General features: G+C 36.7%; 19 protein-coding genes and 1 long non-coding RNA gene across 27 annotated transcripts; 16 read left to right on the forward strand and 4 right to left on the reverse strand.

The window, feature by feature from the left end:
• The first annotated feature begins 2,285 nt into the window (after positions 1-2,285).
• On the forward strand, positions 2,286-12,145 carry LOC147762574 (uncharacterized). The gene is made up of 8 exons (XM_087010373.1): positions 2,286-2,419; positions 6,751-6,893; positions 7,751-8,107; positions 8,403-8,503; positions 8,914-9,043; positions 9,388-9,441; positions 9,591-9,705; positions 10,117-12,145. Exons 2-8 carry the CDS (start codon positions 6,755-6,757, stop codon positions 10,124-10,126), a joined length of 906 nt encoding a protein of 301 aa, XP_086866499.1. The 5' UTR covers positions 2,286-2,419; positions 6,751-6,754; the 3' UTR covers positions 10,127-12,145.
• Positions 11,958-15,811, forward strand: LOC106160547 (triple QxxK/R motif-containing protein-like). Of its 2 annotated transcripts, none has more exons than XM_087010374.1 (5): positions 11,958-12,145; positions 12,397-12,471; positions 12,754-12,839; positions 13,167-13,299; positions 13,533-15,811. In XM_087010374.1, the coding sequence occupies exons 2-4, from the start codon at positions 12,411-12,413 to the stop codon at positions 13,260-13,262; spliced, it is 243 nt and encodes an 80-aa protein (XP_086866500.1). In that variant the 5' UTR covers positions 11,958-12,145; positions 12,397-12,410; the 3' UTR covers positions 13,263-13,299; positions 13,533-15,811. The 2 variants fall into 2 exon arrangements, with proteins under 2 accessions (XP_086866500.1, XP_086866501.1); XM_087010375.1 differs by having other exon boundaries at positions 11,961-12,201.
• On the reverse strand, positions 15,757-25,997 carry LOC106160543 (uncharacterized). 3 transcript variants are annotated; one of them, XM_013537178.2, is made up of 4 exons: positions 25,885-25,997; positions 25,064-25,298; positions 17,225-17,424; positions 15,757-16,988 (listed from the first exon to the last, which is right to left on the reverse strand). In XM_013537178.2, the coding sequence occupies exons 2-4, from the start codon at positions 25,286-25,288 to the stop codon at positions 16,454-16,456; spliced, it is 960 nt and encodes a 319-aa protein (XP_013392632.2). In that variant the 5' UTR covers positions 25,289-25,298; positions 25,885-25,997; the 3' UTR covers positions 15,757-16,453. The 3 variants fall into 3 exon arrangements, with proteins under 3 accessions (XP_013392632.2, XP_013392631.2, XP_086866498.1); XM_013537177.2 differs by having other exon boundaries at positions 25,805-25,988; XM_087010372.1 differs by having other exon boundaries at positions 25,731-25,900.
• Positions 25,998-26,163: 166 nt separating this feature from the next.
• On the forward strand, positions 26,164-45,793 carry LOC106160544 (fatty acid 2-hydroxylase). Its single transcript, XM_013537179.2, has 7 exons — positions 26,164-26,525; positions 31,292-31,405; positions 34,263-34,500; positions 35,043-35,206; positions 35,808-35,928; positions 36,548-36,676; positions 41,676-45,793. Exons 1-7 carry the CDS (start codon positions 26,271-26,273, stop codon positions 41,735-41,737), a joined length of 1,083 nt encoding a protein of 360 aa, XP_013392633.2. The 5' UTR covers positions 26,164-26,270; the 3' UTR covers positions 41,738-45,793.
• LOC106160529 (NF-kappa-B inhibitor-interacting Ras-like protein 1) lies at positions 45,790-49,964 on the reverse strand. Its single transcript, XM_013537152.2, has 7 exons — positions 49,663-49,964; positions 48,791-48,886; positions 48,303-48,350; positions 47,783-47,878; positions 47,304-47,400; positions 46,625-46,711; positions 45,790-46,303 (listed from the first exon to the last, which is right to left on the reverse strand). Exons 1-7 carry the CDS (start codon positions 49,759-49,761, stop codon positions 46,242-46,244), a joined length of 585 nt encoding a protein of 194 aa, XP_013392606.2. The 5' UTR covers positions 49,762-49,964; the 3' UTR covers positions 45,790-46,241.
• Positions 49,965-50,318: 354 nt separating this feature from the next.
• On the forward strand, positions 50,319-77,764 carry LOC106164230 (uncharacterized). Of its 2 annotated transcripts, none has more exons than XM_087010370.1 (24): positions 50,319-50,597; positions 51,282-51,370; positions 56,865-57,000; positions 60,788-60,959; positions 61,829-61,957; positions 62,469-62,599; positions 63,310-63,462; positions 64,662-64,793; positions 66,463-66,605; positions 67,029-67,137; positions 67,338-67,524; positions 68,087-68,330; positions 68,700-68,877; positions 69,173-69,313; positions 69,606-69,777; positions 70,138-70,812; positions 71,305-71,504; positions 71,744-71,947; positions 72,220-72,600; positions 72,949-73,140; positions 73,300-74,017; positions 74,390-74,580; positions 75,187-75,351; positions 75,754-77,764. In XM_087010370.1, the coding sequence occupies exons 1-24, from the start codon at positions 50,504-50,506 to the stop codon at positions 76,290-76,292; spliced, it is 5,475 nt and encodes a 1,824-aa protein (XP_086866496.1). In that variant the 5' UTR covers positions 50,319-50,503; the 3' UTR covers positions 76,293-77,764. The 2 variants fall into 2 exon arrangements, with proteins under 2 accessions (XP_086866496.1, XP_086866495.1); XM_087010369.1 differs by having other exon boundaries at positions 50,320-50,597; positions 64,659-64,793.
• A 388-nt stretch (positions 77,765-78,152) lies between these two features.
• On the forward strand, positions 78,153-82,159 carry LOC106160518 (uncharacterized). The gene is made up of 7 exons (XM_087011477.1): positions 78,153-78,305; positions 79,014-79,092; positions 79,546-79,738; positions 80,046-80,137; positions 80,630-80,720; positions 81,132-81,413; positions 81,895-82,159. Exons 1-7 carry the CDS (start codon positions 78,272-78,274, stop codon positions 82,090-82,092), a joined length of 969 nt encoding a protein of 322 aa, XP_086867603.1. The 5' UTR covers positions 78,153-78,271; the 3' UTR covers positions 82,093-82,159.
• A 3,134-nt stretch (positions 82,160-85,293) lies between these two features.
• On the forward strand, positions 85,294-96,283 carry LOC106160519 (uncharacterized). Its single transcript, XM_087011784.1, has 7 exons — positions 85,294-85,333; positions 86,071-86,149; positions 93,434-93,626; positions 93,892-93,983; positions 94,952-95,042; positions 95,274-95,555; positions 96,058-96,283. The coding sequence occupies exons 1-7, from the start codon at positions 85,300-85,302 to the stop codon at positions 96,175-96,177; spliced, it is 891 nt and encodes a 296-aa protein (XP_086867910.1). The 5' UTR covers positions 85,294-85,299; the 3' UTR covers positions 96,178-96,283.
• A 2,048-nt stretch (positions 96,284-98,331) lies between these two features.
• On the forward strand, positions 98,332-103,576 carry LOC106163705 (uncharacterized). Its single transcript, XM_013541368.2, has 7 exons — positions 98,332-98,436; positions 99,179-99,257; positions 99,699-99,891; positions 100,201-100,292; positions 101,210-101,300; positions 101,643-101,924; positions 102,395-103,576. Exons 1-7 carry the CDS (start codon positions 98,403-98,405, stop codon positions 102,485-102,487), a joined length of 864 nt encoding a protein of 287 aa, XP_013396822.2. The 5' UTR covers positions 98,332-98,402; the 3' UTR covers positions 102,488-103,576.
• A 723-nt stretch (positions 103,577-104,299) lies between these two features.
• Positions 104,300-109,135, forward strand: LOC106163707 (uncharacterized). Its single transcript, XM_087011478.1, has 7 exons — positions 104,300-104,333; positions 105,127-105,205; positions 105,712-105,904; positions 106,196-106,287; positions 107,192-107,282; positions 107,543-107,824; positions 108,330-109,135. The coding sequence occupies exons 1-7, from the start codon at positions 104,300-104,302 to the stop codon at positions 108,447-108,449; spliced, it is 891 nt and encodes a 296-aa protein (XP_086867604.1). The 3' UTR covers positions 108,450-109,135.
• Positions 109,136-115,225: 6,090 nt separating this feature from the next.
• On the forward strand, positions 115,226-119,701 carry LOC106163708 (uncharacterized). The gene is made up of 7 exons (XM_087012173.1): positions 115,226-115,289; positions 116,124-116,202; positions 116,663-116,855; positions 117,161-117,252; positions 117,680-117,770; positions 118,187-118,468; positions 118,840-119,701. Exons 1-7 carry the CDS (start codon positions 115,256-115,258, stop codon positions 118,957-118,959), a joined length of 891 nt encoding a protein of 296 aa, XP_086868299.1. The 5' UTR covers positions 115,226-115,255; the 3' UTR covers positions 118,960-119,701.
• A 2,999-nt stretch (positions 119,702-122,700) lies between these two features.
• Positions 122,701-127,141, forward strand: LOC106163710 (uncharacterized). 2 transcript variants are annotated; one of them, XM_087012174.1, is made up of 7 exons: positions 122,701-122,799; positions 123,602-123,680; positions 124,042-124,234; positions 124,480-124,571; positions 125,719-125,809; positions 126,081-126,362; positions 126,565-127,141. In XM_087012174.1, exons 1-7 carry the CDS (start codon positions 122,766-122,768, stop codon positions 126,682-126,684), a joined length of 891 nt encoding a protein of 296 aa, XP_086868300.1. In that variant the 5' UTR covers positions 122,701-122,765; the 3' UTR covers positions 126,685-127,141. The 2 variants fall into 2 exon arrangements, with proteins under 2 accessions (XP_086868300.1, XP_013396826.2); XM_013541372.2 differs by lacking the exons at positions 122,701-122,799; positions 123,602-123,680 and adding an exon at positions 123,407-123,581.
• A 2,357-nt stretch (positions 127,142-129,498) lies between these two features.
• Positions 129,499-133,405, forward strand: LOC106160530 (uncharacterized). The gene is made up of 7 exons (XM_013537153.2): positions 129,499-129,620; positions 129,997-130,075; positions 130,530-130,722; positions 131,025-131,116; positions 131,402-131,492; positions 131,893-132,174; positions 132,756-133,405. Exons 1-7 carry the CDS (start codon positions 129,587-129,589, stop codon positions 132,873-132,875), a joined length of 891 nt encoding a protein of 296 aa, XP_013392607.2. The 5' UTR covers positions 129,499-129,586; the 3' UTR covers positions 132,876-133,405.
• A 115-nt stretch (positions 133,406-133,520) lies between these two features.
• On the forward strand, positions 133,521-137,392 carry LOC106160522 (uncharacterized). Its single transcript, XM_087011785.1, has 7 exons — positions 133,521-134,238; positions 134,660-134,738; positions 135,280-135,472; positions 135,794-135,885; positions 136,365-136,455; positions 136,706-136,987; positions 137,162-137,392. Exons 1-7 carry the CDS (start codon positions 134,208-134,210, stop codon positions 137,273-137,275), a joined length of 882 nt encoding a protein of 293 aa, XP_086867911.1. The 5' UTR covers positions 133,521-134,207; the 3' UTR covers positions 137,276-137,392.
• Positions 137,393-137,727: 335 nt separating this feature from the next.
• Positions 137,728-147,919, reverse strand: LOC147762575 (uncharacterized). Of its 2 annotated transcripts, none has more exons than XM_087011610.1 (8): positions 147,673-147,919; positions 142,966-143,056; positions 142,720-142,814; positions 142,072-142,211; positions 141,568-141,705; positions 140,472-141,142; positions 138,495-138,670; positions 137,728-138,223 (listed from the first exon to the last, which is right to left on the reverse strand). In XM_087011610.1, exons 1-8 carry the CDS (start codon positions 147,846-147,848, stop codon positions 137,947-137,949), a joined length of 1,764 nt encoding a protein of 587 aa, XP_086867736.1. In that variant the 5' UTR covers positions 147,849-147,919; the 3' UTR covers positions 137,728-137,946. The 2 variants fall into 2 exon arrangements, with proteins under 2 accessions (XP_086867736.1, XP_086867735.1); XM_087011609.1 differs by having other exon boundaries at positions 137,728-138,271; positions 147,673-147,918.
• Positions 147,904-154,458, forward strand: LOC106160524 (solute carrier family 15 member 4). Its single transcript, XM_087011611.1, has 10 exons — positions 147,904-149,018; positions 149,149-149,247; positions 149,662-149,699; positions 150,520-150,659; positions 151,010-151,191; positions 151,375-151,574; positions 151,948-152,131; positions 152,487-152,654; positions 152,914-153,045; positions 153,550-154,458. Exons 1-10 carry the CDS (start codon positions 148,736-148,738, stop codon positions 153,798-153,800), a joined length of 1,677 nt encoding a protein of 558 aa, XP_086867737.1. The 5' UTR covers positions 147,904-148,735; the 3' UTR covers positions 153,801-154,458.
• Positions 154,459-159,082: 4,624 nt separating this feature from the next.
• Positions 159,083-165,818, forward strand: LOC106166179 (solute carrier family 15 member 4). Of its 2 annotated transcripts, none has more exons than XM_087012033.1 (10): positions 159,083-161,353; positions 161,748-161,816; positions 162,070-162,110; positions 162,460-162,617; positions 162,977-163,170; positions 163,488-163,720; positions 163,998-164,178; positions 164,532-164,684; positions 164,878-165,009; positions 165,365-165,818. In XM_087012033.1, the coding sequence occupies exons 1-10, from the start codon at positions 160,792-160,794 to the stop codon at positions 165,547-165,549; spliced, it is 1,908 nt and encodes a 635-aa protein (XP_086868159.1). In that variant the 5' UTR covers positions 159,083-160,791; the 3' UTR covers positions 165,550-165,818. The 2 variants fall into 2 exon arrangements, with proteins under 2 accessions (XP_086868159.1, XP_013400104.2); XM_013544650.3 differs by having other exon boundaries at positions 159,084-161,353; positions 161,718-161,816.
• A 941-nt stretch (positions 165,819-166,759) lies between these two features.
• LOC106166178 (uncharacterized) lies at positions 166,760-171,776 on the forward strand. The gene is made up of 4 exons (XM_013544649.2): positions 166,760-167,349; positions 170,051-170,225; positions 170,502-170,680; positions 171,508-171,776. The coding sequence occupies exons 1-4, from the start codon at positions 166,926-166,928 to the stop codon at positions 171,756-171,758; spliced, it is 1,029 nt and encodes a 342-aa protein (XP_013400103.2). The 5' UTR covers positions 166,760-166,925; the 3' UTR covers positions 171,759-171,776.
• Positions 171,777-186,942: 15,166 nt separating this feature from the next.
• LOC106160527 (heat shock 70 kDa protein 12A-like) lies at positions 186,943-222,644 on the reverse strand. Its single transcript, XM_087011156.1, has 5 exons — positions 222,537-222,644; positions 221,423-221,747; positions 220,998-221,194; positions 220,603-220,775; positions 186,943-189,338 (listed from the first exon to the last, which is right to left on the reverse strand). The coding sequence occupies exons 2-5, from the start codon at positions 221,738-221,740 to the stop codon at positions 188,371-188,373; spliced, it is 1,656 nt and encodes a 551-aa protein (XP_086867282.1). The 5' UTR covers positions 221,741-221,747; positions 222,537-222,644; the 3' UTR covers positions 186,943-188,370.
• LOC147762576 (uncharacterized) lies at positions 201,543-203,412 on the forward strand. Its single transcript, XR_015333912.1, has 2 exons — positions 201,543-201,753; positions 201,999-203,412. It is a non-coding gene; the product is annotated as an uncharacterized LOC147762576 (long non-coding RNA).
• Positions 222,645-223,750: the final 1,106 nt, after the last annotated feature.

Consider the following 223,750-nt stretch of genomic DNA (forward strand, 5'->3'; position numbering starts at 1 on the left):
TAATCACCGACAATTATTCAAAATCGGGGGAGGGGGGGGGAATGGCTGGCTGGCTTACACATTGCAGTGCAGTGTGTTCATTCGTTCAAAATCAATTAATTGAGTTTCTTTTAATATGTTGACATTGGCCTTTTAATTATACAGTTAAATTGGACTTAGGGAAAAGAGCGTGTTTAGTTAAGTTAGCAGGGGAATCTACCTGATAATGTATAACTAAAAACAGGGATATCAGTTGTAGAATATATTTTTAATGTAATTCATTAGAAAACGTGGATGAAAAAGGAATAAAAGGAAATAAACAACAAATGTGGCATGAAAGTGTAAAGTGTCATGGATAGTGAATTATAGATTAAAATTTGAACATTACTTCCAGATCAGATAGTAAGTTTATTTTGATATGTTTAAAGAAGCCTGGTATTAAAATGAATTAAATAAGACAACGCAAATGGGGAAATAATGTTCCCAGTAACGTTATTAGGGTATCCGTTAAGTGAATAGCAACAGGGATATCCTTTATAGGATATATTAATGATTGAGATAATGCCGAAGAATAAATACGCGTAAATGTGCCATACAAATTACATGTATATTTGTGCAATGACAATGATAATGCTTAATAAATGCATCATTAAAATGAATTTGTGCACTGGCATTCTTGTTTTATTTTTCTGAACACCCCAGAAAGAAGAGAATTAATTTTGGACGGGTGGGTAAATGGGGAGTTTCATTACGTACCTGAAACAAATGCACTATTTAAACAAACGTTCCGGCAAAGCAGACACCTGGGCTTCGTATCTCGAAAGGTTCGCTATGTTGCGCACGTGCGCAAGTGTCTCTATTCCATAACCGATTCTATTTCGAGATACGGGGCCATGGAATCGAGACACTTGCGAACGTGCGCAACATAGCGAACCTTGACTACGAAAAAAAAAAGAATAGAAAAAAAGAAACGGCGAACTTTTTCTTCAAATACCATCGCCTGAAACTGATCGAGTTTAGGCCCAGAAACTTGCACATGAATGATCTAAGTAAATATGAAAAAGGTGCACAGGCGAATGCTATATGGTGTATCTCTGAGCATATTTGCTGTGCCGATACTCCCCTAGCAAAAAAGTGTCAACCCAACGTCATGAACCAATGTTCTTTATTCAACTTCAAAAGGAATTCTTTCACAAAATTTACTGATTGTACAACCAATGAATAAGCTAACCAAAATTAAAAATCCAAAGCCAGATTTTGGTATTTTGTTCAGTTTCTCCTGTATTGCAGGACGCACCTGACGCCTCTGTGCGTGGAGACAAGATTCTGTAACGTTTGCGCAAGAGTTACAACTTCTTGGTTTGCGCAAGGTGCAATGATAGCAAACCTCGGAGTCACATTTTAAATGGATTCGGATTTCGGGATTGAACTGGCCATTGGGGGGTGGGGGGATCTCTGGGGTCCTAATTGTCAAGTCATATCAGTTCAACGTTAATGAAAACGTGAAAAAAAACTATATTCAAACTCGTGCACTCATAAACAAATAAATAAATAAATAAATAAATAAATAAATAAATAAATAAGCGGGCTCCTGTTTGGAGGTAGGGGTAATATTCATAAAAAGTTCTCACCTCACGGTACAAGTCACAAAGAACGTTTCATGAATATTCGGTGTACGCAATGCTGTTAAACCACCCGACCATTTCACTTTCTACAGTTCAAGTCGATGGCCAAAAAGGTGTGTCATGCTTACCACTGAGTGCTCTCAATATATCACTGAGGAGCGGACTTTCTCAACAGTCAAAATGTAAAAAGAAAATTTTGGCCTTCAGTTATGGTGTTAATATTGTAAATAAATCTAACAAACAATTAATGTATTTTGAGTGCAGGAAAACTCTAAATAAATAACTATTTCATAGGCTATATATTTCACTTGAACCTTGTCCCATGCATTAGATTTTAACTTTCAACAGAATACACTAATCAGCCAATTCCAGTAAAAACTATTAAAATGACTTGAAAGTAGCAATTGAAAAGTTTTAAATTGTATAAGCCCACTTAAAGTTAGATTAATTTTTATTAAATTACCAATTATAAACACCCTAAATACATTCGTCATACTGAAGGTAAATCATAATCTAATTATATCCGCTAGACAAGCTCTTTTATCTTAAATCATCACATTGTGCAAACACTTCTTAGAATAACAAGGGCTTTGAGATAAAGTCATACGATATGTTATCATAACAGGACCTAATACACTCAACAATAGTAAACCGCCAAGACTGTATAACTAATTCTGGACATGAACGTTCCCATTAATATTTAATTGGTCACAGTGTCATAATATAAATATATAAGTCATTCTTGATTATATCAGAAGCTTTATTTTATCAGAGACTTAATTGTGGAAGCTCGACAGGTCAACGCACATAAAACCGTAAGTATTGGTATTTGAAACGTGCTTTTTGATTTTAATGATATAAGAATATAGAATTGTGTTGGAAATCACAATAAATTAAATAATAATAATTTGCTATATATCACATGGTGTTTTTTATCAAAAAATGAATGTGACTTGTTTGATCTGTAAGAAGTCAAGTAGATAAATTTATGGTAACGTTATAAACGTTCTCTGTTTGCTGGGGAGTGCGTTAGAATATTGTAAGGTAAAGGTTTTTCAAGCCGCAAATGCATTAAGCAGATTTGCGATTCTGGTATTTCCTTTTGTTTCACACACTGCACATAAAATAAAAAAGCATAGGTGTTGAGCTTAATCACGCCCGGTTTGGTGTCAGCCTTTCCATGCACACCACAATACAGTCCCATTAACCTCATAATCCTAAAGAAGATCTTCAGGGTTAATCTTTATCCTGACGACAGACAAGCACGTGTAATTTAAGTAGTAATTTATCACAAAACACGGTATGTATAACGTTAAGCTTTATATCACACGATGGTCTTCATCGAAAATGTTTGTTTAATCTGTGGAAAGTAGATAAATGTCAAATGTCAAATTTAATCGTAGGCCTATACCCATTGTTTTCAAGTGATTAAAGACATTCTTTATAATACGTTTAATGTATAAAGAAAGATTTCTCAAGCCGCAAACACACACATACACACGTTGAGGGTTTTTATAATTCTAGCTTTTTAACTGTTTTACACACAGTATACTTAAAAGAAAAAGTGCCCTTTAGATTTGGTTCAGGTGCTGAGGTAACTTATACCCCGACTTGATGTAGGCCTTTCCATGCACACTAAAGTCGGGGCGACAGAAAGAGCACTGAAGTTAGTGTCTAGTTTCTAGTTTCCAGTTTCGTTTATCAAAAACGATTCTGGCAACCAGAAACTAGTGTCGTTTTTCAAAAACGATTCTGGCATCCAGAAACTAGTGTCGTTTTTCAAAAACGATTCTAAGAAGCCAGAATAGTTTTTACGGGGAGAAACAGTATTGGACGGGGGAGAGACAACGCGCGACTATCGTCTACCGTGACCAGGTTACCTTCACTGCGGCAGTCGGAAAGGTTGTTAAACGCTCTCTTCTCGCCGTGCACTGAGACCGAGACGGTAGCGGTCACTGAAATAGGTGTCTTTTTAAAAACGATTCTGGCAACGAGAAACTAGTGTCGTTTTTTAAAAACGATTCTGAGAAGCCGGAATCTTTTTTTTAAATAAAATTAGAAAATTATACCTCAAACTACAAAGGAAGACCCTGGGGGCCCTTTCCCCCCTCACTCTCTTCCGCCCACCCCTAAACCCCACCTAAACACCCTTCACGGCTTTCGCTGTAAAGGTGGCCTGTGCCTCGTAGAGGCGGTCATCTAGTCTTCAGCGCACGGCGAGAAAAAACCGAAACTCCCTGAATACCCTGATCGGCATCACCGGTGAAAGCTGCTTGTGCGCCGATGATGCGGATCAGCGGTCGTCTAGGCTTACCCACGCGGCCGAGAGAGACCGTTAATGTGTGAGATAATACACTGTCACCCGAGCGATATATGCCATAACACCTCGAGCGTCAGCGAGAGGTGTTCATGGCATATATCGCGAGAGGGTGACAGTGCATTATTTGACATACATACCGAGAATAAATACAGTCATTTCATCTTGAACCACCCCTAAAACCTAATAAAGTGACACTATATCACGCTCTAGAGATGTTATACGGAATAAACTCCTGAGCCACACCTAGCTGGGACTGCTGCGGAAAAAAGGTTCCCCGAGGCAAAACCTCTACTTTTTAGTGACATTTCTGATAAAAAAAAGGAGAGTCAGACCGGAATATAGTCAAACTAATTCTTCACAAGTGCAAAGGAGAAAGAAATTTACTTTTTGGTGATATTTCTGACAACGAGGCAATTCGGAATATAGTCTAAATCGACTGATGTTTATTACAAGTTCACGGGAGTAATAATTCTAGTTGTTTATTGTTACTTCTGACGACGAGGCGGTTACGGAATATAGTCAAAACCAAACGGATGTTTATTTCAAGTCCACAGGGGTAATAATTCTACTTTTTGGTGACATTTTTACTACGAGGCGGTTTCGGAATATACATTTGCTGGTTTTCAGAGTATTCATGTGCTACATGTTATTACAAGTTCAAAGGGGGGATACACTTGATTTTTACCGATATATCTGATAAAGAGGAAGAATGAACATCTTAAAAACAAAAGGTAAATAACACAATCCTCGTTAAAAAGATATAAATTTAAAAATAATTTGAATACACGTGTCGCTCAAATGTAAACTAATTCCCGTTTTCAAACCATACCCATATGATATGACTTAGTGTAATAAAATGATAAATAATAATTGTTAAACGTGAAAAGGTTATGCTAATTTTTTAAGAGTGTGAGAGATTTTAAATTTGTCTACTGGTAGGTATATAACGTAAGCAACGTGCCTATTCTCTTGATGCCAAGAAGGTCACATGATCACTCTGTCTTTGGCTTTCAGCATTTAAGAGACCTCGACTGATTTAACCAAGATGTAGTCGTGAAATTCTAGACTAAATCGAGGTTAAATCGGAGTTTTCCGAGAGACGCTACGCAGAAATGTCGAGTGAAGCGAGACATTTTTGTGTAGCCGCTCGAGGTTGCCCTTGATCATCATATCGCCACGGTCATATAACATCCCTAGGTATGTATATTCAACACAGTTTCCGCGGTGAAGTCTACCTGTACGCCGTAGGCAGTGATCGGCGACCGTTTCGGTCTCAGCGCACGGCGAGGAGAGACCGTAACACCCTGCCCGGCTTTCACAGTGAGAGTTACCTAGTCGCGGTACAAGCACACCGCTGGTTGCCTCTCCCTCTGCCCACCCCTGTTTCTCTCCGCAAAAACGATTCTGGATTCTCAGAATCGTTTTTAAAAACGACACTAGTTTCTCGTTGCCAGAATGGTTTTTTTTTTTTAAAGACACTGGTTTCTGGACATCAGAATCGTTTTTCAAAAATTCAATAAAATCAAAAATTATACTTCAAACTACAAAGGGAGGTCCCGGGGGCCCCTTCCCCCTCTTCACCCTCACCCCTTTTCCCCCACCCCTACCCCCACTTAAGCCCCATTCCCTGCTTCCGCTGCGCAGGCTGCCTGCGACTGGTAGAGACGGTCAAATCGACCTCCCAGCACAGCGAGGAAAGACCGTAACATCGTAAACAATCTGGCAAGCTTCCGCGATGAGGGTTGCCTGTACGCCGTTGGCAATAATCGGCGACCGTCTCGGTCTCAGCGCACGTCGACGAGAGACCGTAATGCAAGGCTGACACTTGCACAACTTTTGGCCCCGATTTTGTCGTGGCAAGTCGTGACATTTTGGGGCACGAAGTGGGAGGCTCCCGCACTGTTCCCGACTAGTTCATGCATAGTTCACGACGAGTTCACGACGAGCTAACGAATAGCTTACGAATGCGTGTCCACATTGACACGAACTGGCACTACAAGTTCACGCATAGTTTGCGCATAGTTTACGCACTTCCCCTATTGGCACGACGAGTTTGCGCGGTGTCGTACCGACTTGGGCACGCAATATACGTGAGCTGTTCGTGGACTATTCGTGGCAGTTTGTAACAGTCGTGGCATGGCGCGCATCCTCCCGCATCGTCCCGACGAGTTCACGAACAGTTTGGGCACAGTTCACTACCCGGTCGCGAAATTTTGTCGTGACCAAAATTTTGAACATTTCAAAATGCTCGTCCCGACATGGCACGCAGTCACGACGGGTTAACGCACACTTCATGCCAGTTTACGACTAGTTTGCGCACTGGTACGACTCGAATCGTGCCAATGCGTGCCACAGAATCGTGCAAGTGTCAGCCTTGCTTTACACCCTGCCCGGATTTCACGGTGAGGGTTACCTAGTCGCGGTATGCGCTTACCGCTGCTTGCTTCTCCTTCCGTCCACCGGCTAATTCTGTCCGTAAATACGATTCTAGCTTCTCAGAATCGTTTTTTAAAAACGGCACTAGTTTCTGGTTGCCAGAATCGTTTTTGAAAAACGAAACTAGTTTCTGGTTGCCAGGTTCGTTTTTGAAAAACGACACTAGTTTCTGGTTGCCAGGTTCGTTTTTGAAAAACGAAACTGGAAACTAGAAACTAGACACTAACTTCAGGGCTCTGCGACAGAGAGCATGTTATGTAACGTTGGCACTGGGTAAATTTGCTGAAAATGTACATGTCAGAGAAATAATACAATGATGTATTAATCAAATCATCAATTGTTTTTTAAACTTATGTCAATAGCTACACTATTATTCATTTACTTCCAAAGGCTCATGGGCTGCACGAAGTCGAAACCCCAAGCTTCTACGAGGGATAACAATAGTAACAGTTCAAATGAACAAGGACAGGACGTCAACGCTGAGCCAGCAGTCCATTTTGGATGTGAGGAGACTGCAGAACCTGAACCTGAGGGTAGTTAATTGATTATTGTACTGTATTTGTTTGAATTTTAGGAAGTAGTTGATGCACGGAAAATATCCGAAATCAGCAAATAAAGAAATAGAGCAAATAAGGCGGATCAGGGTTCCCTCTATTAGAGTCACAGATTGATTTTCCACTAGATGCTCACAGATATGTCTTTTGCTAACTGTGGCGTCATCAATCAGCTGGCCTCTGGTAGAGAGAAGAGAAATGGAATGAAGTATAAGAACCTAATTTACGTTATTATTATTATTATAATTATTATTGTTGTTGTTGTTGTTGTTGTTTTTTTGGCAATCAACACATCATAATTATTATTCATTATTGAGCTTATATTTCCCCGTCTTTATAAGTAAAAACATTTTGCTGTTAGGGTTTTACTTTAGAAAAGTCACATATTTCCGAGCACGACGGTTGTAAGCGGAGATGGAACGGATGGGAGAGAAATTGGTGGGTCTAGAGTTGGGGTAAAAGGGGGATGGGGCAAGGATCAGCGCGTGGAAACTGATCGCTGTCAAGCAACACAGAGTCTTACCATCCTGGAGTTCGTTGGACCGTGTTTGCAAATCCAGCGTATTTTCTGTCTCGAAATAACGGGTCCTGGACCCCTCATCATCAGAAAGGGGGGTGGGGGTGGAGTGGAAGACTGTGGTACATCACACCGGTCCCATAGTTTAGTATTATTACCATGATCAATGCGTTTAGGCAAGTAAATTTATTTTTAATGTCATCCATTTTAAGTCAGGACACAGGCGTAGGCCTACACATGTACTCTAAACAAAAACGCCATACGTTCCTTTCGTGAAATTGATATCAGTTTGATCATGCTTTTAGTTGTATTCTTTTAGAACGTTTGAAACTGTCCATTGAAGTATCAGACGGAGAGGTAGAAACAGAGTTGAATAACACACCCGATCAAAACATACAAGCAATCCAAGGAACCATGGCTGATATGGGTGTGCAGAGTTTCCAACACCAACTGGACCCGGGAAGCATCATTCTTAGCATGAACGTCGATGGGTTGGAATCCATGGAAAATTTATTGCAGGCAAAAAGAAGTGGAGAGCTGGAGAAGCGCCTGGGGAAGTTGTTCCTAACCCCAGAAGTCACCAAAGGAAAGAACGTTTCTTTGACAGTCAAAATACAAAATGAGGAGAGGTTGCAGATGTTCGTCGACTTGAAGCAATCGCTTTATGCTAAGGAGGGTGAGTACACACTGTGTTGTGCTAATTGCTGGCGGAAGATACGCCACACACACTATTTCATCACAGCCTCATGTTGGCTAAACCTAAAGCGGTACACGTTTCCTTCTTTTCTTCTTATCATAATTCTATTATTTTTCTTCTTCTAATTATTACTTTTTGTTATGTTTAAGCATTAAAATCACTATCGATGTTGAACACTTCTTTTCTTATGCTTCATTGATGGAAATCCTTAAACAGAACAAAAGAAGAGATGTCTTAACGTATTATAGTTTTTTGTTTTTGTTTTTGTCCAAAGTTTCCAAGGCAACAAGTAGCCAGAGTGTGCGATTTGCCTACTGCGCAGAGAAACGAAAGTGGTTGTGGACCCCGTGCGACAAAAATCACATTTGGATGGAGGTAGGAATAGTGGACAGGAGAGGGCATATATGAGCTGTTGTTCATACCTAAACATCATTTTAGGACTGTGGTATAGGTATACAAGATTGTCACCTCTGCTGCAGTGTTTGAAGGAAATGGATAGCAACTTATTCTGAAAACATTGTATAATATGTAATACCAATAGCACCATTTAAAGAAGTAAACGTTGAAAGGATTAAGATGCAATTACTTCGAATTCGACCATGGAAGTTATGTTCTTGGTCCCGTTTATCTGTTTGCTTTCTGAGCTACTTTCTGAGTTGCTTTCTGTGTCTTGTAAAATTGCTTCGGCAAACCAAACCAATGTGTGTAAAAAACGCAGTCCACTGATATTTAATTTAATCTATTGAAACTGTTTTTTTAACCGCAAATACTAATGTTTATCCCAGGTAAGCTACGAGAGCGTCCAAAGTGGCCCTCGTAAAGGAGAGACACCGGAGGAAAAATACCTGAAGATCATACGATTTCTACGAAAGGAGAGACCCAAAATAGAACTTCACAATACTGACTGCATCATATGTACGTAATTGAATATAACTGTGAACAGCATAGCTGTCGAATGTCGGTGTTACATTATTACTAGTCTATTCATTTTTCTTTTCTTTTTCTAATCTTTGTTCTGCACTTTGTTTTATTTTTATCTGTTCTTATCTTTTTTTAAAGTCATTTTATTCACAACTCAAAACTTATAGTGATATTGCTTGAGGTGAATAACAGACGTTATCTATAATTGACATTAAATGTATTTTAACGCTGATATGACAGTCTAGAAATATAGTTATAGAATATAATGTTACTAAGTCAAAGACGCTGTAAAATATTGATATAAATTGAAAAATAAATTTTTTGATGATTTTCATCAGGTGACCTGGTAAATGCTGGAAAGAAGCACGAACCAGATTTAACCAATGGTGCATGTAAGTAAAGTATCATCAGTTTTACGAACAAGACATTAACAGCATTGCATACAGTTGAAGCCACCAATTTATTTAAGACTGCCAAAGCTCTGCGAGTTATAGCGGTTTATTTGTTTTTATTTTAACAAGCAATTTTTATTCCCATAAAGCAGGTGCTCAACTGCCCACAATCCAAGAACCGGAGGCAGGAACCTGTGTTGAGCCTGCAGGCACTGCAGTCGGTGAACACAGTGAAGGACAAAGACCTGGATGTGAAAACAATCGGTCAGTGATTTTTTTTACATTTTAGCAGATACTGCACATTGAAATACAGAGTTAGGACCTGGCTGATATTGAAAGTACGTCTTTTCCTAGAGCCAGTGAGAGGATTTTCAATGGTTATAAATCCTATTCAAAATGAATGAATTCGTTAATCATTAGCGTAGACGCGCATAAGCGCACCAGTGCCTGTTAACACACATCAATGCATTAGATTGTAGAGTATAAACTTATCATTGTTTTCGACAATTTGAAAAGTTCTTAGGTGCAAATACCATTAGTTCTTCTTATAAATTTTAATTTTGCGACTGTTTAAGTAATTGATATATTTAAACGCTTCCCGGTTGCAGTGTCTTAGAGGAAAGATTAAGTACTGTTTATTGACTAATATATTTTTACTTTTTTTGCATAATCTAGCCTTAACTAGCCTGTACTATCCCCAGATGAATGTCACAAAATTAATTTACGACTCGGGTAAAATCCCTCAAGCGCCTCAAGCATGAAATGACATTCGTCCAATGTACTACACCCAGTATTCCGACTAACCTTAACCTATACTAATTATATGGGACCCCGGACTTCAATTCCTATGACTACCATTCCTGTCACACTTGTTGACATTCGAGATGCTGAAATAATCAGATGAGTATTTTTCAAAATCTTTTTTGTGATCCACATGGAGATCGGGTGGTCTACAATATAAGATAAACTTAATCTACAAGGTATACTTTAGAAGAAAAAAATATTTTACGCTAAAGATGATGCCTTACGGAAAAGCAAATTGTTTATACTTGATCTGTAATGGAGAGTGCCAATTTTATTACTTTATATATTTATCAACTATGATCCATAAGCACGCACAACAAAACACCAAATCTTATTGCACCTATATACAGGGTACACAATTGAGGTAGGGGTGAGCTTGGTCTAGTAGGGAAGTATATAACAACATGAATAGTAAATCATATATTGCGAAAAAGCGAAGTATCCATGTTTGATCTTTAATGGAGAGTGCCTTTTTATCAGTTTATATATATATTTAGCGACTGTGATCCAAATGCACGCACAACAAATAACCATAATTTATTATAGCAATTTTTTTGCTTGGGGAGTAAATAACCATATGAACGGTGACTTATAGCTTGCAGTGTGCACATCTATTTAACATCAGATATGAAGTTTCTTTTAATATGTTTAAAGAAATCTGTTATTTTGAAAATAAAAACGGACAATGCAAATAGAAAAAGAGCAGGTTTATTCAAGTTAATAAAGTAACATTCCTTAGCCGGATAACAAGAGACAGCAGTTATAGAGGATATATATTACAGAAATTGTAATGGCTTTGAAAACGTGGATGAAAAAATGGTCATAAAAGAAATATTTGTGCATTAAGAATGAATGTCAATAAATAACCTATTCACAAAAATGCGTTGTGTGCTGACATTGTTGTATTACTTAATACGTACCCTAAAAAGAATAGCCTACGGTCAATTTTGGGGATTTTCGTTACATGGCTGAACAAATACGCTATTTTAACACCTTTCGTAGTAAAACAAACAACTGCTATCGTGATTTTGCCTAGAAAGTCATGTTTAATCATTGAAGTAAATATCTGAAAGTCTTTTGTGTATCGTTTTGTGTATCCATTAACGCTGTTGATATTTTGAGGATATTCTTATCAGCATAAAAGTTCGGCGTCAATGAAAGCATGTCATTAGAACAAAACTATATTCAAGCAACCGTACTAAATAAATAAATAAATAAATAAATAAATAAATAAATAAATAAATAAGAGATAATCGAAGTCCTGTTTGGATGCAGCGGTAAGATTTATGAAAAAGTCCTTTCCTTTCGGCATAAGCTTGGGCCAAAGATTTATGGAGACTAGGTATACGCAATAATGATAAACCATCCGAGATCCTAGCACATTCTCGTTAGGCTTCAAATTGCTGCGCTATCTATCCGCAGAGTGGTGGAAACTACAGTAATTGTTAATTTACAGTATATGTAGTAGTTTAAAAATCTATAATGAAAAGCATTGAGCAATGATACTCTTTTTAATGAATTTAGTCAGATTGTAACATAAAATATGAATTGAAAAATTATAACAAATCTACGGATTTACTATTTAGTTATTTCATTTTGTGCGTTGATTCAGACGGACAGGAATATCTCCCTGGCCTGAAATGGCATTTTCTTATACAGCTGAGCATGAGATGGCGTATTCTGTGGTCTGATATGTGGCTCAGTTTCTCACTACGTCACGTCCGGTTTGTTGTGCCGTCGGTCAGCCTGGCACTTCAGTAATATATTTGGAGAAAACTGGCGTGCTTCGGCATATAGAAAGCCTACATTCTCAGGTCCCGTGGAAAATTCTGTTTGGGGTTACACTGAGAAATTGTAGTTTCATTTTACAACTCTGCACGGTCCGATGCACGCTGCTAGTGTAAGTACTTTTTACATGTACTGCAGCAGGTTGACTTCATTTGGATGCTTCTACTAGTATGTGTATTTTAATTTTAAAGACACGGGGAAAAGGTTAAAAAAGATTAAAGACTAAAATAAAGAGAAGCACGAATGCATTCAGTGTTTTTACATGTAGTATGTGGGTCTGCGTTTTTCCTTGTTGTGAAATTCTAAAAATATCCTATTGACCAAACATTAAATGCTTACAAATTTAAAAATTCAAACTTCCAGAAAAACTCAATGACATGGGACGGAATAGAAAAGATTCAGAAGGGCTACCAATAGAGAACTATAGGAAACAGATTGGTAGGTAAATGAAGTAGGCAACCAACTTCTGCACCTCTGGTTTTCACAAATAGATAAACTCTTGAGAGTCCTCACAGAGTTGGATCAGTCTACTTATAACCATGGAGTTCTGTTTGAATTCCTTGCTATAACTAATACTTTCTTTGTGCATGCACCTCTAGGGTATCACAACATTTTTTACAAATAAGATGTAGTGTAGACATGCATGCAACATATTATAATCTACTTTGTGTTATTTTTTAAATGGAATGTTACGGATTTGCATTCACTTTCCCATTTCAGGTAAACAAGATTATAAGAAGTCAAAGAAAGAATTAAAAGCAGTAAAAAAGGCAGCAGAGGCCAGAAAATCTGGATTGAATATAAAGGCAAGACAGTTATGAATTATAGAAAAACAGATACATGTACAATGTACAGTAGGATCATGCATTACATAAGCCTATAGTAGGCTACTAATAACTTACAAAGTGAATCTACAGACAAATTTTAATTTTATGCTGCACACATTTTTAAAAGTGGAAAAAATTTGATCATGATATGCATTTTATCTCTGCATTATTTTTTTCTCACAGAGCTACGTGTATCATAAATCTAATACAATTTGTACCAAATTGTACAAGTTTGTAGTCATAAAACTTTTCAGTCACTAGTAAGTACTTATCCATTATGATGATTTCTGAATTGTATCTCTTTAGGATGTCATCTTGATGTTAGCAGTGTTTGTAGCCATGCTTGGGGCTGTGTATGCACTACTGTACTTCTCCTTGTCAGACCCCAACAGTAGCAGCTAACACTGGGAGACCATCAGAATAAACTTCTTAAGAGAAGGTAATGTAAAAGATGTTTTATTTTTTATCTTTTATTATTTGAATGATGGCATGAAGATTCACACAAGAGTAATATCTGTATAATTTGTGAAAGCCTTTTAAAATGTTTTGATTCACTATATACAAGTCAATATGAATATTTTATTCATACAAAAGATAATCCTGCAAATTATGTTGGTTATGTTATGATTTTTCTCTCTTTGTTTTGATTGCCTCAGTTTTAATTTATTTCAGATCCTTTTGTTGGATGCAGAAGGAGGTCCTCAAAATCTGTTCACAATCCCAGCCTGACTGTTTGAAATCATAGCTCGCCTCATTCTTGTATTGATATGTAAAAATTAGTAAAATAGTTCTACTGAATTTATTGGAATTTAGCAAGTCATTAAAAAACAATTATAAGTAAGTGTGAGCCAAAATTTGTTCACTCTGGGCATTTACATGTACTTTGTACATGCAACATTTATCTTGATGACACTTGAGCAGTTGTGTTTATTGAACTTTTTTTTGTTAGATTTTTGCTTATTTTGAATAATGCTAGTTACAAAACAAAAGCAAGTTGCAATTTAGTACAAGGGGATTGTATTTTATTTTAAAATAAGATAAAATGAAAGAGGTTGTCATGCAGTGCCATCAGGTTAATTTATTAAAAATATCTTACCTAAGAAAAATATTTTCTCATTTATGCACGATTCTATAGCAATATAACGCAAAAATGGTGTTTGACCCTTAAGCATACATTCACAAGCTAATGGGTTAAAGGATGCCCCTTTTCACACCATCACCCATATGTATCCAAATACTACGGGAGATTGACAACTGGATATGTCAGCTATTACCGAAGAGTTACCCAAATGGAGCTCCATGTAGATAACCTTTCAATTTTAATTGGTCCAAACAGTTGGAAGCAAACTTGTGAATGGGAAAAAAACCCCGTAGCCTAATGACATTTTAGGACCAGTCTAAGTGTTTCGATACCGATATGCATTATGTATGATGTGAAAAGGGGCCTTTGTGATACAAACAATTTGTAAAGAAGAAAATTTTGTTATGAATATTTATAAGTATGGTAAATTCTTCAATTACCAAAGATTAGGTAGTTTTCTCATTTTACATGTACCTAGTACATTGTTGTGTAAGGTGCAGTTTCTGTGAGACTTCCTTTTTATTTAGTTTTCAAATTAATTGAATCAATGGCTTAATTGTGCAATGTTCTCAAAGGTCAGATTACACACAGATTGTCAACTGGTATTAGCCTCAATGTATTGTATCACCTCTAGTTGCAGAGGACACTGAAAACTCCTCACCTTCCTCTTATCAGCTCACTGGAAATGGCAGCTAGAGGCATGTGAATAATGAAAACTGAGGGAGAGTTCAAATATCTTCTAAAACTATAGTTGACATTTATTGAATGAGAATACCAAATTGTACTGCCACTGTCAAATTATATTATGCCAGATAGCTTGGAGAATGCCACAAATATCTGTTACAATTTTATAGTATTCATTGTGTTACAAATATTACTGATTTTTGTGCCTCTGCAAGAACAGAGCCCGAGACAAACTAGTTTGTCAAAATGGCACAATATATTAGTCTAGCTTTATCCTGATTCTGACCAATCCACCCCAAGTCAGAGCCCAGTTGAAACATTCCTTTTTAATTATGATCAAGGTAGTCTTTTGTACCACATTTTAAGAACAGATAAAAAAACCCCTGAAACTTGGGAAGACGAGCAGGATTAATGGTTATGAAATGTGTTTACAAACAATAATTATATGCGTGTCTTTCACAAAGACATTTAGGCACACTATTTTCACATGTAGAGCAGCATGACTAAGTGATAACATATCAATAGATTTTTAGGTCAGCAATCTGCTCTTTATTGTTTATTATCAGATGGGTTGGTGTAGGCTAAATGATGTTACTGTGTGATATATCAGTGATAAGACACAATGGTTTGTGACATGTATGAAAGAAAAACAACTGCTATGTACAGTAAGTTGGGTCTCTGACCTGCCAAATGAAAGGAAAAGTGATTCACAGATTTTAAAAGATATTTCATTATGCATTTATAAATCACAGTCACTGTGGTGTTTGTTTGTAAGTTAAACATTGTCATACACAGCCAAGCCAAAATACTACTGTACACTACTAAAATGGTGTTACATTTTGAAAGTGATGAAAATGGGGCTTGATGAAAGACCTGGTGGATTTCAGGGCTTTGATTTTATTGGTTTTGGCTTGGATCTGAATTTTTTTAATGTGTTCAAAATGTTTTAAATGTTGAAAAGAAACTATGCAAGAACATTCCAACCTTTCCATGTAATTTAAGTCTGTACTCGGGATACATCCGAACTAAGATCTAATAAACGGTATATTAGATCTTATATCCGAACTGTACCATTTTTCACCAATTGTCCATGAGCATCTCCAATGTTATGGTAGAATGACAACTATTACATGACATTTTTCCATTTTTAATTCCAAGGAAATAAATAAATAAATATCAAAATACATTCAAGCCTTCTGTTTTCAGTGTTGAAAACTGACAGCTTTTTCTTTAAAATTAATTCAGCAGTTGTATCAAACTTACAACTCATCAACCAGTTTTGCTTTACTTAACAAATGTCCAAAAAACATTTTTTTCTAATTTCTGCAATCTGTATATTTATTTTTCCCCTGGTACTGGGCCTTGTGTCTGTTGTCACAGCATTGACTAATGTGTGATGAATTTCTTCGCAGAATGAGAGTCTGATAAAAAGACGCAAAAAAAAAAAAAAAAGTCTGGCAAAAATTACAAGTCTATCACACATCGCAAGTGTTGGAATAGTTTCCCTCACATTCTATTATCACTAATTATCAGTGCTGGTACAATGTAGGGGTCATTTTATAAAAGAAAGTGAGCATTTGACACACATCAGTGAAGTAAACATTTGTGCAATATTTGCATAACTGTTTCATATCACTTATTATAACTGCTGATTCCTTTCCGTATTGGAGGGTACTAAAGTATGAATTGGCAAAAATAATGGGATAAGCCAGAAGTATGCAAATGTCACACTCAATGTGTGCATCAATGACCTTGACTCAAATGCTCACATTTTTTTTTCTGAAATGGCCAATAAAAAATGGCAAGGTTAAGTACAATTTAGGAGACTTCATATACTTGAGAGGAAATCTGACAAGGAGCTTGATGAAGATTTCTTTCTTTCTTCATTGGCCAACATGCGGTTAAGCTGGGAATGAAATGCTTTTCCCTTGTTCTTCTTTTTACTTGAGTTTTTACCCTTGCTTTGCCCTATCTGTGGAGAGAGCATGGTCACAGCCCTTGGTGAGAGGAAAGATCCAGAATGAGAAGAATCAAGAGACTTCTTTGACGTGTTTTTCTTAATACTGGATTCAGTATTTTGATTCATGCATGGTGAACCAGACCCACCATGACTTTTCCTTGATTTTTCCAAAGATCCCAAAGAAGTGAGAACCGATCTACTTGAGTTGCTCGTGTCATTTGTCGAAACCTCCTGAAAATCGTCTTCTGTCAGTGACTTGGTGAAAGAATCATCTGAAGTATTCATTTGTTTTTCTGAGAACAATTTTAGCACAGGTCCTTTTGGTTGTAGATTGTCCAATAAATGGTTTGCAGCCTTTTGTTTCTTCTTTTTCTTAGAGGCAACATCTAATAATTTAGGAGTGCTGAAAAATACATTTTCAAATAAATGAGATTATGCAGAGATTAACAATCATTAACCATAAAAGTTCCTTCCTCTAAACAGCACTGGAACATAGAATGCTACAAATGAAAGAAGACTTTCCATATGAATTCACAGCCTTTACTGACATATTATGATAACTATTTTTAAAAATTCAATTTTATTTTCATAACACCAAGGATTAAAGCAAGGATGAAAAATACAAATCCCAGTTTATACCTAGTGACAAAATCCTCCGTCATATTGAGTTTTGCTTCAATCTCTTTCTTTCTCTTCATCTTCATTTTCAGCTTCTTTTTAGCAGACTTTGACAATTTCTGTTCTACATTGTCTTCGACAGATACATTGTTAATTGACAGCTTTGACCGCTGAGGACATGATATTTTGGTTTTTCTACCACAAACTAAACAAGAAATTACCTGGAATGACACATGAAAAAGAAAGAAATATAGCAATATGATACATAAACAAGGCAGCAAAGCTGTCAAATGTACAGACAAAAAGAAGGAAAAAAACAAAATAGGGTACAGTCAATTCTGATGCAAAAGTACATTATGTTAAACTGCAAATTCAACATCAAATTTTAATTATGCTCAACAGGTAATTCCAATGTAAGTAAAATGTGTAACAAGCGGAGGGAGATAAGATGGCGTAGAGGTTGACACGAACTCTAGGACACGGGACATAAATTGGTCTTTTTTGACATAGACAAGTGAACCCAACGTCTGATGTGATACATACTGAACAAGTGCACATCCGTGAACGAGCTGATCGGGTGGAGAAAGTACAAATAAGGTGAATAACTGATATTTTTTAACCTTATCACATAGACAGTCTGCGCGAACGTCGCATAGTGGATGATACATACTGACTACATTAAATTTCACGCAGTGCTGTCAACCTTTCAGCATGTCATCCAAACACACAAAAAACACTAAGAAGGGTGAGCCTACACCCAAACGTACGCACAGCGAAGTCTCCAATACAAGTGCTGAAGAAAATAACAGCATTATCTTAGCGGAACTAGAAGAAATAAAATCTTATATGAAAGACATGATAAACAAAGACGAACTGAAAGAACTAGTAACCACCTTAGTTACAGAAATGTTAAAAGAAATGAAGAAAGAAATGGGTTCACAAATCAACAACATGCGAGAGAAATTAGACTTCCTGGAATTTGAAAATAAAAACCTTACAGAAAACATTGCAAGGAAAGACAAAGATTTACTTAAATTGAAAGAGGAGATAAAAGATCTCACAAAACTGAGTCTCGAGGCGGACAAACGATCAAACTACAACGAACAGTATTCTCGTAAGAACAATATTAAAATTTACGGGATAAAGGAAGAGACAAAGGAGAACACTAAGTCCGTCGTACGCGACACATTGAAGGAAGTAGCACAGATAACACTCCGGGATGATGACATTCTAGCAGTACATCGTATACCTGGGGCAAAAACACAACAACCGAGACCTATAATTTTACGAGTGAATAACACGGAGACAAAAGCCAAAATTATGAGGTGCAGAAGGGCAATGAAAACCTCGAGGCAAAACTTGAGACTGGCAGATGACGTCACAAAAAAGAACGCGCAACTTATCCAGCGCCTCGTCAGCCACCCTGAAATTGACCAAGCATGGTACTTTAATGGGTCAGTCTATGGTCGGCCGAAAGACAGCACAAAAAGGGTGAAATTTGACCTGCACGATGATATTAATTTAAAGATAAGAAACGCTTGAGCATGAACTTTATTTCTCCCTTTTCCATTTTCCTCTTGCTTTAATTTCGCACATAAAACCAATTGTCGCACAAAACTGAACGCTCTCCCATGTGCGTTTTCCTATATGTAGTATATTGTGTGAGTGTATGTTTGTGTTTAAATGAGGTGAGTAAGTGGATAATGGCCGTGCGTAAGACTGAGATTGTGTATGAAAGTAAAAGTGTGCACGTGGTACATGTCTGTATGTTAAGCGATGAAAAGAATGGTGTGACTCATTGTCGTACATACATATATATCAACGAAAACGTTATGTCTGTCAATACATTAAAATGCTATTATGAGTTTTGATTTTAGTATATTATCCTTAAATGTCCGGGGGCTAAATAACTTTAAAAAAAGAAAGGGAGTATTTAGGTGGCTACATAAAAGGCCTGAAAATGTTTTCCTCCTACAAGAAACCTACAGCTCGCAGAAAGTCGAAAAATTATGGCGCGCTCAGTGGGGTGGAAAGGTTTGGTATAATCATGGTACTGGGCATAGCAAAGGGGTGATGATTTTATTTAAAAATAACATAGAATATGACATTATAGACACAGTTACAGACCCGGATGGTCGTCTTCTAGGCGTGAAAATTAAAATTGGTACGAGCACTTTTCTTATGTGTAATATATATGCCCCAAATCAAATAAATGAACAAGTTGAATTTTACAGATTTCTCTATAAAGAACTAGCTAAATATGAATCTGATTATGTAATTATAGGGGGTGACTTCAACTGCACATTGTCCAAGCTAGATAAACATGGTGGATTGTCCACACACATTAAAGATAAAGTTATACATGAAATACAAACTATTATGAAAAAATATCATTTAAATGACACATGGAGAAAGTTCCATGGTGCAGAAAGAAGATACACATGGAAAAACTCCGAATCAAAAATTTCCTGCAGACTAGACTACTGGATAACATCTAACGAACTTATAGAAAATTGTTTTATAGAAAAGGCGGAGATACTGTACGCACCTTACACTGATCATGATGCAATATCTTTGTTTTTAAAGACAAAAGATGTGACAGTTAGAGGGCGAGGGTTTTGGAAACACAATAATACTTTACTAGGAGACGAAAGATATATTAACGAAATGAAAATTGTAATTAATGAAGCAAAAAACAGATACAATTACTTAGAGGACCGTGGTTTAGCATTTGATATGATAACCATGGAAATACGGCAGTTTTCAATAAAATTTTCAAAGCAAAAATCTAAACAACATAGAGAAAATGAAAGAGACATTTGGAAAAAAATCAACGCGCTACAAGCCGAGATAGACAATCAATTTAATAAAGAAAAAGCTAAAGAATTAGAAAAACTTAAGACTGAATATGATTTAATCTTAGAAGCTAAAACTGAAGGTGCAATAATGCGCAGTAAAGTGAGATGGTACGAAAAGGGCGAACGCAATACAAATTACTTTATCAACTTGGAAAAACGGAATCGGGTCAGAAATACAATTACAAAACTAGAAATTAATGATACACTAACAGTAACTAACGATAAAGATATTCTACAAGAACAGGAAAAGTTTTATGAAAATTTGTATACCTCACAGAACACTACCTTTAACGAGAGAATCTCAAACAAATTTTTCAATGTACAAAACATACCCCAAATTCCAAACGACCTAAAAATCGCATGTGAAGGAAAGCTAACCATCAACGAGTGCAAAAACGCACTCAAAGAACTTACAAAAAAGAAGAATAAAACCCCGGGTGTCGATGGGCTCTCCGCAGAATTTTACATGAAATTCTGGGAAGAATTAGGAGAGGAAATGGCAGACTGTTTAAATTTTGCTTTTGAAACTGGTCAGTTAAATATTAGCCAACGGCAGGGCATAATAACACTAATTCCCAAAAAAGACAAGGATAGACACCGTTTGGAAAACTGGCGACCTATTTCTTTGCTAAGCGTAAGCTACAAAATAGCCGCAAAAGCACTTGCAAAACGAATGGAAATGACTTTACCAACCATTATCAACAAAAACCAAACCGGGTACGTTAAAAAAAGATATATCGGTGAAAATATAAGACTCATCTGGGATCTTATGTACTCAACAAAAAGGCAAAATAAAGAAGGGATGGCAATTTTCTTAGATTTTAAAAAAGCGTTCGATTGCATTGAATGGGAATTTATAAAAAAATGCCTGAAAATATTCAACTTTGGCCCTGACTTCATTCAGTGGTTTGACATTATGTACGCCAATGCTTCCAGTTGTATTACAAACAACGGATATTCCTCGCGATTCTTTTCAATTACAAGAGGTGTAAGACAAGGATGCCCACTGTCCGGCCCTTTATTCGTGCTGGCCGTAGAAATACTAGCCTGCGCAATACGCGCAGATCCATCCATACGGGGAATTACTATTGATCGTCATGAACACAAATTATGCCAATATGCCGACGATACAACGCTATTTCTAAATGATGTTGGGTCCGCTAAAAACGCATTGAAATTAATATCTGAATTCAAACAAATTTCTGGTTTAGAACTAAACTTGAGCAAGTCCGAAGCCCTGTGGCTTGGAAGCAATAGATTCAACGACGAAAAGCCCCTCGGGTTGCTATGGCCGGATAGACCAATAAAAGCTCTCGGAATTCATTTCTCTTACGATTACGAAAGCTGCAGGTTTCTAGACTTCGATAGTAAAGTTGATCAAATTGAAAAGCTGCTTAACCTTTGGTCCAGCAGAGACCTCACATGGATTGGAAAGATACAAATACTGAAAACATTGGGTCTGGCTAAACTGGTTTATGCTAATACAGTTCTTGAGACCCCAAATGATATTATTTTGAGGATAGATGCTTCATTCAAAAAATTTCTATGGAATGATAAAAAACCAAAATTAAAGCAAAATACATTAATAGCCCCTAAGAGTAAAGGTGGTTTAAATTTGACGCATGTGCCATCGCACGTGCGGTCTCTGAAGGCCTCAATGGTTAAGCGCATAATGTTAGCTGACAACGATGATCCGTGGGTTATAAACATACTGAAATATTTAAGAAGTGTGGGAGGAAAACTTATTTTCAGTTGTAATTATGAACTGAAGAATATTAACATTTCGGACATACCACCTTTTTACGTAGCCATGCTAGATGCATGGAGTGATGTAATACAAACAGACCCTAATAATGCCTCCGATATAAAGAAACAGATAATATGGAATAATAGATTCATACTTGTAAACAAAAAGTCAATATATCTAAGGCATTGGTCAAAAGCCGGAGTAAATTATATGCAAGATATTATAAATATTAATGGTGAATTTATATCATTAGAAGAAATAATAAATCAACACAACTTCGACATTAAGCTGCCGAATTTTCTAGAATACGAAAAAGTAAAAAAATCAATTCCGATATCATGGTTACGTAAACTTCGGGAAAATGCAGAAACAGTTGACAACACAGACTCAGATGAGATAGTATGGACTCTAGCCTCTACAAAAACCATTTACGATAAGCTAATAGAAAGAAATGTAATAAATTTACCCACAGCAAGTTTGCATCTTATCAAATCAGGCGTAAGTGAAAATGATTGGCAGAGAGTTTTCTTGATACCATTTGAGTCTGTCAAAGAAACTCAACTACAAATAATGCAATACAGAATAATTCACTATGTGCTGTACACAAATTCTACACTGTTCAAAATGAAAATAGTTACTAGCCCAGGATGTATTAACTGCCATATGAAAGAAACAATAATACATCGTTTTGTAGAATGTGTACGTGCAAGAAATTTTTGGATTGCATTTGAAAACTGGTGGAACATTCCGAATAACACCATACACTTCAGAAAAAATGAAAAAACTATAATGTACGGGTGTCTGTCAAGCGACCAGCGCGTAAAAGCTTTAAATTTCTGCATTATTGTGGCTAAACAATTCATAAACAAAAATTCAGAAAATCCATCAGTCTATGATTTTGAACTGTTTCTGCATTTTCTTAGTCAGAAGAAGAAAATAGAAAAATACATTGCTATAAAGACAGGAAAAGAAGACAGGTTCAATACAAAATGGAAACGCATTCCTACCATAACGTGTTAAAATTTTCACCTCTAGTACGCTATAGTTGCCGTTATGTAGTTCACAACAAGCATGTATACGTGTAGTATGTATGGACGGATGAGTGAGTGAAAGTAAGTCTATATATTTATGTTCTTATTTATTTATCAGTATTTAATTACCGTAATTATTATCAGTATCATATGCATTTAATCTTTGATTTTCTGTCTAAATATTTCATTATATATGACATAGTTGCCGAGATGTAGCTCACAACAAGCATGCATACGCGTAGTATGTATGGATGGATGAGTGAGTGAGAGTAAATCTATATATTTATGATCTTTTTATTTACCTATTAGTATTTAATTACCGTAATTATCACCAGCATTGTATTACATGCATTCAATCTTTCAATCTTTGATTATCTTTGTATATTTTCTTTTTTCTTTTTTTTTGAGTGAATAAATGCAATAAAAAAAAAAAAAAAAAAAAAAAAAAATGTGTAACAAGCATAAAGCTTCAGCCCCATAGGAGTTCAAGTTCACACTCTGAAAATGTATAACTTCCAGAAAAGGAAGTCAATTAGACTGCTTTTCTCAGGCTGCATTTTAGTCCTGTATTTCTTTTTTGAAAGTTTGGCAATCATAAGTAACATGGTTTTCCCATAATGGTTTTCATGGCAGCAGCACCCAAAATTGTGAGTTCTTCTATTCTGATGCAATATTACATAATGGTTAACAGCATAGTGACAATCAATTTTTAATAATAAAATAAAGGTATCATGGATTTTCAGAAAATGTGACTAGCATGGGTCTTCAAGCCTGTGGAACTTCAAAGTCACACCTTGAAAATGCCAATATGTGAAAAATTAAACTTTCACAAAAAAACTGTTTAACCGGCAGAAAGAATTACCAAACAGATTGCATTGCCTACTAAAGCTGTATTTAAGTCCCATGTTTCTTTCTGTAAGTTTGAGAACAGTAAATGACAAGGTTTTCCTTAAATGGTCATCATGGGAGCAGTGCCCAAAATAGGTTTATTTTCAAATTTTGATGCAATATTACATAATGTTTAACAGCATAATGATCATCAATTTTTAATAATATCATGTATATTCAGAAAATGTGACTAGCAAAGGTCTTCATGCCCATGGAACTTCAAAGTGACACCTTGAATATGCCAAAATGTAAACTAGACAGCACTGTGCTGAAATGGGTTTATTTCCATTTTTAACACTTTTTTAATATAAGATGAAATAAACAGTTTACTGCCATTTTTATATGATCAACTAAGAAAATTGATGAGATGGGACAAATATCAATAGAACTGTGTCAAATGTCCAATTTCCTCCATTCTGACATTCTGAACATAGTAAATGATTGAATCTGACTGATATGAGTTTATTTCCATTTTTGACACTTTATTACACAATACACGATAACAAGTTTACCATCATTTCTACATAATCAACTAACAATGTTGTAAAGATGCAGGAAATGTCAAACAAACACTTTTATGTGTCTTATTAATTAAATAATAAGACTGTTAACATGCCTAAGAATTGAATTTGAGGAAATGTGAAAAAACAGCATGACTTCTAAAACAATGGCCCCATTATACTAATTTTCAAACTCAACCTGCATTTTAGTAAGATTGACCACTCCTGTGAGTTTAATGACAATTGGTCTATCTGTTTTTCTTATATTGTGTTTACAGTGTTGCATATATGCTAAAAAGTGAAAAAACAGCATAACTACCAAAATAGTGGCCCGATCATGCCGATTTTTGAACTTGACCTGCGTTTTAGTAAGATTGATTACTCCTGTGAGTTTCATGACAACAGGCCTATCGTTTTTCCTTAAAATGTGTTAACAGGGTTGCATATATGCTGAAAAGTGAAAAAACAGCATAACTTCTACAATAATGGCCCGATCATGCTGATTTTCGAACTTGACCTGCGTTTTATGAATATTCATCAGCTCTGTAAATATAAAGCCCAAAAGTAAAACTGCCCTCCACTTATCGTGTTAACAAGGAATGTGCACGGTGCCGGCATCGGCATCGGCGACGACAGCGACGACAGACGCAGGTGATGGCAATATGTACAGACACATCTGTGTCTGTACATAAAAATGCCATTCATGACAAATTAACAAATTCCTGTGTATCTAAATGACCTACCAATTCTAGTAAAAGGCCAGTTAAGACTTGATCATTTTTTCTTCCTTCTGCTTATTAAAAATTAATTATTCACCTCCTCAGATTACATCTTACCATAATGCTTTTTCTTTCTTGATAACACTTTAATAAATGCTTTTGGTATTTCCCCAAAGTATTAGTTTGTGCTCTCTGAGACAGTTTATGAATCTTCTTTGTAATTTTCACTTTGGGTGCAATACGGTAGTGGCTATTTTCAGGCAGGAATATTGTCCTGCAGTATTTACACTGGGTAGGAGAAGGCGATGCACTGATATATTGTGAATAATCCTGAAGCTGCATGCTATGCCACCTGTAACGATAATGTGCCTGTATATCTTGCCGGAACAAAACTAAAAATTAAAGTTCACTATAAATGATAAAATGAATAAATAGATAAATGAAAAGCCGATTTATTTATCTGGAAGCCAAAAATTCAGGCCAGAAACTGAAAAACGATGTAAACATTATCAAAGACACTATATACATAGGGATTCAGATTAATGTAACCCTTATCCTCTCACAATGGAAGTGGAAATAAGAGGAAACAGAATAATTTTAAACTGATGTCTAAATGCAATGTCATTTTCATAATTTACATGGCTATGCTCAATGTTCATCATACCACCAATGGTAATATTTTTCTGTCTTTTTAGGGGGATCCTCTCACTATGGAAGTGGAAATAAGAGGAAACAGATTAATTTTAAACTATTGTCTAAATGCGATGTCATTTTCATAATTTACCTGGCCATGCTCAATGTTCATCAAAGTACCACGATTGGTAATATTTTTTCTGTCTTTTTAGGGGGCACGCTTACGAATAAAACCTGGATAACGGTGGGTTTATCTGTGCATAATGAGTTGCCAGTATATCAGCCTTCAATAAATGTTGTTTTACGTGCTCTCTGTCGCCTAGGTTTGCCATATTCTGTAGTGTTCAATCAGCTACGATTTGCGTAGACCTGCACACGGGCATGTGTACCGGAAGTTTTGAACTTGGACTGATATAAAACACAGAATGGAGTAAACAAAATCAGATATTCTAAGTTGATTTTATTATTGAATGCATGAAAAATGCTTATTTCATCATAAAATTCCACTAAAAACATTTTTAAAAATAAAATAATTATAAATTCAATCATGCTTGCGAAAGAATAAGAATATTCGTTCCGGTGATCGGCTGAGTTCGAATCGAGATTGTACATTTCATTCTAACTTACACAACAACGTACAGAAAACAAGGTAAAAACACAGGTGGTTACGGATGCAAACAGGCCTTCAGAAATGCCGACATTCTCTCTCGAGGAAGTAAAGAAACACAACCACGTTAAAGATCTTTGGGTGATCAACCAGAATAAAGTTTACGATGTCACAACATTCGTCGAGAAACACCCAGGAGGCAAGGAGGTGTTGGCGGAATTCGCCGGGTCGAACGTGACAGAGATCATGAGAGAACCATCGTCCCATAACTTTGGACACAAACACACCAAATATGCATACAGTCTACTACAAAGCCACTACATTGGAGATCTAGAGAAGGTAGGTGCATTTTCACTAGTTTGTATCATATTTAAATGAGTAGTCAAATAAAGAAGGCGCTGATGTACAGGTGTACTGGGTACAGTATAGTGTATGCCCCACCCACTTATATTAAATCACAAGTTATGATCATTTGAGTCAAGATATCGGTCCTCAACTCGATAAAATAGCTGTATTAGGAGTGAAAATCATAAAGTGTATGTAGCACTTGTTTCAATGAAAAGATGTGAAATGAATATATGATTGCTTACCTTCATTTCGACAAGTTCTAATCTGCTGGGGTTCCTCTGTACTGTATTACCACAGAAGTGAAATCAGGGATTTGTTGGTACGTGATAGGGTATTTATTAAATCTGCATTTTTGAATACTTACACTTCTAAATTTTCATTTTGGTGTCAAAATTGCTGCTACACATTATAGCTAGTGCCCAGAACAAACATAAAATGTACAGTGTATTATGTATCTATATAAAGTTGAAGCTTTTGCATACTAGTGCATGTACTATATATTATGTATATATAGGGGCAGTCAATCACTGTCAGTGGAAACAGAACCATTGCCCATGAAATATTTATTTAATTTCAATATGAAGCTACTCAAGGAAGGGATGAATAAATAAATGATTTAATAGATAGATGCCGGCAAATGAACAGATGAATTCTAGTGCATAGATAAATTAAATAAATATTTATTAATTATTCTTATTTGGAAACAGATTGAAAAGACTAAAACTTGGATCATTAGTTATCAGTTGGGGAAAAGGTTAATGGGATGTGACAGTATAAATAAATGAAATTGATTTAGTAGGAGAATATGTGCTGTCTATGAAATTTTTACTATGGAAAGTTTTTTCACAAGATTTAAACTGGTGATGATGGGAGGAGTGGGGAACACATTATTGGGCTGTCACTGCAAAACAAGATATTAGTAATAATTTAATGTACACAAGTCTCTGGGTTAAAGAATGAATAAATTTATTTTTTTTTTATTTAAATGATGTGGAGAGCCCTAAATGTGCTGACCAAAAAAAAAAAAAAAAAAAAAAATTGGAGAGATCACTTACTAAGTAACAGACATACCAGTGCTGAGGCTGCTGAACAGGGTGTGCTCTCTTTTAATGGTTGCCCATGCTTCAATAGTTACTGCACCCTGCAATCATTATAGCTTCATCATTACCGTCTGACATAGACTGTGACAAGCCTTACACCATTGTGTGCTGTTGGCCTCTTTGCCACTCTGCTGCACCTTTTTTCTTTTGTACAGTAATTTTTTCAAAGAGAGTGCTCTCTGAAGAAAAAACGGTCAGGTGCTGTTTTTTAAAAGTTGTACTGTGAGAAATAAGAACTTGTTTTTTGGGCTTTTTGCCAGTGATTATGTTACTAGTATCCCACCTAGCCAGTAAACTCTGAAACCTCCGGTCCTTAAATGTGAGTAATTGTTATTGTGAGTTTGTTTTTTTGTGTGCTGAAACAAACTTAAATACCCAAATATCAGTCCTTATTATTTACCCTCCCAGTTTGGTTGTAATGTTACACTTAGTTCAATATTAATCAGAAAATGAATGTGGCTACATTGTACATTAATTGCAGCAAGAAATCATATCTTGAGCTTTTTTTTATCCATTTTACATTATTAGTAGATTATAATGGATTTACACTGCTTCATTGTACAAGAAAGCACAACTTCTACCAGCACTTTTTAAAACTGGTTTTGTGCAATATGAAATGATATCTAAGAATAAAGTGAAATATAACACAGTTGTTGGAAAGGAAAGCAGGTAATAAACCAGGTTTTACGACTAGTTAGTTGAGGACTGACTATTTTATGAAACAGATCTATCTTTTGACCGGTGAAGCATTACTGAAAGTCACAAATCGTACGTGCTTGAACCATACAGAATATAGCACCCCAGGTGACAGAGAGGATGTAAAGCAAGATTTAATGAAAGCTGATACAGTACACTGGCAACCCATTGTGTACAGATAAATCCACTGTTATACAGATTTTATTTGTAAGCATGTCCTCTGAATGGATAGAGAAAATATTACTAATCGTGGAATGAAGTGGAGTGTTATCATTTGGATTTTTTTTCTTTTCACTTTTAAAACAAATTTTGATTAATTGCAGACCATGGAGTACAATACTGTCTCACGTGAGGGATGGGAGAATAGATAAGAAACTATGTTTGCTAAGATCAGATGATAATCAATCCCTTCCTATAACACGATGCCTGGTTATGATGTACATATTAAAGGTGCCTAGTAAATAGTCTGTAGAGATGCCTAGCCCTGGGTGTGTAATAGCCATCCAGGGCATTTGATGGGTGGATAGTATACAAAATTAAGGCAGTAGATGTTTTTATATAGTACTCAGTCAAAAAATACAGTCAGTATGATTATCTAGTAGGTTTTTGATTAGATTACTAGTAGATCGTAATTCTAGATATTGCCTTTGTCAGGCCAAATCAAATATGGTTGTAATTGATTACATGACATTATCAGGGCCATTGATATTTGTGACTTGCCTTCAACAGGGTTAAAAAAAGATGTCAGGCCTGCCTGTGGGAGAAGTTTTATTTTATAACTGCAGACAAGTACGCTACCCTTTACTCTAAATTGGAACTTGTCAGCAAGTGCCAATACTCAAGAAAATACCTGTTGGAGCATGATTTATTTATCAGCAGCTTATAATTTATTGCATTGAAAATGTAAAGTATTTATTAATCTTGTAATGGTAATCCCATGCTATCTGCATTACCATGTGTGCACAGTATCATGAGAAAGTTACTGGCAAAATAAAGGGAAAAAGAAAGAGGAAGACGAAGGTTAATATTCAAAGAGCCTCAGCTAGTGGATTTGAGTACTAGTAAACACCAAAGGGTCGATCTTGATGGCCATGGCCACAGAGATTCATTGCAGCCAATGGTCTAAAAGAACAGGCATCAAGTGAGAGAGAGAGAGAGAGAGGAAGTATAGAAATGCCTGAGTAATGGCACACTATCAAATTGGGATGCTGAATGAATACTTTCTCTTGGTTGTATTCTTTTAAGTTCTGTTAAATTACAGTCTGCGGTATAAAATGAGGGATTCACCATGTTTTGCTGGGGTAGCGCTAACACTTGCCAATTTAGCCAAATGCTAAAACTGACTTAAATTGGCTAAAGAAAAAGGGCTTGATTTGACTTGTTTTAGCCAAATTATAACATTTTGATAACAAATTGACAAAAATGTGGTGATTTGGCTAAGCAAAAAAAATTGCTAGCACTACCCCAGTTTTGGATATCACTCATTTCACTGAGAAATTCCCAGTGCATAGAGGTACACCCTTAAAGTTGAAAAGTTAACCCCAACTAACACAGACTCTCGCATGTTTTCTGGTTTCTTATGCCATCTCAGATGATTCCCATCGGATCAATCAGCCAAGTGAACTAGTACTAGTATCATACTAACAACTTACTGATTAAAAAAAAGAAGTACCTGTTACCAGCCTTCATTATGAAACCATACTTTGACCTTTATATTAAAAGAAAACTGTTTAACGAGCTTGCAAGCCAAAGGTACAGGACTGAGATTAAGTGTGGAATTTAAGCAGACCAACCACCCAGGTATGACTTGATATTATCTAAAGTAATTTGAGTGAAGCAGGAAGACTGTACTGGTAAAGATGTTGTGGTTATGTGCTGTTTGCTGTGACCCCACATACATAATGTGGTATTAATAATAATTCCCTTTGTAGAAGACAGGGGTAATAGACCAAGGAGAGTGTGCAGGCATACTTAATTGCCTTCATTGGAAGGAAAATTTTTTGCATGACCTGCTTCCCCAAACACACAAAATGCTATTTCTCAATGCATTCCCATTTGTCTCTGGTCAAATACTTTGAGTGCATGAAAATACTATCTATAATGCAGAGAATCAAATCAGAGTGAATGTCTTTCATTACATATCAGTTAACTCTTAGTCTGTTTAGAATACATTCAAGTTTAAATGTAGATTAGTACATGTAGTAAAGTGTCCGGATAAATAAATACCCTGAAGTTATGTTGTTTTGCATGAGAAGTTTACTGAATGGGGCATTGCACATTGGACAACCAATTGGTCCAATCAGAAAAAAAAAATTAAAAAGATCAAAAATGGCATTTTATCTGAAAAAATTATGTACAAATTAGTCTTTGAAAATAGAAATACAAGTATACATGTAAGTAAGAAATGAAAAAATAGATGAACATATGAATACATTGCTACTTTTTTTCCTTTTTGTGATCTATTTAACTGGAAATTTAAAGAGACTTTACATCCATCTTGCCTGTCATTTTGGAAAATTAGCCTGGCTTGGGGCCAAAGTCACAAAGAATTTCAAGACAAAATTAGATCTTACGTAAGGACACTGTGAAAAGCAGACAGCTAAATCGCATCATTTCACAGAGATAACCTTGGGGCACCTGCCTCAATTTTTTTCAGTCTTAAAATTAAGCCTCATGACTGACAGCCAAATTCATTGTTTCTGGCAGATATTATTGCATTCTAAGATAACTGTCAAACAAAATGCTGTACATTACACGTATGTCAGATACATTTATTGCAGGCCCATCATTTGTGATGTGCACTTAGACTGATATTGAAAGTTGACTTTGTGTAGTCATCTGTCAGAAATAAGCAGCATTACTCAGCAAAATAAATAAGGTAAGATAAGGCAATTAAATAAAACAAAGAAAAACTTGCCAGCTTTGTTATTGTCGCTTAAATGTTGAAAATTCTGACTTCAGGGTGGACAGCGTAATCACACCGATGGAGTCCACAGAAGGCAAACACACGAAGAGAAAAAGTCAACGGAAGAAAGTGACGTTCCTCAACCCAACTTTGAAGAAAACATTACTGAGGTGAGAAACTTAATAAAATATTTTGCATCAAAAGATTTAAGTTATTGGCATAACATACTAAGGGGTTTCTATTCCTTTTATTTAATAGCCAGTGGCATTTAACCGGGATTTCATTCATTTTAAACACTATGGGCTCACTATGGATAGGGTCTGTGTAGACCGATAGCTCCAATGGGAATGAGCCCTATATCTTGACATGTTATCCAAATAACATTTGGAACATGGTGATGTACTGAATTTCATCACTGCACTCTTGCCTTAAGTTTGTGTGTTTTCATATTGCATTTTTTTTTTATTGTTGATAAGGAGCAAATGTTAAAGATGTGATGCATATTAGCTAGTATATTATGGTTGTCAGTCGCTTGGTTCTATTTTAGATTCTAATTTTTTGTTATTTTTTCAGAAGACTTCCCCTATTATCTGAAATTTAAAAAAAATCATTTTAGTCCACATAAATACTAGATTTTAGATGGATTTGTCTTCCATACATAATTTATTTTATAAATAATAATTTCAAGAGTAAGAATATTTCTTACTTCCTGGGAGTGCATTGCTATGCAAAAGGCATTGAAAACTACAGGCATTGGACGCCTTTTGAAAATGGATTTCTCCTGATCTGTGATAAAATACACTAGTCGACTAAAATTCTGAGGAAGAATATCTTAAGATTGGATGTCTGCTTCATCCTTCTCTTTTACCTTGAATAGCATTGGAGAGTTTACATCTATTGCCAAGAACATTACTAACAGTACTAGAAATTGTACTCAACAATGAGAAGAGCTGTTGTTAAATATACTTGTATAATGTTATCCATAATGGAATAACACCTGAAGAAAAGGAAATCAATACTTAAATTTGTGCAGAATGTATGAGTAGGTGCTTAGAATTGGCAGCCTTAATTTTGATTTGAGCACTAGTAAATGCATTAACTAAAATCAGGACATAAACAGGAATCACACACTGAACTAAATCAAAATTGATGAATTCTGTTTCCCAAAGCAATTTTCTTAACTGAAATACTTGAAAAAGATGCTTGGGAAGACCTGAAAACCAGGTTTGGTCCATGCCAGAAAGTTTGCATTTCTCATACCCTTAAAAGCATGCGGAAAAGAGAAATATTGTATGTCTGAAGATGGGATTTGTTATCATAGGTCTGACGGTACATAGGCGTGCATAGACTGCCAGAACAACTTAAAGCTGCTATGTGACTCTCGTGAGAAGTGTTCAACCTTTGAGAAAATCACCTGCACCTGATAAGTTAAGATATATATTGCCGCCCCAGCCCAAAATTCAGTGATATCATTTTCTTCTCAACACAGCACCTGTATCAGATTGACCTCCATGAACTGAACATTTGCAGTGTAAAGGCTTATTTCCAATAAAACTATCATTTCATGTAGATCAATCCAACTTTGCAGGGACTCTCATTAAATGCAATCAGATTAAAAGGTGTGCCCTCTTGTTTCCTACATACTTGTATAATCATGTCAAGCTTTTCTGTATTCTACTCATGGTTATACATTAATCTGATCGCATTCTGGGAGAGTCCTCGCAGAGTTGGATCAATCCATGTAGAATGACAGTATCACTGTGAATGAGCCCTAAAACATATCTGTGCAGCAGTTGCTTCACATTAGTGCTTCACCTTTTTCAAAATAAGCAGAATTATTGTGCTGTATTGGTTACAGATGTGTGAAGAAAGGGAAAAAAGTTGGGACAGCTATCAGATTTTCTCTTGAACATTGCAAAATATTGCATTTCACTGGATTGAAAGTCTTTCTCTCTCTTTTTCTCATTACAAGGGAGAAATGTTGCTAAAATGGGGACATTTTCATTCTTCAAAGATGACAAGTTTTTTCATCTAACATGACATCTTTCCATGACAAAAATATCCTGCAAATCTATGATACAGGTTGTCTGAAAATTAATCCATCGATGACTGTCAAGGTTAGCTCCTCATGTGTGTACATGTAAAACATGCATGACAGTAATATGATACAGTGCAGGTAAAGTGGTACAGTGTGAAAAGTTGACTGCATGCCATGTTGACCTTTTTTGACCCAGTAATATACCATAAATGACCGTAAGACCGCCCTGAAATACATGCAGAAAGTGTGGACTTGATGCTAACAAGCATGTGATATTTTGATCTTAGACTAATGCCATGTGTCTTGTTCAGATAAGATTGATATGTCAATTACAGGGCCAGTGGTTATCATGAATTTTATATATGAATGTCATTTTCATCAAACTCTTTTAAGGAATAAAGGGACAACAACCATTCATATAATATATTCATAATATATATTTCACAATAAATATGTTGCAAAACAACTACTAGTACACTTGTTGCACAGTCTTGTATCATAAACATTGTAAAGGCCGCTGGCAAGCAATTTCATAGAGGAGGTTTTTTTTTTTCTGAAAAAATGGATCCTTTTTATTTTGATACTACTGTCATAGTATAAAACCTAGATCAAATTTTGATTCAGAGTAGGGCTTACACTGACCAGAAGACTGGTTTCCCACCCCCTTCCAATTACATGCTGTCTATGGGACCATTCCCAGACCCTATCATACTAACTGTGGATTGATCTATCTCCAAGGGGCCCTGTATTCTCGCTACATTGCAATCATCTGAAGCTTCTTGGATGTCTGGCAAGCCTACTGAAGCTGGTAGGGGGTAATTAATTATGTTTAACAGCTACAGTAGGTGTGCCAGACATCTAAGCTGCTTAAGCTGAAAGCAATTTAGCGAGAAACCCCTTGGGGATGGACTGATCACGTTAGATCGATCTAGGTATGGGGACCCAGTCTTCACCTATTCTATAATATTTCCACTGTTTTTTCTTGACAGGACACCTTGATTGACTGGAACAAGCCAATACTATGGCAGGTTGGATCCCTGGGTGATAAGTACATGGATTGGGTACACAAGCCAGTGGATAGAAAGATACGTCTCTTCCGCTCCAATTTCTGCGAGATGTGCGGTAATGCATACTGGTGGACTGTGCCTTCCTTTTGGGTCCCTGTGATATTGCTTTTACTGTACAGCTCATACCAAAATGGCCAGTCAACGGGTCCAGACTGGCTTGGTAAGTAAAATTTGTCTGTATCCTGTATCAACAGTTTTATCTTGGGAGTTTTGTTTATAATGCTGGAGTAACCCTGATGGGAATTGAATTGGCATCATGTGCTGCACACAGCACTGTATCATAAACAGCAGAGTTCATGTAGCCCATCTGCTGACTGTGTGATACATATTTTATCAAGTTTTATTACTTGGCTTAGAATACAGAATGTATTTATTTTTAGCTTTTGCAGTGTAACAGCGTTTTTCAAACAATTTGCCTAATGTAAAAATAATTGTACCGTATACATCAGCATTAAAGCCCTCTTACTGAAAATACTCTGAGTGAAAAGAATTAGAATTTGGATTTGGTGATATGTTTTCAGATGAAAGAAAAGGTGAACAGCCTTGAAGAGTCTCTTAAAAACCAACTTTCGAATTTATCTGATGCAATTATTAATTATTTAGAACAGTAACAGGGTATTTTTTTACTGGTGGTATCTCTAAAGTAATGCAGGTAAATAATCGACACAGCTTTTTCAATGCCTGCTCACATTCTATTTTTAGGAATCAGCCCTGTTGTCATGTTACCAGTATATTTTGCATTGGGCATACTAAGCTGGACATTTATAGAATATGTGGTGCACCGATGGCTGTTCCATTTGACTCCCCCTGCAAACTCCAAATTCCTCATTACGATGCACTTCTTGTATCATGGACAACACCACAAGGTAAATTTTAAAACAAGCTTTTGTGAGTTGAAAAAGAAGGCATCTTAAAAGTCTTAAAAAGTGGATGTGTTTGTGTCAGTGCGATGGAGATAACAGCATAAACAGTGTGATGACTAGAGATTGGTAAATGATAAAATTGTTTGTCATTACCATAATTTGTTGAATACAAGGAAGAAAAGTATTTCTTTTGCAAGATAATGTTTGATTAGTAATAGATTGGGTACAAATAAGTACATCTGACATGGGAGAATCTTTTGAGGTGCTGAAGGTCTGGAGGACCTACACTGCAAGAAATCTGCAGGTCCTCCCAATTCTGTGCTGGTCCTAATGAAGTATTTTATTTTCATCATTCTTTGTTTACATGTAATTTATTATAATGTATTGTATTTTCACTTAAACACCTTGCCAGTCCAGAGGACATGCGATATCAAAAATTTTGCAGGTCCTCTGGATTTTCAAGTAGTCATGACCTGTTGGACAGGCAGTTTTTCCCACGTCTGAAACATCATTACAATTCTTTTGCAGACTAATAAATATTTTATCTCCATATATATGATTATTGAACTTCCCCCCTATATTTATTGGTAAAATTTGATTTCAGAGCCCATTTGACAAGAAGCGCTTGGTGTTTCCTATTGTCCCAGCTTTGCCTTTAGCACTCACAATCTATTTGGGATATTGTGCCATATTTCCAATTCATGTAGCACAGGCCTATATGGCAGGTATGTTTTTATATACACTGCATGTGTGCAGATGCAGACATGATATTCAGAGGTGAATGCATGCACTTGGATGCATGCATGCACACATACACACACACACTGATCTTACTTCTTGTGTTCTTTCTAGTGGAAAGACTTGAGATATATTAGGCTTTTTGTTTTACATACCAAAAGAACTCTAATATACTCTCTGCTAGTAAGTCTTTGTCTCATTTCACACTTACATTTAAAAGTAGATTTTTCATAACCAGTAAAAACCCCTTGCAGATTACTGAAAAGAATCTTAAATGAAGCTTACTTTATATTATCTATAGGTACAGGAATACATGTAGTTCTCTTTGTTCATTCAGATATCACTGATTACATTTTTGTGCTGCAGTTGCTGTAAAAATTACTTAATGGCACAGTACAGTTGATTTTCAGTTACAATTTGTGAATTAATCCTAAAGAACATTTGATGACTTCTTGTATAAAAATACTATCATCAGTTACACTTACTCATCAAAATTCACCTTCTGCCATGAACCCAACACATTTTTACCCGCGAAAAAACTGTTATATGATTTTTTTTCAAAATTCATAAAGCAATTAGATGTTCCTTACTCTGTTGAATTTCTAGGGACCATTTCGGGATACATGGGCTATGATCTAACCCACTACTACCTACACCATGGCACCCCTAGCTTGCAATACTTCAGAAACCTCAAGAGATACCATGTGAGGCACCATTTTGAGGATATTGCAAAAGGTGATTATTTAATATTCGATTCAATGACATGTATTTGCTTGTTTACCCATTTAGCAATTTCAGTTTTATTTATGTATTTTTCAATCAGAAAGCAACAACATTATGAAATTGATTTCAAAATAGGTGCTTGGATTATTTGCTCAAATGGACATCTGTAAACATACTTTAGGCTGTGTTCAGAATAGAAGTTATCATACTGTAGCAGGAGCAATCTATCCCAGCGTGGATTCTCACTAAGGGGCAGTCATTGTCTGACATTCCACCTTGTAGTACTTGGATAAACTTTGTGGTCCATGATGCTGTGCGAGGGTGCATGCAAGACAATTAAGCTAATTACATTGTGCCTTAGTAAGAATCTCCATGGAGGTAGATAGATAGATAGATTCTGCTAGTATGATAAGTTTTGTTCTGAACACAGCCTTGCAGTTCAGACTTGTGCCTTTTCAGGCCCTTTTCCAGTCAGTGTAAAACTGTAAGTCAACATAACTGTAGTTCGATCTTGGACCCAAGATACACAGGATAGAAAACATTGTCTAATGTTCACAGAAATCTGTTTTGCTAGCCTTACTTGATTAATTGTACCACCAGCGTTAGCGCTGGCGGTACACATGGTTTTAGTCCCGTCCGGTCCGTTCCGCCGGCTCCTGCGGCTCCGCCGCCATGTTACCGTTACCGCTTCTCCTCCTAGGCGGTAAGGGCCCCCATACCCATCTCTTGGATTTAGGTCACCTATAATCTCAACTCGTTCCATGTAAAATTTGGGCTTTGTCGGTATTGGGGTCTAGGTGTGGCACTCATTGCAATGCACCCTTGTCCAAAAATGGCAAAATTAAATGCTAATTATCTACCCTACGGAAGGAATTATGGGAAAAATTTCTACAGACGGCTTTCCAAAAGTCATATGTGTAGATTTCAAATATGCCCTTGGATTTGACCTTTGACCTTTATTTCAAGGTCAAACGGGCAAAAATTTTCAAAAAAATGAATTTTTTTACGAAAAAAAATTTATTTGCGCTGTTATTCAGACACCACACAGACTTAACCAATAATATTATTGGAAAATGTTACCCTTCAGGTCATCTTTCATCTGTGTGAATTTGGGGTCAATCGGTGCATTTTCACGGGTGTAGCGGCCATAAGATACCGAAACTGAAAACTGTCTCTAATTCGGGAACCGTTAATGCTAGAGACCCATTCTTTTTTGCATTTTGTAGAGCATGTAAAGCCCAACACTGGAGGTTGTCTCCGTTTTTTTGTATTCCATACGGTTTTCGAGTTACGTTGTATCAAAAAGTACATATTGGTGGTGAAAGCAAAATGTGCAGTACGGTAATGGATAATAAATTTTGAACTCTGGAAAAATAAAACATAAGGCTTGGCAAAGCAGACAACTTGTGGTCAAAAATGACATTATTTCATCAAATTTGAACTTCTGGAACTTCAGAGCACCTCCCAATTCAAGAATTTTGACCAAAATGACCTTTTCTTTATTTTAATTAATTTTTTCTGTAGGAAATTTATGGCACATTAAGGTAACTCCGAAATTATAACATTTAGTCCCTTATATCTCCAAAACTGGCAGAGATAGGTCCATAGTTACTATTGAAGTTGAATCGGAAGTCATATACTGGCAATCTAAATGTGACCTTGAAATTGACCTTTGACCTACTTTTCACCATGAACTGAACTTTGGAAATTTTGCTTCCCTTTTATCTCCAAAACTAGCAGAGATAGGTCCTTAGTTACTATTGAAGTTGAATAGGAAGTCATATACTGGCAATCTAAATGTGACCTTAAAATTGACCTTTGACCTACTTTTCACCCTGAACTGAACTCTGCTAATTTCTTTCTCTTTTAACTCCAAACCTGGCAGAGATAGGTCCATAGTTACTATTGAAGTTGAATAGGAAGTCATGTACTGGCAATCTAAATGTGACCTTGAAATTGACCTTTGACCTACTTTTTATCATGAATTGAACTTTGCAAATTTTGGTTCCCTTTTATCTCCAAAACTGGCAGAGATAGGTCCATAGTTACTATTGAACTTGAATAGGAAGTTATATACTGGCAATCTTTCTGTGACCTTGAAATTGACCTTTGACCTACTTTTCATCATGAACTGAACTTTGCAAATTTTGCTTCCCTTTTATCTCCAAAGTTACGCTGTATCAAAAAGTACATTTTGGTGGTTAAAGCAAAATGTGCAGTAGGGTAATGGATAATAAATTTTGAACTCCGGAAAAATAAAACATAAGGCTTGGCAAAGCAGGCAACTTGTGGTCAAAAATGACATTATTTCATCAAATTTGAACATCTGGAACTTCAGAGCACCTCCCATTTCAAGAATTTTGACCAAAATGACCTTTTCTTTATTTTAATTAATTTTTTCCGTAGGAAATTTATGGGACATTATGGTAACTCCAAAATTATAACATTTAGTCCCTTATATCTCCAAAACTGGCAGAGATAAGTCCATAGTTACTATTGAAGTTGAATAGGAAGTCATGTACTGGCAATCTTACTGTGACCTTGAAATTGACCTTTGACCTACTTTTCACCATGAACTGAACTTTGCAAATTTTGCTTCCATTTTATCTCCAAAGTTACGCTGTATCAAAAAGTACATTTTGGTGGTTAAAGCAAAATGTGCAGTACGGTAATGGATAATAAATTTTGAACTCCCGAAAAATAAAACATAAGGCTTGGCAAAGCAGGCAACTTGTGGTCAAAAATGACATTATTTCATTAAATTTGAACATCTGGAACTTCAGAGCACCTCCCATTTCAAGAATTTTGACCAAAATGACCTTTTCTTTATTTTAATTAATTTTTTCTGTAGGAAATTTATGGCACATTATGGTAACTCCAAAATTATAACATTTAGGCTTCGTTCACATGCAATGTCTATTTTCTAAATTCTATTTTCTATTCGCGGCATGTGTTGTGATCATGGTCTGTGCCCTGAATATCCCGCGGCGTAATTATTGGCAGCGCGAGCCAGTTACTATAAGTTACTTTAAGTAACTGGCTCGCGCTGCCAGTAATTACGTGGTGGGATATTCAGGGCATAGACTGTGATCATAAGATAGCGTGAATAGAAAATAGATTTTTAGAAAATAGACATTCCATGTGAACGAAGCCTTAGTCCCTTATATCTCCAAAACTGGCAGAGATAGGTCCATAGTTACTATTGAAGTTGAATAGGAAGTCATATACTGGCAACCTTACTGTGACCTTGAAATTGACCTTTGACCTACTTTTCACCATGAACTGAACTTTGCAAATTTTGCTTCCCTTTTATCTCCAAAACTGGCAGAGATAGGTCCATAGTTACTATTGAAGTTGAATAGGAAGTCATATACCGGCAATCTAAATGTGACTCTAAAATTGACCTTTGACCTACTTTTCACCATGAACTGAACTTTGGAAATTTTGCTTCCCTTTTATCTCCAAAGTTACGCTGTATCAAAAAGTACATTTTGGTGGTTAATGCAAAATGTGCAGTACAGTAATGGATAATAAATTTTGAACTCCGGAATAAGGCTTGGCAAAGCAGACAACTTGTGGTCAAAAATGACATTATTTCATCAAATTAGAACATCTGGAACTTCAGAGCACCTCCCATTTCAAGAATTTTGACCAAAATGACCTTTTCTTTATTTTAATTAATTTTTTCTGTAGGAAATTTATGGCACATTATGGTAACTCCAAAATTATAACATTTAGTCCCTTATATCTCCAAAACTGGCAGAGATAGGTCCTTAGTTACTAAACTTGAATGGAAAGTCATATACTGGCAATCTAAATGTGACTTTGAAATTGACCTTTGATCTACTTTTCACCATGAGTTGAACTTTGCAAATTTTGGTTCCCTTTTATCTCCAAAACTGGCAGAGATAGGTCCATAGTTACTTTTGAACTTGAATAGGAAGTCATATACTGGCAATCTAAATGTGACCTTGAAATTGACCTTTGACCTACTTTTTATCATGAATTGAACTTTGCAAATTTTGGTTCCCTTTTATTTCCAAAACTAGCGAGATAGGTCCATAGTTACTATTGAACTTGAATAGGAAGTCATATACTGGCAATCTAAGTGTGACCTTGAAATTGACCTTTGACCTACTTATAATCATGAACTGAACTCTGCTAATTTCTTTCTCTTTTAACCCCAAACCTGGCAGAGATAGGTCCATAGTTACTTTTTAAGTTAAATAGGAAGTCATATACTGGCAATTTACTGTGACCTTGAAATTGACCTTTGACCTACCTTACGATGAACTTAACTTTGATTGTACCATTTTAAGTTATATATATTTTTTGCGTATTTTGAAAATTCTTGTTGATTGCATTTTTATAGCTTGTCAAGCATAAGACTGTGTCCCTTATTTTGTGTATGTGGGGGTCTATACGAATGCGCTTGCTCCAGCTGGTGGTACAATATTCGGAGGCGGTATCGCCTCTCTGATCCTCTAGTTGTAATCATGATCATGACCCTTTGGTCATCTGCCTTGTGGCATATACGCAAGCGAAGCAATGCCACCATATTGGATTTATTATATACAATGAACATTCCATGTTGGTCAAATGACAATTTTGGAGCCCAGTTTTTTGTTTTACTAGTATATAAAATTCCAACAAAACTTTATAAGCACCAAAGATAGTATATACAGCATCTCAGAAAGGATCATACTGGTTGGGTCGGTCCAACTCTGCTCTTGTTTAATGGATTTGGTTTAGCTGATCATGAATGACGTCACCTCGAGCAGCTAGGGGGTAATAAACTGTCATGAAGGCTCTGCTTAATTATTACTGATTGCACTTGGTAAGAATCCCATGAAAGTTGGACCGACCCAACTAGAATGATGTATGTATCTGAATGGGGTCTAAGCTAAGTACAGCCGATCTAAGCAGGCAGCTTTATACATTAAGACTGCCTAACTATGGGAATCATAATCTAATGACATGACACTCACCTCAGTCACATCTTATTTTATAGGTTTTGGGATCAGCAGCAAGCTGTGGGACTACCCCTTTGGCACCCTCATTCAAGACAACTGATCAAATGCTCCTGACATCTGTTATGGAGGAGAGGAAATCATCCATAGTGCTGACATCTATTGTGGAAATTTGGATAACATAAAACATACATACATACGGACACCAAATGCTTGCCTCTGCATTGATTTTAGATGATCTAGTCATGGAAAGTTATCCTAAAAACTTACAAAAATTTGAATCAGTATGTTTTGTTGGTTAATTGCAGGATTCCATTTGAAGTTCATATTTTTGAGAAAAAAATGCTGAAGAATTTGAGAAGAATTCACATATTGCATCCCCCATCCCAATTTTTCTAAATTCTCAGAATACTTTGAAATTTTGAAACACAATTGTATCAAAGAACAATTGGTTCAATCAAATTTTAATGGAAATTTCCCTGCCACATGACCCTCATTTCAAGGCACAGATATGATGCACATGCTTTAAAAGAAATTAATATAATAACATTTGCTCATTATTTGAGGTTTTTTAATAGAATACTAATTGTAAAACCAGACATGGGATAACAAAAATTTAAAAAAAAAAAAAAAATACAGTTTTTCTTATACCTCATTACCTCACTTCAAAAGACCTTTTCTACATGAAAGGAATGAATTAGTTTTGAATTGAAGAAGTTTATCTAAATTATAATTCATGAAGACTTATGCTATTTAAAGGTTTGAATTGACTCACATACTTGCTTTCAAGTATTTAAAGCTTGTACAGTTAACATGTTAGTATTGGGTTATATTTTAAGTATTAATGTTATGACAATTAGACAGTTACAGGTATTTGAACCAGTTAGGTATGGCAGCTTTTGATAGAACGAGGAATCATTTACATGCGAGTAATATAATTTAGACAGTACTAAGAAGACACTGTTTAGACTATAATTTTGTTACAAATATTTTATTTTTGTTTAGGTATTTTGATTGTCACTTTTTTATACTTACTAATATGATCGCAGTTTGGTTAACAAGGTGATAGTTTTAAAACTATTTTCACATTAATTTATTAATGGAATGCAGTTCAAACATATTATATGTTAAAAGCCAGAAGGTACCTGCTTTATTTTAGCATACTAGAAAAGATTCAATCACTAAAATGGGGGAGTTAATAAAAAGAAAAATAAAATTAAGAAAAAAAGAGGGGATCACAGCATGTTATGTTAGTTGCTGCTAAGATGTTTTCAGATTACTTTCATGTTGCTTCTTAGATTTATAATGGATGGTGTATTAAAGGATTACGGTTCACAGTATAGAAGGCAGAGGACATATTTTAGAGAATAATGCACTGAATATTGGTGTATATTAAGTAATAATATGACTGTTTTGTTTACTATGACATTCTTACATTCCAAAGGTTGTACATATTGATAAGTTTTTTTTTATGAAATGCATTATCATCTTCGTTATATCTGGCAATGTTTCTTGTAAGGCAAGGAGAATGGCAAACATAGAGGAGAGAGTAGGAATAGAAGATTTCGTGATAATTGTGTAAATATTTTCACCCTTACCCTTTGTTTAATGTGTATGTAGGCACATGCAAGCATAATCGAACAAAAAAAAAAAAAATGACATCACACCCATGTCACAGTGACATCACATGCAGAAATCACTGACTTTCATCTAACTTTTAAATCACTCAAGGAATGTAGAATTACACTATTATTTTAGTGAGGAGAACAGTGTGAATACATGTACATATTATGGGCAGTGATATAGCAGCTGTGAAAATGGTCAAGAGGTTTCTCAGAGGCCCTTACCTGTGAGATCCAAGTCTTAATAGCGAGCTATGGGAGAAGAACTGTAGTTTGCATTTTAGGATTGTATCGCCTGATAACGTTAAAATTGCACTCCCAAGAGCATTATCAAATAATCATCATGGCGCCAGCCTTTGTTTCAATCACATTTATCATGCATTAATTTTTATGTTTTTATTATGGGACAGTGTTAGCCATAATATAGGCATGGGATGGAACGATGGGGAAAAAGTCCATCCTGTTGCATACGTACGTTGCTTCCACATCTAGTTGCTGTGCTTGATGTGATAAATAGTGACTAATCAACCTGTGATGGATCGGTCTTTTTATATAATTAATTTATATAATTAATAGGTTATTATTTTGCGTTTGATGCTCAATCATCACTGTGAAGGACACAGAATGCATTGTCATGGAATTGTTTGTTTTTTTTACCTCTCTTTTCTTGATTTTTGCAGGATAAACAGTATAATACTGGTTAATATCAATTTTAATTGCAAGTTTTGTGCTTATCTGACAGCTTGTGTCTTAATTTATATGTATCTGCCTGCATCTTCCAGCTTTGAACTTTGTTGTGCTTTCACGTATTTATAAGGCAGCAATAGATGATCATAGTTAACATTGTTTTTTTAAAATTATGTTTCATAATGTTATATTGTGTTTACTTCAAATGGTGGCACTTTTCAGGTTCACCATTTACAGCTGAACCTTTCTATTTTGTTCTTCTTTGAGTCACACTATTATTGTGCATGTCTTTTTACTTTGTATGTGATTTTTTTTCCCTTTAGTTGTTAGTCCAAGAATTAATGAAGCACCATTTTATATATACAATACTCCCATTATGAGCTTAAATAACTTTGGTTTTCAGCTATACATCCTTCATATAAACAAGTTACAACAATACACTTGATCCTCAATTGTTTTTTTTTAATAAGTTTAAGACATCCCCTCACACTCATACAGTTGTCCCCTTTTGAAATCTTGCCTTTCCACAACTTGTAAATAAATTTTAAGGGATCACGTATTAGAATCTAGAAAATAATTTTTAATTACTATTCACTACTGAGACTTTCATAAAAGAACTGTCGAGGCCAAAACAGCTTCACATTTCTGATTACCTCAAACTTCAATACTTGACATATATAGCTTGGCATGGATTCTACTTGTCACTGTCTCATAGGGTTTTCCTGAACACTTCAGTATATATATTTTTATAAAGGTTCTTAAAGGAGTTGAGATTCACAGACTGGAACCTCAGATAAAAAATTAAATATTGTATTAGTGTTAGAAACATAGTGAGGACTCGGGGACCAGTGTCATAAAATGCTGCAATAACGTCCCCAAGACTTTCATAGATTACTCAAAGCCAACCTTCTGTTGTTAACACATCTCTGCCTTCTGCCACAGATGTCAACAGCAGAGACAGGCTGGTACAGCTATTTCTAGTAATCTTTGAAAGACTTGGCGCAATAACATGATGCTATTCAAGAACTGAACATGAAATAGTTTAATTTATATGGTACATTTCCATATAAAAGTTAACATTTAGATGGTGTTAAAACTTGGTGCTTTTTGGATTGAGAGGCGTGCCATTAGCACAGATTTGATGTTTTGTGTGTATTACATTAGCAGCAAAAGCTGCACATGCTGGTATAATTGATTTTTTCAAAATTTAATGTGTATCAACGAGTGTATATGAGATATTTCATTACCCCACCATAGAAAGGCACTGGTATATTATTATATGCATGTGAACGACATTTTCTAGTAAACGTCCTCAACAGCAGGGAAGTTTAAATGTCCTGAATTAGTAAGTTGGTGATCACCATTGGAAAAGTGACCAAAAACAATCAGTTTACAGATCTTTATTTTTTCAGTGGTTTTGGATTGAGTATACTTCGGTGTTTAAAGGAAATAGCCGAAATTTCCAAGAAATTTTTGTCTTAAAGTTTCTGAAGCATGTTCTAGAAGAACACAAGCACCATTTTCTACAATGCCTAAGAGGAAGTTTACCTCAATTCTGTGAACCAACTTAATGAGATGTATAAAATTATATAGCTCATTAACCAAGTCACAGACCTAAGCTAGTAATCCAGGACATTTGAATTAGTGCACCCTGAAGCACATCCCTTAGTTTTAACATCACCAAGTCTGTGTTTATATAGTTTCGATCTTTAAGATGTAAGATTAGTTCCATGTATTTAAGGTTAGGGACCAGGTATAGTGTGATCAAACCTAAATTTGAACTTACTGTAACCTACAGGAGCTTAAATGTACACGGTTTTCTAACAATAAATGTGGGAATATGGAATAAAGTTGTGGTTTCATTTATTTTATTACTCATGATTTATTAACATGAAAACTGCTCTTAAATATTCTGTTCCAATAATTTGTGCTGAAATGAGATCTAGATGGAATTTTGTTGTTAATCGCTGATGCAATTATGGAAAATATCAGCAAAATGTGAAATTATTTCACTGTAAAATAATTAAAAGTAATACTATGTACGCATTCATGGCACAAAATTTGTGCAGGTAATTACCAATGATGACATCAATGATGTGCTTGTCAACAATATCTTTCCTTTATCTCAGTCTATATTCTATAATGTTCTAGACATCTTGTAAATAACTTAAATATATATAAATTGCTTTCCTTTAAAAGAAATAATGGTACTTATGCATTAACATGTAAACAATACATCTTTGGGGTAGTTCTTGGAACTTATGGAAAATCTTGAAAATTGAAAAATAATGTGAGGCATCAATTGTCAACAATCACTGAGGATCTTGATTTTCTTCCTACCAATGGGAAACTGGATTTAGCTGAAAGAAAAAAAATGTGAACTATAGTCACTCTACTCTGAGACAAAAACTCAAAAAGAAGGCAATTATTGTTCTCAGATAAAAATGATGGCACTTTCTTGATGTCTACAAATTATATAACAGTCTTAATATTATAATAATACCTGTGTAAAACCACCAGATGACAGTCTTAATATTATAATAATACCTGTGTAAAACCACCAGATGACAGCCAAGTGGAATCTTAGCCTCAAATTTTAGCTGCTTAAAAAAAAAACACTCTTTAACTCCTTAACAAAACCATGGATCTGCCAGGGTGTCAAAACACCTGACAAGCCTTACCTGGAGGCTGGGTCATCCTGGATGTCAACCAAACAAATCCGTCTGTCAAAGACACTCTGTTTGAAGCAGTTACTTCATACAGTTTCACTTAAAAAATATTAAATCATATGGATTAGTTAAACAGAGCTGGCAGTCTGTTGCAAACATGGATGCTAATCAACAAATTATAAAACGAAAGTGTTAACCTAACATAGTAATTTAAAAACTACAAGTTTCAGCAATCCAAAGTTGACTGCCCGTAGCATAATGTAAATTAAGGAAATAAAAAAAAAAAAAAAAAAAAAAAAATTATTATCAATCACAGATCCTAAAACAGAGCATAATTTAATTTTAATTATTTATTTGTATTATCCTTTAGCATTCTCCTTGACAACTGTGTATATTATTATTATTATTAAATAATCTAGCAGGCCATGAATTGGGTAAATATAAAGCAGTTATAAGAACAAACATATTTTATAATTCACACAGTGCTTGTTTGCAGTAAATGCCTGACTATTATCATGATAATGGATCTTTTCTATCCTGATTCCTTCTTATCTCCTTCTTCTAATATCTAATTGGAATTATCATTTCCAATTGCCAGCACTTGAAAAGTTTGGTCTCTTCTTTCTATTTATATCAGTTTAGAACACGTCCCTCTTGGCAAGTCACAATACATCCCTCTACTAAAACCTACCCTTTTCCTTCTGTGCCCACTTTTGGGCAGTTTGTTGGTCCACTTGGCGCAGTCCACTGTCCACATCAATCTTGTTGCCCAGGGCTATTACTGTCACCTACGTAAAATACAGATAATATCTTGTCCAATAGGTTAAAATGTAGAAAATTCATCCAATAATATTTACCATTGATTATATAATCATTTTTATGCCAAAACCACGCTAAAAAGATGATTGAACATCATACTATTGTAAAAAGTAATCTAAAAATCATCAGTTTAAAACATATCACTTTCAAATCACTGTTAATAGTAATTATATCTATTTTAGTAATTTAAACAATATTATTATTTCTATAATTTAAATCACTTCTGAGTCTACTATCACAAAAAAGTTACACAAAGCATGTTATGGAAAAGCTGCAACGGTAAGCAACCTAAAGCCTACACAATTATGCCAATTTCTTATTTAAAAAAATGCCAGCAGAATTTTAACAAACCTCTTTCTTCTCTTTGTGCTTATCAATGTCTTTCTTCAGTTTGTTGATGCAGTTAAAGGAATCAAAGCTGTTGACATCATACACAAGGACAAAACCCTATAAGAAAATAACACGGTTGAATAAAATGGAAGTCAAAAGGGAAAATTTGTTTTCCCTGCTGCATCATCACTAAATGGTCATGTGACGTCACGGCAGTGACAGGTGATGCTTTCAAAAGCTGAACATTTTTAACTTTTACTTATAATAAATGATTTACAAAATTTTACAGATTTTAATTTTAAAAAAGAAAATGCAATTGGAGCATGAACACCCTTTTGCTCAGTCCAGTTTAATGAACCTCACAAAATGATGTATAAATACTTTTTTCTGTATTTTAACATTTATCACAGACACATTTTCACTGTACTTTATATTTATTAGATGCCAACTGCACTTGCTAGTCCACCATGATCATTGAATTTATGCTAAGCCCCAGCAAGTAATTGGGATATCACCGATAATTTCCAAACTTTCAACTTACGTCTGCATTTGTGATATAATGTCTTGGCATATCAACCTGAGAGGAGTCCTGCAACAACATTAAACTAACAGCATATTAAGGGACTATACAGCAGTATCTCCCAACTCTATAACATACTTTTTCTCCTGTAAATCTTACTGCCAGAGTGATTTGATTCTACAAATTCTATTTGAGTTTTAACATGAGGTGCCTGTACAAATAAATGTAAGATGTAACAGCTCCTTCCCTTCAAACATACTAAGATAAGAATTAAAATTGAAACATTTCATGGAGATATGATATTGCTGAAAAAAATTGTGAAATGGTCGTCAATTCAAATTTAGGAACAAAAATTTAGGATATATAATTATCCATAAATTAAATGATAAACTATAATTGTTAACAGAAGTTTTTATTTTACGAATACAAGTCACAGGTGAGGGCTAATTAATATATAATTTTATATGCCAGAAGCATCCCCGAAGTAGAACATCTATAAAAATCCCTACCAGGCCTGGAGTATCATAGAGCCTCACTTTCTCCTTCACTCCTCTATCTGTGTCTACATAGGCAACATATATATCCTCTATGGTCTTAAATGTTGGCTGAAAAAAAAATCCACATCAATTTTATATAAATGCAATAAATGTACGTTGATCATATACAATTTTCATCGATAACACATGTGGATAATAAAAAATCCACTAGCTATTATAAAAATTTGAAGAATGGTACAAAGGCACATTTATTTATCGATACATTTTACAGTCTTATGTTCCATAATTAATACAATAAGTAATGCATACAGCAGGAAGTCAGTTTGGATGCCATTACAATTGGCAATATATAATTCATATAAATCTATGAATGACATATTTCAATACAGAAATTTTAAAAAAAGGAAAACAATAAATTTATATATATATATAGAATAATTCTAACTGACCATCTTTCTGGATCTGATGGTCTAAACCTGTCTCTGGCAGGCAATTATCTAACACCAATCATCTCTTCCCTGTTAACAGTGTTACAGATTAAAAGGCCAGTATTATAATTCTGGCAATAAAACTCAAAGTGCAAAAATCTCTTCGTATTTGGAGCCAGGGAAGTGTCAATCACAAATGGGCTTAAAGTCATACTGTCCAGCACTGAGATTTTAATTAGATCGAGTAACTGAAGGAGGCTGAAGCTCAAATCACTGAAACAAAGGAAGTGAAGGTGGTCACCCCCCCCCCCCTTTCAGGCCCTTGTATATAATTGTGCAGTCAGTGTACAGTTTCAGATTGCATTATCCTAAGATCCATAATGCCTACCGTAATTGCTTGCGAGACATATTGCGTTTGATTTCACACCTTCACACCTATTAACGCGTCATTCTTACCGCTCCAACAATGTGATTGCCATATATTAGCTGCTCTATGATAGCCGTCTTCCCGGTCAGTGTCTGTCCACAGACAACCACTCGCCAGGATTTCCCCATTCGGCAACCAGCTGCCCTCTTCGGATTTCACGCCAATAAGTGAAGTGCCTGGTATAAAAACGTAAGCCAATCTAATATATTCTCTATTCTATTTCTTCCCTCGGCTACATTTTCTATTACATCACAGCAGAGTTACTCATAAACAGAGATGTCCATCCGTGTTCCTTTAGTTCGCCGCTGCCTCGTTTTCGTAAAAATTCACACTATTTATATCCAAATCAATACCGAGGTTTTAGTGAATGCAGAGACTATCGACAGCCAGGGATGATGCGCAAGGTCGCAACTAATGCAATTTGAGAAATTGAGCCGAAGACAAATCCATCATGCTGATAGACAGAAACTGAATATCAAATTGCGGTTGAGAAGATATTACCTAGAAAAGGGGTAGCAGGTTAAATTCCATGTACGAGTAATTTTACTTCTATATTTGTTTAAAATGTAAATGTAAACAAAAATCGGAATTAGTTTTACTTCATGAAAATGAAAATGAAACTGTTATCAATTGACTTGTAGAACAAAGGTAATTTTTCAACGAACACTTTTAGAAAAAAGATGTCTTCACTCACCCGGTTGTAAAATAAACTCAACCAGAGCATTGCTGGGAAACCCCAATAGGAAAGAGCACGCGAGGCTGACTGTGCACTTGCATCTAAGGTGAAACGTGAATAAATATCTTTCAAGCTTCAGTGTGAAAAAAAGTCGACATGACAATGGCGTCGCTATACCATGCCCCAGGCGGATCATGAAGACTATTTTGCTCGAGGTTATTTCCATTCTGTCTCTGCTATGTGAAGGTGTGTCTGGATATGGAGGATCACCTCGGCCAGGAGACGAAGGTAAAGGACGCTCGGTTTGTCTGTAGTCTGTGTGATGTAGTCTTCATGTGCCATCTGTCTGTCGTCTGGTACTATTGTGTAAATTAAGATTGCATTATCTGGTAATTGCTGTACTGGTACGTGCTTTGCTTGATTAATCGATAGCTACGAGAATATTGTGTCGTGTGTTTGTGTGTATTGGGGGGGGGGGGGCTGGTGCGTTTGTCTTCGTTTGCGTTGGCGTGTGTGTGTGTGCTTGCGTGTGCAGGGAGGGGGTGCATGATACCTAACGTTAGTTGTAACTATATATGTCATGTATATAGATATTGTTGCCAAATGCATTCTTGTTCCCATGTCAATCCCTTTTATACCCATACAATGATCAGATATTGCCCACTGGTACAATATTTAAAAGTCATTAAATACTGGTAGTACTGATTAAAAAAAAAAAAAAAAAAAAAAAAAAAAAAAAAAAAAAAAAAAAAAAAAAAACTATTACTTGGGGTTTTGTGTATTAAGAATTAAAAATACATGTATATGCTGCCAAAAGCACCGTTAACAATTTTTTCTTTTTGTTCACATCAATTATCCAGTTTTTATCAGCAGTTACTGTACGTGTTACTAGTAATAAGTTTCAGACTGATAATCAAAAATGTTATTTGCTAATATGTATTTTTATTCACATGATTGTATTTTACTGATCAGGTTCAGTGTACTTTTCAAATGGAAGTCATATCCTGAATTTTACCACAGCCGGAGGCTACACCAGACTTGGCATTTTACCACTAACTAAGGTAAGTGGCAAACATTTATCAGTTTGTTATTGTATGCAAATTTTGTGGTCACTGTAGCACAATGATCTGGATGCATTAAGATGTTGTTCGCAGCTAGTATTTAAATCAATATTACAAGCTGAAACAATATTAATTTTAATTAAAAGTATTTTGACAATTTTCTAGTTCTTATATTTACTTGAATCAATAACTGCATTGTAAACCTATTCAGTCAACTGAACGTGTATCAAAGTATGAACAGGTAAAGATGATCAATATTTGGTGACATTGAATGTGATTTTAGAAAACATTACTAAATAGCTAAGTCAGAAAACACTTTCCCAACATTTGCACTACTATGCACTTATTGAATGAAGTAAGTATAACCCAGGTGTAATAATTATGTTGGGAAAAGCACCTTTGATGACACAACAGAAGAATTAAAAGAAAATAACAATATTTCAAGGTGAATGGATAAATATTTGTAGGTTACCATTCATATTATTTTTTAGGAATCTAAAAGTTGAAATACCAGGAGTTTTTACTTGTCATGTTCAGTGTAGAGTAAATTTGAAATTCCTAGAAACCAAAACATCTTAAAAATTTAATTTAAATTGATTAAGAGTTATCAGATTATATGTTATCCAGTAAAACATTGCAGACTTTAGTGACTCCCATTCAAATATGAAACCAGGTGCAAAATAATGGGTTTAATATCTGAGCCACTATCTGCAGACACAAAAATTTGATTCTTTACCAGGTGTTTTATGTTACAAATATCAGGTACTTCATTAAGTCATTGGAAGTTTGCCATTTAAGAAAGGTGAAAGAATTGTAAACCTATGTTACTAAGATTGGAATTTTGCTGGGATTATTACCTTGACAAATTAACCTTCAGGAAAGATATTATCATGGTACTAGTTTTTTTCTAGTAATTAAAGCAAAGATATATTGAAATCAACTTTTTTGGAAGGATGAGGTTTGGAAGGCCACATTAGATCTATTTTTACCATGCTAGCAGTTTTTTTTTTTATAATAAATTGTACAACTTATTAATTTATTTATCTCTTTTTTTTTAAGGTAGGAGAATGAAAGTCATCTAGGCAAAGTATCTCTCATAATCAAACCAGAAATCATTTCACCCATTTTATATATATACTAAATAATAAAATGCCTTTGTGAGAAAATCCTTACTCTAACCATCCTTCTGCTAATAAAGCCCTGTAGAAGCCACATGCGTAGGACTTATCTACCTAAATTCACCCCATTTGCGAGGCTCTTACTTTAAACAGGAAGAGTGTCCGACACATCCATCGCAAGACGTTAACCTCAACTACATATTAGCTTTATCTGACTTTGGCTCAGTTCAATCTGAATATCTCCTCATGTACCATATCCATCAAGATAATGGCCATTAGTACATTGATTGCAGCAGATCTAGATCTGCCCGAGCAGATGGTCCTGATTCTCAGGTTTGTTTTCACTCTGTGATTGCTGTACACCCTACTGCAATGTATGTTGTTATAAAGAGCATGTGTTCTATTCAGGAAAAAAAAAATTAGGGCTAATTGGTTTTTTGACCAATTTCACATTTTTTTTCATCTTCTAGTTGTATATGTATATAATTTTATGTATAAAATCAAACTTCAAGTTAGACCATGCAATTTGGATTAAAAATAGTGAGCCTGACCCTTCTGTAATAACAATGATGTTATTTGTTTTAATAGCTACACATACTAAGTGTGCTTTATATAATGGCTCACACATCATCCAGATAATCGCATTACTGCAAAGTGCTTCTACATGTAGCTTTATGACCATGTATTTATTTGTGTTTACATTCATTTAGAGTGTATTTTGGGGAAGACACAGGCATAAAGTAATAGCCTAACAGGTAACAGTCATATACAGTATCTGCAGCAAAAAGGATTAAATTGGTTGAATGTGACTTTGTTGCTGAAAATTTGATATTTATTATTTATTTGCGAACAAATGTAAATTCCAGCAGACATCTGAATTCCTCACAGAGATTGATAGCAATAAATTTTACTCAGCTTTTAATCATCAGAAATCCAAACATCAAGAAACACATTTGAAAATTATGTTTTTTAATGAATAAAAAAAGTTGACTTTATCCAAAAAAGGAAAGTATTAGAACGCTGTCAAAATCTGTATTAACATTGTGTTGGATACCAAATGTTTTACCACTTAATCTGCAAAGTAAATACATACAATTGGTATATGTATGTACATGTTAGAATAGAAATGAAGAATTTTAAAAAGCAAATTTGAAGTCTTGCTTGAATATGATAATTATTTGTTTTATTACCTTCCTCAGAATGAAATAAAGAGACATATGTTTATATAATGAATAACTTATTAATCACAATCACCTGGTACCCTTGTTACAGCACTATCTTTGTTCAGTTAAACACCTGGTGCAAAACTTATTCACTTACTACTTTAAAGGCTGTTAAAATACCCAGTTCACTTGAAATAGACTCACCTGAAGTTTTAGTGGCCCTATTAATTTTGAACTGAACCATCTGTTAAAGACATATCCCATGAAGTTAACAGGTAATCTATGACCATTTTGAAATTCTAGGAGCCATTAACCTTGGTAATATTCCATTTAAGGTCACAGTGTTCAGGTTGTAATAATCTTTGTCACAGATCTTCACTTGGGGAATCGGGGGTTAATGGCCATTACCCGTAAGCATCAAATGAAAAAGTGATAGACAGAATGTAGTCAGATTGCATAAAAATTGACTTATTGCATAAAAATGCATAAAGATCGACAGATTGCTTTATAAGGACAATTGAAGCACTAATTAATGCTCCTTGGCCATAAGTACGATTATAGCAAGCACCTGGTATCCCTTACCACATATTGTTTCACATTTTGAATTTCAAAATCAATGACATTAAAAAATGTACATGTAGTATAAAGTGATCTCGAGAGGTAGGATATCAATCACAATCATGTAACTAAGACTTATGATAAAAAATTAGAACTTCAATCATGAATCATAACTGAGAGCATTTAATGTGACATTATCTGTTGACTTTTAAAGAGTGCATCATCTATGTTTGATCATCATCATCATCTAATGTTACAGTAGGAGAACTTACGAAATCATGATCCTAGATATTGTGACTTTTTAACATGTTTGTATTTAATTTTCAACATTAAATTTGAGTTAGTCTATAATCTTTCAGTAGTGAAATTTCAGTGACTAGTTTTATCGAGCAACTTTTCATGGAACAGTTTTGTTGATTCTACTATTGATAAGACTTCATTAGAATCCAGCAGACAGATAGCCAAGTTAATTGCATCCTTGGGGGCTAGAAACCAATCAGAATTGAGTGGAATGCACCTGATTCATTGTTCATGAAACTGATTAACTCAACACAGATCTAATTTAGTATCCAAATACTTCTTACAAGAAATACTGTGCATTCTGTTATTTTTATTGTTTATTGGGTTTTACATGATAATGTAATAACTTTGGTTATGTACATACCATAATGTATATTTATAATGCACTAATTATTTAAATATCATAAATGATATAATAGCTCCCATTCATGGACTATAGGTTTAAACATGCATCTTACAATGTGTCAACATTGCCAATTAAAATATTAAAGCCCTTTAAAATATTTTTAAAATATTTATTAATTAAAATATTACAGAATGATCTTCATTTCGTAATTTTTGATAATAACTTATGATTGCATATTAATAATTAAAACTTTTGTACACAAAATGTGCTTAATTGTGTAAATATCATAGAAAACTTTTGTTCCAGCCCATAAGTAGATAAGAAAAATGGAGTCCCGGCCTGCTATGTGTTTGAATATTTGCATCTTTTCACCACTGCCAAGACCAACATCACTTCAAAGGGCTGTTGGTTTCCTTTGGCCTACATCAACAGGAATACATCATACATTCAAAAATCTGTGTCATTCTAGTAGAACTCTTGTTTTAAAAGATCATCAAAAGCTGTCCAGGAACTTTAAAGTGTTGATTTCAAAATGTTGCCAAGAATATACCTTGAAGTTCTTAAATGCCACTTGACAAAAAAATGAATACATAAATAAAATAAATAAATAATAATAATAATAATAATAATAATAATAAATAAAGTAAAGAAAGAAGATGACAATAATAAGAAATAAGAATTTAAATATGGTAAAAGAAACCCTTATTTTATATAGTATACCGTACTAGTCTAGTGGTAGAAGGCATTAAACCTGAGACTATTTAGGTCTATAAGTTTGTATGCTAAAATGCTTAGTTCCAACAATACAACAATACATGTAAGACAGAGAGGGAGAAAGAGAATGATATTAGTTAATAATTATAAAAATTAAACATTGGTTTAATTGGAATAAATAACTGTTATATAATCGTGAACCGTTTAAAATTTCCAGGAACATGGTTATTGCTCACAAATATCAAATATCTCCCTTATTCTGGTTATGTCTTGGTTTCTAAATTCATCCAATTTTTTTTTTATCGTCTAAAAATACCTTTTAACATGAACCCAGGTGGTACTGTATTTAAAACCTCGCAATATTTTTTTTCAGATTATGGTATAACTAATATTGCAGAACTCTTGAGAAAACATATAACCAATTACATTTCTTCAAACCCACAAATTAACCAACACATCGTACAATTCTTTAGCACTAACAAAGTGATGCCCAGCACTAACACTCATCTGCAGTGGTAGTGCTGGTTATTGTGGGTTTGGTGGTTAATAAGGGTGTTGATGCTAAAAGATCTGTGGGTAGTGTTAGTAAATGCCTTATCCATTTATAAGGCCTGTATGAGTAACCAGCACCATATGCCTGTCAAAATTACCAAACATCACTGCCACAGAGTACAGCAAGTCCAGACAGGAAGACGGTCAAATTACCAAGAATTTGCTAACCCAGCATGCAGGTAGCTGAGTTAGGGCTTGAAAGGTCTCGGATTCTCATTTGTGTGATAAAAAACATAACTCAGTTTTGGGGAAGATAACGTGTTATATAAACTTGGCAAGCTGCTAGTCATAGGTGGATTCCTCTGATATTAGTGTGGGTGTATGAAACTTATTTTTAATCAGCCTGGGGGTGAATATTCCAATTCTAGGAGTTTCTCTTTAGTATTGATTTATTGTTATTATTCATTTTGTTAGTCAAAAAGTTGCCCTATCTATTAGCTCATTCTGCAAAATAAAAGTCATGCATGTCAGGAGTTCTTATAGATCATTAATTTTTAATAAAAGCAGTGCCGCATTTAAATGCATTGTTTGACAAGTTGACAGAATTCAATTAAATGACACAAAAACTGTTCAGAGAGCCTTGCTTAGGCAAGGGGTGACAATTACACTCAAGAATATAAATCAAATTTGCCCCCCAAAATTTTTTGTAAAACTGAAAGAAAGGTCGACAAGGACTGCTTATAATTTGATTAATTTCAATGGAATCTAACAATTAATGGAATCTTACAATTTATTGCCTTCAGAGAAACCATACCCGTATCGTTGGGCTGGCCGTGGATGTGGATGATGGAGTCCTTTTCTGGTCGGATATCAGCGTGGAAAACAGAGGGATCTATACAACTTCTCTCACTGCACTGGATGAAAGGAAAATTATTGCAGGTATGGCAGAAATTCTCTTTGATGTTGTTTTGTATGGAAACTGAGTCATGATGCTTACAGCTGGGGTACAGTGTTATGAAGAATTTGAAGAAAAGGATAAAAAGCTTATAACTGATGTTATAAGTAATATTGGTGTTTCTAGTATGACAATGACCTGTTGGATGTGACCTTGATGTGTTGATGTGGCATTGAATTGTTGGATGTGACAAAAAACTGTCTGATGTGACATTTGAATTGTTGCATGTGACAGTGAATTGTTGCATGTGACAATGAACTGTTGGATATTACAGTTAAATTGTTGAATGTGACATTTATGTCTTGATGTGACATTGAATTGTTGGATGTGACAGTGAGTTATGAGTTATGACATTTGTCTCTCTAGGTGTAACGGTTATATCTTTATAATATGTGATTGTCTCAATGATGTGGCTACTAGTATATATGACAGTGAACTATTGTTTTTCACAGTAAGCTTTAGTGGCGCATGACATAATTATATGTTTATGCCATAGACTGCATTCCCACAAATTTTAGATTGATCTATCCCCGTGGGGAGTCTCACTAGATTACTGTTAGCTAGTTAGCCGGCTTAAATGTCTGTCCCACCTACTGAAAGCTGTAAGGGGGTAATTAACTTCCGTGCGCACTCGGCTGATAGCAATGTACCGAAAACCCCTAGGGAGTTAGGTCGATCCAGATGGATCAATCTAAATCTGTGGGAATGCAGTCATAGTGATGTTAAGGATGTCTCTGGATATAACTATGAAATGACTCAAATATGACAATTGTATATTTACATATCAGAGAGGTACATGCCTGTCCTTGAAGTCTGTGGTTGACATTGTGCTGTGTCTGAATGTAGTGGCAACATTGACAATGCTAGTTTTTGAAAGTAGGTTAATTACATACTGTATAATATAATATAATATAATATAATATAATATAATATAATATAATATAATATGTATATATACTCCCAAGAAAATCCAAATTTTTCTTTGAAAAACACTATATAGACTATATCTTAATCTAAAAGGTTTGAAGAAAATGAAAGAGATTTCAGTTTCTGTCCAATTTACAGGATGTCTTGATAAGAAAATTAAGATTTGACAGACAGGTGCATAAAGACAGTTAAAATGTGTACAGCATATCTCCACAAAATCATTTATTTACACAGACAGGAAAAAGTAAAAACCATCTCTAGTGCCTGAGGAACATCAGGCTAAAAAAAGTAATTTAAGACCAGACGGGCCTCTAGGAATTTGTCTAGAATTTCGAAAAAAAAACTAACATGCTTAGGTCAAGTGTAAATTGGCAGAAAAGCCACCTCACCTTTTTGTACATGAGTGACCCCAGCAACTTGGATTCCACAGCCATTTCACCTTCATTACCTTGTGATATTTAGTGGAGTAGAAGACAGGTTGAGATATGCTGAAGATTTATTGCTTCAGGCAACAGGTTGTGAAGCTTTTTTTTTCAAGAGAATTTGAAAGCATCTTAACGATGGTCAAATAGGAACCTAATGAGGGGTGTGGTTTTTGTTGTCTTTACATGTTTCTGAAAGATTTCTTTCCACCTCTTGAAAGGAAAAAAACATGGAAATTAATTAAGATTTGAGTATTACATTTACAGCCCGGGGTTCAAAGTCTATCAAATTCCCAAAGAACATTTATTGGGATTCCATCTTTCATTGATGACTGCGGTCAGTGTTGTAAAAAAAAAAAGGGTGTGGATGATTTCATCTCTGAGATAATTGACTGCAGCGTTATCTTTCAACTCTGAGGAACTGCTAGTTCAAGCAGGGCGTGTTCATATCCTGCTTGGTATTTCCTTTCCACTTACCTTAACCATTTGTATGCACAGTGTCTTCCAAAGCACTGCAGAATGTTTATACACAACATTTTTTTGACAAGTGTGTTCCCTTTATATTTTTCTTATCAATATCCTAGGAAAAGAGAAATTAGTCCTGAGTACACGCAACGTAAAAGATGTACATTACAGTACGGTATGTACTAGAATGTCAGTTACACAAAAATGATCTTGACATCTTTTGTCTGTTTTGCTGATTACATAAATTAAAGATTAAACCATGATAATACAAAATTTTGTGCACCATTATTTAGAGGAGTGAAAGTGTGATTTGCATAAAAAGTAGGGAATTTTTTCTATTTATGTTTTAGTAAAATAACTGAAAATTGTGAATATTCAGTAACGAAAGTTCATTTGCTGGTCAGATTTTTTAATGGTCAGAGCTATATCAAATTTTCTTTTCTAACGAATATTAGACATTTGGTGAGTGTTAATTTATACTCCAGAAATTTCTCAATTATTTTTAGTTTAAAAAAATTCAAATTTCTCAACTGGATCTTAAAAATTATATAAAAAATGACCACTTTTAACACGTTTACCTAACTTAAATCATAAGATTATTTTAAAAACTCAGTTCTGAAATGTTCAACTTAAGCTTTTAAGTGCCTTATATCAGTAAAGATGTATGCCAAATGTTAACAACTTATAATGCTCTTCTTCAATCATCTATTACAAGGCTAGCATGAATATAATAGAAAATACAGATAAGATAAAAAATTAATGATTTAGTATAAAGTGCAGATCATATTAATATGTTACTTATTTATACAATTTAGGTACATGTGCTTTGTACAGGTGTATACATTTCTCAGGTGTATACAATGTGCACAGGTGTGCAGTGTGTTCATAAAGCATATGGCCCATGTTATGTTTCTGAGCTGGAGAAAAGCCACCATTATTTTAAGGTAGTTCATAAATAGAGAAATGATACAGTGCCATTGGAGCCTAATCATGCCGTGATAGATCAAAGGAAAAAAGAGTAAAGTGCGTAATGACAAGAACTGCAGGATACAAGTATACACGCACACACATAAATGTAAAGAGAGAGAGAGGGAGATCAGGAAATTTCCTTTGTGCTGGGCATGAATCTTTATATTTCTTTTTTGAAACCTCTATGCAGAATGATGCTATGGTTTTTAATATTCTTTTTTTGTGATTGATCTTTTTATGTCAAGCTAGTACTGCTTTGGACATTTTGAATTAGTTCAAGTAGAATAGTATGAAACAGTTTAGCTTATAGTGTTTGGGAAACTTTTGGGCATATTTTTCACCATGAATTTGTGATAAGCAAAGGCCATAATCAGTTGTATACTATAAGATATTAAGATAAATACTCAGACCCAGTTTAAGTTCCTGGAAGTCAGCAAGTCCACAGAGACTCTAGCTGAGGCTTTCCTATCCGCTGCCACTCTTCCACAGGATGCTTCAGGTTTTTTTTTTTTTTTTTGTACTTCTTTGGAGATCAAGCTAAAGCTAGCTGGCCTGAACTGAATTTTTTTATTACATAACATAAGAGGGCGTCAAAAAATTTACCTTGTAAAAATATATTGTACTATCTTACAGTCTGCAATTTATGAACACTGCAATGACACAGACACAGTGACAATTGTTTCTTCTGCACCATCTTGCATCAGCCAGTGTGCAATTTGTATTAATACTTGGTAGTTTGAAATTTTTTTGCAAATATCTTGGTCTGCTTGTTTGTATATTTTTTTGTTCACTTTTCTATTCACAATAGAGGCCACAGTACATTTAAGTATATGTCCAAAGCTTAATATATATTAAGCAATCAATGAAATATATAATTTCAACTTTATTGATCTACTTAATATTCATTTGAATTACCATCTTTGAACAATTGGTTTATCTCAATAAATTAATTAACAATCAACAAAATCATCTTGAACTGTATTTCCAGACTGTGGGGAAGTCCATGGACTGTCAGTGGACTGGCTGAGTAACCAAGTCTACTGGACAGACACCACCAAGAAAGAGGTGCTGGTCTCAGACTATGACGGGAAATACACCAAGACCATTGCTTTCTCTGGTATGCTGTGGCCAAGGGGAATAGTGGTGGACCCTATCCACAGGTTAGTCACACGCGCGCGCGCGTGCACACACATACACACACACACACACACACACACACACACACACAGGTTCTGAGATATCTCTTCTTCCCCTTCTCCCTCCCATAAAGTGATAACAAGCAAAATGACAGTCAATTTTTCCATCTCTGAAAACCCCATCAAACTTTGATAGAATTGTCCCCTTCTACTATTTCTTATTTGCCTAGAGAAGCAAGGCAGTGTTTTTTATCCATTCGTAACAGTACTAGTAAACAGATATGAAATTCTTGTGTTACAGGAAACCTCAACATCCCGTATCTGAGGCATGCATGCACATCTGTTTTCAAGTGATGATTTTTTGTTATGTGGAAGATATCACCTGTGCCCTTGACTTTGCTGTTTACATGGAAAAAGTTCAAAGCTTATGAGATAGATATTTGAAGTGGTTAAGAGAGATAGAATATGTTTTGCTGTAGGGCTTCAGTGTGTTTTTTAATGGTTTAAGAAAAGTAGAATACATGCTGATACCAAAAAAATTATATACAGTTTTTGATTTGATTTATTAATTGTTTTTGTTTTGTGTAACTAAATATTGTTGTCACTCTTTTATCATGGAGTTGCTGCCTCAGAGATGATGCCTGGAATAGAGTCTGCTTCAGCACCTGCTGCTCCTACAAACTGTCACATAAACCAATATGTTACACCTGACACAATGCCAGCTCAACCACAGTGGCACACTTATCACATGATTACATCTAACATGTTGTCACCCAGAACACAGTGTCAGATGGAATATGCCATATCACACCTGGTACAGTTTCACACCTACCACAATTTCACACATATCACATCGTCACATAATTTCACTCCCAGCATGTTGTTAATTTTAGCACTATCTACTGGGGTGATCAGGGTCGTAGGACAATTGAACATGCACAACTGGATGGTTCTGTGAGAGGGACTCTGGTCAGAAAGGGAATATATTGGCCAAATCAGCTGACCATCAATTATGCAGATAGGTAAGAGGTAACAGTTGGATTTGGATATTGCTGCATACTAAACAGTAAACATACTTAGTTGAGGTCATATTTCTACAAGATTGCTGGTGTGAACTGGACCCAGTTTGGAAAACATTTTAATACCTGAATTATATATATGTTGCAGAAAGAGATTTTTGCTGAGCCTAACAAAAATACAATTTTACATAATGCTTTGGTCACTTCACTGTACCCTGAGTTTCATAGGCCATTTCAAAACTCACCTCTCTACTTAGTATCAGCATACCTGAGCTGTTACCAGTATACTGGTATAGAAAGGCGATTTTTCAGTGTCCTCTGAAACTCGGGGTGCTTCACTATCATACTATCACCTTGACTTGTTTTTTGTGTGTGACAGCATATTGTACTTGAAATAGCCTAATTACCACACTAGCACACACGTGTACTCTGCCATGTCCATTATTATATTGAATGATGCTCTTTGTCACCCTTATTATATATTGCTGCGTAATAGAGGCTCTCTTCTTTACAGTAAGTTATACTGGGTAGATGCTTGGAACAAGACAGTGTGGTCATGTGACCTGGATGGAAGCCACGCCCAAGTCCAGTATGATTTCCGCGACACTCTTCAAGCCAACCCATTGTTTGGCATAGCAGCTGATGGTACGTACAGTATTCATTTCAGTGTGATTCATTGAATATGAGAATTTATAATAAAAACTAAATTTCCACAATAGAGGAAATTACTTGTTTTATCTCTCTGCAGCTAGTATCATGATGCCAATCATTGCTGGCTGGCACATCCAGGACTATTACAAACAGGAGGGGTGCAAAATTGGTAGATAATAATACAGCATAGCTGTATGGCTCATAGCAGCTTTTATCCCTGCCATGCAAAAATACCAGCTTTGCCCTAAGCCCAAAGCTACATTCAACTTATTTTGTAGTTATTATAATAATACTTGTAATAGCCACCAAACTCACTTGCCCATTCATATCACTGACATATTTTTCTTATTCTACCATAAATTTAACACAATGTCAAATATAATATTAAGATAATAACTTATAGTAGGGAGCCAAACTCCAAAAGCCTTCAAAAGCCTTCCAGTAAGCAGATTCATAAACCCCAGATATCAGACTCTCCGACGATATATTAAAAAATTTTATATCATAAACATTTTTTTCACCCTTATTTTTAGCCTTGGCTCCCCAACTATTAATTGTAGCAATTGTCACATGCTGTGAAATTGAAAAGACTGCCATTTGACAAATTTTAGTTTTATCACATTGTCACAACTAACACAATGTCACTCATCAGTTATTCTAGCCTTATATGCCTAATCTTAATTTTCTTTCTGTATTTCTAAAAGGAACAACCATGTACTTCAGCACATGGTACAATGGTGCCATCTTTTCTACAGACCTTGATAAAAAGAACAATTCCGTGAAAGTTGTCTTGGAGGGGATGACAGGAGGGGAAATGTTCAGCATCACAGTTGCCAGCTCAGCAGGCCAACCAATGGGTAAGCATCTTTAATGGTTACCTTTTTTTCGCAAGTGAATTTTATTTTATCTTCAGAAATACATACACTCATCAGCTGATGAGCAATATGTACTGATACAACATACAGTGAGTTAACCCAATTCCCCAAGTGCTTCCTATCTTAGGCTTCGTTCACATGCAATGTCTATTTTCTATTTTCTATTTTCTATTTTCGGTATGTCTTATGATCACGGTCTGTGCACTGAATATCCCGCCGCGTAATTACTGGCAGCGCGAGCCAGTTACTTATAGTAACTTATAGTAACTGGCTCGCGCTGCCAGTAATTACGCGGCGGGATATTCAGTGCACAGACCGTGATCATAAGACATACCGAAAATAGAAAATAGACATTGCATGTGAACGAAGCCTTAGACAAGCCTGCCAGTCATTTGTTTATGTTCAGAGTTATTCTAAGTCTGTTCCCAGCGGGTCCTGTTGACTTGGCCCTGGTGTTAGTTTTTATACTCTGGGGTGCATGGTCACAAATATGGGTATGAATACATACAGTGCATCAGGTCATTTAGTGTGCATTTTTCTGCTGTGTTATGGTACAGGTATTGGCATTTTACAGTAGCTATCGGTGTGAGATGGAATTATTTCATAGTTTGGTTATTTATCCAACTAAAAATGAATATGAGGCCCAAGTTCTTGTGTAAAATGTATTTAGATTTTAACCTTTCAGGGTGATTCCCAGTCATGCTGTCCTTTAACACTTAACAACTTCAATCCTACATTAATAATGACCTGTTCTTATGATATCCACTTTGATTTATATATCCTTATGACCGATAGCTAATTGATATCAACATTTACATTGTCACACCAAGCACACTTTCACATCCAACAACATCAAGCTGTCACATCTACATGTAACCCTGTCATACCTAACATTTTGTCATATCTAGAACTCTGGGTTATCTTGTACTTGTTGAAGGAAACCCATCCAAAATATCAGTGGAAGTGTGTGTGTGTGTGTGTGGGGGGGGGGGGGGGGGGGGAAGGGCTCACATTTTTTACCTTGTTCGGAATAACTGCATATAAAAAAACTTGCTTAAAGAAAAAGATTCACTTGATCCTGTGGACCCCAGAATAATAAACACTTACAAATAGAATAACTTAATAGAAATTAGTACTCTCAAACTCATTCTCAGCCATTTTATTTTTTACTTTTCCAGCAGCTGTGAATCTGTGTGACAACAAAGCACACTGTAGCCATTTCTGCTTCACCAGGAAGAGTAAGCAGGATTATGTCTGCAGGTGCCCTACATATGGTGGACTGGCACTGGCTTCAGATAACAAGACATGTACAGGTACAAGTACAAGGAATTCACATATTGTTTATACGTTAAAAGGACATACAACTTTTACCCATGCAGTGAGATCTTGAGTTTTGCTTACATGGGGAGGGGGTTGGGAAACAAGTATGGATTATAAATTGAGCAATTGCTGAGGGAAGAGAGGCAAATATAAAACAGTAGACATGTTCTTTTTTTATTAAATTAATATATGTAAAGGTGGACAGGGTGATAAATTTTCTCGCCTGCTTTGGATTTGTTATTGTTTTTACATACAATATTATCGCAGTGTGTTGTGTCTACTGTCGTTTTTGCTAATATTGCCTTGCACTTTTCATTGTTTATGCTGCAATAAATGGACGACTTTGCAATGTGTATCCTCAGACATACTGGAATAATTCATAGCAATTAAATACTGGTGTAATGTAAGTCAGGTAATTAATCGCATCAAAAAGCCACTGGCGAAGATAAAAAAAGCTATTTAATCATCCTCTATTGCATTTATTTTATGCAGTTTCCTTAAATTTAAATCAATATATGAAAATATGTAATTGCATACAATTAAGAAAAGATCTGAGATGATTCAAGACAAGGCATTTTGAATGGCTTATTTGCCACAATATAGCAACTAAAGGCAAACTGCTGTCTAAAGGCAAACTTTTTACATGTGGTGCACTTAAGGCCAAAGCCAGCTGGCCAATTGAAAAATATCCCCAATAGATATACACAGCACAACACATGTTCAGGTACATGGAGTTTGTTTTAAATGAGAGTAACTATAATACTTTGAAAAAGGCTGTAAAGGTATGGTACATGTACAGGAAGTAGGGGCTAAATATAGATCAAAAGACCAGTATTTATCTGAGTAGGGTGTGTGTTTTGGGCAATGAAAAATGACACTAAAAACATAAATGTACGTAACACTTGGCAGTTACTGAAGAGAAGGAAGTACAAGTAAGAGCTAACTTAAGGTAAAAAGCTGTGCACTTGATGCATGGACTCACTGCCGGGAAACATGTAGGTGTTGTCTGTGATTCTTTTGATAAAGATAACATATTGAGGAATGTACAGAATATACATGCTGTCAAGCCTGATGGATCCACTGTTTTGAAGTCTTGACTGCGTGGGGTCTGTGCTTGGGTGTGTGCACAGCAAGGTGCTTGTTTGCAGTACTGGTCTTTCACCAACCAGTATTGCCAAGCTTCTGTGGTATCTGTTTGATTTTGTTTGTTGCATGTAATTTTTAAGAACTGTTGATATTGGAAATTACCAGAGAGGTAGATTTTTAGTGACAGTTAGCACCTCCCCCTCAAAACATTGCTCTGGGCTTTTTTTTTTTTTGATGCCTTAATATTTCTTTCTTTATTAAAAAAATTGGAACACATAATAGGATAAGATAAGCAAGGAGACTACCAAATCTTATGTTACATAGAGTGCAGTCATCAAATCAGGAGACATTTCAAAATTGAGAAGGTTGACAGGCCTGATTTACTAGTAAGTGTGATGGGGCTAAAAATTTAATATGAAACAGGATTTGTTGAAATCGCACAATAAGCTATATTGCTGTGTTTACATTTCAGGACACATTTCATGTGTAAATTTTTAATGTTCATAGTATAAATTTATTTTTCTTGAGACTGTCCACTAATTATAACTTCTTCATTTCCAAATTTTTCTTCTCCAGAGCCAACTGACTACCTGTTTTGGACCAAGAAAGACACAGGTCAGGTTGGATATCTCAACCCAAGTAAACTGTACAATGGTGACACCTATCTTGTGGCACAGAGTAGCAGACCAGTAGCAGTGGCTTATGATCCTGTCGATAAGGTACGGAATCAACAAGAAATTGTAAGGTTAATAATGTTCTGATTTTAATGGATAATTAATAAAAGTTATTGAAATTATTATATATTGATGAGAAACAAGATGTTTGCCACAAGACAAAGTAGTGCTAGTAAATAAATGTGTATACTGTCATTTGGTAGTAATTAAAGGTATGACACATTAAAATTGTTAAATGGTTTAATGCAATAATTATATTTATTTAATTATAGGATAATAAGGCATTAACTACTCATATATACTGGTATATGGTACACAGGGTCTAGTTGAAAAACATTAAAATGCACTCAAGAAATTATTGAATTATTCAGGAATTATATTATACGTAATTTTGTAATAATTCATGCAGAAACGATATTTTGAGGGTGCTTCATCTATATATAACAGGCTATGCTGCTTTGATTATAGCAAGTCTACTGGAGTGATGTGAGGGAGAAAAGTGTGTACCGTGCTAACCTGAATGGAACATCTAAACAACTATTTTTACCCCATACAGCAGGGATTGGGGTGGTTGATGGTGAGTTGAGAAATGTGACAGTCTCTCTCTCTGTCACTCTCTCTTTCTCTCAGTTACAGGACAGTGATGTTTGTTTTTATTATATGATCACATTATGATATATATTGATGGTAAATACAGTAATACTAATGAAACAATAAAATAATTATTTAACATTATAAACTAAAGCAGTTGATTAGCTAAAACTTTGAATATTTCAGGTTTGGCAGTGGACTGGAGGCACAGGAGGCTTTACTTCACCAACAGGAGGCAGCCCACTCAGGAAGGGAGGGTGGTCGACGCTGTTTGGCACAAAATAGAAATGGTCAGTCTGGACAGGACTGAACGCTGGGCAGTAACAACACTGCCAGAGAAACCAAGGGGGCTGGTTGTTGATGGGGAGAAGGGGTAAGGATATGGTCAGGTATGATAGAAAGATTTGAATGAAAGATGGCGTTCTCTTAGTTATAACATTTTAACTCCTCTGAATTCGGAATCGGTGGATTTAGATATCCAATAAAGTTCAACTGGGATCTGTTTTGTTGCATTCAATGGGAATAAGAAACCAAAAAGAAAAGTGGAAAAAAATTGTGACAACAAATTCAAAAACAATTTTACTGAAAAAGTTAGTTACAAAGCAAGTAAAATCGATCAGGTCTTGTGAGGTTTGTTGCACATTGTGTTAGTTGTGACACTAAGAAATAATATGATGGCTTGAATTGATTTGATTGTTTTAGGTGAACCAGGATGAAAATTCATGGTAGCAAATTAAGTACAATTTTTTTCAAAAGCACCAACATATTTACTTCTCTCGGGATGTGTTAACAGATGTGATTGTACAGTAGACAGTCTAGACCTTAGCCTTTTTGGTGAAATTTGCCATGGATCATTAAAACCAAAAGATGGAGTTATGGGCTTAATGAAGTCTGGTTGGTGAGCTTTGACATCACTTTCACTTTCACTTTACCAGGTACCTGTACTATACGGACTGGGGTAAGCACCCTAAAGTAATCAGAACTGAACTAGATGGTGCAAACCCAGCAGTTTTACGGGACACCAACATCAGCAATCCAAACAGCCTGAGTTTGTACCAGGGAAAACTTTACATGGTGGACTCCAACTATAACCGCAAGGCAAGGAGGCCGTATGTGGCTGTTTATGATACAGAGACAGGGATTTGGAATGATATGGAGGGTCCTTTGGTGAATGTCCAAGTGAGTGTAGTTAAGAATTGACTTCTGACAGAATGAGTTTTTTTTTTTATAAAAGCAATCGATAATATTTCCCAAATTATCAAATTATATTTTATGATTTGTGCATAAAGTTTTGATTAAAAAAATTAACCTTTTGCCATCACCAAACATATACAAAAACTTATAAAATGAACTTATAAAAAAACTGTAATATTTAATGAGCTGTTGTAAACAACAGTAGTAATGAATTGTGAGTGAAAGAAACATACTTTTATCTTAATTACAATTTTCTTTGGTTATTCAATTTATATCTTGAAAATAGACAGTGTCACATATTTTAATTTTTTTCAATTTAAATTTTTAAATAAGTGTATCATTATACTTCCCTAGGTCCCCCTGTCCATAGCATCCTTTGGTCAGCATATTGTCCTGAGTGAGTGGACAGGTCAGCAGAAGGACATGGGCAGACTGACCATCTACAGTATGGACAGTGGGGAGAGCCAGAACCTGTCTGTCTATGGGAACCCTACTGGGCTGTTCTCTAGTACAGCCTCAGTTAGCCATACAGGTACGGAGGTACAAGAAGGGGAATAATTTCTAAAGAGTCAGACTAGTTTGGTTGCTGTTATAACTAACAGTTTATGACAGCTTGTATAAAAAATTTGTGACACCATTCAGAAATGCATAGTTATATAATAGCTTCTTACAGGGATCTCCTCTATTTTTTTATGATATCAGATATTTTTTGTGTGTTGTCTTAAATTTGTTTGTGTATGTAACATGTACACAACTGTACTTGAAGATTTGGGCATTTATAAAACGATTGCATTTTCACCAAAAATATATAATTTTAAAATTTGCAGAAAACATCAGCTTAGTTTGCTCGGCCAGCAACTGTGATGACATCTGTATCCCAACCCCACCAGAGAGTGGTACAGAGTGCCGCTGTCAGTGCAGTGACCTGACTGGCAAAGTGCTGTCAAAAAATGGGAAGAGCTGTGTTGGTAAGTATTCATAAAGAGGCAGCTTTGGGGATGGTTTTATGTTATCTTTGAATACTGACCAAAATTTCTCTCATTTTGAATAAAAGATACAGAAATATAGGTCATTTTCTCAGTAAAATAAGTATTGTGACTGGGCATATTTTGGTTTGCTCACAAGTAATCTTTTACTGTAATAGCTGAATTTATGGAATTGTTGGACCTACATGTACTGGTATTCATAACTGTCAATTTCTTTTAGTAGCCTTATTTGATTGTTTAAACATATTTAGAATTAGAATTTTTTTATTTTTAGCACCTGAAAATTTTGTCCTCTTTGCTGACCTAAACACCATCAAGCTGATCAACCTGGACAATCCAAGTGATAGGCATATCTATACACTGGTTCAGGGCAGTTATAATGCCAACTTTGTGGCCATGGTGTATGAACAGAAAGAAAGGAGGATATTTTGGGCAGACTTGAAAAGGTACAGTGTGCCATCTGCCTGAAAGTGATTTGTTTAATAAGTGTTGTACATGTGCCTGTCTTTTATTCCCACTGTTTTAGTCATATGTTCAAGATTTTTTCCTCAAATGTCATAAAACAAAATCAATGCTTGTATGTGTAATCCTTTTAATATTTGTGCAGTTTTCCTGGGCAATGAATTAATCTACAATGTTAAATTGGACACAGGCATAGAGTACAGTGTCAAGTAAAATTTCATCTATTTACATTGTCAAATAAATTGTCATATATTTGCCTTTTTGTAAACTTAATTAAATAAGTGCCATAATATAGTAGCCTAGTAAATGTATATCAGTGCTGGAAATTATTGTTTTATTTACAGTCCCAGGCTTCTGACTGTACCTCTAGATTCTCCTGGTAATGTCACCACCCTCCTGCACCTAAACTATGCAATAGACAGTATGGTCATTGTTGACCAGTTCAGGACACAAACTGACCAGTCGAGGAATTCTACTGACCATTCCATACCTATGGCCGACTCATCTAGCGTGGTATCTCACACAGATAAATGGTCTGGCATGATTAATGACCAGTTCATTGCAGTAACGGATCAGTCCTCAAAGATGACCAATGGCTCTGTTGAGATAAGCAATCAGGCAAATAATCAGACTGATCAGACTACTGAAAGGTCTATTAAGACCACTGACTGGTCAAGCAAGACCACTGATGGGTCTAGCAAGATCTTTGAGTGGTCAAGCAAGACCTATGATGGGTCTGGTCAGATCACAGATGGGACTGGTCAGCACACAGATGGGTCAAGCCAGACCACTATGCAATATAATACAGACCAGACCAAGGCAGTTACTGTTATGTCCAGAACTTCCACAGTCAAGCCAAGTAAAAGACCTGGACATTCCCTGCTCTACTGGGTGGGCTATAATGCCACAGTGGGTCTAATAGCATGTGCAGAACTAAGTGACAGTGGTCAGTTGGTTCCAAGGATACTGACCACTGGGCTGGTACTGCCCAGAGCTTTGGCTGTAGATTCACAAAATGGGTTAGTTGATCATTATAATGAAGTTGTTACCATGCAAATTATTGTAATATTAATACTTGGTTGGTTACAGTTGATTTATATCTAAATGGGCTAGACCAACTTACATGTACATGTACATGTCAAGTTTTCTGCCTTGTAAAGCACTGGTTTGATATTTATGGTAATTATTTTAAAAGACTTGAACCACAAATTATTATTTCCCTATCCTGTGCTTTGTTAGTATTAGTATTACATTAAAATGTTAATTCAGAAGTTTTGAAAAGTTAGTTGGCTTCATATCAATGAGTCCATTGTTGTGTTTAAAAATAATAAATCTTAAAAAAGTGAAACAAAAGAAAATTAAAGTAACATGTTTGAATATTTAATTTAAGTATTTACAGTATTGTTCATGAAATGTGAATATAAGGAAAAAAAACTTGAACTTTACTAATCTCAAGATAAAACACTTATTAAACAGTATATTCACTTTTGTACTGTCTTATTTTTTCTCAGTTTCATCTACTGGACAGAATATGGCCTTCATCCCAGCATCAAAAGAGTGACCACTGATGGTCATAATATGCAAACAGTGGCCAGTGATAGTTTGAGGTGGCCAAATTCTGTTATTGTCCACCCAGCCCCAGATGTCAGCTCTTCATTTTTGCTTGTTGCTGACGGATATTACAGAAGGATAGAAAAAATGAGATTAGACGGTAAATTTATGTAAAAATGTACTATTTTCACTGCTGTTGGATAGGTACATATTTTTCTATGCAAATTTAAGAAGTTGTGATTATTTTGTGATATTCCACAGTTACTGTGCTGTTAATTGTTTCTTGTCAATGATTTAGGAACTACCTAGCTTGACAGGGTGCACGTTTTCTAATACCACTTTTAACATAATTAAAAATAAAAATAGGCTCCTTGTATCACTAAAATCCTCTGCTTTTAGGGTCCCTACGGCATGAGTTGAAAATTACTGAAGATCTGCCACATATCTATGGTATGGCACTTTACAGTGACAGATTGCTTTTCTTTACTGACTGGACTGGAAGCAGGATAGGCTATGTTGTCATGGATACAGGGCAGGTTATCACCATGGCAACAAATTTATATAGACCAACTGCAATTGCCTTCCAAATATCCAGAGAAGGAGGTAAAATGATGATTTTGTGTTTCTTTAAAGATCATATATTTTCATTTAATATTTGTGAGCTTGTAAGTGGTAAATTAGTTCCTTAGATTGAAAATATTATAACAGGTTCCACTGAATTTTCCCCAATATTGAATATTTCCATGAAAAATTTCAATTTTATTATTATTATTTCCATGCTTTTGCTAAAATACCTGGAAATTATTCAGGATGTCTACAAGCAGTGACTTGCCCTGTCTTAACTATCAACTTTTTTTCTTAATTTTCTGTTGTAGAAAATATTCTGTTTTCATTGATGGATAAAATAAAGTCAGAGGTAGACACTACTTCCTCTGAAGGAAATACAACAAAGGCCCAGGAGAGCACTACCTTTTCTTGGGTGAATTCAACAAGTGCAGCAGAGAACACCACTGTCCATGAAATGAATATAACAGAAACAATTAATATAGCAAATGAAACTTTATCTGTGATAAATGCAACAGACAGCTCTGAGAACACTACTTTATCTTGGATAAATACTTCTATAGCACTGGAAGAAACAACACTTACTGCATGGAATAATAATACAACTGCTGTGACAGAGGAATCCACCTATTCTAGCAGTAATACCACTGAGGTATTAGGGGATACCACTACCTCAGCTGATTTGGAAGATGGTAAGTTGGGCATCAAATTGGGTCTTTATCATGATGGTCTTTACTTACATAGTGGCTGATAATTTAGAGTATCACTTTTATGAAATAATGGATTTTTCATGTAGTTAAATTTGATAAAACCTTATTTAAAGAAATTATTAAAAGATTTAACTGAAGTGAATATGAGAGTTTTCTACATAATTATACACAAAATGTAAATGTGTAATAGTAAATCATTGATAATATACTTTTAATTTGTATTTTACGTAAAAAATCTCATAGCAGACATGACAACAAAAAGTATGATCACTGTCTCAACTTTATATCCCAAATAAAAGTAGCCATAATATGAATTTTTTTTCTTTTTAGGATGTGACCCACCTACAAAACCTGTCACTGGAGGCCGTCTTGACTGTGAAAACAACTACTGCCATCTGGTGTGCAATGAGGAGACACACAGACTCAATCCTCAGTTTACAAAGCTGGCTGTGCCTGGTGCTCTCTGTAGAAATGGAACATGGGACAATTTGCCCATGTTTTACTCTGAACAGTCTTGTTTAGGTAAGTTTTTTTTTAATATTTATTTCTAGATTTGATTTAGTTTTTTGTTTGCTCTTATATTTATTGAAGTGTGCTTGAATTTCATTTCATAATCCATTCATGAAAAGTTTTTATTTATTTATTTATTTATTTATTTATTTATTTATTTATTTATTTCAGAAATAAGGAAGAACTACAGAGTTTTGGCAGAATATAAGATGTCACTAAAAGGAAGATGTATTTCTGACCAAACAGAACTCTTGGCCAAAATGAAAGACATAATACTTCAAAAAATGAAATCAAGAGGAATATGCTCTTCACTGAAATCAGGAGAGATACCGTGTAAACCCCAACTGAAGTTGAATCTTAACTGTCACAGAAAACAAAAGAGTAAAAAGAAATTATTGGAAGTAGTTTCCTCTTCAACTCAAAAGAAGAGACGCTCATATGCAGAAGTCACAAGCACACATTCCAACTTGAATAAATATAATTCATCAGACAAAAGCCGAAGGTCAGTTTTAAGACCAAAATCAACTATGATGTCTAGGAGAAAAAATAGTCACAACCCAGTTGAACAAAACTCTTTATCTCCATTAATTAGTCCATCCAGGTTACAAATCCACAGCAGAATGTTGTGGCGTAGAAGCACTGCCAGAGATGAAGCTGCTGCTACACTAAATCAGAACAGAGTAAAAGAAGCAGGTGATTTGAACACTGAGAGAACAGTGTACTTTGTCTCTTCAAGAAAAAATATTAAAGAGGAGGCAGAGGAGTCTTATGGAGATGTAGCACCATTTAGAAAACTTTCTACCAGAAGTCTCAGGGAGGTGGCATACAATACACAGAGTGAGGATGCAGATACCATGGAGCTGTTTTTGACTTTGCAAATTGATGCTAGGTAGAGATGTTTTCAACATGCACAAGTCACATTCATAGGCATGCATGCACTGTACACTCCTCAAACACATATTTCTGATGCAGCTAACACATCAAGCTGTTGCAATGTTCTTGATTCAACATTGTGTCAACATTCATAAAGAGCTCCCATTTCATACTCTCTCACACATTTTTACATCTTTGCCATGCCTCACAGTAACTGTCAACTGGACAATAGCCAACATAGCTATGTCACAATGACCTTTCACTTGACTCGCCCAGCACACTTGTCACTGCTAACACATTTGTCATAAAAATATGTCACTTCATTATCAAAAGCATAGTAATGGAATCAAATGGAAATAACTATGATTACTTATTCATCATTCAATAGTGGCTCTCCAAATGAAGACAACATCACCGATGCCATCCAAGCAGCAGCAGCCAGTCTACAAGACTTGGTCAACTCTGGCCGTGGCCTGAGAGTGGACAGTGGTCAATACGAGAGCATTCCAGGAAGTCTGAAGATCATTAGTCACAGGTGGACATGTCCTGAGGGACAGATTAAAGTGGAGGAAGTGTGTGGTATGTGTATAACATTTCATCTGGGATCAAATCATGTGAGGAATAGTCAACCAGCATATCTGATTGTTATATTCAGCTGTTACTGGCTTGTTAGGTCTGTATGAGTCATCAACATATGATATTTGCCAGTATGTTTACTGTTGATAAGAGAGTGTTCATGCTGAGGGAATCTTTTTTTGTCTTCCACATAAATATCTATAATCTTGTATTTTGAGGCTAGGTGATCCAAAAATGTTCAGCAAAGTCATCCAAAATGATTATGATTTATTAATATTCTTATATATTAAATAAAAAAGTGCTTTTCAGAATACCTCTTTAGATTGAATGCATGTTGATTTACTGTGTTATATAAGGTCAATTTATATGTCTCTCAACAAGAACCACTACCCAAACAACCTATTATTATTTAAAAAAAGGAAAACGGCCAAATTGGTGTAACAGTACTTATGTGTCAAAAACAATTACCTGTATAGTGGTTGTAGGGGATGTTTATCGAGGCAAAGTACTGATATACCTGAAATATTTGATAAAGCGGAATTTGAAAGAATACATAATACTAGTATATCAAAACCCAGATCATTTGTATATTTTAAATTAAAATTACAGTGGCCTGTCCCAGAGGTAGCTTCCACAACAATTCCTCACCAGATGGCGCCAGTGAGTGTAGCGTGTGTGGACCAGGGACATACCAGGACTTACAGGCCCAGACTACCTGTAAACTTTGTCCAGATGGCACTGTGTCACTGGCTGGCAGTACACATGTACACCAATGTGAGTACAGCACTGTTTGCCCTGTATGTTTGCTGCAAATCTTTCCTGATTTTTGGCAAAGTTTCAGGAATCTGGCATATTTCCTATGTGCAATATGACAGCATATCATGTATTTACTTTAAAATTAAGAATGTAGACATGACAGCATGCAAAATTTGAAAAATGAAAATATTTTAAAGATACTAAGGCTTTCAGGTTATGGGTAAGAGAGTTTATAAAAAAAGTTCCAACATACTCAATATAACCAGATTTTACGAATCTGATTAATTCAGAATCTTGTAATGATAAATTATAGCATATCTATATGTGATAGGGATAATGCATGGTAATAAAGCTTGTTTATCTCGAGAAATTTAATCTCATACCTCCATTATTATTATTATTATTATTATTATTATTCAGGTTCTCAAGTATCAGGGTCAGGAGACACTGCAGGCACACCACCAGTGTGGAACCTGCTCACTGTGGTCATAATAGCCAGTGGTGTAGCTGCTGTAACATTTGCCATGTTGACATGCATCATCTGCATCACACATCGCAGGGATCGTAAAGTCATCATCACCAGTCTCAAAGATGGCGCCTCAGTGTGCACTAAGTCCACCAGTGACTTGAGCGATTATGGAGAGACATATGATCTTCGGGAAATGCGGCTATATAGGAATAGGATGACCAATTCTCAGCCAGATCTACTTCCCATGGAGTTAATATGCGCCTGGAATCCACATGATATTCCTGGAACCAGTACGACTAGTATCCCTCGCAGCAGTACTGCTCCAGAACGGTCGCCAGGTGGCACTGATTACAACCCAAGCCTGTCCCACAGGGAAATGTGGGAACAGCCAGTGGGGGTTCACAGAGGGGGGAGACGCCTCAGGACTTTTAGGCCCAAGAGCGGGGACCTATCTGTGACATTTAATGATGAAAAAAAGAGTTCATTTTGATGACAGAGGAATTAGTAGCTTAACTTTTAATTTATTGACTATGAAAGATATTAAGTAGATGTTAATGATGGTGACTTACATCTTTATAATTTGGAGATGAAATGTGTATTTGTGATTGTTAAATGGAAGATAAATTATCCTTCATGGTCAGTGATCATGTTCTCCCTTTACAATAAGTTTGTAAATTTTGTATCAAAATACTATATAGTCATTATGTATTTAATGCATATATTTAGTATTGATGAAATTTTTATTTACATTTTAATCATAGCAGGTCTTGTTGGCTATATTTTTTAATATTAATCAGGCCAGTTTACCCGTTTTCATTGTCTAATTTTTTTCTTTAATAGTTTGTACTGCAGTAACTGTGCTATTTTTTAAAGAAAAAAAATGATGTCATGGAAGATTGCAGGCAGTAGAGTTATATGTTAAAATAATCCATTTAATTTGCTCAAAGCATTCTGTGTAAAATAACTTTTTAAAATAAAATACATCAGCTATTACTGAAACCCAAAGACTGCAATGTAGTTTGTTGTCAGACCACTATAGAAAACTGACAAAGTTGTAATGTAGAAGTCGCCTTTCAGTGAATCCTTTTCAAATACAAAGGACTCTCAAGTGTAAAAGTGCAATGCCTTATAGATGTTTAGATGGTCATTTATATATTCTGAGAATGCCATTATGTATCAATTTCTCTTGTTATGAATGACACAAAAATAATTTTATTCATTATAATATCCAACTTTAAATGGTGTTTTAGCAATTATAATTGCTACCTCTATCATAAACAGTTATGTCATGACTAGCTTAGTTCACCCTGAAACCTCTAGAGGGCAGACAATCTCATCAAACTGCCATGGGAAATGTGTCATCTTCAGCAAAATAATCGATTTTTTTGTATAGGTACACATTTATATTGAACTCTTTATGCTCAAGATGCATGTAGCTTTCTTCAGCTGGCATAAACAACATTATATACCAAAAAGTTAGACAAGCATGAGTAATAGTCAGAAATCTACATGCAAAACTGCCGGTGCTATACTACAAGTGGTACACTGCATATGTATTAGAGTGTGAGATGTTACATTTTAAATGCATGTACGCGATAGACAATTACATATCTGAAATTGAAAGAAACTCAAAATCAATCTGATTTCGTTTGAAAATGGTATTTTGACAGTGTGCCACATTGTTATTTTTGATTTGTTACAAATGTTTTATGATACACAAGTTATACTGTCCTTGTAATATAATGCATTTTCTCCTTTTTTATTTTTTTTTTTCACTGATTCCTTTTGTTTTAATACTTTTTCATTAAATATTTTGCTTATTATTTATGCTTTATTTCATTTATTTTCTATTGCGTATGCACTCTAGAATTTTACCATGTGCATTTTATAAGTTTCTGTTCATTTTATAAGTATCTGTTATATAGCAATAAATATATAAACTGATTATGTTAAAAGAAAATTTTTGTTCCCTCTGCTGACAGTTTTGCCGAGGATCACATGTACTGATCAGCTGGAATATTCTTCGTTGATTCTGTTTTGGCACGTAACTAACTTCATTAGGTTATATCTTACACGTATGCCTAGACACCGTGGAAGTCTGTTAGTTGATTATGGTTAATCCTCAAGCGTAAACATAACTTCAAATGTCTTATTTGGCTTGTCACACCTTAAAGCTATCGTTTTTACACATTGCTGTAAAGTGCCAGCAGATTCAGTTTCCTGTATTCATGCAACGCACTCTTTTTACATTATGACACCGATGTTAGGAACCTGAGGGTCCGTGTAACATGATAAATAAGTAAATGAAAGCTGAAAACATATGGTAAACAACATAATAAAAACACTACCACAGCAGCTGGATCTCTATCTGTAACCCTGAACTACTTCAGTGTGTAAGCCAATTCATTTAATACAAGGAAACGTGGTTAACTTGCAAACATTTGCTTCCAGTGGTACACGAGTAACAGGATGGGAGAATCCGTAAGGACGACTGACGGGACAGGTAAATTTTGTTTGTTAAAAGTGATAATGATCTGTCACTATAGAGATTAAAGATATTTCATTTTAGTCTCACCCATATAAAAATAAATACAAAATTAGAAGCAGTAAAATATGGCTGTTCTATATAGAACGGTGAGAGACTGAATATCCCTTGAAATGTACGTTATATAGCATTATTTATAGATAAAGCGTCTCCTTAATTCTTAGATCGGCAGCAACTCTTGGCAACTAAATTAACCATGTTATCATTACTAATCATAAATACAAATGTTCTGATCATTTAAAAGGTCAAAATTGTTTAAACTTCTAGCAATTTAAAAAAGTTCAACACGTTTATCAGTAAAAAATGACAGTTACACGTAAGTGGGAGGTGGACATAAAGGGCAGGTTCTTCCCACAATAGCTTTTCATATCAAGCCGTTTTTATTCGAAGTGGGGCAACCCCACACGTCATCTTAGCAAGTAACCTTCGTAATGTATGTGTGTGTGTGTGTGTGTGTGTGCGTGTGTTGGTTTGTGTGTGCGTGTGTGTGTGATCGAGAGAGAGAGGGGGGAGATGGAAATTGTAGGGTCGCCTGTGTCTTTGAACATGCTTGCTTGTATGTTGTGATTTTGCTGTGCAGTTAAGTTTACAAGTTAAGTTTCCATGCATGATAATATGTTTACTAGTAAATGTGTCTTACTAAGAGGCATGCATTCGAAATTTTAGGCTATCAGTATACAGATAACTTTTACGTTACTGACGAAGTGAAAGAACAGTTTGACACGGATGGTTTCATTATATTGCGGTAAGGCAGTAAACTGTTTCGAAACCTTACCCTCTTGTTTGCATGATTAACAAGTTATCGTAAATGAAAGTTGAAATATCTATCCAATATCAGCACCCCCTGTAGACTTTTTGCTAGTAAATATTGGCATCTAACACTTGATATTTAAAATTACATTTAATATAATTTAAACCGAGTTTATTAACACACATATTTGATATTTTTTTATATTTGTTAAAATCAGAATGTAATCTTTCATATATATCCGGTAAAGTGAAGACTGATAAAATTCAATAAGGACAGATGACGCCATCACCAAACATAATATTGTATGTATCGACCGATTATGTAATCACCGAAATTTTTACCAATCACGGAAAAAGAAAAAGACCCATTTGCGTCTGATCTTGGAAGACATTGACATTCAGACAGCACTTGAACCTTTTTCCAACCCTCTAATGTCTTTGCGTTCAGGAATTTTTTGGACACCGAAGAGGTGACTAACTTGAGAACAGCCCTGGAGCAAGACAAGACCCTGGAGGACAATTACTATACCAGGGACGACGGGGAGGGAAATCAGGCCAAAATGGCAAACTGGAATCACCCTGTGGATGACATAACCGGGATGATAGGGAGGAGTGATAAAGCTGCCGGTACCATGGAAAAGGTAGCTACAGTACATGTAGGCCTCATAGTCTTTATCGACTGTCGTTCATTTTTCCTCGAATTTTTCACGATTTCACTGCACAAATTGTTTTACCTAATACTAGGCCTTATTCTCTACATTTTTTGAAGGGAAAATCACAAAATGTGTTATTCTATTAATCTTATTTAGACTGCCAGGCTTCAGTATTCAGTTAAGATGCTGAGATTATCTATCTCTGTGGAAATTTGGCGTCCATTTTAAGCCTATAAATTAAATTTTGTATCTTAAGTAAGCAAACAAATTAAAAAAATCCAAACTTTGATTCCAGCTTTTAGGGGGAGAGGTATATCAATATCACGCCAAAGTCGTCATGAAAGAACCGTTCACAGGGGGTGCATTTGTGTGGCACCAGGATTACGGGTAAAATTTTACTGGACCCTTTTTGTCATTATTTTGATATTATTTTGATATACCATGTGTCATCGCACATTGTACAAACCTGTAAGCTGCCAAGGTTAAAATTTGAATAGCGTGCAGCCAGTATAGAATAAAGCTGTCTGGTAACGACCTTTACGCACTGCATCACTCGCATTCGCATTACCATTACAAAGAGGAGGCTGCGTACATTTTTCAAAGAAAGCAAAGATGAGACTGCAAGCTAGTTCTCTCTGGTTATGCATTTTGACCATTGATTTTAGCATTAGCGCCATGATGTTTATGCACAAGCTGTTGAGTCTACATTTTAAGTTTCAGTTAAAAACAGTTCCATTTAGTCAATATGATGCCATAACAAAATTTAGAAAAGGCATTTGTTGTTAGATGAGTTTCTAATCACGATATCAAGAAAATATTCTCATATTTTCTTGATATTGGTGGTTATTTACTGCCCGCCCTGCTAATTGCTATTTTCAGTGTTTGGTACCATTACGGCAATCTGTTTCCAAACATGGGCACAGTGTGGATTGCTGTGGACAGAGCAGACAGAACAAATGGGTGTCTACAGGTAATGAAACACGACTTGTATGTACATGTAGATATCATTAATATTCACAGAATCCATCAAGGTGAATGCTGATGCCAATGTTCAATTCTATACAAAGAATGATTCAAAAGCATGAAATATTGATGTATCTGCAGTCCGTAAAGGAAGCAAAGGTTACTCCTACTTTTGGTAAAAATTTAGAACAATGGTGTAAAGTAACAACATTTATATTGCATATTCATTTCCCGTTCATATTTTGGTGACACCACCAGCTTTTCCAGTTTTTTTCCTATAAAGAATGTGCAAGTGACATCCGCTAACTTCATACACGCAAAGACAAGTACCTTTCAAACCTATTTCTACATGTCCGCCACTGTATAAATTAGACCAAAGAGACTATATTTTATCACCACATCCTTTATATACGTGCAGATACTAATTGGCTCCCATCAAGCTGGGCGACTGGAGCACGTGAAAGTCGGTGAACAAGCAAGGGCTGACCCGGAACGCGTAGAACTCCTTGCCAAAACCTGCCCCTTGACCTACGTCCAGCTTGACCCTGGAGACGCTGTGATATTTCATTGTAATCTAGTCCATCGAAGTGACCAGAATCACAGCCAGAACCGGCGCTGGGCTTACCTTGTTTGCTATAACCGTGCATCCAATGACCCAGTGTATAAACATCACTATCCCAACTACACGCCCCTGATAAAGGTAGGCATAATACAGTCCATTATTTTCATAATTACATTCATAAATACATAATATTTTTTATCATTTTTATATTTGTTTGTTAAATTTGCATAATACACCACATTTCAAATGGAACTTAGCCGAATAGACCCTTGGCGTCCATTTTACTAGTACTATCACCTCTTTAACATTCATGTGACCTTTATATTGTTTTGTATATTGCATTACCTTTATGGATTAATTTTATTGCCTGCCCTTCTTTTTTAGCTGACAATAACGAAATATTTGGTCGATTTCAAATAAGCCAGTAGTCATCACATTGGCAAAATATGAAAGCCCCTTTCTCCATTTATTTCTGTAGGCATTTTCACTCCACTAAACTACTATTTCTTTCAAAAAAAAAAAAAAATGACGTGACATGCAAGGGGTCTATTTATGAAATATTAGCGATTGACGTGCCGCTTTATTTTATAATAACATATCGTTCCTTTCTTATTTCAAGGTGCCGAATAGCAAAATAAAGGGATGTGACACTAAAACATCCTACGAAGGAAAGAATTTTTTCAAGGACCCTCCAATATCCCGGTGTGAAAGGAATGCATGTCCCACCGGAACGGATGTCCGGAGAACCTCCGTTCCTGGGGAAATATGTCCTATGGACGTGCGTTCCCTCGGACGTGCTGTCCTACCCGGACCTTGATTCCCAGCTGTATTAATACGCAGCTAGGACGTGTTCCTGTCGGACATAATCGGAAATTATATATATATATATATATATATATATATATATGTATATATATATATATATATATATATATATATATATATATATTCCTAAATCTAATATTAATTTGTAGTCATTTTTTCGTTTATTTAAAGTATCTTAAGTTAGCCGAATAAAGGATGTATTGGGGTACATGTATACAAATAATTATAAGAAACGTAATAACATTCTTAAACATCTCGTTTAAGTGTTCTAAAATTAACACTTCATCCAAATGAAAATGTCAGAAGATATCTGTTACTAGTCTAGCTGGGAAAATATGTCCAACTAGGACATCGATACCTGTCTGCAGGACTTGGAATACTAAGTAATGGATGTCCACTGGACTTTAAATCCCAGGAAATTATGTCCTAGGACATGCGTTCCTAGAAATGGAATACCCTGGACATGCATTCCCAGGACCTAGGAATACATGTTCTACGGACATGCATTACGGCGGACATCCATTCCCTTCACACCGGCCTTCTAAATTAAAATGCAAAATTACAGTCCCAGCAATAAAATTATTTTGCAACACACAACTAGCGCACCCTACGGCCACAGAGTAACATGCAATTCTTTACACATATATATAGTATTTTAGCTGAGCACCACATTAATTTTTTGTTACAATTATTTTATGATTGGAGAGGAATACACTATAGCTGTAGCCCTTGTGATATTATGCTCTTTTCCTTTAATTTTTTCAATCAATTTCTTTTAATACTTTAAATTCCATTTAATATTTTGCTTCTAATTTAAGCTTCATTTGGGCGAATGTCTATTGCTTATGCACTATAGCAAGTTACGTTGTACGTACTATATGTTTATTTCTTGCAATATCAGTATAAGAGCAATAAATACACGAATTGATTGTGTGTAAAGAAATGTGTTTTTCCCTCTTCTTTCAAATCCTTTTCTGGTATTACATGTGCATAAATTGGACAACTGGAATATCCTCTGTTGACGTACAAAACTGACTTTTCTTTCATTTGATTAGACAACTTACTCAGAATTACCAAGGGAGTTAAAATTCAATGTTTAGTTTATTGTGGGAACAGCTAGTGGGGGTTCACAGAGGGGGGGGACGCCCCAGGACTTTTAGACCCAAGGGTGGGACATTTAATGACGAAAAATAGAGTTCATTTTGATGGCAGAGGAATTAGTAGCTTTACTTTTAATTCATTAAATATGAAAGATATTAAGTTAGTAGATATTAAGATGGTGACTGACATCTTTAAAATTGAGAGATGAAATGTGTATTTGTTACTGTTATTTTAAAGGAAGATAACCCCTCCTTCATGGTCACTGATCATGTTCTCCCTATACAGTAAGTTTGTAAATTTTGTATCACACTGCTTTATAATTGTTTAAAAGGACTTGATACATATTTAGTATTGATGAAATTTCTATTTACATTTTAATCATAGCAAGTCTTGTTGTATGTGTTTGCTTAATATTAAACAGGCCAGTATATCTGTTTTCATTGTCTTAAATCTTTCCTATTTTTATAGCTTGTATTAGAGTAACTGTACTATTTTTTTTTCAGAAAAAAGAAAATGCTGCCATAGAAGGTTCCAGGCAGTAGAGTGATATGTTAAAATAATCCATTAAATTTGCTCAAAGCACTATATGTAAAACATTTTTTAAATATAATGCACGAGCTATTATTGAAACCCAAAGACTGCAATGTAGTTCGTTGTCAAACCATTATAAAAAGTGAAAAAGTTATAATGTAGTAGGCACCTTTCAGTCAGTCCCTTTTAAACACAAAAGACTTGAAGTGTGAAAGTGCAATGCCTTATAGATGTATAGATGGTCATTTATATATTCTGAGAATGCCATTATGTATAAATTTCTCTTGTTATGAATGACACAAAAATAATTTTATTCATTATAATATTCAACTTTAAATGGTGTTTTAGCAATTACGATTGCTACCTCTAGCATAAACAGTTATGCCATGACTAGCTTAGTTCACCCTGAAACCTCTATAAGGCAGAACATCTCATCAAACTGCCATGGGAAATGTGTCATCTTCAGCAAAATAATCGATTTTTTTTTTGTATATGTACACATTTATATTGAACTCTTTATGCTCAAGATGCATGTAGCTTTCTTCAGCTGGCATTTAACAACGAAATATTCCAAAAATGTAGACAAGCATGAGTAATAGTCATAAATCTACATGCAAAACAGCCAGTGCTACACTACAAGTGGTACACTGCACATGTATTCGGGTGTGAGATGTTACATTTTAAATACATGAACGCGATAGACAATTACATATCTGAAAATGAATGAATGAAAATGATATTTTAGCAGTGTGCCACTTTATTGTTTTTGTTTTATTATAACTTTTTATAATGTACGCAAGTTACACTATCCTTGTGATATAATGCTCTTTCCCATTTTTTAATTTTTTCACTAATTCCTTTTGCTTTAATACCTTCCTCATTAAATATTTTTCTTATTATTTAAGCTTTATTTTATTTTATTTTGATTTTTCTATTGGGTAAGCACTCTATAATGCTACCATGTGCGTATTTTAAGTTTATTCCTTGGAGTACTTCTGTTATATAGCAATAAATACATAAATTGATTATGTTAAAAGAAAATATTTTTGTTCCCATTGCTAAAAAAGTGTTGCCGAGGATCGCGTACTGAGCAGCTGGAATATTCTTCGTTGATTCTGTGTTTTGGCACAGAACTGACCTCATTTGATTGGATCGCACACGTATGTCTAGTCATCATGTCAGTCTGTTATAGTTTATTATGATTAATCGTCAAGTGTAAAAACATAATTTTCAATGTCTTATTTGGCTTGTCACACTGTAAAGGTGCCGTTTTTACACATGGATCTAAAATACCAGCAGATTCAGTTGCCTGTTTTGCAACATTTTATTTTTTATCTTATTGTATTCATTCAACGCACTCTTTTTAGGATGACACCGATGATAGGAAACTGAGGGCCCGTGTAAAATGAAAAACAAGTAAATGTCAATTGAAAATATATTGTAAACAACATGATAAAAACACTACCACAACAGCTAGATCTCCATCCGTAACCTTTAACTATGTCAGTTTGTAGCCAAGTCATTGTATACAAAGAAACGTCGTAAACTTGCACAGACCAGTAACAGGATGGGAGAATCCGTAAGGACGACTGACGGGACAGGTAAATTGTGTTTTTAAGTGATAATGATTTGTCAGTATAAAGATTAACAATATTTTTTTTTAGTCTCACCCATATAAAAGGAAAAACAAAATTAAAAGCAGTAAAATATGGCAGTTCTATATAGAACGATGAGAGACTGAATATCCCTTGAAATATACGTTAGAGCATTATTTATAGATAAAATCTCTCCTTAATTCTTAAATCGGCATCAACTCTTGGCAACTAAATTAACCATGTTATCTTTACTAATCATAAACAAAAAGTTGTTCTGATCATTTAAAAGATCAAAATTGTTAAAACGTCTAGCAATTTCTAAAAAATTCAACACGTTTATCAGTAAAAAATGACAGTTACGTACAAGGTGGTCTTTGTCCTTAATACGCCCAGATTCACATTAAGGGCAGGTTCTTTCCACAATAGCTTTTCATACCAAGCCGTTTTTATTCGACGTGGGGCAACCCCACACATCATCTTAGCAAGTAACCTTCGTAATGTGTGTGTGTGTTGTTTGCGTGCGTGTGTTGGTTTGTGTGCGTGCGTGTGTGTGTGTGTGTGTGTGAGAGAGAGAGAGAGAGGGGAGAGAGAAACTGTAGGGTCTCCTGTGTCTCTGAACATGCTTGCTTGTGTGTTGTGATTTTGCTGTGAAGTTAAGTGTACAATTTGTTGTTATTTCCATGCATGATGTTATGTTTACTAGTAAATGTGTCTTACTAAGAGGCATGCATTCAACATTTTAGGCTATCAGTATACAGATAACTTTGACGTTACTGAAAAAGTGAAAGAGCAGTATGACAGGGATGGTTTCATTATATTGCGGTAAGGCAGTAAACAGTTTAGAAACTTTACCCTGTTGCTTGCATGATTAACAAGTTTCCTAAATGATAGTCGAAATAACTATCCAAAACCAGCAACACCCCCTGCAGACCTTTTATGCTAGTGAATATTCGCATCGAACACTCGATATTTAAAATTACATTTTATCTAATTTAAACCGAGTTTATTAACACACATACGCGTTGAGTGTTATTATTTGATAAATACAGAATGTGATCTTACATATATATCCGGTAATGTAAAGTCTGATAAAATTTAATAAGGACAGATGGCGCTATCACCAAACATGATATTGTATGCATCGACCGATGACATAATCGCCGAGATTTTTTTACCAGTCACGAAAAAAAGACACATTTGCGTCTGATCTTGGAAGACATTAGTAGTTAGGAATGTGGTTTTCGACCTGCAAATTGAGAGGCGTTATATACTTTTTAATGTAATTTTTTTGGATGAACCTTGAACATTTTGAGGCGCAGTCTTAGTAAGCTGCTATTTTTAGCCACTGACTGGGTCCGATGTACAATTCTTGCTAAACGTAGCAAGAGCTGTACACAGGAGCTGTTTTTTAACTATTTACTCTGATTGGAATTTTAATGACGACCATTTTATTATATAAAACTTGTTGATATTATAATTTCATCTCGGACCTTTGTAAGCGAATTTAAATGACGATTATAAAAACTTGAAAACCCAAAGCAATGTTTACGAATTATTTATTAATGCACTAGATACATTTACATAACATATCAATTGTTTTTCGTTGAACTATTAAGAATACTTTATTTTAAGACACTAGATATCTAAGGGTTCAGTGGACACACCGTCTTCTAACACTTTTCTTTTACAATAGAAATAACTAAAGGCATCTCTGCGTTGAACGTAGGAATACATCGTGTTGTTGAATAAACGTATCCCCCTATTTATACCACTGCCGCTTTGTTTATTTAAAAGTACATCTAAATACTTTTGTTCATTTATAACATTGGAATTTCTATTTGCAGCTAAATTTCGATTTGGTGTCTTCCCCAAAACAGTAGTAGGTTTTACTACACAGGCCAACGATACCGTCACCAACCCACTCGGCTTTGAACAACCCGGGCGTCCGTTTGTCGTACGCCTCGTGCTCTGGGGTATCAGTACGCGGAAACCACAGATGTTTCTCGGCTTCGTACTGCGCTCTCATGTAAGGTTTTACTACGTCTTCTAAGCTTTCAGCCGAAAAGGCGATGTAAGCGGAATCCGTGTCCATTTCGCAGTATTGGAAATCGGACGGATCCACGAATTTTTGCATGAAGTCGTAGTAAAACTCCAACATGCGTAGCTTGGCGTACTGATACACCATCACGCCTATGTGTAGAGGAAGGTCTAATTTGATGATTTTTTTGTTTAGCTCGACCTCATACACGTTTTCTGTAATTCGATCTAAACGTCGAAAACGGTGACTGTTGACTTTACGAGAGGCTGTTGCCTCACCGCAATACTCGGTGTCGCGGTGCCTTTCTTTGTTGGTCACCGTTTTCCCGTAGCCCGAGTTGCCAATGAGCTTCATGGTGTCGGCGACGATGGCTTTGGTCTTGTCTCTGTCTCCCTCCCTGCGAGCGTCACTCACGGCGTTTCCGAAATGCTCGAAACAGGCTTTCGGGGTGTACTCGATTACCTGGTGGATGCGCGTCACGCAAAGACCGTGTTCCAAGTACCATTTCAAAAGCGGGGTCGCCAAAACGATTTTTTTCTCCGAATAAACTCCCGATCAACGAACGTCTCGGGACACTCATAATGTTATTTTCCTCGGCAAAGTTTTTCATGTAAGGACCGATGTCGTCGCGAGAAATAGTCGTGTTTTTGAAAACGGGTGGCATTTCGGAGAATTTGTGTCTGAGGTTGGACGGGACCTCTATGTCGCACTCGACGAATCCAAACAGTTTGTCCCCGAGGACGGCGTCTAGGATCTCGTCGAACGTGAGCCGATACCTATGCTCCGTGGGGAGCGTGTACCGCTTTCTGAAAGTTTTCACTTCATCGCTTTTGCTATGAAGTTTTTTTCCAATCGCACTCCCACATTTCGACGAGGTCGTAGCCGCACTCCCGAATGTACTCGCTATTAATTTCAGTTTCGATGCGTAAAGATTCCATAGTGACCTTTTTCGTATCGTTTATTTCCCTGTAGGTGCCATCTTTGTTTCGGTTCAAATGACACCGATGACCGTGGAAATAACACCCATGGTACTGATACACTGTCTGCGTTTCTCGACAAAACCCATCCACCGGTAGCCGACGGCACCCGACGCGCTTTTCTGTACCGTTGAACTGATGCCGGATTTTCTGACCTGTGGAGTGTGCAACCCAGTCCAACCACATCGTTGCCTCGCGTCCTCGCGGGTGAGAATATTCGCGCGTATAGTCGGACTCTTCGCGTCTGCGGATAAACGTGCCCGTTGGCATAGGTTGCATGAGGCACCACAGGTATAGCGCGTTGGCGTCGTACCCAACGATCTTTTTGCACAGCTTGGGCGCTTCAGAATTCGCCTTTCTAAGAAAGGTCACATTCTTCTCGTGATAGCGGTGGAAGATGATGCTGGGACCGCCCACGATGGCGTTTTTCAGAAGATAGTAAAGATCGCTGTGCTTATCGTCGAAAAGGGTAAAAAATGCGTCACCTACATTTTGAAAGAGGTACTTCAACGTTAAACCCGGCACGCTGATACCGTCTTTAAACATATCGATACCTCTTTCTTGGTAGAAGGCGAACATTTTTTCCACCGCTTCCAGCATCGGTTCAACGTCTTTGTTGTTGTACCAGATGAGGAAATCGCGCATCGTCTGCATACCGTTTTCTACCCACACGCGTTGGCACTCCGCGTAATCTTCCTCTGTGATATTACTCTGTTTTAGTTTTGAGTAAAACTCTTCGCGGGGAGGGAGATTAGGGCATTCGAGCTTGTCCAAAGAGTCCATCCACTCGTAAGGGAAGAACCCCTTGGACTCTGTGCATTCGAACGCCTTCAAGAACTGACCATAGCTGCATCCGGGAGCCAAATAGTTACAAATGTCCAAAAGTTTCAGGCGTTCCGATTTCAACACCATGAAATTGTTGTTGCGTTTTACGACAAATTTCAATGTGTCCGCCAACAAAGGCAAAAACAGCGTTTTCATGGCGTTGAGATCGTAATGCCCGCTATTGAAACCTAAGACGGGTAATTCCATTAAATATTGACTAAATCTACGGATAAGTTTTGATAAGTAATGTTTTTTTGTTAAGTCTTCTACATCTTCGTCCTCGCTTTCCTGTAGCATTTGTTCAATGTCTTTTTCTTTTTTTTCGTTAAGCTTTTCAAACACCCATGTAAACTTGTCCCTTTGAAGCTTTTCGACCGCGCGGCTCATGTCTTGTAGGGTGTTGACGAACATTTGTACAGCTAACGAGGGCTCGCCGTCGGAAATAATGCATTTCGGCTTCGTGTGACCCGGCACGTTGCTGCACACGCTGACGCTGAGGAAACGATGTTCGTGTTCTAAACTCAGCTTTTCGCTGTTCTGCGGCTCCTCCGTGCGGGGTAGCAGACACTCGATATCGAACGCCGCCCAGTATCGATAGTACCTGTCTTCCTCGGTGACGAAAATGCCCTCGTCTTCGAGGAGGTCGAATACGGTTTGCTGGGGAGTGTACGAATTGCAGGAAAACGAAGACGGTGACGTGTTTGCAGAACTCGTTCGTCGCTCTACTGACAGGTACGACGACACCATGTCGCTGAACGTGCACGAAAATCATTTTTCGTACATCAGCGACGTGGACAAATACTGCCGCTCGTTTTGCTGTTCGAGGTGCAGCAAAATGTTCAAAAGCAAATGGTCCCTTCAGCGCCACGAACAGACCTGCGACGTCCTCGTCGAACACCGTTTTCCTGGCAAGGCGTACACTCCCCAGCAAACCGTATTCGACCTCCTCGAAGACGAGGGCATTTTCGTCACCGAGGAAGACAGGTACTATCGATACTGGGCGGCGTTCGATATCGAGTGTCTGCTACCCCGCACGGAGGAGCCGCAGCACAGCGAAAAGCTGAGTTTAGAACACGAACATCGTTTCCTCAGCGTCAGCGTGTGCAGCAACGTGCCGGGTCACACGAAGCCGAAATGCATTATTTCCGACGGCGAGCCCTCGTTAGCTGTACAAATGTTCGTCAACACCCTACAAGACATGAGCCGCGCGGTCGAAAAGCTTCAAAGGGACAAGTTTACATGGGTGTTTGAAAAGCTTAACGAAAAAAAAGAAAAAGACATTGAACAAATGCTACAGGAAAGCGAGGACGAAGATGTAGAAGACTTAACAAAAAAACATTACTTATCAAAACTTATCCGTAGATTTAGTCAATATTTAATGGAATTACCCGTCTTAGGTTTCAATAGCGGGCATTACGATCTCAACGCCATGAAAACGCTGTTTTTGCCTTTGTTGGCGGACACATTGAAATTTGTCGTAAAACGCAACAACAATTTCATGGTGTTGAAATCGGAACGCCTGAAACTTTTGGACATTTGTAACTATTTGGCTCCCGGATGCAGCTATGGTCAGTTCTTGAAGGCGTTCGAATGCACAGAGTCCAAGGGGTTCTTCCCTTACGAGTGGATGGACTCTTTGGACAAGCTCGAATGCCCTAATCTCCCTCCCCGCGAAGAGTTTTACTCAAAACTAAAACAGAGTAATATCACAGAGGAAGATTACGCGGAGTGCCAACGCGTGTGGGTAGAAAACGGTATGCAGACGATGCGCGATTTCCTCATCTGGTACAACAACAAAGACGTTGAACCGATGCTGGAAGCGGTGGAAAAAATGTTCGCCTTCTACCAAGAAAGAGGTATCGATATGTTTAAAGACGGTATCAGCGTGCCGGGTTTAACGTTGAAGTACCTCTTTCAAAATGTAGGTGACGCATTTTTTACCCTTTTCGACGATAAGCACAGCGATCTTTACTATCTTCTGAAAAACGCCATCGTGGGCGGTCCCAGCATCATCTTCCACCGCTATCACGAGAAGAATGTGACCTTTCTTAGAAAGGCGAATTCTGAAGCGCCCAAGCTGTGCAAAAAGATCGTTGGGTACGACGCCAACGCGCTATACCTGTGGTGCCTCATGCAACCTATGCCAACGGGCACGTTTATCCGCAGACGCGAAGAGTCCGACTATACGCGCGAATATTCTCACCCGCGAGGACGCGAGGCAACGATGTGGTTGGACTGGGTTGCACACTCCACAGGTCAGAAAATCCGGCATCAGTTCAACGGTACAGAAAAGCGCGTCGGGTGCCGTCGGCTACCGGTGGATGGGTTTTGTCGAGAAACGCAGACAGTGTATCAGTACCATGGGTGTTATTTCCACGGTCATCGGTGTCATTTGAACCGAAACAAAGATGGCACCTACAGGGAAATAAACGATACGAAAAAGGTCACTATGGAATCTTTACGCATCGAAACTGAAATTAATAGCGAGTACATTCGGGAGTGCGGCTACGACCTCGTCGAAATGTGGGAGTGCGATTGGAAAAAAACTTCATAGCAAAAGCGATGAAGTGAAAACTTTCAGAAAGCGGTACACGCTCCCCACGGAGCATAGGTATCGGCTCACGTTCGACGAGATCCTAGACGCCGTCCTCGGGGACAAACTGTTTGGATTCGTCGAGTGCGACATAGAGGTCCCGTCCAACCTCAGACACAAATTCTCCGAAATGCCACCCGTTTTCAAAAACACGACTATTTCTCGCGACGACATCGGTCCTTACATGAAAAACTTTGCCGAGGAAAATAACATTATGAGTGTCCCGAGACGTTCGTTGATCGGGAGTTTATTCGGAGAAAAAAATCGTTTTGGCGACCCCGCTTTTGAAATGGTACTTGGAACACGGTCTTTGCGTGACGCGCATCCACCAGGTAATCGAGTACACCCCGAAAGCCTGTTTCGAGCATTTCGGAAACGCCGTGAGTGACGCTCGCAGGGAGGGAGACAGAGACAAGACCAAAGCCATCGTCGCCGACACCATGAAGCTCATTGGCAACTCGGGCTACGGGAAAACGGTGACCAACAAAGAAAGGCACCGCGACACCGAGTATTGCGGTGAGGCAACAGCCTCTCGTAAAGTCAACAGTCACCGTTTTCGACGTTTAGATCGAATTACAGAAAACGTGTATGAGGTCGAGCTAAACAAAAAAATCATCAAATTAGACCTTCCTCTACACATAGGCGTGATGGTGTATCAGTACGCCAAGCTACGCATGTTGGAGTTTTACTACGACTTCATGCAAAAATTCGTGGATCCGTCCGATTTCCAATACTGCGAAATGGACACGGATTCCGCTTACATCGCCTTTTCGGCTGATAGCTTAGAAGACGTAGTAAAACCTCACATGAGAGCGCAGTACGAAGCCGAGAAACATCTGTGGTTTCCGCGTACTGATACCCCAGAGCACGAGGCGTACGACAAACGGACGCCCGGGTTGTTCAAAGCCGAGTGGGTTGGTGACGGTATCGTTGGCCTGTGTAGTAAAACCTACTACTGTTTTGGGGAAGACACCAAATCGAAATTTAGCTGCAAATAGAAATTCCAATGTTATAAATGAACAAAAGTATTTAGATGTACTTTTAAATAAACAAAGCGGCAGTGGTATAAATAGGGGGATACGTTTATTCAACAACACGATGTATTCCTACGTTCAACGCAGAGATGCCTTTAGTTATTTCTATTGTAAAAGAAAAGTGTTAGAAGACGGTGTGTCCACTGAACCCTTAGATATCTAGTGTCTTAAAATAAAGTATTCTTAATAGTTCAACGAAAAACAATTGATATGTTATGTAAATGTATCTAGTGCATTAATAAATAATTCGTAAACATTGCTTTGGGTTTTCAAGTTTTTATAATCGTCATTTAAATTCGCTTACAAAGGTCCGAGATGAAATTATAATGTCAACAAGTTTTATATAATAAAATGGTCGTCATTAAAATTCCAATCAGAGTAAATAGTTAAAAAAACAGCTCCTGTGTACAGCTCTTGCTACGTTTAGCAAGAATTGTACATCGGACCCAGTCAGTGGCTAAAAATAGCAGCTTACTAAGACTGCGCCTCAAAATGTTCAAGGTTCATCCAAAAAAATTACATTAAAAAGTATATAACGCCTCTCAATTTGCAGGTCGAAAACCACATTCCTAACTACTGACATTGACATTCAGGCATCACTTGAACCTTTTTCCAACCCTCTAATGTCTTTGCGTTCAGGAAGTTTTTGGACACCGAAGAGGTGACTAACTTGAGAACAGCCCTGGAGCAAGACAAGACCCTGGAGGAGAATTACTATACCAGGGACGATGGGGAAGGATATCAGGCCAAATTGGCCAGCTGGGGTCACCCTGCTGATGACATTACCGGGATGATAGGGAAGAGTGAGAAAGCTGCCGGTACCATGGAGAAGGTAGGTTCATTGGTCTTACAGCATTTGTCGACTGTCATTCATTTTTCCTCGACTGTAAAATCATGATTTGACAACACGAATTGTTTACCTTCATAGTAGGGCCTACGGCTAATTCTTGACATTTTTGGTTCAAAATGTGTTATCTAATCAATGTTATTTTAATTGGCTTCAGTCTTCACTTACCACACTAAGTGGAAAAATGTCGCGCATTTTTAGCTTATATATATTTGAATTTTGTAAAACAAATTCCAAACTTTGATTCCAGCTTTTAGATGGAGAGGTATATCAATATCACGCCAAAGTCATTATGAAAGAACCGTTAACAGGAGGCGCGTTTTTATGGCACCAGGATTACGGGTAAATTTCTAAGGACCGTTTTTTTTTTACATTATGCTCACATGTACATTGCATGTGTCATCGTACAATCTACGATCCTGGAAGTTGTCTAGATAAAAATGTGAAGCCAGTATGGAAAAATTCTGTCTGGAAACAACATTTTACGTTCTACAACACGTGCATTCACATTACCAACACAAAGGGGAGGAGAGTCAATTTAACAAGAATGGTAGTCTTATGAGTCGAAGTCCGAATTCACATACAAGAGTAATTAGGGTTAATCGTAGTATTGGGGTTGTTACATGGGACGAATGTCACCTGCACAAAGTAATAGGGAACGGACTACGGTTCCTAGGGAAATACCATTCCCTACAAAGGCGCCATTTTCTACACAATAATGTACAATACCAGCAGAGCAAGTCTTCTGTTCCAACATTTAATTTTTCAATATTCTTGTTTTCACGCAGCGCGCCAATTCTACATTATGATAACACCTACAACGTTGGTCAAAAAGGTTGTCCCACCCCCATTTCCATGTACTTTTATTTACAAATGATCACATCACAGCTGTATATTGTTAGAAATAGTTCTTTTTATTACAGATACCGTGTCTAACATGATTAATGGTTAAAAATACAAAACAGTGGTGAAAATATACATATTTTATACCATTAATAAGAGGTACCCCCTCAAATCCACTGTTTCACTGTGACTTCTACAGATATAAAGAAATAGCTATTAAATTGAAAATACGCCATCAAATGTCAAATGGGTTGTTCTCCTTTGCATTGCACACTCCAATTCATGTCACAGTTAATTAGTAAGTTTAATATCAGGGCTCAAAGATGGTGGTTGACAGTACTATTTAGGTAAATATCATGCCAAACTTAGGAAAGGCATTGGAGTTCGATGTGTTTCTACTTACAATATGAACAGTAAATTCTCATGTTTTATTGAAATCGGAGCAAATGGTAACTGCTATTTTCCAGTTATTGGTACTTTTACGGCAACCTGTTTCCGGACATGGCCACAGTGTGGATTGCTGTGGACAGAGCAGACAAGACAAATGGATGTCTACAGGTAATGAAACACAGCGTTCTAAATAGATATCTTTAACTTTCACAGAATTCATCAAGGCGAGTGTTGATGCGAATGTTCATTTCTCTAGACTAGTCAGTAAATGAACCATTTGTTACTCCCATATTCATAAAAAAAAAAAAAAAAAAAAAAAAAACCTGTGACACACATATTGCATATTCATTTGCCGTACATATTTAGGTGACTTATCTCCGCAATGTTTAAAACATGCAGATACTGCCAGGTTCTCATCGAGCTGGTCGAATAGAGCACGTAAAAGTTGGTGACCAGGCAGGGGCTGAACCGGAACGCGTAGAGTTCCTGGCCAAAGTTTGCCCCTTGACCTACGTCCAGCTTGACCCTGGAGACGCTATGTTTTTCCACTGCAACCTGCTACATCGAAGTGACCAGAATCACAGCCAGAACCGGCGTTGGGCTTACCTTGTCTGCTATAACCGTGCATCCAATGACCCAGTGTGTAAACATCACCATCCTAACTACACGCCCCTGATTAAGGTAGGCATAGTACAATCATTGTGGGCATACATGTAGTACATTTTTTTCAGTTTCATTATTTTTTTTTGTACTATTTTTTATTTTCATATTTGATAGTTAAATTTGCATAATATAAAACATTTAAAGTTGCACATACATGTTTATTTGAATAGATCCTTGACGTCCATTTTATTATTAACCCATTTAACATTCATGCGCATAAGTGACCTTTACATTGGTTTTTATAATGCATCTATATTGTCTTTATTTATTGTCAGCCTTTCTTCCTTTGCTCACAATAACGGGATATTAAGTCTATTTCAAATGTGCCAGTAGTCATCACACAGGCAAAATATGAATGCTCCTTTCTCCATTTATTTCTATGGGCGATTTCACTCTTCTCAACAACTGTTCCTATCTGAAAAAAGCGTCACGCCGCATACAACTGTTCTACTACAAAACATAGCAATTGACGTGGCACTTTATTTCATAATAACTTTTTGATAGTTCTTTTTTATATAAGGTACCGAACAGCAGAATTAAGGAATGTGGCACCAAAACACCCATCGAAGAAAAACTATTCTTCCAAGGACCGGAAAGAGACCGTGACCCTGCTATAGAAGTGCTAGAAAGGAAGGCTTAAACTACAGTGTATTCTGAGACTTTATTCAGACATCGATTAATTATGAGACACAATGTTACCATATGTGTAAAATGGTTTTAATTCTACTAACGGTTTTGTGGCAAAGGCTATTTTGTTTTGAATTTTTTATTACATATCAGGGATTTACACAAACTGAAGAATAGAAGTGTCGCCCCTACTGACCAATACTTTGGGGGAGAAATGTATGTGGAATGTTATGTGGTATCATTTTATTAACATCAAATTTCACAAAAAGACCAAGAATACAATTCCATGGAACAGCGGTTTTATACTCATTAGTCACATAATAAGTAGACCAGGCATTATAACTACTCAAGATCTACCTACTTTGATTACTCTGATTCAGGGGATGAAACTTCTATTGTCCAGTGTGTGTATCTGACGGTTAAGATCAAAAAGCTAACTCGTAGATGACTGTAATTTTTCACCACGGTCTAAGACGGATATTTTACAGACGTCTAATGCAGACATAATGTCACAGGTCCAGGCCTAATCTAGCCCACTTCCTAAGTGGCCCAGACCACATCCTAAATAGGACCTGGCCCAGACCACTTCGTGACCAAGTTAATTGACCAACATCTTTTTTTCCGACAGGAACAGTAGTTAATTGGCCTACAAGTTGAAATAAAAATGAAATAATAAAATAATGATAATAAAATTAATACGCTATCTGGGATTTATGCTGATTCACCTCTTCGGGTATTACTGTTATGAAATTGATTTTTCTTCAAAATTGATTCAATCCCAAAGAGTGCAATAAGCCAAATTCAGATAGTGTACTTATGAAAACATTTATATTCTACTTAATAGTGGATCATAATAAAAGATACCACAATTAATGTTATTATCAATACTTGTAACGAATCTTTTAAAGAATACGATATAATTAAGATTATATCGAACACACACTTGGACGCAGGCAGGCACGCACGCACACACACACATACACGCCTATTTCAAAAACGGTACATACAAAACTAGTATCAGAATAATGTGAATTTTTCTTCAGTCAACAGCTAATATTGAGATAGGTTTTACCTCCAATATTTCGATGTCTATCAGGACATCTTCTTCAGGGAATGAGGCTATCCAGGTGAATAGCCTCTACTCAGGAGGTGTACTTGCCCCCCCCCCCCCCCCCCCCCCCCATTGTCCTATATTCTTTTAACTTAACACAGCTGATGAAATTCTTCTCTGAAAACTAGTATCAATACAGATATAAACCAATTGAAAATTTGAGGGAGGAAGTAACTCAAAGAATCGGCCGGTAAATGGTGATTAACAGCGACAGGCCATTTTGCAGTGGCCTGTCCCAGAGGCAGCTTCTACAACAATTCCTCACCAGATGGCACCAGTGAGTGTAGCTTGTGTGGACCAGGGACGTGCCAGGACATACAGGCCAAGACTACCTGTCAACTCTGTCCAGATGGCACTGTGTCACTGACTGGCAGTACACATCTACACCAATGTGAGTACAGCACTATTTTGCCCTGTGTGTCTGCTGCAAATCGTTGCTGATTTTTGGCTCAGTTTCAGGAATCTGGCATATTTCCTATGTGCAATATAACCTGTATTTACTTTAAAATTAGAAATGTAGACATGTCTGCATGAACATTTGAAAAATGTTTTAAAGAGGCCAAGGTTTTCAGGTCATGGGTAAGAGGATCTATTGATAAGTACATCTGTTATATAGAAATAAATACATAAATTGATTATGTTAAAAGAATATTTTTGTTCCCTCTGCTAACAAAGTGTTGCCGACCATCGTGTACTGAGCAACTGAAATATTCTTCGTTGATTCTGTGTTTTGGCTCAGAACTGACCTTATTCGATTGGATCTCACACGTATGTCTAGACATCCTGTAAGTCTGGTATAGTTGATTATGATTAATGGTTTGCCACACTGTAAAGGTGCCGTTTTTACACATTGATGTAATATACCTGCAGATTCAGTTTTGCAACATTTTATTTTTAATCTTATTGTATTCACGCAACGCACTCTTTACATTGTGATGACACCGATAACAGGAAACTGAGGGCCCGCGTGAAATGAAAAACAAGTAAATGTCAATTGAAAACACTACCACAACAGCTAGTTCTCCATCTGTAATGTTCAACTATATCAGTTTGTAGCCAAGTCATTAAATACAAAGAAACGTCGTAAATTTGCACACATTTGCTTTCAGTAGTACACGAGTAACAGGATGGGAGAATCTGTAAGGACGACTGACGGGACAGGTAAATTTTGTTTTTAAGTGATAATAATCTGTCAGTATAAAGATTAAAGATATTTCATTTTAGTCTCATTCATATAAAAAGAAATAAAAAATTAGAAGCAGTAATATACGGCAGTTCTATATAGAACGGCGAGAGACTGAATATCCCTTGAAATCTACGTTAGAACATTATTAATAGATCAAAATTGTTTAAAAATCTAGCAATTTAAAAAAGTTCAACACGTTTATCAATAAAAATGACAGTTAAGTAGGAGGTGGACCTCTTTCTTAATACACCCAGATTCACATAAAGGGCAGGTTCTTTCCACAATAGCTAATTTTTCATATCAAGCCGTTTTTGTTGGAAGTGAAGCAACCCCACACATCACCTTAGCAAGTACCCTTCGTTGATTATATATCTATGTATATGTAGCACCTTACGTCTTGACAGACGTGCATTCAAACGAGTGACAATTAGCCCAGGTAAAAAGTCTGCAACTGTACGCAGACTGCTTATTTAAATTTATAATAATGTGTGTGTTGTGTGCGTGCGTCTGTGTGTGTGTGTGTGAGTGTGTGAGTGTGCGTGTGTGTATGTGAGAGAGAGAGGGGGAGAGAGAAATTGTAGGGTCGCGTGTGTGTCTTTGAACATGCTTGCTTGTGAGTTGTGATTTTGCTGTGTACAATTTATTGTTATTTTCATGCAAGATGATATGTTCACTAGTAAATGTGTCTTACTAAGAGGCATGCATTCAACATTTTAGGCTATCAGTACACAGATAACTTTGACGTTACTGACGAAGTGAAAGAGCAGTTTGACAGGGATGGTTTTATTATATTGCGGTAAGGCAGTGAACAGTTTCGAAACTTTCCCCTCTTGCTTGCATGATTAACGAGTTTTCCTAAATGGAAGTTGAAATAAGTATCCAACATCAGCACCTCCCCCTGCACACCTTTTATGCTAGTGAATATTCGCATCGAACACTCGATATTTAAAATTACATTTTGTCTGATGAAAACCGAGTTTATTAACACATACGCATTGAGTGTTATTATTTGATAAATACAGAATGTGATCTTACATATATATACGGTAAAGTGTAAAGTCTGAGAAAATTCAATAAGGACAGATGACGCCATAGACAAACATGATATTGTATGCATCGACCGATGACGTTATCGCCGAAATTTTTACCAATCATGGAAAAAAGAAAAAGACACATTTGCGTCTGGTCTTGAAAGACACTTAAACCTTCTTTAACCCTCTTATGTCTTTGCGTTCAGAAATTTTTTAGACACCGAAGAGGTGGCTACTTTAAGAACGGCCCTGGAGCAAGACAAGACCCTGGAGGACAATTACTATACCAGGGACGATGGGGAGGGAAATCAGGCCAAAATGGCCAACTGGAATCACCCTGTGGATGACATAACCGGGATGATAGGGAGGAGTGACAAAGCTGCCGGTACCATGGAAAAGGTAGCTACATAGGCCTCATACTGTATAGTCTTTATCGACTGTCGTTCATTTTTCCTCGGCTGTAAAATCATGATTTCACTGCACAAATTGTTTTACCTAATACTACGCCTTATTCCTTACATTTTTGAAGGGAAAATCACAAAACGTGTTATTCAATTAATCTTACTTAGACTGCCAGGCTTCAGTATTCAGTTAAGATACTGAGATTATTTATCTCTGTGGAAATTTGTCGTCCATTTTAAGCCTATAAATTAAATTTTGTATCTTTAGTAAGCAAACAAATTCAAAAATTCCAATCTTTGATTCCAGCTTTTAGGGGGAGAGGTATATCAATATCACGCCAAAGTCGTCATGAAAGAACCATTTACAGGGGGTGCATTTGTATGGCACCAGGATTACGGGTAAATTTTTACTGGACCCCTTTTGTTATTATTTCGATACTATTTTAATAAAACATGTGTCATAGCACATTGTACAAACGTGTAGGTTGCCAAGGTGAAAATTTAAAGGGCCTACAGCCAGTATAGAATAAAGCTGCCCGGTGTCATGTGTACGGTCCGTTCTGCGTGAACCATCCGTCCTGGCCGATTGTACACGCAGCAGACGCGATATGAGCCGTTCCGTGAATGATCCATTGTAATTCACCTGTACTGTTATATTCGGCTAGTTCATTTCCTACCTCATTATACATTAAGTATGATGGGGATATTTCTAGGTAAAATCCATGTGTTACTTGATAATTTTGATAGAGAATCAGCGTCAAATTACAGTTCGACGCATGGATGAACCTACTGTGGACGGGCCGTCGTTATTCAGCTGTTGGCCTACTATTTCAGTATTGATTTTATTAGGCTAGTGTGTTTATATGGCCACCTGAGGAATATCACAGTAGAGGTGAACATCTATAAGATATGAATACTTTATGTTTGAATTTGCAGTATGTTCTCAACAGCACATGTTTATTAAAGGCTAAGAATGTATTGATGACTCTATTGAGACGGACTGTACACGCCTGAAGTCTTTCAGATTTGCCTGCGCTTTGTGCGCATGAGCAGAATGGATGGTACACGCTCCGAGCGGTACACGCCACACATTTGAGCATTAATTAGCCCCACGGTGTTTACGCACAAGCTGATGAGTCTACATTTTAGGTTTCAGTTAGAAACAGTTCCATTTAGGTCAAAATGAAGCCATAACAAAATTTAGAAAAGGCATTTGTTGTTAGATGAGTTTTGAATCACGATATCAAGAATATATTCCCATATTTTCTTCGTATTGGTGGTTATTTACTGCCCGCCCTGCTAATTGCTATTTCCAGTGATTGGTACCATTACGGCAACTTGTTTCCAAACATGGCTACTGTGTGGATTGCTGTGGACAGAGCAGACAGGACAAACGGGTGTCTACAGGTAATGAAACACGAGTTGTAGTACATGTAGCTATCATTAATATTAAAAAAATCCATCAAGGTGAATGCTGATGCCAATGTTCAATTCTATACAAAGAATGATTCAAAAGCATGAAATATTGATGTCTCTGCAGTCCTTAAAGGAAGCATAGGTTACTCCTACTTAGGCGACACCACCAGCTTCTCTTATTGTTTTTTCCTATAAAGAATGTGCATAGTGACGTCCGCTAACTTCATACACGCAAAGACAAGTACCTTTCAAAGCTATTCCTACATGTCCGCCACTGTATAGATTAGACCAAAGAGACTGTATTTAATCACCTCATCCTTTATATACGTGCAGATACTACTTGGCTCCCATCAAGCTGGGCGACTGGAGCACGTGAAAGTCGGTGAACAAGCAGGGGCTGACCCGGAACGCGTAGAACTCCTTGCCAAAACCTGCCCCTTGACCTACGTCCAGCTTGACCCTGGGGACGCTCTGATATTTCACTGTAATCTGGTCCATCGAAGTGACCAGAATCACAGCCAGAACCGCCGTTGGGCTTACCTTGTCTGCTATAACCGTGCATCCAATGACCCAGTGTATAAACATCACTATCCTAACTACACGCCCCTGATTAAGGTGGGCATAATACATTCCAATATTATCATAGTTACGTTCATTAATCTCCCATTTTTATCATTTTTATATTTGTTTGTTAAATATGCATAATGCACCACATTTTAAATTGAACTTTGCCGAATAGACCTATGGCGTCCATTTCACTATCAACTCTTTAACATTCATGTGCCCTTTATATTGTTTTGTATTATGCATTACCTTTATGGGCTACTTTTATTGTCTGCCCTTCTTTTTTAGCTGACAATAACGGAATATTTGGTCGATTTTAAATAAGCCAGTAGTCATAACATTGGCAAAATATGAAAGCCCCTTTCTCCATTTATTTGTAGGCAATTTCATTCCCCTAAACCTACTATTTATTAAAACAAAACAAAACATTACGTCAAATGCAAGTGGTCCATTATGAAATATTATAGCGATTGACGTGCCGCTTTATTTTTCATAACATATCGTTCCTTTCTTATTTCAAGGTGCCGAATAGCAGAATAAAGGAATGTGACACTAAAACATCCACCGAAGGAAAGGTTTTTTTTCAAGGACCCTCTAACATCCCGGCCTTCTAAAATAAGATGCAAAACTATAGTACCAACAATAAAATTATTTTGCAGCAGACAACAAGCGCACCCTGTGGTCAGAGAAAAACATGCAATTATTTACACAATGGGAAGTGAATGAATCTCCAAATCAAACGGCCATCTGATTTTGTCTGAAAATATATAGTAATTTAGCAGAGCACCAAATTAATTTTTTGTTTCAATTATTTTATGATTGGTGAGGAATATACTATAGCTGTAGCTCTTGTGATATTATGCTCTTTTCCTTTAATTTTTTCAATCAATTTCTTTTAATATTTAAATTTCATTTAATATTTTGCTTCTAATTTAAGCTTCATTTGGGTGAATGTCTATTGCTTATGCACTGAAAATGCTACGTTGTGCGTACTATATATTTATTTCTTGCAATATCAGAATAAGAGCATGCAATAAATACACAAATTGATTATGTGTAAAGAAAATGTGTTTCTCCCTCTTCATTCAAAGCATCTTGAATATCCTTTGCTGACGTCGGATTATGGTACAAAACCGATTTCATTTTATTAGACAACTTACTCAGAATTACCAAGGGAGTTAAGATCTCAAGAGAGAAACGTTGAAGTCATCGTTTAGTTTATTGACAACCCTGGCATTTTAAAAATGATATGTGACCAAAATTTGGCTTTCTTCGTCCCAAATGTACCCATGAAATACAGTAAAGGTGCTTAGCTTACCTATGCACCGATTCGGCCGATTTTAGCATATGCATCGAAAGGTTCACCTATTATTATTAACACCCTTGATTACGGTATTGCATGGCATAGTCGAACGCTCCTCTTTACTCGCAATTAAGACAATTGCGACGTCCTTTATCACGACTAACTGCTTTTGAAATGACATTAAAATACAAATATACCAACCGATCTTTTGGCCTATTGCCTTGGTCAGGTATTGCTAATATGATATGTAATTTTTTATATTTTGCATAATTACACCGTTGACTTAATCCCCGACAAAGGAAATTAGCAGGGCTCAGCTAGTGTATTTGTGCAATCATTTACATGTATAATATTTTAAAAAAACTTGGTCATAATAAAAATGCCACAATTTCACTGACGACGGAAATTAGTTATGCATGTATGCTTAGCTAGCGTCTTTATGCAATCATTTACATGTATAATGTATCAAACACTAATAAAAAATGCCACGATTTATGTTATTATTTTAAAAAATAATTTGAAATATTTAAAAAAATCTTGTATCGAACCTTTTAATGTATACCATTAAGATAAGAACACACACACACACACACAAACACACACACACTCTTCTATAATCCTAGAATCGATACAGGTGTATTTATTTTAGTAAAGTTCCTGATAAGATGTAAATGAAAACGTTTCTCGATAGCCAGGTCCTACAGTACACTGTATGTCTAGACATAAGCCTGGTGGCTGATCGAAATTAGCCTCAACTTTAGACATAACCGCAAATGTGTTGTTAAGTTTGTCAAACTGACAAATGCACTGTTTTTACACAATTATGTACAATGTAGATCAAGTTTTCTGTTCTGACATTTTATTTTTCAATCTTCTTGTATTCACGTAACGCGCTATTTCTACATTATGATGCCACCAATGTTAGAAAACTGAGGGCCCTTGTAACATGATAAACAAGTAAATGAAAGCTGAAAACATATCGTTGACAACATGATAAAAAATCTACCACAACTAGATTTCCATCTGCAACCTTCAACTATGTCTGTGTGTAGCCAAGTCATTTAACACAAGTGAACGTGGTTAGCTTGCATACATTTGCTTGCAGCGGTACACGAGTGAAAGGATGGGAGAGTCTGTAAGAACGACTGACGGGACAGGTAACTTTTGTTTTTTTTTTCAATGATATTGACCTGTCTATATAAAGATTCAAGATACTTTATTTCACTCTCACCCATATAAAAAGAAATGCAAAATTAGAAGCAGTAAAATATTGCAGTTTTATATAAAACTATGAGAAACTGAATAATACTTAAAGTATACGTTAAAGCATTATTATAGTTAGTTCCATAAATCGGCAGAAGGTATGGCAACTAAATAAATCGTGTCATTATTAATAGTCACAAATAAAAACTTGTTCTGATCATTAAAAAGATCAAAATTGTCTTTAAAACGCCTAGCAATATTAGTTTAACGCGTTCATCAATAAAGGACAGTAAACTAAGAAGTGGACCTCGTCCTCAATACACTTAGATTCACATATAATAGACAGGTTCTTTCCGCAATAGCTAAATTTTCATATCGAATTTCTATTCGAAATGGGGTCACCACACGCCTCACCTTAGCAGGTGCGCTTCGTTGTTTATATATATACAAGTATATTAATATATAACGTCATGACTGACGTGTATTTAAAACACTTATTGTTGGCCCAGGAACAATTGTCGGCAACTGTGCGCAGACTGCTTATTTTGATTTATTATCATAGGCATGTGTCTTTGTTAGCGAGAGAGAAAAGGCAGACTGTAGTGTCGAGTGTGTCTTTGGATGAACAGAATGGCCTATTTATTGTGATGGTGTCGTGAGGATAAGTCCACAATCCATTGTGATTTCCATGAATGATGTTGTGTTAGTAAATTTGTCTCACTGAAAGGTATGTATTTTAAATTTTAGGCTACCAATATACAGATAACTTTGCCGTTACTGACGAATTGAAAGAGCAGTTTTACAGGGATGGTTTCATTATATTGCGGTAAGGCAGTAAACAGTTTCAAAACTTTGCTCCCCTTTTTGCAAGATTAACAAGTGTTCCTCCGTAAATATAAAATGGAATAAATATCCAATATTAGCCCCCCACGCAGACCTTTAATACTAGTTAATATTTGCATCGAACGCTTAACATTTTTTAAATTAAAGTTTGTCTAATTAAAACCGATTAATTAAGACCCATACGAAAGGAGTTATTATATGATAAGAACAGAATGTGATCTTATATCCGGCAATGTGAAGTTTAATAAAATTCATGATAGCAGATGACGCCATCACCCAATGTGATATTGATCAACCAATGACCGACATTAAATACCGACATTAATTAACAATCACAGAATAGGACACATTTATAACATAATCAGTCAGACTACATATATGTGGTGTGACAGCGATGTTGCAACAATTGACTCGAATCTCGGAAGACATTGACATTCAGGCATTCATTCACTTGAACCTTTTCTAGCCCTCTTATGTCTTTGCGTTTAGGAAGTTTTTGGACACCGAAGAGGTGACTAACTTGAGAATGACCCTGGAGCAAGACAAGACCCTGGAGGACAATTACTATGTCAGGGGCGATGGGGAGGGATATCAGGCCAAAATGGCAAACTGGAATCACCCTGTGGATGACATAACCGGGATGGTAGCGAGGAGTGACAAAGCTGCCGGGACCATGGAAAAGGTATCTACAGTACATGTAGGCCTCATATCCTTTGCCGACTGCCATTGATTTTTCCTCGACTATAAAGTAATTTGACTTCACAAATTGTTTTAATTGACGCTAGCACTTATTATTCACAATTTTGTGAAAAAAAATATTAAGACTGGCTTTAGCGTTCAGTTAAGATACTGAGATTATAGGCCTACATACATATCTGTGGGAATATGTCGAGTATTTTAAACCTATAAATTAAAATTTTGTCCCTACAGTAAGCAAACGAGTTAAATAAAATTTTCCAATCCTTAATTTTAGCTTTTAGGGGGAGAGGTATATCAATATCACGCCAAAGTCGCTATGAAAGAACCATTCACAGGTGGTGCGTTTGTATGGCACCAGGATTACGGGTAAATTTCACAGGACAATGTTTTTTTACATTATTTTCACATGTTCACTGCATGCGCCATCGTTCAATGTATGATCCAGGAAGTTGTCAAAGTAAAAGTGAAGATTGTGCATCCCGTTTAGAATAACAAGGGCTGCATAAGACATTTTATGTACTGCAACACTTGCATTCACATTACCATTACAATGAGGAGGAGAGCCTGTGTGACAGGAATGGAAGTCCTACATACTGTATAGGAACCGAACTCTGTGGTCACATTAAGGTTAATGCACGTTGGGGTTAGTAGGAGTATTGCGGTTGGTATATGGGACGAATTTCACGTGTACAAAGTAATGGGGAACGGACTACGGTTCCTAGCGGACTATCATTCCTTTCAATTGCGCTGTTTCTACAAAATTACGTACAATATCAGCACGCAAAGTTTTCTGTCCCAACATTTTATTTTTCAATAGCCTCAGATTCAGGCAACGCACCACTTCTACATTATGATGGCACCGATAGGCCCGTTACATGATAAACAAGTAGCTAGCAGCTGAAAACATATTGTAAACAGCATGTCTCAACGCTTGTTATCACATTACTATTAAAAGTGTGTGAGAGCTGACTGTTTTCACTTTATAAAGAAAGAAGAAAAGATGAAACCGCGAGTTAGTTATCTCTAGTCATGTTTTTTGGCCATTGGTATTAGCCTAGTATTTGAACAAGCTGTTGAGTTGGCGCATTTGAACAAGCTGTTGAGTTGGTACACAGTGTCATTTAGGTAAATATCATGTAATAACAAAATTTAGAAAAGGCATTTTGTTTCTGATGAGATTTTACTCAAAATATAAAGAGTAAATTCTCATAATTCCTTAATACATGTATGATAGTTATTTACTGCACTTGTGATTACTGCTATTTTCCAGTTCTTGGTACCTTTACGGCAACCTGTTTCCGGACATGGCCACAGTGTGGATTGCTGTGGACAGAGCACACAAGACAAATGGATGTCTGCAGGTAATGAAGCTTGTCTTGTAAATAGACACCTTTAACTTTCACAGAATCCATTGAGGTGAATGTTGATGTCAATGTTCACATCTGTCCAAAGTGTACAAAAATGATTTAAAAGCATGAATTCAGTCTTCAGTCTGTAAAGAAACCATTGGTAACTCTTACTTAAGTAAAATATGTAGAACACATATGTGACACAGGTATTGCATATTCATTTGCCTTACATATTTAGGCGACTTATCACCGCAATTTTTCCATGCATGCAGATTCTGCCAGGTTCTCATCGAGCTGGTCGAATAGAGCACGTGAAAGTTGGTGAACAAACAGGGGCTGACCCGGAACGCGTAGAACTCCTTGCCAAAGTCTGCCCCTTGACCTACGTCCAGCTTGACCCTGGAGACGCTATGATATTTCACTGTAATCTGCTCCATCGAAGTGACCAGAATCACAGCCAAAACCGGCGTTGGGCTTACCTTGTTTGCTATAACCGTGCATCCAATGACCCAGTGTATAAACATCACTATGCTAACTACACGCCCCTGATTAAGGTGCGTATAGTACAATCAAACAATTTTTTTTCAGTTTCATTCATTAATCCACTTATCTCATTAATTTCACTATTTTATTCACTTTTAATTTTTGTTGTTTACATTTACATAATACATAACATTTAAAGTTGCACATAACTGAATAGACCCTTGGCGTCCAATTTACTATTAGCCCCTTTAACATTAATGCACGTAAGTGCGCAGGACTTTACATTGCTTTGTATAATGCATTATTTGTATGCTCTTCATTTATTGTCAGCCTTTCATCTTTAGCTGACAAAAACTGAATATTTGGTCGATTTTAAATGCGCCAGTAATCATAACATTGACAAAATATGAAAGTTCCTTTCTCCAATTATTTATGCAAGCAATTTCACTCCCGTAAACTACTGTTCCTGTCAGAAAAGGGTTTGACGTCACATGCAACAAATCCATTTCGAAGCATTAGCGATTGATGTGCCAATTTATTTCATAATAACACAATATTGTTATTCCTCATATCAAGGTGCAGAATAGCAGAATTAAGGAATGTGGCACCAAAACACCCACCGAAGGAAAACTATTTTCTCATGGACCGAAAAGAGAGCGTGACTCTGCTATAGAAGTGCTAGAGAGGAAGGCCTAAACTACAGTATAATTTAAGATTTTATTCAGACACCGATCAATTATGAGACACAATGTTACCGTATGTGCTAAATGGTTTTCATTCTGTTAACGTTCTGATGACAAAGGCATTTTTTGTTTTGAATCTTTCTTATTACATATCAGTAACATATCAGACGGTTAGGATCAAAGAGACAGTGCACTGGTGCCAGCATTCTACATACACGCGTGAATACTTTTGTAGAATCTAAATTTACTTTGAAAGAAGTAAACCTGATCTTCCCGTGATAAAAAACCCTTCCTCGTCCCAAACTGGAACTCTGAACTTCTAGTCAGACCCCATTTCCAGAGATTAGATCGACCTACTTTAGATCGACCTAACTCCCTGGGGGTTCACGCTAAATAGCTGTCAGCCGAGAGGACACGAAAGATAATTACCCCCTTACAGCTTGTAGTAGGCGGGACGGACATCTAAGCCGGATTATCTGACAGTAATCTAGTGAGACTCCCCGCGGGGATAGATCGATCTAAAAGCTCTGGGAATACAGCCTAAGTCACATTTTTGAAACACACGCTGTACAATAGACTCCGTTCAGACATAAAGTGTGAAAGTGCAATGCCCTATAGATGCATAGATGGTCATTTATATATTCTGAGAATGTCATTATGTATCAATTTCTCTTATTTTGAATGACAAAATAATGATTTTATTCATTATAATATCCAACTTTAAATGGTGTTTTAGCAATTAGAATTGCTACTTCTACATGTATCATAGACAGTTATGTCATGACTAGATAAGTTCACCCTGAAACCTCTATAAGGTAGACAATCGCATCAAACTGCCATGGGAAATGTGTCATCTTCAGCAAAATGATCGATTTTTTTGTATAGGTACACATTTATATTGAAATCTTTTGTTCAAGATGGATGTAGCTTTCTTCAGCTGGCATTTAACAACGAAATATTCCAAAAATGTAGACAAGCATGAGTAATAGTCATAAATCTACATGCAAAACTGCCAGTGCTACACTACAAGTGGTACACTGCACATGCATTAGGGTGTGAGATGTTGCATTTTAAATACATGTACGCGATAGACAATTACATATCTGAAAATGAATGAATGAAAATGATATTTTAGCAGTGTGCCACTTTATTGTTTTTGTTTTATTATAACTTTTGTGACGAAGTTATTGGCTTGTCTTCGTCATGTTACGCGGGGTAGTAAATACAACTCAGATATTATCTTTCTTATTATTTATTGAACTACTGTCCAGTTATTACCCGCGCCGCTTCCTTCATCTCTATTCCTACCTCATGCAATCTCTAGCGGCCTTCTCCCTGTTTACACTATATAAGCGCAGTTGTATAAATACCATAAGAGCATGTCAATCAACTTAAGTTACTATACTAAACACTCCCCGCTCTTATTCGCTGCATGCTGTCACTAACTGACATTACATTATCTCCCGGGGACGATATGCCTGTCCCTAGGCATATTTAAAATTAAAATATACATTAATTAAAATAAACTTTCTTAAACACTGCATTTGTCTTTTACCATAAATTCATGCAAAACAAAACTAAGTACATAGATTTTGTATTATAAACCTACGATAAGATAGAAATGCATTTGACATGAAACCCAAAATATAACTCAAAGGAAGATAGATTGACAACTCTTCAGAAAATATGGTTGTTCGTGGATGTGCATTTACATGTTGTCATGTGTGGCCCAAGAGTACAGATATTTTTATTTGTTTTCTCCGCGCAGATGTTTAAATCTGTTACTCTCTTATTATGGCTCTGACACATTTTATTATATAGTTTCTCTCTTTTGTTTGCCATATGGGATGTTCTTGGGATGCACTACGTGAGACAATTGGGTTAGCTACTCCCTGCCGAAGAAACAGCATTCACCACACAACGTTGCGACCAGCGCATCGTTGATGACGAAGTACCTGTTCAACTTCATATTTATCCACACAGTAGCGCTCTCTTTTGATGACTATAAGAGAAACAACCGTTTTATATCAAACCCAATCCACGATTAAACAAAAAACATACCGAAAAATAATTAAGTAAGAATCTTCCTTAATGCATATCAACAGTTTCACGTCATCATCTTTATAAAAGTTAAGTACACTGTTCCTATACCAATAACTGTATAGTTAAATATCAATAACTAATAACTATAAGACCGAAAAACTGAATATAGATATACTTTTCCTAAGTCGCGTGTTTAATATTCAATACACAATATTTAACATTTTCTTATAACCACATGCAATAACATATAACTCAAAGTTAACCAATAAAATCTCAAGTTCATTTCCCACAAATGAAAAGTTCCATTTGGTATGGTCCGTTACATCCTCCATTTTTGAATTTTAGCACGAAAGTTCAGTTAGCATATAATGTCAAATCCGTCCTTCTAGACAGTGCATAGCGATTGTCATCTGCCACTCATTGTATATGGATAAACGTCTTATTCGCGCACGTGTAGATAAATGTTCACAGTTTCCTGTATATCCACGAATGTCCATGTCCAGCGTTTACGAATATATCCAAAATGAATGAAGCAGAAATGCATGTCAAGAAAAACTTAACTACATATATTATAACAATCATCATCAAACTTGAATACATTCACATTTAACAGGCAAGATTTTAACATGCCATAGTATTATTCATCCAAAAGATTATGATACCAATAAAACATATATGGAACCATGCTAATAATACAATAATATGTCTAATAATAATAATACTTATGCTAATAATAAAAATAATAATAACGCAATCTGGCGTCCCAGATGCTAGTATTTATATGACGTCATGCGCACACTTTTATACCTCAACTCCAAATATTCAGTTATCCATAACCACATTGATATCCGTCACATCTTAATAATTTTATTCATCACAATATATCAAATAATATCCAAATATGGCCATTTATCCTTGCATCATTTATTCTCATTAACTTATTCGTTTCACTCGATCTTTTGATTGCCAATATAACCACATTATCAACTGACAAGATCATTTAAAGAAGATCATTGAAATGCCAGTGATTAGGACTTTAATTAAGGCAATTTGTCGAGAAACTATTCTCCAATTTTATTCTTCGCAACCCGAAAACATAATTTTATTGAAGGGACTTCCAATAAGGTAGATTAATCATAATCTTAATATTTGCTTGTCACCTTCAAAGGTGCATGTGCACTTTCGACGATGTTTGACATTGCAAGGGGGTAGTGGGCGAAACAGAAGGGGTATTCTTATGAAAAGAATTATGATTCATCATCTGAAATTACGCAGACTGTAAGTCCAGGAGCCCTAAACCGAAACAAAGTGCAATAATAATTAGTATTGCCTGAAATTAAGGTGAATGCCATTTAGGTGTCATATCCTGTAAAAGAAAATTAAAAACTCGTTATGATGGATATTAAAATTACAAGGGTAGACGAAAAACGAAAAATTCATTTGCTGCCTCGATAACCTGGAAAAAAAACTATTTTATCAATATTGATTAGTGCAACATTATGGTTCAAGTCAACAACAAATTATTTCCAAATGCAGTTTTCCGTCTTGTCACGAATTTTTAACAGTGAAGTGAGATACCTCAGCTGTTGGAATCTCTTCAAACATTCCGCAACCTGTATAAATTCTTAAGGTCAATAGATGCATAAAATGTAAACGGAAATTAATTTACTCAATAAACATAAGACGTATCAAAAGATGGATAATGTTTACATTTATCTAAATTAGCAGGTATCGGAAAATATAAGACATACAAAATATATTCACCAAACAAATTTTACGTGTTGTTTTATAACAAGTCTACAACCAATTCGAATTATTTCTTTAATCAATACTCACACTTACTTACGTGAATCTTTTTCGGAATCTGAGGGAAAATGAGGGACAACCATATCGCCGTTGAACTCCTAATAGTATTGTCCTAGAAAACACTTAGCGTACATGTTTAAAAACAAACGTCAAAGGCATTGAAATTTAAGAGCATCTTTTAATAATTTCCATAAAAAATATTAATGACATTACTTTAAGATAGTCTCTTTACAAATATCTTAATTCTATCCAATTAGAATTCAACTTCTTCACGTTTGCTACTCCCATCTTACTGTCTGTTTTAAACAGGCGTGTTCTATTTCATTGACACACGACTTAGTATATTTTCTTCCTTTCCTTTACTCTTATGTTATTCACTTTAATGTCGCCTCGTTTAATTTTTAATTGGATCCCTAATATTCTAACCAAAAGGGAATCCATTTCCACTAAATAAGATACTGTGCTTCAACTTTTTATCTGACGCGACCTCGTAAGGCTTCTACTTTAAATAATTCATCAGTGGTCTGGGACAAATTTGCTTGTCCTGCAGTCTCATTTCCTCGTTTTTCTTCATTTTTTTATTTTTTCTTACTCTCTTTGTTTATGGGCAAAGTTAGCAACGAACCCTGGAGTTATTTTGGAGGAACTTTCCTTGTCAAACATTCAACACAAGAACGAACATAATGACATCTGTAAATGACCTTTTCCAAAAAATACTTCGTGTGCGTAATGGTAACTACGTGTTCTAAATAACCTTATGACCGATTGCATTGTCGTGTAAACTAGACAAAACTTTGTACTCTAACTTGTCTGAAAAACAAGTTGCAAAGAACCTCCTGGGTGGGGTGATTTTCTGCCATCAATTATCACGTTATCTCCTATCTCTAACAACAAGAAGCCGAGCGACTTTGCAACTAAGTAGAAGTTCGTCTAATGTCAAGTATGTGATAATTGACGCAAAATTCTTATCTTTACGCTGGAGTTTTTAAAACAATTGCTCTTTAAAACAAATGCCTCGCAATCTTGACATTTTGACAACGTCATATTTTTGTCACCTTTCTCTAACTGTTAAAAGCATTCCAGACCTTGAAATTCATAGCCACTCTGTTTTAATTTAAAGTAAAGTACTTGTGTCTAACATATGTATTCTGTTCAAACATGCATCATTAAAAAAACTGTGCAGGGTCATTATGCTTTTCTAAGTCTTATTCTTCAACGTTTCCCTCATGGTAAGGGCGGCGGCTAATCGCGTCTACATTCGCGAGGTGTTTACCTTTACTCTGCTTAATTGAAATCTGTTAGGGGATAAATTCAATAACCAATAATTCACTACTTCTAGAAATTCGATTACATTCAAATGGGCATGGAATTTTGGCACTGCCTTACACTTTGTCAACGCGAATATCAGTTACTGAAACTATATACCCTTAATACCTGACCTCTTCTCGCGCAATGAAACTATTCAGATAATGCTAAGTTTGCATTACTCAGCCTTCGTAAAACTATGTTTACCTCACTAAGGCAATATTTGAAATTGTGGCTGGCTACCATAAATTCATCTATATATCGCAAAAAGCATTTTCTAAAATAATCGTTTAAAGCAATTGTCTTGTGTTCGCCTGCTTATTTTTGTCCGGTGATCGTTCTCTCTCTTTCCGACAAGACTCATGATGTCAAACATCTATGTTTATATTTTGCATCCTCCACCATTTGTGACGAAGTTATTGGCTTGTCTTCGTCATGTTACGCGAGGTAGCAAATACAACTCAGATATTATCTTTCTTATTATTTATTGAACTACTGTCCAGTTATTACCCGCGCCACTTCCTTCATCTCTATTCCTACCTCATGCAATCTCTAGCGGCCTTCTCCCTGTTTACACTAAGCGCAGTTGTATAAATACCATAAGAGCATGTCAATCAACTTAAGTTACTCTACTAAACACTCCCCGCTCTTATTCGCTGCATGCTGTCACTAACTGACATTACACTTTTTATAATACGCAAATTACACTATCCTTGTAATATAATGCACTTTCCTCATTGAATATTTTGCTTATTATTTAAGCTTTATTTTATTTTAATTTTTCTATTGTCTAAGCACTCTAGAATGCTACCATGTGCGTATTTTAAGTTTATTCCTTGGAGTACAAAAAATACATAAATTGATTATGTTAAAAGAAAATATTTTTGTTCCCACAAATATATTTTTATTATTAACTATAACAAATATTTTTGTTATAGTTGATTATGAGTGTAAAAACATAATTTGAAATGTCTTATTTGGCTTGTCACACTGTAAATTTGTGTTTTTACACATTGATCTAAAATACCAGCAGATTCAGTTGCCTGTTTTCCAACTTTTTATTTATTAAATCTTATTGTATTCACACAACGTACTCTTTTTACATTGTGATGACACCGATGATAGGAAACTGAGGGCCCGTGTAAAATGAATAAAAAGTAAATTTCAATTGAAAATAAATTGTAAACAACATGATAAAAACACTACTGCAACAGCTAGATCTCCAACTGTAACCTTCAACTATGTTAGGGACCATTCAGATTAAGAAGAGCCAAGTGCTAGTAAGTTCGCGACCTAAATATGGCGGACCTACATGAAATGAAGACCGCTTAATCCTGCAATGGTCTATCCGCCACTCCCACGCCTCCCCACGCGTCGTCCCTGTAGTGCACAGTTATTAAATCTCAGCTCAATTTAACCGGTCGAGGGACAACGCGTGGGGAGGCGTGTAAGAGGCGGAGAGACTCTTCTCGATGTGAATGCTCTCCATCACAGGATTAAGTGGTCTTTCTTTCATGTAGGTCCGCCATATTTAGGTCCCAGCCTTACTAGCACTTGGCTCTTCTCAATATTAATGGTCCCTTACTTTGTAGCCAAACCATTTAATACAAGGAAACGTGGTAAACATTTGCACACATTTGCTGGCAGTAGTACACGAGTAACAGAATGGGAGAATCTGTAAGGACGACTGACGGGACAGGTAACTTTTGTTTTTAAGTGATAATGACCTGTCAATATAAAGATTCAAGATATTTTATTTTAGTCTCACTCATGTAAAAAGAAATAAAAAATTAGAAGCAGTTAACTATGGCAGTTCTATATAGAACGGTGAGAGACTGAATATCCCTTGAAATATACGTTATTTAGAGCATTATTTATAGATAACTATTTATCTCTCCTTAATTCTAAAATGGGCATCAACTCTTGGCAACTAAATTAACCATGTTATCATTACTAATCATAAATAAAAAGTTGTTCTGATCATTTAAAAGATCAAAAAAGCAATTTTAAATAAAATTCAACACGTTTATCAGTAAAAAATGACAGTTACGTAGAAGGTGGACCTCTTCCTTAATACACCCAAATTCACATAAAGGGCATGTTCTTTCCACAATAGCTAATTTTTCATATCAATCAGTTTTTATTGGAAGTGAAGCAACCCCACACATCATCTTAGCAAGTACCCTTCGTTGATTATATATCTAAGTATATGTAGCACCTTACGTCGTGACAGACGTGCATTCAAACCAGTGACAGTTAGCACATTTACAAATGTCTGCAACTGTACGCAAACTGTTTATTTAAATTTATTATAGTGTGTGTATGTGTGTGTGTGTGTGTGAGAGAGAGAGAGAGAGAGAGAGAGAGAGAGAAGGGGGAGAAACTGTAGGATCGCGTGTGTCTCTGAACATGCTTGCTTGCGTGTTGTGATTTCTCTGTGAAGATAAGTGTAAAATCTGTTGTTATCTCTATGCATGATGATATGTTCACTAGTAAATGTGTCTTACTAAGAGACATGCATTCAAAATTTTAGGCTATCAGTATACAGATAACTTTGACGTTACTGACGAAGTGAAAGAGCAGTTTGACAGGGATGGTTTTATTATATTGCGGTAAGGCAATGAACAGTTTCGAAACTTTCCCCTCTTCCTTGCATGATTAACGAGTTTTCCTAAATGGAAGTTGAAATAACTATCCAACATCAGCACCTCCCCCTGCACACATTTTATGCTAGTGAATATTCGCATCGAACATTTCGATATTTAAAATTACATGTTGTCTGATGTAAACCGAGTTTATTAACACACATACGCACTGCGTGTTATTATTTGATAAATACAGAATGTAATCTTACATATATATCCGGTAAAGTGAAGGCTGATAAAATTCATAATGACAGATGACGCCATCGCCAAACATGATATTGTATGCATCGTTATGCATGATAACGTTATCGCCGAATTTTTTTGTACCAATCACGGAAAAAAAGACACATTTGCGTCTGATCTTGAAAGACATTGACATTCAGGCAGCACTTGAACCTCTTTAACTCAATTATGTCTTTGCATTCAGGAATTTTTTAGACACCGAAGAGGTGGCTACTTTAAGAACGACCCTGGAGCAAGACAAGACCCTGGAGGACAATTACTATACCAGGGACGATGGGGAAGGTAATCAGTCCAAAATGGCCACCTGGAAGCACCCTGTGGATGACATAACCGGGATGATTGGGAGGAGTGATAAAGCTGCCGGTACCGTGGAAAAGGTAGCTACATAGGCCTCTTAGCCTTTGTCGACTGTCGTTCATTTTTCCTCTGATGTTAAATCATTATTTCACTGCATAAATTGTTTTACCTAATACATGTACCAGGCCTTAGTCTTTACATTTTTGAAGGAAAATTCACAAAGTGTGTTATTCAATTAATCTTATTTAGACTGCCAGGCTTCAATATTCAGTTAAGATACTGAGATTATCAATCTCTGTGGAAATTTGGCGTCCATAAAGCCTATCAATTAAATTTTGTATATTCGGTAAGCAAACAAATAAAAAATTCCAAACTTTGATTCCAGATTTTAGGGGGAGAGGTTTATCAATATCACGCCAAAGTCGTCATGAAAGAACCGTTCACAGGGGGTGCATTTGTATGGCACCAGGATTACGGGTAAAAATTTACAGGACCCTATTTGTTATTATTTTGATACTATTTTGATATAACATGTGTCATCGCACATTGCACAAACCTGTACGTTGCCAAGGTAAAAATTTAAAGAGCGTACAGCCAGTATAGACTACAGCTGTCCAGTAACGACCTTTACGTACTGCATCACTCGCATTCGCATTACTATCACAAAGAGGAGGCTGCGTATATCTTTTCAAAGAAAGCAAAGACATACTGCAAGTTAGTTCTCTCTGGTTATGCATTTTGACCATTGAGCATTAGCTGATCATTAGCTGCACAAGCTGTTGAGTCGACATTTTAGGTTTCAGTTAGAAACAGTACCATTTAGGTCAAAATGATGCCATAACAAAATTTAGAAAAGGCATTTGCTGTTAGAGGAGTTTTTAATCCTGCTAATTGCTATTTCCAGTGATTGGTACCATTACGGCAACTTGTTTCCAGACATGGCTACTGTGTGGATTGCTGTGGACAGAGCAGACAGGACAAACGGGTGTCTGCAGGTAATGAAACACGAGTTGTATGTACATGTAGATATCATTAATATTCTCAGAATCCATCAAGGTGAATGCTGATGCCAATGTTCAATTCTATACAAAGAATGATTCAAAAGCATGGAATATTGATGTCTCTGCAGTCCGTAAAGGAAGCAAAGGTTACTCCTACTTTTGGTAAAAAATTTAGAACATGGTGTGAATTAGCAACACTTATATTGCATATTTATTTCCCGTTCATATTTAGGTGACACCACCAGCTACTCTTATTGTTTTTTCCTATAAAGAATGTGCATATAGTGACGTCCGCTAACTTCATACACGCAAAGACAAGTACCTTTCAAACCTATTCCTACATGTCCTCCACTGTATATATTACACCAAAGAGACTATATTTAATCACCACATCCTTTATATACATGCAGATACTACTTGGCTCCCATCAAGCTGGGCGACTGGAGCAGGTGAAAGTCGGTGAACAAACAGGGGCTGACCCGGAACGCGTAGAACTCCTTGCCAAACTCTGCCCCTTGACCTACGTCCAGCTTGACCCTGGAGACGCTCTGTTTTTCCACTGCAATCTGCTCCATCGAAGTGACCAGAATCACAGCCAGAACCGCCGTTGGGCTTACCTTGTCTGCTATAACCGTGCATCCAATGACCCAGTGTATAAACATCACCATCCTAACTACACGCCCCTGATTAAGGTGGGCATAGTACAATCAAACGTTTTTTTTTTTTTCAGTTTCATTCATTTTAATGATTAAAATCTCACCATTTCACTATTTTATTCACTTTTTTATTTGTTGGTTCTGCCTTTCTTCTTTAGCTGACAATAACTGATTTTATGATTTTGGTATATTTTAAATTCGCCAGTAATCACAACATTGACAAAATATGAAGGTTCCTTTCTCCATTTATTTATGCAAGCAATTTCACTCTCGTAAACTACTGTACTGTTCCTGTCAGAAAAGTGTTTGACGTAAAATGCAACAAATCCATTACGAAGAATTAGCAATTGATGTGCAATTAGCAATTTATTTCATAATAACATAATATTGTTATTGCTTATGTCAAGGTACAGAATAGCAGAATTAAGGAATGTGGCATCAAAACACCCACTGAAGGAAAACTATTTTTTCATGGACCGAAAAGAGAGCGTGACCCTGCTATGGAAGTGCTAGAGAGGAAGGCCTAAACAGCCTAAACTTCAGTATATTTTAATACTTTATTCAGACATCGATTAATTATGAGACACAATGTTACCATATGTGCTAAATGGTTTTCATTTTATTAACGTTCTGATGACAAAGACATTTTTTGTTTTGAATCTTTCTTATTACATATCAGTAACATATCAGACGGTTAGGATCAAAGAGACAGTGCACTGGTGCCAGCATTTTACATACACACGTGAATACTTTTGTTGAATCTAAATTTACTTTGAAAGAAGTAAACCTGATCCTCCCGTGATAAACACCCCTTCCTCGTCCCAACCTGGAACTCTGAACTAGTACACACGATGTACTATAAAAAATGTGCCCAATCTGAACCGTAGGTTAAATGTTTTTATCTAAGGGCTCGTGCATCATAGTTGGGAGGAACTTTCAACAAACAGTTATGATCAGGGATCTACTTACAAAACGGTTATTGCTTTACTACATATAGTAAGGTTATATACTCTACTTATACTTGTATGATCCCGCTGATATAAATGGCTACTAAAATATTGTAAACGAGTCAGCGATACAATACTTTTGTATAAGACTACTAGCACACTCTATGAGCAGAGAGTAACATGTATGCAAGATGTCCGATTGAAATATACATGTTTATTCTGATTTTGTTTCAAAATATATAGTATTTTAGCAAAGCACCACATAACTTTTCTTGTTACAATTATTTTTTGAAACGTTAAGGAGTCCACTACATCTGCAGCCCTTGTGATATTATGCTTTTTTCCTTTTTTTATTTCACTAAATGTGCTTCATTAAATATTTTGCTTCTAATTTAAGCTTCTTTTAGTTGATTTTTCTATTTCGGATGTACTTTAAAATACCACGTTTAGCTTAATTTAAGTTTATTCGTTGGGGAATCTATCATACAGCAATGAATACGTGAACTGATTATGTTTAAATAAAATGTTTTTGTTCTCGCTGCTTACATTAAGGCAACCTGTACAGCAGGAACAATATTTTTTGTTGACACCCCGGGTTTCACTACGAACCTGGCTTCATTTGATCAGACAATTCACATCAGAATTATAGTGGGCAACATATAACATCATAAGTTTGTTTGACGTGATTGGACGCCCCTCTTCACTCACAGTTAAGTCCATTTCAACCTCCTTTATTACGACCAACTGTTTTTAAAATAACATAAAAATAAATACGGTGACTGAGCTTATTAACTCCTTCAGGTATTACTGTTATAAAATTGATTTTTCTTTTTTAGCAAAATTGATTCGAGTAAGCAATAAGCCAAAGGCTCAGCTAGTCAATTTATGCAACCATTTATATTCTATTTAACAGTTGGTCATACTAAAAGATACCACAATTTATGTTATTATTAATTCTCGAAACGAATCTTATAATGAATACGATATACATGTAATTAAGGTAACCCCGAACACACACTCACGCACGCAGGCAGGCAGATACACACACACACACACACACATACACGCAGGCACACACACACACACACACACACACACACACACACCTATTTCAATAAATGGTGCATACAGAACTAGTACCGATACAGGTGTACAGTAAGAAAACAAACCTTCATAACAGAAGTCATCCCTCTGTCTAAGCATACATGTATGGTGGTAAGTTGATAGAAATTAATCTACAACTGTAAATAAAACCGCGAACGCGTTGAGTTTGTCAAAATGACAAAAGCACCGTTTTAAACAATCATTTACAATACCAGAAGATTTTATGTCTTCTGTTCCAACGTTTTATTTTTCAATCTCCTTGCATTCACGCAACGCACTACTTGTACATTGTAATAAAAATTATGGTAAAAAAATTCAGCACCCACATAACATGATAAACATGTAAATGGCAGAGAGACAGACAAGACAGAAGGATGTCTGCAGGTAATGAAACACAAGTTCTAATGTGACGAGCATTCACTAAATCCATCAAGATGGGTGTTGATACCAATGCTCATTTCTGTACAAAGTGTACGGAGAGCAATTAAAATCTTTGAAATCTTGATGGTTTCTGTGTAATCCCTAAAGGAACCATTGTATCCAATTGTGTTTCTGTAGAAAATGTGTAAAAGTTATTGCATGTTAATTTGCTGAAATTTATAGGACACGTCTAGTTTGTTCCTTTTGTGTGTGTGTGTACAGAAACTGCATGGTGATGTACCCTAATTTCATGTATATATTGCTAAAGGCGAGTCAGAAAAATACATCGTCAATCCATTTCTACCAGGGAAACCATGTGTCCGGTCTTGCGTAGTTTACGGTAAAAAGTCTTATCACGCAATTTTTCCAAACATGCAGATACTGCCATCGTGCTGGACGAGTAAAACACGTGAAAGTCGGTGACCAAGTAGGGGCCGGTCTGGAACGCTCAGAGTTCCTGACCAAAGTCTGCCCCTTGACACACGTCCAGCTTGACCCTGGAGACGCCCTGTTATTCCACTGCAACCTGCTTCATCGAAGTGACCAGAATCACAGCCAGAACCGCCGTTGTGCTTATCTTGTCTGCTATATCCGTGCATCCAATGTCCCAGTGTATAAACATCACTATCCCAACTACACGCCCCTGATTAAGGTGGGTATAATACATTCCAATATTATCATAGTTACGTTCATTTATCTCTCATTTGTCTCCGTTGTGCTTATCTTGTCTGCTATATCCGTGCATCCAATGTCCCAGTGTATAAACATCACTATCCCAACTACACGCCCCTGATTAAGGTGGGTATAATACATTCCAATATTATCATAGTTACGTTGATTTATCTCCTGTTTTTATCATTTTTATATTTGTTCGTTACATTTGCATAATACACCACATTTTAAATGGAACTTAGCCTAATAGACCCTTGACGTCCATTTTACTATCAACTCTTTAACATTCATGTGACCTTTATATTGTTTTGTATAATGCATTACCTTTATGGACTAATTTTATTGCCTGCCCTTCTTTTTTAGCTGACAATTACGGAAGTTATTAATAGGCTCAGCTTATGTATTTATGCAATCATTTACATGTATATTGTATAAAACACTTTATCATAATAAAAACGCCACAATTTCCCCGACGAAGGAAATAAGTAAAAGGCTCAGCTAGTGTATTTATGCAATCATTTACATGTTTAATATATATAAATGTTCCAAACACTAATAAAAATGCCACGATTTATGTCATAATTAAATCTTGTAACGAATCTTTTAATGTATACAATTAAGATAAGAACACACACACACACACACACACACACACACACACATTTCTATAAACCTAGAATCGATACAGGTGCATTCTTTTTATTAAAGTTTCTGATATTATGTAAAATGAAAGTACGCGTCTCGATAGCCAGGTCCTACAGTACACTGTATGTCTATACACAAGCCTGGTGGCTGATCAAAATTAGCCTCAACTTTAGACATAACCGCAAAAGTGTTGTTAAGTTTGTCAAACTGACAAATGCATCGTTTTTACACAATTACGTACATTGCCAGCAGATCAAGTTTTCTGTTCTGACATTTTATTTTTCAATCTTGTATTCACGCAACACACTACTTCTACATTATGATGGCAGCGATGTTAGGAAACTGAGGGCCCGTGATAAACACGATATACAAGTAAATGCCAATTGAAAATATATTGTAAACAACATGATAAAAACACTACCACAACAGCTAGATCTCCATCTGTACATTATAACTATGTCAGTTGATATGTAGTCAAGTCATTTAATACAAGGAACGGTGGTTAACTTTCACACAGTTGCTTGCAGTGGTACACGAGTAACAGGATGGGAGAATCCATAAGGACGACTGACGGGACAGGTAAATTGTGTTTTTAAGTGATAGTGATCTGCCAATATAAAGATTCGAGATATTTTATTTTAGTCTCACCTATATAAAAAGAAATAAAAAATTAGAAGCAGTAAAATATGGCTGTTTTATATAGAGCTACGAGAGATTGAATATCATTTAAGATATACGTTAAAGCATTATTTATACATAAAATCGTTAATTCTAAAAATCGGCGGCAGGTTTAGCAACTAAAGAAATCGTGTCATCATTACTAGTCACAAATAAAAACTTGTTCTGATCATTTAAAAGATAAAAATTGTTGTTAAAACATCTAGCAATATTAAAAGTTCAACGCGTTTACCAATAAAAAAGGATAGTTAACTGAGAAGTGGACCTCGTCCTACATACACTTAGATTCACATATAATGGACAGGTTCTTTCCGCAATAGCTAATTTTTCATATCGAATTTCTATTCGAAATGGGGTCACCACACGCCTCACCTTAGCAGGTGCCCTTCGTTGTTTATATATGAGTATATTAATATATTACGTTATGACTGACGTGTATTTAAACCACTTATAGGTTGCCTAGGTACAATTATCGGCAACTGTATGCAGACTGCTTATTTTAATCTATTATCATAGGCGCGTGTCTTTGTTAGCGAGAGAGAAAAAAGGGAGACTGTAGTGTCGCGTGTGTCTTTGGATGAACAGAATGGCCTATTTATTGTGATGGTGTCGTGAGGATAAGTCCACTATCCATTGTGATTTCCATGTATGATGTTGTGTTAGTAAATGTGTATCACTGAAAGGTATGTATTTTAAATTTAAGGCTTCCAATATAGAGATAACTTTGCCGTTACTGACGAATTGAAAGAGCAGTTTTACAGGGATGGTTTCATTATATTGCGGTAAGGCAGTAAGCTGTTTCAAAACTTTGCTCCCCTTTTTGCAAGATTAACAAGTGTGCCTCCGTAAATATGAAACGGAATAAATATCCAATATTGTCTAATCAAAACCGATTAATTAACACCCACATGAAAGGAGTTATTATAAGATAAGCACAGAATGTGATCTTATATCCGGCAATGTGAAGTTTGATAAAACTCAATAATAGCAGAAATATGCATCGACCGATGACGTAATCGCCGAGATTTTTTAGCCAGTCACGAAAAAAAAAAAAAAGACACATTTGCGTCTGATCTTGGAAGACATTGACATTCAGGCATCACTTCAACCTTTTTTCCAACCCTCTAATATCTTTGCGTTTAGGAAGTTTTTGGACACAGAAGAGGTGACTAACTTGAGAAAGGCCCTGGAGCAAGACAAGACCCTGGAGGACAATTACTATACCAGGGACGATGGGGATGGATATCAGGCCAAAACGGCCAACTGGAATCACCCTGTGGATGACATAACCGGGATGATAGGGAGGAGTGAGAAAGCTGTCGGTACCATGGAAAAGGTAGCTACAGTACATGTACATGTAGGCCTCATATAATGTAATTTAACTTCACAAATTGTTTTAATTCATGCGAACACTTTTGTGAAAAAATATTTAGACTGGCTTCAGCGTTCAGTTAAGATAGTGATTATAGGCCTATATACATCTCTGTGGGAATATGCCGAGTATTTTTAACCTATAAATTAAAGTTTTGTCTCTACAGTAAGCAAACGAGTAAAATAAAATTTTCCAATCCTTAATTCTAGCTTTTAGGGGGAGAGGTATATCAATATCACGCCAAAGTCATCATGAAAGAACCATTCACAGGTGGTGCGTTTGTATGGCACCAGGATTACGGGTAAATTTCACAGGACAGCTCTTTTTACATTATTTTCACATGTTCACTGCATGCGCTATCGTTCAATGTATGATTCAGGAAGTTGTCGAAGTAAAAGTGAAGAGTGTGCAGCCCGTTTAGAATAACAAACTCTGACAAGTCTGAAAAAGACATTTTATATACTGCAACACCTGCGTTCACGTTACCATAATAAAGAGGAGGAGAGCCTGTGTGACAGGAATGGTAGTTCTACATATAGGAACCGAAGTCCAGGGTCATATTATGATTAATACACGTTAGGGTTAGTCGGTGTACTGGGCCCCTGCGAAGATTTGTCTAATTTAACGCCCACTTGCGGTTTTAAATCTGTCCTAGAACCTAATGTTTTTCTCTTTTAATGAAAAATGTTCTTAATCTGTTCTAGGACATTCTGAAGGACTTCCCAAAAACAGTTTTCGAACTGTTACATTCGTTACTGAACAACAATAGAACTGTAAAACATACACCAAATATTCTAGAATAGATTGAGAACCGTAAGTATAAATGAGACAAATTTTTGCAGGGAGGGAGTCGTATATGGGGCGAATGTCACCTGTACAAAGTAATGTTGAACGGAGTACGGTTCCTAGCGAACTACCATTCGTTGCAAAGGCGCCGTTCGTACACAATGATGTACGATACCGGCACATGTTTTCTGTCCCAACATTTTATATTTCAATAGCCTTGTATTCACGCAACGCACCACTTTTACAACATTATAGCATCGATACTAGGAAACTGAGGGCACGTGTAACAAGATAAACAAGTAAATGACAGCTGAAAACTTATTGTAAACAACATGTCTCAAGGGTTGTTTTCACGTTACAAAAAAAAAAAAAAAAAAAAAAAAAAAAAAAAAAAAAAAAAAAAAAAAAAAAAAGACGAGAAAAGACAAGAAAAGATGAGACCGCAACTTAGTTCTCTCTGCTCATGCATAGCGCCACAGCGTATATGAACAAGCTGCTGAGTTGGTGCACAGTGCCATTTTTGTAAATATCATGTCAAAACAAAATTTAGAAAATGCATTTGGTCTTCTTTGCGCTTCTAATCAAAATGTCAAGAGTAAATTCTCATATTTTCTTTATACTGCTGGTTATTTACTGCATTTGTGATTACTGTTATTTTCCAGTTATTGGTACGTTTACGGCAACCTGTTTCCAGACATGGCCACAGTGTGGATTGCAGTGGACAGAGCAGACAGGACAAACGGGTGTCTACAGGTAATGAAACATGTCTTGTAAATAGACATCTTTAACTTTCACAGAATCCATTGAGGTGAATGTTGATGTCAATGTTCATATCTGTACAAAGTGTACAAAGAATTATTTAAAAGCATAAATTAATGATGATGTCTCTTCAGTCCGTAAAGGAACCATTGGTTACTCCTTCTTAAGTAAAAATATGTAGAACACATATGTGACAACCATATTGCATATTCATTTGCCGTATATATTTAGGTGACTTATTACCGCAATTTTTCCATGCATGCAGATACTGCCAGGTTCCCATCGAGCTGGTCGAATAGAGCACGTGAAAGTTGGTGACCAAGCAGGGGCTGAACCGGAACGCGTAGAGTTCCTGGCCAAAGTTTGTCCCTTGACCTACGTCCAGCTTGACCCTGGAGACGCTGTGATATTTCACTGTAATCTGGTCCATCGAAGTGACCAGAATCACAGCCAGAACCGGCGCTGGGCTTACCTTGTTTGCTATAACCGTGCATCCAATGACCCAGTGTATAAACATCACTATCCTAACTACACGCCCCTGATTAAGGTAGGCATAATGCAGTCAAATATTATCATAGTTTCATTTTTGCTTCTATTCTAATTCATGTTTATATTTGTTTGTTTATTTTGCATAATACACCGCATTTCAAGATGAACATAGCTGAATAGATAACGGGTCCATTACAAAATATTAGCAGTTGGTGTGCCATTTTATTTCATAATAACATATTGATATTTCTTACATCAAGGTACAGAATAGCAGAATTAAGGAATGTGGCACTAGAGAACCAACCGAAGGAAAACTATTTTTTCAAGGACCGAAAAGAGAGCGTGACCCTGCTATAGAAGTGCTAGAAAGAAAGGCTTAAACTACAGTATATTCTGAGACTTTATTCAGACATCGATTAATTATGAGACGCAAGGTTACCATATTACTAAATTAAATTGTTTTCATTCTATTAACGTTATGATGGAAAATACTTTTTTGTTTTGAATCTTTTTTATCACATATCAGTAATATATCTGACGGTTAAGATCAGAAAGATAACCTCAAATAATAATTTTCTCATGACGGTCTGAGAGCGTGGTACCAACATTTTACAGAGGATTAATACATACACTGTGATACACACGTAACTATTTTTGTAAAATCCATCCTTTTTTTATAAGAAGTAAACCTGATATTCCCGTGAGTAACACCCCTTCCTTGTCCCAACCTGGAACTCTGAACCTCTGGTAAATGTTTTGATCTAAGGGCTTGTGCATCATAGTTGGGAAAAAAACTCCTGGGCCTGGTTTTATAAAGGACGCTTATCACTAACCAGTGGATAAATTCTCCAAACACTGGTTAACGGCGTTTAAAATTGTGTTTTACAGCCGGTAAGTTAACGGACGTTTAATTTTTTTTAAACCAGTGTTTAGTTGCTTTGAACAGCTTATCCAGACCATATTTGGAAATAAAATTACCCAGAATGCAATGGGTTTCTATAAACAAAATAAAATACCCATAATTAATCCATTGTTCATTTGTTTTGTCTGCTATTCTTCAATGTACTTTGGCAATGTCAACAATATCTGAGAAGACAAAGAGATGGTTTAGAATGATTTAGATGATTGAGATTGCCAAAGTATGTTTATGTACTTATTTTCAAAAAAAAAAAAAAATAATAATAATAATAAATAAATAAATAAATAATAATAAAAATAATAAAAATAATAAATAAATAATAATAATATCATAAAAACATTCAAAATGAAACTAGTTTTCTTGAAAGAATTATTCCTTTCCGTCTCTGGAGCTGGTTGGTTTTGAAGTAAGTTTTCTAAATACAGTATCGAATTTCTACTGAATGTAAATCTTTCAATGAGTTCTTGCTCAGTTGCTCCATCAAAATCAAATAAATTTCTATTGAAATTTCTGTCTCTTTTCAGTCTAAAAGGTATATATCTCCGAGGATTTCTGGCAAACCGCAGCAGGTTTGCTATATTTATCCGGCGTTTAAGGAATTTAAACTATAAATTTAACCAACCGTTTAGAATTAACCATTGGTTAGTGCTAAACGACGTTTATGAAACCGGGCCCTGATCAATAAACAGCAATGATCATCTATCTACTTGCAAAACAGTCATTGCTTTATTTCATACAGTAAACTTCTACACTCTAAATATACCTGTATGAAGCCACTGATATCAGGGGCTTCTAAAACAGCATACAAAATTAAAGTGTCAGCGATACAATAATTTTGTATCAGACTACTAGCGCACTCTGTGGGCAGAGAGTAACATGTAAGATGGCCGATTGAAATATACATGTATATTCTGATTTTCTTTGAAAGTGTATTGTATTTTAGCAAAGCACCACATAACTTTTCTTGTTCTAATTATTTTATGAAACGTTAAGGAATACACTATACCTGCAGCCCTTGTGATATTTTGCTCTTTTCTTTTTTATTTTTCTCTGAGTCCTTTTTTTGTTTCATTATACTTGCTTCATTAAATATTTCGCTTCTAATTTAAGCTGAATTTGTTTGATTTTCTATTGCTTATGCACTTTAAAATGCCAAGTTGAGTTTATTATAAGTTTATTCCTCGGAGAATTTATTATGAAGCAATGAGCACGTGAACTGATTATGTTTCAAGAAAATGTTTTTGTTCTCGATGCTTTCACGAGGGCAACCTGTACAGCAGGTAGAACATTCTCTGTTGACGCAGGGTTTCGCTAATGACCTGACTTCATTAGATTAGACAATTAACACCAGAGTTATAGTGGGGAACAAATAACCACATAAGTTTGTTTGACATAATTGGACCCTCCTCTTCACTCATAGTTAAGTCAATTGCGACATCCTTTATCGCGACAAACTGTTTTTGACATAACATTAAAGTAAATACGCTATCTGAGCTTTCCGCTTATTAACCCCTTCAGGTATTGCTGTTATGAAATTGAATTTTCTTTATAGCAAAATTGATTCAATCCCATAGAAAGCAATAAGCCAAAGTCTCAGCTAGTGCATTTGTGCAACCATTTAGATTTTATTAAACCGTTGATCATAATAAACGATGCCACAATTTATGTTATAATTAATTCTCGTAACGAATTTTTTGATGAATACGATGTAATTAAGATGATCATGAACACACACACACACACACACACGGACGCAGGCAGGCACGCACACACACACACACACGTGTACACATATTTTACACGCCTATTTCAATAAACGGTGCATACAAAACTATTATCGATACAGGTGAACAGTGTATATATAATTTCTGATAAAATGGAAAAGGAAAACACACCTTCATAACACAAGTCTTACCAAGTCTTACCTCTGTCTAAGCATATGGTGGTAAGTTGATAGAAATTAATATACAACTGTACATAAAAACCGCAAACGAGTTATTGAGTTTGTCAAACTGACAAAAGCACCGTATTTAAACGGTGCTTTTGTCAGAAGATTTTATGTCTTCTGTTCATTTTGTTCATTTTATTTTTCAAGCTTCTTGTATTTACGCAGCGGGCTACTTGTACATTATGATAGCAAAGATGTTAAAAAAATCAGAACCCGTGTAACATGATACACAAGTAAATGGCATTATATTATTATACCTGACCCAGGCTAGCGCGTGATGATAAAAAAAAAGCGTTGTTGTAACAGACCTCCAACTGTAACCTTCACCTAGGTCAGTGTGTCAGCCAAATCATGTACAACAAGGAAAGGCGATAAACTGACAGGCAGTTGGTTGTTGTGGTACGTGATTCAAAGAATGGGAGAATTCGTGCGAACGACTGACGGTACAGGTAAATTGTGTTTTATAGAGATAATCTGTCAGTATATAGAGCATCTTAAGTAACTGCAAAGCCGGTTGTAGGTCGTGGGTCGTGTCTGCCGCGCTTTTAATCCTCTGATTGTTGTTTGCTCTGGTCTACGGTCGTTCACCTAACCCAGGTACAGATGTCCAAAACTGTACGCTCATATATTAGGTGAGTTATATATTAAGTATGTGTGTGTGGGTTTGTGTGTGTTTGCCTATGTGAGAGAGAGAGAGAGGGGAAAGAGAGTGGCTCGTTTGAATGTGTGAGGTCGTGTTATGAAGATAAGTCAACAACATTTGATTATATTCATTATTTTGTGTTCACTAGTATCTCATCAAAAGGCATGTGTTCTAAATTTTAGGCTACCAGTATACAGATAACTTTATCGTTACTGACGAAGTGAAAGAGCAGTTTGACAGGGACGGTTTCATTATATTGCGGTAAGGCAATAAATACTTTCAAACCCGTACACTCTTGTTTACAAACTTCACTAGATTCCCTGTGTTAGCTAAGGCCAGCATCAGGGGTTACAGGTTAAAGTGAAATACCTATCGAGTAGGGGGCGCCGGAAGAGCTTATAGAGGATATAAGCATCGAAACTCACGACAGAAAATTTTAATTGGATTTTAATTGGATTTTAATTTTAAGCTGAAGCACGTTTGACAATACACAAACGGTATTTTAAAAAGTGTGGATTTCACAGTTCGAATTGCATGTTTATAAGCCTATTCCCCTACCTAAATACTGTACTTTGATAAGCGAAATAATAAGTGGATATCTTAATATTTAAGCTCTGCTGTCCATTTTTTACCGCTTCGTTTGCCAAATATGATGCCGTTTCAATTGAACGGTGGTTGTGCTATAGTCGACCCTTCTTATAATTTTTATTTCTAGAAAGTTTTTGGACGCCGAGGAGGTCACCAACTTGAGAACGGCCCTGGAGCAAGACAGAGCTCTAGAAGACTATCACTATGCTCGAGACGACGGCCAAGGCCGCCAAACAAAAACAGTCAACTGGAGTCACCCTGGAGATGATATCACTGGTATGATTGGAAGGAGTGAGAAAGCTGCTGGTACCATGGAAAAGGTATATCGGTCCTTTGTTGACTGTCATTAATATTTATTTTTCTTTCCTGTAAAAGGTATGATTTGGTTTTGCGAATCCCTGTAAGTCTGATTTATTATTTACAAAACTTATATTTAAGCAAAATTCATGAGTAAAGGGCCATATTAAAACTAGACTGGATTCAGTAAAAGTCCCTGTCATTTAAGGTCCTGACACTAACTTAATAAAAATAGGTGCTATATATCAAGCTTATAAACAATTACCTTTGTCTCTGCGGTAGGCAATCTAGCAAAGTGTGTTTAATGTTAGACTCCTTATTCCAGCTTTTAGGGGGAGAAGTATATCAATATCACGCCAAAGTCGTTATGAAAGAACCATTCACAGGGGGTGCGTTTATATGGCACCAGGATTACGGGTAAAATATCCTATCTAACCATTTTTTTTATTCTTGAAGTTGTCAAAGTATATGAAGTATGTTAAACAACCCAAAGTCCATTTACATATTACAAGGAAGTTTATAGCTGGTTGTTCACATTTTAAAATCTGTCTGACCTATGACTTTTTTTTTTTTTTTGAGGAAAAGCTGTTGAGTCAATAATTTAGGTTCCATTTGGTATAGAGTACCAGTAAAATGTCATATCATTACAAAAGATGAGTATTGCGAAAAGACTTTTGAAGTTCGGTGATATCTATTTTCCAGTTATTGGTACCTGAACGGCAACCTGTTTCCAGACATGGGCACAGTGTGGATTGCAGTGGACGGGGCAGACAAGACAAATGGATGTCTACAGGTAATGAAACACGTGCTATAAATAGATATAGCCAACATCCATAAAATACCTGGAGGTGGGTATTGGTGCTTATGATCATTTCTGTACAATATGTATAGAGAGCAAGCAAAATACATGTACTGGTACATGGAACATTGATGGTGTCTGTGCAGTCCATAAAAAAAAACCTGTTTTCACTTGCATTTTGTAGAAAACATTGTTGCATTTTCATTTCTTGAACATATTTAGAGGACACGACCAGTTTCTCTTTTTTGTGTAAAGAAGCTGTATTTTGATGTCCACTAACCAAAGGCAAGTAGGAAAAATACATTGTCAACCCATTTCTACCAGTTGACCATGTGTCCACCATCGTAGCCTATACATTGAAAAGACTTATCGTCGCAATTTCCCATGCATTCAGATACTGCCAGGCTCCCATCGAGCTGGACGAATAGACCACGTTAAAGTCGGTGACCAAGCAGGGGCTGACCCGGAACGCGTAGAGCTCCTGGCCAAACTCTGCCCCTTGACATACGTCCAGCTTGACCCTGGAGACGCTCTGTTTTTCCACTGCAACCTACTCCATCGAAGTGACCAGAATCACAGCCAGAACCGCCGTTGGGCTTACCTTGTCTGCTATAACCGTGCATCCAATGACCCAGTGTATAAACATCACCATCCTAACTACACGCCCCTGATTAAGGTGGGCATTATTCTGTCAATTATTCTTATAGTTATACAGGGGCGGAATTAGGCGGTTTTCTGGGTCTTCCGGAAGACGGTCAAATTCCTAAGTTTACATAGATGAGTACCTCTTTTTTCTGTAGGAAGACGGTCAAAAAATGGAGGATGTATCAACAAAGATAATTTGTAAGACTGTCAGAAAATATCTCTGGATCCGCCCCTGTTATAGTATTTTTCTCGCAATTATTTATTTTGCGAAATACTGCACATTATTTCAGGATGAAGATAGCTGTATAGACCCTTAATTGCATCTATTTTACTATCATTCATTAAGCATTCGTGCGCATAAATGTATACATTTGCATACATTTGTATGACGAATCATCTATTTTACTTAAACTGGCAATAACGGAATCATTTTGGGCGATTTCAAATGAGCATTGGTAAAATGTGAAATCGCCCTTTTCTCCCTTTATATCTATAGGCATTTTCACTCCTTCAGGCAACTTTTGTGTGACCTCAACTGATCTGTTTATTGCAAAATGTTAGCAATTGGTGTGACATTTCAAATCATAATAACATATTGTAACTTTTTTCAAGGTGCCGAATAACAGAATAAAGGAGTGTGGCACTAAAACATCCACCGAAGGAAAGATATTTTTTCAAGGACCCAAAAGAGACCGTGACCTTGCCATAGAAGTGCTAGAGAGGACGGCCTAAACTACAGCTAATATATTAGGAGACTTTATTAAAACATTAATTAATTATGAGACACATTCTTGTCATATGTACTAAGTCGTTTCTTTTCTATTTAACATTATGACGTCACCAAAGGATAGTCAATGCTTTTTTCAAGTCAGTCGTATGTCGTTACGTGCAACAGGTGTGTTAGTTGTATATATGAGTATATACTGTGCGGTTCTAAAATAATAATTTTTTCAAGCTGTCGAAAAGCAAAGTTAAAATTAAGGGATGTGGCACTAAATAATATTCTGAATGAAAAACGTTTTCATGGCCAGGATCATTCCTCAAGCAAATGCTACTAGAAAGGAAAGCCTGGTTTGTAGATTTCCATGTCGGACATGGACTGTTCATCATTCAAAACACTTACACTGAATGGTCCACTTTACATTTTCCATTATGATGCGACTACAGTAGATAATTTGCAATTGAATAACGGATCAAATGCATTTTGGTTTTTATTTATACCTTGTATTTACTAATTAATTTCAAATATAATCAGAATAATCCGTGTAGTCCTACAGATTATTGGAATATTCTATAATAAAAAAAAAAGTAAAGGGCTGTTGACAAAAAAGTATGTAAATTGATTGTATTAATATTTTTAATCTTTCTACCAAGTTGGTCAGACATACCACGAATTATGTACCTGGAAAATTTCTCATAATCCTTGTACCTTCTAAGAGGGGAGAGCAGGGTGGGAGAAATCCTCCCCTCCGAAATATTTTTGGTTATCTTCTGCCACCTTTCTCACGGTCAACCCAAAACGCCTCTACCTTTCTTCCAGTCAACGTCTATACGAACAAGACAGGCAGCACGAGTACAGTTTGCATGTATTGTGGATCTTAAACAACTGCCCATCAAACATTTAAAGCTTACGAACTTGCCAGTGATATAGGAGGGCAATTGTACAGTTAAGTAAGGCTGCATTATTACAGTGCAAACATGTAGGCCTTAAACATGTTGCACATTTGACCGTTAGATCTTGAGGAAAAAAAACATTTGAAAAATTTTGCTTTTCAAAATGATCAAAATTTAAGAAACAAATGGTTGAAGTAAGGTAATATCTGCCCCCTCTCTCTTATTTCGTGTCCTTGGCCCGTTATGACCACAGGGTACGGCAAAGGAACCTAGCAGCTGTTGCCCGATAACATACGAAATAGGTAAAGTAAATCTAAAGGTTAGATGTAGGGCTACATGAATATTACGGGTTATCTCCTAATCGTGCCCTTTGATGCATACAAGCTTTCACTGCACAGTGGTGAGGTGAAATAAGGTGTCTCAGCATAGACAGGGGCCATTTGATTAAGAATGGATTCCGATAGAACAACCGATGGATTAGGTATGTTCTAGCTTACGATCTTTTTGCTAAGTATATCTAAATATGATGCGCTGTGATTGTCATTCCAAATCAAGAAAGAAGAAATGAAAATCGGTGATGATCATGATTGTCTGCATGGAACAGCGTGCGTGCCCGACATCACTTTTCAGCCAGGGGATGTTTTTGAGGGCGGGGGGGGGGGGGGGGGGGGGGGGGTACGACAGACCGCGAAAAGGTTAACTCTGGATCAAAATTTGATTAGGTTCTAGGCCATTATGGTAAATAAACGTCCACGTTTCTAGGAAACGACCCTCATTAAAGTTCCTGGCATCAGACGTACACATAGGTGCTTTGGATCGTTTTCAGCATGTTTATAAACTAACGGATTTGATTGCCGCATACACTGTAAATAGTCAGCTTAGTTTGCTTTGCTGAACTTCAGGTTATCAGTTTGCAGATAACTTCATGGTTACAAATGAAGTCAAGGCACAGTTTGACAAGGACGGTTTCATCATAGTGCGGTAAAGTTATCACTCTCTCTCCTCTCACACACCTCGAGCTCGTTTTCACACCTTCTTCCTGTTACTAGCGGGGTACATAATGAAAATTAATGCTTTACGCAGATCTAATGATGGTGTCATAAACATTTTTGAACGGGCATATACATGAATCAGAGCCATAAATAAAAGCCTCTTTGCAACCCCACAAATGAAATTTGTGCAAAATTGTTGGTAAATAATAACTTTTGCTGAGTCATCGCATCATAATTTTTAGGATGATGAGTCTCATTGAATATTTGATATATAATTTTTATCCCTAAGGCCATAACATTTAATACAGGCAACAATTTGCTACATTGTTATTATTGTTAAAACGATTAGGATAGAGGGGTTATATAATAAAAGCGGCCTGGTTTGGCCAAATCACGAACAAACAATATTCCTTGTTACCTTCTTTCTTGCTATGAATGAGACTATAAAAGTTTGTGGCACACTGAGATGGAGGAGACATAAAAATGTATACTTGACAACTTGATGTACATATGCTATTTTTTTAAATAAGCAATTTACTAGATGGCGAAGAATTGGCCACATTGAAGAGCGCCCTTGAACAGGACCAAGGCCTGGCCAATCACAACTATGGGCGAGATGACGGGGAAGGACGGCAAACTAAGACTACGCTGTGGAATTATCCTGGGGATGACATCACGGGCATTATCGGGAGGAGTGAGAAAGTCGCCGGCACCATGGAAAAGGTAGTCTAAATTTCTGTGTGATTATGAATGAATTATTGTACCTTTTGCTTTGGTGTGTTATACATGTATACGGACTGTTGTGCTTCGAGTAATTGTTATTTTTAAGACTGCCTGCCTCGTGAGGGTTAGTTAGAACCAAGTATGGCCGTTTTTTGCCATACTGGTCGCGTATAAAATCTCATTTAAAAAACACAGTTACTCTTAGTATCGTAAAGATAAATGGAAAGTGGTTTTGTAAGTGTTTATTGCATTGAACAGGAAAACTATTTTACAGAATTTCCCCTCGGAACAATATGAAAATGTTCTATCGGTTCTACTTAGCTTCTAGGTGGAGAGGTGTACCACTATCACGCCAAAGTCATCATGAAGGAGCCTTTCACAGGGGGCGCCCACATCTGGCACCAGGATTATGGGTAAAATATTTCCTTAATTCACAGCAAACGGTCAACGGAAATAACTGAAATTGTATATTGGAATCACCCAAAGTTGGAACTAGGACGCAATACTCTCATATGTCCTAGGTTGGAATAATCACAGTTCCTGCAGGGTGGCTTGTTACTGTGATTACAGTGGCAAAGACTTGTTTTTATTTGATACCGTTTAAATAAAAATTTGAGGAGGCAATGCGTGTACCTTGCATTTGAAAATGCATGAGGGATTTCGGAAGTAACAGCCAATATGTTTATCTTTTGCATTTCGTCATTTATTATTCGTTAAATGTCGAGGTGAATCCAATAAACATTTTTCTTGGCTACTTCAGTCAATTGAACGGTAAGGGATATTGCTTAAACGCCCGTTATCAACAGTCAAATATATTGTGTGTTCACATACACGGTAATTAAGCGTATTCATTTGATAATGATCGCATGCATTACTGTTGTGTCTTTTCCAGTTATTGGTACCTGAACGGTAATCTGTTTCCAGATATGGGCACAGTGTGGATTGCTGTGGACAGGGCAGACAAGACAAATGGATGTTTAAAGGTTCTGCAAACTTCGATTCATGAGTTCAAAATTGTTTCAATTTTTAAACATGTGCCATAAAAACATTTTAACTTAACTTTAGAAATACGTGGTTAGCAAATGGAAATGTCGATTAAATCGCGAACTAGTTAAATATTATTTATAACCCTTCTTTAACTACCTGAAGTCCCATGATTGTGCCTGCATGCTGGATACAAACATGTAGTTATACGAGTAGGCCTCATATATCCATATTTTTAATTCAAAATAGATTCTGCCCGGTTCCCACCAAGCTGGACGCATAGACCATGTGAAAGTAGGCGACCAAGCCTGTGCTGACCTTGAGCGGGTAAACCAACTGGCGAAAGTCTGTCCACTGACATATGTCCAGCTTGACCCAGGAGACGCCCTCTTCTTTCACTGTAATCTGCTGCATCGAAGTGACCAAAACAGCAGCCCAAATAGGCGTTGGGCTTTTCTTGTATGCTACAACCGCGCCTCTAACGACCCGGTGTGTAAACATCACCATCCCAACTACACACCTTTACAGAAGGTAGGTACTTGATAGCAATTTTTATCCAATATTTTGAAATAATATTGTCATTTTAGTTGTCTTTTGGGAGAGAAAATATTTTCGTTGATGATCTTACAGAAATTATCAGGGGGTAAACATTTTGCAGAAAGCTGCGAATATCTAGGATTTGTTATCACATATTTTTATGGTTAGGTTTCAAATGCGAAAATAAAAGAATGTGGCGTGAAAACCGATACGACCGGAAAACACTTCTTTGGAGGGCCCAAGGAGGAGCTTGCCATGGACATATTATCCCAAGAAAAGTAATTTGGTGGACCAGAAGAAATGCAAGCTATAAATCCTATTCAATCAAATCTAACTTGGATGACCCAAAGAAGGACATGCGTACATGTTGCAGATATGCATATATCCCGTTGATATGTTAACCAACGGATACCCCACTTTGAGAAACAGTTCTAAGACGAAGTTGGTGTGTCTGTTATAACCACACGAACGTAACCAATCACAGGTTGTTGCGTGTTTGGTTTACTACAGACGTCAGTGGATTAAAAAAAAAAATAATAATAAATGAATAAGCAGATAAATAGATAAAATTGGGTAAAACAATCAATGAACTGAACCTGGGTGTGGTCTTATTTGTTCGTTCACCAATCCTAATTTGATATTGGGTTTTATATGAATTATTTGGTTTAATATATTTTGTTTTGTTAAATTGAAATCAAAATATCTCAAAAATCTTAGCAAATAATGTAGTTTATTTCTTTCAAACTTTCAGAAATAACATTCCTTGTTTAACCGAATAAAACGCACTGAACATGTATCACTACAAAATATTGCTGTGTTTTACTTAAAATAGTGAAGTTGTAGTAGTTAAAATAACACCTTTGTCTTTATAGTGTAATCCTACATCCGCAGTGCATCACACAAGTATATGATAGGTCACGTGTTTTTGTTCAGTTACACGTCATTTGCATATGTCACTGACTTCTGAGCTGCTGCTGTCCATCATCTGCCTCATCAAAGACGTTATAATCGTGCATGTGAGGGTGAAAATCGAGAGGCGAACCCTGCGATCGACATAATTCTTCCAAAGTCTTGATATTCTGGTCTGTTAGTCGAAGATATCGGCAGTTCAGAGCGTCTTTGGCAGTGAACGGAATCGTGTTTAATTCCCTCTCTTCCGACATCATTTTCGGAAGATGTGCCGCCAACATTTGCAATATTTCCATTCTATGTTTGTCATGCTGTTGGCTACTGAGAGAATGACCGGAAGTCTGTGGAAGGATCGCCTCCAACTTTTCTCTATTCATTGCGAGAAACGTTAATGAAATTAATGAAATCGGAAAAGAAGCAAGAGAATCCTAATGGTCTTTCTTCTAATCATTTTATCTTAGATTATGTGTCCTGGTAGTATGTACCTATCCTAGCACCAAAAGCGATATAAACGTATCATAAGTACACATACTTGCATTTATAATTAGCATATACAAAGTTTACACAAGCTTACATTTAATGGCATACTTACCGAAGTTTTCTGTTTTTCGGATCGTTCAACATGCGACAAAAATCCGTCATCTCTTCATCGGTTACAAGACGCTTCTTGTTTCGGCTATCAACGCGTTCTTTTTTATGCGGACTTTTAACGTTACTTGATGGTGTTCGAGCATTTTTTGTACTATCTGGTACTGTTATATGTATGTCCTAAAATATATAAAATAAGCTGTTCTCTACTTGTTTTCCTTTAAATAAAAATGCTAAAGTTGTATTAGAACGGCGAAGGAAATTGGTGGGTCAAAATTGGAACCCATTTCCCAATTTGTAAGAGACATGGTCTTGCTGTATCTATTCACTTTCTTGAGAAACCTGGCTTAGATTCAATGTGGGAAAATGTTTTTAATGTGGGAAAATGCCTCACAAGCCCACAAAACATTTCAAAACGGTGATCATACTCTGAAGTTACGAAAAAGGGCAAAGCGTCTGTGCATGCGTTTGTAATTGTGCACACACTGGACAAAAGAAGTGTCACCCCCTAACTCAGAGTAATAAAAGTAGGCAGATCTTGGGTATTTATAATGCCTGGTCTACTTATAATGTGACTAATGAGTATAAAACCGCTATACCATTGAATTGTATTGTTGGTCTTGTACATGTACAGCAAATGTTATTCCTGTCTTCCTCCAATATGGCAAGATACAGGCAATTATCTAACGGTTATAGGTGCAAGTTGTTAACCTGAAGAGGCGGAATATAAGCAATGTCAGAATATCGATACAATTGAATTGTTCAGTCAGAACCGTGCAGAGGGTCTGGTCTCGGTATAGAAACACTGGATCAAGAGACAAATTGCCTCTGATGGGTCGTCCAAGAAAAAATACTGGCCGTGAAGACCGACGACTGATTTTGATGTCCAGGTTGTCAAAGTTCGACACTGCTTGTCAGTTGACAACACAGTGGAACAATTTCACACATAAGAATGTGTATGTGAAAATTGCTAGGCGTCGGTTACATGCTCAGAGAGTGTACAGCAGGGTAGCAAGACTGAAACCTCTTATATCGTTACAAAACAGGCAACGTAGAGTAAACTAGGGTCAACAGGATCTGGAACTGGACAGTTCATGACAATTGGTCCTATATATTTTTCTGATGAGTGTCGCTTTGGTCTGACCTCTGATGACAGACGGGTACTATGCTGGCAAACTGATGGTAAAGCATTTGAACCACATGCACTGAATTTTCGAACCCGGAGCAGCATATTCATCATGATGTGGGGCTGCATCAGCATCCATGGCTTGGGCGAATTGATAGTGGTTAATGGAAACATGAATCACTAGAAATATATCGATGTTTTGGAGTCAGGCTTGCTACCATCTATTACTGACATGTTTGGTGACAGGAATTATCCATTTGTTCACCAGGATGACAATGCTCTTTGTCACAGGCCCAGAGCAGTTGATGATTGGTTTGACCAACAGGACATTCGCAGGATGATGTGGCCTGCCCAGAGTCCGGATGCAAACATAATAGAAAATGTGTGGAATGATATGTCAAAACTTTTGACAAATGCCCGTCTAACCAGCAGAGAAACTCTGTTATATTCAGTGTTTCATGCTTGGGCCAGCATAAGCCCTGAACGCATCAGACAATTATATGAAACCTTGCTTCGTAGACTGGCACCTATTATTAGGTCACGTGGTTATGCCACTAAGTACTAATTTTGGACTTGAAACTGCATATTTTGGTAGAATGTATATTTTGTTCTCATTTTGTGATTTTTTGTGAAATTTGATGTTAATAAAATGATACCAGGAGCATATCATTCCGAAGTCATTTATCTCCTCCATAGTATTAATTGGCTCAGTAGGGGTGACACTTCTTTTGTCCAGTGTGTGTACATTTTGAGTACCCACCTATCCAACTTATTAATTGATTTCCCATGAAGAGTAAAAACCACATATTGTTTATTGATTTGTGTGGTAGCAAAATTCGTAGAAGGGATTCCTACCTTAATGTCCATGCTGTCTGTTGAATTCTGGTCCATATTGTTGAACTCACTGCTCGTTACAGCAATTAGATCTATTGAGTGTGAAGAATCTTCCTCGTTTTTGTGGGGTTTGTTTTTTACGACATACTTTTGAAAACTTGCCCGTCCACCAGCAATGGCGTCCCTGGAACCAATGGACAGTCGGCTTCCGGTCAGCTGATCAGCGGGTTTGTCAGTCTTAGGAACCTTGACGTAAACAAGACGACCTAGGCTGTCCCGCACCAGCTGTTCTTTCACGTGCCTGCTGTGGTAACGAACTAAGTTCCCTTGGCTGTCCCGCAGCAGTTGCCCCTTACTATCCCGTATTAAGCGGCCCTCACTTTCTCGCAAGAGGCTTTCGTTACTGCCTTGCACCAGTTGAGATTTGCTTTCAAAGTGAAGCCGTTTCTTGCTACCTCGGCGCAGGTTCTCCTGGCTACTTCTCTTTTTTGATGGCTGTCGTATACCCCTTGGTGTGGTGTTTATCGAGTCCTGCTGGTTCCTTTTGTAATTGGTTCGATTTTTGCCTTTTTTACGGTCTTTGCCTCCGATTTGGGGGAGAGTGGTCGAGCTGTCTTTCTGCTCTCGTGGGTGAGCCCAGGACCCTCGCCTTGCCTCTGCTGCTGCCTCTACTTTCAGTTTATAGGTACTGTCTGTAGGTAAAAGACAGTACATATATGGCAGATGTGATATCAGGAAATATCGCCATGTAACACATTTATTTGCTATTATTTTTTTACAACATTTTCAGGAGAGCTTCGTTTCACATCGCTCAGTGAAGAAAGACGTATGGAAGTTAATAGATATTTCGATAGTGATTATATTGTCCCTGATTCCGTTTTATTTGTTATCTAACTTTGCTAGCAAACTGATTTTAACTCTGCGTGTGTGTGTGTGTGTGTAAGTGGGTGGGTGGAAGCCTTCCGAAGGGTGTGCACGCGCGCGTGCGCTTGTTTTTGTATTTTAAAATACTGTGCATTTTCGAATAACAAATCCATAATCCGTAATCAAATGGCTAGACGTATTAAAATGAAACCTATAGTTTTATAAAAGCTAAAAGGGGAACTGGGATACATACTATCTGAAGGTGGGGGATGATGGGAGTGGCGTCTGTCAAATGTCCCCACTCTGCCAGTGTTCAGGTGGGTGACATCGTGCTTGCTTGCTCCTGGGATGTCCTCGCAATACTCCGCCATTAAGGAGCGCATGCTTCTTCCTGGGGAGAAAATTAGAAATTAGAACATTTGGAACTGAGAGAGAGACCTAACGAAACGATTTACAGAAACAGTTCATGAGCTTGCTGTCGTCTTTCTTCTTGCATGTTTTGGAAAATAACCAATGTACCAGAGCTCGTATGAAGTAAAGGAATTTATAATATTCGTTTCTTCAAAAAAAGCCAAATCACATTTATCTGCACCCAAGCAGATCGGGTTGAAGAAACTACTACTTATTTTCATTTTGACAAAAGTGTCAGCTAATGAAATTAATGCTTTGCTGAGAAAAAATTGCAAAATTGGTGAAGACCAAAGGGAAATTCACTGAAATGTTTCTATGGCTTAAAGTAACATAAGCATACAATTACCTTGTTTCTTCTCATAATCAAAAAGTTTTGACTTCACATTCTTGAACCTGTCGGTCTCGCTGTGCGTACTACCCGCGAGGGAGAAGCCATGGCAATCTTCCATTCCAACTTGAAGGTGGATGGGAACGTTACCCAGGTAACTAGAGATAAATCACATCTTACTTTCTCCACGAGGAAGGGCATAGCACGTTATTATTTAAAGCCAGTGTGTTGGATGATTCTTGCAGTTATTTTATCAATTTAGAAATAAATAATATTTTGGACTTAATAGTATATATAGGCTTTTTAAAACTCGAGGACAACTTTTTGTAGAATCTTATAATGTATGGCTACAGTAAGGCCTCGATCAATAATCACTGTACCGGGTTACACATCTTCTTAAGTTTTTTTAACACTTCTGTCTCTCTGACATGATGTCAAGCTTTGTTTGTTAATTAACGTTATAAGTCACAGTCTAAGTCATTTTAAAAAGTTATCTTCTTTAGGTATGTGATTTCTCTAACGCCGAAACACACCGCCCCTGAACATTTTGGTCAAAATCTGTTATAATTCCCTAGTAGCCTACTATTCTAAAAATCTGTAGATTTACCCTTAAATACCGTTGATATGAAGTACACCTGTTTTGAATACGACTGTGGGAGAACTTACCTTGCAGAAGCAGCTTCAATCCTGTTTTCTTCGGCTAAAAGTTTAGTGACTTCGAGCACATTTAGCTTGGTTTCTTTTGAGAGCCTCCTGTATTTCTGAAAACACCAAGATTCGCCCTTTTTTTTCACAAAAATGATAGGAAGCAATTGAGTTAAAGAGTACAGGTAGTTTATGAATAGTGTATGAATCGATTGTAACGAGAGAGAGAGAGAGAGAGAGAGAGAGAGAGAGAGAGAGAGAGTAAACCTTTAAATTTCTTTCATCCTGTTTGTCTTTGTGGGATTGCAGTTGTGCTTGAAGCTTGTCGTAGCGGCTCATCATTTTTTCTTCTTCTTTTCTGAAATGAAAAAAAAAACTATTTCTTAATTATTTTCATCGGTTTCAATGAATTAAAGGGGCAAGTAGTTGTCTTTCACGATGGTGTTGGGCGCATTGAGATTTTTATGGAAAACACCATAAAAGTTCAATCATTTTTTTTTTTCAAATACATTTACGACAGCTGTCAAGCTAGATTTATTTATATGGTGCATAAAGAAAATGAAAATGTAGTTTCAATAATAAAGGCGACTCTACCCCACTGCTTTGCAACATAAGCGCAGGTCAGTTTAAGCTCTTGGTAGTGGATTTTCATAAACTGGTTAATTTTATGATCACCTATAATGCAACCAAAACAATTTGAAGTTTTCAGAAACAATGGTTCTCTTATTTTATATCAAGATGTTTTTTCTATCCACATGCCCGCCTAAATTGTCACGATAATGAATGCCTTAGAATGTACCTATATCTACTGCTATTTTATTATACTATGAAATCTATTAAAGATGTGATGTTGCCATACACAGCCACTGTCTTAAAAACGCCCTGTTATTATAAAAAGTCCCGTAAAAGAAAACGGAGTAGGGAGTTTGAGGGAGAATATTGTAAGCGTTGTAGGCGTGTAGGCGTGAAGAGGAGGTCGAAAGGTCGCACGAAGAATTTTATTTTTTTTTACTGCTGGGTTCCACTGGGTTTGCACTGTAAACGTGTGCTCTATAGTTTTCTCTGTGCTTTGTGTCGTATTTAATGCCATTCATGCTCATCTATCCTTGTTTTATTCATTCCAATTTACAGCTACCCGGTTTACTTTTTGCTGTAATGCTTACTGTATCGCTAGCGAACCATTGATATTTATGATAAAACGACTCGGACTGCAGACATTTCTTTACCCTTTACTGTTCTATTGAATTTAAGTCTTACATGAGCCGTTTATCGGTCACATGCACTCCCATACTGTTGTCGTTACTGTTGCCATTGCTGTTTTATAATGAAATACAATTTCGCTTTATACAGACAGGCTACATATGCAATAGGAACTGAACGACAGCAGTACAGTGCTACATGTACAGTAGGCACTGTACGACAACAGTACGGGATTTATTTTCATTTTCTGCTATAAAACAGGGATTATCACTTCCTCAACGAGTATTAATTTACTTTTTAAGTATTTATTTGGATAATGAGCAGAACGCACTTATTAAACTACCATTAACCTAACGTTAACGTCAACGTGTGCTGATATGGGGATTTTTTCATCTGAAAGCAAATCAACACACCATCACGTGGTAACACCGACATCAATACAGTACAACAATAGCCTATTGATTCGAACTGCTGAATCAACATTCTTATATTCAGATTACTCGCACCACTACGGCCGCCAGCTGTGTTGTGTACAGTTTATATAGTGGTAGTGCATCTTGCATAGTAAGGTCCGGAGGCAGAGGGTTATCGAAATCTTACGAACCCATCCTCTGCAGTAATTTGACCTTCTGTTTTATTTTTACATGTTTATTGCAATTTGGGGTAAGCTTATTCTTAATTCGTACTTAACAATTTTTGTTTTGTGAACGATATTTTCGAGAAAGTTATTAGATGGATGACTGCATGCCAAGCTAAATTTACTTATATGGAAATGAAAATGTAGTTTAAATAATAATGGCGACCCACCCCTCCTCTTTGCAACATAGGCGCAGGTCAGTTTAATCTCTCGGTAAAGGACATAGCTGGATTTTCATGAACTGGTTAATTTTATGATCACCTATAATGCAACCAAAATAACTTTAAGATTTCACAAGATTTCACACACAATGGTTCTCTTATTTTATATCAAGATGTTTTTTCTATCCACATGTCCGCCTAAATTGTCGCGATAATGAATGCCTAAGAACGTAACTGCATCTACTGTAATTGCTGACTCAGCATTCTTGTATTCAGCTTGCTCGCACCACTACGGCCGCCAGCTGTGTTGTGTACAGTTTATATAGTGGTAGTACACCGTACATAGCGAGGTCCGGAGGTAGAGGGTTATCGATATCTTTCGTTCCTATCCTCTGCCACTCGCCCAAGGCAGTGATTTGACCTTCTGTTTTATTTTTTTTTACATGTTTATTCCAATTTGGGGTAAGGTTATTCTTCGTGCTACAATTTTTTTTGTTTTGTGAAAGATATTTTCGAGAAAGTCATTAGATGGATGACTGCCTACATTTTAATGCAGCATTGTCTTTTATTGTCTGCTTATATGTGACAATTAACACGTTGATTTGCAATGCCTGAAGGGCAGTTGGTACCGCTGACCCGTTTATTGATACCCAAAATCTTCCCACTGCACTAGACTGACCTCGGCTTTTAAGGAAAAATACCGTTTTATTTTGGGAGAAAGCCCCTAGACGGCATGGGGAGGGGTAGCACTATAAGTAGGCATATTTATGACAATTACCATTATAAGCTTAAGATAAGAACAACAATATATTTTTGATAATAATAATTATAATAATAATAAATCAATATATAAATAAATTTATCAATGGGATCACGTTACTTTTGGAAAAATTAGGGGAGACCGGGGCTAGTTGGACCCCGGGGTAAGTTGACCCCCTTCCATCAAGTCTCTTAATTTAATAAAGTTACTTTAAGATGCTAAATTATTTCATTTGGACTCACTGCCGACGCTTACTTAGCACTATTGGATATGGTCACTTTACAAAATGATGTGACCAATTCTTTTACCCCCGGGGTCCAACTAGCCTCGGTCTCCCCAACATAGAGTTATCTAATAAATAACTCTGTGTTTTTAAATAAACAAGTGTGCACCACCAAAAGATTGACCGACAGCTTCTTCTCTGGCAGAAATCATTTTTATGTAAAATGTGGATTTCTCCTTAATGAGGACCAGGCATTCTTATATACCGGTTGGGCCTAGAGTTGATCGATTGAAACAGCTGAGTCAGCATATATGCTAATTTTCTGTACCACTCTAACCGCTAACTCAGGTGTGTGTTGTTTATATAGTAGAGGTCTCACAGGTGAAAGTTGTAAGGTCCGAATGCGGTGGGTTATCGAGCTCTTGTTTAATAATTCCCCACCGCAGTGTTTAGACCTTCCATTTTTCGAAAAATGTCAGTTGAAATTGGACTGTGTGCGACCGGTTAATAGAACTAAACTCATATTGTGCCAAGGGTGGCCATATAAAAGATACTGTGCCGACATACTGTCACACGTATTAAGAAATTAGCTGAGGTGTACACTACGTGGCTTTTATAAAAACCTAAATCGGAGCATCTGTCTCGAAAAACTTTTTTTTAATATTAAAAATATTATTGAAATACGTTACTTCTCAGTTGTTCATAAAGTGATACGACGACCGAGCTTACGACCGAGCTTCACCACGTTTTGGTTATGTATTTATGAGTCTTTATATATCAATTGGACTTATTGGTCGACTTTTATATTTCTCACATTATAATTTTTCAAGTTGCAGAAATTAAGAATGATTACCAAAACAGGGTCAATGCGTGGGATTGTGAAGAATGACCCACGTCATTGGAGCCCTTGTATGTCGCACAAAGCTGACAAGCATATATAACTTACATTTGACATCAGGCGGCGATAGTGGTGCGGAGTATTTGTAAATATTATATGGAGCGAATTTAGGCCCTCTTATGGGTCTTCCTGAAGAGGGTAAGATTTTCAAGTTTACATTGAAGGGTATCTAATTTTTTCTGTCGGAAGCCGGTCAAAAATGGAGGATGGATAAACAAAGATAATTTGGAAGACTGTCAGAAAATATCTCTGGATCCGCCCCTGATTAATATAAAGCAAGCTATTTATAGAAGGGGAATTCCCTACCCTGAATAACAGGTGACGTTTTACAAGGCTACAATAGACCCCTATTAATTCTCAAAGTAGTAGTTAACAAATGTGCGTAAGTGTCTACCTATCAAAGTGTTGGCACGATATTTACTTAATTTTTTTACGATAATCTATCAATTTATGATTTAAATAACTTCCACAAATTAATAGTGTGTTAATATTTTACACACACATAAGGAGAGAGAGAGAGAGAGAGAGAGAGAGAATGTTGATGGCAAGCCATGTACAAGTTTCTTTATTACTAGAAGGCTACTGATATAATTTTCATGTTGGTTTTTGAAGTGTTCGTCTCTTAACGCTGAAAACTAAACGATTAATAGAAAGAATGAAAAAGTAATTCAAAACGCCCACAAACCTCTTGTCTGCAACGTCATAAGGGAATTTCTGTAGAAAATAATACCATTAAAATATAATCATGCTGAACATATCAAAATGTTTAAACCCCATAAGAATGAAATAAGGGTTACATGTCGATACGTCCCCTCACCGATACTTCCCCGCACTGATACTCCCCCGCACCGGTACATCCCCGCACCAATACTTCCCCGCACCGACACTCCCCCACAATTACAGATATACTGAGGGGGAGTATTGGTGCGGGGAAGTATCGGTGCGGGGAAGTATCGGTGCAGGGGAGTATCGACATGGCCCCAAAATAAGAAGAAAGAGATTTACTACATGCATCTTTAGATAAAAATTCAATTTTAAATAATAAAGACTCGATTAAAATGAACAAAATATGCAGAAAATATATACTGTACTGACCTGAATTTCTGTTCCTGCTCCCCTTTTAAGTTATCAATGATATTGGACACTTTGTAGTAGTGTTTTCTTTCTCTCTGGTTGCCGACATGAGCGACAGTGTCTATAGAAGACCGGTCCAATGGAATTAAATTCATCACCAATTTTCCAGTTGGCTTGAGTAATTTACGAATTGGCATTTTCCTGTCCGAATATTGATCAAATTACCTACATATTTTCTTTGATGTAACCTCTGAAACCTACAAATACCTAGAAAAAAATAAGAGTTTGAGGCATATCTTACGCCATGTTTATTTCTCCAAGGAAACCTGCAAAACGCGATCATGACGTCACAATAAGCGTGATTACAAACGTCCAACTTTATGACGTAACCACAGTCCACGCACGACGTAACGTCATGAGTGTACAGCGTAACTGCTTATTCCTACTGTAGCTTCAAACGTGAGAGTGCGTGAATGTGATATACACTCTAGACCTTAAAACTGTCACTTTCCCTGCGGAAATACAATTTTTTCCGAAGAAGCAAACTTCAGAGACGGAATACGCTTTACTTATGCACCGGGACAAGCTCGTCCAAATTTAGCCATTGTTATTTCTGTTTTGAACAGACATTGAGATTTCAGTCCATATGACGTAGTTAATTGTTTCATAAAATTAAATGCAATAGGTCTATCATGGAATGATAGCACGAAAGTGACCTGATAGCGGAATTAATAGTGTTTACCGGTAGTCAAACTGTACATCTCGTATCTATACAACAATCAATTTTGCCCCGATGACAAGCAGTAAGCCGAGCCTGACCTAATTTAAGAATTTAATCTAGGGCGCCATTGCATCCAAAACATTGACAGAATTATGACAGTTGGTCAAAGGTGCTTGATTGTTGTTAACATATTAGGACGTAGAAATGAAGAATATAGATTTCTTGACTAACCTGGGTATTTGCGTTCCAAAGTTACTAGAACTGACATCTGAGAGTCAGAAAGATTTACTTTGTGCAGTTATGCTGTGCGTAAATCAACTGCGTTTGCTATGATTTTGGACAGTGTTGCCTCCTAGAGAAATCATGGAAAGCAAGTCGAATAATTTAACACAGAGCACTTCTTTTATCGCGGGGAGTTCTGAAAAGACTCCGTTGTTGAAGCCAACATGTGACGACGGGGCGGCGGAGGGTCCCGAAAAAATTTCGAACGGCCGCGGAGGATGGCGGGCGGTGACCATTATAATGGTTTTGGATTTTCTGCAGCACGTGGCGTACTTCACCGTGGTCACAAATATGGCTAGTCTGTGGTACGTTGAATTCAAACAAACAGACGTGGAATCTTTGAGCTACAGAATGATTTTTATTGGTAAGTAATCTTATTTGTCAAATACATGTACATCGTTTGTGTATTTTTTATTGTTCTCATTCTAAATAAGACTGGACAATAAGCAAGGAATTAAAAGTTCAAATACAAAAATATAACAATAATATTCCAGGTGTTTGTCATTGCATGTCATTAGTGGGAGGAATCATGGCAGACGTCTTTGTGGACAAGAAAAAAATGCTAGCCGTAGGATTTACTGCCTATCTTACAGGTCAGTTGCATTGATTCCATGGAGATAGTAAATTACCAAAAAGCAGTGTACGAAGGAGTTAATTAAAAACTAGCTGTAAAGTTGATTTTGAAACACGTGTATTTACTCCATCTTTATCAACTCGTATTAGATATTAGCCAATTTAGTATACGTCCTCGCACACCAGAATTCTATATTTTAAAACCCCTACACTAATGCTTCTTGTTTACATCTCCTTTCATCAAGCAATAAGCCCCCACACAAGTGACCCCTTATAACAGGCCCTGTGATTAATCGATGTGGTCCTGGTCGACTCTTGGTCGAATTTAAATGCAGCCTCCCTCAATTATATATATGTATATTTTTGCTTTTAAAATGCCACAATGTGCCGCCTTTTGGTAGGAGAATGACAGAATTGATTTTTTTTTTGTGCAGGCGCAAGTTTATTGGAGGCAGCAGCTGCAGCAAAACAGGTTAGTACACATGTAGTTCGCATATGTATGTGTCAGAATTGGAGACGCGTTTTTTTCTTCAGATTATTTAATTATCACATCTAGAATATTGTACGTATAAATACGCATGAAAATGAATGCTAAATATTTAAATATAAAGCAAGTTTCATTATTGGCTTGATTTTGGCTGTTTAAAAAACATTTACTTTGAAAGCTGTGACCTCTATTGCAGAAAATACATGTACATGTAGATCTATGCAAATTACAGAATTTCTCAACACTTGCAATCATGATGCAAATATACAACTTAGTTTGCTTATCAGCTGAATAACTAGGCCGAAAATGTTATCTGTGATAATGTCGTACTATGATAGAACTGATATTAGTGATTTAAATCGGGATATTTCTCATTGAAATATATTCAACACCCTGAGGAATAACTGTAAAACCTTAACCGAATGCGAACCCAGGTTTTTGTTAAGGGGGGGGGGGGGGTCACAAGGATGCATTGATTATAAAAAATAGACAAGGACAAGTTCACTATAATGTAGGCTAAAGGACATGGGGATGAAAAATCGGGGCAAGAGAAAAGGGACATGGTCGTGCCTGTCCACTTTGCCCTCCTTTGATCCGCCGTTGCGCATACATGTACATGTAGTTGACTTAACTTTGTCGGCCATCCGAGTTAAACTCCCTAACTATTCAGGCCAGTAGAGAGCCCCCTGTCACTTAAGTCACCCTGCCTATCTGTCTGTCTGTCTGTCTGTCTGTCTGTCCACATGTCTTTTTGACATTGTGTATCTGTTCTTGACTCAGTTTATCAATGAAATGCATATTACAGTGGCCTGTACGAGAAAACGTCGCTGTTGCCGCCTTAGCATTATGTGTGATCGGGGAAGCCTGTATCTCTCCCAATTTGGCTGTCCTGGGCGTCACGCAGTTATCCAAATGTGAGCACAACTGTGAATTATTCATGCACATGTGAGTTATGACTATGATTTATATACAATATACAAACGGGACGTGAATATCGTGAATAGAGAGCGCTAGTTCTCTGTCTGTTACATGTAATAGTATATCAACCATTTCTGTCGTATCGTGTGTGTGTGTGTGTGTGTGTGTTAAATGGTGCAAATTTACCTTGATATACTTACAAACTAAATGATATGATAATGATCTGTTGTAATATTGCAACTTCAAGTAACTTAACTGACTCGACAATGCTAAAATTAGACTGGCAAAAATGTTAGAAGAGACTGAAAACTGGTTGTGTAGCATCAACGATGCACGCCGATGAAATCTTTGAAATAAGTCATATAATTTATCACAAGGTTATATTTATCACGGAACTGTGGCGCGTTCCTTGTGAACACACTTCTAGCGTTCGAGATTGGCCTGTCCAACAAGGGAGAATACTGGAAGAATTTTTTGCCGAGTTTGGTGGCGACGGCCTTAGCGTTCGTTATTTACTTGACTGGACTAAGGATATTCAAATTGGATACGAAGTCTGAAGGTAAATACGAAGTTTGAATTCCATTCATAAAAAAGCACCCTGCGTTTTAGATACATTTATTATCCACGGCATCCTGACTATCAGAGACTATCGAGATCGTTAGCCATCGTCAGCTCTCTTAAACTCGGGATGAACGATTCTTTCACATTCCTTTTAGATATATATTTATATTATTTTATACAGCGGGTTCTGAGACATGCAGAAGTTTTTATTTATTGGCCAGTCATGTTGGTTGGCTAAAGCAATCCCGGACAGAGCAGAGTTATACCCTCACATCTCATATTCGAGACAGAAAAGAAACAGCTTTTGACAATCTAAAAAAGCTTGTCAAGATAGTGCTGGTGAATTCCTCAGTCTTTGGCTTCAACATTATATACTCACAGGTGAGTGTTGGTCCATCACGGTCCATCTTGGTCAAACATGGAATAAAAGACACCTTTTGGCAAAAATAGGAAAAATTCCCAAACATTTTAAAAAGAACCTAGAACAGTTTTTTCAAAACATTGCTATTTGATGCCAACTTGAGACATAAATAGGTTAAGTTGTAAAGATAGTACATGTAAGTGACACCCGTGGATCATCTGAGAATAATCAAGAATATGATCATAGAGCCGTCAGCCTCCTTCGATATTTTGAAAAAAAAAAAAAAAACATCGCGAAAAGTCTTATCAAGTTCCGATTTTTTTCCCTAAGAACTGATAGCTGTTATAACCACCGTATGATATATGCATTTATTTTCTGCCTTTTTGTATGGAGATGTTAACAACATACGGAATCCAGGCCGACAGCGTGCTCTCTCCGCAGCACATCCAGGCACCTTGCGCATTCATGTCTAGCTTCAATGACACCACGGTCATCATCCTGGTGGCAGTCATCCTGGCCATGTTCAGCTCGAGACTTCGGTGGAGGAAACTAAAAGTGGACTTGTTTTCAAGAATGGGTAATGATATTTTTGGCTTCCATAGCGACACCAGTAAACACCAGTGCTGATAGCCTACCCCATGTAGGGGCGGCTCCAGAGATATTTTCTGACAGTCTTCCAAATTATCTTTGTTGATCCATGACGACATAATGGTTAATTCGATGTTCATGATAGTGATAGTGTAAGATAATTTAATTGATATAATATATCAATGCCATATAACTCCATGTTTGGCACCGCATATTAGGAATTTAAAAATCAAAACAAACAACTTTGGCTTATCTGGCATGTTGTCAAACGACATATACACTGTACGTGACTTTTATAGTATCCGATCTTTAGTTCCAAGATTTTATTATTATTATTTATTCAGGTATTGGTTTGGTGTGTGCTGTATTATCAGCCTTTGTTGCCATTGTCCTGGAGTTCGAGAGAAAGAAGGACTGCAAAGCAAATCATGGAGTTTCTTCGTTATCGGTTTTTGTTCTCATTCCCCAGTACGCACTGATAGGATTGGGAGAAATATTGACATTGGTATCAGGTATGAAAATAAAGTAGAGAGAGACAGAGACATCCAAATGACTGTGCGTTAAACTCACTTAAGTTAGTACCAGCCCATTATAAAATAATAGCTTACACCTTTGAATATTTCAAATTCTAGCTCTTTTTGAAGACTTTAGCTATTAGTATCTATAGAATTGATAACTTCATGAAAACGTATGATATATGTACTTCACAGAAAATCGTTTCAGTAGTATGTTGAAAATATTTTAATGTCCAAATTATTACCTCTAATTCAGGAATGCAATTGGCGTACCTGGGCGCCCCTAAAGGACTTCGGTGCACGTCGCTGGGGCTTCTGAAAACTGCTTTAGGTCTGGGGGATTTCACTGCGTATGGTGTGCTTGAACTGCTAGAGCGCTTTAATCCAGGTAGATATCTTGAAAACTGTCCTCACAAGGTATTTCAATCGTCCTTGTACAAGCCCGTCTTAAAAAAAAACACTGGTGTTTCTGACGTTGTGGATAAAAAGAGTCGCTGGTATAAACACCTTGACTTGGTGCGTGAAGCGAGAATGCTTTGTTAATCCTAATAGCATAATTGAATTTGATGTTGAGTAGGCAGATATGTATTTCGACTTTTCCCAAAACTTTCAATGAATGACCTTGCATTAAGCCTTTACAATGATATCACTTATAAAGGAATCGGTATGTTAAGTAGGGTTTTAAGGTACTAAAAATATGGCATAAACGTTTCTTTTAAAATCCTTAATATATAATCCGAGAAGAGTGCCCGACGGTTTTCATTTTACAAAGCAATGCTTAAAGTACAACCACTTCCATCTGAACAATAGAAAGAAGGCTATATTCAGTCACACCTATAAGTGCACATCTAGCTCAATGTTATATAATCGGTTTCAATTTTGTTCCCTCTAGATTGGTATGACCATCACGACAGATGCATGAGCCTGAACTTGGGCCGCACTGACGACTACTTGCTGTTTTTAGTGGGTCTCCTAGTGGGTTGCTTTATTTTCTTTCTCATCGTGGCCCGGTACGTCAGCACAAGCGATCGTATTAGTTCAAGGACACGCCGAAATACGACGACGTTACTGGGAGTGACGTCACAAAGAACTACATCAAAACTCTCTGTAAATAATTCAAATGTTAATAAAGAGAAAGACTGAAATGCAGCCATTTCTGAAAGGTTGCCCATGCTCTTGTCAAATCTTACACGATGTCGATTTATTTATCTGCTGAGTGATGACTTTCTAGTGTGACGTCACTTGCAGCTAAAATTGCGTAATATTTATGCCTAAATGGGGTAGGGCAATTTAAGACAATTATAAGAACACAGTTTTAACAAAGACTTAGACTCAGTTGGAAATTGCATTCCAAGAAAAATTATGTAGGCTCTGTTTGTAAGACCTAGAATCCTTCTTAAATACAACACTTGCCACACCACCGCATAGCCTCTATTTATCTATAGCATATTTTCTGTTCCTGTAAATAATTTCCTATTCTTATATCTTAAGGATGATGGAAAGGAAAACCATTATCGTGATAGTCATTTTTGAATCACTCAGTACACGTTACTGGCTCCGAGCTTTCGGAGAACATGTCTGTCTGAGTGTCTCCTTGTGTATGGAGTGACCTAAATGAGTAGTATACGATATTTGTCTTGATTGCAGGTTTAAATACCAATTTCATCGTGTTATATGAATCATATAATTAATAATAATTTTGAATCTTTGGTTATCATGTTGACTATAATAGTCAAAGCTAGCCATAGCTCAATTGAAGTTCAATATCTGTAGCACCAATATAAGGACTTTTACGTGAAAAGACAGGAAATATTATATTGACAACGCAGACTTCTAAAGACCAGCAATATGTTCGTTTTAAATCGTTATAGAGCACGATGAGGTCCACAGCTGTTCACACCTGGGCGGTTTTCGTATTGAGTAGTCTTTACTCTTTCAAATGTCGACTGCGGACTTGCCCCGGGTTCTGTATGAACATATGAACGGTCTTTAGAAGCAAGGGGCCAACACAGCACAGTTGGGCTTAAAAAGACAAGTGAATGCCTGTTAAAAGCAATAGAGGCGAAGCAACTTTTGTAAAAAATAAAAATTTTCTCTCTGATTATCCCATCTCTGATGGCACATTTTGATGAAATGCAGTACATGCGGAGTTAGCTATGGCTCAATTGAATTTCATGATCAGTAGCACCAATATAAGGACTTTTAAGTGAAAAGAAAGGAAATATTATAATGACGACGCAGACTTCTAAAGACCAGCAATATGTTCGTTTTAAATCGATCACTTAATGTAAACTTTCTAAAGTATACCGTGTTTTTATGCAAAAGGTAAATTGCGAAGACCCACGAGAGCCCACATTCGTTGTCGTGACATCCTGATTCAGGGACCCAGTCGTTGTCGTGATGGGGTGACGTGCCTCATCCGGGATTCGAACTCGTGACTTTGCGTTTCCATGGTTGATGACGCTTTGGATTGCTCATTTGCATCCATGCACGCTACCGACTGCGCCGTGACAGACCCGCCCACCCTCCGTACGTTCGAGTTACTTCTTAAAGGCCTACTGTGCTCTAGGAACACAGAGCGTTCACTGCTTTTTTTACAGTATAAAAACTATAAATCGACGTCAAAAAATTGTTCTTTTTAAGTTTTAGAGAGAAAAGATGAGATTTAGATGAGAAAATTCTGATTGGTCAGTTTCTAGTGACGTAACCTGGGTAGTAGCTTCCCACAGCTGTACTAGTAATAGTATATACTATGCAGTAGGTGACTAAACATCCAGGTGTCAGAAAAACAAAATGCCGCAAAGTTGTGTTGCTCCCGGGTGCCGTAATGTAGGTTACGATAAGAAAGACATCTGCTATTATATCCTGCCTGCGGATGCCGCAAAATGTAAAATTTGGCTCAATTCTCTGAAGTTAAAAAATCCCAGCACAGTGTCAAAACACGCGAGGATCTGTAGCGACCACTTCGAGCCGGAATGCTTCGTACGTGACCTGCGAGCTGAATTGTGCGGTGGAAAAGCACGGAGAAAACTAAAAGATGATGCTGTACCCAGTATATTCGATTTTTCGGAGTACCAAAATGCGACAGTAAATGCCAGAGCGCTGCCGACGAGAGTCTTAGGCCTACCTGTAGGATGTGTGCATGATGCGGCGTCGAAAGGAAGAAGAGAGCAGCTTCTAGAGCCCCAAAAAAGTTCGTAGCAGAGGTACGTTGTCGAATTTTTTGGTTATGTTAGTGAAAACTTTAATATTAACATGATAGTGGAATCACATTTTTACTCGACATACTGCTGCACTGATCACGTGTAAGGCGGAAGTAGCGAGGTAAGTTGCAGAGGTGTGAAATGTAGTGTCCAATGCTATCAGTCCGATATCTTTGGCCTTTTGTCCACTGACCTGGCTCTCCCGGAATGACACTGGTAAACTGCACGGGTGTGAAAAATAATGTTAGCTGTCACACCTGCATGTATTAGGTAACTTTCTCTTATCAGTCGGGATAAGAACATTCAGCTGACGCGACAGATGGGCATGTGTGAAAAACTACGTTCGCTGCCCTGCTTCCAAACCTTTACTGTTAACATAGTTTTGGTGTATTTTGTTGGTTAATAAATGATAACCACGTAGGGAATTCATCTTCTTTTGTGTATCTATCCTTCAATTCGTTCTCTGTTCATTTTTACAAAATAGTTCAGACAAAGCGATCGAGTAAATGTAAGTAAGCGGATAGCTGAATCGAATATGGCTTTCTGAGCCTCGACGCAAGTGACGTCACTCGCCTCAAAGCGCTACCACGCGGGAGTATCGTAAACTACATTCACACCTGCATAAAATCGGCTTTAAAAACTAAATAAACGTAAGAACTTTTTTTTTCATTACTCAAAAATGACTTTTGGGCACCTAATGGATAGTTTTAACCCGTTTTTTCATCACAGTATACCTTTTAAGTAATCAATCGCAATTTTTAAAAATAAATTCTGACCAGAAAGGACATTTACGCCTGCTGGGCCTCGAACCAGCCTACGAGTATTTGCCGGTATCCCAGACAACAAAGATACCACGGAGCCACGGCAGCTTCGTTGATACATGGTGATCAGATGGAATCTTTCAACCTTGTCACAGAGAGGGTCAGATTGGATGCACTTGTATATAACTGCTTGTCACAGAGAGGGCCAGATTGGATGCACTTGTATATAACTGCTGTCCCAATCGATAATCCGGGTGCCGCGTTTCATCCCACGCAACCCCAGTCCTCGACCATGGTTTATCATGAACGGTAAATTCCATGATGTACAGGAAGTCCTGTTTGAGAACCCGACACGGAGCTCGGAGTTTGATTTATACTTTGAATAATTTTGGCTTTACCTATGATATTAAAGAGTACAAAAGGATCAGAAGCGGTTTACAACAGGCGTGTTTTAGTTTAAGGGACACCCTAAGAAGAGCTAGGGAATAAAGATAAAATCAAATGTGTAATTGCTGGTGCGATTTCCATTTAAGCAATTGCAGCGATGGAAACATTTGAGTAAAACATAATTGGCAAATAATTCCGCCTAGAAGATATAGTTTTTCTGCTGAACACGGTTAACAGGTACCAATTCAAGTTCGGTCGTGTCGCTTTCATTGATGGGTCTGCTCGGAAAGTTCCGAGTAAGACGACGTCAGATGCTTTTATTTTCATTCTGTTTTGCACTGAGATAACGTTTGGTTTCACCTTTGACGTTATAGAGCACGATGAGGTCCACAGCTGTTCACACCTGGATCAAAGGCGGTATACAACAGGCGTGTTTTAGTTGAAGGAAGATATATATTATTATTATAACCTGTAAATATATTTTGACTCTTCTTCCTTATCACCCTAACAAGACAGTAACAACTGATTGACCAACAGATACTGTATGACCTGGGTTTCAAAAAAAAAAAAAAAAAAAAAAAAAACAAAAACAATCAAGTGTGGCCCGATCTACCGGTTAATTCAGGATCATTTAGTGCCGAGTCTTGAATTTGGATAGGCCTGATATAAGTAAATTCCAGTATAATATTTCACCTAGAACCAACGCTTTTTTCCAGAATCGGGGTACTGGCAGTCCAAAACTGCCATCTGTAATTTCTTTCAAAATTTCAGGGCGTCAATCTTTTCCAAGTACCGGGAGCGGGGGTGGGGGTGGGGTAAAAGTTCATTGAAAAAATATTTTAAAAATAATAAATTTCATTGGGGAGGGAGGTTTAAAAATTATCGATAACGATCACCTGCTGACGCTCTTTCCCTGGGAAAGCCTTGCTTAAAACGGTATATTTATTTACTGTACGTGACACAAACTTATGCAATACTGTTGTTCGCTGTGGTTTGCGGCAGTTATCCCCGGTAGTTGTCAGAAAATACATGTAGTCTGAAGAACAATTGATCGTTGTTGGATTATTACGCCTTCTTACTATCCTCCTTGTTATATCCATGGTCAGCTAAATGACGAATCTCCTAAAAGCTAAACTTATATATGGTTTCATCCAAAATCAACCAATTATATTACAGGATAAAGTTCTGATATATCAATTTTTTATTATTTGCTTGTGAACATTGCCCATGTCACCCTGTTAATTTGGAGGACTAAGCTGGATCAAGTCCGTGTCAAAATTCTTTGAAGCTTTGCAGGAAAAATCTTCTTTTGTTTCTCTGGCTCCTTAGAAAGGCCGCTATCCAGATTTTATCTAGTGCTCCCAGGTCTGCTGTAGCTGCTCTTTAGATTTTTATCTGAGATAAATATCGCCAGCTAGAGTGCGTTCGATACACTTAAGACAAAGGCTACCTGAGAGTTGAAGGGCACTTAACCCTTCAATTAAGAGGTAAAGGAAGTTCCAGCTACATGGACGATTAAGATAGGACTTCTGAAGGCAGCTAGTATTATATATATATATTGTTTATTTACCTTAATTCTGTGAAAGCCAACGAGTAGGGCCCCCGGGTGTCAGAACAATGGTGCGTATACAACTTATACAGAAGATTGTACATTCAGGTGACGCTAACTTGCAATCGAAGGGAATTTTCGATTATACACCGTGAAAAATACACTAAATTCATGGAGAATAATATCATAATTGACAAAAAAAAAAAAAAAAAACATTGTGCATCCGTGCGTATGCCTGGTTACGCCGGCCCTTGCTATTGAGTATAGATAAATGGGGTTATAGTGCATTGACGCACTTAGATAAGTAACAACCTTTTGGTGACTTAAGACTTCGCAACAAACTACAGTAAGCGCAAGCATTTTATTATTATTATAACCTGTAAATATATTTTGACCCTTCTTTCATATCACCCTAAGAAGGCAGTAACAACTGATTGACCACCAGATACTGTATGACCTGGGTTTCAAAATTATCGCAACATACCTGAACATGCGCTTTTGTGTTGTTATGCTGCAGGTTGACCGTCGCTTCATCAAGCTAGATATTTGGTTTAGCACTGCAGTAATCGGGCATAGTAAACCAAACAGACTTTACTGACTGCCTTCCGCTTTGGGACCCTGGTCAGTTAGATTCTTATCATTTTCTACTGACAGACAGCTTTTGCGGCAGGGTTTGAAAACGATGTGGTAAGGCCTTCTACAACATGTTCATGTATAGTTACACTTTGAACAATGGTAATTAGCCACCCTTTTAATTCACTTGACACCTACTTACGTGAAAAATACCTATTTAATGCTCAATGGAAGTGATCGTAAAAAATACACAATATGGATGTCACTTACGAATCTAGGATTTTGCTAAAGGAGGTGTACAAGGATACAAAACATTTTCTCCTTTTGCTTGTCAAATTTTAACCTGTAGATGAAGAACGGGTGGAAAAACTGCTTTATTTTACTCATTCCAGTCGTTAAACCTTTTCTCTTGAGGGGGAAGAGTGAGAAAGGGATTATTGAGAACCCAAATGATGTCTATGTACATGTACCCGTTGTGGGATTGTAATAATTTGAAATCGTTATCTTGAATCTTTCTATTTAATACGTGGAGTTTTAATGTCTCAAATCGTACTACTCATACATGTATGTCTCACATCTTCTTACATCCAATAAATATGCGTGGCATTACCCGAAATAATCTTTATTTATTTATTTATTTATTTATTTATTTATTGGTTTTATATTCCCTATAGCATGCACCTCTGTCTATAAGCACGGTTGTTCTGATATAAATCACAGCTATTTTTGGTACGGTGATAGTGATCAACATTAAAAGATTGACGGGTCCCAAAAAAAATCTTATATATTTAGTACCTGTTCTATTGGGTGCACAATCCCTATGACAGAAAGCCATTTAACTGATAACATATTAACTGAAGTCAAATAACTCCTTGAGACACATGACCGCAATCGAGACAATTGGGATTTGATCATACTGGTATATCATTCTTCACACTTGAACCATAATTAATTACTCCGAGAAAAACCTACATGGCTCCTAGACAAAACACTTGCTGCAGTTCGTTCGCCAATCTTCAGGGACTGTTTTTGTTTTTTAATATCCAAGTATTATGTATATACAGGCAGACTTCTGTGACGTCACACTCACTACGCTACATTCTGCAACAGAGCGGTCTACTGTCAATTCCTAATGGGAATCAAATCTCTAATCCATATCATCAAGATTAGAGGCACGCGCCGCTGATAACACTGGGTCCATCAGCATGAGAAAGTGTAAATGCGAGCCGATAGAGAGCATTGTTAATTTATCAGTTCACGTTGATAACGACCTTTATTATATAGAGGCCTGTATATACCAAACCAAGGGGTGAGCATTTATCTAAGTGATCAGTTTATCATTGGTTATGGATTGGGACGAGAAAGGAATGGATCTGCGACATTGATGTTATACAAGGTAAACTGGTTACAAAGTTATGGGCCTTCTAATGTAGATGTACTACCGAACGCTTAGAGACAAAATGGTGATACGAAAATATGTCAGAAGCTCACGTTAGCATAGTAGGTCCCAAACAGCACTACACATTTATGTTTGAAAATTAAATGTCAATGGCCTACATGTACCAGAACATGCGGGTATGATCATGTACCAGAAGTGGGATATCAACAAATTACTAATCACCACATGTTGAAGGTGATTGACAAAGTTTAAATGTCCTAAAATGTACAGAGGAGAACCTGTTGGTCCATTGGGTACAAGGTATCACAAAAGACCGGGGTACGTTGGCGCCGCAAAACTCGGCGACCCCCGCGAAGTATTAAGAACGAATATAAGGACACAGTACGGAGCCTTGGCACGGACGAGGCTAAATGAAAACGAACGGCGAAACGCGGAGAATGTTCATGACAGTGACGATGACACGGATGAGGATGAGAATGAAGGCATTAAACGCGTACCCTCAAACGCGAGCCTGGCCAGCGTGGATCAACAGAAAAATGACCCTGGGAATAGAGGGTCCTTACGGTCTCTGGAAGGACTCACTGACGATGAATTAGGCGATATGAGGTCGTCTAATTTGCCGTTAAATCCGGCTGAGATACGAAGGAATTTATCAAAAAGGCGAGCCAAAAAGAAGACCATGCAGATGACTATTTATGCTATTGTATTTTTCAATTGGCTTGCATACCAGGCTCTTTTTGTCAACTCCATGGATTTTACAGAAGATTCCTCCGTCGTCTTATTCACGGACAGGGCTGCAGGAGCGTTAAAGGATTCATACGCTAGTAAGTGTTCGTGGAGCACAAACATACACTTCGAATTCGCAAGCCAACTACACAGGCAATTTTGTTTCTGGAAATACACTCTTTTTTTATAAATGTCTCCATTCAGATAGGCCCCTAATGTTGAAAATAATTCCACACTTAGCAACAACGCTATTGTATTTTCCTTGATGCACTGTTTATTTTTTGTTTTCCTTTTTAAAATAAAGCAGAAGCTTCTATGTGGGTTAGGGCTACAATTAAAATATTTTCTGTCATTGTGCGTAAAACAGTAAACCATATAGTGAGGAAACAATAATTTGTTCTTTTAACAATAGCACGATAATACCTAAATAAGACAGACACAACTTTTTACCACAATGTTCAGGCTTAACCTGTCTTCTGGCTGTATTTGGAGGTGCCCTGGCTGATTCGATGCTAGGCAACGTTAATGTCCTTCTGGCGGGAAATGTTTTGAGCCTTATAGGTAAGAAATTAAAATGAACAGTGAGAATAATTTTGATAGGCAACAGTTAATGTACAACTTCGAAGTAAGCTGTTAAAAGAAAACCCTTATATTCACATAAGCTGTACGACAGGTAATATTTTGATGTTGATTTTCACATTAATGTGCTCTAGCTTTGTCAACATTTTAATTGTATTATTATTATTATTATTAAGCAAGTCTGTGAGTATCTGTTTCTTTGGCTGTTTTCAGTTTGCCATCGTTTCAATTTTAGGTTGTATAATTGTCTTAGTGTTGGCCTGTTTACCGAGAGAGGTAATGGAATTTATCATTATACAAACAAAAATATTTTATCACAATTATTAATTTTTATTGTTACTTTCAATGTCAAGTCGTCTTGAGATAGGTTTTGATAACCAATGTGTACTAGTACAAGAATCAAGAATTGAGCGCCCCAATGTAGTTTTAGGCAAAATATGAGTTTCTTTTAGCTGTGAATGTTGCTAAGAAAAAGCATTGAAAACATCAAAAACATATAATTTATATTGAAATGCGCAACGACAGTTTGACATTGTTGCTAGGTAGATACCTTTGAAAATAATTTCTCTGCATTCGACTATATATCATAACGAAATAAATACATGCATAATACAACACGCTTCAGATACATGGCGGAGATCAGTATATATCTGTGAGAAATGCCACCTTCATCACTGCAGTGTGTTTAGTTGGGGACGGCCTTGGCGTTCAGAGATCCATTCTGTTTTCCATAGGCCCCAACCAGCGGCGGAATCACCAGACGAAACGTGACATCATAAACTGGTAGGTTATTTGTATGACGCTCAGTTGGTCTTAAAATTAGCCTAAGAATAGCGCAGCAAGTGATGATATCGAGTGGTGACTGTCGGACTTTTGAGAATTTGAAAAAAAAAAAAAAACGCCATAAAGTACACGAGTCTCAGCGAGTGACGCCAGAAGCAAGGAACTAATTTATGTAAGTTGGCGAAGATAGAATCTATAGTTTTTGCCATAAGGTTACCATTTTCTTCTTTGAATTTAGGTTATAATTAAATTAGATTTAAAACTCGGTGTTCTTTAATCATTTTTTTACTTTTTTGTTATGTTGAAATTAGGTATAATCACTGTTCTTAAAACATTTTAAACTTTTTTTGTTAACTTAGGACATACTTTTTAGTAAACCTGGCCTGTCTGATACCATTTCTGTTAAAAGATGTGTTGGACGTAGTTACATGTAATAAGCAGCTGGACACCTTGTACTGGTGCATAAGCTTTTCCCCAGCAACTGTTCTTCTTGCCGTTAACCTACTTTTACTGACCTACAGGCGAAAAGGGTTTAAAAAAGACAAGAGCAAAGGTACGTTTTGACCTTTCTTTTAACTTTCAATTTCAATGCCGCAAACATGCGAGTTTTGGAAACTACTCGGGCACATCGTTCAGAAGCTGTGGTTGACTTAGCGTCTTTTCATTGGGAATTGGTGTACTTGAATTGTCGAGAAAAGGCACGTGCTTTGGGCGCCTTTTAAGGGGGCGTCACTGTGAGTATTTTATAGTGAAGCTGGTTTTAAAAAAGCGTTTCGGGTGCTTACACGGGGGGAGGGGGGTGTTAGAGCTTGCCATACTTTAGACGCTATGTTTTGCAAATACGTCCCTCCATCTTCATAATTATTACAGAAAAAGACAAGTCAAACCTTGTAAAAGTTGCGCAGACTATCTACTCTAGTTCGATCCGGGGATCTTTGACGAATGGAGGTAGCACAGCGAACCAGAGAGGCGCCACCAGACCGTATAGGCCTCTGAAGAAGCAGGAGCAGATAATAGAGGAAAAACGTAACCTAACAAGGTCGTTCATAAAGCTTGTGACAGTGCTGCCTTGTATTTTACTGGTGCCTATGGTGTACAACGAGGTAAACCGTCTCTTTTCTTTTTCTTTTTTTGCGTCACTATTACAAAATTGACATTAATCACATAAAGCAAATTGTTTGTATTTCTTTACTTGAATCGTATAATTTAATTAGCAAAATTATTATCAAAGTAATTCTGAGGATTAGCCATATTTTAATATAAAAAAAGGAATCAAACAATGCCTGCATTAACAAGAACAAACTATAATTTTAAACCGAATGCAGAACACCATGAACACAAACTAATTTCCGTAACGTGGTATTTTTCGCACTTTCACAGGCGATGTATGTGTTTGAAAAGCAGGCCAAATGCATGACTGGGCTCACGATAAGGAACCGCATGGTTCCCTTTGGTTGGTACATACAGTACGGTATAAGCGTAGTCTTCATCCCGGTGTTCAACTGTGTTGTATATCCATATACTCATAAAAGATACGGGCCGTCACCAATCGCAAGACTGAGTAGGTGCATAGCAGAGTTGTTGCTGCCTTTTTAATTGTTTTAAGATAATTTTTATAAAGATAAAGTGACATGTTTAACCATGTTTAACACCAAAAAGGGGCATGATCAAAGAGCATGGGCAAATGTATTTTGTATCACCATTGTCTTGCTTGTGTGTATAATTTACGATACATTTGATCATTACAAAAATTTTAACGCTTATAATTGTGTACACAATTCTCCCAAAGGTTGTTAACTCTTTCTCTCTCTCTCTCTCTCTCTCTCATATACACATGCACGCGTGCGCGCTCATTCGCTCACGCACACAGATGTGATATCTCATATGCAATTTCTCCTACTTTGTACATTACAGCCTTTGGGAGCGTGCTGTTTATATTGGCGATACTGGTGGCCATCTTCGTTGAATCTGCTTTGGACGAGGCAGGCTGTGGGAGAGTTAGTGCGGCGCAACTCATCCCACAGTGGACGTTACTTGGGTTCGGAGCATTATTTATTTTCCCCACGGGTAAGATAGAACAGGGACGAAAGAAAATTACAACGTGGGGTTTGATACGAGGATTAGATTCAACATTCAGACTAGAGGGCATCTACTATATTAGAAGAACATAAGATTGTTGTTAACTAAGAAAGGAGTTTTTTGATGACAAGTGTAAATTCTAGTACAGTTGTAAAAAATAAGTTACAAACAATCATTTCAGGTGTGGAGTTTGCCTACATGGAGTCTCCAGACGGCCTAAAAAGCACAATTGTCGGCTTTGTGTGGACCACATATGGAATTGGTCTCATTGTTGGGCAGGCGATGTTGAAATTTGTACATAAAAAATTTCGAGGTATAGATGAACGCGTTTTCACACTTTCCCGACAATTTGATTTGGTTCTCTGATTATGAAATCTTTGAAAGCACAGAGTTACAACAATGTTTTAACGCCAGGGGAGGGAAAGAAGAATGAGGATAAAGTAGATAATGTCTTTTAACCTGATCTGGTGTAATTGTATATTGATTATCCATGTCTGCCCCCCCTCCACCTTTAAGTTTGATCTTCCATGCAGTAAAATCACAATTTTTACGAACCTGACGCCATTTGACTCGTTTTTGTCTACTTCCCATCATTGTTATTAATATTTGTGAGCGAATTTGCACTCGGTATCATCATATGCATATAACACTATTTTTTCTATTTCTAGACGAGGCCTGCAAGTCAAAGGACGGATGTTCAAATCAACTGCCCCCTCTCGTCGCTCTTCTCATATTTCTAGTGGTCGGACACGTGATCTTCATCGCGGGTGTGTACTTTTATAAGCAGCCACCCCCCAGGTCCCAGGACAGATCTTTGAACCAGAACGACAGCCGAGAGTCGCGACGGCGTTAGACATCCAGTGTCCAATGTGATAGAGATTATAATTGCACATGTACATGTATTTTCCAATTAGGCAAAGCTGAGCTAAGGAACGACTGAATTTTCCACGTTGCCTTAAACAGTTTCCTGGCATAGCCGCGTTCGAAGATAATACTCATGGGTTATTATTATATTAGGAAGTAACATAATTAAATTTTGGGTTTAAACAAGAATAATCGGTTTTATTTTTTCTTCCAGTTTGATTCCAATTCAAAGGTCTGTAATTATTAAGTTTGATGTAGAAAAAAATCACTTTTAATGCCTTTGTGGCAACGACCATCATAAACTCATATGAAAAGAACAAATAAAGGATATTCAGGTACCGTGTATACCGCGGAAAAATCGGATAGAACCTTTCTCCTTAAAATATAAAGGAAAAAATAAAGAAATAGTTATGGGCCACCAACTTTCTTTTTATTCTTTTAGTCTATATTAACAGACCATTTTCACCGATTTTGCCCGTTTTTTTTTTTCTGGACAAAATTTCTTGCATTTTAAGTGTGCATTGCTTAAAGAATAAGATAAAACTAGAAACCTAGGACAGTAATCGCATGATCTTTACTAAGACTTTATAGAACCATATAGAAAAGCACTCAGAGTTCAAGAGCGCAACCCTCCGCCAGGGAAAATTGTGGTAGATGAAAATACCGGTACATTCATTGTACGACACATTCATTACCTATATTACGCAATGGTGAAGAATCCTTATTTTTACCAATATAAATTTGGTGAATGTTGATCCAGATCACCGCCAAAATCTTAACACTTACAAGTCAGTCAACTCCAGACAAATCCAAAAATATACATCTATAACTTTTTGGGTCAAAGTGGTGACGAACGTAAAAGTCATAAGGCAGTAAGAGCGCATTCCCAGAGATTTAGATCGATCCAACTAGATCGGCCTAACTCCCTGGGGGTTCACGGTAGATTGCTGTCTGCCGACCGCGCACGAAAGTTAATTACCCCCTTACAGGTTTTAGTAGGCGGGAAAGTAAGACGGCTAAGCTGACAGTAATCTAGTGAGACTCCCCACGGGGATAGATCGAACTAAAATCTGTGGGAATGGGGTCTAAGACAAAAAGAAAGGCAACAAGGAAGACAAAAAGACAAAAACGGATATAAACAGGTAAAGGTTTAACCGGTAATATCTGATTCAGCATATGCAAGGACTGTCACATGTCCAAAGTAACAAGAAATGGACTACAGCTCTTAGTGGACTAACATCTCTGTCCGATTACCTTGAGATAAGGAAAGTTTAAACCCTCTCAAATGTAAACACACAGGATAAAGTGACCTGGACAATAAACTTCAACCCTTTCGTCCATTCGGCGTTTGTTCAGCAGTGAAACATGGCCTCGCTCACCACAGGTAAAGACAACACCAAAGTGGCAACAAAACAGCGTCCCGCTGTTTATATTCGTAGATCACGCGCTGACGACCCCGAGTATGGGTTCCCGGACGAATTCATCGAATTGTGTGAAGAACATTTTGACGTTTTATATGCGAAAAACATAACCGGTAACCCTGAGCTGGGAAAGAGGGTCGTCGGGGCCTATAACCGAGGTCCTAGTATGCCGATTACAATTGACGAGTTGTGGAAGTTTCCCAACTTGAAAATTGTTGTTTGCAGTGGCATTGGCTGGGATCATATTGATGTCCGAGGATTGAATGCACACGGTATTAAAGTGGCAAACAACCCTGGGGTCTCCAGTAGCGCGGTAGCTGACTTTGGGATAACTCTGATGTTGGCGTCTGCTCGTAGGCTGTTGGAAGGTATGGCGATAAAAAGAGAAACGATGTTCTCAAAGCCTAACGTGACATAACGCTAGTACCGTTATCAGTAAGTTAGTGGACAGGACACAAGATGTCTGGTTAGGGCCTTACTGAAAGTACATGTATACATATTATGCATGTACAGAAACATCTGGTCTACTTGGTAAATGTGTTTTGATGTGTGTATTCATTAATTATTCATTAATATGGACAAGTTAATGATGTTTGGTTTCTCCATTATGACCTTGTTGGTGTAACATATTCACTTCCGCTTTTTTTATTTTATTTTATTTTTTTGCTACTGTGTTTTGTATAGAAAAGAGCTGAAAGTTGTGACGACCACAATCGCGCGGTGACTGCAAAACACTTACATTTATGACATGAACAATTGTATTTATATTGTATTTATATTCCTCCATCCCAGTGCATCACAAACTTGCATATTCCCGTTCATAGCAAAAGAGAATGCAACAAAGACTATCGGGTGTTCGTGATTTGGCCAAACAAGGCCGCTTTTATTAAATAAACTCACTATCCTAATAATTTTAACAATAATAACAATGTGGCAAATTGTTGCCTGCATTAAATGTTATGGCCTTAGGGATAAAAATTAAATATGAAATATTTAATTTTCGTTTGTGGGGTTGCAAAGAGGCCCCCACCATGTTTTGTGTCTTTACATTTCCGACCTGTTTCACAGGTTGAGTGGCATACTTTTTCATGCCTTATTTTTGTAACAATTTTGTCCGCCTCGCTACGTCGAGGTGAGTGGCACGTTTTGTGTCTTTATATTCTGCTCCGCCTCGTCGGAGTGAGCGGCATGTTTTGTGCCTGTTCTATTCTGCTCTGCTTCGTCGGTTTAAGTGGTAAGTATGTGTATACGGTAAGTGGTAAGTATGCATATATATATATATACTCCCGATCTCAACATCAGTTTGAGTGTTTATGTTCCAGCCCTCTGCGATTTCCTCTGTGGGGTCTTCCTTGCCCAGTGCGCTTGGGCACCAGTCAAGGTTATGGCCTCTTTGCAACCCCACAAACGAAATTTGTGCAAAATTGCTTGAAAATGATAACTTTTGCTGACTTGTCTCATCATTATTTTTAGGATGATGAGTCTTAGTTAATATTTCATATTTAATTTTTATCCCTAAGGCCATAACATTTAATGCAGGCAACAATTTGCCACATTGTTATTATTGTTAAAATTATTAGGATAGTGAGTTTATTTAATAAAAGCGGCCTTGTTTGGCCAAATCACGAACACCCGATAGTCTTTGTTGCATTCTCTTTTGCTATGAACGGGAATATGCAAGTTTGTGATGCACTGGGATGGAGGAGACATAAAGGAAAGTTTGGCGTAGTCAAACGATATTTTATGGCGACAACAATCTCCAGAGCTTATTTACGCACATGCGCATTCTGCACATGCGCAATTCTACTAGAGGGGTGGTCCCAATTGAGGCACATGTTGCTACTTATACCAGGGGACGTCACTGCCTGACCCATTTTGCGCTCATTCTGTTGTCGCGCACGATACGTTGAAGCTACAAGTTATCTCCGACTTTCAACTTAAACCTTCAGTTCAAAAACTGTACTATTCTTGCAATATCCATGTAACATGATCTTGTTTAGTAGAAGGAAAAAGCTAATAACTATGTGTACTTATCAGTTGTAGTGCCCTAAGCATAAGTGAACCCCAAAATTCAAGATGTGTGAAGGGTGGGGGTTTATAAGACAATCGAGATCAGAAGACTTATAAACGGAGTCGTAAATGTGCAACTCAAAGATAATTAATAAATAGTAGGTATAAACGGTAACTTCAGTGATAACTAAAAAATTGAATAGGTGATACGCAAGGAGCCTTATAGTGCAGTCGCCGTGACCATTATTAGAGCAAACCAGAAAGTCACGAACAAATGGATTATGTCAACGGCATCTGATAAATCAGTAGAGAAAATAACTTACCGCCTTCATGTAGCCTAATAGTCGGCAGATGTACTACGTACAGTGTACATGTACAGCTACTCCCTGCTTGAACTTGTACATAATCTTTCGCTGATATAATATGCTGTAAACGTGTTGTAACGGTTCGAAATATCGATGAACTGCTGGAAAGGTCTCATCGAAGGAAAAGCCGATGAAATTTTTTGAACTGAAGGTTTAAGTTGAAAGTCGGAGATAACTTGTAGCTTCAACGTATCGTGCGCGACAACAGAATGAGCGCAAAATGGGTCAGGCAGTGACGTCCCCTGGTATAAGTAGCAACATGTGCCTCAATTGGGACCACCCCTCTAGGTAGAATTGCGCATGTGCAGAATGCGCATGTGCGTAAATAAGCTCTGGAGATTGTTGTCGCCATAAAATATCGTTTGACTACGCCAAACTTTCCTTTAAAACAAATGTATCGAACAAGTAACTAACAAGCTGAATTTATCTCTTTTTGATAATGTATCCCGAATCCTCATATGGTAAAGTTACTGGGTATAGTTGCCTCCTTTGCTAGAGAGGGGTTACCTCTATATGTACAGGTAACTCACATTCACTAAGTAGACCCGAATACACAATTCCCCTTTTTTAAAAAATCTCTGCATATGTTCAAAATCCATAATTATTGAGAAATCTCTTGAGACATACCGACTAGTGTTAAATGGTATGCATGTCACCACAGTCTCTCAGTTTCTCGAACGTGTCTCTGTTTTAGGAGTGCCAGTGGCCATGGGTCCAAAACAGTGTCAGAAATTCAACGTTAACTGGCTTGGCAATGATGTTTCATTCGCTTCCCTGGGGATAGTCGGGATGGGAGATATCGGTAGCAAGGTGGCAAAGAGAGCAAAGGCATTCGATATGGAGATATATTATCACAATAGGAATAGAAAGTGAGCGAACTTTAAACACGCTATTCTAGACACATGTACATGTAATCACTATACTGTAAAGGAAAGTAATTTGCTTATCCTATATTTAGATGATCCAACGGGTTTCGAAAATCGACAATTGCATTACCAAAATACATTCTCCGTCAATTCTGTAGTTTTAAAGGTGCTTTATCTCGTTATCCGGTTCAGAATGGACAATTTCCCATTTTTTTTTACGTTTTAGCAAAGCAAACAAAGTGAATTCATCTTTTTTATATTATTTTATTTTACTTTTAGGCCTGAAGAAGAAGAATCATCTGTCGGTGCAACATATTGTTCAACGCTGGCAGACCTGCTTCCACGTTGCGATTACGTCATGATCACGTGTCCCCTTACTTCAGAAACAGAAGGAATGTTCGGAGAAAATGAGTTCAAGTTAATGAAGCCAAGTGCAACAATAGTAAACGTTGCCCGCGGTAAGTAAAATTATCAGTATTTACCGGTACTTTTCTTTTCTAATTTTTGTCTAGATCTGGCTTTGGTTTTACAAAGCCCTTGGCTGCTTTATTGTCTTGTGGTGAGAGTATATACAGCATTGGTCAAAAAGGTTGTCCCACCCCCATTTCCATGTACTTTTATTTACAAATGATCACCTCACAGCTGTGAACTGTTAGAAATAGTGCTTTTTATCACGGATACCGTGTCTAACATGATTAATGGTTAAAACAATACAAAATAGTGGTGAAACTATACATATTTTATACCATTTAGTAAAATTTATAAGAGGTACCCCCTCAAATCGACTGTTTCACTGTTACTTCTACAGATGTAAAGAAATGTCTATAAAATTGAAAAGGTGCCATCAAATGTCACCAAATTCACACACAATTAGCATTAGGGTGTGCTCGTTAAAGATCACGTGCCTAACAGCGTGTGCGTCTACCGCGTACTGCAATTATCTCCTGTAGACGGCGCGACAAGGTTACAATTCTTAAACAAGTTTTTATGGGAATTTGTCTTGTGAGTGCCGTAAAATAAAAATGTACAAATAATTATGAATGCATAACCATGTCATATTTTTTAAATTTTGTTGTGAAGTTTGCAAATGTACGACGTGTCATCCTCTGTACTTTCCGACAACAATGTATAAATGCTGGTATCTCAAGCTAAAGTTGAATTATTTTGAGACAGAAATAAATAGACAAATTTGAAAATATAACTTATAGCTGAATTAATCAATTAATTAATTAATAATCACACGAGGCATAATTAAGATAGAATAACCTCTCTATTTCTTGATCAGGTGAGATAATCGACCAAGAAGCCCTGTACACTGTCCTGAAGAACAAGATTATCAAAGCAGCTGCATTAGACGTGACGTACCCAGAGCCTCTCCCCAGGGACCACCCCCTCCTCACACTGCCAAATATCATCATAGCGCCTCACATGGCGTCTGCCACAGTGGAAACCAGAAAGAGGATGCTGCCCCCATTGGTAGAGACAGTCCTAGCTGTTGTCGAAGGAAAGCCTCTGACAAATGAAGTTATACTGTGATCACAAGCGTAGGAGACGGGGTCGAGGGGGGGGGGGAGTATCAAAAAGCTTGGGAAAGGGGATAAGGCCCCTGTCCATTTATATAAGCGAAATGTATACTTAAATTATAAATCGAAGTGGAAGTGTTCAAGTCCAAGTAAATAATGTTTGTCGATATTCCATCCGTCGGTATTTTTTGACCAAAGGGTTTATACCCCCCCCCCCCAAAAAAAAAAAAAAAAAAAAAGTAGAATTGTTTTCTACGTGCCCGATGAAATAAAACGCAATATGACAAATGTCATAGCGATAACTGTGAAAATGTATGTAACAACGGACTTGTTACAGGTAATAAGAAATAATCAGTGTCAGTGTATTTATGTTTTGAACGTTCGGGGTACAGTAACCTTTCACAGATGAAACAAGTACGAATGCAAATTAAAAATAAATTCGAATTAGACTTCTGGCAATAACTGAATCTGATATTTTATGCTTGTAAAATGTGTCAACTGTGAAGTATGTTGTTATTATTATTATTATCATCATCGTCATCATCATTATTATTATTATTATATTGCTTTTCAAAAACAATACCATTGCAAGCTTTTCAACTTAATTGTAATATCTGACTGAGGTAACGCAGAGAGTTAAAATGGTTGTTCCATCTACAAAAGTCACAGGGTGGATTTTTTTCATTGGATATTGGATATACATATTTCACTGGTCATTCCTCTGCACTTTGCTGTGAGAATTCAGGTCAAAATGGTGTTATATCCCAGCTGACCTCTGGTAGAAAGCACAATGGCTGATTGCGACAGGCTCAACAAACACATTTTGACAATTTGACACATTCTTATATTTTAAGAACTTTTAAATTGTATTGTTATCAAGACGAACATGTCTTTATAAACAGGTCATTTCCAACAGCAAGTCAAAATCTACATTGTACGACTGGCAACGTGTCAGTTCCGGCACTTACGTTTGAAGGCCCCCTCCCCCATTTTCTTCTCCCTTCTACTGTAGCGCCAGACCCCTTATCAATTATGTCTACATGTAGATGGTGGCTAAACTGCGACAAAAGAAAATGTTCAAATGATTTAAAATTCATTTATTTCTGACACGTGCGTAAAATAACCTTGCCGCTGTGGCTTAGATATTTAGAATACAAAAGTAGCAATATTTATTTTCATGTCAGAAAGTTTAAAATAATAACATCATCTGAGTAGCTAGTCACATACAAAACCCAAACTGTACAGTAATCTTATATTACTAGTATCATTACGTATCGATATAAAATTCAATGACTGGAACAAGCATTAAGATACACGTTGCAGAAATTATATTTCCCCTAAAAACGATATTTTTTAACAATTTGTTTCATACAAAACTACTTAAAGGGATAATAACTCTTCGTATGAGGTCTATATTTCACAATAAAAACATTGTGAACGCATAGAAATATAATATATTCTGTTGTACCACAAAAACGGCAGTTATAGCTATTATTCTGATATCTGAGCTTGTCTTTAGACCACTGGCTATACTCTGTTATAATCTCTTAAGAGATTAAAGAATGTAAAAATAGATTCATTAACCATTGGTAAGTATGGGAAAATTGTTGTTTACTCCAAGAAAATTCATTTTTTGGCCAAAATGAAGAGTTATTATCCCTTTAATATATATAAAATGACACTCACATCATGAGTAAATGAATGTATAGCATTTATACATTCAAAAAGTTAATAATTTGTACCTGCTTAGCTTCATGTGAAAATAGAGACAATCTTGTATATGAACCCACATGTGCACAACAAAAGACAATGTTTTTGTTTTTGACAGTACATAAACTGTTTCAGTGTTTTTTTTATTTATTTATTTATTTTTTTTATTACAGAAATGATAACCTCCTTTTCCTGTTGTGGTAATGAATTTTCATCTAGAAAGCGTTTGCTCTCTTTGCAATCTTGAATCCAAATCCTCCAATCTCAACAATTGCCAAGGTAGCATTATCAAGACAGCTTTGGTTCAGTTCTTTGACAAGCTCTGAACCCATGGCTAGCTTGACACCTACAAAAAATATTCACCAAGTCAATAAACCGTTAAACGTTAAAAATAACCTTCACTTTTAAATGATGAATGCACCTTAAGTGTGCATTACAGGAAATAATTGACTAATTCACTAAAACTGCACTAGTAGTGTTTGGTTTGACGATAACCTAAACACCTTTCTCAAAACATTCCTATGTCATTTTACTCGAACGGCGCAGTCTGTCGATTTAGTCAATTTGTTTACCTGAAAAGAGGCTTGCACATATGATAAGATTTACTCAAGACCCTGCTGCTTGAATCGCTATTACGCTCACAGCAGCAAAAAATATCTAGAAAATATCGTTTTACGCTGTAAGTAGAATTTTACCAATATGCGTAAATGAAAAGACACGTTCGCTCCGACACACACGCGCACGCTCGCCGACACGAGCAGACGCACTCACACACTTACCAGCAATAAAGCTTCTGGCAGATGCCAGCATGAGAGCCATGGCCACGTTGCCACTGCTCTGTCATTTTGAATGGCTCGAGTATTGGACACCTTTATTCTACGTCTGTTGTAACGCGCAACGTTCATAGGCTCCACCCTTGGCCCTAAATTAGCGACAGCTTGCAGGTTAGGAGGAAAAGGAAACTTTTTTCAAACTACTCAAGATCTTTGTCAACGAAGGCACCCACAATTTTTTCACCTAGGTTTGGATTGTCCATGAAATCGCCGTGACAACAAAGTGAGTCTTCCCCTTTTCAAATTGAGTAAAAATTTCGTACTAAATCCAATTTTAGGGCCTTTCCCCTGCCACTCGTGAATCCATCGGCTTGCCTTGGCTTAGCAACAGTCTCCATTTACTTGGTATTCCTATCGAGAGCAAACAGCCCTGCAGTTGTGTGGTTCGTCCTTTTTGACCCATGTAATCTGGTGCAACGTAAGAAACAGATAACGAGGTTTCACCTTCACTGTCCTTGTCAGGGTCTGGGAGAAATTACAACATAACACGTCAGTAAACCAGCATGGACGGGTTCAGGATTTTGCTTCTGGGGATGCTTGAGCGGGGGATAAAAATTACCTTTCTCTGTGATTTAAATGTAAAACACTAAATGAGGACAGTAATATTATGTATGCAGAGAATTTACAAGATGATAAATGCTACTGAGAGAAGATCAAGGGAAAGTAAATCCTGCTGTTTGCAGCGGCATTGGCTGGGATCATATTGATGTCCGAGGATTGAATGCACACGGCATTTAAGTGGCAAACAACCCTGGAGTCTCCAGTAACGCGGTGGCTGACTTTGGGATAACTCTGATGTTGGCGTCTGCTGGAAGGTAAGATGGATTAAGTGTATTTGTAACTCTGTCCTATTGTGGTGAACCTCAAAGACAAACATTGGTGCTGGTGACGTAGGATGTAGGAGACAGGATCAGGGGGGAATGGCATTATCAGGAAGCTTGGTAGGGGATAAGGCTCTGTTTCTACAAGGAAAATCGGTGATCGAAGTCGCAGCAAATGATAATTTTCGTTATTCTACCCGTCAGCATTGTTTTTCTGAATGTTCACCTACCACTTCAAGTAGCTTCCTACAATGTATATGCTGGTGAAATACAAAAATAGATATAATTATAAAGATCTGATCGATATATAACATGGACAAAATTTCGTTATTATGTCTAAAGTATATAATGACTTACTTCATGTAGTAGGAAACAATCAGTGTCATTGTATGTTACAAGCGTTCATGAAAACTTTACTGAGTAATCGGGAGAATAAATGCACGACAATTTAAAATAACCGGTGCACAGTAGCCTTTCACAGATGATAAGAATGTGAACTAAAAGTTTATTCGAAAATACCTGGTTCTGATAGTAGAGGGTTGCAAATTGCGTTAGCTGTGATGTATGATTGTTATTTGTGATGTGGTGTCTGATGTGTCCGATGAAAACACAATGGACTAAGACAAATGTAGACCTGTGAAAGTTCCCTAGGTCTATAATGACTCGCTACATCTGGTAGGAAATAATCAGTGTCAGTGTATTCATGTTTTAAACGTACAAATATCTACATGCCTTTATAAATTAACTGCGGCACAGTAGCCTTTCACAGATGATGAGAATGTGAAATAAGGATTAATTCGAATAAGATTTCTGAAAATAACTGATTTTGATAATTGAGGCTTGTAAATTGTGTCAGTTGTGATGTACCTGTTTATTTTTTTTTTCGAAACAAATATGCTTTTTTTTATTTTCAAAAACAAAAATAATTATCTAACTGAACTGACTCAGAGAGGTGGAGTGGTTGTACCCTCTACTGAAGTCACAGGAAGGTTTTTTTCATTGGATATTGTATAAATCTTTCTCTGGCTATTTCTGTACGATTTTCCATGCTGTGGGATATCAGGTCAAAATGATGTTAGAGTACATTGGCTCAGTGGGATAGGCTCAACAAACGCATTAAACTATTTGAACCTTTCTTTTTTTAATAAACATGTTTCAAAATTAGACTTTAATAATGATTATTATAATGATTATTGTATCTATTAATATGTCTTTTTAAGTTAGTTTTTGTGTAATGTTAAACTTGTGCGTTAAATGTCCATCTTCTACAGGGTATATTTTGTTGTGTTCTTTCATCATCCAGTGTAAATTAACGTATGCATCTTACTTATTACTTCGATTACCCTCAGACATAAAACCATGCAATTTGAAAAAAAAAAAAAACGTAATGTGCAGAAACGAGTCAACCTTTGAAATTATCTCTAATTGATAAAAGGGAATTGTTGAAATCGGTAGAATTAAAACAAGGGAAGAAAGATAAAAAGGATAGCGTGCTCAAGTGGTAGCACTGTTAGATAGCTAAATATAAAAAGACTAAAACTTTGTCAAACTTGTGCTTATACCCTCACAAAAGGACTTAAACCGCGAATGATATACTACAGGGGTATAACAGAGGCGGATCCATAGATATTTTCTCACAGTCTTTCAATTTTTCTTTTTTGATCAATCTTTCATTTTTGACCGTCTTTCAACAGAAACTTGAACATCTGACCGTCTTCCAGAAGACCCAGAAGACAACCTCAATCCGCCCCTGTATAAGGTGCAACGGATAATAGGGGCCTACATACTCTAGTTCTCTCAGGATGTATTTTTAGCCTCGACAGTCGACAACACAGGGTGGAATGATGCCTAATTTTCGGTTCGTATCTAGCGTACTGGTACAACATGATACAAGGCTATCACTGATGATGACCCCAATTAGTGATTATAGTATTTCATGTGATGGGCGAGTCGTTAATTGATCACTCATAAAACGTGTGTCAGCACGTGCGCCGGAGTAATTGTCAAAAAATCGATGCCAGGAAAGATAACATCTAAATGCCCTAATGATAAGTCAATCAAAGGGATTATTAAGCACATTGTGTTGCTATTAAGAGGTACAGTGTATTAAGAGGGTTACCTCAAGCAGCTTATCGAAATCTACATTGCGCGCCTGGCAACGTGCAACGTGTCAGCTCTGGCATTTTCTTTTAGCCCCCCCTCCAAAAATATGTGGCATCCTTCATGAAATCCAAAAAAAAAAAAAAAAAAAAAAAAACTAGAACTGTGAAAGTTTCATCCTTCTCTAATGACTTACTACAGGTAGTAGGAAATAATCAGTGTCAGTGCACTAGCGTTTAAACACTCATGAAACTTCATGGAACAGTCGGAGAAGTAAATGCATTACATTATAAAATAATGGTACAGACGCCTTTCGATGATAAGTTGTGAAAATTCAATCAAATTGATTTGAACTGTGAAAAAAAAAAGTTATTCTGATACGTACAATTAAAATCTTGTCAGCTGGGATGCATAATTTTAAGTGATGTTATTCCAAATAACAATGTCATTACTAGCTTTAATGCTGGATTCCCATCTGTGGCTTACCCTCTACCAAAGTCAGAGGTATGATTATTTTCATTGGATATTATATAAATATTTCCTTGTGCTATTCCTCGCACTTTTCCATTATACGATAATTCAGGCAAAAATTATTTTATCTCCAAGCTCGCTTCAGGTTCTATTGAATGCAGTATTTTCAAAAAACGCATTCCCTTATTTTAAGGCACGTGTACAAATTTGAAATTATGACTATTATTTATCTATTTATACGTCTGTTTTAGCCTTTAAGGTTTTGCATAATGCTAAACTTGTGTGTGTCCAATATATATGTTTTTAGGTATTTTGTTGCTTTAGGTTTTTAGGTATTTTGTTGTTTGCTTTATCTGGTTAAAATTGACGTACATGCACTTTATTTATTACTGGGTGTCAAATATCTAGAATACTGTCACAACATGACACAAGGGTATCACTCTGGTGATGACCCCAGTAAGTGATATAACTATTTGTTATTGTGGGCGATTCGTTAATTGTTCACTCATTACACGAGTCAGCACGCACGCCTAAATAATTAAAGCAAAAGAAACGAAGAATAAAAGACGTATTTTTATAAACGATCCATTTCAACAGCAATTCGAAATCTACACTGTAGGCCTACGCCAGTTTACAAACGTGTCAACTCCGGTTTTTTCGTTTGACCCCCCCCCCCCCCCCGGATATTCCTAAATATTACATGGTTCATTTCCATAATTGTATATATAGTCCACTTTTCCGTTCTACATAATTCAGGCAAAATGATTTTATCTCCCAGCTCACCTCTGGCTTTATATTGGGTGCATAAGCTTTAACAAATATATTCTTTTAAGGCACGTTTATCAAATTAGGCTTCAACATTATTATTTCATTGTATTAATTTGTGTCTATCATTTAGTCTGTTATATTTTGCATAATGTTAAACTTGTGTGTCCAAAGTCTATTTTTTATTCTTTTGTTGTAATCTTGCCTTACCCGGTGTAAATTAATTGCCACACAGTGTATGCATATTAGTGCAGGTTAAAGTGGCCCTCAGAACAGGGTAGTATACAGAAGAACATGCAACAACCGTGGGAACAAAATTATCTCTAATAAATGATATGCAATATGTCGAAGTCGATGCAGTTAAGACAAATAAAAAATGAAGCAATATATGCCATTTACCCCGTAAGAACAAATAAAGTGGGGCTGATTTTTTGTGGAGTCACATGACCAATCGTTGTCGTGTGTTCAGAACGTGTACCGTTGGTGTTATACTGTACCATGGACTTATAAATGCACAAAAGAAAATAATTCTTTATGTCAATCGCCAATAACATATGATAAATCTGATCAATTTTTTATACTGTTTTAATGTTTAGTTAGTTGACTTATTTGCAATTACTGGACAACAGTCATCAAAATATATTTGTGTTTTATTTATTTTTTTTTTTTAGTATGAATGTACACACCATTTTACTCGTACATGTCAATGCGTTTAGACTTTCTAATTTTAGACAAAATTAACAATATTATAGCGGGCATTACAAGACGCGAGTACTTTGCTTAGAGTTTATTTTTAATTTTTTAATTTATTTTTATTTATTTATTTATTTATTTTTGTTATAGGTTTGTCTTAGTTTTTGACCTTATAGGCACCGTGATAAGGCCTCATAATACCCTTTGTAAGAAACTTCCGATGCTTTATATGTGATGTCACTAAGAAATAGTATGAGCACTGTAAGATAGCTAGAATAAAATGACTAAAATGTTGACAATCTTGTGATTATACCGACACAGAATGACTTACATCGCGAGTGCGACGGGTATCCACAGTTCTCTCAGGATGTATTTTTAGCCTCGAGAGTTGACAACACAGGTTGGAAAGATGCCTAATTTTTGGTTCCTATCTAGCATACTGGTACAGCATGATACAAGGCTATCACTGATGATGACCCCAGTAATGATAATAGTATTTGATATGATGGGCGAGCCGTTAATTGATCACTCATAACGTGTCAGCACGTACGCCGGACTAATCAAAACGTTAAAGAAACGGCGAACAAAACATCAAGCTTCACCAATGAATTATTTTTTTCAAAAAAATCGATGCCAGGAAAGATAACATCTACATGCCCTTATGATCAACCATGCATTATCAAGCACATTGTATTGTCATTGTATTTTATCTTAAAAGACGTATATTTATAGACGGATCATTTCAAACAGCAAATCGAAATTACATTGTGCGCCTGGCAACGTGTCAGCTCCGGTATTTTCGTTTGCCTCCCCCCTCCCCCCTGAAAAAAGTGGCATCCTCCGTGCCCTAAAAATACATAAAAATCATGACAATACAAGAACTGTGAAAATTTCATTGATGACCCCAGTAGGTGATAAAACTATTTGTTATTATGGGCGAGTCGTAATTGTTCACTCATTTGACACGGCACCTAGGCCAAATTAATTAAAAGACAAAAAAACAAAAATAAGACATCAATATTCATCAAAAAATGAATTTCATAAAATATCGATGTCATCAAAAATAATATCTTCCTGCACTAATGCTTGTCCATGCAAAGAGATTCTAAAGCACATTGTATGGCTATTAAGACGTATTTTTATAAACGAGCCATTTCCAACAGCAAATAGAAATCTACACTTTACTGGCAACGTGTCAGCTCGGTTTTTAAGTTTGACCCCCCCCCCACCCCCTCCCGGCATATTCCTCAATATTACATTGTGATTAAGTATTCATCCAGTTGAACCTTGCAATTTAAATTACGCCAGCTTGGATGCATGATTTTAATTGATCTTATTTCAAGCAACAATGCCATAGCGAGCTTTAATACTCGATTCCCATCTGTGGTTGTACCCTCTACCAAAGTCACAGGAAAGATTTTTTTCATTGGATATTATATAGGCACATGAAAATCCTTTTGTAAGAAAGGACCTGCATACATTGTACAAAAGAAATCGAGGACATTCTTTCCTCCCTTGCACGGAACGACAAAGGACGCTCAATTCCCTCCCAAATACTGAGAGACAAAATTATGAATTAGCAGGCAGTGATCAGAAACTATTTATTCTCCTCAACCCTCAAGATCATAATCCCTTATGGCAATATCGCAATATATTCAGTTAGCAGCACAGTGCATTAGCACCCATTGCATTAATTAACTTTTAGCTAATTATTACGCATAGAATGATCTTGCTTAATATTGTCAAGTGAGATCACAGTTACTGATGCTTTGATAGATATTTTTATCTTTTTTTAAATCGAGTTATCTACCTTTTTGATGTAAACATAATAGAGTAGGGTTGGCAGTAGCTAAGACAGCTAACAATGTTTAAATGCAACATTTTAAAAGCTGAATAAATTATTATTATTATTATTATTATTATTGTTATTATTATTATTATTATTATTATTATTATTTCCTTGGCCATCCTCGCACTTTTCCATGCTACGATAATTCAGGCAAAAATTATTTTAATTATTTTATATCTCAGCTCGCTTTAGGCTCTAATTGGTTAAAAACATATTCTTTCACTTTAGGGCACGTTTACAGATTAATACTCTGGAATATGGCCATCATCATATTTATTTACATGTATGTGTTTATTTTAGCCTGTAAGGTTTTGCATAATGTTAAACTTGTGTGTGTCCAATGTCTATGTTTTTTATATATTTTGTTGTGTTCACGCTTTATCCGGTTCAAATTGACGTATATGCATCTTATTTCTTACTGGGTGTCAAATATCTAGTATACCGTTACAACACGATACAAGGCTTTCACACTGGTAATGACTCCATTAGGTGATAAAACTATTTGTTACAGTAGGTGCGACTGAGAATACACAGTTCCATTAGGATGTATTTTTAGCCTCATTAGTCGACAACATAGGGTGGAACTTTATGGGCCTTACCTTTGATTCATATCTAGCATACTGGTAGATATGATACAAGGCTACCACACTAGTGATGTCCCCAGTAGGTGATAAAAAATATTTGTTGAGATGGGCGAGCCGTTAATTGATCACTCATTTCAGATGAGTTATACTGATGAAGATCTACTACATGTATAAAGATGTAATATCTAATCCAAGCTTTCGGCCCCTAGGCCTTCTTCAGGGATTTTGAAAAAAATGGTAAAGAAAAAAAAAACAGCAAAAAATAAACACCTAGGATATGTGACGTCGGTGATGCGGTAAAGACGCGCGGTGTCACAAAAGCGTGCAGGGTAATATGTCTTTGTTACGTAATCTTGACGACGTTTACGTTAACTGCGCTTAGAACTGTGACATTGCGTGTCTTTAACACATCACCGACGTATCCTAGGAGTTTGTGTTTTACTGTTTTTTAATATTATTTTTCAAAATCCCTGAAGAAGGCCTATAGGGACCGAAAGTTTGGATTAGATATTACATCTTTATAGTACATCTTCATAGATACATCAGTATAATAACATATTTACTTCTTTAAGATCTATACGCGGTGCTTTGATACGAATCTTCAACATGAGTCAGCACGTACACCAAAGTAATTAAAGAAAAAGAAACGGCGATTTAAATATCATGCTTACTTAATAATCGGGAGAATAAATGCACGACAATATAAAATAACCGATGCACAGTAGCCTTTCACAGATGATAAGAATGTGAAAAAAAATTATTCGAAAATAACTTGTTCTGATAGTAGAGGGTTGCCAATTGCGTTAGCTGTGCCGTATGATTGTTCTTTGTGGTGTGATGTCTGTTGTGTCCGATGAAACACAATGGACTATGACAAATGTAGACCTGTGAAAGTTCCCTCGGTCCATGATGACTTGCTACATCTGGTAGGAAATAATCAGTGTCAGTGTATTCATGTTTTAAACGTACAAGTACCTACATGCCTTTATAAATTAACTGCGGTACAGTAGCCTTTCAAAGATGATGAGAATGTGAAATAAGAATCAATTCGAATAAGATTTCTGAAAATAACTGATTTTAATAATTGAGGCTTGTAAATTGTGTCACCTGTTTATTAATTTTTTTTTCGAAACAAATATGCCTTTTTTATTTTCAAAAACAAAAATACCACTGCAGGCTTTGCAACTTTATTACATTATCTAACTGAAGTGACTCAGAGAGGTGGAGATGTTGCACCCTCTACTGAAGTCACAGGAAGGTTTTTTCATTGGATATTGTATAAATCTTTCTCTGGCTATTTCTCTACTATTTTCCATGCTGTGGGATATCAGGTCAAAATGATGTTAGAGTACATAAGCTCAATGCGATAGGCTCAACAAACACATTAAACTATTTGAACCTTTCTTTTTTTTTAATAAGCATATTTCAAAATTAGACTTATAATTATTATTATATCTATTAATATGTCTTTTTAAAGTTAGTTTTTGTTTAATGTTAAACTTGTGCGTTAAATGTCTATCTTCTTGTACATTTTGCTGTGTTCTTTCATCATCCAGTGTAAATTAACGTATGCATCTTACTTATTACTTCGATTACCCTCAGACATAAAACCATGCAATTTGAAAAAAAAAAAACGTAATGTGCAGAAACGAGTCAACCTTTGAAATTATCTCCAATTGATAAAAGGGAATTGTTGAAATCGGTAGAATTAAAACGAGGGAAGAGAGATAAGAAGGATAGCGTGCTCAAGTGGTAGCACTGTTAGATAGCTAAATATCAAAAGACTAAAACTGTCAAACTTGTGCTTATACCCTCACAAAAGGACTTAAATCGCGAAGATATACTACAGGGGTATAACAGAGGCGGATCCAGAGCTATTTTCTCACAGTCTTCTAAATTATCTTTTTTGATCAATCCTTTATGTGTGACTGTCTTTCAACAGAAAAATTAGATACCCGTCAATGTAAACTTGAACGTCTGACCGTCTTCCAGAAGACTCAGAAGACGACCTCAATCCGCCCCTGTATAAGGTGCAACGGAGAATACGTACTCTAGTTCTCTCATGATATATTTTTAGCCTCGACAGTCGACAACATAGGGTGGAATGATGCCTAATTTTTTGTTCGTATCTAACGTACTGGTACAACATGATACAAGGCTATCGCTGGTGATGACCCCAGTTAGTGATTATAGTATTTCATATGAGGGGCGAGCCGTTAATGGATCACTCAAAACACGTGTGTCAGCACGTACGCCGAACTAATCAAAAAGTTAAAGAAACGGCGAACAAAACATCAAGCTTTACCAATGAATCGTTTTTTTTTTCAAAAAATCCATGCCAGGAAAGATCTACATGTCCCAATGATCAACCATGCATTATTAAGCACACTGTATTGTTATTGTATTTTACATGTATCTTAAAAGACGTATATTTATAGAAGGGTCATTTCAAACAGCAAATCGAAATTACATTGTGCGCCTGGCAAGTACGTGTCAGCTCCGGTATTTCCGATAAAAAGTGGCATCCTTCGTGCCCTACAAATACAAAGAAAATGACAAAACAAGAACTGAGTAAATTTCATTGGACTGCAATGACTTACGATATGTACTAGGAAATAATCAGTGTCAGTGCATTCGTGTTTTAAACGCTCATGAAACTTTATGGAAATGCATGACGTTATAAAATAACCGGGGAACAGACGCCTTTCAACGGTGATAAGATTGTGAAAATTCAATCACATTCTGTTACTTTCAATTTGTTTCACTTTGTTTTGTGATGAAAAAGCAACTATTGAGGCTTGTGTGAATGAACTTAGATCTTGGCTCAAGTCCAACTACTTAGTTTTTAATGATGAAAAAACTGAATTAGTCCATTTCAACTCTAAGTTTTCCAAAGACAATACTGCACTTGATAGTATTAGAGTTGGGGATTCTTTTATAAAACCAACAACAGAAGTAAGGAACTTGGGTGTTATTTTTAATAACAAATGTGAAATGACATCACACATTAACAAAGTATGTAAAACATCATATTTTAGTCTCCAACGGATATCCAAGATCTTTCACCTTATTTACACCAAGCAAACTGAATTACTCATCCATGCATTTGTAACCTCTAGACTGGATTATTGCAATAGCCTATTGTTTGGAATACCTAACTATCAAATGGAAAAGCTACAATCAATTCAGAACTCTGCTGCTCGTCTCCTCTGTAAAGCTCAGAAGTCCGACCACATCACACCAATTCTGCGAAACTTCCACTGGCTACCCGTGTCTCAACGAATGGTTTTTAAAATGTTACTTTTGACTTTTAAGATTTTAAAGGGCGACTGTCCATTTTACTTAAACTCTACCATAGAACTTTTAACTCCTATCAGATCACTTCGATCTAGTGGACAACTTCAACTTAAGCGAAAAGACACTAAAATGACTCTTAAGACATATGGACACAGAAGTTTCGAGATTTGTGCACCGATTTTATGGTCTAATTTTATCACAAGATCTAATGTGTCTCTGGATGACTCATATTACTGTTTTAAGAAGAATTAAAAAACTTTTTTATTTAAAGAGTACTTTAATTTAGAGCATCTTTTTAGTTTTTAAAATTTTTAAGTATTCTGTTTTTAGTCTATGCTGGCTTTTATTTATCTGTGGAGTTATATTTTTTATGTAAACAGCGCTGAGACGCATGTGTAGCGCGGTTTTAAAGAATTCCCGCACGAAAATGCAGTAGTATCGAAGTAGCAAAGAAGCATTAAAGCAGTAGTGGTGGGGAGCATATTTGCAGTATAAATGCAGTATACCCTACTGTAATTCTACTTCAAAAATTACATAGGGTTGTACAGAGGAGGAGCATTAATGCAGTAGATTAGCAGCATGATAGAAGCATGTTTCAAATATGCTAATTAGCTCCCAATGCGAAGCAGATTTGAGGCATATTTGCAGTATGATTGCAGTAGTCTACTGCACTACCAAAATCACAGGAAGGATTTTTTCATTGGCTATTCCTCGCACTTGCTGAGCAAAACAACAAGGCTATTGCGAGCTTTAATACTGTCGCTGTACCCTTTACCAAATGCATAGGGAGGATTTTTTCATTGGATATTATTATTTCCCTGGCTATTCCTGGCACTTTTCCATTCTACGATATTTCAGGCAAAAATGATTTTATCTCCCAGCTCACTACAAACTCTATTGACTGCAATAGGTTCGACAAAAACCTATTTTATTTTTAAGTACATTTGCAAACCTAGACTTTAAAATTGTAACTATTATTGTATTTATTTATATGTCTATTTTAGCCTGTAAGGTTTTGCATAATGTTAAACTTGTGTGTGTCCAATGTCTATGTTTTTATATATTTTGTTGTGTTCATGCTTTATCCAGTTCAAATTGACGTATATGCATCTTATTTATTACTGGGTGTCAAATATCTAGTATACCGTTACAACACGATACAAGGCTTTCACACTGGTAATGACCCCATTAGGTGATAAAACTATTTGTTACAGTACGCGAGTGTATCTTCTAATCAGTTACTACAAGGTGCGACTGAGATCACACAGTTCCATCAGGATGTATTTTTAGCCTCATTAGTCGACAACATAGGGTGGAACTTTATGGGCCTTACCTTTGATTCATATCTAGCATACTGGTAGATATGATACAAGGCTACCACACTAGTGTTCTTTAAGATCTATACGGTGCTTTGATATGAATCTTCAACATGAGTCAGCACGTACACCAAAGTAATTAAAGAAAAAGAAACGGCGATTAAAATATCATGCTGCATCAGTAAATGAATTTTATTACAAATCGATGACAGGAATGATATTATCTACTTGTACTATTGCTTGATCTTGTACAGTGGTGGATTTAGGGGGAGGGGTCCTGACCCCCTTTCCATTTCTGAAAAACAAAATCACACTAATACTCTCCTTTTGAAATTAGAATTTTGTCTAGCTGCAACATAGTTCTAAACCCTACAAATGGCACCGTTCGCCCTCTAAATACCAACATTTTCGGGGCCCATTAGCGAGCCCCGAGCCCCATTAGCAAGCCCCGAGCCCCATGCGAAGCATCCGCGGATCCCCCCCCCCCCTCCTTCAAAGAATCCTGGATCAGCCCCGCTTGCTAGGGGTTTGTAAAACGTTCTGTTAAAACGTATCTTTATAAACCGATCATATCCAACAGCAAATCATAATCAAAATTGTATGACTGACAACGTGTCAGCCCCGACATTTTAGTTTTAACGCCCCTCCCCACTATCTTTCCCCCTACTACTCAGCTCCAGACCCCTAAATGTCGAGATCATAGTCAACCAAAGAAAAGATTCAAATGATTAAAATAAATTTATTTTTCATGAGTGCAAACAAAATTACAATCAAGTTTGAATATTTAGAATGTACATTACAGTGAAAATGCAATGGAGCACATATGTATTTTTTGTAAGGAAGTTTGAAGTAATAACATTATCTGGGTAGGTATTCACTGACAAAAGACTAAATATACAGTAATCTTATAATAAAATATCACCATCTATCTAAACATAATAGTAAAAATTAAATTTATTTAATTGATGGTAAATAGTTGGCATATACATGTATACTTTATAGCTATATTATATAACCTGACACTTGGATTAAATGGTCCGAACAAGCATGATCTTGTATATATTGCACAAACTGCAATTGCAGTTTAAAAAAAAACCTTCCTATTTTAGCAAATGTTTTATTACGACACTACTCATATGATAAAAATGATACGCAAGTTATGCTCTCTAATTAAAAGTATACCAGTTCATAGGCTATATATTACTAATCCAAAATAGCCATTTATATATTCAAGAAGTAAATAATTTTGTACATGCATGCTAACCTACACGTGAATACACAGACAACCTCAAATATAACAGACCACAACAACAAACATCAGCTCATGAACATCGGTTTATTTTTTTCAAAAACAAACTAATTTTAAGAATCAACACCGTTACAACTGTAAAAAATTAACTATATTATACAGGGATTATAACTATTATTATACTGTAACTATAACTCTATTATAGTGTATGATGAACATGTAAAACAGTCCTCGCCATATACAATGTACATGAAGAGCCAGTATAGCGAGTTGACGTCCACTTACGTTTTTGCCATTTATATCGAAGGAGACGTCCGTTCCCTAAAAGGTGGGCTGATTCAGCCTTACCAAATAATTCTTCAAAGAAATATTTACGTCATATGCCACGATTAGACGAGCAATACTACAGTATTTGCAGCTAAACTAGCCATAGAACATACCAAACACACATACCATGATCACAAATTCAGCAAATTATATGGGCTCAGGGTGCCTAACACGAATTTTCACAATATGATTGCAGTTTAGTTAAGTTTGTCATGGTATGCGATGGACTGGATCCGTTTAATTGTACATGACAATGATAGTGCAAGTCCGTCAACAACGGTATAGAAACGAGGCAATGTGGACTCAAACTCCAATGAATCTGATGATCAGCTTTGATTAGGTTACCTAAATATTTCGGCCTTAGTGCACTGTTTGTTCTTAAATTGAGCACTCATAATAATGAATACGTAGTGTTTAGTATGCTCAGTATGTTTATTCCATTATCAGAGTTTTTGTTTGCATTTCAGGCATCAATTTTTAAATCAAGGCATTGAACTTAACTTTTGCTTTCGGTTCAGATATGTTAATGTGGTCACCGCCTTTAGTCACGTGACAGAAAGTTAAATTGAGCTTGGACGCTCTTACCATGCTCTCGGTCTTTGGCAACCACTTACAGATGAGTACCACCTACTATGAAGGTTACGTCAATCGGCCGGTCTCTACCTGATTTTGTGTCAGGCATGTCAAGACGTAAAGAACCTCTCTCTGTACAATCGGGATCATTAATGTACTTGACATCTACATGTGGTGAAATATACACGTTAAATTCAACGACCGTTTGATCACTTCTGAGCGGATAGAAGACTTTGTGGATTTCTTGTCCACATTCGTATGTGTGATCACTTTTCAGGAAGGTTGAAAAATTATCTTTGCAGTATTCCACACCTTCAACTAACTGCTTTTTGCTAAGAGGGTGGATTTGGGGGTTGAAGTGTTCGTATGTTTCAATGCCGTATGATTGCCTACTGATGCGCTTGCACAACATGGACGGTTCGTGGCCGTAAAGCACTGCCCCCTGCATCACTGCTAACCCTGCACTTCTAGGTACACGTATTGCCTGAACTCGGTGCTGAAACTCGCGCTTTATTCTATCCTGAAGAATTCGACATTCTGAGTAACCACCTACCAAAAACATTATGCTCAAGTTTTCAAGGGCTGGGTTTTTGAACAGATCGTGCAAGTGGTTTATGATACTTTGAATTGAACTCCCAAACAGCCCTTCAAATATACCCTTTTCAAGCCTAATCTTATCATTTACCAGTTTATATTCTGAATTCTCACTATTTGGACGCCATTTGTCTCTTAGCTCGTAGGGGATGTACATAGAAATCCATTTACTTCCCGAAGCCCTTGATGCATTTCTTTTGGCTAATTCAAAACTACGCTTCAATTCTAAAAATTCTGCAGGATGTTTTCTGGCAAACTCTTCGTATGTTCCCTGTCCACAGTATTGATGCAACTTCTTGATAAAATTTTCATCTACCTTTGTTCCACCCCAAGCACCGCCCGATGCCTTGTGTATTTCCTTGAGACGCCCATCACTCTCTATCTGGTGGACTGTCACGTCAACAGTGCCTCCTATGTAAGAAATATAATACTCTTTGTCTGACAAAATGACTAAAACCTGGAAGTAAGGCACCGTTCACATGAAAAATTCAAATTCCAAAAATCAAAAAATCCATTGGCGGTATCTAGTGATCACGGTCTGTGCCCTGAGTACCCCGCGACATGATTAACTAGCAAAGCTGTAATTTATTCTCGGCTGCGCTCGGAGGAGATTCTGACGCCTGGAGGCATGCGCAGAAGTATCTCTAAACTGTGGATTTCATCAGTTTGCACTCATATCTGTCGTGTGTATATGGACCTCATCTTCTTCGTCTTGTTGTTGCAAAAAATCGACAAACATTTTCAAAGCAACCGCGACCGTCATTTTCTTTCTCTCTAACTTATTACTGCGCATACGTCCAGGTGTTGAATCTCCTCCGAGCGCACCGACATTTAATTACAGCTTTGGAAGCAACTCGCTCGCTCTGCTAGTTAATTATGTCGCAGGGTATTCAGGGCACAGACCGTGATCACTAGATACCGCCAATGGATTTTTTGGATTTTTGGAATTTAGATTTTTCATGTGAACGGTGCCTAAATTAATGGTTTCATTTGTCAATAGCTGAATAATAATAAACTGAGATTTACCAGTTACCATCACGACTGACATAAAAAGGAAGCGTAGACACAGATCACCCAATCATAAAGGAGCAAGACAAGATCAAAACTGAAAAAGAAAAGGTCAATGCTACATAAGGATAAGGCAACGTAGTAGGCGATAAAAGAAAGGAAAGGGTAAGGCAAAGCTTAACCAGGGCGATGTACTAGGAAAGATAAAGAAAAACCGAAAGGGTTACTTGTTACGGCTTTTCTCTGGTCCTTTGTTCAAAACTGTTCCCTTGGCTCATAATTGTTTCCGAAACGCTATGTAGTGGTCCTTCACCTGTGAATGTCCAGCGTGGCGAGATCAAACTTTTTTCTCAAATGTGCTCGTGCTTGGCTCTCTTATTGGCCCCAATATTACAAGCTTAAAACATTTTGAAACTACCAAAAACATATGTACAGTACACTAATTGTTTTAAATATATTTTTATTCATTAAAATTTGCCTAATATTTGCCACATTTTTAGTTTTACTTTAAGTGTCGATAATGGACCATAGAGCCATTATTCGTGTTATAGTCTAGTGAGATTTTTGAAAAAAGGCTCTGCATAAGAAGCTAGGGGCATTTTGGGGTAAAAGGCTTATTATCATATTTTTGGGATGCTGAATCTGATTAACCCGGTTCCCAAGCGAATTTTTGTGTTTTAAACGGTCTTATTTGCAAAAAAACAAAATGGCCGCCAGATTTCCAATTTTCTGCAATATCTCTGGAACTAGACAGGCGAATATGACAAATGAAGTGTCTTTACCTATATTGTCAGGGTCGAGGAACATTATTAAGATGTTTCTGTAAGAATTCGATTTACACAATTTTCCTAAATATGCAAATTAGGATCACCATTACTGAAAAACCGGTTTACTTCTGTATCTCTGAAACTAGGCAAGCAAACATGACAAATGAAGTGTCTACACCTATGTTCTCAGGGTCAGGAAATATGATATAAAAGAGATGTCTTGTCTGATGGGTAGCACTGACTTTGTGAATCGTGTCCGAGTAGCACCTTTTATTATTTCTTTCCTGTACCTGTCAAGCACAAGTCAATCAGCTGATAGTTAGAATCTGCTTTCAGAACTGCTCTTAAGTTAATTAGTCAAGCAAACATGACACATGAAGTGCCCACACCCATGTTTTCAGTGTTAGAGAAAGTGGTTAAGACATTTTCACCATAGCTAAATCAGCAATAAGTGCTACACTGTCACACTGTAGCAATTATTCGAATCTGAATTGAATTTTGCAATTACATACTGCGCAAGCCATTGGGATGTAAACATATTGGATCACACAACTGCCCCTTTTACCTAGATTTAAAAATCGATTACCTTATTAATGAAATGGACGAATTTGCTGAATCAAGTAATTCATGTGATGCAATGTACAGACTTGATATTTAAAATGGATTTTTTCAAACATATTTTCTTTGATTTTTTCCCATATATTAGTAATGGATGAAATAAAAAACTTGTTATAATGTTTGATATGGCTTTAATAAATCAACCCGTGTGAAAACATCATCAAAAATTTAATTTAAATAGTATTCAAATCAGCGTTATAAACAGCGCATGGATAATTTTATAGCTGATAACAACGAGGTATCAAAATCTTATGAACTCGATATTATCAAGAATATCAGTTGGTAAGGATTTTCTGTTACACAAAAGAATCATCAAGACTAGTGTGAACAACGGAAACTGATAACAACGCCTGCAGCCTCTTCTAGCTGCAACCAGAGACCTCACTCTGCAAGGGATCCATGCAGGGAGGTTTCTGAGAGTTTGATCCAGCATTGTGTTACACGCATTAGTCAGAGCTTGCCTAATCTTGTGCCGATTTGTAGGCTGGACGGGTAAGTTCTTGATTCTGCTAGCGATTTATGCCCACAGGTTTTCTATAGAATCCATGTCAGAGGAATTTCGTCAGCCAAGGCAACTGGTTTACCTCTTGGTTTTACAGAAAAGTAGTTATTGCATGGGCACGGTGAGGTCGGGCATTGTCATCTTGCAGGATGAAGTTGTCCTGGAAGTACCTATTTGCAAATTGCAAGCAAGTATTCTCTAAAATGTCCCTGTATTAATATCTGGTTGAGGTTTCCATAAGTTGCCACCAATAGTGTTTTGGCTCCAGCGTGGAAACCGGCCCATACACAGATACTGCCCTGGCCACAAGTCACTGTAGGGTGACACAATCCTCGTGCAGTAACTCGTCTGGAAGCCTACTGACTCTGATTCAGCCATCGCGGTGGTGGAACTCAAACCCTGCCTCATCTGTAAAAATCTACATGAACCCAGTGCTGTGGCTGGAACCGCAAATGGCGTCTAGCCCACCATGGTGCTCTGTTCATAGAGGTAACCAGCTAAAAGTAGCCTTGCATTCACTAGAGTTCTAGAAACATGTTTTTAAATGGTAATATGCCACTCATTTTGTAGAGCAAGAGTTGTCTTTGTCCGGTAGTTGCGACATAACCGCAGAAGCAAACGGTCTTCCCTTCTAGTGGTGACTTTAGGACGTCCTGGCCGTGGTCTCTGTGTTTATGTACCCGTCTGGGCGTGTTTCTGTAAGACGTTAGAAACTGCTCCCTGGGGCACATTCAGCTGTCTGGCAATAGCAGTTTGCTTCTGTCCATTCTGGCATAATCCAACAATAGTGTGGCAAGTAGCTGCCGTTAGTTCACATACCATAAGGTCAGCTAAGAGTCTGCAAAATATCTCTTCTGACTGGACGTTGCCGAAATATGGCGACTTATTCTGCAGAACTGCTGCCCTTTTATACGCATTCTGTAACCAGCCAAAGAGGACTGCTCAGAGAAACTGCCTCATATTACGTATTATAACCGCGCTTCAGAGAAAGCAGCATAATGAACAATAACCAACACAGCACAAAAACAAATCTTTCCGATTTTTCAGCCTCCGCGGAATGACGTCGGAACAGTGCAAGCTGGCCTTTACAACGCGCGACTGAATGACGTTTTTCCGCGCAGGAGTACCCCTTTCTCTTTTACACGGCCTTTCAACAGGCGTAATCTTGTTCGTCTTTCTTCGCGACTGAACAACGTTTTTCCGCAGGGGTCCTGCCTTGGTATTATGTGACGGTCGTTATTAGATTGTGACTGACATTTAAGAACATGAGATTTCAATGGAACTGAAAGATTTATATTGTTAATTCCTTTCAAAATTTCATTTTATTATCTTAGGTGCGCTACATGTATATATTGTCGAAAGGCGTGATCATCCCGATCATAAGAACATTTCTCCTGAGGAAGCTTCCCCCCGAGGGCTTATCATATTTTGTTATTCATCATTTCATTTCTCTTTGCTGATTTATCCCCAAAAGTTGTATTTGATCTATCAAATCCAGTCCAATTCACAGTCGTCTCAAAAACCATTTTAAATTAATATAGATTGCTTGGAAGCGATATCAAAGTCTATTTAAAGCATGATTATTATTTCCATAAAATTGCAATGAATTATAATGAATAAGACTTGGTCAAAGGCCATGCTGTTTGATTATTAAAAGTTTGGCCGCGGCCTTGAATAATGCAACTCTGGTTGCAGCAACATAACTGACTAGCATTTAACTTGTCGCTTGTACTATAGAAATTGTTAATCACACTTGCGCTTACAATCTGGATTTTATAGGATACGTTTTAAGGTGTCTCCGGAGTAAAAATCATTTCACTGAAATCATGATACACAGTCAGTGTATTTTTAATTTTTTATTTTTTTCCATTAATAAGGTGTATTAATAAAGATTCCTTAGACGATCTCGATTTAGACTGCGGCAGTGTAAATAGATCTTAAGTTTATTACACTGATGGACGTAGTGCTTATGCATTGAATCAGCGTTAGCAGTGGTGGAACCAATCTTTAATTAATAAGGGAGTGGGAAGAACCAGCGGGTGACCGTTAAACGTTCTAATACTTAATCAACACTGAGCGGAGAACAAACAAAAAAGGATAAAGATGTGTCACTCTATGCGCTGGTGGCCGGGGAAATTTCAACAAAGCCCGACTAACAACAATGTACGTCACGGCCACCTTCAATATTTCATCTAGCTAAAAGACGAAAACAAAAATACTTTAATACCAATGTTGACTGGAGATGCATTAGAAAATTTTTTTTATTTGATGAATAGGTATTGCCCCACAACTGATCGTAGTACATCCCACGATAAGATTTCGCTCGATAGACCATGTCTAGAACCATTAGTAAACCATAAGTTCTAAACTAGCTGTCATAAAAATTCTTGCTTGAAAAGCTGAATAACTAAGACCATTGTTATTTTGCAAGGTTAAGCAGTGATAAATATGTTGATATATAGCAAACATTATCAGTATGATGTGCCGTAATACGTATATAACAGGAGTACTTTGCTATTGATGATGAGATATCTTGCTCATAGTGGGTGACGAAGAGAAGGGGGTGGTTAAACCACGTAAGTGAAGAATCACTGCACATTAAACGTGCATCGTGTGTCACTTTTACACGGTTTCTGCTAATGAAAATGTATCATATCGCAATATACTGATTTCTTCATAGAAATTCATTTTTCACATGAAAATAAGTAAACCGCCGCAAGTCAAAAACGGCTATTTTGTTTATAAGTTCTGGGCTTTGACAGAGAAGGACAGGCCTGCTTTAGATGACAGCCGGATTCGGCTGCATTTGTATGGGGATTGCTACCAGTTATTAACACAGTTTTCACATGAAGTGCCATTGAAACACGATGGTCGAGAGATGACTCATGAGCTGAGGTCAGTATAACAAGCAGCATGATGGCCAATAAGCTATTTAACCTTTTATGTAACCTCTCTCCAACCGCGGTGATGAAGGCTTAAACCAAGTGTTTTGGTTTCTCACTTCTTTGTTTAAGCACAGTCCCCCCTCTTTTTTTTCAGGACTCTGCAGCTGATGAAGGTCACTTGTTGACCGAAAAGCGCTCTCTGCAACCAGTCCAACCTCCCTTTTTTTTCGTTTCCCCAGCCGCACTGTGTGTATCTCGTACAGTCGGCCCTTCAGGTCAAACACATACAGAGGCGAGACACCTCTCTCACATTATACTGAAGTGAAACAACAGCCGATAATATTGAATACGGCAATAAATAGTTATCTAACATAATTCGAATCAGAATTATAAGACGGACACGTTCTATCACCGATGTCTCTTCACAAACACGTGATAACGCATCTAAGGACCTTTATACTTCAATCTTAACTCTAACGTCCCAAAAGCAATCTCAAATAATAATAATAATAATAATTTATTCAGCTTTGAATGTTACAATTTAACATTGTTTGCTGTCTAGTCTACTACAGAATCTAACATATTGTACTTATATAAAAAGAGAGAAAGTGATATTTCATCGTGTTGCTAACTGTATATACTGTGATAATGCTTTTAGTGATTTCTGATCTTGAGGGTTGAGGAGGATGAATAGTTTCTGATCACTGCCTGCTAATTCATAATTTTGTCTCACAGTGTTTGGGAGGGAACTGAGCATATTTTGTCGCTCTATTTGGTATTTACTACATGTGAGGAAGAAATGTTTCTCATCCTCTATTTCCGTTTTACAGCTTGTGCAGGTTCTTTGTTCCAGGGTGATTTTCATGTGCCTGCCTTTCTCTATCGCTAGCTCGTGGTCACTAATTCTCATTTTGGCTAAGTATTTTTTGTCTGAGCTTGTGGCGTTCATTTTTAAGTAATTTTCAAGATCGTATGAGTTTTTTATTTTTCGATATGTACGCAGTTTATTGTGGTTCTCCTTGTTCAATTCTTTCCAAAAAAGGTCTTCGATTTTTAGATTAATTTCTTTTTCTAGGTCTGATGTTTCATCCCAATGTTGAATTCCCCAATTCTGTCTAAATGCCGCCACTGTTTTAGTCCAATTATCTATTTTCAGGAGTTTTTCTTCGCTAAATGTTTGTTTCAGTATTCTTGTATTCGGGAGATTTTTAAGTCTGGTGTGGTATTTTTGCATGGATTTAATTACATCTGTCAGGATTGGGTATCTACCCAATTCTGCTCTGCAGGCATTATTACTGGCAGTTTTTCTCACTCCTAATACCCATTTGCACATTTTTAGGTGAATTTGCTCGAAGGACGTGTTATTGATTTTATCTAGGCTTAGTGATTTTTCTTTGAGAATTTCCTGACCCCATACCTCGCTACCATATAGTAAAATTGGTTTTACAGTTTTATCAAATAGTTTCATTTGTAATAGTGGATTAGATATGTTTTGGGAGGATAAAGTGCTTTTAAGCGCAAACATGGCCTTCATTGCTTTTTGTTTTAGATTGTGTATTGCTTTCTTGAGGTTACCTGTATTGGTGAAGGTGATACCTAGATAAGTATATTCTGTAACGTTTTCCAGGATATTTTCATTTATTGTGAATTTTAGGTGCTGTTCTTTTTTTCCAGCTTTGTTGAAAATTAATATTTTGCACTTTTTCTCGTTTACCTGGAGCTGCCATTTTTTGCAGTATTTTTCAAGGCGTGACAATGATTTTTGCAGGCCATCACTTGTTTCTGAGAGTAGTACCAGGTCATCAGCATACAGTATATGGAATAGTCTTTCATCGCCATTTGGGTTTAGGGCAGTTTTCACATCATCAATAAAAATGTTAAAAAGGACTGGACTTAGATTGTCACCTTGCTTAATTCCCAATTTAGAATAAAATGGTTCTGTGTATCCTTCCCCAACCGATATCCCTAGTTTTGTTTGACTGTACATTGCTTTGATTAATTTGTAAAATTTTCCCCCAATACCCAGTTTTAGTAGTTTGTACATTAGACCTTTGTGCCAAACAGTGTCAAAAGCCTTTTTAAAGTCAATAAAACATGCATAAAGACGCTTGTTTTGGTTTACGTATCTATTAACTAAAGATTTTAAGGTAAAAATGTGGTCTGTTGTGCGGTATCCTGGCCTGAAACCAGCTTGCTCTTCACTGAGTAGATGTTCATTCTGCAGATAGTCAGTCAGTCTCTTACAGAGTATTGAGTTAAACAGTTTCCCCAGACAACTGGTGATGCACAGTCCTCGATAATTTGATGGATTCATATGTTCACCACTTTTATGGATAGGTATGATGATGCCAAGGTTCCAAGTGTCGGGAATTTCAGTGGTATTGAGGATAAGATTAAAGATCTTTGTGATAACAATTGCTAGGTACTGGGTTCCTACTTTAAGCATTTCATTCTTAATTGCATCTTCCCCAGCTGCTTTCCCACTTTTAAGCTTTTTCAGGGCATTTTTCACTTCATGACAAGTTATTGCACTGTCTAGTATTGGAATACCCTCTTGTCTTTCCATCTCTTTTAACGGGGCATCGATTATGTTGTTTTCTTTCGGGGCAATCCCACAAAGCTGGTGAAAGTGTTTAAGCCAAATGTCTGGACTAATTAAGTTGTGCCTGGTTTCTTTTTCTTTCAGGTTTTTAAAAACTTCCCAGAATTCTTTAGGGTTTTTCTCTTCGTTTTCGAGTAATCTTTTAAGTAGAAAATCTTTGTGCTCCCGTTTTTTACGCTTTATTAGTTGCTTATATTTTCTAGAGGCTTCATGGTAGGTGTGGGCAACAAAGTTGTTTCCTGGGTTGTTCTGTAGCAATTTCCCAAGGTGCTTTATATTGCGCCTGATTTCGGCACATGTGCCGTCAAACCAGGGGTGTTTTTTCACTCGTTTTGTCTTATTATTTCCATTTCTAGGAGGCTTTCTCTTTGCTAGTGATTTATTAGCCGCATTACAGAGGATATTTTGGAGTTCATTACAAGCTTTGTTCACTCCTTCTTTAGTGTTAGGGAAGTGGGTGCATTGGAGTTTGCTAATTTCATTGATCGTTTCATCATCTTCTAGAGCGTTTAAAAATTTTTCAGGCGAGTCTGGTTTCCAAATGTACTGCTCGTTGAATCTGTGAACTGTTGTTGAGATAGCAGATTTTTGTATGACATTAGTACGTATTGATAGTTCTAGCAGGCAGTGATCAGATAAATAATCAATGGGGTGTATTGTGAAAAAATTTACATCGCTAAGCAGCCCATCACTCACAATAGCATAGTCTACAGTGCTGCAGCCCTGTCTGTTATAACATGTAAAATAGCCTAGGGAGTTTCCTATTGTTCTCCCATTCAATATTTTCATGCTACTTGCAATACATAAATCTACCAAAGTTCTCCCCTGGGGGTTGATAACCGAATCTAAGTTGTTTCTTTGAAGGCAGATTCTACTTGTGTTGGGCTTGTTTGGTATCATTGCACTAGGTGTATTTTCACAAACAGTAGTGTCTTGTAAATTTCCAGTCCTTGCATTGAAATCCCCTAACAAGCAAACTGTGCCAGAAGGTGCATACGCAGCTATCTCACTCTCTAAAATTTCAAAGGTACTTTCATCCAGTGCTCCGTTACTGGGCTTAACATACACGGCGCACAGGTATAAATCTTGCTGGAGTCCAAAGCTTTGGCTAGAGAGTCTTACCCACAGTATGTTTTCACTTTTGCTTTCTAACATTTCAACTGCCCCACTATATTCCTTTTTATAATAAACTACAATACCGCCAGAGGGTCTTCCCTTAACTTTTCTTTTTTTCCTCAGTTTTTGAAAGTGCCCATGTGTGCCTGTGGGTAACACTACTTTGGAACGCTCTGTGCTAAAGGTTTCTATACATGCAAATATATCATACTTTTGTACTATAGAGAGAAAATTGTCATCTGAAAGTTTGTTTGCGAGGCCCCTGATATTTCTCATACCTATGTGTAACATATTTCTTGGTACAAGTAGGTCTCGGTGTTTGACTGACTTAATCACATGGTTGACCATATACAAAGATTCTACAATCTCATGCCAAATGTATAACACAGGCTTTTTCATATGTACACGACTTTACGCAACCTTTTCAAAGGAATTACTTATTCACTGTATTTTTAATTTTCCCTATTTTCAAAGTAAGCAGTCTTTGCACTATAGGTGAGTTCAGAATACTATCTATTTTTCTCTATGAACCATATTAGGAGAGAGGTAGTTTTACTTACAGTTTTCCATTGCCTCTCATTTATTTAGTACTTAATCTTCATGGCATCAGGTATAACTTAAATTTTCTGTAACTTACATTCTGCTTGTTGTTACTTCAGCCATTTGATCATAGCATATAGCAGCATGAGACAGTCTTTACCTCAATTTGCTTTGTAATTTGTTTAAGCAGTCACACAGTGTTCGTAGTTCATTTTGAATATCACTGTCTTGATTTCTGCCTGGTTGCATATAAGGTCCACGGTGTACTCCACTAGTGCCTCTTGGGGGGAGTTGGTTACGGTGGGTCCTCTGGCCATTTTGAGAGTGCTGGGGGGTCCTTGTGTGTGATGGTAGATCCCTTGGTGTTGATGTAGTTGGGGCATGTGTGTATCTGGCCTGACCAGTTACAGTTTTAATGTTACAGGCAAGTAATGTTGTGCCTTTTTGGTTAAGGTGTATTCCATCTCCCACAAAGAGGTCCCTTCTGCTGTAAATATTGTCGTTTTCCATGTATATCACATTTGCTTGGGTGGCACAATACTCCCTGATGAGTTTGTTTGTTTCCTGCGCTTTTTGGTTAAAAGCCCAGTTATTCCACCTGGGTAGAATGCTGCTGACAATAATGGTGGTATCCTTATATCTCCTGCGTGTAGTGGTGAGTAGCTCCTTGTTTATATTCAGGATATCTTGTGGCTGTTGTCCGCTGCTAACATCATTTGACCCAATTACAAAAGTAATTGTTTTTGGTTGACCAAAGTCATTCTGTGCTATGACTGTTTTGGCATCTTTGGTTTGTTTGCCTCTCATTGCAATACATTTGCTTTTCGTGCGAGGAAATAGTTTCTGAGGGATGAGTCCTTTCCCGATTGAGCCCGAGATGACTATGTTTTCCCATGTTGTATTTCGCCTCGTCTGGCTTTCATTTGGCTCATTTTCAATTGTCCCTGTGCCCCTGCTTTCTGATTCAGTCATATCCAATCTGCTGTCATATGTGTCCTGGGTAGGCTCAGGTTTGACTTCAATTGTGAGGGGTGTTACTAGGGGTCTATTGTTATCAGGTTCTGTGACTGGAATGGCACTGCTTTCTGATTCATTCATCCCCAGTCTGCTGTCGTTTGTGTCCTGGGTAGGCTCAGGTGCGACTTCAATTGTGGGGGGTGTTACTAGGGGTCTGGTGTTGTCAGGTTCTGTGACTGAAGTGGCACTGGTGATGTTGATGTTATCATCTTGGTGGTCATCCGCTGTGCACTGAGTGTTTTTATCTATTTTAACTATTGGAGATGGCTTGCACAATTCCTCATATTGTGTGCTTTTGTCTATGTTTGCAGATGAATCACATTGTACTGCCACTTCAGCGCTCCTTTTGTTAGCAGAGGACACCTGTGTGCGCAAGCTGTCCATTTCTGTTGCCAGCTTAGCTACTTGACTTGTTAACAGTGTTAATTGTTTTAACACCTCATTGTGATTTGCAGATACTATCTCCAAGACTGCCTCCTTGTTGTTGGTTTTGGTTTCCTGTCTTTTGAAGTCAGTTGTTTGTAGTAGAATCTGAGTGTATTGGTTTTCTACCGCCTGCAATGTTTCCTGCATTCTGTTTATGTCCCTGTCTCTCCTCATCTCCTTTAAGTTTGTACAGTTTTTAGTTTTGAAGCCTTTAGGTGAGGTTTGGGAAACTCTTCTTGATTTAAACCCTAGTTTTGGTGTGGTTTGTCCTGTGTCAGGGTGCTCTGGTGTGGAGACTTTTGCTGTTTCATTGTTAGTTTCTTCACAGTACTCCATTGAAGTTTCTCTGATCTTGTTACTTGGTTGCACTGTCTTGGGTGATGAAATCAATAAAGCGATTTTTGGGTAATCATGGGCTAACCATAGGATATATCCGGCCCCCTGCACATGAATTTTCTTTGATTTGGCTGTGTGGTAGAAGGTTAAAGAAATTCCTCCTAGGTTTACTCCTTTTGGGCTGCTGTACTGGAATTTTAGCTGACGTCCAGTGCCTGCGTTCACCTCGTAGTCTTCTGATGGAATATGGTACTGTCGACATGCTTCTAACCATCTCTTCACCACATTTACTGTGCTCATTGCTACTGTGGCACATTGGCTATTGTGGGTAACTGCCTCGACGTTTGGGCCAAAATACTGCTCTGAATAGTCATAGTCACTTTCAATACCCATGTCTGAGTCATATTTCTTTCTGTTAACTGGGTTGATAAGCGTGAAATAAGCCTCACTTACTAGTTGGAGTGAATCTTTGCCATTAGGTTCATTGATCTTTGAGATGTAGGCCTCCCTAATCTCCTCACTTTTGCAGCTTTTGTCCACTCCAAGTACAGTGTAGAGGTCCTCCATATTGTCTCTCTTTACTCTTCTATGCCTGCCACTTTATAATTCAATGTTTTCTCAGTATCCTGATTCTTTTTTGCTATGAAATATTCTCTTGGTGTTCAGTCTTACTTTAGATGGATGTTCATCCTGTTATAGTTGATCTTGCATTTATGGTAACCAGTGATTATGTGAATCAATCAGAGACCTTTAAACACATGTCCTGTGCCGGCGGCCATCTTATAATTATATCAATCTCAAAGCTTTTAAAGCTGTCAAAACACACGTCCCCAGGGGCCCAGTCCTGGATCGTGTTATTTTGATAAGAGTTAGTTTAACTAAGACATGAGCCGACCACCCCTAAACAACGAATATTAAATCGCAACTACAAAGGGGAGGATGTGGTGTGGTGTGAAGATAGCCACAGAGTACAAAGTTAATGTGCAGGAAAAACGAGAGGATGAAGACAGTAAGTGGTTTTATTCCTTTTGTTATTTTCATAATATTCATTTATTTTCATTTTTAATAATTGATTATCAATGTGTGTTGATAAATTACCAAGTCTTTGATTTTATTACATTCTCCATGTCTGTTGTAGTGGTGGGCTACATGCATTCTTGTAATTCTCAATCCTGATGCTGTTCCCTTTACCCAGTTGTTATTAATACCTTATTACACATTATATTTTGATATCATTTCGTTATATCTTTACAGAAACCGTTAAGAAGGACACCGCACTGGAAAAAAGGAAAGGGCGATAGCAGCACTGAACAAGGGGAAGACGTTGAAAGGGGCAACGGCAGAAATATCTGACGCGGGGGTCTGCCAGGCTAAAGAAGTGCTCCAATTGATGTGTGGAAAATAATTTACACGCAAGGGCGATTTGATGTGTGGAAAATAATTTACACGCAAGGACGATTAGAGTCCACAGTTGTAGATTAGATAATATCACAGTATTCAACATGAAATATGTTTATATATCTCCTTTACGGTGATTGATTTTTACTTACTGTTTTTATATATATTGTTATTACAATGAGATCAGTACTTCTTATATTTGAACATATATTTGTATATTATTTTGCTGTGATCCCAAGTAAACTGATATGTTTTAATTCAGGCCCAGTCTTGAAAGTCCAATTGGGGAGGGGAATGACCACAGTACGCGGGAAGCTAAATCATCAATACACAAATTACAGTGTATTATTATCTCACTGATAGTAGGCATTTTAAAAATATCCTGAAAATCACGTATCACCGGGTATAATGTCTTCGTTTCACGAAGGGCGGAGAATAAACAATTGCATTCACAAGTCGCGTGAATGGGGTGCTTCACGAATCACGCTAAATAAGATGAACGTTTCACACACCTCAAGAAATAAATAGCTGTATTTTCTACAGATTTATTCTGAAAGTACATTTTTTCTCTAAGAATTTGAGCAGCATTTATTTGATTTTGATTAAATACTTTAAGTTAGTCGGATATTTCAGGCACATAATGTGTTGCGTTTCTCTTGTTTTTAATTTTCACATATTTTTAATGTTATTTTATTTCTCTAGCCTACGCATTTTGTAGGGGTTTTGGTGACAATATTTCGTCTTTCCTTGGAAGCTACAGTTGTGTAGGCTTCATCGCCTTACTCAATGTGAACAAAAATACCTAATGAGTGTAATTTTTAAAACGGGGTCAGGCAATTAGGGCACACATAATTGGCATGTTATTTAACGAGCGGCCACTCTCTGCAAATACATTAAGTCGATGGATAAGTAGCAGTCGTTTTCGTTTTCATCATATGTTTACCAGATGTCAGATAAATAATGGAAAAAGCCTGACTACTTATGAATCTGTGACGTTCCTATAATTGTACTTTTGCTTAGATTTTGTTCTGGAAAGTCGTATTTAAATGTGGTTCGTATTTATTTGCGTGATTATTTTACTAGGTAAATTTTTTAATGGTATTCGCTATTGTTTAGGGTGTGCGTATAATGAGTGTACAAAATAATACATTAGTGTAAGATGACTTTCCACTTGTGAAATATAGTAGCTGTATTGCGCTTTATAAACATAATTCCCACTGCATTGTAATGGTTATTGTTGTTTTTTGCAATAAATTACTATAATTGAAAATTCACAAGCCTTCCTCTCATTAAATGAAATGCTACATGAATTTGAAACATTATCAGTGCTATAAGTAATTGAAATAACTATAATCGTCCATATTTGATTAGATAAGGGTAGTAAAGACTTACCTAAAATCGCCTTTATTTGATCGGAAAAGGGTTATAATGACGTACCTCATATCGCATTTACTTCATCGGAAAAGGGTTATAAAGACGTGTCAAAAATCGCCTATATTTGATCGGAAAGGAGTTGTAAAGAGGTTGTTTTTTGACGCCTATACTTGATCGGAAAGACGTAGTAATAGTGCAACTACAATTTTAAGCTTAGGCATAAAAGGGTAGTAAACCCGTAGACCCTGACCTTTCCGGTAGAGCTTTACACCGTTGAAAAGGCTTGTAAAGATAATATTCAGACCCATTTCCTGAAGAGTAAAAGAGCTGAAAATTGACTTTTTGTGCTGTGCAACACACCTGGCTACACATATACCTGATCACAATTGTCGTATGTGATCAACTTTTCTAAAAAGTTAATTTATTATCAACACTATGCTTTTGAACTAAAATATTCCATATTGTATACTTCAAGTACACGATGACATCTCACCCCATTCATTTCAGCGATTTTTCCATTAGCTTATTACTGGTTACCCATTGGTATTGTCTCATTTTAATTAACAAAATTTCTTGAATGTTAGCTTTAATCTTCTGATATTCTATTGAATCCAATTAAATGATTGACGATACGGAAAACATTTCTGTGTTAATAGCAAGTTTGAAGTCTGAGCAGTTTCTCAAGCTTCTAAACGATTTCATTGAGACCCAAACTGTATTAACAGAAAGGTAAACAGAAGACGTAGTCTACCCTGATGAAATTAAACTGAATGACTCCTAACCCAGTGGCGAATTTAGAGGGGGGGGGGGTCAAGGGGGCCCTGACCCCCCCCCCCCCCCTTCGGATTCTGGTCCCCCTTTTGAAATTATAATTTTGACTAGCTGAATCATAGTTGTAAACCTTACCAAATGGCACTGTTCGCCCTCTTAAATACCAAATTTTTTCGGGGCACTTCAACAGGCCCCTAACCCGTTGCCAAGTGGGGGGGGGGTCTGCTTTGCATCCGCGGACTCCCCCTTCAAATAATCCTGGATCCGCCTCTGCTCACCTTGCCTTATAATTGATGGGCAAAAACTGGCAATGGGAAAGCCTGACAATGCAGCGACCTTTGGTAGTTTGCCTGACACGTACGTAAGAGCAGTTCTGAAGGCAGATTCTAACTATCAGCAGATTGACTTGTGTTTGACAGATACAGGGAAGAAACAGTAAAAGGTGCTACTCGGACACGATTCACAAAGTCAGTGCTACCCATCAGACAAGACATCTGCATTATCACCTTCCCTGTCCCTGAGAACTTAGGTGTAGAAACTTCATTTGTCATGTTAGCTTGCCTAGTTACGGAGATACAGAAGTAAAACGGTTTTTCAGTAATGGTGATCCTAATTTGCATATTTAGGAAAATTGTGTAAATCTAGTTCTTACAGAAACATCTTAATTATGTTCCTGAGACAGAGTGCCTTTAAAAAGGGTGATTTGCAAGCAGCCCATTCATACAGAAATAAAGTGCAAAGAATGTCTAGATATCTTAAATCTAAGTACTACCATAACAAAGTGGAAAATCTGAAAGCAACCAACCCCCGTTATTGGTGGAAACAGTCCAAGGAATTATGTGGCATGACAAATATGAATAATTCTCTAGAATCTAGCTGACAATGTGTGTGGAGGCAACACACGGAGCTCACCAACAAAATCAATCTCTTCTTCAAGTCAGTCAGCGAAAGCCTCATTCCTCTAGATCCCAAACAAATCGATCTTCATGAGACTTTCACCACATCCTACTTCACAATCAACCCCTTGGAAGTAGAAAACAACTTCTTAAGTTAAAGACTTCCAAAGCAATATGTCCAGACCAATTACCAACCTGGATTCTGAGAGATTTTGCTGGGTTCCTTTCTAACCCAATATGTGCAATTTTCAACAGCTCTATCCTTGAGGGACATGTTCCTGCAATCTGGAAATCAGCTGATGTGGTTCCACTACCTAAAGTGCCACAACCTAAGTCAATTGAATGTGACCTCATGCCTATATTTTTGACACCAATTCTCAGCAAGGTTCTAGAATCTTTCATAGTAAAGTGGATTTGGGATTTTGAAATAATTGATAGAACGCAGTTCGGTGTTGTGCATGGCAGTTCCACAACATATGCCCTAGAAGAACTAATCCACTTATGGATGAGCGGTCTTGAGCCTTCACATAAAAGCAAGTCATTCCTCAGGATCCTTTTCCTTGACTTCTCAAAGGCCTTTGACCTAATTGATCACAACATTCTCCTACGTAAACTTCACAACCAAGGTGTACCGGTACCTGATACCCTTGTCAGCTGGGTAAGGTCTTTCCTTTGTGGTCGCTCTCAAAGGGTCAAATACAAAAACGTACTCTCTAGCTGGCAGCACATTCACGGTGGCGTCCCTTAGGGAACATTGTTGGGTCCCTTATTATTCATTATCATGATAAACGACCTTAAGGCTAGCTGCCCAGACTACTAGTTCGTGGATGATACAACCGTGTTTGAGGTATGCGATTTTAATGCCTCTAGTAGATTACAACAGGCCGCAAATGAAATCACTGACTGGAAATGAAAGAAACAATATGAGACTAAATGCCACCAAAACAAAAGCTATGACAGTAAACTTTACACAATCAGAGACAAAATGTCAATCAGTTAATATTAGAGGAACTCATGTCAACGAAGTATCCCAGTTCAAACTGTTGGGTGTTTTTATCACTAACAATCTTAAATGGTCTGAACATGTTGATTTTATCTATAAACAAGGCAGCAAAGCTGTCAAATGTACAGACAAAAAAAAAAGAAAATAAAGTTATAAAAAAAGGTCATTTTGTCAATTTTGATGCAATAATAAATAATGCTTATAATAGCACTGTCAGTCAACACTGAATTTTAATCATGCACAACAGGTAACATGGTCAATAACAGGAGCGGACCCTGAGATATTTTCTGACAGTATTCCAAAGTATCTAAGTTGATCCATCCTCCATTTTGATGGTCTTCCAACAGAAAAAAATAGATACCAGTCAATATAAACTTAATAACCTGTCTTCCAGAAGACCCAGAAGATGGTCTCAATCCACCCCTTCAATAAGATTACAGTTTCAAGACCATGAGAGACCAAAGTCACATGTTGAAAGTCTCAATATTCGAAAAATGATGACAGTGCATAAAATAATATTATATAATGTTTAAAGACATAAAAAACAATACAATTGCTTATGTGGAAATACAGAAAATGTGCAGAGCCTGCCTCGAGCGGATGCGAGTTAAAAGTCACAAATGCAAGTGTTTGAGAAAAAATTGTAAAGGAAAACAACAAAACTAGAAAACCACCGAGAGTGCAGACCTCTGCCAAGGCAGCAATTGTTGATTATTATTGAGTATTGATTGATTATTGAGCCAGACCACCACTAAAAACTAATCATTGTCCTTTTTGGCCCAATTCTGACAGTTCCTGAAAATTTCAGCAAAATCGGTCCATAACTTTTTGAGTTATGTTGATGACAGACAAACAGGGGTGAAAATATAACCTCCTTGGCAGAGCCTGAGGTAAATATAATTTCAATGAAGCTGCTATTCAAATTTTTAGTCTTTGATTATATATATATATATATATATATATATATATATATATATATATATAATAACCTGCATAATTATCACTGCTTCCTTATTATTAATCTAGCAGAGAGCTTAACTTTTGGGAGTTTACAAGGAAATATCAACAAGTGTGCTTTATGTAATCTCCTTTAATGGCCTATCAATTAGGCAAATGACTTTATAACTCAGAAATTAGCTAAGTGATACCCAAGGGATATTAACAGACTGACCCTCTCAAAGGTCTTTCAGGCCCATAAGTCACATCTTAAGAAAAGCACAAAACAATAATGCACAAAATAGGAGACTACCAATTCTGATGCAATAATACATTATGTTTTACTGCACAGTCAACATCAAATTTTAATTATGCACAACAGGTAACAACGACGAAAGTAAAAGCATAAGGCTTCAGGCCCATCAGAGTTCAAGTTTATACTTAGAAAGTGCCAGAATGAGAAAAATGAAAATTTCACACAAAATTGCATAAATTCAATAATAAATGATAACCCAATTGACCTGGCTTTCTAATTTGAACTGCATGCCAATCCTAAAAATCATACTTGTAAGTTAAAAATAATAATAAGTAACACAGTTTTCTTTTCATAATGTTTGCAGTAGCAATGCAAAAATAGTTGTCAATTTTGATGTAACATTACATAATAAATTATAGATTAATTATCACCAATTTTTGATTATTGACAATAAATAGCATGGACATGTAGAAAATTTGATCACTTTTTTTAATTGGATCATTTTTAATAATAGAATATTAGTAACATGAACATTCAGAAAACGTGACTTGCAAAGGTCTGCAGGCTCATGGAACTTCAAAGTCACACCTTGAAAATGCCAATATGTGAAAAATTAAATTTTCACAAAAAACTGTTTAACTGCCAGAAAAAATTACCAAACAGACTGCATTGCCTACTGAAGCTGTATTTTAGCCCTATGTTTCTTTCCTGTAAGTTTGAAAACAGTAAGTGACATGGTTTTTCTTAAATGGTCATCATGGGAGCAGTGCCCAAAATAGGGGTTTCTTCAAATTTTGATGCAATATTACATAATGTTTAACAGCATAATGAACATCAATTTTTAATAATAAAATATTAGTATCATGGATATTCAGAAAATGTGACTAGCAAAGGTCTGCAGGCTCATGGAACTTCAAAGTCACATCTTAAAAATGCCAAAATGTAAACAATGGGTTTATTTCCATTTTTAACTTTTTTTAACATAAAACAAAATAAACAGTTTGTTGCCATTTTTATATGACCAACTAAGAAAATTGATGAGATGGGAAAAATATCAATAGAACAGTGTTAAATGTCCAATTTCCTCCATTCTGAGATTTTGAACATAGTGGATGATTGAATCTGACAAACTGCAATGATATGAGTTTATTTCCATTTTTGACACTATATTACACAATACACGATAACAAGTTTACCATCATTTTTACATAATCAATTAACAATGTTGTAAAGATGCAGGAAATAACAAACAAACACTTTTACATATCTTATTAGTTAAATAATGAGACTGTTAACATACCTAAGAATTGAATCTGAGGAAATGTGAAAAAACAGCATAACTTCTAAAATAAAGGCCCGATTAAGCTGATTTTCGAACTCAACCTGCATTTTAGTTAGTTTGACTACTCCTGTGAGTATAATGGCAATTGGCCTATCTGTTTTTCTTATATTGTGTTATCAGTGTTGCATATGTGTTGAAAAAAGTGAAAAAAACAGCATAACTTCCCTAAAAATGGCCCGATCATGCTGATTTTCGAACTTGACCTGCGGATTATAAATATTCATCAGTTTTTTTAAGTTTCAAGCCAAAAAGTAAAATGGTTTTCCACTTATCGTGTTATCGGTGCTGCATATATGCTGAAAAAAGTGAAAAAACAGCATAACTTCCCTAAAAATGGCCCGATCATGCTGATTTTCGAACTTGACCTGCATATTATGAATATTCATCAGTTTTGAAAGTTTCAAGCCAAAAAGTAAAAAAGGTTTTTCACTTATCGTGTTATCGGTGTTATAAAAATGCTAAAAAAAGTGAAAAAAACAGCATAACTTCCCTAAAAATGGCCCAATCATGCTGATTTTCGATCTTGACCTGCGTATTATGAATATTCATCAGTTCTGTAAATTTGAATACAAAATGTAAAACGGTATTCCACTTATCGTGTTATCGCTGACTGCACGGCGACGACGGCGACGACGGCGACGACAGACGCAGATGATGGCTATATGTACAGACACATCTATGTCTGTACATAAAAAGCATGCATACGATTGTTTTTTCTGCGCCAGCTTAAACGTGCTAAACTGTCCTCATTTGATCTTGTTCATGTATATCAGAGTTTAATTCGGACCGTGGTTGAATATGCTTGTCCTGTGTGGCACCCTGGATTAACTGGAGAACAATGTAAAATAATAGAATCCATCCAGTCAAGGGCACTTAGGATCATTTTCCCTAAATTAACTTATGTTGATGCTCTAGCCAAAGCAAAACCTATTAAAAGAGCGCAGAGTTGAACTCTGCAAATCTTTGCAAAAATACAAAATGACACAGACAAGCTGAATTAGAACTGAACGTTTTAAAAACACTTTTATTCCTTTCTCTTTATTAAACCATTAGTGGTCGAAGTTTTACTTTTGAAACTCATTTTGGCCTTTATTGTATTTAATTATCATTACTCCATCCTCTTTTACACTAACTTTCAGATGCTTGTGCAGAAATTTATTTTATTCATTTATTTTAATTTATCCTTTTTTTATCTCATTAAGTTCTATTCGCATATCCTATATTTTACCTGTATATCATTATTTTAATTTGTAAATTTTATTCTCGCTCCATTTTATGTATAACTTCAACCTTTTGGGTGCATGTTTTAATAAACTTATTTATATATATATTTACATAGACCCTGAAAACATAGGTAAAGACACTTCATTTGCCTTTTTCGTTATTTTGTGACCCGATCCGCCAAGTTCTTCAAGAGTGAGTCTGCCGCCTCTCATCTTTCGGATCTTTAACATTAACCAAGTACAAGAGTATCAATTGCAAGTGATTGGGTAGGGTGTAGGCATTAAGAGAATGAATAATACTTGGGACGCAAGGATTTCCTGCGTTTTTTCTTTTTCAATTTATGCTATGAAATATCACCCAATTTAGCGGGGTGGCTTAGCGAAAATATCGTGACACGGCGGATAAAAGCACCAAATTTGGCACGCAGTTACCTTTTGGCATTCTAAATCAAATTAGAGCCGTAGCCCTCTGAAGCAATTTACCGTTTGGCCAAAAAACCCAAAATGGCCGCCAATTTATGGAATTCTATTGAAATTTATACATAGGCCCTACCTATGTTGATTTTTATCAAATAAAGTATTTTCTCAGTGTTTTCCACATCCTTATTACCTACATTATGCATATATGTCAGATAGCAAATGAGTTTCTGTGGACTTATAAAGAAATTCCAAGATGGCTGCCATGTGCCAAGTTTTTCAATATCAAATTAAGTCTGTTTCTGAGATTTTTCCACATCTTTGTTACCCACATAATATGTTTGTGGTGAGTACCTACATGTAGGAAGTGTTCTTGAGAAATTCCAAGATAGCTGCCACGTGCCACAGAAATATTAGTATACGGGGGTTCAACTAATGGCAACTGGAAAGATAAGTTTTCCAATATCAAATTAAGTCTGTTTCTGAGATTTTTCCACATCTTTGTTACTCACATAATATTATGTGGTGAGTAACTAGGAAGTGTTCTTGTGCAAATCCAAGAGAAAATCCAAGGTGGCCGCCATATACCACATGAATATTTCTAGTATTACAAAGGGTTGGAACTAATGCCAACTAGGAAAAACATACTCCACTATCAAAGTCAGTTTTTTTCAGTGTTTTACACATTATTATTACACTGTGATACATACAGTGGTAGTAATAATTATGTTTCCGTTGTGTACTGGTTAAAAATGTTTGAAATATTTTAATCCCTATCCTAAGAAGAGAAGGGGGTGGACAAACAATGGAGAGCCGTATAAATCCCTTCAAAATTCAAACGCAAAAACACAATAGCTTAGGTTTAATAACACAATAACTTAGACGAGTGAACCCCATGACGCCGGTATCTATGGTCCAGCGCGAGCGCAACGATCCGCTGTAACTAGTGTAATTAACAGCAGGAAACATCAGGCAGAAGGTCCCCCTTGTTTGTTGTGGCGATAGGATTATAGCCGTAAGAGGCTTGGACCCATGCTACCGTGTGTCACTAAACCTTCTCCCGTAGCGAACTGTTTGTTTGATTAGCATTCATAAGCGTCAGCATCAACCTGTTCAAAAAATTCTTATTGCATTAATTTATACATTTATAATTCATTGATAAACTTACTGCATTCAAGTATTATAAAATATGAATGATAATGAATGAGAAATAAGGAAAGAAGCAGCGAATAGCAATTTCAAAAAGGAACAATTTATGGCAAAAAAAAAATTGAGAGTAATATAAAAATGAGGCCGTGCATGAACGATTTTACAAATTAAAAATTCAAGAATTTAAACATGCTAGGTACATGATCAACACTTAATAAGGAATTTCACAAAAATCGCATCTAATTGTTTAGATTAACCTCTACTGTTATCGATCTCAACGCCTTGTCTGATCCACCTAAAAAGAAATATAGTGAACATAAGGAAAAGTATCACGTTTACATGTAGGCGAAGGAGGTATACCTCAATATTAATTGAGAACAATATCAACAGCGACTCAAGATCGTTGCCTGTCTTTCACACTTTTACACGAACAAATGAAGGTTTAATAAAAGGAGTCACGTCGCGATATCTATCTCTTTCCTTCGAACAAGCAAAGGGATTACCCAAAGTAAGCTTTCTAAACTAATTTCCTTTTTGTTTGAATATTGAAATTACTCCACTTGCTCGCCTCCATTGTCTTGTAAAAGAGACAAAGAATGTGTTTTCACACACGAGTTGAAAGAACTTTACATAACTTCTTTGCCTTGTTGCATAATGTCTTTGACCCCATTCCCACAGATTTTAGATCGATCTATCCCTGTGGGGAGTCTCACTAGATTACTGTCAGCTTAGCCGGCTTAAGCGTCTGTCCCGCCTACTAATAGCTGTAAGGGGGTAATTAACTACCGTGCACGCTCGGCTGACATCAATTTAGCGTGAACCCCCAGGGAGTTAGGTCGATCTAGATGGATCGATTTAAATCTATGGGAACGCACTCTTTATCAAGGTTATAGTCAGTGTGAAGAGGGTGTCTTGCCTCACTTAAAAAGGGAATTGTTCTTCATACTGGTTGTTGCTTACGTATGCTAACGTACTTTGTACAAATATGGTTTCAATAAATCGCCAAAATTATGACATTAATGAACATTGTGTATCAGACGTTTTGATACGATTTAAATAAGTGGATAAGAAGGATTACGGTATGAGTTACTATTTACCTCTGGCGTTAACTTCACTCTGCTATATAAATGAACAAATGTTGCAGATCGTAACATAAAAAAACTTTATATAGTGTTTTATGACATATGATTAACATATTTGATAGTGAAGCACTCCTCGGCTTTAACGAATCACCTGATATTAAATATGCCCCCCCCCCTACGCCACCCGAAAAAAATGCTTCTTTAAATTTCGAAATGAATTGTTTCTAAGGCAAAGAAGTCCAATTACCCTTTTACGACTCAGTCATTGTAAAGCATGTTGTAATCGATATTTTAAAAAGTTAATTTTTGTACTCCGCTTTTTAGTAATCATCGTGGTGCTTTCATCGGGGATACCTCAGGTTGAGGTTACAATTACGTCGCTAGCCTAATTCCATATGTTTCTGGAGTATATTTAAGTACGCGTAAAGCTTTGTCACACATCATAGTTACTTAATTTTGTCTTGAATGAAAAATACCCTCATATTATCGTTTTGTGCTTAACCTTTCATAACTTGTACCACGGTTTGATATACAGTGTACTGTAGATACTATGACATTCCTCAAGCTGGGTCTGCTGGGCTTTAAATGATAAACGAGGAAGTCTACCTGTAAAAGCAGCAGCAGCGGTTTAAATGATCGGAATCTCGGTTCCTTTTTCTTTGACAGCAACATAGAAAGCGTTTAGGGAGAAAGTCACACAAAGACCCGACGTTGTTTTGTCTTCAGCATTTCCTCCTCCTTGTCTACTGTAATTACTATCGTCAATTAATGAAATCGAGAAAGCAATTAAGTGACGGCACATTGAATATAGTCACTAGGTGCATTTCGCTGTGTTTACAAGATCTAGCGACACATTTTATCGCCACGCGATCTAGTCTGATAAATCAGGGGATTTTTTTTTTTCTGAATCGGGGAATCAGGAGATATGTCCCTAAATTGGGAGATTCTCGAGGAGACCGGCAGTGTTGAAAGGTCTAAAGGATTTTGTCTGTAAAATGTGAAGGGTAGCTTAGATTATCATGCAATACCAAGCTAACAGAAGACTGCGATGTTATGAAGAACGAAAGCGTGCGCTTTGTGAAGATCAACTCTAAAGATCACTGTTTTTTCACTGACTTAATTTTCATACAAACTCACAAGAAATTATACTCAATTTCTCCGTACTGATCACACATTTATTACATCCGCCAAGGAGGTTATGTTTTCACCCCTGTCTTTCTGTCTGTCTGTTTGTCATCAACATAACTCAAAAAGGTATGGACCGATTTTGATGAAATTTTCAGGGTAGGTCAGAAATGGATTATCTTAAAAGATATTAGTTTTGGGTGGTGATCCGGATTAAAAATCAATCAATAATAATAAAAAATTGCTGCCTTGGCGGAGGTCTGCGCTCTCGGAGTGCTTTTCTAGTTTGTTTTTGTTCTATTGTCTTTTGCGTGAGGTTCCATTTTCGGGTTCCATTCTTCCGTTCAAAACATCCTTATTGAGTAATTTCTAAAGCCTTATATTAGTTGTTCGTTTTCAATTGCATATATTATTTGAACTACTTATACCTGGATCTTATCCAAACGCAGTTGGCATATTTTATGCACGTGGTAGAAACATTGAATTTAATCGTGTAATGGACTCATCAGACACTTTCCCTCTATTGCCAACTTTAAAACAGTTGCTACTCTTGTTGCTTCTTAAGAAAATTAAACTTGTAGTCAATAACTCCCTATCCTCATACTTTTTGATTCTCTAATCATGAAAAGCAAATAGTTTCACAGATTTAACTGCAGTTAGCTATAGTGTCACTACAAACATAATCCGCTGCATGCGCGAAGCTGTTGAACAAAATGTTAGTTCACTACGGGAGACCGTTTGTTTATATAAGTACTCTAAGGGGCTTGCCTACCCAGGCGACCAGGCTGGTCACTATATTCCGTCAACAATCGTTTAGCGACCCTATCATTATCACACTCTCTCTATTATATTTTCTATCGCTATATTCAGCGTGGTGCACGGGGTAATATACACAAACTTAATACTGAGACTGTATCTAGCAAGTGATAAATGTGCATATTTGATTATTTTAAGAAAATCCAAGATGGCCGTTATTGGCCATAGGAATACTATTACAATTGCACATCCATGGCACATCCAGGTCTACTACCTGGGTGAAATAGTGTTTATTACAAATTGTGTTTGCTTCTTAACTTTTGCCCATCCTTATTAGTCCGCTGATATACTGGTGTATCTGGTGGGTAAATAGTGTGCATACTTTGACATTCTGAGAAAATGATATCCAAGATTGCTACAACTTGACATAGGAATACTAATTGGTGGGTTTCAATTGCTGCAAGAGAGACATATGGTTCATTATACAATTACATAACCATGGGTTTGTTTTAAAATATTTTTTATACAATTTATTATTACCCCTATGATGTATACCTGGTTTGTAGCATGTAAGCACCTTTGGGTATTCTGAAAAAAATTCAAGATGGCTGCCTTTTGTCATAAGAATATTCATACACATACTTCACATAATGCCAGAGATATACTGAGTACATTTTAAATGTAGTTTACTATAGATTGTTTTTAAATGTTTTCCTATCCTTTTTTCCCTTTTGAAAGACTCTGTGAGTGTAGAAAGTGTATGAATCCTTGAGTACTATTCGGAGAAAATCCAAGATAGCTGCCAGTTGACAAAATATCAAGATCAGCTCCTTGCCTTACGAGTACCTGAAAATTCCAATGTACCAGTTTTCCTATTGGAAAAGAAGGCCAACTTGGATTTCCACAAAATGATAAAATATACTTATTTATTACCTAACAGATATGTATCATGGGATAATAATGATATGAAAAACACTGAAAAACATATTGTTATACCTGAATTTAGCTTCATTTTATATGGAAGCCTGTCTCTAGCAGGCATTAACTGAACCCCACCTCTAATGGCTAATGGCGGCCATTTTGTTTGTTTTGTTTTCAAAATATAAAGGAAACACATAACGTTCTCATCAGATACATATGTTATATGGATTAAAAGGATGTGGCAAATATTCAGAAATAAACCTAATTTATTAATTTTTTATTATATATCCCTGGCGGAAGAAGTCCCATGTTTATACTAGTATTCCTTTGACATGGCGGCCATCTTGGATTTCCTTGAAATGCCTAAGAATAAAGGTTAGTTACCACAAATATATAAATTGAGTAATAAGGATGTGGAAAACAGTCAGAAACAAAATTAATAAGATAGTGGACAATGCATCTTCCTAGTTGGCATTAGTTGAAAACCCTTGAACATGTATTACTATGCCCTACGGGGCCATCTTGGATTTTTCAAAAAATCCAAGGACACTCGTTTGTTATCTGACATATATGCAGAATATGGGTAATAAGGATGTGGAAAACACTAGAATATACTTTATTTAATAAAAATCAACATAGTATGTATATATTTCTATATAATTTCATAAATTGCATTTTGGATTTTTAAAATTTTACAGAGGGTTCGGCTCTGGAACGATTAAGTATGTCAAAAGGTAAAGACATGCAAAATTTGGTGCTTTCATCCGCCTTGCCACGATTTGGCCATTTGTTTAACCCTTAGTTCATCCCCTCTAATTAGCTTTTTGATCTCGCGGATGAACCAAATAACCGGTAATTGGATTGCTTAACTTCAATTAACTAGTTCCTCAGGCCCAAACGTCATACTAGCAGGTTTCCAAGTGAAGACCGCAGAAAATTTTGGGAACGCGTTTGATAACGTCATAATGGATATGCATTCACAGATGCAGGACCAGAACAGAGCATCTCAGAAACAATTTTGAGCCAAGAGGCAGAATTTGACCCGAGGACGAGAGTAAAGCCGTAGCATACCTGTATGCTGTTTTCATTTACATCAGGTGCCTGAAAGAAAGACTACAGGCACCCGTTTCACACATAATCTTAAATCCGTAGTTGACTAGCTCGAGCTGAATGACCTAGCTAGATCGACTACGCTGCAGTCGACTAAGAGTGTTTCACAAAACATCTTAAGTCCTAGCTACACGGTAGGTGTGCTTACCGTAGTCGACGCGCACGAGAAACTTTTCAAGAGTAGGAGGTTTAAAATCCCTAAAGTTTCACAAGACATGGCGTTTCATGACCTCTTTCGGCCGAGAACGATCGTTTATCAACAATAAAAATCAGTCAAAAAATAAACAAAGTTTGATTTTGAACTTTATTGATTAGTTTAACTTCAATACAACTTCAAATAACAGTAAAACATTAGCTTGTCTAGGAACACTAATGTCGGACGTCTAGCGGTCAAAACCATAAACAAACCCCCGATCGGCAGGGTGCAGTTGCATTTCATTTTTTTATTCAAATATTCAATAAACGTCAATGCTATGCAAGGATATTATAACGCAATATCTTGAAGGAGGTATGTTCTTTCCAAATTTTTGTTGTTTATGCTCTCATTTACCGATTTTTAGTTGAGCTTGCTGACTTAAGGCCACTTGTAGTAAAACGATCAAAGGCATAGAAACAATGCCCTGGACTTATACGTTTTTTTTTATAAAAAATTAAAACATGCTTCCCAAAAGGCCAATTAAAGACAGAGATTAAGTGCAGTGTCCAACGGAAGACGCTGTAGCGCCAATTTTTTTTTTTTTTTTTTTTTTTTTTTTTTTTTTTTTTTTTTGGGGGGGGGGCGTTTTCGGATTTGGGATTTTCTCTATAACCAAGATGGCTATTCAAGTGATTCAAACGGCCTCATAAAACTGGTTGAAAGCACTTTAATCGGGTACCAAGAAATTGTCTTTCACTATTTACTTTTGATTTTATCGTCTTTTACATTAAATTACCCCATATTTCAATGGGTTATACACTTCAAAAGACGATAACTTTCAAACAAACAATTTCCACCAACATACCTGGTATCGGACAATAGTCCACATTTTTAACAACAATAAGTGCACTTTTCGTAACTATAGATAGGGAGATATACCTGAAACTGAAATACTTATCTCGTCATTCTGGAAAGCTGTTAAAACAGCCAAAAACGTTGGTTAACAGAGATTATTAGTCAAATTAGCTGAGAAATTTACCTGTTATCGGTTATACGATCAGATGGAACTATTGCTCATTGTCATCTAAAAAAAAATGTTTGGGTGCTTTGAATTACCAGAAAATCGTGCTTTTGTTACATTTTCCGACCACGCGTTAGACTTGTAAGCGTGCTGCCATTTTGATTGACAGCTCTGGAGAAGGCCCTAAATTAGTGATGCCGACTAGGGTGTCAAGGATATGTAGAAAGAAGCGCTAACAAAGGCGATTATGTGTAATCGCAATTAAGAGGTGCAAAGTTGCATTTGAACGTTTCTATGGGTCTACCTCGGCAATTGAGTAATTTTACCTGGGAGATTCCTTCTCTGTTATCGGCAAAGTGATCAGATGAAACTACCTGTCGAGAGCAACTGGCCGTCACTTGTGTTAATACGAGTTTTTAACAGGTAACGCTGCAGGATTATTTTGCATGACAGTTAGTAATTGTCAGATCAACGGAAAAATCCAGTGATTACTTCAGAGCGGTATCTCTCGAAATGGCAGCTAAGATACAGGGGAGACGCTCAGCTGCACAAGAAGCAGCGGTAAAAGTGGCTGAGAGAAGGCTTTTGAATAAAATGACAGAGTGTGGGTTAGTTTTGAAACCACGAACGTGTTGATTGTAAAAAAAGTATCTATTCATATCTTTTGAAGCATGTAAAAGTTGCATCGGCATTTTACTGTGGATTCCCGCACGAAAATGCAGTAGTGTCGAAGTAGCAAAAAATCATTAACGCAGTAGTGGTGTGGAGCATATTTGCAGTAGAAATGCAGCATAGCCTACTGCAATTCTACTCCAAAAAGTACATAGGTTTGTACAGAGAGGAGCATTAATGCAGTAGATTAGCAGCATGATAGAAGCATGTTTCAAATATGCTAATTAGCTCCCAAATCGAAGCATGTTTGCAGTATGATTGCAGTAGTCTACTGCGCTGGAGTATCTACTGCGTTTTCTTGCGGGTTGCGTCTAATACCAGATCACTCACCGTACTTAAGGCCAACATGAAGTTATTAATTATATTATGAATAGCTGCTGTAAGAATTATTACCTATTACCGCACACGTAATCGCCTTATAACTCATGAACCATGTTCCGCCCCCTCATGGCAACGGCCCTTAGCAACAGAGGGGTGGCTTAGTCACCAGCCTGACTGGGGCGCGTTGTTACAACCCTCTTTGAAAAAATTACGCAATTTGAAAAAAAATTTTTAAATCGCGTAAAAAATGGGACAAAGTCAATGCGATTTGAAAAAATATTTCAAATTGCGTTAAAATCGTGGACAGAGTCAACGCAATTTGAAAAAATATCCCAAACTGCCTTAAATTGGTGGACTGGGTCAACGCAGTTAGAAAAATTATTTCAAACTGCGTTAAGAACATACATTCATAAATTATTTCATTTTGCTTGAGGTTATGAATTCAGTTGACATGCTTATTATCAATTTATTTTCTTGAATGAATCTGTTGAATGCAAAAGGCAAGAAGAAATTTCGGAAAATGCAAAGGGAAAATAAAACTTGATAGGCCAAAATGAAGTGAAATTATTATAAATTGTTCCTTATTTTCAAGAATATTATGGGGAAGACCCCCAGACTGCTCGTTTCTATGAGGAGTTCTATTGTTGTTGATTTGAGCAACGGGCCCCTGGTTTGCTATTTATAGGCCTACAACTTCCAAGAAACCACATTTCTACCAAATAGGCCATTGTATATATAGGCCTATAGAAAGTCAGGTGATTAGGCATAGACAGATACTCATCTTAACATTTTTCTCAAAATTTGTCAAAAGTGTGAAAATGTGCCTGTTTGAAGCAATTTGAAATATTACATTTTTCTTTCAAATTGGGTTGAGTCTGTCCACGATTTTAACGCGATTTGAAAAATTTTTTCAAAGTGCGTACTTTTTTCAAAGTGGGTTGTAACAGCGCGTGTCTTTTGAAAAACTCATCAAAAGACACATTTTGCGGTGCAAAAGTTATTACATCCAACGTTAGATTCTTTTTTCATTAATATATACACACAAAAAACTCAAAAACATGATTTTAAGCGTTTACCCTACTACTGGCCTTCAGTCTCCTCACGAGAAGGCTAGGCTTGGTCGGCTAGCAGCTTAGAAAAAAAACGACGTAAGCGGCCATTTAGATTCTTTGTGAAACGGGACTTTTTGACGTAAGGACTGTATTACGTTGGAAACCAAGCTCTTAGTCAGGGAAACAGACTTAATGATTAAGTCTTTCCTATTGTAAATGGTGTGGTGTACCAATATGTGAGTACCCTACGTGTGGTGAATTGATTATACATATACATTGGAGAGACTGGTCGGTCCCTAACACAGAGAATGTCAGAGCATTAAAAATCGATCTAAAATGTTGCCAAAATCGGCCCTCATTCAACATCAAACAAAGACGGAACACGATGTAATAACATCAACCATAAGAGAAAAAACGTCAAAATACTGGGGTAGAGAAACCGTGACTCCCACCCCGAGGTCCTTGAAGTTATTAACATCAGGCTACACGAGGCAAAACTCAATATAAATGATGAGACTGAGCTACCCAACCTCTTTATCTTCTACTCCTCAGGGGGAGGGGGCAGCAGAGGAGGGGTGGGGACTGACTAAAAGCACACCTGAGGGATGATAAATGTAGGTTTCAATACCTTTCACAGCCATCTTTTCCCTGATATCAGAAGAAAAAATATTGGCTGATCAATCTCAATTTAATTATTTTAAAGCTATTGAAAAATGAAACTTTATCTGTTTACTAAAGCCCAAATGTTTATGATTAACAAGCCATATTATCCTGATCTCCTTTTATGGAGCCGACCCATATTTCGGTTTTATTTTCACGTGGTTTTAAAATTCGCTTATCCAATGACATTGACCACGAGTGCATAGATTTTGTTTTGAAAACAAGGTATTTAATTACCTCCTATGTCCAGTGTCATGTATTTTGTTCCTGGTTGGGAGGCATTTATTTCGTTGCCGCCATCTGTGTTTCTGTCAATGGGTAGATTGCGGCAGTACAGAGATGCGGCTTCCGGCTCCAGGGCCAACATGAGTTGATTTTTCTCGATTCCTGCCTGAATATAATGCACCATATCAATAAATTAACATTTGAGACTGTCTGCCTGATGTCGCCTCACGAGTCCCAGTATGTGAGTTTACATTAAAGGTGTATCTCCGGATGGGAAGATGGCAAAATTTGTGAAAGAGGGAATAGTGTGATGGGGCAAAGGACAAGTTAGTAATCAAATTTACCTATTATCAGATCACAGAGTCTAGTATTCAGGTATTTTGAAGTAAAATAAAATAAAATTATATATTAGCTTGGCAGCATCGTTCCAAATTGCTGGGACCGTGATAACCCAATCTATATCATCCATGGTAATGGAAGCTACTTCGTTTCTAATCGAATTCATAAGGTGTCTCTTAAAGTAGCCTATTGCCTTTGAAAATACGTCCAAAGCTCTATGATGTACCCCACAGACCGATTCTAGTGTTGTTGCACGAGTAAGGTTCTGTAAAGAATGTCAAGAGATAAACATTAGCCATGTCTTTCCTGGTATATGGAAAAAGTACAGTATTCCAGGTAATTGACAATTCCTCCTATGTCAGAGTAGAGAACAGTTTTGGTCTTAAAGTTATGACCATTTTTGGACTTAACTGTATGTTGTAGATTTTTTAACAAACAGACCATATGATGCATTCCAAAGCAAATTTAAGTATAATATGTTATATCAACTTACTTTTTCGTAATAAAGGGTCATCTTGAACTGTCGAAACAAGAGCCAATTGTCCGACTTTTCGTCCATCACCAGTTCTGCGTACTTATCCTCAGCCTCGTGTCCGAAGTATACATCATGGTTATCTTTGCATGAGCGGGGAAACAAGATGACTGTGGGTATTTTGATGAAATCAGCCCCACTGCCTGTTCTCGTCAATTGTTGCACGTGGATCTTTAGGCGTTCAATCTTATACTCATAGTTAAACGAATATGCATAACCCGAATATGTTGTACCGAAATCTATGCCTACCACCAACAAGCACTTTTCATTGCTACCCATGGGCACGCTTGAAAGAAAAATAAAGAATCTTTTCATCATTAATACTAGTAAGCATGATATAAAGTTTGAATTTGAAAGTGAATTTACCCAGTACTCGCGTTTGAAACAGTCTAAATTCGTATGTTTTGCTATTCTTTTTAAATTTTTTTTCCACGTAGAAGTTACTGAAACCGCTTTCGGTAGGTGAGTGAGTTTAGAATAAAATGAATATTTATAAACTAACTTTTCGAGCTCAAGATAACAACGACCACAGTCGTTATTAAAACGTAAGATATTTTTAAATGTTAAAAAATTATTTTATTTTACTTTTTAAAAAAGGAAGACACTTAGGATTCCCAACTGCGGAGTTAACCACTGGGCCAACACAAAAATGAGTGACCGTCGAGCTGTGTATCAGGGTGTGTTTAATTAAATTTTTTCGTTCAAATTTAACTTTTCTTTCTTCCACGCTGGAGCTAGGCCTTAGCGTAATGTTTCGTTTCCTCTATATCACCTATACTAGAAATAATATGAGGCCTCGAATATTGAGAATACAATATACATGTACTATACTGGTGTACGGGTCTCGATCTTTTATTGGAAACAGACCCAATTCTAACAAGCTCAATGTCACTTTTATTGGTCAGCTAAATTACATGCACCAGTAATTAAATTACATGTACCACCATCGTTTTTCAAGACCATGCTGAACTCATATTGCACACGTACATGCACAGGTTACCGAACCTACACGTAATTTCATCAGTGCCCCTACTTAATATATGGTGTGATTTTGAAGCTCTAAATGTACACATACCTTTAAAATTTCGGATCAGTCAGGCTAACAGGGAAGACCTCGAATTAAATAATTTAGAAAACACGATCGCTTCTGTTTGGAACCAAGGTCCTGCTTATTCCTCAAAACCTGGATAGTCCAAAACTAAAGCGCAGGCGCTGATACCTTCGTCTTATCTGGGTTCACCAATGTAGGCGCACATGACGAATATAATGTATGTCTGTCCTTGGCTGTGTCTCCCTACAGCCTTGTTAGTCCATGTATTCGAATCAGTCTCGCTGTTTCCTAGTTCACTGCTGGAACATACATGTACATTGTATAAATACATTGTACAAATAAGGTAGAGTAAATCTCAAAATGTTTCCATAACTAGTATTTTTGAGGCGAAATTTGATGCTGAATACAGACATCGTTTTTTCTACAACAGTTATTTAGGTCAGTAAAAGGACAGTTTTCAAATGGGAGCCAAAACGTCCTGCCTGGAGTTTCATCAACAAAACTAAAGGTACGAAAGTGTGTCATGTGTCTTTTCTTACGAAAAATCAATTTCTGATGTTAATACTGAGATTGATGCATTTTACAGTGAGTTCAGATAGCATTTGAGCTGACCGTTAACAGAGAATTATAATAAATAATCAATAACCCTTACCAGAACGTCAATCTTTTAAAATTTTTACGATAGGATGGATGGTACACCTTTGTTCTACATGTAAGAAGCCAGAAGAAATTCATGTCATAAACTGAGGCCAGAAAAGAAGTTGCCAAGGAAATCTTTAAAAAGTAATTTTAGTTTCTTTGAGGAGAACATTCCCAACAAAAGTATGTTGGATTAAAATACATTTGGGAAAATCATGAAGCATTAACTGTCTGTGAAGTGCAAGGCTTAAAAAGAATGACATATGAAAGTGAATGAGTTCAATCAAAACTTTACAAAAAAATGTTAATGATATAAGATGCATCAGATACAAGTACAGGAGGTACAGTGCTTTTGATATGTAGACCCAGTGTGACAGTTTTTCTGCTGGAAATGTTTGCAAAGTGGGAAAGATATTTCTTGGACATCCAGATACTGTATATTTCCTAAACAACTGATTTGTTGCTTTTATTTCATGATAGTGATTGCTGCTTTCGTGCAGAACAAAAAAATTCCATCCATCTCTTCTAATAATTTAAAAACATTCAACCTTTGGTTACTTGAGGTAACGATACCTCTGATTATTCCTTACAATTCACTC

This window comes from Lingula anatina, chromosome 4, assembly GCF_051362555.1.
Source record: "Lingula anatina isolate TDL-2025a chromosome 4, LinAna3.0, whole genome shotgun sequence".
Classification (NCBI taxonomy): domain Eukaryota; kingdom Metazoa; phylum Brachiopoda; class Lingulata; order Lingulida; family Lingulidae; genus Lingula; species Lingula anatina.

What these genes read in the sequence shown, in the direction of transcription:
- LOC147762574 (XM_087010373.1), top strand. Translation starts at nt 6,755, where the DNA reads ATGGGCTGCACGAAGTCGAAACCCCAAGCTTCTACGAGGGATAACAAT. An exon ending in TGCAGAACCTGAACCTGAGG is followed by an intron (nt 6,894 to 7,750) that starts GTAGTTAATTGA and finishes GTATTCTTTTAG; the next exon opens with AACGTTTGAAACTGTCCATT. An exon ending in CAATACTGACTGCATCATAT is followed by an intron (nt 9,044 to 9,387) that starts GTACGTAATTGA and finishes GATTTTCATCAG; the next exon opens with GTGACCTGGTAAATGCTGGA.
- LOC106160547 (XM_087010374.1), top strand. Translation starts at nt 12,411, where the DNA reads ATGGGACGGAATAGAAAAGATTCAGAAGGGCTACCAATAGAGAACTAT. An exon ending in GAACTATAGGAAACAGATTG is followed by an intron (nt 12,472 to 12,753) that starts GTAGGTAAATGA and finishes TTCCCATTTCAG; the next exon opens with GTAAACAAGATTATAAGAAG. An exon ending in AATCTGGATTGAATATAAAG is followed by an intron (nt 12,840 to 13,166) that starts GCAAGACAGTTA and finishes GTATCTCTTTAG; the next exon opens with GATGTCATCTTGATGTTAGC.
- LOC106160543 (XM_013537177.2), bottom strand. Translation starts at nt 25,911, where the DNA reads ATGGCAAACCTAGGCGACAGAGAGCACGTAAAACAACATTTATTGAAG. An exon ending in CCGTTATCCAGGTTTTATTC is followed by an intron (nt 25,299 to 25,804) that starts GTAAGCGTGCCC and finishes TTATCGTTACAG; the next exon opens with GTGGCATAGCATGCAGCTTC. An exon ending in ACGGAGGATTTTGTCACTAG is followed by an intron (nt 16,989 to 17,224) that starts GTATAAACTGGG and finishes TGTATTTTTCAG; the next exon opens with CACTCCTAAATTATTAGATG.
- LOC106160544 (XM_013537179.2), top strand. Translation starts at nt 26,271, where the DNA reads ATGCCGACATTCTCTCTCGAGGAAGTAAAGAAACACAACCACGTTAAA. An exon ending in AGCACAGGCCTATATGGCAG is followed by an intron (nt 35,929 to 36,547) that starts GTATGTTTTTAT and finishes TTGAATTTCTAG; the next exon opens with GGACCATTTCGGGATACATG. An exon ending in TTTTGAGGATATTGCAAAAG is followed by an intron (nt 36,677 to 41,675) that starts GTGATTATTTAA and finishes CTTATTTTATAG; the next exon opens with GTTTTGGGATCAGCAGCAAG.
- LOC106160529 (XM_013537152.2), bottom strand. Translation starts at nt 49,761, where the DNA reads ATGGGGAAATCCTGGCGAGTGGTTGTCTGTGGACAGACACTGACCGGG. An exon ending in TCTATGATACTCCAGGCCTG is followed by an intron (nt 48,351 to 48,790) that starts GTAGGGATTTTT and finishes ATGTTGTTGCAG; the next exon opens with GACTCCTCTCAGGTTGATAT. An exon ending in GTGGGCACAGAAGGAAAAGG is followed by an intron (nt 46,712 to 47,303) that starts GTAGGTTTTAGT and finishes ATATTTTTTAAG; the next exon opens with TGAAACTGTATGAAGTAACT.
- LOC106164230 (XM_087010369.1), top strand. Translation starts at nt 50,504, where the DNA reads ATGAAGACTATTTTGCTCGAGGTTATTTCCATTCTGTCTCTGCTATGT. An exon ending in CTCAGCAGGCCAACCAATGG is followed by an intron (nt 63,463 to 64,658) that starts GTAAGCATCTTT and finishes TTACTTTTCCAG; the next exon opens with CAGCTGTGAATCTGTGTGAC. An exon ending in AGATAACAAGACATGTACAG is followed by an intron (nt 64,794 to 66,462) that starts GTACAAGTACAA and finishes TTTCTTCTCCAG; the next exon opens with AGCCAACTGACTACCTGTTT.
- LOC106160518 (XM_087011477.1), top strand. Translation starts at nt 78,272, where the DNA reads ATGGGAGAATCCGTAAGGACGACTGACGGGACAG. An exon ending in AAGGACGACTGACGGGACAG is followed by an intron (nt 78,306 to 79,013) that starts GTAAATTTTGTT and finishes TCGAAATTTTAG; the next exon opens with GCTATCAGTATACAGATAAC. An exon ending in GATGGTTTCATTATATTGCG is followed by an intron (nt 79,093 to 79,545) that starts GTAAGGCAGTAA and finishes CTTTGCGTTCAG; the next exon opens with GAATTTTTTGGACACCGAAG.
- LOC106160519 (XM_087011784.1), top strand. Translation starts at nt 85,300, where the DNA reads ATGGGAGAATCCGTAAGGACGACTGACGGGACAG. An exon ending in CTGCCGGTACCATGGAGAAG is followed by an intron (nt 93,627 to 93,891) that starts GTAGGTTCATTG and finishes CTTTGATTCCAG; the next exon opens with CTTTTAGATGGAGAGGTATA. An exon ending in TTATGGCACCAGGATTACGG is followed by an intron (nt 93,984 to 94,951) that starts GTAAATTTCTAA and finishes GCTATTTTCCAG; the next exon opens with TTATTGGTACTTTTACGGCA.
- LOC106163705 (XM_013541368.2), top strand. Translation starts at nt 98,403, where the DNA reads ATGGGAGAATCTGTAAGGACGACTGACGGGACAG. An exon ending in AAGGACGACTGACGGGACAG is followed by an intron (nt 98,437 to 99,178) that starts GTAAATTTTGTT and finishes TCAACATTTTAG; the next exon opens with GCTATCAGTACACAGATAAC. An exon ending in GGACAAACGGGTGTCTACAG is followed by an intron (nt 101,301 to 101,642) that starts GTAATGAAACAC and finishes ATATACGTGCAG; the next exon opens with ATACTACTTGGCTCCCATCA.
- LOC106163707 (XM_087011478.1), top strand. Translation starts at nt 104,300, where the DNA reads ATGGGAGAGTCTGTAAGAACGACTGACGGGACAG. An exon ending in AAGAACGACTGACGGGACAG is followed by an intron (nt 104,334 to 105,126) that starts GTAACTTTTGTT and finishes TTTAAATTTTAG; the next exon opens with GCTACCAATATACAGATAAC. An exon ending in CTGCCGGGACCATGGAAAAG is followed by an intron (nt 105,905 to 106,195) that starts GTATCTACAGTA and finishes CCTTAATTTTAG; the next exon opens with CTTTTAGGGGGAGAGGTATA.
- LOC106163708 (XM_087012173.1), top strand. Translation starts at nt 115,256, where the DNA reads ATGGGAGAATCTGTAAGGACGACTGACGGGACAG. An exon ending in AAGGACGACTGACGGGACAG is followed by an intron (nt 115,290 to 116,123) that starts GTAACTTTTGTT and finishes TCAAAATTTTAG; the next exon opens with GCTATCAGTATACAGATAAC. An exon ending in CTGCCGGTACCGTGGAAAAG is followed by an intron (nt 116,856 to 117,160) that starts GTAGCTACATAG and finishes CTTTGATTCCAG; the next exon opens with ATTTTAGGGGGAGAGGTTTA.
- LOC106163710 (XM_087012174.1), top strand. Translation starts at nt 122,766, where the DNA reads ATGGGAGAATCCATAAGGACGACTGACGGGACAG. An exon ending in GATGGTTTCATTATATTGCG is followed by an intron (nt 123,681 to 124,041) that starts GTAAGGCAGTAA and finishes CTTTGCGTTTAG; the next exon opens with GAAGTTTTTGGACACAGAAG. An exon ending in ACTACACGCCCCTGATTAAG is followed by an intron (nt 126,363 to 126,564) that starts GTAGGCATAATG and finishes TCTTACATCAAG; the next exon opens with GTACAGAATAGCAGAATTAA.
- LOC106160530 (XM_013537153.2), top strand. Translation starts at nt 129,587, where the DNA reads ATGGGAGAATTCGTGCGAACGACTGACGGTACAG. An exon ending in GACGGTTTCATTATATTGCG is followed by an intron (nt 130,076 to 130,529) that starts GTAAGGCAATAA and finishes TTTTATTTCTAG; the next exon opens with AAAGTTTTTGGACGCCGAGG. An exon ending in ACTACACGCCCCTGATTAAG is followed by an intron (nt 132,175 to 132,755) that starts GTGGGCATTATT and finishes ACTTTTTTCAAG; the next exon opens with GTGCCGAATAACAGAATAAA.
- LOC106160522 (XM_087011785.1), top strand. Translation starts at nt 134,208, where the DNA reads ATGGATTCCGATAGAACAACCGATGGATTAG. An exon ending in GACGGTTTCATCATAGTGCG is followed by an intron (nt 134,739 to 135,279) that starts GTAAAGTTATCA and finishes TTTTTAAATAAG; the next exon opens with CAATTTACTAGATGGCGAAG. An exon ending in ACTACACACCTTTACAGAAG is followed by an intron (nt 136,988 to 137,161) that starts GTAGGTACTTGA and finishes TTTTATGGTTAG; the next exon opens with GTTTCAAATGCGAAAATAAA.
- LOC147762575 (XM_087011609.1), bottom strand. Translation starts at nt 147,848, where the DNA reads ATGCCAATTCGTAAATTACTCAAGCCAACTGGAAAATTGGTGATGAAT. An exon ending in AGGATGAAAGAAATTTAAAG is followed by an intron (nt 142,815 to 142,965) that starts GTTTACTCTCTC and finishes TGGTGTTTTCAG; the next exon opens with AAATACAGGAGGCTCTCAAA. An exon ending in CCGAAAAACAGAAAACTTCG is followed by an intron (nt 138,272 to 138,494) that starts GTAAGTATGCCA and finishes CGCAATGAATAG; the next exon opens with AGAAAAGTTGGAGGCGATCC.
- LOC106160524 (XM_087011611.1), top strand. Translation starts at nt 148,736, where the DNA reads ATGGAAAGCAAGTCGAATAATTTAACACAGAGCACTTCTTTTATCGCG. An exon ending in TGTGAATTATTCATGCACAT is followed by an intron (nt 150,660 to 151,009) that starts GTGAGTTATGAC and finishes ATTTATCACAAG; the next exon opens with GTTATATTTATCACGGAACT. An exon ending in AATATTGACATTGGTATCAG is followed by an intron (nt 152,655 to 152,913) that starts GTATGAAAATAA and finishes CCTCTAATTCAG; the next exon opens with GAATGCAATTGGCGTACCTG.
- LOC106166179 (XM_013544650.3), top strand. Translation starts at nt 160,792, where the DNA reads ATGTACAGAGGAGAACCTGTTGGTCCATTGGGTACAAGGTATCACAAA. An exon ending in GTTAAAGGATTCATACGCTA is followed by an intron (nt 161,354 to 161,717) that starts GTAAGTGTTCGT and finishes CACAATGTTCAG; the next exon opens with GCTTAACCTGTCTTCTGGCT. An exon ending in TGTACATAAAAAATTTCGAG is followed by an intron (nt 165,010 to 165,364) that starts GTATAGATGAAC and finishes TTCTATTTCTAG; the next exon opens with ACGAGGCCTGCAAGTCAAAG.
- LOC106166178 (XM_013544649.2), top strand. Translation starts at nt 166,926, where the DNA reads ATGGCCTCGCTCACCACAGGTAAAGACAACACCAAAGTGGCAACAAAA. An exon ending in TATCACAATAGGAATAGAAA is followed by an intron (nt 170,226 to 170,501) that starts GTGAGCGAACTT and finishes TTTTACTTTTAG; the next exon opens with GCCTGAAGAAGAAGAATCAT. An exon ending in AATAGTAAACGTTGCCCGCG is followed by an intron (nt 170,681 to 171,507) that starts GTAAGTAAAATT and finishes TTTCTTGATCAG; the next exon opens with GTGAGATAATCGACCAAGAA.
- LOC106160527 (XM_087011156.1), bottom strand. Translation starts at nt 221,740, where the DNA reads ATGGGTAGCAATGAAAAGTGCTTGTTGGTGGTAGGCATAGATTTCGGT. An exon ending in AACGATGCTGCCAAGCTAAT is followed by an intron (nt 220,776 to 220,997) that starts ATATAATTTTAT and finishes TTAATTTATTGA; the next exon opens with TATGGTGCATTATATTCAGG. An exon ending in CATGACACTGGACATAGGAG is followed by an intron (nt 189,339 to 220,602) that starts GTAATTAAATAC and finishes TTTCTTACATAG; the next exon opens with GAGGCACTGTTGACGTGACA.